General features: G+C 43.9%; 11 protein-coding genes and 1 pseudogene across 24 annotated transcripts in view; 9 read left to right on the top strand and 3 right to left on the bottom strand.

Moving 5' to 3' along the window:
* Nucleotides 1-43,943, top strand: part of herc2 (HECT and RLD domain containing E3 ubiquitin protein ligase 2) — a 57,578-nt gene extending 13,635 nt beyond the window's left edge. Inside the window, exons 11-91 of one of the 8 annotated variants that reach the window (XM_084012122.1) lie at nt 52-240; nt 323-474; nt 926-1,083; nt 1,174-1,287; nt 1,603-1,854; nt 2,022-2,215; nt 2,307-2,507; nt 2,908-3,136; nt 3,230-3,354; nt 3,784-3,962; nt 4,036-4,220; nt 4,658-4,813; nt 4,903-5,088; nt 5,182-5,358; nt 5,445-5,548; nt 5,658-5,808; nt 5,893-6,107; nt 6,292-6,424; nt 6,822-6,949; nt 7,041-7,236; nt 8,791-8,924; nt 9,647-9,820; nt 9,908-10,044; nt 10,434-10,585; nt 10,675-10,866; nt 11,205-11,392; nt 11,492-11,684; nt 12,151-12,333; nt 12,513-12,697; nt 12,792-12,939; nt 13,755-13,951; nt 14,234-14,464; nt 14,555-14,693; nt 15,184-15,330; nt 16,081-16,223; nt 16,515-16,782; nt 16,873-17,015; nt 17,737-17,835; nt 18,423-18,591; nt 18,673-18,798; nt 19,660-19,768; nt 19,856-19,995; nt 20,168-20,358; nt 20,452-20,557; nt 21,225-21,316; nt 21,400-21,575; nt 21,744-21,855; nt 22,292-22,373; nt 22,479-22,713; nt 23,272-23,449; nt 23,992-24,073; nt 24,195-24,366; nt 24,458-24,602; nt 24,931-25,156; nt 25,932-26,106; nt 26,643-26,829; nt 27,760-27,903; nt 28,445-28,636; nt 28,735-28,888; nt 29,493-29,600; nt 29,708-29,839; nt 29,927-30,085; nt 30,637-30,755; nt 31,439-31,564; nt 32,037-32,192; nt 32,270-32,584; nt 32,861-33,075; nt 33,999-34,176; nt 34,270-34,431; nt 34,689-34,780; nt 34,880-35,019; nt 35,382-35,569; nt 35,659-35,856; nt 35,938-36,021; nt 36,272-36,413; nt 36,673-36,867; nt 37,176-37,288; nt 39,147-39,337; nt 39,409-39,514; nt 39,600-39,812; nt 43,128-43,943. In XM_084012122.1, the coding sequence (XP_083868248.1) occupies nt 52-240; nt 323-474; nt 926-1,083; nt 1,174-1,287; nt 1,603-1,854; nt 2,022-2,215; nt 2,307-2,507; nt 2,908-3,136; nt 3,230-3,354; nt 3,784-3,962; nt 4,036-4,220; nt 4,658-4,813; nt 4,903-5,088; nt 5,182-5,358; nt 5,445-5,548; nt 5,658-5,808; nt 5,893-6,107; nt 6,292-6,424; nt 6,822-6,949; nt 7,041-7,236; nt 8,791-8,924; nt 9,647-9,820; nt 9,908-10,044; nt 10,434-10,585; nt 10,675-10,866; nt 11,205-11,392; nt 11,492-11,684; nt 12,151-12,333; nt 12,513-12,697; nt 12,792-12,939; nt 13,755-13,951; nt 14,234-14,464; nt 14,555-14,693; nt 15,184-15,330; nt 16,081-16,223; nt 16,515-16,782; nt 16,873-17,015; nt 17,737-17,835; nt 18,423-18,591; nt 18,673-18,798; nt 19,660-19,768; nt 19,856-19,995; nt 20,168-20,358; nt 20,452-20,557; nt 21,225-21,316; nt 21,400-21,575; nt 21,744-21,855; nt 22,292-22,373; nt 22,479-22,713; nt 23,272-23,449; nt 23,992-24,073; nt 24,195-24,366; nt 24,458-24,602; nt 24,931-25,156; nt 25,932-26,106; nt 26,643-26,829; nt 27,760-27,903; nt 28,445-28,636; nt 28,735-28,888; nt 29,493-29,600; nt 29,708-29,839; nt 29,927-30,085; nt 30,637-30,755; nt 31,439-31,564; nt 32,037-32,192; nt 32,270-32,584; nt 32,861-33,075; nt 33,999-34,176; nt 34,270-34,431; nt 34,689-34,780; nt 34,880-35,019; nt 35,382-35,569; nt 35,659-35,856; nt 35,938-36,021; nt 36,272-36,413; nt 36,673-36,867; nt 37,176-37,288; nt 39,147-39,337; nt 39,409-39,514; nt 39,600-39,812; nt 43,128-43,400 (13,275 nt within the window). In that variant the 3' untranslated portion in view covers nt 43,401-43,943. Of the gene's footprint in view, nt 1-51; nt 241-322; nt 475-925; nt 1,084-1,173; nt 1,288-1,602; nt 1,855-2,018; nt 2,216-2,306; nt 2,508-2,907; nt 3,137-3,229; nt 3,355-3,783; nt 3,963-4,035; nt 4,221-4,657; nt 4,814-4,902; nt 5,089-5,181; nt 5,359-5,444; nt 5,549-5,657; nt 5,809-5,892; nt 6,108-6,291; nt 6,425-6,821; nt 6,950-7,040; nt 7,237-8,790; nt 8,925-9,643; nt 9,821-9,907; nt 10,045-10,433; nt 10,586-10,674; nt 10,867-11,204; nt 11,393-11,491; nt 11,685-12,150; nt 12,334-12,512; nt 12,698-12,791; nt 12,940-13,754; nt 13,952-14,233; nt 14,465-14,554; nt 14,694-15,183; nt 15,331-16,080; nt 16,224-16,514; nt 16,783-16,872; nt 17,016-17,733; nt 17,836-18,422; nt 18,592-18,672; nt 18,799-19,659; nt 19,769-19,855; nt 19,996-20,167; nt 20,359-20,451; nt 20,558-21,224; nt 21,317-21,399; nt 21,576-21,743; nt 21,856-22,291; nt 22,374-22,478; nt 22,714-23,271; nt 23,450-23,991; nt 24,074-24,194; nt 24,367-24,457; nt 24,603-24,930; nt 25,157-25,931; nt 26,107-26,642; nt 26,830-27,759; nt 27,904-28,444; nt 28,637-28,734; nt 28,889-29,492; nt 29,601-29,707; nt 29,840-29,926; nt 30,086-30,636; nt 30,756-31,438; nt 31,565-32,036; nt 32,193-32,269; nt 32,585-32,860; nt 33,076-33,998; nt 34,177-34,269; nt 34,432-34,688; nt 34,781-34,879; nt 35,020-35,381; nt 35,570-35,658; nt 35,857-35,937; nt 36,022-36,271; nt 36,414-36,672; nt 36,868-37,175; nt 37,289-39,146; nt 39,338-39,408; nt 39,515-39,599; nt 39,813-43,127 lie in introns of all 8 variants that reach the window. The other 7 variants (XM_084012121.1, XM_084012119.1, XM_084012117.1 and 4 more) reach the window with 7 other exon arrangements.
* Nucleotides 43,944-50,699: 6,756 nt separating this feature from the next.
* oca2 (oculocutaneous albinism II) lies at nt 50,700-80,851 on the top strand (the record flags this gene model as incomplete). Its single annotated transcript, XM_084011955.1, has 23 exons — nt 50,700-50,938; nt 53,297-53,392; nt 53,979-54,170; nt 54,903-54,960; nt 55,687-55,759; nt 56,522-56,679; nt 56,763-56,845; nt 57,453-57,606; nt 58,249-58,320; nt 58,725-58,790; nt 58,870-58,926; nt 59,667-59,791; nt 59,982-60,120; nt 62,415-62,547; nt 63,988-64,135; nt 65,891-65,948; nt 66,037-66,145; nt 70,285-70,412; nt 70,545-70,604; nt 72,689-72,793; nt 72,990-73,083; nt 73,836-73,929; nt 80,041-80,851. The coding sequence occupies 23 exons, from the start codon at nt 50,700-50,702 to the stop codon at nt 80,126-80,128; spliced, it is 2,529 nt and encodes an 842-aa protein (XP_083868081.1). The 3' UTR covers nt 80,129-80,851.
* A 14,703-nt stretch (nt 80,852-95,554) lies between these two features.
* On the bottom strand, nt 95,555-118,348 carry gabrg3 (gamma-aminobutyric acid type A receptor subunit gamma3). Its single transcript, XM_084012156.1, has 8 exons — nt 118,240-118,348; nt 112,153-112,220; nt 108,581-108,801; nt 101,584-101,666; nt 99,892-100,029; nt 99,494-99,646; nt 96,331-96,530; nt 95,555-95,874 (listed from the first exon to the last, which is right to left on the bottom strand). The coding sequence occupies exons 1-8, from the start codon at nt 118,331-118,333 to the stop codon at nt 95,599-95,601; spliced, it is 1,233 nt and encodes a 410-aa protein (XP_083868282.1). The 5' UTR covers nt 118,334-118,348; the 3' UTR covers nt 95,555-95,598.
* A 7,714-nt stretch (nt 118,349-126,062) lies between these two features.
* gabra5 (gamma-aminobutyric acid type A receptor subunit alpha5) lies at nt 126,063-140,005 on the bottom strand. 2 transcript variants are annotated; one of them, XM_084012146.1, is made up of 11 exons: nt 139,916-140,005; nt 139,672-139,790; nt 138,876-138,960; nt 138,601-138,725; nt 137,081-137,148; nt 136,057-136,277; nt 133,421-133,503; nt 129,506-129,649; nt 127,574-127,726; nt 127,267-127,478; nt 126,064-126,661 (listed from the first exon to the last, which is right to left on the bottom strand). In XM_084012146.1, exons 3-11 carry the CDS (start codon nt 138,956-138,958, stop codon nt 126,371-126,373), a joined length of 1,380 nt encoding a protein of 459 aa, XP_083868272.1. In that variant the 5' UTR covers nt 138,959-138,960; nt 139,672-139,790; nt 139,916-140,005; the 3' UTR covers nt 126,064-126,370. The 2 variants fall into 2 exon arrangements, with proteins under 2 accessions (XP_083868271.1, XP_083868272.1); XM_084012145.1 differs by lacking the exons at nt 139,672-139,790; nt 139,916-140,005 and having other exon boundaries at nt 126,063-126,661; nt 138,876-139,006.
* gabrb3 (gamma-aminobutyric acid type A receptor subunit beta3) lies at nt 128,563-161,951 on the top strand. Its single transcript, XM_084012140.1, has 11 exons — nt 128,563-128,901; nt 144,170-144,217; nt 146,295-146,386; nt 146,480-146,547; nt 153,549-153,769; nt 154,513-154,595; nt 155,589-155,726; nt 156,514-156,666; nt 158,675-158,919; nt 159,342-159,422; nt 161,003-161,951. The coding sequence occupies exons 1-11, from the start codon at nt 128,792-128,794 to the stop codon at nt 161,363-161,365; spliced, it is 1,602 nt and encodes a 533-aa protein (XP_083868266.1). The 5' UTR covers nt 128,563-128,791; the 3' UTR covers nt 161,366-161,951.
* Nucleotides 161,952-168,389: 6,438 nt separating this feature from the next.
* On the top strand, nt 168,390-194,942 carry atp10a (ATPase phospholipid transporting 10A). 3 transcript variants are annotated; one of them, XR_014597322.1, is made up of 22 exons: nt 168,390-169,018; nt 172,617-172,821; nt 173,335-173,420; nt 175,544-175,650; nt 175,734-175,865; nt 176,141-176,271; nt 176,900-177,152; nt 177,918-178,135; nt 178,232-178,426; nt 179,330-179,897; nt 183,733-183,836; nt 184,294-184,420; nt 185,111-185,295; nt 185,972-186,323; nt 187,198-187,274; nt 187,991-188,116; nt 188,689-188,889; nt 189,097-189,177; nt 189,265-189,369; nt 189,812-189,999; nt 191,785-193,549; nt 193,642-194,942. XR_014597322.1 is itself a non-coding variant. In XM_084012126.1 (21 exons), the coding sequence occupies exons 1-21, from the start codon at nt 168,588-168,590 to the stop codon at nt 192,302-192,304; spliced, it is 4,392 nt and encodes a 1,463-aa protein (XP_083868252.1). In that variant the 5' UTR covers nt 168,390-168,587; the 3' UTR covers nt 192,305-194,942. The 3 variants fall into 3 exon arrangements, 1 of the variants encoding a protein (XP_083868252.1); XR_014597323.1 differs by having other exon boundaries at nt 191,785-193,563; XM_084012126.1 differs by having other exon boundaries at nt 191,785-194,942.
* Nucleotides 194,943-197,286: 2,344 nt separating this feature from the next.
* Nucleotides 197,287-208,056, top strand: ube3a (ubiquitin protein ligase E3A). 2 transcript variants are annotated; one of them, XM_084012130.1, is made up of 11 exons: nt 197,287-197,612; nt 199,505-199,550; nt 200,021-200,087; nt 200,638-201,827; nt 203,230-203,374; nt 203,478-203,683; nt 204,072-204,236; nt 205,501-205,656; nt 205,735-205,808; nt 205,887-206,030; nt 207,176-208,056. In XM_084012130.1, the coding sequence occupies exons 3-11, from the start codon at nt 200,045-200,047 to the stop codon at nt 207,294-207,296; spliced, it is 2,244 nt and encodes a 747-aa protein (XP_083868256.1). In that variant the 5' UTR covers nt 197,287-197,612; nt 199,505-199,550; nt 200,021-200,044; the 3' UTR covers nt 207,297-208,056. The 2 variants fall into 2 exon arrangements, with proteins under 2 accessions (XP_083868256.1, XP_083868255.1); XM_084012129.1 differs by having other exon boundaries at nt 199,825-200,087.
* Nucleotides 208,057-208,209: 153 nt separating this feature from the next.
* Nucleotides 208,210-217,130, bottom strand: cnga3a (cyclic nucleotide gated channel subunit alpha 3a). Of its 2 annotated transcripts, XM_084012133.1 has the most exons (9): nt 216,942-217,130; nt 215,475-215,572; nt 214,616-214,702; nt 213,770-213,934; nt 212,724-212,783; nt 212,085-212,243; nt 211,877-211,978; nt 211,698-211,804; nt 208,210-210,754 (listed from the first exon to the last, which is right to left on the bottom strand). In XM_084012133.1, exons 2-9 carry the CDS (start codon nt 215,555-215,557, stop codon nt 209,358-209,360), a joined length of 2,160 nt encoding a protein of 719 aa, XP_083868259.1. In that variant the 5' UTR covers nt 215,558-215,572; nt 216,942-217,130; the 3' UTR covers nt 208,210-209,357. The 2 variants fall into 2 exon arrangements, with proteins under 2 accessions (XP_083868259.1, XP_083868260.1); XM_084012134.1 differs by lacking the exons at nt 212,085-212,243; nt 212,724-212,783 and having other exon boundaries at nt 216,942-217,128.
* A 9,587-nt stretch (nt 217,131-226,717) lies between these two features.
* LOC311015080 (carnitine O-palmitoyltransferase 2, mitochondrial-like) lies at nt 226,718-231,798 on the top strand (the record flags this gene model as incomplete). Its single annotated transcript, XM_084012135.1, has 5 exons — nt 226,718-226,893; nt 229,215-229,295; nt 229,404-229,510; nt 229,610-230,911; nt 231,107-231,798. 5 exons carry the CDS (start codon nt 226,718-226,720, stop codon nt 231,433-231,435), a joined length of 1,995 nt encoding a protein of 664 aa, XP_083868261.1. The 3' UTR covers nt 231,436-231,798.
* Nucleotides 231,799-236,942: 5,144 nt separating this feature from the next.
* LOC311015082 (carnitine O-palmitoyltransferase 2, mitochondrial-like) lies at nt 236,943-254,111 on the top strand (the record flags this gene model as incomplete). The annotated part of the gene is made up of 5 exons (XM_084012136.1): nt 236,943-237,118; nt 245,988-246,068; nt 246,177-246,283; nt 246,383-247,684; nt 253,783-254,111. 5 exons carry the CDS (start codon nt 236,943-236,945, stop codon nt 254,109-254,111), a joined length of 1,995 nt encoding a protein of 664 aa, XP_083868262.1.
* Nucleotides 254,112-256,343: 2,232 nt separating this feature from the next.
* LOC311015083 (carnitine O-palmitoyltransferase 2, mitochondrial-like) lies at nt 256,344-267,070 on the top strand (the record flags this gene model as incomplete). Its single annotated transcript, XM_084012137.1, has 5 exons — nt 256,344-256,519; nt 264,477-264,557; nt 264,665-264,771; nt 264,871-266,172; nt 266,368-267,070. The coding sequence occupies 5 exons, from the start codon at nt 256,344-256,346 to the stop codon at nt 266,694-266,696; spliced, it is 1,995 nt and encodes a 664-aa protein (XP_083868263.1). The 3' UTR covers nt 266,697-267,070.
* A 4,825-nt stretch (nt 267,071-271,895) lies between these two features.
* Nucleotides 271,896-286,663, top strand: LOC311015081 (carnitine O-palmitoyltransferase 2, mitochondrial-like; annotated as a pseudogene). Its single transcript has 5 exons — nt 271,896-272,071; nt 280,937-281,017; nt 281,126-281,232; nt 281,332-282,628; nt 286,335-286,663. The product of its transcript is annotated as a carnitine O-palmitoyltransferase 2, mitochondrial-like (transcript).
* Nucleotides 286,664-287,238: the final 575 nt, after the last annotated feature.

The raw sequence follows: 287,238 nt of genomic DNA, 5'->3' as shown, positions 1-287,238 counted from the left end.
GTGTGTTGTTGCTACGACCATCATGTCACTGTCTCCGTCTCCTGCCTCCAGGGGACCCTACAGGAAGTGATTGCCTGGGGCCTGCTGGGCTGGAAGCTGTACGCCAACGTTAATGGGCCCATTTACTGCAAAGCCCTGTCGAGTCTCGGGGTCGCTCAGATCGTCTGCTCGGAGAAGGGCTTCCTTATCCTGTCCAGCACCGGTGCTGTGTACACCCAGAACTACAAGAGCACGACCCTGGTCAGTCCTGGAGCTGGTCTCTGTCTGTTAACATGGTCCGTCCTGGTGCAGGCAGCTGAGTCTCTGAATCGTGTCGTTGTAGGCTCCGATGCTGATCCACGGTCTGAGCTCCAGGAAGATCGTGAAGCTGGCGGCTCATCCTGATGGGCAGCACTACCTGGTCCTGTCGTCCAATGGAGAGGTGTTCTCGTGGGGCTGCGGGGACGGGGGCCGCCTGGGACACGGAGACACCACGTAAGCAAACGCAGGTCATTGGGTCAAAGTTCAGTACGTACCTTGATTTGGGGGGTCAAGTTTCAGTACGTACCTCGGTTTGGGGGGTCTAGGTTCAGTACCTACCTCGGTATGTGGGTCAGGGTTCAGTATATACCTCGGTTTCTGGGTCAGGGTTCAGTATATACCTCGGTTTGTGGGTCAAGGTTCAGTATTTACCTCGGTTTGGGGGTCAGGGTTCAGTATTTACCTCGGTTTGGGGCTCAGGGTTCAGTATTTACCTCGGTTTGGGGCTCAGGGTTCAGTATTTACCTCGGTTTGTGGGTCAAGGTTCAGTATTTACCTCGGTTTGGGGTTCAGGGTTCAGTATGTACCTCGGTTTGTGGGTCAGGGTTCAGGCGTAAATTATTACTCGTATATAAGAACATACCTGATTGCCGGTGTATCTCCTTCTACATCTGCTCGTCTGCAGGTATCTAGAAGAGCCGACGGTGATCGCAGCCTTCAACGGGAAGCAGACGGGGAAGCACGTGGTCCACGTTGCCTGTGGGAGCACGTACAGCGCCGCCCTCACTGCCGACGGCGAGCTCTATACATGGGGCCGAGGGAACTACGGCCGGCTGGGCCACGGTAAGCTCCGCCCCCATCAGCCTGCAGCGAGTGACCACACGTCTGTGTGTTTGTTAGTGATGAAGAGCCTTCTTGTGACTGTGCTTCCAGGCTCCAGTGAGGACCAGACCACGCCCATGCTGGTAACGGCGCTGAAGGGGCTCAAGGTGGTGGACGTAGCGTGTGGGAGCGGTGACGCCCAGACGCTCGCTGTGACGGAGAACGGTAAGAAGGACTTCATCCATTAGCATGCGTCAGTAATGTATTCACATCAGGGCAAAAGAGCTGATGATGTGAAAGAGTCTGTAACCACATTTTTATCTGTTGTAAAGTTGGTCATTTTAACATGGAAGTTGATGCAGATTGACTAGCTTTTGGAGCCTCCAGTGGTTGTTTGAGGAACTGCAGTTACCCCATGTTGGGATAATTTCTGATTGTGAGGTTACTGCCCGGCTGCTGCCCGGTCGCTGCTCAGTTGCTGCCCAGTTCCTGCCTGGTTGCTGCTGCCCAGTTGCTTACCGTCTCCGTGCGTCTCCACAGGTCAGGTCTGGTCCTGGGGGGACGGGGACTACGGTAAACTGGGCCGAGGGGGCAGCGACGGCTGCAAGACCCCCAAACTGGTGGAGAAGCTGCAGGACCTGGACATGGTGAAGGTGTGCTGCGGAAGCCAGTTCTCCGTGGCCCTCACCAAGGACGGCCAGGTTTACACGTGGGGGAAGGGAGACAACCAGCGGCTCGGCCATGGCACCGACGAGCACGTTCGATACCCCAAGTTACTAGACAGTCTGCAGGGTGAGTCGCCCAGTTAATCAGGTCCTTTCAACTGCGTATAGATGCTTTTAGATGCCAAATATAGAATATATTTTCCTACTATATTTAGTATGAATGGGTGTAGTCCTGTGTACCTGTAATAAGCGTTAATAGTTTTTCTAAGTGTGTGTGTGTTTGTGTCCCAGCAGGGAAGAAGGTGGTGGATGTTGCCGTGGGCTCGACTCACTGCCTCGCCCTCACCGAGGACGGCGAGGTGCACAGCTGGGGCAGCAACGACAAACTGCAGCACTTTGACACACTGTTCTCCAACAAGAAGCAGCCGAAGGCGCTGCCGGGCCTCAACGCCAAGCACATCGTGGGGATCTGCTGCGGCCCTGGACAGGTGATGCTCCTCCCCCGTCGGTGGGATTTATATTCCCTGTATACGCTCGACGGACCTGAAACCTACTGGGTGTGTGTTGTTGTGTCCTCAGAGCTTCGCCTGGTCCTCCTGCTCTCAGTGGTCGGTCGGGCAGCGGGTGCCCTTCGTGGTGGACGTCTGCCCCGTGACCTTTGAGCAGTTGGACCTGCTGCTGCGACAGGTCAGCGACGGGATGGACGGCAGCTCTGACTGGCCCCCCCCTCAGGAGAAGGAGTGCATGGTGGTCTCCACGCTCAACCTGCTCCGGCTCCAGGTAGACCACCTTCCTTTTACTCAACGTCAACACCATCTCTCGAGTCTCGTTGACGACACGCAGTTATTTATATCACACATTCATTTATATCACACATTTATTTATATCACACATTTATTTATATCACACATTTATTTATATCACACATTTATTCTGCAATTCAACAAGGCAATTCTAAGCATTTTACATACATCTTCAAAAAGACAAGTGTTCAAATGAAAGACATTATAATTGAAATTACAGGCAAAGCAGGAGATCCAGATGTTTTTTTTATTTATCTATTTTGCATATTGTAAGATAATAAAAACAAGCTAAATAGAGTAAGATGGGTACAAGAATAAAGACCGATTGTACTGCTGATCACGATGTTCATGTATACCTGGGAACCCCCTGTTCTCAGCTCCATGCAGCCATCAGTAATCAGGTGGACCCGGAGGAGCTGGGTCTGGGTCTCGGCAGCGTGCTGCTCAACAACCTCAAACAAACGGTGGTGGTGCTCGCCAGCAACGCCGGCGTGCTCAACACTGTCCAGGCGGCGGCCCAAGCCGTCCTGCAGAGCGGCTGGTCGGTGCTGCTGCCCACCGCCGAGGAGAGAGCGCGGGCGCTGTCCTCGCTGCTGCCCAACACCGGTGGGTGAAGAACACCACACTGACGCATCCATTAGCTCTGATCTTTTACAAACAACCTGACATTTTATTTATTTATCCATCCATCCATCCCAGCGTCTGGGAACGAGATGAGCGTGAGCCCTGGACGCCGCTTCATGATCGACCTGTTGGTCAGCAGCCTGATGGCCGACGGCGGCTTGGAGTCGGCCCTGAACGCAGCCATCTCCGCTGAGATCCAGGTCCGTGGGGGTATAATGCATCACACAACAAGCATTTTAAATGTAGTCACTTACTGAGAGTTGTAGTTTGTTTAAACCGATAGACAACCTCTGAACAATGAAGCTGAAGGTCCTTAAAGCTGCATTCTCTCTGTCGGCCACCAGGGGGCGACTCCTCTCTGATTGTATAGAAGTCTATGAGAAAATGAGCCTACTTCTCTCTCGATGTATTATCTCAGTAAACATTGTAAACGTGAGTTTATGGTCTCAATCTCTAGTTTCAAGTCTTCTTGAATCCAGCATGATGTTCATTTAGTACATTATGGTCTATTTAGAGTCCAACAGACCAGAAAGGAAACATTTCTGTTGCTGTGGCAACAGCACCCCGCCTCTTTGACTTTGAATCTGGATAGAGAAATCACTTTCATAACTTCTCTTTTTCCCTGACAGGACATTGAAGCCAAGAAGGAGGCTCAGAAAGAGAAGGAGATCGACGAGCAGGAGGCCAACGCCTCCACCATGCAGCGCTGCCGCGCCATGCTGGACAAAGACCTCATCAACACAGGAATCTATGAGTCGGCGGGGAAGCAGAGCCTCCCCTTGGTGCAGCTGGTGCAGCAGCTGTTGAGGTACACCACCGCCACAACCTAGACGCTGGTGACATGGTTTGTTGCTTGTGATTAACGCATGTGATCCGTGCAGGAACATCGCCTCCCAGACCATCGCCAGGCTGAAGGACGTTGCTCGCCGCATCTCCAACTACCTGGAGGCGGAGCATGTCAGCAAGGAGCGCTCGGCGTCTCTGGACCTGCTGCTGCGCTTCCAGAGGCTGCTGGTCAGCAAGCTGTACCTGGGCGTCAACGGCACCGAGAACCTCAACGGCTACAGTGAGTCCTCTAGACGGGGGGACTTAAAAATAAATAATAATAATTTAATGGTGGATATGTGTCATATTGCCCCTTTGCTTTTATCTTTATCAATTTTGACTTCTATTTTTTTTTTTTTTTTATCACCGTGAGTTCGAACCGAATTCTGTATCGATGAGTTTTTGAGTTTGAACTGTGGGATCATTTGTTTTTATTACTTTCACTCCGGCTAGACGTGAGTCTGGATTCCAGATACTCCACATAGTCTGGTCTGGTATATGGACTAATGTGAGCTACTATCGTAGACCTCTGGGGGACCACAGACAGTCTCTGGTTTCTCCACATGGTCTGGTCTGGTTTCTCCTTTTTTACTCTAAAAAATCGTTGTGCGGACAGGGACCCAGACTAGCTACTAGGTTTGAGGACCAGCTCTGGATCAGTGGTCTTTGTCGTTGCAGATCCGGAGCTCCTGGGTGTGGGCTCCCTGCTAAAGAAGTACATCGCCCTGCTGTGCACTCACATCGGAGACATCCTCCCCGTGGCCACCAGCATTGCCTCGACTGGTCGCCGCCACTTTGCCGAGGTGTCCCGCGTCATCGAAGGAGATCTGACCGGTAATCCCCCTGTGCCGGTCCTAAGTGTGAGCCTGTAGACCCCCTTTTTAGAAACACATGTGGACTCCTGGCTGTCTCTGCTTTGACAGGAGTGCTGCTGCCGGAGTTGGTGGTGTCCATCGTCCTCCTCCTCACCATCGATGCTGGTCTGATGCAGGAGACCGGGTCTATCCCCCTGCTGGCCGGACTCCTGGAGCACCTGGACCGCTTCAACCACCTGGCCCCGGGACACGAGAGGGACGACAACGAGGACCTGGCCTGGCCAGGCATTATGGGTAAACCAGCTGCAAGCTACTACGCTGTGATAAATGTTGTGACGCTGAAGATTGTGTGGGAAGTAACCAGCTCTCTCTCTCTGACCTCGTCAGGGTCCTTCTTCATGGGACTGAGCTCCAAGAACAACGAGGAGGTCTCGCTCATCCGGAAGGCCGACCTGGAGAACCACAACAAGGATGGAGGGTTCTGGACCGTCATCGAGGGGAAGGTCTACGACATCAAGGACTTCCAGGCTCAGTCCCAGTCTCTGACTGGGAACAGCATCCTGGGTGAGACATTTAACTTCTTTGACTCCTGATCCCAGATCATCTGGTTTTCGTCTGGTCTCCGGTGTGACGAAGCGTCTCTGTTACAGCCCAATTTGCAGGCGAAGACCCGGTGGTGGCTCTGGAGGCGGCGCTGCAGTTCGAGGACACCAGGGAGTCCATGCAGGCCTTCTGTGTGGGCCAGTATATGGAGGTACACACCGTCCAGTCGGGGACGGCTATCACCTGGAAAGCTTCCATTCCCATACGCTGTGTGAGTGAAAACCTCCTGAACTAACTGGTTGTTGATGTTTGTGTTGCAGCCCAACCAGGAGACGGTCACCACCCCGGACCTCAGCAGTCTTTCTTCGCCCCTCATCGACACGGAGAGGAACCTGGGTCTGCTGCTGGGCCTCCACGCCTCCTACCTGGCCAAGAGCTCCCCCCTCTCCCCCATGGAGCTGGAATGTGCCAGTGGGTTCACTGATCCAAGATCAGCTCGCTTCTCTGTGTCCGAGTCGGCCACAATCTAAACTCTCTAGCTCTCTCTTTATACAGAATGGCTCCAGTCGTCCATCTTCTCCGGGGGTCTTCAGACCAGCCAGATCCACTACAACTACAACGAGGAGAAGGACGAGGACCACTGCAGCTCTCTGGGGACCACCACACCGGACAAGGCCAAGCTCTACTCCCGGAGGATCACCCTCAGCGACCACGCACAGCCGTTCCTGCAGGCCATCGCTGACAACAACACTCAGGACCACACGGTGAAGGTACACGCAGTAACAGTGATTACTCTGATATTCATAAAGCACCTTCATTAATGATTATTATTATTATTATTGTGATTGTGACGTTGTTAACCCCCAGAGGGACTGAACAGAGGAATATTAGAGTCTATGTAACCGTGGTCAACGACTGGATGCCAAACAGATTCAGGGTCTGTCTCCATTGCAGGACTTCCTCTGCCAGATCGAGCGCTGCTGTAAGCAGTACCATCTCATCACGCCCATCACCTTCCCCCCCGAACACCCGGTGGAGGAGGTCGGCCGCCTGCTGCTCTGCTGCCTGCTCAAGCATCAGGACCTTGGTAAGCTGAGAGCTGGTCTCAGACCAGCTGTCTGAGGAGCTGTGAGCTCATCTTGGTGCAGTTTATTCTGTTTTTATCGCCCTGAGAGGGAAGTGAGGAAAAAAATAACATATGGTGATCCATTTTTACAAGTCTGTTTCTGAATTAACAGGTTAAAGAATATATTGTTTTGCCAAGATGATGATTATAGGTTCCTAAAAGTTGAGCTGAAAAAAAAATTGGACTAAAAGCATTCATGTTTTCTTCCAGGTCAGTTTTATTTCCTGGAACAAAGTATCCGATAGTTTTTTCCTCTCAGGGTTTCTGTAGAAACGTACTTTATCTCCTAACGCGTTTATGTCGCCTCGCCTGAAATGATTGGTGCTTCATGTTGAGTGTGAAACCTCTTCCTGTCTAGGCCACGTTGCTCTCTCATTGGTCAGCCAGTGTGCGTTGGGCGTGGACGGGGGTAAGCAGCGGTCCCTCCCTAAGTCCGTCATCGACGTGTGCAGGATGGTCTACCAGGCAAAGTGCTCCCTAATCAAGGTAGGTGTGAAATCTGGTGTTAAATCCTCCACACGGAGCTCAAACGGGAGATGAGCGAGACTTTCACCACCGCGTTTGCTTCCCGTTCCAGACCCACCAGGAACAAGGCCGCTCCTACAAGGAGGTGTGCGCCCCCGTCATCGAGCGCCTGCGCTTCCTGTTCAACGAGCTGCGTCCGGCGGTGAGCAACGACCTCTCCATCGTGTCCAAGCTGAAGCTGCTGAGCTCTCAGCCGCGCTGGAGGAGGATCACCCAGAAACTCATCAGGGACCGCCGGAAAAAGAGAGGTGGGTTCTTTAAAAACCAGACCGGACGGGGGACGAGAGCGGGTTAATCGTTTTATACGTTTATGAATCACAATCATTGTACAAATCCCTGATGATTCTGTTTTCAATAGGCCTTTATATTTAGAATCTGTCCATATTGTTTGAAGGAATTCTAAAATCACTATTCCTAGAAACGTCTACGAATTAAAAAATATGTGGAATAGAACCCACTGTCTCGTGATGGTGGCCCTAATTGCTCGATGGCCCCTCATCCTCAATGAAGGGAGCCGAAGGAGGAACGCTAAAAGACTCTGTAGAAGGGGCCTGCCTGAAAAAGGCGCTCTGCTTATTTACCTGCGTTGGCGGCACATCTAAGCCCAGGCGTGCCAGCGCCATCTTCATCACAGGTTTCATCGCTGGTGTTTAGCCAGGAACTGAGCCCGTCTGTTGGCTGTGCTCCTGGGTGTAAGAGCCATAAGAGACTGCATCTCCCTTCCACTCATCAACTATTGCCAGGCTCTTTAAGGCCCTGATCGAGAGCACATCCTCCCCAGCCGGGGACAGCACAGGGGACTGCTCTGATGAAGACCTTGAAGTGTCTGCTGCGTAATCGCCAGCTCCTGGGTTGTTGTAGATTAAGGAGCATCGCCTTAGTCAGAGCAAACTCTGATGCCAGGGAGTTTAAGCCTCCTCTTAGCGGGGACCTCCCGTGTGTCTGCCCTGCGTTTCCACACTTTTGGGGACCCTAAGTGGCTCTTTGCAGGGGGTGTTTGGGGGTTGGACCCCCTGTCTAGTTGGGCTAGCCTAGCAGCCCGTGGGGCTACGCTCGGGCAACTGCAGTTCATGCAAGCCTGTTCTGTCAACCCCTGCCTTAAGTGTTCCACACCTAGACAGCTTGGACACTTATCGTGGCCATCCTCCGGCTCCAGAGGGGTCCGGCAGTCCACACAAATCATAAACATGCCTCAACCAATAGCTTATCAGCTCAGGGAGGTTATCAAACAAATTAGGCGAAATAAATATGCGCAAATAAGGAGCGAACACACGCTCACTGCACTGCATAACCGCTAGCGCTAGCCTAGTTGCCGCCGTAGAGCGAGCCCACTCCTAACGGCGTTAATAAAGGAAAGTGTACTTACTGATAATGATAGAAAGTCACGTAGACAGTCGCAGTCTTATAAGAGGGCAAGAAAAATCGCAGCTCCAACCGTGGTTTGAAAAGACACCTGGTTTGTCCACGATAGTGTTTTCACTCCAACAAACCTGCTTCCGCACGAGAAGATTTCAAGAGGTCACTTCCGGGGTGAGTGTATCTTAAGTACCGGGGCGAGGGCATACGTCACCCCTGTCACGAGTGACTTTGTTGATATAAACACTCGACCTGCACGTGCATATGATGGACATCCAGGCGCTGAAAGCACTGCCTCTGGTGGTCAGTAGAAATGAAATACAACCAGGACATTCTTTCCTCTGTAGGAGTCGAGGAAGGATCCTTTTCTTTGAGAAACCGAGACCCTGTTTCTGAATTTAATTTTCTTTTTTTTCATTATTATATTTATATAATATATTTTTTAGTTCCGAAGAAGTCTGAGTCCGCGGACATCGAAGAGCCAAAGCTGGAGAACGAAGGGACCATTGAAGAAGAACTAAATGTCCACATCAGCCCAACGCCCGCCGACAGGAAGTCCCCCACCAGCAAGACCTCCAAGGTACTTCATATTAAATGGATCCGGTCTGAAGTGGATTCTTAAATCCTTCTGTTTCATGATCTTAAATCTGTCTTCTGCTCAATCATGAAAATATAAATAAACTCCAATCATCATGGTGTCTCAGACTGGTAATCATATCTGTTTCATCTTCTGTCGGTAAATCACAATAACTGACAGGGTTAGTACGAGTGCTAGAATCACTTGAATTTTAGTGTGTTGTTTTCAAGGTTTGAAAAGTGCTTGGAATTAGAATAACGTGCTTGAAATGTATGTTCTATGTGATGCCATATATGATATAACAGAGAAAAGAAGTTCTCCATATTTGAGGGACTGAAAACAGCATTTTCTGACATTCTTATCATGAAAAATGACTTTTGATGATGAACAGATGATCAAAATAGTTGGTGATTATATTTCTGTGGATCTGTTAGTGGAATTAGTTTTCCTTTCATTTGTGGTCCTTCTGTCCTCTCTGTCTCCAAACATCATGTTGGTTGTTTTTAGGACAATAACATCTCATTTAATGTGATGAACAAGTGCAATAATAAGTATACTGAATACTGAGGATTGTATTGTTTACAAATATATAGTTTGGAAAAAAATGCACCTTGAAATGCTTGAATTTGACTTTGGAAAAGATGGAGGAACTCTGAAATTAGTTTTGTGGAGAGAGACGAGGGAACAGGAAGTGTGAAAATATATATTTTCTCCCTCCTCAGCAGGACCGATGGCATCCGCTGCTCACCACGGTGGCCAACGTCCAGAAGTACCGCTGGCTGAAGCACAGCGTCCAGGGGGTCTTCTCCCAGTCCAGCCTTATGGCCACCATCGTTGAGTTCGCCCTGAAGGAGGAGCCGCTGGACGTGGAGAAGATGAGGAAGTGTCTCCTCAAACAGGTGACTGACTGATCGATCTCTGCCACGATGTGGACTACAAACGCAGGATGCATGAGATTAACTGTGTAAAACTGTGTTTCCTGGCAGCTGGAGAGAGCCGAGGTGAGGCTGGAGGGCATCGACACCATGCTGAAGTTGGCCTCCAAGAGCTTCCTGCTGCCGTCGGTGCAGTACGCCATGCTGTGTGGCTGGCAGAGGGTCGTCCCCGAGGGCACCAGCATCGGGTAGGTTTAAAGGAACAACACCTGGAGCAAACGGTGGGGTGATATCTAAACCTCTAAATATTAAATGCTAAACCTTTCTGAAACTAAACTAACACTATCAAACCCACTCTGGGAAATAATATTAACTGAAAAATAAAGTGAACATTCTGAACTATAACGTTAATCACCATGGTTACAAGCATCGTGTAACCATGGTGAGCTGATGAAGAAGAACAGCCACCTGATGGCCATTTGTGATCTTAACGACCAAATGTTTTAAAATGGTTGTTTTTTTTTGTTTTTTTTATGGCAAAAAAAAGTAGTGTCCATGTACTAAATAATAATAATAATGATAATATAGTTGATTTTGTGTGACTGCTGAGCTAAATGACCCCCCCCCCGGTTAACAGAGAGCCCCTATCCGACTGCCTGAAGGACGTGGACCTCATCCCCCCCTTCAACCGCATGCTCCTGGAGGTCACCTTCGGCAAGCTGTACTCGTGGGCCATCCACAATGTCCGCAGCATCCTGCTGGAGGCCGGCGGACGCTTCAAGGAGCTCGGTGAGGACGAATGAACCGCTGCTTGTGTGATGTCATCATGTATGAGCCGTCACTCACACACACACTAACTCACCTGTCCTTGTGAGCAGGTGTGCAGCCGGTACCCCTGCAGACCATCACCAACGAGAACCCGGCAGGACCAAGTCTGGGCACCATCCCCCAGGCCCGCTTCCTCCTGGCCATGATCCACATGCTGTCCCTGAAACACGGGTCCAACAGCCTCAGTCTCCTGTTGAACTCTGGCATCCTGGCCCTCACTCAGAGCATCCTCCGGCTCATAGGTGAGTGATGTGAAACACTCAGGCTCATAGGTGAGTGATGTGAAACACTCACGTTCATAGGTGAGTGATGTCAAACACTCACGTTCATAGGTGAGTGATGTCAAACACTCAGGCTCATAGGTGAGTGATGTCAAACACTCACGTTCATAGGTGAGTGATGTCAAACACTCAGGCTCATAGGTGAGTGATGTCAAACACTCACGTTCATAGGTGAGTGATGTAAAACACTCAGGCTCATAGGTGAGTGATGTCAAACACTCGCGTTCATAGGTGAGTGATGTGAAACACTCAGGCTAATAGGTGAATGATGTCAAATGTTGTTCCTGTCGTGGTTCCAGGTCCCAGCACAGACAGCAGCGAGGAGGACCTGAGTTTATGTGCCCATGGAGGCTCAGCCACGGTCCTGGAGGAGTCCAGAAAGGAGGCTGCCCCGACCCCCCTACCCGCCTCGGGCCCCGAGCTGGCGGCCATGATGAAGATCGGCACCCGGGTGATGAGGGGGGTCGACTGGAAATGGGGAGATCAGGTACCTGGATCCGTTTTGATGCTCTGGTACCAACTAAAGCAGCAGAGAGAAAGAAACCTGGTGTTCAGTGTTTGACCCCGTGCATGCATGTGTGTCCAGGATGGTCCAGCTCCAGGTCTGGGCCGGGTCATCGGGGAGCTGGGTGAGGACGGCTGGATCCGGGTCCAGTGGGACACCAGCAGCACCAACTCCTACCGGATGGGCAAAGAGGGCAAATACGACCTGAAGCTGGCGGAGCCGCCGCCGGCGACCCAGCCCCCGACCGAGGACTCGGACACGGAGGACGACACGGGTCAGTTCTCCACCAGGACTAGTCACCTACAGCTGGACCTGAAACCCACATGAGCAGTCAAGCTGAACTTAAAAAAAGATATTATAAATAATACAATTATTTCCTTAACCAGATAAATACATAAAAAATAATAAATACATTTATTTGAGTTTGATATTTTTCATCCAATATATCACGGCCAATATCACTTTTTATTTTTAATTGTGTTTTATAACTATAGATCTTCTTCTTCTTCTTCTTCTTCTTATTATTATTATTATTATTATTATTATGTGTTCTGTATGTAGACATTATAACTAACCCTCACAGAAAATGCATATTAATTGCTAAACCTTTCTGAAACTAAACTAAAACTAGCAAACCCACTCTGAGAAATACAATTAACTGAAAAACAAAGTGAACATTCTGAACTATTATAACGTTGATCACCATGGTTACAAGCATCGTCTACAATGTCCTTTTCCAGAAGGCGAGCTGATGGAGAAGAGCAGCCACCCAACGGCCATGATGCTGACCAGCACGGTCAACCTGCTGAAGACGCTGTCTCTGACCGCCGGAATCTACGCCGAAGTGCTGCAGACGGACGCCACGCGGACCCTCTGTGGGCTGCTGAGGATGCTGGTGGAGAGCGGCGCCAACGACAAGTCAGGTAGAAACCGCCATGTTTAAGATAAGATGAGTCTAAGATGACTTTTGCATTTAGCTGTAAAGTTGACTTTGAATCATGAAGCTAACTTTGTTAGCAGCTTAGGGTTAGGGTTCCATCCAGTCTATGTATAAAGTCGATCCGTTGGTATGGTGATGACCCCCCCCGACCCTCTCTTCCAGGCTGCCACTCCCACCGGCTGGTCTCCCGGGAACAGCACCGGAGCTGGTCCACGCTGGGCTTCATACGCAGCATCGCTCTCATGCCTCAGATGTGCAGCACGCTCAGCACCTCCGCCTGGATCAGCCTGCTGATCCGGATCGTAGAGGGACACCAGTCCTTCAACGCCGTCACGCTGCAGAGACAGGTGGGTGGGGGGCGACCACGATGATGTCCGTCCGTGGACTCGGGTGTTGAAGTATCGGTTTGGTGCTGAAACCATCGTCTGTGTGCGTTTGCAGATCCTGGCGCTGCGTCTCCTGCAGGCCGTGCTGCCGTCGTGGGACAAGATGGAGCGCTCTCAGGACATGAAGTTCCTGGTGGAGAAGTTGTTCGGCTTCCTGGGAAGCCTCCTCAGCACCTGCTCCTCAGACCTGCCCCTCCTCAGAGGTACCGGCAGGCATCAGGCTCTCTAGACTGTTACATATATTAATGATCTAAAATGTTAGTTTGTTTCCTTGCTGTTGATTCCAGGGAATGAAAAAGCATTTAAAACATTCTATGTAAGAGAACAACATTACTCCAATACTCCACTTTAGTTTTTCCTCCTTTAGACATCCAAAAATATATAAGTGTCTAACGTAAAGTAAATAAACGGATAACCCATCTACACATATACACGGATAATTATATACATCTGATACCTAGAAATAATAAGTAAATCATATTTAATGATAACTAAGTAAATAATGGCAGTAAATAAATGATAATGCTTAATTATGGATTCTACCATGTATATCTATAGGTGCACATACACATACCTAAATAATATTAATAGTAAAAATAAAAAATGGAATAATATTGATGATAAATTAATCAAAAAAAGAAATAATAATAATAAAAAATAAAATAGAATAAATAAAAAATATATAATAAAATAGAATAAAACATTGGAGAGGAGGGGAAAGAAAAATAATAATAGTAAAAATACAAAAGAGAATAATAATGATGATAACGTAGGAAAACAAATAATACTAATGATAATAAATAATATAGAATAAATACAAAATAATAATGATATGAATAATAATGATGATGATGATGAATTACCCCAAAAAGAAGAAATAAGAATAATAAAAAAATAAAATAGAATAAATTAAAAAAATAAATAAATAAATAAAACATTGGAGAGGAGGGGATGAGAATCATGTTTTGGGGTTTTTGTATTTGAATGTGTTTTTAAACTTGCTACTTCCTGTGCACAGAGGGTTCCCTGCGAAGGAGGAAGTCCCGCCCCCAGGCGTCTCTGACGGCCACTCACAGCAGCACGCTGGCGGAGGAGATCGTGTCCGTCCTGCGTACGCTTCATGCCCTCGGCCAGTGGAACGCCATGATCAACGACTACATCAACGCCCAGCTGAGCTCCATCGGCGATGTGATGGTCGGCTGCCAGTCTGAAGCCGTAAGAGTCCTTGTAGTAGTATTGTGTGTTAACGTGTAAAAGGTGAGGTTCTTCTGTATAGTCGGTGTTTTACTACAGTAGATGGCATAAAGGAGAACCAGCATGGGAGGAAAACAACGTACTGCTGTGGATGCCAAATTTAGAGTATTTTCATGAGAAGAATTAGCCATAAAACGATCCCTTTACCCATAAAACCTATCACTTTAACTCACGTCCTACTTTCATCCTCCTCCTCCTCGCTGATGGTCGGCATTGGTTGTAAATGTCCCCCCTGATGCGTAGTGCTTCCTGGAGGACTACTTTCCCGATTCTGATGGCCCTCGAGTCGGCAGCCTGATGGCCGTGATGGCGGTCATCGGGGGAATTGACGGGCGCCTCAGGCTCGGGGGCCAGGTTGTCCACGAGGAGTACGGAGAGGGAACGGTGACCCGCATCACGCCGAAGGGACGCATCACAGTCCAGTTCCACGAGATGAGGACCTGCAGGGTCTGCCTGCTCAGCCACCTCAAACCGGTACGAAGGGTCGCCATGTCTGTTCATGCAGCGTGTTGGTTCTACTTTTACAGACCTATAACAACCTGTTGTTGTTGTTGTTTACCTCAGCTGCCGGCCGTCATCTTCAGTGTGCAGAACCTGCCGTTCACCGAGCCCATGCTGGTGGTCTGGGCCCAGATGGTCAGCCTGGCAGGAAGCAAGCTGGAGAAACAACGCATGAAGAAGTCCCTCAGCCGAGGCCTCACAGGTACGGACCCGCCGGGGGCTACGAGGGCCAAGGGGGTCACGGGGGCCCACGAGGGCCATGTTGGAGGCGTTTTAGGAAACCATGGAGACGGGGAGGGGGGTAATATTAAAAAACAACAATTTTAATTAATAGGAACAAAAATTTAATTTCCATGTTCTGTCATCTGTTATTCCATAACTTTTTCTGAGGTTTTAGATTTTAGGCTGAGGTTTCGTTTCAGTGTCTGTATGAAGATTTGTTGGTAGAGTCTTGTATAAAACATATATTGTGACACTAAACATCATTAAAAATTATAAATCTGAATATTTAAACTAATGTCTGGCGTCCTGCCATTAATGAGCTATAAACTTCTCTTATTCTTCTCTACAAATAATGAGCACAACAGAAGGCTTTAGGCTGCAGAGGAGGTTTGGTGTTGGGGTTCAGTTTTGGTGATGGGGTTCAGGTTCAGGTCCAGGTCTGGATTAAATCTTCCCTGTGGTGTTCCCAGCTGACCAGGTGGACATCCACCTGCTGCGCTGCCAGCAGCTCCGTCTCTACATCCTGAAGGCCGGACGGGCTCTGCTGTCGCACCAGGACAAACTCAGACAGATCCTCTCCCAGGCGGCGGTGGTGGACCTGGGACCCAACCCCAGTGGTAAGACCCCTTACCAAGACTGTCTGTGAGCTGGTCTGGACTGTTTAGTCCACTTCAGCTCGGCCCTGTTTTTTGTCTGGAGGTTATAGAGTTGTATTTAACTGTATTTAAGTGTTTCAATAGATGACTGGTATCACACTTTGGTATGTTTTCAGTTAAATAAGGTAAAAACAACATCGTTTATTTTGAAAAATGATGAACAGTCAACAGTTTGTCATTGACCACAACTCTTACTTTAACACTAAAGACACTAAAATACTGGCATATGTAAATGTTTTAACATATCTATATCAATTCTAGCACATGTCCACAAGAGTACCTGAAGGTTTAACCCAAACCCACCACTAGGGGGCAGTGTAGCTGCAATAAAAGAGGCAATACAAATCAGACTATAAATCAGAAATTGTTTATACCATCTCCACAAAACTTACAGGAAATGTTTCATTGATGAATATGTGTAAAATGATTGTAACATTTCTGACTAGGGGGTGCTGCAAGCTCCAATCGTCTTTGTCCAAACTTCACGTAGCCTGCTGGATATTTTTAATGAAGCCATCGAAACTTGGCAGTGAAACGGTCTGAGGGCTGTATCTGTTGTCATGTCAAACTTTTATTCAGACAGAAATAAACCTGCTGAGGTTACTTTGCTCGCCGCTGCCACCGCCGCCCATCTGGTTTTTGACTGAAACGATGTGATCAAAGCCATAAATGGCGCTTACAGCCGTGTTGAAGTCTTGTGTTTGTGTGCAGAGGACCCGGTGGTGTCGTCCCCTGATGTGGGGGACCTGTCCCCTGAGGGGCCCCTCCCCCCACTGATCCTCTTGCAGCAGCTGCTCTCTGCTGCCACCCAGCCCTCCCCCATCAAAGCCATCTTTGACCGGCAGGAGATGGAGGTGAGTCTGATGTTTACTATAGTCTTGCTCTCACTGACACTTTTACTATAATAAAAGAAAAACAACCTAATAATTAACATGCTAATTAATCTAGATTTTTTATTTCTTCATTATTTTAATAACTTCTTCTAGCTCAACAATAAATAATTTACTTAAATAATATAAATATAGCTTATTTACTTTCTTTCTTTGACATTACTCATGTTGAAACCAGACGCTCTGAAAAGTGAAGCCAAAGCTGAAGTGCCTTAAACATGCATTCTCTCACTCTCTGGACCTGTCTGTCTGCAGGCTGCAGCTCTGGCGGTGTGCCAGTACCTGGCAGTGGAGTCAGCCCACCCGTCCTCGCCGCTGTTTGAGGAGAGCAGCTCCAGCGAGGCCACCACGCCCGTCACCGTGCAACACGTCCGCCCCCCCAAGCAGAAGAAGCAGAAGACTTCCCCAGTGCCTCCGTTACCCATAGTCCTCCAGCTCATGGAGATGGGCTTCCCACGCAAGAACATCGAGTTCGCCCTGAAGTCGCTGTCCGGGACGACGGGCAGTGCCTCCGGCGTCCCGGGTATGACCTCACACTACACACTTCTTGTCCAGCTGGTGTTGTGTTGGTGTCTCTGTGATGTTCTGCTGGGTAACTGAGCCTGTCCTCCAGGTGTGGAGGCTCTGGTGGGCTGGCTGCTGGACCACCCAGACATCCACGTCACCGAGCTGTCGGATGCCGACACCGTGTCGGACGAGTACTCTGATGAGGAGGTGCTGGAGGAGCTGGAGGAGGCCGAGCCCGCCTTCCCCACGGTATGTTGTATATTATATATATATATAAACACACACACACACACACACACACACACACACACACACACACACACACACACACACACACACACACACACACACACACACACACACACAGTGTTTCCCACACATTGACGAGACTATGGTGCATTATTTCATCAAGGCAAATGGAATTAAATAGCTCTAATGATAGGCCTAAACCGGAGGGCAGCAGCGCTTATTATATGGGGAAATCCTCACGGCTCGTTTGGCTCAACGTTCTGTTTTCCCCCGGCGCCATGGCAAGGCGTCCCCCACGCCGACCCCCCCTCAGCTGGCAAGTTTGACGGCTCAGCACTGTGTTTTAATCATTTTTGTTTTCATCTTTTCTTGAATGCTTAAACTCCTCAACCCCATTTAGTATGTCAACATTTGTATCAGTACCAGCAGTTTGTAAGTAATTGGTCAGTTATTGATATGTCATATTTTGGTTCTCTAAATTCACCAAATTTATCCATTAAAATGAAATCTTTTCAAAATTTTCTCCTAGACCCTCCTAGAGGATCGCGAGCCCCCCCTCCATAGTCTCCAAAAATCCTGTGGGAAACACTGATCTGATAAATATGTGAATATATATATATATATATATTTTTTTTTCACCCTTTACAATTCCCCTGGTGGCGTGATCAATAATGTCATTGTGTGTGTGTGGTGGTGTCGGGGTATGGTGTGGGGTCAGCAGCCTCCGGGAGCCGTGGTGACGGAGAGCCAGACGTTTAAGAAGAGGTCGGACTTCCAGAGCAACGACGACTATGCCGTTTACATCAGAGAGAACATCCAGGTGAGAGTTTCACTGAAGCGTCTCCAGAAAAAAGAAGAAAAAAAGTTTCTAGAAGGTGAAAAATAAAGTATCATGTAGGTTCAGGTGGAGTGACACACAGAGAGAGACCACTTACCTTCCTGTTGGTGGAACTCTCTACTAGGACGGATTTCCAGTCTGAGACTTCAGTTAGAACAACAGGAGACTTTATTTAATTACATTTTTAGATTCATTGAATGAAAAGTGCACTACAAATAAAATCTATTATTGGTATTATCTTTAAACTGATAAACACCACATGTGGAATTCATGGTTCAATTCAAACGGGATCAAATAACATTATTTGTCTCTTGACATATTTTCTTTAATATAAGGTCCCATTAGGATCCACCAGAAGGGGCGTGGCTTAGCCTCTGTACGCCACCTGCCTCCAGATCAGCCAATAGCAAAAATGTTGGTTTCAGTCGCTATGTATATTTACAACACAGAATCTACAATTCATATGGTAAAATGTGCAGATTTGGACGTGAATCCATAAATACCCAGATGTATGAGAGTGGATTGATTCCTCGTTGATGATCAGCTGACTGACTCCTCCTCCTCCTCAGGTGGGAATGATGGTGAAGTGCTGCAGGACGTATGAGGAAGTGTACGACGGCGACGTGGGGAAGGTGATCAAGCTGGACCGAGACGGCCTCCACGACCTGAACGTGCAGTGTGACTGGCAGCAGAAAGGAGGGACCTACTGGGTCCGCTACATCCACATCGAGCTGCTCGGTGAGACCACCATCACGCCATACCTCCTCCTTCTTCTCCTCCTCCTCCTTCTCGTCTCCTCACATTCTGCTTCTATTCCAGGATTCCCTCCACAGAGCTCTCCCTCCCACATCAAGATCGGGGACAAGGTGAGAGTGAAGCCCACGGTCACCACGCCCAAGTACAAGTGGGGCTCCGTCACCCACCGGAGCGTCGGCGTCGTCAAGGGTGAGCTGATGTTAACCAAGCCTTAATATCTATCATTAGATGGTAAAGCATCCACGTATAAAGACTCTGAATGTCAAACACGTTCTGAACCTCTAACCAGAAAGGATTCACAGACGCATGTTAGAAACAATATAAAGGCTTAGGTGGAGACCGGAACATATAAAGGTACGCCGGACTCTTTTAGAATGAAAAACAAGGTATTTTATTGTTGAGGGCCAAGAAAAAGACAAAACATGCTCAAAGTACAAATCAGAGTTGTACTTGTGTTCCTTGGATGTATCGGCAATTCCATTTCATTTATTTATTTTTTTTCCTACACTGGTGTACCTATTTATTGCTGCGGTACCGTCTGTATTCTGTTGGAACAACATTTGGAAAAATAAAGTTTAAAAAAAAAAAGTACAAATCATAGAAACGAAAAACGGTGTATTGGGGCCACTGTCGTATTGTAGAGATTTGGATCACCACAGGCCTTATTTCCTTTTTGGGGATTTTCTTGTTCTTGTTTTCCTGTTCTGTTATTTCTGTTATTTTTGTTTACAGTAAGTCTTACTGGGAATTTTGCTACTTTATAAATTTGCGATTTGCCACTTATTTCTCTGAATATTGCCCCCCTCTTGCCGCTCTATTTTTGTTTTTTCCCCTACAGTGGCCCAAATAAGCCGTCGTACTACAAAGCAAAATTGAGTAAAGAGATTAGCTCGTATCACGTGTTCCACGCCAGTGGACCAGAACATAAAGACAAACCTGATGAGGTTCTTCTTCTTCCAGCAAAACTCTCACTGTTGTCTCAGTTATCTCCCGTTTAATGTGAACTTCTGTGAGCTGTTTCCATGGTAACAGCTGACTGGTTTGTTGTAGCCTTCAGTGCTAACGGGAAGGACGTGATCGTGGACTTCCCCCAGCAGTCCCACTGGACCGGCCTGCTGTCTGAGATGGAGCTGGTTCCCAGTGTTCACCCAGGAGTCAGGTGAGGGACACCTTCATGGTCTCGGCCCGTCCAGGCAGCTTCCCATCCACATGTCCGTCACGTGTAAGTAACTGGTGATGTGTTCAGGTGCGACGGCTGTCAGATGTTCCCCATCAACGGCGCCCGGTTCAAGTGCCGTAACTGTGACGACTTTGACTTCTGTGAAAACTGCTTCAAGACCCGCAAACACAACACCAGGCACTCGTTTGGTCGAATCAACGAGCCGGGTGAGTCGCAGATTCACACCCTGACGCTCTGAACCCACATCGCCCAGACGTTGCGTCATAAAATACCGAGCCGTAGGAGCTGGCTAGGTGGAGTGTGTTTAATGTCCAGGTATGAAGTGTGTACATGTGTTTGTGAACCTGTGTGCCCCCCCCCCCCCCCCCCGACCTCCAGGCCAGTCTCCGGCGTTCTGTGGCCGCTCAGGGAAGCAGCTGAAGAAGCATCACAACAGCCAGCGCGGGATGCTGATTGACGACTGGTCCCGCGCCGTCAAGAGCCTGAACGTGTCGTCTTCGGTGAACCAGGCGGCGCGCCTCATCGACTGCAGTGATCAGTGTTGGCAGTCGTCCGGCTCGCAGGGGAAGGTGGGGGATCTGAACTTCACACTCTTAATTAGCTGCTTGGACGGTTCTGTTGTTGTAATCAGAGTCACATGACTGGGACTGTCTCCTCCACAGCACTGGATCCGTCTGGAGCTCTTCCCCGACGTCCTGGTTCACCGGCTGAAGATGGTGGTGGACCCGGCAGACAGCAGCTACATGCCGTCACTGGTTGTGGTGTCAGGCGAGTCCACCTGCTATCTTACCCAGCATGCATCACTCTGGCTGCACTCATGCATATGAATACACGTTTTCTTTTTAAAGTTGAACCTCAGCTCCTATAATACGTTTATTATAAACAGGGTTGGTACGGGTGCTGTAAATCCTTGAAAACACTTGAATTTTAGGGTGGTGTTTGCAAGGTTTTGAAAAATGCTTGGATTTAGAATAGTGCTTGAATGTGCTTGAAATATATGTTCTATGTGATGACATATACAGTATGACATAACACAGAGAAAAGATCTCCATATTTGAGGGACTGAAAACAGCATTTTCTGACATTTCTGTATGAAAAATTACTTTTGATGATGAACAGATGATCAAGCCAAAATAGAGAAACTCAGAGCTTTAAAGGACGTATAATTCCCATTAAAACCACAATGTTTCCTTGCACCATTTTCTCACGTTTGTCCTATGGAGCAATTACATGCGGTTCTCCTGGTGTCCACTAGGGGCATTGCTGCTCTGTTATGGAGCTCTGCCGTGTTTGAGGCAATACATCAAAATCAGTGTTGTTGGTAATCGCTGACATATTCTAGCTGTTTGCTCTTCAAATTGTTCCTATTGTATAAGTAGCTTGCTTACTTGACATGTATTATCATCATGAATGTGTGTTTTTCCTGAACATCCAGGTGGAAGCTCTTTGAACAACTTGATTGAGCTGAAGACGATCAACATCAATCCCACAGACACCAGCGTCCTCCTGCTGAGTGACTGCACCGAGGTCAGTTAGCTCCGTCGTTAGCATCACCTTCCCATCGTCATCCGTCTCCTTTTTAACACCAGTGATGTCTCTCCCCCCCTCAGTATCACAGATACATCGAGATCGCCATCAAGCAGTGCCGCAGCTCCGGAATCGACTGCAAGATCCACGGCCTCGGCATCGTCGGGCGCATCAGAGCCGAGGACGAAGACCTCGCCACCGTCCCGTTCCTGGCGTCCGACAACGAGGAGGAGGATGATGACAAAACGGCTACTGGGAGGTACGACGGGTTGTTAATTTAAATAAGAGGAACATTAATTTGAAGGTTTATGTTCTGTCTATTATTCCACGACTTTTCATGACTTTATAGGTTTTTGTAGTTTAGGAAACACTAGTCAAAAACTCAAGGCCGATAGGATCTGATTCATGTTCCTGTTTCCTCCTCTAGTCTTGCTCGGAAGAAGTCCTCAGGTCTGGAGTCTGCAGCCACCATCAGGACCAAAGTGTTTGTTTGGGGGCTGAATGACAAAGACCAGCTGGGAGGACTCAAGGGCTCCAAGGTGCTGCTCGTGTATATTTGACATTAGCCGGCAGCTGAACTGGCTTGTGTTTTACATGATGCCTCACATTCTCTCGAGAAAGGCAGTCGAGTTGAAATGTTTCTCTATAGCTGAAAATGTGGCGTAAAAAAACCCAAATACATCCCTTTTTTTTGTAAATGTAGTAAACCAAAATAATGACATTGAAATACTTTGCTTAAAGTGCAAGACCTCAAAACTGTGTCAGGCATGAGATTTGTTCAAGATCTCATTGAGTCCTCGCAAACTTTTCTTTTCTGAACATGAGACTCTCCACCAGTGTATCAGATCTACAGCAGACCAGTGCTCTGACGTGTTTGCTGAGCACCTTTGGGGTTCTTCATCCTGCATGCTAGACGATGTGGGCCAGATGCTCCGAAGCTGCTGCCTTTCTAATCACTCTTATTGGTCCTTCCAGATCAAGGTGCCCTCCTTCTCTGAAACCCTGTCTGCTCTCAATGTGGTCCAAGTGGCCGGTGGGTCCAAAAGCCTCTTTGCAGGTGGGTGATGAACGTCCTGGAGTTTGTTATATTATATATATCTAGATATAGATAAAGATATAGATATTTTGTATTCTGTGTGTAAGTGCTGTGTCTCCGTTGCAGTGACGGTGGAAGGGAAGATCTACGCCTGTGGAGAGGCCACCAACGGCCGGTTGGGCCTCGGCCTGTCCAGCGGGACCATCCCCATCCCCCGCCAGATCACCGCCCTCAGTAACTACGTGGTGAAGAAGGTCGCGGTGCATTCTGGGGGGCGCCACGCCATGGCGCTGACCGTGGACGGGAAGGTGTTCTCCTGGGGAGAAGGGGACGACGGCAAACTTGGACACTTCAGCAGAATGTACGTCATCTTTCACAGGACGGTCCTCAACTTAGCCTTCATGAAGGACCTTGACATTAGCTTATGCTAATAGCTAGGCTAATGCTAATTTATAGCATGCTAACTATTGTTACGATTATGTTTAGCTAAGTGCATAAAGGTATGTTGTAGATACAAAATACAGTTTAAATATTTGTGAATGTGAGTTAACATGCAAGGCTGGGATATGAGTATGCTACGTGTAGCATTAGCTGTTAGCATAAGGTAATTTGAAGGCTAAAGGCTACATATGCAGAGATGGGTATTACGATAGGTTTCAACCAGTCACTACGTATATTTATAATAATAATATGTAGAATTCAAACACTTTAATGGACCTGAAAGACCACTAAATACCCAGATACACTGGACTACAGGTCTAATTACTCTTTAAATAGTGACATAGATCAAGAATTCTGTTTTCATAATTTTGTGAGTTCCTAAATTAAAAACATTGTAAATTCTGTCTCACATCTCCATAATGCAGCGATATGTCTGACTACGTGATTAAGGAACCGTGTGTTTTTTTTCCCATACCAGGAACTGTGACAAGCCGAGGCTGATTGAGGCGCTGAAGACCAAGCGGATCCGCGACATCGCCTGTGGCAGCTCCCACAGCGCGGCCATCACCTCCAGCGGTGAGCTGTACAGCTGGGGGCTGGGGGAGTACGGACGCCTCGGACACGGAGACAACACCACGCAGCTGAGGCCCAAACTGGTTCGTCTGGTTGTTTGTTACAGACCGTTGGGATGTGGTTCTTCTCCATAGTCGGTGTTTTTTTACCTGCCGATGTAGATGTTTGGAGAGACAGACAGGAGAACCATCTGCGCTCTCTTTAAAGCCACCAGACTCCATTTCCAAAACCACTGATTTAACCTCTCGGAACACAGGAGCTGCTGGTCTACAGCTGCCTCCATCTGTTGGTTCGTTTGTGTTATTGTGTGACTTTGGAGTTTTAAAGGGTTCGTTTGGAGTCATTGTTTGGAGTCATTCATCAATGGTGTCTGGTGGCTTTGAAGTGAGCAGATTGAGATAACGGCTTTTTTCCTGTAGGTAAAGTAACCTCATAAAACCTGCTTAAAATCAGAACTATCCCTTTAAGGCCAAACACAACAACTTTTTGTTTGTGTTATTGTGTGAATCTGAACTGACCCTTTAAAACACCCTATATAATGTGTAGAGCAGCGTTAGTTTCTGATGAATCCCAGTATACTATGAATTGTGTACATTAACCACGCCTTGTTGCTGTGACCTTACAGGTGAAAGTGCTTCTGGGACATCGTGTCATCCAGGTGGCTTGTGGGAGCAGAGATGCGCAAACTCTGGCCCTCACTGATGAAGGTATTTCTGTTGATGCAGTATTTAAACTGAATGACGCTAATAAACACAAATGAAGATCCTGCAGGCACAAGATGAGTCTCCCTGTCTGGTGTGTCATGTGTGTGTTAATATTATTTCTCAGGCTTGGTGTTCTCCTGGGGGGATGGGGATTTTGGGAAGCTGGGTCGTGGCGGCAGCGAAGGCTGCAACATCCCCCAGAACATCGAGAGGCTCAACGGGCAGGGCGTCTGCCAGATCGAGTGTGGAGCTCAGTTCTCATTGGCTCTCACCAAGTCTGGAGTCGTGTGGACCTGGTAAGATGGACCGACGACTCGACGGCTGCCCCAGTCATCACGTCGTGTTCCGTTTTTTTTGCCCCCCGTGACGTTTTGTGTTTCCAAACAGGGGCAAAGGCGACTACTTCCGTCTGGGCCATGGCACCGACGTCCACGTGAGGAAGCCCCAGATGGTGGAGGGGCTGAGGGCCAAGAAGATCGTCCACGTCGCCGTCGGAGCCCTGCACTGCTTGGCTGTTACAGAAACAGGACAGGTGAGTACTGACCTCCTCCACCGGGGGTGCTATGAACCGGGACACTACGAACCCGATCGTTACTCTACTTCACCAGACACTTCCGAGCTCGGCGGCTTTACAGCCAATTACACCTCAGAACAACTTCACTTCCTACTCGATATTTACTCATTTGAAAGATGCAACATGTCAGATCGGTTTTAGTTTTAAACATTCAACAAACATATTCACCAGAATGTGACGAGGTCTCAGCGTTGACGTCGTGTCAGAGACCCGGTATCTGTGTCTCAGTCCAGACCACCGTGTGCTGATGGCAGCCTCTCTGACCCCGGGTGTGTTTCTCATTCAGGTGTTTGCCTGGGGCGACAACGATCACGGGCAGCAGGGGAACGGGACCACCACCGTGAACAGGAAGCCCACGCTGGTCCAGGGTCTGGAGGGGCAGAAGATCACCCGCGTGGCCTGTGGCTCCTCCCACAGCGTGGCCTGGACCACCGTGGACGTGACCACACCCTCCGTTCATGAGCCAGTCCTCTTCCAGACGGCCAGGGATTCCCTTGGAGCCTCCTATCTAGGTAACCCTCGTCTGTCTGTCTGTCTGTCTGTCTGTCTGTCTGTCTGTCTGTCTGTATGTTTAGCAGATTGTACACAAGGGGGCGCTGTTTAGTCGTTGTCAGACCGGAACCCAGATTTTTTTATACTGAAGTGATCAGGTTGTTTTAATTTTATTATTTGCATTTTATTTGAATATTTGATAGAATGTTGCCCCACTTTTATTAATAATCATGATTCTGAATCATTGTTGTTTGCTTCCATCTCAGGAATTAAGATGTGTATATATAATAATAACACAATGCACAAAAAACATTAATCTCGTAAAACAAGAAAAAATGTATTGAACCAGGTTATAGCAATTTTGCTAGTTTCTGCCTGTTTTCCCTGGGCAGGTAAGAACAGATGAAAGAACAAGAATATTAAAATTGTTGAGATATGACAGAATAGAAAATGATGTGTGTGTGTGTGTGTATATGTGTGTATGTATGTATGTATACATACAACTATATATATGTAATTAAGTAGATTGAATATTAAGACTTATATTAAATATTAAGAGAATATTAAAGTAAGTGACCAGAGGGTGAATCCCTGACTATGAACATACATGTGATTAATCATGTGATCACTTGAGATCCGTCTCTTTGTAGCTGTGTCATATTGTTATGCTCTGTAGCTTTTATGAAGTGTAGCAGGTTGATGAATGTTAGACCAGCTGTTCTCAGGTCAGCTGGTAGTGAAGGAAGGCAGCGTGTCTGTATGTGTGTGTGATTGTGTTGGCGTGTCACCCTGCAGGCGTCCAGTCGGACAGCGACTCGGCGGCGGCGGTGAACAACAAGCTGAGCGGGCAGAGCAGCATGAAGCCCAACCGACCCTCGCTGGCCAAGATCCTCCTGAGTCTCGACGGGAACCTGGCCAAGCAGCAGGCTCTGACCCACGTGCTGTCGGCCCTGCAGATCCTGTATGCAAGGTGAGTCCGTCTGCAGCGCTGGGGAGAGACTTTATTTATTTATTACATACATTAATGACATGCTTAATTATGCATTCTCCCATGTATATCTGTATACACATCAAAAGGTATAAGATAATGTAAAAAAAAAATATATATATATATATATATATATATATTTATTTATTTTTACATTATCTTATATATATATATATATATATATATATATATATATATATATATATATATATATATATATATATATATATATATATATATATATAATTAAAAAGGGAATAATAATGATAATAAATTACCCCCCAAAAATAAATAAATAAATAATAATGTGTCTATAAATAAAATAAAAAATTACAAACTACATTGGAGAGGAGGGGATGAGAATCATGTTTTGATCAAACATTAGAATAAGTGAAATACAGCAGGGGTGTGTGGGGAAAATAATACTTTTTTATAACTTGTACATTTGTGAGTTTAATCTCAGAGTATTTATATTTGACCTACAACGGCCCCCAAATAAAAAGCGTCCGTTTCCTCAGGGACGCCGTTGTCGGCGCTCTGATGCCGGCCAGCATGATCCTGCCAGCAGAGTGTCCTTCCAGCTCGCCCGTCCCCCCGTCAGACTCCTCATCCTCCTCCAGTGTGAGCGACGAGGAAGGTCCTCCCGTCCTGCCTGAGACCGAGGACCGGGTCAGCCCCAATCCCTGGCAAGACAAGAAGGGAGAGGTGAGGACGGGACACTGGTGGTGGACCTTTACACCTCATGTGGATTTTGTCAGAATCTATTATTACCCAGCGATTTCATTTTTAAATGTTCATTATAATAAGACAGACGTATATAATAAAACAACCACCAGGTTTTTAAACATTCAGGGTTTCTGTTGAGGTTTCTGAATGAAGCTCAGGTTGTTTAAACAGCTGTGAGCCTCCTTTTATGTGAAGCAGCCAACTGTTAGTGACCTCAGTGAGGATGTTGTTTTTAAAAAGAGAAGAACAAACTTTTTAATCCTGAAAAACCTACTAACGGCCCCGTTTGGCTTTTCTTTTTATTCTTCATCAAAGTGCTGCTTCAGATGCACTTTGTGCTGATTTACTGTAATACAGGAAGCATTAATTTTCCCCCCACGTTGAGCAGGTGTTGCAGATGCAACCATCAGCAAACTATATATGGGTCCAACATGGAAACGGCAGCAACTCTCATTCATCACTATTACACGTTTTCACAGCTTTCTCCGTTTTCATTCTGCCTCTTAAAGTTTGAATCTTTAGACAGTTGTGATGTTACATGATGAACTTCTACATGTTATTACCTTCAGGACAGGTTATGTCTTTAAAGCCACCAGACTCCATTCACAAAAAGGGTAATTTAACTTCTCAGAACACGGAGTTGCTGTTGTAGCGCTGCCTCCATCGGTTAGTTAGTTTGTGTTCTTGTGAGACTTTGTTGTTTTAAATGATTCGTTCAGATTCACCAAAGACAACTCTCCCTTTAAGATTTTATTCCTGGTTGATTTTGTTATTAAATGAGAGTGAATACATTCGTTATAGCAGTCAGTGTTGAAACGCTATTCTAAACCAAAGTGCAGGATTGAGCTCATTAAAACGTTTAATGCTGTCGTTTTGTGTGACCGTGTGTGTTTTTGTGTCCATGAACAGCCTCCGTCGTCAGAAGACGCCATCACGCCATCGTCGGCCATAACTCCCTCGGCCTCCGGCGCGTCCTCGCGTCCCTTCATCCCCGTCACCGACGACCCCGGAGCCGCGAGCATCATCGCCGAAACCATGACCAAGACTAAAGAGGTGAGTTGGTCCCACGGCGGTGGAACCAAGAACCATCTTCTTCTTCTTGTTGGGTTCATGACATCATCCAGAGGTGCTCGGTGGATTTCACCAAGCTGGATTCACTGGATGTAAGCAAGACCCACGTGGGCTGGTTCACCACAGCTGGAGGAACCCAGAATAAAGTGTTTATCTGTGATTTAACATCAATAACCAGATGAAAAGGATTCTGAAATAACTTCATAATGATGGTGATCAGTAAAAAAGTGTCAAGTCATGCTTTGTTAGGTCTGTCTTCAAGACCACAGGATAACTACTTTTAAAATGCTTGTTTTCTGAATGGAGTCTGGTTGATGGGTGCTAGGCTATGCTAACATTGTAGCTGCTCCATCAACACTCCAAATAAGGTCATCTAGACATAAATACGGCAGAGACCTTGTTGTTTAAACCACAGACAGTCTCTGGTTTCTCCACATAGTCTGGTCTGGTCTCTGGACTAATGTGAGCTACTATCGTAGACCTCTGGGGGACCACAGACAGTTTTATCCCGTCTTGTCTGCAGGACTCTGAGAGCCAGAGTAAAGTGGTCGGTCCGGAGCCTCAGTACCTGGACGAGTTCACCAGTCTGCTGGTCCCCGATGACACCCGTGTGATGGTTGACCTGCTGAAGCTGGCGGTGTCCTGTCGCTCCGGGGAGAAGGGCAAGGAGGTGCTGTCTGCCGTGCTGTCCGGGATGGGGACCGCTTATCCACAGGTGAGACCAGGTCTCCGGTTTCCCCCTGGTGCTTCTGTGCTCCGTGGGACATCGGCTGTGGTTTTGACGTGTCTTCCTGTCGTCTTCTGTTTACGCAGGTCGCCGACATGCTGCTGGAGTTGTGTGTCACCGAGTTGGAGGACGTTGCCACGGACTCTCAGAGCGGCCGTCTGTCCTCTCAGCCCGTCGTGGTGGAGAGCAGCCACCCGTACACGGACGACACCTCCACCAGCGGCACGGTCAAGATCCCAGGTGAGCTGCCGATATTTAGAGAGCAGGGTGGCCGATGGCCCATCTATAATGCCGATATCATGTTTTTGTTATGTTTTACGTTGCATCTCATCTGTGCACGTTGCAACCTTGAAATAATAATAATTAATTAATTAATCATTAATAATGTCAACAAATGAGACGCACACAATATATTTCCCAGCTGATTTTTTTGGTTTTGGGCATAGATGCACTTATTTAATTTTCTTATTTTATTTTTTCCTAAGGAGAAATTACACACACTTTTCCTGTTTTCTCTTTCCACTGTGTTACGGAGCACTGCAGGCCAATGGAATACGTGTATTCAACTCAGATGGTGTTGGCTTGTTGTTATGAATGTGGTGTGATTAATGTGATGGTTCAATCGCAGTTGTTTTTTTTATTATTATTTAAAAACTATTTAGGCTTACCTTCTGTCCCATAGCCATCCCATAATGTATTTATTTTCTTTCTCTGATCACTTTGTGATGACAGGAGCTGGAGCCTCTTTTGTTTACATGTTTTCACCTGGTTCGAGTGAACAGACCGTTTACAGGAAGTGACTGGATTTCATGACAGGAAGTGACCGGGTCTCTTCCCTCTGCAGGTGCCGAGGGTCTGAGGATCGAGTTCGACCGACAGTGTTCGACCGAGCGACGCCACGACCCGCTCACCGTCATGGACGGAGCCAATCGAATCGTCTCCGTCAGATCAGGTGATGAAGAGGAGCACGGTGAAAGCTAAACCGCTAGCTGACGGAATGCTGACGCTAACTGTGATGCTAACTGTGATGCTAACTGTGATGCTAACTGTGTGTTTCAGGCCGGGAGTGGTCCGACTGGTCCAGCGAGCTGAGGATCCCGGGAGATGAGCTGAAGTGGAAGTTCACCAGCGACGGCTCGGTGAACGGATGGGGCTGGCGTTTCACCGTGTATCCCATCATGCCGGCTGCCGGTGAGTTGCACTGAACCGCCTGTCGCCGAGTGTTGAAACTACACTGTGACACTGTGTTTCTGAGTAAGTCTCCGTGTCTCCCCTCAGGTCCCAAAGACTTACTGTCAGACCGCTGCATCCTGTCCTGCCCCTCCATGGACCTGGTCACATGTCTGCTGGACTTCAGGCTCAACTTCGCGTCCAACCGGAGCATAGTTCCTCGCCTCGCCGCCTCGCTAGCCGCTTGTGCCCAGCTCAGTGCTCTAGGTACGGCGTGGTTCTCCTCATCCACCAAGTCATGACTTGTCAGCGTTAAATCGGTCACAAATACGATTACTAGCAGCCAGAAACACCCTGGACATCAGGGTTGGTACGGGTGCTGGAAATCCTTGAAACCCTTGAATTCTAATGTGGTGTTTTCAAGGTTTTGAAAAGTGCTTGCATTTAGAATAAAGTGCTTGAAAGTGCTTGAAATGTATGTTCTATGTGATGACATATATGATGTAACAGAGAAAAGAAGATCTCCATATTTGAGGGACTGAAAATAGCATTTTCTGACATTTCTGCATGAAAAATGACTTGATGATGAACAGATGATCAAACTAGTTGGTGATTATATTTCTGTGGATCTGTTAGTGGAATTAGTTTTCCTTTCATTTGTGGTTCTTCTGTTGTATACAAATATGTAGTTTACCACAGCTGGAAGGAGCTGGAAAAGCATGAAAATTAACCTTGAATTGCTTGAAAAGTGCCTGAATTTGACTTTGGAGAAGATGTAAGAACCCTGCTTGATACTGCATTAATGTGGTTTTGTGCAGCGGCGGGACACCGGATGTGGGCCCTGCAGAGGCTCCGGAAGCTGCTGACCACCGAGTACGGTCAGTCCATCAACATCAACCGGCTGCTGGGCGACAGCGAGGGCGAGGCCCGCTCCATGGTGAGGTCACCACTACGTAATGAGAATGATTGATTACCTCGTTATATGTAACATCTGTTAGCACCATGGTTATTCTCATAGTGTTAGTAATGTTGAAGATATTTTGTCTAGATGTGTCAAAGATACGGAAGCCCTGAGCTGCAGAGTGAGAGGGGAAAAAGTTCTGGTGATTCTTTTTTTAAATCTGAACTAAATTGTTTTCTCTACTGTGTTTATGACTTAACAGGTGGAAAGAAAAAAGGTTTTGCAAAAATAATCTTTTTTTTTTCCTGTGTGAAAAGGAAGGAAGGGGGGGGGGGGGTAGTTTAGTTTCCATCCCAAGTGTTTCATTTCTTTAAATTTAGAATGAAAACTCGCCTAGAAGGAAAAACATGAATGCTTTTAGTCTTATTTATAACATGGAGTAGTGACGCGCTTTGGCCTCTTGTGGCCAAAATGTGTATTACATTAATTTTTTTTTTTTACAGATGAAAAAGGGAGAGACATTTAGAAATAATATCCTGGCAACACCTTTTTTTTCACAGGAGAAACATTTAATTTAGATCAGATAAAAAATATATATAGTTTTTTCTCAGGGCTTCCATACCATCTACTGCAGTGCTGCAATTATCCTTAAATAGAGCCCTTTTATAGTAAAGCGAGGCCTATATTTGTAATAATGACTGATGATCCGTTTCCCTCAGAGCTTCACAGGAAGTGCGCTGGCGGCGCTGGTGAAGGGGCTCCCGGAGGCCCTGCAGAGGCAATACGAGTACGAGGATCCCATCGTCAGGGGAGGAAAGCAGCTGCTCCACAGCCCCTTCTTCAAGGTGACTCGCCGTGTTCACACTGCATGAGGCTGATTTGAACAACTTGAGGGTCCTTAAAGCTACATTCTCTCTGCTGGCCACCAGGGGGCGACTCCTCTATGATTGTATAGAAGTCTATGAGAAAATGGTCCTACTTCTCTCTTGATGTATTATCTCAGTAGACATTGTAAACATGAGTTTATGGTCTCAATCTCCAGTTTCAAGTCTTCTTCAATCCAGCATGATGTTCATTTAGTAAAGTATGGTCCCTTTAGAGTCCAACAGACCAGAAAGCAGGGGATGCTTTAGGGGGCGGGGCTTACCGGGGATGCTTTAGGGGGCGGGGCTTACCTGCTGATTGGCAGGTCGCTACCACGCTACCAATACTAGGTAGCTACTAAGATGGCTTTAACACTGTAAAGTTGACCTTGAATCATGAAGCTAACTTTGTTAGCAGCAGTAGCAGTTCAGTTAATTTTAACATGGTGTTCAGGTCCTGGTGGCTTTGGCCTGCGATCTGGAGCTGGACACGTTACCCTGCTGCGCTGAGACCCACAAGTGGGCCTGGTTCCGCCGGTACTGCACCGCCTCCAGAGTGGCCGTGGCTCTAGACAAGAGGACCTCCCTGCCAAGACCGTTCCTGGACGAGGTGAGTGATCCGGCCTTTAGTTTCCCTCCTCACGCTTCGTGAACCTTCGTAACCCCGCCGGCTGTGTCCCTCTGAAGGTCACGAAGAAGATCCGCGAGCTCATGGCCGACCACGAGATCATCAACGGCCTCCATGAGAGCCACGAGCTGTTCAAGCGGGAACACGACGAGCAGCTGGTCCAGTGGATGAACAGGCGTCCAGACGACTGGACCCTCTCTGCCGGGGGCAGCGGGACCATCTACGGCTGGGGACACAACCACCGGGGCCAGCTGGGGGGCATCGAGGGGGCGAAGGTCAAAGTGCCCACGCCCACCGAGGCCCTCGCCACGCTGCGGCCGGTGCAGCTCATCGGCGGCGAGCAGACGCTGTTCGCCGTCACGGCAGATGGAAAGGTCAGTTTTTTCTGGTCATTATAAAGTACATTATAAAGCACAACATATACATCCTTTTGTTTTTCTTTTAAAAACAATACATACATAAATAATCAAATAAAAAATAAAATAATTAATTAATTAAAACAAAAAATAAAAAAGACAAGATACAAACTATGTGACTAGTAGACAATGTTTTAATAGTTTAATTCATAAAAAACAACAGCTGAAAATGATTAAATCATAAAAAAAATTGAGTCCCAGGAAACTGATATGTCTGTGTTTCTGGATTGCCAGCTGTACGCGACAGGATATGGAGCCGGCGGTCGGCTGGGCATCGGTGGTACGGAGTCCGTTTCCACGCCGACGCTGCTGGAGTCCATCCAGCACGTCTTCATCAGGAAAGTGGCGGTGAACTCCGGAGGGAAGCACTGCCTGGCGCTGTCGTCGGAGGGCGAGGTCTACTCGTGGGGGGAGGCCGAGGACGGGAAGCTGGGCCACGGCAACAGAAGGTCTGGACTCGGCTCCTTTTAGTTTCACATCGCACACTTTTTTATGCACATTTTGAAGCATCAGAAAAGCTGTACAGAAACGGCAACTCTTCATCGGTTGTGGATTTGAGTTTTCTTTTTGTTAAAACGGGGTTGATGCCCAGCATTTTAGTCATGTGACTGATCAGCTTTAAAAAAATGTCAAAAATTCACCCAAAAACCTCTCAAAAGTATTTTTTCTTAAAAATAGATCAAAAATATAAAAAATGTATTGAAAATTGTTCAATAATTCAGCAAAATCTTCTCAAAAACACGTTCCAAACATTAAAAAAATAATTAAATGTTTGTATTTTTCTTTTGTTTTTTCAAAATTAAATTAAATAGAATCTACAAAAATACATCAAATGTGCCAGAAATATCTGAAAAACATTGAAAATGTCACAAATGCAACAATCAACAATTTACTTGTATTAATTAATCGATCGTCTTATTTAAGAATGAAAACGTTCTTACCTGCAGGACTCGGACCCTCCAGGACTGAGTTTGGACATCTCTGCCTTACATAGTGGACTCAACATATCCCACAATTCATCTTGAAAAGTAGTGTATGACCAAAGGCCGAGCGTTTAGACCAGGGCTATTCACTTAGTTTTGAATGAGGGCCGGTTGATGGAAATGATCCAAAAAAAATAATTATGAGCATCACATTAAAAGCTACAGATACTGTAAAACACTACGACATATGAGTGCATATATTGTTTTATTTTATCAAGTAAAATATAAGTTATAGGTTTACTTACAGCTTAATAGTTCATAGAAATTCTGGTAGAAATATGTTAACTCCAAGTTCCACAACTTATCAAAAAACAATCCTTATTTTATTAACATAGGCTGCCTAGTGTTAACTAAGCCACTCTAGTAACCATGAGTCCTGTTGCCTGCAGCCCCTGCGACCGCCCGCGGGTCATCGAGTCCCTGAGGGGCGTGGAGGTGGTGGACATCGCTGCCGGGGGCGCCCATAGCGCCTGCATCACTGCCAGCGGCGAGCTCTTCACCTGGGGCAAAGGTCGCTACGGACGGCTGGGCCACGGAGACAGCGAGGACCAGCTCAAACCCAAGCTGGTCAGTGATCCCTCACCACACAACGCCACATACTCGTTACCCAGACGACCATGGCGGGGCGGGGCGGAGCTGACGTCTGTGTGGTTTCTACAGGTGGATGCACTGCAGGGTCACCGGGTCATCGATGTGGCGTGCGGCAGCGGAGACGCCCAGACTCTGTGTCTAACAGACGATGACATGGTCTGGTCCTGGGGGGACGGGGACTACGGCAAACTGGGCCGGGGAGGAAGTGACGGCTGCAAAATCCCCATGAAGGTAAACCCGTTTTACAGAAGCATGTTCCGTGTGTCTGCTTTCTCTAGTCATGTTCTACTTCCTGTTAGTAGTTCTACTTCCTGTTAGTAGCGACTGGCAGCATAGTCCTGAATAATAATAGTATAATAAAATTTAAATAATAATACAGTAATAATACTGCTACTACGACTACTAATATTAATAATAATAATAATAATACAACTACTACTAATAATAATAATACTACTTATAATAATGATGATGCTTCTTGTTTTCAGATCGACTCTCTGACGGGCCTCGGGGTCGTCAAAGTGGAGTGTGGCTCTCAGTTCTCCGTGGCGCTCACTAAGTCCGGTGCCGTGTACACGTGGTACGTTCCTCATCGCCTCTGTGGCGTCCGTGGTGGCGTCCGCGGTGTGTCATAGGTGAGACCACGCGGCCATGTTTAATGCCTTGGTGTCGTCCTCAGGGGGAAGGGAGACTACCACCGGCTGGGCCACGGCTCTGACGACCACGTCCGGCGCCCACGACAGGTTCAGGGGCTTCAGGGGAAGAAGGTCATCGCCATCGCCACGGGGTCGCTGCACTGCGTGTGCTGCACGGAGGATGGTAGGACCAACCCGTTTCCCATCATCCTCCCTGTTTACCTCACATGCTGCATCACATCACTTTATCGTTATCCATATATTATTAATATTCCTAAAGTACAGAATTCCCACTAAAATGCCTCCATGGCGTTTGCGTCGTAAATGGAGGAACAAAGTCTCCTCCGCTGCTTGTTTATCTGTTGTCTTTTATTCCTTTAGTTCTGATTGTTGCTGTTTTATGGTTTTCATTTTTAATATTTTTTCTCGTGAATCAAGTTCTATGAAAGTCCAAAAAATGCATTTGTTTTCAATATCTAGGAATTTGGAAAAATCTTTATTTGTACGATATATGTTGTGTCAAATTTTAACTGAGTTTTTGTTCAGGAGAAGTGTACACGTGGGGCGACAACGACGAGGGCCAGCTGGGCGACGGGACCACCAACGCCATCCAGAGGCCGCGGCTGGTCGCCGCGCTGCAGGGCAAGAAGATCAACCGGGTGGCCTGTGGTTCCGCTCACACCCTGGCCTGGTCCACCAGCAAGCCCACCAACGCCGGCAAGCTGCCTGCACAGGTACCTCCTCCTGTCAGAAACAACTCTCCACGCTCTCCAGTAGGGGGCAGCGTCCCTGACATTAACCCTGTCTGTGTGGTGCCTTCAAGGTCCCCATGGAGTACAACCACCTGCAGGAGATCCCCATCATGGCCCTGAGGAACCGGCTGCTGCTGCTGCATCACATCTCCGAGCTCTTCTGCCCCTGTATCCCCATGTTTGACCTGGAGGGCCGGCTGGGCCAGACCGGCCACGGACCCTCGGTGGGCTTCGACACGCTCCGAGGCATCCTCATCTCCCAGGGCAAGGTGGGCGTCGCCCGGAGGAATGTTTATAAACTATTAAATAACGTCTTACTCACTCGTCCATCTCCTCATGTGTGTGAACAGGAAGCAGCTTTCAGGAAGGTGGTTCAGGCCACGATGGTGAGGGACCGGCAGCACGGACCCGTGGTGGAGCTCAACAGGATCCAGGTACCGGAGGAACCACCGCCCCCTCACTGTTCTCTGTCTCCAAGTCTCTGACTCTCCCTCACTGTTCTCTGTCTTCACTGTGAGGTCACATGTGACGTCTTTCAAGGGGGGTTTTACTCTGCTGAGTCCATGTGATTCGTCTGCAGGGGGTCCAGGGTTTATGGTTCCCACCAAAACACAAAGCCAGTTTATAGAAATTAAGCCTTGTTCTGTCTCCTCCTCCTCCTCCTTCTTCTTCTTCACCCTGCAGGTGAAGCGTTCCCGAAGCAAAGGGGGTCTGGCGGGACCTGACGGGACCAAGTCTGTGTTTGGTCAGATGTGTGCCAAGATGAGCTCGTTCAGCCCAGACAGCCTGCTGCTGCCTCACCGGGTGTGGAAGGTCAAATTTGTGGGTCAGTGATCAATATATCTGATGGATCTGTTCTTTAGAAGTTTATCTGTCTGTATAAAGTAAATCACAGCTCGTTACATGAAACATCACGAGGAATGAAACAAACCATAAAGTGACAATTACATAAAGTTAACAGTCATTTAACACCAAGATAATAGAAAGTAAACAACAAAATAAAAGTCTTCAGCATATTTAAAGGCGAGTTAGTCCGTCCATGGCGGTCCAGCGTGTGAGTCCCCGTGCCGTGTGTTTGATCCCAGGCGAGTCCGTGGACGACTGCGGCGGCGGCTACAGTGAGTCCATCGCCGAGATGTGCGAGGAGCTGCAGAACGCTCTGACGCCGCTGCTCATCGTCACGCCCAACGGCCGCGACGAGTCGGGCGCCAACAGGGATTGCTTCCTGCTCAACCCGGCGGCCAAGTCGGCGCTCCACATGAGCATGTTCCGCTTCCTGGGTAAATAATCCTGGTCATCTCCCGGTTAATCCCACTCAGACACACAGTTTTGTTTTATTTATTTATTTTTATTCAAATTGGTATTGAAATCGAAATTGGAGTACAATATACATAATTTTATTTTTCTTTAAAAAATTAATTAATTAAAAAAAAATAATAATAAAAGCGCTTCTTGGCGTGTTGGCTGATGAAACAGCTGCTCTGACCTGCTGAGCTTCCAGATACGCAGCTCTGGTTTTCCCTTCAGTCAGGTGCTTCTTTCCCGTGTTGCTTTGTGGGTAATTCTCTCCGCCCTGCTGCATCTGCAGGAGTCCTGCTGGGCATCGCCATCCGGACCGGCAGCCCTCTCAGTCTGAACCTGGCAGAGCCGGTCTGGAAGCAGCTGGCCGGCATGAATCTGACCATCGCCGACCTCAGTGAGGTTCGTACTCTAAATGTGACTTTCAGCCTGTTTTAGACTTCTGTTTTGGATTTGTAGCATCACCGTTAATAGAAGTTAATCCTGATAAATCTGATCCATAACTAAGAAACTTTTACCCAGAGGTTTGAAACATTGATGATCATATCCTGCTGATACCATCAGTGTGGAAGAAGTAGTTGAGACGAGTCCTGACAGTCCACGTAGGGACCAGGTCTGGCTGGTGGGTTAGGGTCCAAAGACACACGAGACTCATGTTAATGAACCAAGGAGTCGTTTCATTTTCAGCCAAACTAGGATGTTTTTTAATAAATGTAACCCAGTAATTTTGTTGACTTTTTGTTTTGTTTTCATTCATTAATTTTAAGCCAAATTGTTAAAACACACGTTCAAATAGTTTAAAACGTCTAACGGAAATGTTGAGTGAAGTTCAAATTAAAACATAATTTATTAGGAGTCACTTGAAAGATCAAACCTCACCACAAACATCTATAACATATATTGATATTTATATAAATCTGAAACTAGCAGGAGGCTCACTATTACGTGAAGTTATTACTGTATGTTACTGCTCGTCTGCAGATTAACTTCCAGGAGGAATTCCTCCCTCCGTGTCAGACGTTACATAAGACCCCGTGAGGCGACTCCTTTACATTCCTGCTCAGATTAACGTTAATCCCGTCAGCTGCAGTCCGACTGTACCTGCACAGCTCCGTTCCTTCCAGGGAAACCAACCGGTCATGAGCCCACAGTCTGTGGAGAGCGTGAGTCCTTCCCGCCTCACGCTGTGATCATGAGCTCCTGCACCGTCACCGACAGCAGAAGAATAAAAAAAAGGGCCTTTTTTTCCTTCACAGAGCGGCTCTTGTTTCCCCGCTTCGCCCTGGAGACACAAGAAAGGTTAGATGGGTAGCGAGTCCAGCATAAGACCAGAGACGCAGTGTAGCTCACGGGAGCTGTGATGCAACACGAGTACACACACGCACTTCAACACACGCACACACACACGCACATACACACACACACACACACACACACACACACACACACACACACACAGGAGGAGGCATTCAGGTAAAAGGACTCTGTTCTCAATCATTCCCTCTAAAACATCTATTTAATCTCAACATCTGCTTCAAACCGCTGGATTTGGTCAAGTTTTGCATCGTGATAAAGTCGCTTTTTACACCTGTACTGTTAATTCCTCAGTAGCGCTTGAACGGATCACAATGTAACGTGAGGCTTTCACCTCTATTATTTAGCCTTGCGTTACTCGTGCGACTTTGATTACAGCATCATTTGGATTAGTCAGCATCACTCTCTGTCGACGCCCCCAGACAGCAGGCAGGACTTCACCTCCACGTAGACCTCCAGGCCAGGGCTCCTCCATCATGGGTGAAATCCCACTATTGCTGCTTTGTTACATGTTGAAGTCCCAGATCCACCAGGAAACCAAACGCTGTTTGTCTGGCTTCATGACATCATCATGACATCATCCAGAGGTGCTTGTGGATTTCACTGGATTCACTGGATCGAGCAAGACCAAAGTGGGCTGGTTCACCACAGCTGGAGGAATCCAGAATAAACTATTTATCTGTGATTTAATATCAATAACCAGATAAAAAGAAAATAACTCCATGATGATGGTGATCAGTAAAGAGTGTGAAGTCATGCTTTGTTAGGTCTGTCTGAAAGACTACAAGCTAACTACTTTTTAAAACGCTGGTTTTCGGTATGGAGTCTGGTTGGTTGGTGCTAGGCTATGCTAACATTGTAGCTGCTCCATAGAGCTAAATGAAAAAGGGAAGACTCAAAGTGGGATGATGTTTCATGTCATGCTGGTCTGCTCTGACCCCCCCAGGTGGATAAGGACTTCATCCCTGGTCTGATGTACATCCGGGATAACGAGGCGACGGCGGAGGAGTTCGAGGCGATGACGCTGCCATTCACGGTGCCCAACGCCAGCGGCCAGGACATCCAGCTCAGCTCCAAGTACTCGCACATCACCCTGGAGAACCGCGCCAGTTACGTCCGCCTCGCCATCAACTACAGGTGAGGAGAGCTGCCGAGGCGAAGGAAGCCTCCCCGTCCCCGACCCTGTCTGACTTCCTGTTTCCTTTCAGGCTCCACGAGTTCGACGAGCAGGTGTCGGCGGTGCGTGAGGGGATGGCCCGCGTGGTCCCGGTCCCCCTGCTGTCGCTGTTCACCGGGTACGAGCTGGAGACTATGGTGAGTGAGAGCGCCGCTACGCTCGTGACCGCCCTCCCCCCCGCCTCCGCTCTGACTGTGTGTGTGTTGTGTGTGTGGTCCTCAGGTGTGTGGGAGCCCAGACATCCCTCTGCACCTGCTGAAGTCGGTGGCCACCTACAAGGGGGTGGAGCCCACGTCGTCGCTCATCCAGTGGTTCTGGGAGGTGATGGAGTCCTTCTCCAACACAGAGCGCTCCCTCTTCCTGAGGTTCGTCTGGGGACGCACACGCCTGCCGCGCACAATCGCCGACTTCCGTGGGCGGGACTTCGTCGTCCAGGTGAGACGTGGGAATGTGCAGACAAATAAAGAAAATAATAACTCACTTTCCAACGTGGTCCCGAGAAGACAAATAAACACAAAGACTTTCAACGTTAAAAACAAAGCAAAAAATGAGGTGATGCACGGTGGTCACATGACAGGAGGTGTGATGTTGAGGTCAAACTATATAGCTGCTGGATACAAAGGAAAACTCCCATGATGCTCATCAGGCTCCATTGTGAACAACGAGGTGTTTCATGTGGAGTGAGCGCTGCACCAGACTCCATTTAAAAAAAAACAGCCTTTTTAACACTGGATTGAATGTCGGCTAACGTTCACCAAGCAGCTTTAAAAGTCACGTGTTGTCTTTTTAGATATTTTCTGTGTCGAGGATCTGACTGATGCTGATGTGGATTTAGAAACCAGACTCATGATAAATATCTGGAAAATCAACAGATAAATATGTAAATAAGCTGTAAATGTTAAACTTGAGAACAGTTTGATGGAGCGGTAGAATGAGTGTTTAGATAATAAAGTGTTTTACATTCAAGAGAAATGAGCTGCAGTCAGCTGATCTTCTAATCATGCTACGAGGTTTTCATTCACTGTAGTCTTACGGATCAGACTATAGTTTTCAAATAGCAGCCCTGAAGGATGGCGGATGAGGTCTGCTTCCAAGTCTCGGACTTCATCAGCTGATTTTTCCCTATCTCTTCCCAGAATGTAGCAGGGTGATCTGGACTGTGGCTGGGTGGGGTTTTATTGGTGGAAATGCTTTCAAGCATTTCCAACCTATGTTATCCTAATCTTTATTTTTCTTATTTTTCTTCTTCCGTACGTTTTTTGGTCGCCTCTAGCTTCTGCATACTTTCAGCTACAAAAACCATTCAGCTATCAAAATGTTCAGCTTTTTCAGCTCTTTCCGGGATATCTTCAACATTTTTTCAGCCTTTCATACTTTTTCATATATTCAGCCTTTTCCATATTTTTTTTTCAATGCATTCCTATGGAGATCAGCCTAAAAACCTCTTTAACATGCTCCTCTTTGAAAAGCATGGCAGTCTGCATACTTCCACCTACAGACGTCATTCAAATTTTAAAACATTCACAAAACCTTCAGCTATTCAGCTATTACTTTTCATTGTGATATCTATTACAGTTTTTAAATTATCAGTGTTTAAATATGATGCTGTTTTCAGACTTTTTTTGAGTTTTCAATGGGTGTGTATTGCGCGGAACCTTCTGGGCTAGAGTGCGTGACATCATCAGTTAGAGTGTGAGGGCTTCTCAGAGTTTTTTCCTTTCCAAACTCCTCCCGGCCACGATCTTCACTCTACAGACGTGATATTTTCCAATTTTGTAGACAAACTTGTCCCGTCTCTCACAATGTGCTCAAAATCTCTGTGAGTTTTACAGAATTTGAACTAGCAACCTCTAAGCGCGGCCAAGTCAGGTTTTCTCGTCATCCGCTCCAATGTTAATTTAGAAGCAGATTTTCAAAGAAACCTGATATGAACAGCATTTCTAACTCGCCCTAGCGTCCACATTTCTGACACTAGGAAAAAATAAAAGTCATCAGTGTCTTCAGCCGAGTCTTGTGGCGCTAACGGTCCGAAAATTTTGGCGATAGGAGTTTCGGTGTGAGCGTGGCATGCTTTTGTTCGGACCCATGCGCAGAGGGGGAATTGAGCGATAGAGAGAAGCAGAGAGACGCTCCAAAGCAGTCATACACACGCAGCAAGGGCCGTTGCCATGGTGACAGCACTGTGTGGCACTGATCTTCATAACTGACAGCAGGTGTGCTCTGATTGGAGGACAGGAATGTACTAAAACTACATTAGTAGTGGGATATGTAGTTTTTTTAGTCAAACCTCTTCAGCTCAGCCATACTTTCACCTAGAAACTCCATTTAAACTTTAAAATGGAGTACTCGGTAGTACTTGAGTGACAGCTGAGTTCAGTGACCTGTACCTAGTAGTTCTCAGTACTTGAGTCTCAGTAGTACTCGGTAGTACTCGGTAGTACTCGGTAGTGCTCGGCAGTACTTGAGTGACAGCTGAGTTCAGTGACATGTATTGGCTAACAGACACACACAGACACACACACACACAAACAGATAGAAAGACAGACAGACAGAGAGAGAGAGAAAGCGGGACAGACACAGAAAGAGATAGGGACAGACAGAGACAGAGGGACAGACACAGAGACAGAGGGACAGACAGAGAGACAGAGAGAGAGAGGGACAGACACAGAAAGAGATAGGGACAGACACAGAGACAGAGGGACAGACAGAGAGCGTGATGGACAGATAGATGACATATGACATCATGACATATGACATCGTCAGCGTGATGGACAGATAGAGAGAGGGGGGGACTGACAGACAGAGTGACAGACAGACAGAGAGTGAGTGAGACAGAGAGAGACACACAGAGAGAGAGAGACAGACAGAGAGTGAGACATTAGAGAGAAAGAGAGAGAGAGAGAGAGGGACAGACATTCAGCTTTTTCATACTTTTCACATATTCAGCTTTTTGAATATTCTCTTCAGCTATTCAGCTTTTTCATACTTTTCACATATTCAGCTTTTTGAATATTCTCTACAGCTATTCAGCTTTTTAAAACTTTTTGCATATTCAACTTTTTGAATATTCCCCTCAGCTATTCAGCTTTTTCAAACTTTTCAAATATTCAGCTTTTTTTAATATTCTCTTCAAATATTCAGCTTTTTCATACTTTTGCACATATTCAGCTTTTTTAATATTCTCCTCAACTATTCAGCTTTTTCATACTTTTGCACATATTCAGCTTTTTTTATATTCTCTTCAAATATTCAGCTTTTTTAATATTTTCTTCAAATATTCAGCTTTTTTAATATTTTCTTCAAATATTCTGCTTTTTTTTCAATGTTGCTTCAGCATTAAAGCATTTCCACGTATTTCCGCAGGAAATGCATTTTCTAGTCTTTAAATATCCTTTTGAGCCTCTTGACATCAATATCAGTGACCATGGAAGGTCAAAGTAAAGCCGAAGCTGAAAAGCCTTAACGCTTCATTTTCCCTGTTGGCCACCAGGGGGCGACTCCTCTCTGATTGTATAGAAGTCTATGAGAAAATGAGCCTTTTTCTGTACCGTGTGATTGACAGGTCGCTACTGAGACAACTCCTCTACAGTCCAAATATGGTCACTTCCTTCCTAGTCCAGAATCGTACTGGTGGCGTCGCCATTCTTATAGACAGTTTGTGTGTTGGGACGCATGTAGCCACGGTTGCTACGACGTATAAGTCCAGCTGATTCAGATCCCTAACAACGCCGTCTTGTCTGCCCCCCTCAGGTCCTGGACAAGTACAACCCCCCAGACCACTTCCTGCCAGAGTCCTACACCTGTTTCTTCCTGCTGAAGCTGCCCAGGTATTCGTGCAAACAGGTGCTGGAAGAGAAGCTGAAGTACGCCATCCATTTCTGCAAGTCCATCGACACGGACGACTACGCCCGCATCGCCCTGTCGGGGGAGCCGGCCGCCGACGACAGCAGCGAGGACTCCGACAACGAGGACGCCGACTCCTTCGCCTCGGACTCCACCCAGGACTACCTGACGGGACACTGAACCTCATCGTTCCGCGTCGATGTGTTCAGATGAATAAAAAACACAAAGACACAAACGTCTGTCGGGGGGAATGTGCAATGAGCTTTAAAAGCGCTATAAGCTAAAGAGGAGTGGACGCAGGTCTGCTCTGGTTCAGGTCTGCCCTGGTTCAGGTCCTTCACAGGAGGTCTGGGTGACCAGCTGCACACATGGTTGTTGTGTTACATGAGGATTGTGTATATTGTTAGTAAAGAACAACACTGGTAGATTCTCTCCCATGTTTGTAAATAGAAATTGATGTACGACAAAAAAAAAAGTATTAACTTTTTGTTTCTTAATAGAAAACCACATTTTTATCTGGAAGCAGTCAGTGTTCACGCCACTCACGTCAGTCAGGTGACCTCTGATGTTGTAGGATCCCCCCCCCCCCCCCCACATCTGTGCACTGTCTCCTTGAAGAATGTACATAATATGATCATGCCATGTATCCACAGGAGGTCCCATTCCTGCATATTAAATCTTAATACGTTTCTGTTAATAAACTCAAGAGAAAATACGACTGTCTGAATGTGTGATGTCATCGGTGGCGTCAGAGTTCCCACGGCGCTCCGACTTATGAACGGTCCAAGTTTGTGTTTATGAAGATTTCACATAACTTTACCTACATCGGTTCAGACCTAAACAAACAGAATGTCTGTCGTCATGGGAACGTGGGGGCTGTGACTCAGAATCGGTATCTAGTTAGTTATTTAGCTAGTTAGGTAGCTAGTTAGCCATGCAGCTACTTAGCTAGGTAATTAGCTAGGTATCTAGTTAGCTAGGTATCTTGTTAGCTAGTTAGTGAGTTAGCTAGTTATCTTGTCCTCATTTCCTGAAACCAGTGTAGCATGAAAGAATGACGGAATTAGCCCGCTAGCTAACTAGCCAGCTGTCTGCTAGTTAGCTAGCGTGCTAATTCCATCATTCTTTCATGCTACACTGGTTTCTGCCTGCCTGCGAGCTCCACAGCTTTAACTGGTGAACAAAGTAGTGAGTCGTGTTCCAGCAACAGTGTAGTTTCCTCTGCTGTTATCAGAGTGAGGATGTTAAATGTTCCTCATGTAGTCTGTCTCTACCTGTCTCTCTGTCTCTACCTGTCTGTCTGTCTGTCTGTCTGTCTGATAGTCGCTTTGGGTTCCTCAGGGAGTCCAGGACTTGATGAGAGTCGCTTTACTTTATTCAAAAGTGGATGCTACAACAGTTGCTATGGCAACATTACAGATTAAACGGTGCGTTCTACTACTTAACTATGAAGATTGGCCAATGTCCCCCCTCCCCCCCAAGGTCCTATAATAAAGTTGTGAAGGTTTGAAGACGGTGTGAGGGAGGGAGGAAGTGTGACCCAATCACAAGGTGTTAGATATTATATAGCTCAGCCAATCAAAACGGCCTGATGTATCTCCCTCTCTCTAAATACAAACAGCAGCGTTTCTGCTCATTTCACAGTGATTTATTTCATAAATCTAAAATCCTGGATCAAAGTTTAATGTTCATAAATGGTTAATACATTCTCCAAAACCAGGTCAGAGGTTCATTCGAGTCCTTTTTCTCCCGGTGGAGCTTTAGCCCCAAATTAAATCAGATTTTCTTTTGATTTCCTCGAAGAATCCCTTTTTAATATGTGGTACAAAGGTTGCAGCAGAAACGGCGGAGTGTTGGACTCGCCATAGAGGGATTAAAAGAAATCTCCCACAATGACCCCCCGTGCTGAGGGGCTGCACCTGCCTCACGTGCTGGGAAAAGAGAAGGTGATGTGATGAGGCGTCGCTTCACATCCTCCTGAAGTCTGGGGACGAAACTCCTCCCACAGTTCAAAGGCGGCGCTCCGTTATTATGAAAGCTTCGTTTGGCTTAAAAATCATTCACATTCTTTGCCGACTTAGTCCCCCCCCCCCCCCCCCCAATAAAAAAAAAGTCCATGATGCTGCTGAGAGTCAGATGATCTGGATACAGTCAACCTCCATCTGCTCTTACATTAAGTGAAACGTGATCATATGTAACAAACGCAGTAGAGCATTATGTAACAAACACAGTAGATCATATGATCATATATAACAAACACAGTAGAACATATGATCATATAACAAACACAGTAGAACATATGATCATACATAAACACAGTAGAACATATAATCATATGTAACAGAGTAGAACATATGATTATAAACACAGTTTATGTTACAAGTTTGTCTTCTTTAAGCCTACAGATTCATATCTGAGACGACAATACTCCTCACTTAATTCACATTGAATAGAAATGTGTCTTTGGTGCTGAAGTCAGTCCATCTACATTTTTAATTATAATTCTAACACTTTTATTAATTTGTTGTTTGAAAGAATATATATATATATATATATATATATATATATATATATATATATATATATATCATTAATGAAAATCATTAAAGGAATCTGTTACGTTAGAATGTTGGAACATCATTCACAGCCCCGGCAGAATTTCTGCTCTAAAAACAGATTTTCTTGCAGTGTAACTGGTAGAAAACTACAAATTGCTTGTTGTGAATCCTTTTTTTCTTTAGCCACCCCTGCTGTCGAGGTTATCATGTTCTCTATAAAAGAGCCTGTAGAGGATCGACGTATCCACCAAGACCAGGTCCTGGTTGTGACGCTGCTGGCTTGCTGTCGTCTCCTGTACATGTGACGGCTCTGCTCTCGTTACTATCAGCCCACAAGACCACAGTGCCGTCTCCCCCCTGGACATCCTCCCAGTCCCAGGCATCACTGAGTCCAGACCAGGTGACTCCGTCCCCTCAATGGGAAACATTGTCTGCCTTGGTCTTCTCAGAACCGGATCGCTGGAATTCATCCCACTATTATCACTAGACCGCAGACCTACTATGGTTCGGGAAGGAGTCACTGATTTAGTTCACTTCACTGGATTGATCATCTTCATAGAGAGGCGGTTTTAGTGGAGGGGGTTTCTAAAGACCTGGTCCTGTTAGTCTGGTTCACTGGTTTCTACTCATGGATGGCAGGATGCTGAAATCCTAATCTGCTCAGTTGTATTGGGTCAAAGGTAAATGTATTAAAATATGAAATCACAGATACCCTCCCAGAGTTTGTTATAGCCCTAAAAGCCCCACAAAAGAGCCCTAAAACGTTGCATTTGTTGATGAAAGCTAACGTTGGTTTTACTCCTTTTCCAACTTCGCTGACAGTCTTCAGTATAAATCATCTTCATTGATTCCTTGTTATGTAGGAACATTTTTGTTACGTTGACGTTGTCACACTTAAGTCTCAGGTTTTACTGTTTGGCCTTAAAGGGCTTGAACTTTAACGTAATGTATTGCATTTAACGATACAAACGTCTTCCCCTACCAGAGACCTTTTCTTTTTTGAACGCTGCAGTATTCACACGTTCCCTTTAACCTTTATTTAACCGGGTCTGGATTAACTGATCCCCCAAAAGACAAACACACACACACCCCTCCCCCCCTCGAACTCACATTCAGCATTTCAATGAATTAATTGTGGAACAAAAGAGATCCTCAGAAAACAAAAAGCTTCATACTTCCTGGAGAAGCATTCACAAACATGACAACAAACATCAGAGACGTGATGCGCATAAAGCATGAATGATTCCAAGAAAACACAGCCGGGGGGGGGGGGACTTTTCCTTGAAGCCCGTCTGTCTCTGACCTGTCTGACCTTTCTACACCTTAAATCTGTAGAGTTGTCGGATCTCATTAGAGCAACTCAAACCCCCAAAAATGCTGCTAATTCGTTAAAATAACAGGATTTTTTAGTAATTTCATTTTTTTAAATACATATATATACAAACCCAACAGAAACATTAAAAAACTAAACAAAAAAAACATAAATACATTGATTAAATATTGAAACAGTAATGTGACAAAAAACATAAACATTCACCCATAAATTCCTCTCTAAGAAAAAAAAATAACTGGTGTTCTGTTGTGTTTATTTATTAAGATTTATTACAAGGTGTTTAGTTGTTTTGCGTTAATGTGAGGTTTTTACCACATTAAGTGTGTATTTGTACTTTATTGTGTAATTGTACTCCTCTAGTAGCATTTGATGAAGTGTGTAATTGTATTGATGAAGCTCTTGTAACTGCTGCTGGACTCGTTGTCGGTGTTTGTTGGGGGAGGCGGCTAAGCAGCATGGGGGAGTTGGGTTGTGATTTTCTGCTGATTAGTGGAGAGCAAACTGTGCCACTCCTCCCACCTCCCTGAGCTCCTCCAGATCCAGACCCGGACCGGGACCCGGACCCAGACTGCACTGCTGCTTTGCCGGGGAGCAGCAGAGGAGAAGCAACACCTCCTCAAGTCTCACAGATCAGAGATCAGTCCCACATCAACACAATTACATCAGGAGTGTGATTTTACATTTAACATCACAAACTTCATCTTCATCATCTTCATCATCTTCATCATCTTCATCATCTTCTAAAACAACTTCATCCTTAAAGGTACGTCTGATGACTTAAGTTCCTCTCACCAAACTAAAAGTTTTTTTTTTAAATTTGCGGCACTTCCTTTGCGTGCAATTTAACTTTTTATTGCGTTCAACATCTGTTGTTTTTCTATTTGACTACATTTTTCTTAATTTTGTTAGTTTCTGTACGAGACACTGGTGTTACCAATTGTGATATATAAAAAAGACACTCTTAGCATTAATTTAATTTACAGTTGTATTTCTAACCACCTGACAAATGTCAGAAGTCTGATATTGAATCTCTTTTAGCTCCGTGTTTGGTCTCCACCGTCTGTCACCATGTTGCTAACTAACTAACTTACTAACTAAATCTGGCCTTTGATGCTGTAATGGACGATACAGGATTTTATCTGGATAACAAACTCACATTAAGTTGATCGTAGTGAATTTCTAGTATAGGGATAAATATCTCCAAAAGCTGCTAACGAAAAAAGATTAAAATTCAAATAATTTTTTTAAATTTTTCCTTACATTTTTCCTTTTTTAAAAATCATTATGATTTTTGTCTTATTTAAGATTATTAGTTTTTCTTATCTATGACACGAATTCAAATATTTGAATCTTTTTTTGTGTATTTTTATTTTTGTGTTTAATTTTAAGATGTTGCAGTTTGCTTCTTCTGTTGTAATTTACTGATTTTTGCTACATTAAAGTATCCATTAAGTTTGATCTTATCTGACTCCACTGCTCTACAGTTGTTTGTTCCACTATGATGGAGACGGATGTTTATATGATTATATTTGCAAACTGAAAGACAAGTGGACACGGTTTGATCACATAACATCCTCGACAGATCTCCGTGTCTGATCGTTGACGGCCGTGAAGCGGAGCGGAGAGAATGGGGATGAAGTGTGTTTGTTTGTGGCCACAGTCGGCCTGCAGGCGGCTGCTCGTACAGGAAGCACCTTTGTGCTCTCTGATGAGGCGTCGCAAGCGTCGGATCAGCTCCTGATGTGACACTTCTGTTGAACACCAGAAATCAGAGCTGTTAACCGTGTAAATGCATCACTACATATGATGGTGCAAAAGCTTCTGTGTATGAAGGATTAGAACCTCCTGCATTGTTCGTGGACCCTGCAGGTCTTGAGGAGGATCAGGTCTCATCCTGTACCACATGCCTCCTCCAGAGAGGAATTATCTCAGAGGGCTCAAGCGTTATGCGTCAGTTCCTGTTTCCTTTCATGTGATGATCGGGAGTCCTGATGACGAGGACCACATGTTGGCCCTTGTTGCTGACCTCACGCCGTTACAGGATTCATGTGTTTCCAGGTTCTGGTCTACGGGTCTGCAGCTCACACAGGAGCTCTTTGTGGCTCCGCCAGAACTGAACGATGCCGAACAGACCAAGGTCTTTGTTCCTCTTCTTCTGGCCCCCCGGGGGAAGAGAGAGGTTTTAAGTGATGGAAATGAATAACTGGAACCACGGTCTGTCTTAAAGCGATGCTTCGTAGTAAAATGCACCCTAGGTAATTTCCACCATGACATCCAGCCAAATACCCCCTCAGAAGCATTTTTAGCGATGGTCAACATTGGTCAAGATAGGGCTATCAGCCGAATGGCTTAGTACTAGCGCGATGGTACATCTTGTATATCTCTTGTATCTCGAATGTTGCCAAACTCCTGCAGTAGTACACATAGGGTCTGTACTCACAAAACGAGGCATTTGAAAGTTTGTAAGTACACCAGGAGTTTATTGAAAAGAACATTTGCCTGATAGCTTCTATCCTCTGCTGCTAGTGCTGCGTCGATGCTACTTCCGTGTTTACCAAGCTGTTTCAAGCTGAGTATGAAAAAATGTCGCTGAATTTTTATAAATGCTTGTATTATCAGGTCAACAAGTGATGAGAAGTGTTCAGTTTAGTGTCCTGAGATGACTTCTGTTGTGATATGACGCTATAAATAAATTGAATTGAATTATAGCTAGTTAGCTAGGTAGCTTGGTAGCTAAGTAGCTTGTCTTTCTCCAGTGAGGTAGAGTTCACCAGCCTGCTGCTCCGCTCATCTTCTAAAACCAGTGTAGCATTAAAGCATGGTGGAATCGACCAGCTAGCTAAGTAGTCAGCATCTCGCTAATAAGTTAGCTAGCTTGTTGTTACATTTGACTAATTTTGTCTGTGTCTCCGTGCTCTACGTCACTTGTGAATGTATTTACGATTATAATGTAAATTTTTGTAAAGTGTTTGTTATTGTGATAAAATCCTGTCCTATAGTTATACAGCATCACATGCCAGACTGAGTTAGCAATTAGCTAAGACAGATATTTCCCTCAGGAGTCGGCTGTGAGTGTGTGTGTGTCGGAGACCAAAGCTCGAGCTCAAAGGGACATTAAATGCTAAACATGACGATAGATGTTGCTAATTTTAGGGTTTTAATATTAAATTTGTACGACGGAATATTAGGGTAACTGTAGGAAAAAACAGAGCTGAGAAAGGGGGGCAATATTCAGAGAAAAAAGTGGCAAATTTACAACAAGTTGCTTGGTTCCAAAGCTACCGCCAGCATTTTAGCCAAACTGCCCTGCGCAATAAAAACCCATAAAATGACAATTTGGCCTCATATAAATAAAACCAACAATAACCAGAAACAGCCATCACCCTAAGGACCTTAACGAGGCGTTGTCACATGATGCGATTAGAAAAATAAATGTAGGCCTACGTACATTCAAGGGAAGTTAGCTGGCATAGATGCCGGTTGTTAGCATCGTATTAAACTGGCAAATTTGCAACTTTTTTTCTCTCACTGTTCTGAGATCATGTGCTGATCCCCCCCTGATCCCCTCCCCCCTCCACCAGCCTAACCATGTATCTGGAGAACAAGAACGAGATGGAGATGTCAGCGGCGGCGGCCCAAGGTCATCCGGGTCGCGGCAGCTTGCGGGCACAAGGCGCCGATGCCGGGAACTTCGGGGAGCTGCGTCTGCTACAGGGCTTCGCGGAGCGGAGGGACGCCCAGAAGCTGCAGCAGACCGCCGTCCTGCCGTCGAGCCAACGCAGCGTCATCCACAGTGACAGCTTTGTCCCGGTCCGACAGGAGGACGGGTACGTCTTATTGATGATTCGGGAGTGTTAGTGGAGGGAACCTGCGATGTGTTTGAGTTCCTCAGAGACTTCCAGGAACCGTCTGAACCGTCGTGAATATTATTGTTGTTGTCAACAAATCCCACGAAAAGACCGAAACCAGCAATGAACCAGCCTGTTGTTAAATACTCCTGTCAGTCATAAACGTATCATAAAAGAACACTTTAGTTCAAAAATCTTCAACAGGGGGTCCGGGACCCCTAGGGGGTCCGCAGAGTCACTGCAGGGGGTCCCCGAAAGTATTTGATCCCAAACTTTGTCCAAAAATACACCTTAACATGAATACAACCTATGTTAATCAAATATAACTCTTCCTGTTTGTTTAATATTATATTGAGAAATTGTGATGTAGAAATGCCAAAATAGAATTAAAATATTAATCTGTCAACAATTATTCTTTTAATGGCTCAGCATTGTTTACATAAATCATTACAAAGTATACATGGCATTATAGGCTGCTCTACACATTATTATTGACCCGGTTTAATAAGTAAAACAGTTTTATATGTAATAGGGGGTCCCTCCACCGGGTCTGTGTAAGCCTTGGGGGTCCTTGGCCTGAAAACGGATACGTTGGGGAGTTTTCATAACGGCAGCTTTGGTGGGATTAAGTCAAAATTACCCAGAATACAATGTTGGCTTTGTTCTGCTTATGATTATCGGTTATGGTTCTGGTCTACAGTAAAGATCTGATCCACATGCAGCACATTACACATGCTCACTGGGTAAATCTGCATGTGTGGACGTACATGGAGAACACTGGACCCCCCCCCCCCCCCCCCCCCCCCCCCCCCCCCACACACACACACACACACACACACAGTCTGTGTGTGTGTGTGTGTGTGTATTGCTCACTAATCTCAGGCCCGAGGCTGTGACGTTATCAGGATTAAACCAGGGAATTCTTCGCTCTGTGCACTAAGACAAAGGTGCATGTGATGAAGAGTAACCACACCTCATACATGTGCACGTGTACCTCATACATGTGCACCTCATACATGTGCATGTACAGCTGCACGGATTAACCGTCTTAAACACGTTTCTTTAGTGTTACGTCTGCAGGGACAATCAGGTGCAGAAGTCACCTGAGACCCAGAACCCTGAGCGGTCTCCAGACGGGTCCTGGGTGTTTGCCGTCTCCAGTAGAGTCTCAGATGAAGCTCTGCAGGTTTGAATATGATCACATTGGACATAATTAGCAGAGAGAAAACACAGCCGCGGTCTGGAGCTGTCAGCTCATCTGTCCGGCACTTTGAACCAAGCCACTGTAGTTCACGACCCCCGTCTCCAACAACATGGGGTTGCCAGGCAAAAAAACTGCTCGTTTCCAGGGAAACGATAAGCAGTTGCAGTTTTAAAACATGAGATTAATGAACAAACCGGAACAAGCTATGAAACATCCTGGTTTGGATTAACAGTAACATCCGTCTCCTGGGTGAAAGTCATCCAAACCTCTTCCCTACGTGGACTTCTAGGACTGTCTGGAACTTATTTGTGATGCATCAAGAAAAAAAAACACTTAATAATACTACAACAAACAAACAAAAACAAAAAGTGAGACAAAAAAGTTTTGATCCCATTTGAATTCTCTGTACTCCACATCTGATGTTTTTCAGTTTAACAGATAAAGTTTCAGTTTGTCGTTTAGTGTGAAACCGTTCTGTGAACTACAACTCTGGTCTCGCACAACGTACGTCACCAACACTGCCGTTAGCTTGTCCTGCTAGCTAGCTAACTAAGCTAGGTACGTCACCAACCATTATCCATAATTTCTCTCTTGATGTTGACTAACGTACATATTTCTCCCGTTATAAAGTCCTGTGGCACTTTTTGTCACTTTTAACCTGCTTTTAATGTTTGTTTTTAGCTGTGAAGGTGCAGACAGACAGATATAGAATGCAGACAGACAGGATGCAGACAGACAGATATAGAATATAGACAAACAGATACAGAAATAGTGGATCTGATGGTTGCCGCCATCACTGCTGCCTTGGTCATCACCACTGCCATCATCACCGCTGCCGCGTCCCTGAAGGTCCTGCTGGCGGCGTCTTCACACAGCTGGTCTCAACAAAATGCAAAAAAAGGGTGCAAAAGGCGCAGTAATGATCTCCTCAGGTGTCAAGTCGCCAGCTGCTCACCCACCTTGCTGCCACCCGTGGGTGACACGGTCTGCAAACCGCCTTAACCAGGGACTGACAGCTGTGTCGTGACAGCTGGGGGGGAAGTCGCTGCTCCCCCGGGGATCAAAGTTCACAAAAACTCCAATTTTAGAAAAGGACATTTAATTTTAAACTTGTTGCCTGTGATGTTCCTCAGACATAACTTCAGCGTGGTGAATATCCTTCGAAGGAAGACGAGCTCCGCCAACATCAGCGAGCGCTCGCCGCTGCTGAGGTTCTCTCAGGACGACAGGTGGGATCCCATTAACATATTTTTACACATTATAACAAATTATTGCAAATTATTACGCATTATTACATATTATTCATTATTACATAGTATTACACATTATTACATACTTTTACACATTATTACACAGTATTACATATTAATACACATTATTACATACTATTACACATTACATAGTATTACACATTATTACATACTTTTACACATTATTACACATTATTACACAGTATTACATATTAATACACATTATTACATACTATTACACATTACATAGTATTACACATTATTGCACATTATTAAATAGTATTACACATTATCACATATTATTACACATTATTACATGGTATTACACAATATTACACATTATTACATAGTATTACACGTTATTACACATTATTAATTAGTATTACACATGATTACATATTATTACACATTATTATACATTATTAAATAGTATTACACATTATTACACATTATTATACATTATTACATAGTATTACACATTATTACATAGTATTACATAATATTACATAATATTACACATTAATACATAGTATTAATGACCATGACCATGGTTGTTGTCTTCTAGTCTGACCTACATGACCTTGCACGACCCCGGCTTCGTCGGAGGGGAGGAGCCCTGGGGCGGCGGGCACCTGGACCTGGAGCGGAGGTGCCGGCTGGGCAGCGAGGTCACCAGTCTGTCACGGTGCAGCTCCTGGGAAAAGAACGAACCCCTGGAGACCCTGAACCTGGGCTCCAGACTCAGCAGCGGTGTGAGGTGAGACCGCAGGAACCGGATCAGTTTAACTGGAGACTCAGCAGGTCTTCAGATGGACTTCACTCCACCCTCCAAGCACACAGAACTATTATTCCATCCATCCATCCATTGTCTACCGCTTATCCTGTATTCAGGGTCGCGGGGGGGCTGGAGCCGATCCCAGCTGTCAGAACTATTATTATTAATTATTATTATTACTTACATCGCAAGTAAATCCTGAAATTGTTAGTTTCTACACTGTCGCCCATAAAATTGTAATATTTATTTTTCAGACACAGTCCTCTTGTTTATTCCTGTTTAAATGCATCAGTCATCACTTTTGACCAGGTGCAATGATTCATACATACATTCATGCATAACATTTGTTTGGTGCTATGAGAGACAAGACATTTGCAAATTATTCTGACTTTATGGGCGACCCTGTATATGCTAATGAGCTGTTATCTATTGGTTCATTTTGATGAATGTAAGATCAAATCTACAGGCGCAAAAAATAAATGTTTTATTTCCACTGGTCTGAGAGACGACGTGGTACGGAAGATAAATAGAGCAAAAACTGAGTTTGATTTGAATTTATTTTAAAATCCCGACGATGTAAAACTAAACAGTATTTGACAGAGACAAGAGACAAAAATAGAGATCCCAAAATAATTTTGAAAATTGAGAATCACAGTTTACTCTCCATACAGTTCTGTTAGATTCTACTGACTCTCTCCTCTTTCTTTCTTTCAGATGCTGCTTCAGCGTCTCCAGGGTCGCTATTATGTTCACAGTTGTCGTCCTCTGCAGTGTGAGTGCCCCCCCCCCCCCCCCCCCCAAAGACTTTTAAAACTAGAGGGGAAAAAAATCCTGCAAATAACACAGTTTTTCTACAATAAATCCAGAATGACATATTTAGACCATCAGGGTGAAAGTTAATGAACACTAATATATTTTCTTGTAATTTGAATCCCATGTTGATCAGAATAATCTCAGCGTCTCCGCCTCAGAGTGACAGTGGGTTACCATAGTTACGGTTCTGGATGCAGACTTGGTTTTCACAGCAGCTGTTTGTTTTGAATTACAAAATGTTTTTTGGTATCCATTATATTTTTTTCCCCATTTTAAATTAAGTTTATGTCAGAAATAGTGCACATAAACACGAATGAGCAAGAAGACAAAAATATGTAAATTCACGACGCCAGAAAAGAGTCGAGTAGCAGCATATTGTAAAACAACCTCATAACTAACTGAAGTTCCCCCAGATTCTGTGACCTCAGAAACTGCTGCTGTAAAGAGGAAGAGTAGAAGATTTACCCAGCAGACAATAAATAATCAGTTTTACAGCAAAAAAACATTCACGAATTCTGACGCTGAATAAAACTGTATCCAGAGAGTATATCTCTGTTCCTCCGCGGTCACAGGATGTAACGGGTCACAGTCTGAAGTTGGTGGAACACCGGCACTGAATGTTCTTTGCAGTGTATATATTTCCCATGATGCCCTCTGTGTGCTGACGGCAGTCTTGTGGTTGCAGCTGTTCTTCAGCATGTATCCGGACCGAGACAACCCCTGGAGGATGCTGGCCGTCTCCTCCGCCGACAGCTTCTGTATCCTTCCTGCTCACACTGACACCAGCCCAGCATCATCTACCATCAGCTTGATAAATAACAGCACAGAACATTTATTTGTGAAATTAACGTTAGCAAAGCCATGTTTGTTGGTTTACACATAAAAGAATGATTCCACGCAGCGAGGCATATAGGTGCAGACCAGGTATTGCTTTCAGGACTCAGGACCGGTTCAGGATCAGTATAACCCTGAAAAAACATATGCACAAGCCCAAATATGATGTTAAATAGACATAAAATGAAGTAAAATAGACGTATAATGATGAAAAATAGATGTCAAATAGGCATAAAATAATGAAAATTGACATAAAATGATGTTAAAATGAACTTAAAATGATGAAAATAGACTTAAAATGATGAAAATAGAAAATAGACTAAAATTTTGTAATATTAGGTAAAATAGACATATAATGATACAAATACATGTAAAATAATGTAAAATAGACGTAAAATGATTAAAAATAGACGTATAATTATGTAACATAGATGCAAAATTATGAAAATAGACGTAAAGTGAACACATAAGATAATGAAAACAACTTCAAACAACCCAAATGAATACTAGGAGACACAAACGACTACACGAGTAAATCGTCTACGAACAGAAGCATGTCTTGTTGCTATGGCGACATAGCAACAATAATTAAGTTTGAACTCTTCCGGAGCATTTAATCCCGTCCAACGTATCCCATCTGAGGAGCAGGAACAACCTCCCTGTGTTTGTCTTGACGGTTGCCGTAGCGATGAACCTCACAGATTTCCGGGACAACGCTCTGCTGAAGCTCCAGGTGGGGGGGCCGTTCGCCAGAGGCAAGGTGGACCTCACAGACCAGGACTACATCCTGATCCAGGTGGAGCAGACGGAGCAGGTGGGACAACGAAGGAGGAGGGGTCAGCAGGTGAGAGAGGGAGTGATGACATCATCATCATCTTCATCACTGTCTGTGTTAACCAGTGAACTCATTGATTGTCTGCTGACCAGGTTCTCTATAACTGGACCATCCCGCTCCATGGAGAACGCAGCGACCAGATCCTGCTGACCAAGACCTTCGAGATGGTCAGCAGGTAAGAACGCACACACACACATGCAAACACACACACACACACACACACACACACACACACATGCAAACACACACACACACACACACACATGCAAACACACACACACACATGCACACATATGCACACACATTTCCCAGCCTTGCATGTCAATTAAGATTCACAAATGTTCATGAGACTTTTGTCATTAATGTGTCACTCTCTAAGTATAGGTCTAGACCTTTATAGGCAATTAGCACAAATGCTAATCACTAGCATGCTGTCTATCATAACATCATAGCCGACTAACAACAATAACTATAACATTTGCCAGTATGCTATGTAATTTTAGCATTAATGCTTGTTTACTGGCTATTGTTATGCTGATAGCTATTAGCATTCATGCTGGAGATTAGCATAAGGTAATCTAAGGTAAACTAAAAAACAGCTTCACGTTAAAGTAACGTAGACCAGACCAGCAGCGTAGACCAAACCAGTAACGTAGACGTCTGTTACTGTAGCATCGAGTTAGCATGCCTAACTAAGTAAATCTGAACAATGGAACTCTTCAACCACAGTAACTATTAATATAATATAACTTGAACTTGACGGAGGTCTCCCCCCCCCACAGCGACCCCATCGTGATCAGCGTGCAGGCCTTCCTGCAGGACAGCGAGGTGGTTCCGCTCTCCATGACCCACCAGGCGCTCTACGTCAACGTGGAGACGCAGGTGGTCATCGCCGCCGCCATCCTGGCTGGCGTCTACGTGCTCATCATCTTCGAGGTGAGCCGCCGATACAGTAGAGGGAGCTCTGGTTCTACACAGTCCTACATTTGGGGGGCCCCGGACCCAACCCACCTACCTGGGGGGCCCCGGACCCAACCCACCTACTTGGGGGGCCCCGGACCCAACCCACCTACTTGGGGGGCTCCTGTCAGGGCCATATATGTACCATATTAATGACTGGGAGAGGGGGAGGAAGAGGAGGAGAGGAGCATGGCAGGAGGAAGAGGAGGAGGAAGAAGAGGTGGAGTAGGGGCAGGAGGAGGATGAGAGAGGAGGTGGGGAGGTGAAGGAGGATGAGAGAGGAGGAGGAGGAGGAGGGGGAGGAGGCCGGTCCTTGACAGCATCTTTGATCTCCTCTCCCAGCCCTGCCTGTGTTGTGCAGAAGGAGGTGACAGACCATCAGCTCCACCTTCCTGCTGCGTCTCCTCACTATAACGGCTTTATTTAAATGACAGGTTGCGTGACATCGGGTTGTTTAATGACGGTTTAAAAACACAGAAAGAGACAAGGTAACAACTATAAGAGTGTTTCAGAGAGGGAGACTGGATGCATCTATATCTACATATTGATGCATACATATATAGATCTATAAGTATATATGTGTGTGTGTATATCTGATTGGTTGTTCTGGTGTTGCAGGTGGTGCATCGTACTCTGGCCTCCATGTTGGGATCTCTGGCAGCGTTAGCAGCTCTGGCCGTCATCGGAGACGTACGTCTGTTTATTCTTCTTCTGTGTTCTCAGACTCATCTAAAGCTTCTCTTCCACAATTATTAATTCACAGACAAGTTTTAAACAGACAGACAGAAAGAAGCTGTTGGTTTTTTCTCACTTTTACAGCTTTTGTGATCTTCTGCAAAAACATATTCTCAAAAAGTTAAACAGCAAAACTTCTGTAAAAATCCTTTACATTGTTCCAATAGAACTATTAATATTAATTAGGGGTCCAGTTTGAGCGTCACTGGGACCCTTCAGGGGACCAGGGCCCCCGTTGGATTCATAAGATCCACACCTTTTTCTGCTTTTTCTTCACATAGATGATGATTGTTAGTCTCTCTCTCTCTCTCTCTCTCTCTCTCTCTCTCTCTCTCTCTCTCTCTCTCTCCCTCCCTAAGAGGCCCAGTCTGGTTACCGTCGTCGAGTGGATCGACTACGAGACGCTGGCTCTCCTCTTCGGCATGGTGAGACCCCTTACTTCATGTATGTGAACTACGATGGTGAGTTCAGCTGGTCTAAACGAGTCTGTCCTGCTGGTTCCAGATGGTGCTGGTGGCCATCTTCTCAGAGACCGGCTTCTTCGACTACTGTGCTGTGAAGGTGAGCCTTCACACAGCAACAACAACAACAACAACAACAACAACAACAACAACAACAACAACAACAACAACAACAACAACACAGCAGTCAGTGTGATGCATACATGTGTAAATGTGCAGGTTTATCTCTGGGACACTGGTCTCAGGTCATTTGAGCTGTTCCTGAGATCAGATCTGATACGTGAGTCGGTTCTACCTCCGCTCATCTGACATGAGCGAGATTCTAGAAAACCTCCGTCAGAAGTACAGCCGATACCGGACCGACGGGAACTGGGTCAGCAGGACACAGACCTGTAGAACAGAGACCAGGGGGATCGTGTCCTTCAGGGGGATCATGCAGCTCATGAATTTTAAGTATGAGCTGGACAAGGGCGGCCTCTTCAAATTAAAACACCTTCTCTGAGAGATGTGGTTCTATTACACAGGAGAGGTGCCCCCCCCCCCCTCAACGCGGCTTTATTAGCATTAAACATGGAGAGTAAGTCCATATAGGGCTATTTTTAGGATCTTGGTACACTTCACCTTCTGGTGCTCAGGGATGGATCACTGAACACAGAATGACCCGACAGAGACACGAAAAGACTACAAATAAAGATACAATGACAGAGAGACACACAAAGACTACAAATAAAGATACAATGAAACACAAAAAGATTACAAATAAAGATCATAATTGAAGCATTAAGAGGCTCGTTGATGACTCCCAGAACGGAGTGAATCCTGACGTTAGCGTCTCTGCAGGCCTACCAGCTCTCCAGAGGACGAGTCTGGCCGATGATCATCATCCTCTGCCTCATCGCCGCCATCCTCTCAGCCTTCCTGGACAATGTGACCACCATGATGCTCTTCACCCCGGTCACCATCAGGTACAGTAGAACCACTGGAGAAGACCTCTGAGGGACCACAGATAGTCTCTGGTTCTCCAGTATTAAGACATTTGTAGTCATCAAACTGTTTCTTAAATGAAACATTAGATCTTAGAGGAACCATTAACCTTTTTATATTCCTGTACGTGTATCTAGTTGGGCTAAAGGACTCTTCTGTGTCCGCCTGCAGGTTGTGTGAGGTACTTAACCTGGACCCCCGACACGTCCTGATTGCAGAAGTAATCTTCACCAACATTGGAGGGGCCGCCACAGCTGTGGGAGATCCACCCAACGTGATCATCGTGTCAAACCAGGACCTCCGCAAGGAAGTAGGCACCTTTTTTGTTCTGTAGGTGTTGTCCATGATGAGGGTTTAGTTCATCACACCAAAGGTTTCTAGTGAGTCGCTGTGTGAAAAGGTCAACTTCTCCTTGCCGTCCCTCCTCTGAGACGCTGCATCACCACCAGCTGACGGGACGTCTTCCCCGTGGCTTCGTTGGGCATCTGTTGACATTCTAGCCTTTGTGGGTGCAGCAGCATGTGGTCCCCCCCCCTCCACCCCCCCACCGGTTTACAGTAGCCCCCACCACACACAAAAACACACCAGGCTGTCCGGTTTGTCTTGGCTCCGTTTCCACGGTGACAGAAACGCTCATTCGGTCATGTCTGCCGTCCGATAAGCACAGCTTGTGTGTGCATGCATGTTTTGTTTGTTTGTTTGTTTGCGTGTGTGTGTGTGTGTGTGTGATCCTGCATCAAATGGAATCGCAATGAAGTGACCCTCGTCGCCAAATTGGAAACGGTCCAATCAAAAGAGGCGTTGAAATTGGCACTGAAATATGGACACGCCCGGGTCACAGTTTACAGCTGCAAGCGGAGACGCATGACAGCATAAAACACACAGATACACGTCTCTAGTGGTTTGTTTTCTTGGATAATTGGAAATATGTAACAGAGATTGATTGGAGTTAAATACAGGAGATTCAGATTTTAGTTCCAAACCAAAACGGTATCCGTCACTGCTATCTTTGACCCAATGCAAAACAGTGCAGAATAATGTGTTGTCCTGTATGAGTCAAGGACATTAAGTCTGTCAGAACTGATAAGAATCTTAAGATCTTTACTTGTAGGTATGTATTATATATGTGAAGGTATCTTTATTTAAACCTAGTTGATCTTTATGAGTCATCGCTGGTTTATCAGGGCTGGTTGTCCCTCCCCACTCTCTCCCCCTCTCCCTCCCTCTGCTGTGTGAAACACTAAATCCTGCAGAGGTCACTAAGAACCTCTCTGACTGTGGGCCGTTGTCTTCTTCCTGCTGTGTGATTAGAAGAAAGTGTTAGGGGGAATCACTCTCAGCATCTCCAGGCATCCAATCAGAGGCTTTTTGAAACGTTGTTGATGTCATACAAGGACACGTGTCCAAGGAAGTAAGACGTGCCTCATACCTGAGACTTAAATGATAAAAAAAAATGTTCGATAATTTTTTTGGCTAGAGCGCCGTTCAAGCCTTTTATTACTTTTTCAGACAGTGCACAAACAGGGAGAGAGAGGGAGATGACATGCGGGAATACGTCCCGGGCGGGAGTCACCCGGACCACTGCGTCGAGGACATTAAGCCTCTGTACATGGGGCGGCTGCCCTAAACACTGTGCCACCGGCGGCCGCCTGAGACATTCATGAGACCTGAGACATACCTGAGACCTGAGACATTCATGAGACCTGAGACATACCTGAGACCTGAGACATTCATGAGACCTGAGACAGACCTGAGACATACCTGAGACCTGAGACAGACCTGAGACCTGAGACATACCTGAGACCTGAGACATTCATGAGACCTGAGACATACCTGAGACCTGAGACCTGAGACATTCATGAGACCTGAGACATACCTGAGACCTGAGACAGACCTGAGACCTGAGACATACCTGAGACCCGAGACATTCATGAGACCTGAGACATACCTGAGACCTGAGACATTCATGAAACCCGAGACATTCATGAGACCTGAGACATACCTGAGACCTGAGACCTGAGACATTCATGAGACCTGAGACATTCATGAGACCTGAGACATACCTGAGACCTGAGACAGACCTGAGACCTGAGACATACCTGAGACCCGAGACATTCATGAGACCTGAGACATACCTAAGACCTGAGACATACCTGAGACCTGAGACCTGAGACATACCTGAGACCTGAGCCTGAGACCTGAGACATACCTGAGACCTGAGACCTGAGACATTCATGAGACCTGAGACATACCTGAGACCTGAGACCTTAGACATACCTGAGACCTGAGACATACCTGAGACTGGAGGAAAGAAATGCATTTTTCCACGTCATTTCCTCGAGCTGCTCTAAAACACGAAACCACTGGATGCACCTGAACGCCTCCTTCTCTCTACTATAACGATGTGAAAGATGATGTGAATCTTGGTGATGTCACACACAAATTAGCGCTCGCAGCCTTTTGTCTTCTGTCGAAACTTTTATTCTGGTCTTTGTGCTGCAGATAATCCCGGTGTGTGTCCTCAGCAGGACTGAGGTCTGGCCCACTAATGTGTGTGTGTATGAATCCTCCTGAGTGTTTGTCTCACACTCTTTTGTCTTGCAGGGAATTGATTTTGCCAGTTTCACCGGCTACATGTTCCTGGGGATCTGCCTGGTGCTGCTCACCTCCTTCCCCTTCCTGCGGCTGCTCTACTGGAACAAAAAGCTCTACAACAAAGAGTCCATAGAAATCGTCGGTGAGTTAAGAGGAAAGGCGGTCTTCATGTTGTCAAGGCGATGAAACGTAGATTGTAGGATTCCTCCGGATGGGGAACAATGTGGAATCAATTATGACAGGTGGTGGTTATCGGTGTGCAGCGTATTAACCTCCATGCTCTGCCAGGTCATGACCTCCAGTTAGACCCCATTAACAATGCCATCGGAGTGTCTCTGCCTTCTAGAGCCCGTCCACATTATCCCTATCATGTGACAGCGTCATGTGTTTTCTCTCTGCGATCACGGTCATTCTTTGAGTGATCTAACCTGGTTCACCACAGTTCTCTACATCGCATTAATGATCCGTTAATTATGAGAGCAGAAGAGGATCATTATATCTGTAGCCTACTGTCCGGACCAGAGGGAGAGTAAGACCCTTTAATAGGAATAGAACCCCTCAGGGTGAGACCTCCATGCTATAATCTCACTGCTGCTGCTGCTGGAGGGGAACTTTGCACCCCCCCCCCCCCAGGGATCTGGATAATAGGCAAGGTAATAAAACCAGGATATTTGTGGGAAATTGTTTTCCATTTCTCCCAGAAACTCATCAGTGTTTACCCACAATAATAGAGAGCCCCCCTACCTCAGAGAACCTCAGCAGGGGCTTGTTAAACAGAGACCTCCAAGCCCCCCAATCACCCCCAAGACCCCCAGTTACCACCAAGACCCCCAGTTACCACCCAGCCCCCTAATTACCACCCATCCCCTCAGTTACCACCAAGACCCCCAGTTACCACCAAAAACCAAGATGGTAACCACCAAAAACAGCCAATAAACCATTGTGTCCCAGAAACTCAGCCTCTCATCAGTGTTTACCGCCCACAGTGGAGGGCTCCCCTCCTTCAGAGAACCTCAGCAGGGCCTCATTAAACCAAGACCACCTAGCCCCCCAGCCGTCACCTTTTAAGGATTGCGGAAGGATTGAGGAACGCCGCAGTCGGCGGCTGTCGGCCGCTGTGTCACTCCCACTGAGCCCAGATTGGCAGATTGGAGGAAGCCGCTGCCACCACCGGCGATCGCCATGGTGACCGCTCGGTCCCTCAAAGTAAACAACACCCTGCAGAGCCTCCTCGCTGCCCGCCAACATGGCTGACCTGCTGGAGCCAGCGGCTAAACCAGCACCACCAGCTACGACGGGTAATTGTGCTTATCCGCTCACGGGGAATGTGTATTTCCTGTGGTGGTTAGATCCTATTATGGTCCCCTAGCAACCACCCTGAAACAGGAAGCCCCCTACTGGTGTCCACACAGCCCCCCCCCCCCCCCCCCCCCGGCTGTGCATTAGTCCATCTATGGGGGCTCAAACCATTGTCACATCCTCTCAGTAAGGAGCTCCTACCAGCCAGACCCCCTCCACCATGACACATGCTACACACTCTGTAATGACGGAGGTGTGGACTCTCTCTCTCCCGTTCCTCCAGAGCTGAAGCACGAAATCCGGGTCTGGAGGCAGACGGCTCAGCGCATCAACCCGGCCAGCCGCGAGGAGACGGCCATCAAGTGTCTCCTGATGCAGAAAGTCCTGAACCTGGAAAGTCTGCTGGGCAAACTGATGAAAACCTTCCAACGGTAACTATAAAAAAATCTATAATAAATAAATAATAATAATAATAATAATATCCATCCATCCATCCATGCATCCATCCATTCATCGTCTACCGTTATATCCTCCGTCAGTCTGCCCCAGGGCGGCTGTGGCTACTATTGTAGTTTACTACCACCGGTGTGACTGTGTGTGAATGGAACCTGGAACCCTGTCAGAGCGCTTTGAGTGTCTTGAAAAGTGCCATACAAATCCAATCCATTATTATTATTGTTATTATTATCCTGTATTCAGGGTCGCGGGGGGCTGGAGCCCATCCCAGCTGTCATTGGGCGAAGGCAGGGTACACCCTGGACAGGACGCCAGTCTATCACAGGGCCGACATGTAGAGACAAACAACCATTCACTCTCACATTCACACCTACGGGACATTTAGAGTCATCAATGAACCTATCCCCATCCTGCATGTCTTTGGACTGTGGAAGGAAGCCAGAGAACCTGGAGAAAACCCACGCTTACACGGGGAGAACATGCAAACTCCAATCCAATCCAATCCAATCCACTTTTATTTATGGAGCACATTTAAAAACAACAAAGTTGACCAAAGTGCTGTACAAGTCAAACAACAAATCACACAGAGATCAAAAGCACACAATAACACATACAGTATGTCACACAAAAAGACAAGTCTCTCAAGCTATGTCAAAAAGTCAAAGAAATTAAATGTGTTTTGAGGCGTGATTTAAACACCTGCAGAGTGGGGGCCTGCCTAACATGCAGAGGCAGCTCGTTCCAGAGCCTTGGGGCTGCCACTGCGAAAGCCCGGTCTCCCCTAAGTTTCAGTCTGGACTTAGGAACAGCCAGGAGAAGCTGATCAGAGGACCTGGGGGACCTTGAAGGAACATAAGGTTCCAGCAGGTCCGAGAGGTAGAACGGTGCCAAGCCATTCAGGCTCTTAAAAGCAAACAGCAGAATCATAAAATTAATCCTAAAACACACTGGAAGCCAGTGGAGGAAAGCCAGTACAGAGGAAATGTGCTCTCGCTTACGAGTACCCGTTAGCAGAGCAGCAGCGTTCTGGACTAACTGCAAGCGAGAGAGGGAGACCTGACTGACGCCAACATACAAGGCATTACAATAATCAAGACGAGATGTCATAAAAGCATGTATAACATTTTCAAAAACACTACCCACACAGAAGGAACCCGAATCCAACCAGGGAAGGCGACAGTGCTACCCACTACACCACCATGCAGCCCTGCTTAAGAAATAATAATTATTATTATACTACTACTACTACTACTAATAATAATAATAATAATCATAATAATAATAATAATAATAATAATAATAATAATAATAAATATTTGATTTGAGGGAAATGTAGTTTCAAACTCGTTTTTGTAAAATAGATAATTTGTCTTAAAATAAACACATTCTTTATGTATTCATTCACTCATTAATGCACATTTAGTTTAAAACACACTTCTTTCCCTTCTTAATTACTTATTTTTGGCTCAGAAACACTCGATGATGGAAAAGCACAACCATGTTCAAGAATAGTGTCCCCCCCTGATGGTGAATGATGTCTCCAGACCGGCATAACGATTATCGAGTGAATACGATATGAAACCAGAGGGAAACACCAAACTCTCATTATTTTTTATTAAGCAGCCAGTCCATGTTCCAGTTTCACTCTTGAGGATGATTATTATTCTATAATTAATGTTACACTTTTAGAAGAAGTTAACATGAAATTAAAATGTTTTTGTGTCCGGCAGACAAATCTCTCAAGAGGACAAGAACTGGGAGCAGAACATCCAGGAGCTGCAGAAGAAGGTGGGTGTCGGTGTTATCGCCGTGGCAACGCTGGTCAGCTGTTTGATAAAAGTGTTTTCTTCACATACTGTGTTGTTCTGCTCTGCAGCACCGGATCACCGACACGGTTCTGCTGGTGAAGTGTGTGTCCGTCCTCGCGCTCGTCATCTTCATGTTCTTCCTCAACTCCTTCATTCCCAGCATTCATCTGGACCTGGGTAACCCCCCCCTCTCTCACCCACGTTTTCTTTTGGCATATATTCAGGTGTATATATAGTCAATATAAACAAGTTGTTTGGTTCCGCTAACACCGGATGTGTGTAGGAAACTATGTAAGGACACTATGGAAGATATTGAAATATGTATATCAATGTCTATACAAATGTAATACCTGCTCTCATAAAAAGGGGCACCATTGGTCAGACAGAACTTTATAGAGTTCACTTTCAAGGATTGTGTCCAGAAGAAAAGTTACTCAAAACCTGGAATAATGTTTGATGAAGTCTTAACGTCTTCTTGCGATGAAGGTTTTTCCTCCTTTCATGCCCTGGAAAGAGGGGACATTATGAGGAGCCTAGTTGTTTCTTGTTTAAGTCCAATTGTCCTGACCGCTGGGTCAGCAGGAGTTTAACGTCCTCAAGAGATCTGCTTTATTTCACCCCCAGGCAGTTTGATGACCCTCTTGAGTTTCTTCCTGGGGGTTTAAGTGACTCCTGAGAAAAGGGGGAGAAGCACAACTCTAATCCATGAGTTTGATTATTTTGATTATTGGTTCATCAATAAAATTTGTCCTGATAGTTGAGGAATTAAAGGAACTGATATGTTCCTACAAGTGAAACCTACCGCTAGCATCTTAGCCCAACCGTCCCGATCAATAAACACCCATAAGATGACAATTTGGCCTCATATAAATAAAACCAGCAATAACTATCAACAGCCATCACCCTAAGGACCATAACAAGGCATTGTCACACGTTGTTATGTATTAATAGAAAAATAAATGTACGTACATTCATGGGAAGTTAGCTAACATAGATGCTGATTGTGAGCGTCGTAATAAAGATTGTGAAATCTTTTCTCTGGAATATTGCCCCCATATTGAATACGCTACATAGTTACGCTACATCGTTACGCTACATTGTTACGCTACATCGTTACGCTACATCGTTACGCTACATCGTTACGCTACATCATGCTACATCGTTACACTAGCCTACATCGTTACACTACATCGTTACACTACATCGTTACGCTACATCATTACCCTACATCGTTACGCTCGTTGTGCTACGTTGTTACACTCGTTATGCTACGTCGTTATGCTACGTCGTTATGCTACGTCGTTATGCCGCCGTCACAGACGGGTCTTTCAATAGATATAAACTAAATTCCTACTTTTGTTAAATTTCAGCTGTGAATCTTTCGCGAGACAGAATTAAACCTTGCAGCTTGTTATCGTACAGGTTGACTAGTGGACGAGATACTCATGTTGTTTACTTTGCTCCGTCAACCTTTTCCAAATCTGCAGCGGACGACATTGCTCATAATGGACAAGTCGATCAGAAGCTGCTCGGACTGAAAGCTCCTTTTAATGGAGCTCTTCAGCTTCGTTGGCGGCTGGTATTTACTCGCGGCTCCATTCGGGATGCAGCCTCGGCAAATATCAATGTAGTGTGTATGGAAATCAGGAGTGTCAAATTCTCTGTTATTTGTCCTCTGATGTGTGAAAGGGACATATTAATTTTTAGATCATGGTGTAAATCTTCATTTTGTTAGTTGAACCTCGGCTCCTATAATAAGCTGATAATAATAAACTATATAAATAAAAATACAGAAGGTCAGACCTTTTAAAGGACAGAAATGTTGAAACCCATTAAAGCCCCAATGTTTGATCACACAACCATTCCAGCATCAAGTTAAATACATCCTGGTATATCAGGCTTTTAATCCAGAGTCTGGGCTTCTAAATAATATATTTTTTAACTATTTTCCACCAAGTTAAGTCATTTTTCTCACGTTTGTCCTATGGAGTAAATACATGCTGTTCTCCTGGTGTCCACTAGGGGCACCGCTGCATTGCTTGATGCAATTCATCAAAATCAGTGTTGTAGATAATTACTGACATATCCCGACTATGATTTAGTGGTATTTTGGAAACTACCTTGCATTTAAATGGTTACAATTCTGAAAATAAATGGTTGACAACATTAAGCTGCAGTATTAAAATTAACACAACAAAACCTCCATAAAACATGCTATGAAATGTAAGTGGATTGATTGAGTTTAAAGGCAGAGTAGGTCATTTGAAAAAAAAGTATTTTTACTTTGAACGTATCGCTGAACTGATAAAGTCCCGCCCCCTTTTCGTTCAGACCTCTGTTTTAAAGTTTCATAATAAAAGATAATAATATTCTCTAATAATATTCTGAATAGTATCACCTACTCAACCTTTAAGTATTCATCACTTCTGCTCACAACTGTTCTTGCAACTTTCCCATCGTCCAGTTGTTCAGTCTCATTGGCCCACATTTACCCTCAAAATGTCCCTTTAAAGAACTAAACGATGCGTTAAAAACACGTTTGTAGACCAGGTTTTGCTGAACTCAGGAGAACCATGTAAACCTGCTGTTCAGTCTCTCATCTTCCCTCCATCCATCTCCTCTCCATGTCCTTCCCTTGATCTTCTTTCTTCACTAATTCCCAGCAGTTGTGAAATTATTTCCCCAAAGGCCTCACCGAGACAATTACTGCTGCTCACCTGTTCAATCACATCTTCCTCCAAGTGGATGAACAAACAAAAAAACTCTCTCTCGCTGTAAATACCAGCAGGCTGCTGCCAACTTCTCTCCTCGAGACCAGAATGTGTAAAAATGTCATCAAACTCTGGGAGGCCGAGCGAAGGTGTTAATCCTGGTTGTTTACGAGATTATAGTCGTGCGTTGGACACGCCAGATGTTCTGTCATTTTTCATTTTCACATGGACATTTTGCATTTTTCTCGAGCATAGACTTGCTTCATTTTCGATTTGATTTATTTTGTTGGCACATAAATCAAAGCAGCAGAAAAACAATAACAAATGAAAAAGAAGCAGCTGGTGAGATAAAAAACAAAACAAAAAAAACAACAACAAAAAAACCTCAGGACTTTTAGGAGAAATCTCACCTCGATGAACATAAGCAAATACAAAAAAAATATAGAATCAACTAAAGTAAACAAACAAGCAAAATCATGAAAAACAAAAAGCAACATAAATGGAGCAGCAGAGATGACAAAAAGTGGAAATGCAGACTTGGATGTAAAAACTGCTGTGCTTGCACCTTAAAGTTGTACTCCCTAAGATTTGAGATGCGTTGCTTCTAGTGGCCCCTTTGGTGGTAGATGTAACTGCAGGCGAGCCTCTAGGACCTCATCTCCCAGAGTTCCTTTGGAAACCGAACAGTGTCGACTGTATGACGTCAGTTGTGTGTATTAGAGCCTCTGTAGGGAAAAAAGGATATTCAGAGAAAAAAAGTCGCAAATTTGCCACTCTATAGTGGTCATATAGGAAGTTAACACGCTGCTTGACCGGATGTTTGCCATTGCTATAACAACAAGTGAAAGCTACCGCGAGCATCTGAGCCCAACCGCCCCGATGAGATGACAATTTGGCCTCATATACATAAAACCAAGAATAACCATCAACAGCCATCACCCCAAAGACCTCAACCAGGCATCGACACCCGTTGTGATGTATTAATTAGAAAAATAAATACATTCATGGGAAGTTAGCTAGCATGAATGCCTGTTGTTAGCATCATAAGAGAGTAGCAAATCTGCAACTTTTTTTCTCCGAATATTGCCCCCCTCTCGGCTCTGTTTGTAGAACTATTTTTTTTAACAGACATTGATTTGACAAAGTACAGTTTACGGATTCTGAAAGCAGAGGACTTTTCAAAACAGTAGAACATATGTTTGAAATTTGTTTATTTAGGATAAACCCCCTTGAGGTCCCAACATAAAACACAGTCACTCCATAATAACAGAGAAATGAGAGAAAATAATAATTAAAAATAACATATACATTATAAACATTCTGAGTTATGACCACTAGGGGGGCCAATGTCCAAAAATAGATTAGCACATTGAGTGGATCACCAAATACAATTAGTAATAAAAATAAGATGAGAAATAACAGAGACAAGATTTATTTATTAGTATAAATCTTCTATGAATAGATCATCTTCCATCGTGGTTTACGTTTACTTATAGAAACGGTGAACAGATGGAGCTGCATTTCCTTCAGAATTCTTTTAATTCATTTAAATGTGTCGTATGTGAGACCGATATGAGACTCTGTCTTCTGGTTCTGGTCTCTCAGGTTGGATCGCGATCCTTGGGGCTCTGTGGCTCCTGGTCCTGGCCGACATCCAGGACTTTGAGATCATCCTGCACCGGGTGGAGTGGGCCACGCTGCTGTTCTTCGCCGGCCTCTTTGTTCTCATGGAGGTATTTAACTCCAGAATCATCACGTCCCAGAAAACTAAACTAAACTCTCAATTATGTTCCATGAAGAACTTATTATATCCGGACCCAATGGGTGCTGGGGTTTTTTTCATTCAAATTGTTTTTTTCTTTCAGGCTCTGGCTCAGCTGCAGCTCATCGACTACATCGGAGAGCAGACGGCGCTGCTGATAAGAGTGAGTTCTGCCTTGATGATTGAGGCTCAGGTGATACCATATTACATATTGATCCTTCGGTTCTGAACTCAGTCCAGGTCTCTAGTCTACATGTGATCCCCATCAGCCGCTGCAGGTAATGTGCTTCATACAGCCGGAGAGAATTACTCGATGAGGACGTCGGCCGCTCTGAGTTGAAAAATCACACGTGACAGGCGGGGAGATATCCACGGTTCCTCAACCAGCTGCAGCAGAGCATGTAGAGAGGCCTTGCCCCTTCCTGCGTCCCCAATGACAACCTTTTTTCAGAACAAATATATCTACGTTAAGAGATCAATTATTATTTGATCCTGTTTGAATTGCTCCCTGAACTCCACTAATCTGATGTTTGTCAGGTTAACAGATAAAGTCTCAGTTTGTCGTCGAAATTGAGTTTAGTGTGAAACCGCTCGGTGAACTACAATTTTGGTCTCAAATACAAATACAACGTACGTCACCAACACGGCCGTTAGCTTGACTCGCTAGCTAGCTAGCTAGCTAACTTAGTTCTAGGCCCTTTGTTATTTACTTTGTACATAAATAATATTGGAATGAATATTCCAAATGCAGCCTTTCATTTTTATGCTGATGACACAGTCATATATTGCTTTGCACCCACGCCTGCAGAAGTGTTTGCATATCTGCAGAATGCATTCAATAGAGTGCAAGAACAACTCTGCCAACTGCAACTTGTTCTAAATGCAGATAAAAAAAACTTCTGTTTTTTACTAATTCTAAATCAGCAAGATCAAGTCAGTCTGTCATTGTCACCAGTTATGGTCAACACATTGAACTTGTCTCTACTTTTAAATATCTAGGGTTCTTGATTGATGACCACTTGTCTTTTAAGGCACATATTCAGTATACTGTAAAGAAGCTGAAGCTTTTACTTGGATTTTATTTTAGAAATAAGTCTTGCTTTTCCTTTAGGGTGAAACAGAAACTGGTGGAGTCAACCTTTCTTCCGATTATTGATTACGGTGATGTGTTATATATGAATGCCTCCGTTCAATGCCTCCTCATGCTGGATAGTGTGTATCATGGTGCTCTGAGGTTTATTACAAACTGTGGAGCTCTAACTCATCATTGTGTCTTATATAGGAATGTAAATTGGCCATCCTTATATGTGCGCCGTATCGGCCATTGGTATGTGCTGATTTACAAGGCTATTCTTAAGATGATTCCATCTTATTTATCATCCCTTTTAATTTTGAATAGTAGTACCTATAGTCTTCGCTCTCAGGACGTTTATCATTTTACTGTTCCTAAGGTCAGAAAAGAAATGGGGAAGAAAGCTTTTAGATTTTCTGCTCCGAGTACATGGAACAATTTGCAGTCAGAGCTCAAACTCCAAAGTCTGGTATCTCTCAATGTATTTAAGTCCTTGATAAATTCCATTACATCCAGGCTTCAGGAGTGTAAATGTTTTATTTGATTGCAAATGTTTGACCAATCTTGTAAATTCTCTTAACTAATTTTGAAAATTCAATTGCTAATTGTATTCTAATTGTTTGTTTCTTTTTTGTCTATGATTAATGTGATGATGTGTTTGTAACTTTATGTGCTGCCATTCTTGGCCAGGTCTCTCTTGCAAAAGAGATCTTGGATCTCAATGGGACAAACCTTGTTAAATAAAGGTTATAATAATAAAAAATAATAACTCAGTAGGCCTACATCCCCAACACAGCCATTGGGTCATCTTGCTAGCTAGCTAACGTAGCTAGGTACGTCACCAACTTGCTATTAGCTTGTCTAGCTAGCTAACTTAGCTAGGTACGTCACTTATAGCTATTAGCTTGTCTCGCTAGCTAACTTAGCTAGGTACATCACTAATAGCTATTAGCTCGTCTAGCTAGCTAACTTAGCTAGTTACATCACCAAAACAGCCGTTAGCTTGTCTTGCTAGCTAGCTATGTCACTAATGTAACGTGATCTTAACTGACGTGTTTTTATCCAGCGACTCTTTTTATTAGCAGGAAGAGAAAGGAGCAGACGTGTTAATAAAGAATAACGGGTGTGTTTGATTTAAATCGGGGCGCTGACAGCAGCTGTTCTTGCCCCCCCAGGCGGTCCCAGAAGACCAGCGTCTGGCTATAGCCATCATCTTGGTGATGTGGATCTCGGCTCTGGCTTCGTCTCTCATCGACAACATTCCCTTCACCGCCACCATGGTGAGACTTTCAATTTACACCATCACGCTTCACACAAGCTAACTGCTAATCGCTAACTGCTAATTGCTAACAGTAACGCTCTCCTCCTGGTGACGGGAACACGACACACACATACAAGCCTTCTTATACAGTACTTCCTGTGTTTCAGGATGGGTTTCTGTTTTCACTGATGTAGAATCCATCTCTGTCCCTGCAGATCCCCGTTCTCATCAACCTGAGTCAGGATGCAGAAGTGAACCTGCCAGTCAAACCGCTCATCTATGCCCTGGCCATGGGGGCCTGTCTGGGGGGTACGTGGTCCTGGTTTATACAGATATAGGGGGACGCTTTATGTTGGCTGGCCTTTTAGTGACAGCGGACCCTTGAAGACGACCTCGGTCCCCACAAGACTGCATCTGGAATCCATTTTCTCTTCATGTTTACAATGAGTCCATGTAGGGAGGAGGTCTGGGAGGTGGTCTGGGAGTAGGCCTGGGTGATTGTCTGGGAGGAGGTCTGGGTGGAGGTCAGGGTGGAGGTCAGGGTTGAGGTCTGGGAGGTGGTCTGGGTGGAGGTCTGGGACGAGGTCTGGGTGGTGGACTGGTCAGAAAACACAGGACTTTCACCCAGGAGACTGATGTTAGTGTCCAGTTAGAACCAACTAGTTTAGTTGTGTTTTTGTTTTAATGAAGCCTAATCAATAGTTTTTTTTGCCTCATTTGAATTGTTAGGATAATTTGGTTGTTTTGTTATTCTGTTTTTGTTTGTTTGTTTTGTCGTATTTTTATGTTGTTTTGTTGTTCAGATGATTCACACTTTAAATAAACGTAATGTAACTGAGAGAGCAGGTTAGTTTTATGGGAAAGTAATTTTATATGAGCTGTTATTTATTATTATTATTATTATTATTATTATTATTATTATTATTACAGCAGCACATTAATGTTGAACGCGTGTCCTTCATAACTTTGCTGAATGTTTTTATGCGAATGTCCTTCAGCAACCTTGAAGTGCAGGAGTGAAGTTTTAACACTTTAACCTCTCTGGATATTTCGGTCTGCAGGAAATGGCACGTTGATCGGAGCGTCGGCCAACGTGGTGTGTGCCGGGATCGCTGAACAGCACGGTTACGGCTTCTCCTTCATGGAGTTCTTCAGGTACGTCTGTCTCTCTGAGCACCGCCGACACACATGTCACATCCTGTTCAACTCTCAGAGGAGATCATCCAGTAAAACACATGGTGTAATTAGTGTAAATTGTCATGGTCCTGAACAGGGGTCCACTGAACTGGATCAGACCAGTTAGAGCTCCACTTCATCTCTCTCTGTGTTTTTACTGGATACAAACGGCTCTCGGCTGAAGCCTGTAATTGGCTGTCTGGGGTCAAAGGTCACAGCTGTTGAGAGTGACTGGTCCCGGTGTCAGGTGGATGGATTCGCGGCCCCCGAGCGAGGAGTCCTTTATGATGGACCAGAGGAAAAATGACCCCGATGGTTAGTTGGTTGGATGCTGATCTTCATCAGACCATGAACCCGAGGATCATGGTCCTCTATATGTGTTATGTGTCTATATGTGTACGGTCCATGTGGTGCAGATCCATGGGGTCTATGATCCACGACTCAGAGAGAAAAAAACACTTTACTACCTTGAAGACAAAATAGGGCCGGATTTAAAAATTACAGGATACAAAAATATTTTTTTCATTTATAAATGTATTTATTTATTACTTTTCAAGGATGTTCAGTAAAATCTGTGACACACTAATAATATTTGTTTCTCGGAACTGTGTTTACCTGAGAGGTTAAACCAGTGTTTTTGTGAATGGAGGCTGGTGGCTTTGAAGAGAGCAGAGATAACGGCTTCAGTTCCCCATCAGAAAGAACATATTCTAAATATAGTTTTTATTTACACTGATATTGATTTAGTGCAGCAGATTAATTGCAAATTTCAAGAGAATCGTTCACTTTGGTATAAAAGCATGATATTTGGCACAGATACTATCTAAGGGTCACTTTTTGGGAAAAAGTCGTTGGCCACCCAAAATTTTATTTTTTTTTTCAATATGGCCGCTATTTCTGTGTAAATGCTCATTATGTCGATAACATAACATAGCATAACATTTTGTGAAAATACTCTCTTAAGAATGTTTTTTTGGAGAACAGTGCTTGTCCCTGAAAAAAAATCGAGATGACAACCATATTTCAAGATGACCGCCATTTCTCTTAAATCCTTACATCAATTTATCAAATGGTGATGCTATCATCAAGACTGGTACAAATGTTCTTAAAGGAACATTCTCATGGAAAAAGGTGTGTGCCACTCAAAAATTCAAGATGGCGGCCATTTTCAAGATGGCCACCATTTCTGTCAGAGCTCAATGTAATGTGTTAAGGAAGGTTTTGTTTAATAGAGTGAACGTCATTACACAACCAGGGCACACTGGTGACTTCACTGCTGTGGAACTCAGCATGGGGTTCAGTGTCAGCTGATCTAGTTTTACTTAGACTGTAGTTCTTGACTAGTAGTAATAGTATAGTTAAGTTTAGTGTCCCAAATGCTGTCTAACAGCCCCTCATCAATTAGCTAGTAATTTTGGGGTTTTGTTGCTCACTTCGAAAAGAATTGGCTATTTCTGAACTTCGCACCTCTAATGTTGACTCAGCTAGCGTTCACATCATTAACCTTATTGATTTGCTTTCCTCATTAATGTCACTGCTGTTCGCTAACAGCTGATTGGATGTTTCCATTTGAGAACCAGAACAGATGAAGTTGACCTTTAAGACCTTCATTTGGGCACGCATGTAGTTGAGTGGTTAGAGCACATGCCATGTACCCATGTACGTATATACGCAGCCGACCCCAGTTAAAATCCTGGCCAGAGGTCTTTTGTTGCATGTCACATCCCCCTCTCTATCCCACTGCTAAATAAAAGGCGTCTATGCCAGAAAAAAAATCTTTAAAAAAGACTTCATTAGCAGGAAGTCTAACATGTAGGACGATGTATTTGGGCCACTGAAGAAAAAAAAAATACAAATAAAAACATAGCTGAGAGAGGGGGGCAATATTCAGAGAAAAAACCCCGCAAATTTGCAAGTTTATTACGATGCTAACATCCGGCATCTATGCTATCTTCCCATGAATGTTGGCATTTATTTTTCAAATGTCGTAAACATGCATTTTAATCAGGGAGATACAGTTGGAGGGAATATGTTCTGCAGCCTGATCTTTTTTTTTTGTTGTTGCACATTTTTGCCAGTCATGCTGCTCATCGGACGGTCAAACGTCATTGGACGGTCAAACGTCATTGGATGGTCAAACGTCATCGGACGTAGACGGGAGCGTTCCTCCGGTTTATCTGAAGAAAAGGCTCCGAGATTACATCGGCACTTTAAAGAGCTCCGTTCACGTAGGATTAAATCAACGTACGATGAAGATGAAGCCTCCTCCTACTCCCATCCGGCCTCAGCCGTCACACTGCGGCCGTGATGGCCGAGCAGATCAGCACAAAGAGAGCCGGCGGCGTAGAGGTGACCTAGGCCGTCTGATTATGATACAAGGTTAGAGATCTCATCCATCTTAGCGTGGACGTTCATCACACAGAGATCACAATCAACGTGGTCTCATGAAACTCATCCCTTAAAAGCTCCTTTGGTTCATCAGCGACCTTGAATCCTTGAAGAATACATTATTCCGCCTCCACGACGAATGGAGAATAAACAAAACAGACAAGTCCCGACGAGCTGAAGTCAGATGGGGTCTATGAACAGCAACACAGAAAACAACTTTTGGCGAGATTTAGGAAAAGAGGAAGGACGCAAAACAATGGTCTCCTGGGTGAAAGTCCTGTGTTTGTTTGACCCATCCATCGGCACCAACCTCTTCTCTACCTGGACTTTATCACTCCAGAGGTTCAGGTCGTATTCTTGTATTCTTGTATTTGGATTTAGATTTGTATACTCTATCGGTCTCAAGAGAGAGGGAAGTTGCTCATATCGGATTTTTCTTTATCGTGGTGACGATGAATTTAGTTGACATGTAGAACGGGACATCATTGGTGTAGAAATGCAAGTAGAATGTTTGTTAAGTTAGCGCTGATATTTGGTTTCTATTGTGACACAAACACTGGTCTCCTGTGTGAAAGTCCTGTGTTTGTTTGACCCATCCATCCACACCAACATCCTCTCTACCTCGACTTTATCAATCTTGAGGTTCGGGTCGTATTGTTGTATTCTCGTATACTCTATATTATACATACAGTATATTGTATGGAGGAGTTGGTCAGGTTGGAGTGAGTCGTGGTGATGATGGATTTAGTTGAAATGTAGAGCGGGACATCATCGGCGTAGAAATGCACAAATTTCTATTCCAATCAGCAAAGTCTTCAGTTTGTTTGACCCGTCCGTCCACCCTGACCCTTTCTACACAGACTTTGTCGTTTTTTTTTATCTTGACGTGGTATAATTCCTATGGCCACTAGAGGGCGATGTTGTCTCGTTGAGTTCGTATCAGTCATGAAAAGATGATGACATCAGATGGATGAAGTATTTCCTGCTAGAAGGTTTTTTGTCATGAATGGGACAGGAGTTGAAGGTCCGGTTCTCGGTGAAACCTTGATAAAATTATCTTTGTTTGGCCGGCTGACATGTTTCTACCTTTCCAAATTATTTTAGTTGGACATTTTTCTCTAAGTGTTTTTTCCTCAGTATTCACATCCTGTTTCAAACCTTTTGATGTGAAAATAAAATGATAATCACTCTGACCTTTGCAACTCAGTTCAATTGGCTACTGGACGGTAAACGATTTAAATGCACAACCACGTTGCACCAGAACCCTTATTAATGGGCCCAAGGGCTCGACAAGCCTCATTAATCCTCAGTTCAAGTACTAATTTGACATTTCCACACGCATATTAAGGTGGAAACTGCATAATTTTATACATCTGAATGAAGAAATAGTTGTAGCAATAAAGAGTAAAACGTTGACACACAATTATCAGAGTGGCACAAACACACTCACACACAAACCCAACATTTACTCTCTCACCTGAGAGAGAGAGAGAGAGAGAGAGAGAGAGAGAGCGCGCTATGTTTTATTTGTCCTGATTATGATGCAGTGTAACAAGGGTAACTAGTAATGCGATGGCGTATTAGAACCACTCTAGGAAAAAAACAAAAAAACAGCCAAGAGAGGAGGGCAATATTCTGCAAGTATAAACAGTCGCAGATTTGCTACTTTATTACAATGCTAACAACAGGCATTCATGCTAGCTAACTTCCCATGAATTTATTTATTTTTCGAATTAATACATCACAACGTGTGTCAGTGCCTGGTTGAGGTCTTTGGGGTGATGGCTGTTGATGGTTATTCTTGGTTTTATATATATGAGGCCAAAATGTCATCTCATCGGGGCTGTTGGGCTAAGATGCTAGCTGTAGCTTTCACTTGTTGTCATAGCAACAGCAAACATCCGGTGTATCAAATTTGCCACTTTAGAACACCAGATGTTTGCCGTTGCTATGACAACAAGTGAAAACTACTGAATCAATCATCATGTGATCTTATGTGAACGTACACATGTTCTCATTTAGTTTTGCGTTTATAGACTTATTTTCAAAATAAAGATTTGTCTGTTGGTAGAACTACATTTAGATGAAGTAGAATGTAAAGTTGACATTCAGCCAATTGAGCATCAGAAATAAATGATCAGTGATGAATCTCAGCAGGAAGATGAACAGCATTAATGAAGGATGGAGGAGATTCTCTGCACTGTCTCACAGTGACATCGTCAGCTCTGACTGATGATCAGTTCTCTCCATCATTCAGAAGGCTGCTATAGTTTTTTATAGTTTTTCCTGCGTGGACGGGCATAAACCTCTTCTCCTCCTCTGAGTCAGACCGGAGGCAAACAGATCACTGGCCTTGAGATCCGCCATGTGTCCATATAGGACATGGGAGACGTCCAAACGATAGACCATCTGCATGTCTGGAGTCATCTTAGGGCACATTTTTAATTGACAATGCTAATTGAGGCACAAAATGCTTCCATGCTTCCTGCTAATTCAATGGCAGCTAAACTACATTTCAGTCCTAAAAGAAGAATATGGCTGGCTGTCACATGGAGGGCTTTAGATTCTTTCCTCGAAAAACACTTTGTGATTGTTTGCGTGTCTCACAGCAGATAGCGAAGCATCAGCAAGCCGACTAAGTCATTTTGTTTTATTTCAATTTTATAGTCATTTGAAGCCAAAGACAGGAGGCAGTTGTACCGACTCCTCTCTGATTGTATAGAAGTCTATGAGAAAATGAATAATGAATAATACATCAAGAGAGAAGTTCCAATGAACTTCTCTCTTGATGTATAATCTCAGTAAACATTGTAAACATGAGTTTATGGTCTCAATCTCTAGTTTCAAGTGTTCTTCTATCCAGCATGATGTTCATTTAGTACATTATGGTCCATTTTGAGTCCAACAGACCAGAAAGCAGGGGATGCTTTAGGGGGCGGGGCTTACCTGCTGATTGACAGGCCACTACCACGCTACCAATGCTAGATAGCTACTAAGATGACTTTAACACTTAGCTGTAAATTTGACCTTGAATTATAGACACTCACTTTGTTAGCAGCTTCACACCAGAATCCAGATGGATCCAGATCCAGTAAGGGTGCGGCTTGGGGTGCCGCTTGTACTGTTTGCTAAACATCAAAGACGGCAACGGCCAAAATTTCAAAGTCAAGGCTTCACAACCGTATACCAAAAACCCGTGGGTGACGTCACCATAACGACGTCCACCTCTAATAGAGATTATGACTAAACATTATGTTTTTATTAAACCTAACAATAGTTTTGTAGTCTTTTTTGTTCTGTTTTGTTTGTTAACATGTTTCAACTGCAGCTTCTCGGTCAAGAAAAAAAAATGTTTCCCTGGAAACGTGATTGAGAGTGAAGTTCAGTTGTATGAGAATGTAATTGAGCAGAAGAGTTGCAAATGAAGAGCTGTGCCGTAGAGTTTGACCTGGTGGATCATCAAGGTGATTAGGGATGATCATCGGGGGACCACGAACCTCTGTGTGACTCTGGACCAGTTCATTGCGTCACCCTTTTGGGTCTTTATTCAGTATTTGCACTTGTTGTTGTTGGTTTTCCACTAATCCTTCAGATCCTCCCCGTTTGACTAGAGATGTTCAATACACCGAACATATTTGATGATCAATGTCGTTTTTCTGTTTTGGTTCAGAGTAAAAGCCGCTGTTGTCTCGTTCCCTGCAGGTTGGGGTTCCCCATGATGATAATGACGTGTATGATTGGCATGTGCTACCTGCTGGCGACCCACATCGGACTGGGATGGAATTTGTGAAATCCACGAAGAGACTGTAAACCTGATTATTCCAATAGTTCCTGTAATCTGATCAATCAGAACAGCAGGAACCAGAATTACAGGAGCTTTGAAACCAAAACCGACATCCAACAATATGATGCGTCAGTTCTTGACGGCTGGTTCATCAAGAACCCCGAACCTTTTGTCCTCGCAAGATGCTGATCCAAGGGAAGTCTGCCGGAGGTGACGGTCCCCCTCAATGCTGGACCTGGTGCTGCTGTGGGTCTAGCTGCTGGGAGCGGATCCAGCTTCGGCCTCTGGTGTCTTTTGGAAATCCATGTGGTCTGTTTACAAAAAAGCTGACTGATTTCCTAATTAATTGATCTATTTAGTTGATTTATTTGAGACATTTAGGTCGCTTTGATTTAGGCAAACGTTTCACACGTGGTTTACCACTTTGAAGGAACCAGAACACCCGGTGAAAGGGATTTTATAAAATTTCAATGTCTTTATGTGTTTGTCAGACGGACAATGTCCTGAACAAACAGCATCAATTAGATCAAACTAAACATTATATCCCATCTATTGTACTGTGTACACAATGATCTGATGTAAATTTAATGATTTAGTGTCGACCATATTAAATGTAGATTTGATCACGTAAATGCCGTAACATGAAACGGACGTCGACATCTCTTTACCTTTTGTAAGTTGAAACATCACCTGTATTTATTGTGCAGCCAACAGAGATCAATGTGAGCAATAAAGGTCATGATATTTCTGATTTTTATTTTGCTTGGTTTGTTTTTCTTTAAAAATATTTGGTAAAACTTTCTAACAGAGAGGTTTTTTTCAGAAGCAGGCAGCCCCCAATATTCGTATTGGCCTTATTTCCACTGTAGAGCATTAGTGAATGATCTATTGCACCACAGAATGCCACAGAGGTCATCAAACTTAACTCTTCCCCTTCTGGCACTGAGAAGAATGATATCCACATCATGTCCAATATTACATTTTTCATCATGCAATATTAGTATAGTAGGTTGAAAAAAGTGGTGTTCTTCTTTCATGTTTTAAGCGTCCTGCCGCTTCACAGCTTCCTCTGTTGTTTATCCTCAGCTCGACTCTTTGCTGCGTTTGTTGGCAGCGACTAGGACGCAATGTGAGTCTGCTGTTCCCTTTAATGTGTCCGGCTGCCAGCATCTAAACCCGACTACACAGATCGTCAAAAGTCATAGTATAGAAAGTCGGAAAAAAGCGCTGCAAATGGTCACGGGCCCAATCCCAATGTCCCCCCCACGGACTTACAGACTTTGTATTTATTTATTTATTTATTATTTTGTGCCGTTTTTTGCCTTTTATTGAGAGAGAGGGTGAGAGAGAGATGTGGATGACATTCCAGAAAGGGCCACCAGTCGGATTTCGAACCCGGACCGCTGTGAGGACTTGGTACGTGGGGCGCCAACTCTACCGTTGAGCTGTCCTCGCACCCGGACTCACGGACTTTGATGCATACCCGTTAAGTGCCTGAGGGCTTAGGGCTGTCCCACGGTCAAATTGTCAATTGTTCATTTCAATTCATGGGCAAAGCAAGGCAATTTTATTTGTATGGCACCTTTCAACAACAAGGCAATTCAAAGTGCTTTAAATAAAACATTAAAAGCATCGGGGGGAAAAAAACATTAAAACAAGCAAATAAAATAAAAACAATTTTAATAAAAACAAGAATATCAAAGGAATATAAATTACAGTGCAGTCTAAACGGTTTATAAATTGTATTGTTTATAGTACAGTAAGTCGAAAAAAGGCATAGTATAGTAGGTTAAAGCTGGGGTATGTAATGTTGGAAAGCTAGCAAGAGAGCTAGCAAGATTTGAAAATAGCACCTCCTCCTGCCTCCTCTAAGTTCCCCCCCCCCGTGAGTCCGTCCAAGCTGATTCTTCCGGCATCAGCGAGACGTGAAGGCTGTGCACTCGCGCTTAGGTGGGGAGGGCGGGTGCAGAACTAGACATGAAGGCATCTGATTGTTTTTTTACTCTGACCAATCCGCGCCCTTCGGTGCGAGGGGCGCAGATTGGTTGTTTGTTTTCTCAGTCCCATGGCGGCCACAGAGCTCTGTTAGCTCTGTTAGACGGGCCATTTCGCCCAGTATAACAAAAAGTGCTTCTGAACAGGATTACATACCCCATCTTTAAGTCAGCAGCTGATGTTTGATAAAGGCGAAAAAAGCTGTGAAAAAAGTCATAGCATAGTTTGTCAAAAAAAAACGATGGAAAAGCTTGTATAGTATGGCAGCAGCTGATGTTGACACCAAGACAGGACTTCAGTAATCATTCCATTGGAGCTCCAAAACTTCCTCCACAGAAGTCGTGAGGAAAAAACGGCATATTAGGGCCACTGTAGGAAAGTTTTAGTTTATAAAATTGCAAATTTGCGAGTTTAAAAAATCACAAATTTGCGAGTTTAGAGTTTAGAAAATGACACATTTTTATATATATATGGGAATAAACATCACTTGCTTTGATCAGCGAGGACCGACCTCATATAAGGTGTTAATTTTAATTAGCCTGAGAGGAAGAATTATTAAATAAAGCAGCATGGTATCATGTGAAATGGTATATTGTTGGCAAACTGTCTTCTTGTAGATACAAGTGAAGGTACACAAGCTGCTCTGCTAAACTTGAGCTAAACGCGTCACAGGAACAGAAACAGACCGTGATCACAGCTGATCAGAACTCCCTCGCCTCGCCGCCGCCCCGTCCACTAATAATAATACATTTGCATATCCATGTGAAAATGTAATAAACTTTGTATGGCCTATTGTTTATAGACATGTATGAGATGACTGCAGAGAGGGGGAGTAAGATGGTTCAGCTTGGACTTTAATTGGATTTCTTATCAACGCTTCGTGTTCCAGATGAAACGGGGGAGAGAGAGAGAGAGAGAGAGACAGAGAGAGAGAGAGAGAGAGAGGTCTGAAGGGTTTAACTTGGTTGTCTTTTGATTTCTGGAACAATCTGATGGAGGTGAGACGACAACAGCAACAACATCAACAACATTATCAACAACAACATCAACATCATCAACATTAACATCATCATTAACAAAAACATCAACATCATCAACAACAGCATCATCATCAACATTATCAACAACAACATCAATAACAACATCAACATAATCAACAAAAACATCAACATCATCAACAACAGCATCATCATCATCAACATTATCAACAACAACATCAATAACAACATCAACATAATCAACAACATCAACATCATCAACATTAACATCATCATTAACAAAAACATCAACATCATCAACAACAGCATCATCATCAACATTATCAACAACAACATCAATAACAACATCAACATAATCAACAAAAACATCAACATAATCAACATCATCAACATCATCAACATTAACATCATCATCAACAAAAACATCAACATCAATAACATCAATATCAACAACATGAACAACAACATAAATAGCATCATCAACATCAATAACATCAACAACATCAACATGAACAACACCATCAACATCAATAACATCATCAATATCAACAACATCAACATGAACAACACCATCAACATCAATAACATCATCAACAACAACAACAACATCGGTGAGATGAGCAAACTGCAATGTCATGTGTAATAATTAATATGCTGATGTGAAATAACTGGTCAACTTTTTATTCAAATGTGAAAGAAGATTTTAAAACAATAATTTCACAAATACATGAGCAGATGGATAACTTCTCATAATTCCTATGAATGTTCTTTAAAATCGATGTGGTCATGTTAGATGAACCTCTCTCCCTTTTATTTCTATGAATATGTGAGTTTCTAGAAATACCATCATGTTCTGTGATTTCTGAGAATCAGCAGCTCTCAGTCTGACCCTACATGTACTCTACTCTACGACATAATTTATGACAAACTACAAGACGATGAAAGTGAAGCTGTGAGGAGAGATAAAGTCCCTCCGTCTATTACATATCATATAAAACTTTGTTTAGTACTTTCTATAGTACTGTAATGCTGTTAATGTTGTTATTCCATTGAACAGATGTTGTTCATGTTGTTATTATTCTATTGAACAGATAGAGTCCATTGTTTGTGATGTTGTTATAGCATTTGACCTCTGCCGGAACTATGTGTTAGTGACAGATTTCCTGTGTGGTGGTCGGAACGTTCAGGCGGTAGTACATTGTTATTAGGAGATCGCTCGCCTGCTTCGGTGTGGACTAAAGTCTGTCTGCATCGGAGCTAGAGCGCTCCGGTGTATTTGTACCTACCTGTGTGTTCGGCAACTCTCCAGTAAAGTCCGTGAAGTGAGATAATCCTCTCCAGAGTCATTCTTCAGCCCGCACCTACACTTATATCCCCTGTTAGCGAAGCTAACAGTACCATGTATAATAGTACTTTATAATGATGTATGTATACAATGCTAAGCCGTTAAAATAATAATTATTGACAAATTCATATTTCAAGTCTATTTTGGCATTTCTACACAATTCTCACAATTTCTCAACAAAATATTAAACTAACAGGAAGATTCATATTTGCTTAATATAGGTTGCATTAATCTTAAGGTGTATTTTTGGACATATTTACATTTTTGGAAGAAAAAAAGTTATTTATAAGTTATTTCGGGGACCCCCTGCAGTAACTCTGCGGACCCGGACCCCTCCGTTGAAAATCTCTGGCCTTAACCAACTGTACGTAGTTATTTTAACCCAATGTGACGTTTTTCCTAAACCTAACCTTGGTTTCAAGTCGTCCTGACTGACAGAAGGTTTTAAAGTCGCGCTGAGTGACACAAGAAAATGGAAACTGTGTCCATGTCCGCATATCAATAGATGTTTAAAATGTTTAACATTGTTCATATTGTGACTGAAGTACTGAGATAATATTGTACTACGTTGCTCCATTCTTTGGTGACAACACATCAGGGTCTTTCGATTAGGGTGAACACGCTGGAGTCTGATTGGTTGAGAAACTCTGCCAAGATGGAGACTGAGTCGGATCAAGGGAAACAAACTATGCAATTTTTTTTGCAACAATGAACCAGAATCTGTGACACATGTATTCTATACTTGTTTACATTCTGCTACTTCTTGGACTAGAATGTCACTTTATGTATTTTGTAATATCAGAATTGAATGTAGAAATGTAATTTTGTATTTTGAACATTAAGGGCCCTAGTTTCGTAGACCGGCGCAGGGTGGCGCAGCCGGCGCAGTGCAAGTTTCGACCCGCGCAGCCTTGCGCACCGTCAGTTTGGCAGTTTGGTGGATCGCCTGCGCCAAGATGGGTGTGGCGGCGCAGCAGGGGGAGGCGTCACAGATTCAGCTTGGCGTAGCGGAAGTTTCGTGGCAAAAAGCCTCGCCGAGACTGCGCTGAAAGCTCGCCAGCTCCAACCTGGTCTACTTTCGGCGCAAGGCGTAAGGCGTAAATAAAGTCCATTCATTCAATGCGAATCACAGCTGGCGGATCGGAAGTTTGGTTGACGGCGCGCAGTGCGCACACGTCACCGAGACCTCACAGGCAGGTTTCCACAGTTCCAGGCACATTTACATGCAATAAATAATCACAACAAACACTATTTAATGCAACTAACTGAATCAACACGTGAATTTATATCTATATAGATTGTCCCGTCACATCTGACGTCAGATCAAAGGCGGATGGCACGCGTAACGGAAACTCAGCCTCTCGGACCAAAACATCTCCCTCTCTCTCTCCTGTTTTTTATAATATCGGCATTGTTATTATTATGATACGCGCGCACAGCGGCGGCGCTGCTTCTGTCATCGGGTTGTCAAGCGACGGAACTTGCACTGAACCTCCCCTAACGCATTAAAGGAGAGGAGAGGAGCTCATTTGATTGGTGAAGATCTGAATCGGCTGTGTTTATCCCAGTCCACGCCTCGTCTCCTCCTCGTCTCCCACTCACGCCTTCTTCTCCTCCCTCTTTCCCACTTGCGCCGGTGGGCGAGTCGGGAGGTGTGCCTGCGCGAGCCTGCGCCGGCCTGCGCGGTGCACGAAACTTGCAAAGTCCAGGCGGACACACCCCGTCGGCGCGGCGCAGGTGCGCTGAAAGCTGACTGCGCCTGGTCTACGAAACTAGGGCCCTATATGTGTTGTTAACTTGATGATTTTATTTGGTTCATTTTATTTGCATAGATGTAAAGTAACATAAACTATCTCCAACTTCATCATTTTCCACATTGAAACCCAGAATTATCTTAAAGCAACACTAAAGAGTTTTTAGTGCCTTAAAGGAGTCATCACCTGGTTTTATACGTATCCAGCCCCCCTTGGATCGCTTTGGATCAATTCGTAAAACTTATTAGAAAAAAAAAAAAATTTTAATCAAACATTGAGCTTGTTCTGACCCTTTTTCGTACCGCGATTTTATCACGCGAGATTACGCGCGAGGTTTTGACTGGTCCGGATGTGCATTGTATAATATGTAATGAGGCGCGCGTTGATTCGCCGCAGGAAGGACAGAGCCGGGGGGGCTTGCCTGCATGCAGACTCCAAAACATAATGGCGGCGCTTCGGCGATTTCAGGTAGCGGACGGGGCGGGGTTGGGTGGTGAAAGAGGGGTGGGCTTATGCAAGTAGCCGCCACGGTGACGTCACCGAAGGCGCAGAATCAAAATCTCGTGCTTTAGGAATGCACACCCTTGTGTGCTATTCCTGTTCGGAAAAAGAGCAGAAGCGAAAAAACGGCGCCACTTTCAAACTCCAGCCTTTCAGGCAAGTTTCAACTGAGGTCAAACACAGATATGCATGTTTTAACAAGAGAAATTGCGATTTCCAGGTGATGACTCCTTTAAAATAATGTTTCCAAAATAGTTTCAGTGGTTCATCTTCATCACCTCAAAACCGGGTGAACGGCACTTCCACATTCGCTCTGTGGCCCTCTATCGGCTGTAACCGCACTATGTAACTTTGCCTCGTCGGGTAGCGGTTTTGTAGTTCTAATGAGACTACAAATTTGACCTGATTTACGGCAAGCGTTACAAAAGCCGGTAGGTGGAGGCTCTGCGTGGAGATCAGTGGGAGAACACCCGGCAGGTGCGTGGAAGATACTTTGCAGCTAGGTATTTTTTAAATTGGCGTCATGGCAGAGCCTGCAAAGAAAAGGAGGAGTATAATGTCCGATAAGGGGAAGAAAAGAAAACGGGAGCATGACAAAGAACGAGCTCAAACGAGAGTGAATATCGGACCGGCTCACACTCGTTGGCGAGAGCTGAAGGAGGCTACAAAATGCAAGATGGATGGTGACTTGGCTTTGTTGCTGCTAGACTTGTAAATAATACTGGTAATAATTTTTTTCCAAGAGTGTGCATCTGTGTACAATACATTGTTGATTATTTTATTGGCTCATGTTAGCTAAGGCGTTAGCTATTGTGCTAATATATATGTAACTATCGCTATGGCTCATGTTAGCTAATCTTAGCTAAGGCGTTAGCTACTCTACCGTGTCACTGGACATCGTTCAAATCGTTCATCGTTTCCAGAGCCGGTTCTGCATACAAACAAATAACGTGCGTGCGACGATAGGCTGCGGTAGGCTAAATTATTTACGACGGCAGTAATGGACAATTGTCTATAAAGTGTAAAGTGTTGCTTTAAATCTCTCACATTTATGGACTCTAAAAAAGCATTAAAAATCTCCAACTCTTTAATTTATTTAAAGAAGATGAATATTTTTAATATTTTTGAATATATATATATAGTATGTTATGCTGGATTTTTTTAATCCACAGATTTATTTATTTCCTTTTTCTCAATATATTTGACAAAAGCCAATTTTATGTAGAGTACATGTCTGATTTGCTGTATATGTGAAATTGTGAAATACAGTTTGTCAAAAAAATGAAAGGAAACTCAATCCAAAATATAAGAAGGGTTTAATTAATGGAGCTCGTTAAATATAATACATATAAATAACCCTTTTTTGTGTTTAGTATTATTTCTTCCACACTTTATATTAATTCATCTGTTGTTTACGTATGCTTGTATTGTTATTAGTTGTTTTCTTCTTCTTCAGTTGTAATTCAACTCCAGGATGAATAAAGTGCTGTGTCATGGTTCCACATCACTGTTCCTCGTGTGATCCCTCGCTGCTTCACGAGTACAAAAGGCGCCGTGCAGTCAAGGCCTGCAGACAAAGCAGAGTCACTGCCTGCCGTCAGATCTTCCACTCTACCACCACTCCGTTATGTCAAAAAGAACTGTTACCATGGCAACTGACAATTGATAGTGCCGAGCAGGCCAGGTGAGTGGACGGTCGCCACGGCACCAATGAACGGAGGAGAGACGACTCTGTTGTTGTTTTGGTTAAATTCAATGCATCAACTCATTGAATTTAATAACTGTGATCTTCTCACCTCGGTTGTTCAGTACGGCATGACCCTTGACCCCTGCCAGCATGGGATACCCTGTGTCATCCAGATCTCTCGGGTCGTCTGGTTCTGGTCTGGGTCACGTCTGGTTCAAAACTGCAGCTGCAACTCACTTCTTTTAAATCAAGAAGACTTTTAGTAAATAATTTCCTACACAGCAACTTTAAGTCTTGTATATATCTTATTCTTTTTTTTTGGCTTTATTTTCTATTCTCTTAAATTACTGTTTGATTGTATGTTAATGTCCTTTTAGAATGTGTTGCCATAGAAACAAAACAGAAGTAGAACACACGTTTCTATGGAAGCGTATTACATTCGCTTGAGAGAAAAAAAAAAAAACCTGCTCCATTTTTCTGAATTAACCAGCTCTCTAACAATATTCTGTAAAAGCTGTTGTGAATGTAAAAAGACGAAAGACGTTGCAGCTTCAATTAAAACATCATCCGAGACATTTTGAAGTGGCGAATGTTCATTTATATTAAAAACAAACCTTTATTCCAAAATAACCATTAATATGTAAATAACATGGGATACATCAGAAACGGATGGAGAGAAATTTCATCAAAACAACCCGACTCACGGACACCAGTTGTTATTAGTACGACCTCAACACCGACCAATCAGACGTCACACATGAAAACACAAAAGGAAGAAGAAGAAGAGTACAGTAGAGTATTATAGAAGAAGATACTAAAAATAAGATGCATCATTGTTGAAATAATAAATCCACTGCAGCCTGTTTAACTATAAAGCTGCACTAATAATACTAAACGAGGGATGAAGGTTCATTGTTTCACAGTTGAAGTCGAAACACAACAACGTCCTGCAACGTGACTCAAACAATCAGAATAAATACAAACACGTCTTTGGCTTCTTCGTCACCACTACGCTTCAAAACAACGTTCCTACTTCAAATCACCAAAACGCCACCAAGACCAACATTTTGTACGTATATGAGACAGAATTTAAGAATGAGGGATTTACATAAACATTAGTGACTGACAGAAACATGTCAGTCCCTCCAACGGCCCACATAAGTCCTGCTGATCACATCATCATCACCTCCACAGGGGGCCCAGAGCCGGTTCTCCGGTCCAGTCTGGAGCCCCACACACACACACGTCATACATACTGGCCTGGGATCAGATCCCAGACTAAACGCCTCCTGTGTTTACCCCCCTCCCCCTTTGCTCTCTCGTTGTCTGGAGAGATAATACCCAACGATGTGGACCTTCCAGTTGGGCGAGCGTGAAGCCAAACCAACAGTAAATATGACCGCGAGGGAGGAATTCAGCTTCTGGACTCCAAATGGCACTGAGAAAATTCCGCTGTCATTTTAAAGGCACATTCAGTTGATTCTGTCCAATCAGACATGTTGCTACATTAAATAAAGAACACAGTCTCACAGTTCGTTAGAAGTTCAAATATATCGAGTCGTGTACACGGACACTAGTTTTCCTTTTTTGCGTGTCCCTCAACACGACTTTAAAACGTACGTATTTCAGTTGGGCCGAGATTACATTACAAAATGAACGTCATGGCTTAAAAAACTACATGCTGTTAAATTTAGACAAAAAAGCGTTAGCTTTAGACGACAAAACCAACGTTAGCTTTCGACATAAAATGTTAGCTTTAGACAAAAAAACAATGTAAGGTTTAGATAAAAAAAAAAAACGAATACCAACGTTAGCTTTAGACGACAAAACCAACCTTTATGACCTTTATGACTATTTTAGGAACTGCTGTGAGTCTGGGTTGAACCATCGGTGAATGTTCTACGTAAACCCTGTAAATCAAAAGTAACACCCACACACAACTGACCTTTAAACATGTGAGTCTTCAATGCAAGAAAACGACGAGCCAAGTGAAACGATACGGCAGCTGTTGCTACTTGGACCGATGACGTGGCGAGACGTGGATGAGTTTAGTCGATGGGTTTTTAACAGTCAGGGATGCAAGTTTGTATCAGCAGACCACAAACGCACCAACGGGTTCATCCCAGAGGTTCAGCTGGTGAAGGGGAACCAGTCTAGGATCTCGGTCCGCTTTGATCAGGTTTAACCAGAACGTAGTACCGTGGTGATGCCAGAGTTATTGTATAGTATAGCACCACCCACGGGACCTTATTGCATCGCCCTTCGTCCGTCAGCAGACAAACACTGTTAACACTGGTAACCGATGGCAACCATCACTCGTCAGATATATGATAGAAAACAATCGTCTTCACATTGTGGCCATCGAAACACCACATTAGTTGTTATAAAGTATGATCAACTGAATAAAAGACAGTTAGAAAAACCGGCGTCAAGTGTTGGTGAGATTCAGCATCTGGTTCAAATCTTGACCCCTGCAAACTATGCAAAAACTATGACCCCTGCAAACTAACATCATGTGAACTAGAGCATGACACAGGAGTGGATTTTCACTCCCGTCCCATCCCACTCCCAGAGAAAAAATCCCATCCCATCCCAATCCCGGGCCGGAGTAAAAAAAAAAATCCCATCCCGTCCCACTCCTGTAGAATGACTCCCGCTCCCATCCCGCTCCCACTCAAAATTACTCCCACTCCCATCCCACTCCCATCCAACTCCGTTTTTTTTTTGTTTTTTCATCACATTCAACTCGCATGAATCTATGCAATATTTGCGACTTCCCAATAAAGTCAGTTAATCTCACCGACGGATCATTGTGTCGTTTTGTGTCATTTAGTCTGTAGCTCTCGCTTCCCGGCTTCATCGCCTCTACTTCCCCCCGCGCATTTGCTAAAGCAAGTCAAAATAGTTTTGGCTCACTGAAAGATGACTACAAAAATGGACGTGTCTGTCCTTTTGGTTGTTTCACACGGCTGAAAATCATCATCTATTAATGGCGTTCCCGCTCCTGCCCGCTCCCGTTGATTTTTATTCCCATCCCGTCCCAATCACGGGATTAATAAAACTTTGACTCCCATCCCGCGGGAATCCCACAGGAATCACGTGACCTAATGCTCTAATGTGAACCCTGGAGACTGTGAAATACTAACTGCTTTATACCACACTTCTCTTACTCCTTAAAGGGATAGTTCAGCCCCAGAATGACCTTTTGACATCACTAAACCATCCAAAGATCCCTTCAACTCTTGAAGAAAAGTCAAGGTGCAGAATAATCCAAAAGTCATATTATAGCAAAATTCACAGTTTTGAATCCTTAAAGGAGTCATCACCAGGAAATCGCAATTTCTCTTGTTAAAACATGCATATCTGTGTTTGACCTCAGTTGAAACTTGCCTGAAAGGCTGGAGTTTGAAAGTGGCGCCGTTTTTTCGCTTCTGCTCTTTTTCCGAACAGGAATAGCACACAAGGGTGTGCATTCCTAAAGCACGAGATTTTGATTCTGCGCCTTCGGTGACGTCACCGTGGAGGCTACTTGCATAAGCCCACCCCTCTTTCACCACCCAACCCCGCCCCGTCCGCTACCTGAAATCGCCGAAGCGCCGCCATTATGTTTTGGAGTCTGCATGCAGGCAAGCCCCCCCGGCTCTGTCCTTCCTGCGGCGAATCAACGCGCGCCTCATTACATATTATACAATGCACATCCGGACCAGTCAAAACCTCGCGCGTAATCTCGCGTGATAAAATCGCGGTACGAAAAAGGGTCAGAACAAGCTCAATGTTTGATTAAAATTTTTTTTTTTTTTTCTAATAAGTTTTACGAATTGATCCAAAGCGATCCAAGGGGGGCTGGATACGTATAAAACCAGGTGATGACTCCTTTAATAAACAACCTATGTGATTTGTGTTGAAATTGAATAAGTAAGATGTAAATACATAATCAAGACAATTTGTTAAAAGTGTGAAGTCATGCTTTGTTAGGTCTGTCTGGAAGACGACAAGCTAACTACTTTTCCAGAGACCCCCAATTTCATATGACATCGATGATGAAGTCACGATTTAATCGTATTGCGATTTTAAACATTTTGCGATATGCATGTGTAACATATATTGCGTTTACTTTTTTATGTACATGGACAGACTATCTCTGACAAGTAATGGTTCAAAAACAATTAGCTGACCCTACCCATGACCACACCAGAATAAATAGCACCATCTGGTGGCCTGAAGAAGGAATTGTTAGCAAAAGGTTTAACTATATATGTATATGTATTTCCTCCACACCTTCTGTTTATGTTAAGTGTTTAGTGATGATACACGTGTCAGTAGTGAACATACGACGTGAGAGAAAAATTGCTTTCTTCAAGAATTCAAGGTAACACCAAGTGAGTCACTGAGCTACATAATGGTCATCTGGGGAGGAAATGTTTCTTTAAGGGTTTTCACCACCATACTATAGAGAGGCTTAGCTCCGCCCCCTTCCAGTGGACCATCAAGGGGCTTTATTTTGAATCAGCTAAGATAACATTAGGTTAAGGTGATGGAATGAAGCTTAGTTAGCTGGCAAGTTAGCCAGACGAGCTAAAGGCAGTGTTGGGGATTTAACTAGCCAAGTTACCTACCTAGCTAACAACACAATTCAATGGCTGTGTTAGTGACGTAACTAGCTAATTTAGCTAGGTAGCGAGCCAGGCTAGTGGCCGGGTTGGTGACTTGCCTAGCTAAGTTAGCTACCTTGCTAACTTGGCAAGCCTACGGCCGTGTTGGTGACATAGCTAGCTTCAGTTTTAGTAAAACTGTTATAGTTCAAACTGGCCTTAAAACAAATTACTGGGCACATGTGTGAGATATTTGGCACATATATAACAACTACAATAAGAAGAAGAAATCAGGTGAAAAAGAAAGGATATAAAAAGTTCCACTTAGATTTACTCCCGAGACAAAAGAAGTAGCTGTCATGGAGCGGAGGTCGCCCCCCTCACCGAGGTCATTATCAGAGGTAAATATATTTCACCTCAGGTCTGGGCGGCTACACTAAGGCAATTCACTGGTCGCTAATGCCAAATCCAAAACACAGGGAAATCTAATCATAGCACAAGCAGTCCATATTAAAACTATAATTCTATCTCCGAATGCATTACGACTTCTTCGGGGTGACATTTAAACGTCTGCTGCACGCAAACTACAGTCCAGACAAGTGGTATAATCAGATTTGAGCCTGCAGGCACGTAAAAGATGACAGCCGTTAGATTTCATCCGCTGAAAGGAAAAGAAAACTATTATTTTGCCCGTTCACGTTGTGTGGCGTGGAGTGAGTTAGGAGTGGTGGCAGGAAGTGGCTGCTGTGCGACATCAACACACGGGCAGAACCTGTGCAACACTTGGATTATACGCCTGGCTGCCTCCGTTCCCTCGCCGTCTCTCTCATCTTAGTAGATATGAGAAACCGCTTCGTCACGCCACCCGTCTCTATTATAATCAAGCCTTACAACCTCAAAAACCTCCACAACACAATCAAAAATACATTGTAATCAATACATCACTAATAATCACAATCCTTTTAAGGGGTTAGATGAAACATTTAGATGAGAACATTGATACCACTATAGGAACATAGAAAATAGAAACAGAGTAGAACGGACAGAGAATTGTTCTCAGAGGTCATGTGACTCGTACAAACGAAGCTGGTGGTTGTTGTTAGTTGTCATGGTGACGATAAGCAAGTGGGGGACGGAGTGTGATGAAGCACCTCACCAGGAAGAGAGAGGACGCCGCTCTGGAGACAGATGACTGGCTAGGTAGCTTGTAAGCTAGTTAGTTAGGTAGCTTGTTAGTTAGTTTGGTAGCTAGTTAGTAATGTATCTAGTTGCTAGTTAGTTAGGTAGCTAGGTATCTAGTTAGCTTGGTATCTAGTTAGATGGGGGGGTTTAGCTCAGGAGGTAGAGCGGGTTGGCTGGCAAGCGCAATATTGCCGGTTCGATCCCCGGCTCCTCCTAGCTGAGTGCCTGGTGTCCCTGAGCAAGACACCTCACCCTAATTGCTCCTGACGAGCTGGCTGTCGCCCTGCGTGGTTGACTCCGCCGTCAGTGTATGAATGTGTGTGTGAATGGGTGAATGTCAGTCATTCCTGTAAAGCGCTTTGGAGAAAAGCGCTATATAAATGAGGCCATTTACCATTTTTACCATTTAGATAGGTATCTAGGTATCCAGGTAGCTAGGTATCTAGTGAGGAAGGTATCTAGGTAGCTTGGTATCTAGGTATCCAGGTAGCTAGGTATCTAGTTAGATAGGTATCTAGTTAGAGTAAGATAGGTATCTAGTTAGCTTAGTATCAAGGTATATGGGTATCTAGGTAGCTTGGTATCTAGTTAGCTAGATAGGTTTGATAGGTAAATAGTTAGCTAGCTATTTAATTTTGTGAATTATTTTGCATGTTGTTGTTATAATAGGTGGAAGATATGACGGGTTGTGCATGTTTATAATGTTTAATTTGAAGAGGAAACTTGTCCCGACCAATGATGGGTACGTCCACTTCTTCCAAACAATCTGCAGCTCCATATTTAGCATTCAGACGTGAGAGTGGTATCAACGCTCTCGGGCAAAGAAAAGCCAATAAAACCTATTTCCAAAAAAATATCCCAATACACGCTTTAAAAAGGAGAGGCATTTAAAAAAACAAAAAACAAATGCGTCCTTGTGAGTATTGCTTCCTGTTGTAATCACGGCAGTTCATCCTGGTATGTGTGCCTGTCAGCAAACAAACAAAACATAAATAAATAAATAAAATAACCGGTGAAATCATCCCAGTGAAAAATGAAAATACACCAACGAAGCACACATTTAGGTTATTATCAGCTGCTGATGGCTGCTGATGGCGAGCTGCGACCAGGAGGGGAGCGTCACGCCTGACGGCTGGAGGAGTGGTGGTTTTATGTTCATGTCACAGAGAGCCAGACTGCCGTAAATCATAATTTCCTGATTATAGCAGCAGATAGACCCCTCCGGAGGAAGGCACTATGAAAGCTTCCACCGTCCATCCGTGTTCATCACCACACGTCCTCCTCCTCATCTGCCCGTCTACAGCATGCCGAAGGGAATCTGTCCCACGTGGTATCAACGTACCTGCCGACGCTACCGTTCCTTGGTCTCCAGGCAGCGTGGGAAACTGTTTACTTCCTGTCCAGTGGTGCTCCCGCGGCGTGCTAAAGGTAGAGGTAGCCCACCCAGTAGACGATGTTGAACAGCAGGAAGGAGGTGGGAAAGAAGATGCGGGAATACGCATCCAGGTCCAGCAGGTCTAGGTGGGCGTGGCCTCTCCGCCAGCCGCCACCTTTGCACTCCTCAAAGCAACAGAAGAAGCTCTGGCAGTCTTTGCCATCCAGACACTCGTAGACACAAGTGTCCTCGAAGTCCTGCCAGTAGAGGGCGTTCAGCGCCACAACTGTGTGCGGAGGCCTCACGTCAAGGATCGAGTAGTTCTGGGAACAAAAAGAGTCAGCTGATCACCTGGCTTAACCCAAATATGGAGTCAATGCTTCACATGGAAATATTAAAATACAAACTCCATGTAGTTGTAACTGAATGTCGAAAAACTAAAGACAAAAAACTAAAGCTAAAACTAAAGACAAAAAAATATGTATATATATATATGTATATATATATATATTTATATATATATATATATATATATATATATATATATATATATATATATATATATAATTTTTTGGGGGGATTATTAGCATTTTCACCAACAATATATATTTTTAATTTTTGGAGGTCATATAATCAGTGAATATCCTGTTCTATTGAAAATTTAACATACATACAAAAAAAGAAACTCGAGTTAATTTAAGGAATTTTGCTTGAATATTTAATATTATTACTAGTGAATATTTAATCTACAAATATAAATTAGAATAGATTGGACTCACCGATGGTTTTGGCTCTATGCAGCCGGGCCGGCAAGCGCTGTACGAGTAGTAGTTCAGCGTGGCGTACTCCATCAGAGCGGCGAAGACGAACAGGAAGCAGACGGTGACAAAGAGGTCCATGGCGGTGACGTAGGAGACTCTGGGCAGCGATGTCCTCGCCACACTGCTGAGGGTTGTCATCGTAAGTACCGTGGTGATACCTGCAGGCCACCAGGGGGGCAGGATGGAGGTTAGACCGGGATTTAAGGAGGAACCAAACCCCCCAAACAACGGTGCATGTCGGTGCTCACTTCCCTAACAACTCAGGAAGGAGACGAACAGCGTGATTTAAAGCAGAGACCAATTATTCTGCAACGTTGCTGGAAGGTTTTAAGTTAATAAAAGTTTTTTTTTTTTTTTGGACAATCCCTTTGTGCAAAGCTCTGACCTGCCTGATATTCTTGGATGTTCAAAACAAATCAGAGTGAAACCTCCACAGACAGAAACCTGCACTCAGTACGGGAGAACTATATTCAGATACAGCGGGTTTATCGTTATATGTTCTCCCTTTTCTATCAAAAGGTGCTTGAAAACAGTTGTGACACTTTAAAACTGTGTTTAATGTGTTTTTGGCCACTAGAAGGCAGAGCAAAAAACGTTTCCTCCTTTGTTTTGAAGCCTCCAGTTCAGCATTTTACTCATTGCCATCTTGTATTTTTGCAACCAGTAGAAGGAAGTGACTATATTTGAACTGTGGAGGAGCGACAGGTGGGTCTGATGAACACAAGCCGGCAGAGCAGAACCCTTACCATATCTGGATCCATGTGGATTTTGGTGTTGAAGCTGCTAACAAAGTTAGTTTCATAGTTCGAGGTCAACTTTACAGCTAAGTGTTAAAGTCATCTTAATAGCTAACTGCATTGGTAGCACTACTCATGGTAGCGACCTGTCAATCAGCGGGTAAGCCCCGCCCCCTAAAGCATCCGCTGCTTTCTGGTCTGTTGGACTCTAAATGGACCATAATGTACTAAATGAACATCATGCTGGATTGAAGAAGACTTGAAACTAGAGATTAAGACCATAAACTCATGTTTACTGAGATAATAAATCAAGAGAGAAGTAGGCTCATTTTCTCATAGACTTCTATACAATCAGAGAGGAGCTACCCCCTGGTGGCCAGCAGAGAGAATGCAACTTTAAGGTACTTCAGTGTTGGCTTCACTCTTCAAAACCGGATGTTTATCTTTACGTTCCCAGTGTCACTTAGCTGCTAATCTAACGTGTCATTTTGGAAACAAACATCATGAGATAGACCTCGAGTCCTCTGGCGTCTCTGGGTTGATTTCTTTATTCCAACTGTCTCTCCCATCTCCTCCTCCATGAGCATTATAGAGAAGGAAAAAAAACACATCCACAACCGTTTCACCGGGGTTCCCATGGTAACAAGCTGTCCCTGTCTATTTCAGGCGACCACCTCACTTTTTCCTTGAGCCTCTGCTCGCCACAGTGATTACACTCGCCGGTCTTTATGCCGATGCATAAAGTCGGAGAGTTTAGGATCAACAGCTGGTTTCAGGGTTCAGATTTCCTGACGTGGAGAGGAAAAACCATGACGTGTCAAACAAACGTTTCAACGTATGCAAGTTCTTCACTGAAGAAGCTCTTAAGTTCAGCCAAGCGCTCTAACGATCCGTTCTAATGGCTCAGACCGGAGTTTTCCTACACCTGAAGGCTTTGTCCTTCCTCCCACGCCGCTTCCTGTCCTCTGCAATCAGCCCACATGTCTGCTTGTTTGTTCTCCCCTTCTTTAAGCAACCGGTCCAGCAGAGGAGACGGATTCATAGTGCTCATTCATTCATTTGGGACAAAGAGGAGAACTTTCAGAACGAGTATAAAAAGATCAATTTTTCTTTTCTTTAGCATTTGTGATTCACGTATGCTAATTGAAGGGTAACGGACGCCACAAGTTAGTAAGTTAAAATCAGTCAACAATTCTGGCTATGTGGCAACTTAACGTAAAACCAAGCTGAGCAGTTCATGTGGTGCTTTTTACGATCTACACCTGCAGCATGAAAGTATGGTGGAGCTAGCAAGTTGCACTGGCATTTTATCACTTCTTTAGCGACCCTTCCTCAGCTTTCGGGAAGAATAGCCGTTAGCCTTCCAACCAGCCTTCGGCTCGCTTCTTAGTGTAATTACTAACTTCTAACCAAAGCTGTAGCATGAAAGCATGGTGGAGGTAGAAACTAGCTCCATAACTCACTTTTTCCAATTCTTTTTAATTGACCTGTGGCTAAGCCCTGCCACCATCTGCTACTCCAATGAGCTGTCAGCATTCCCATTGAAGTCACACTGTCACTGATGAAATATCTGATTTTTGTGGAAAAACACAAAGTGATTTAACGATGCAGGAAAACATTTGACACCATGTTTGAAGGAACTATCCAGGATGACAAAGTGATTCAGAAGCCGGAAAAAAAGGTTAAAAAGATCATTTTAAAAAAGCTCAACGTCATAAATCACAGTGTAAAGTGAGAAACTACATCTTGCGCTGGTTGTTGTTATTAAATGTCTCATTATGAAAAACACGTTTTTGTTTAAACAGAAACAGCAGCTGTATCGCTCTAACCAAATACACCAGACTCCATTGATAATTGATTAATTAGTTGTTTGATTGACCAATCAACTCAGGTTTGGTCAAAATGAACCCTTAATTCCCCAATGACGCTGACACTGAATTTATAATGTAGTCAGACCAAACCAGAGCTGGCGATTGTTGAAAAGAGTGTAAAGATGAACCAATTTGGTTTTGGTGAGTTTTATTCCTTTTCATCTGTGATGCTGTAAAATGACAGTTTTTCCAATGGAGTGTGGTGTATGTAGCGAGAGACGTTTCTGTTTCAACAAAAATGATTTTATTATTGCCTTTCTGAACGGTGTCTCTCTAGTGATTCTTAATTTTATCCATCAAATCATTAAAAAGTAAAAGCAGCATGTGAAAATATGTGGTACACCTCTGCATCTAGCTTAGCTCCTTTGCTAACGTTAGCATCACAGCTTTTAAGCTAGAAACATTTACCTCTAAACAACGAGCTGCAAATAAACAAATCCAGCCTGAAAATGAAGAAAAACATGGAAGTACTGAGAAAATGTTAACAAACCACCGGGAACCAGACCACCGTACCTAGAGCGGTTCGGGCTGGCGTGGCGTCCTTCTTGATCCAGAAGGAGACCCAGGAGAGGACCACAGTGAGGGTGCAGGGGATGTAGGTCTGGATGGTGAAGTAGCCCATCCTCCTGCTCAGGTCAAAGTACACCGTCATCAACACGTAGTCACCTGTGTTAGAATGACACACCGTGATGTCACCGCGGCAGGATGCAGCAAAACAAGCTAGCAACCATCAGTGGAGTGGTAACGTTAGGAGGGCAGAGAGACAGACAGCCAGACAGGTAGAGACAGACATACAGACAGACAGTTAGAGACAGACTACATGACAAAAATGTAACGTCCTCACTCTGATCACACCAGAGGAAATGATGAAATGATGTAAAAGATAAATAAAAAGGATGACAGTGTAGTACCTGCGGTGGTCTGGATGATGTCCGTGGTGTTTCTCAGACCCATAAAGTCAAACTGGTAGAGACGCCACGACTTCTGGTCTGCAGTTTCCACAGAGTTCTTCCTCCACTTGTAGATCATCTCGTCACGTGGGTATCCATCTGTTACACAGAGAGTGTGTGAGTGTGTTACTGTGTGTGTGTTACTGTGTGTGTGTGCCCGTCGGCGCTACACATCCCAATGATAGATGTCCTGTTGAGACAGACCTGAGGCCAGCCACGGAAACATCCGTCTGCAGCCGGCGGCCTGCTAATGAAGAGACGTCCAGAGACGGAGGCAGAAGGAAAGTTGATTAAAGGGAAGCGCTGCCTCAGTAACGTCCTGAATCCATCCTAATGTGTGTGAACGCGCGCGTGCGTGCGTGCGTGCGTGCGTGCGTGCGTGCGTGCGTGCGTGCGTGCGTGCGTGCGTGCGTGCGTGTCCTTAACCTGACACATGGCGAGCCGGGCACTGCTCTTACAGATCGATCACATGACCTTAACGACGGGTTAATAATTCCCCGTGTGTGCTTCGGTGTGACGGCGGATCTCAAACATGAGGAAGGCTAACGGCGTGATGATGTTGCCTGATAGTGGTTTGATGTAATAGCCATTCAATTAGCAGCGAGCGCAGACGTCTGATTGTTTTCACACCTGCCTGATGAATCTATTCCATTAACATTCGCCACGTTTTCTCATTTGCTATTAATGATGTCGTTTGAGACTCTAGTTCCCAACGTGAAGAAAGCATAAGCTTTAGACGTGTCGCCATGTGGAGCTTCTGCTGAGTCACAACTTTACCTGTTGCCATGGCAACCTACGAATGCAAGGAACTGATGGACATGCAAATTCATCATGATGGACAGGTTTGACTCGTGATACGGTAACAATGCTACAGTAATTAATAATTCACTAATTCATGATTAATTAATTAACTATTCACGAATAAACTATTCACCAATTTATTATTCATTCATTAACTATTCACCAATTAACTATACGCTATACAATTCGATTCAGTCATAAATTATACAATAAACAATGATTTATGAATTAACAAAACTAAGTAATTAATGGCTCAGTTTTTAATGATTCAGTTAACCATTTATGATAATTAATTATATAGCAATTCATGATTCAAAAATGATAATTACTGATACTGTAATGAATGATTAATGATAATTAATGATGCAGTTATTAATAATTAATGATAATTAATGACAGTCAATGATTTATGATCATTATTAATGATGGTTATTAATGATTAATGATGCAGTGATTAATGATAATGATAGTAATTCATGATTAAAGATAATTAATGATAGTTATTAATGATGAATGATGCAGTTTTTCATGATTAATGAAAATTAATGATAGTTATTAATGATAATTAATGATGGTTATTAATGATTAATGATGCAGTGATTAATGATAATGATAGTCATTCATGATTAATGATAATTAATGATAGTTATTAATGATGAATGATGCAGTTATTAGTGATTAATGATAATTAATTATAGTTATTAATGATAATTAATGATAGTTATTAATGGCTTTCTTCTCTTTCTGACAGTTATGTGTGTCTATGTGGTTATGTTGTATATGTCTTTCAGTCGCTGCCATGCATCGGGGCAGCAGCAGCTGGAGATGGTGGGTCACCGTGGAGATACTCACAGCTGGAGAAGATGAGCGGACATGAATGTTCGTCCATGGGGAAGTTGTGAAGCTGAAGCTGACATTCAGCATTGATGGTCAGTCTGGAGAGAGAACACAGAAACAGACCAGGTCTCACATGAAGGAACAGACCACGTTTATACACCCCACCGGTGTTCTGTTCCAACTGGAGACCATGTTTACTGGTGACTCTTAGCTGCTGAAAACACCAACAGAACATGTCGGAGTCTAATTTAAACCCATCCCTGTTTGACGCCGACCGTTTAGTGAAGTTACTACAAGCTGAACATCACCAGTTAACATGGTCACCGGTTCACCTGGATCAACTGATGATCCATTTACATTTAGGGCATTTAGCAGACGCTTTTGGACTTACAATAAGTACATTTGTCGAAAGAAAGTAACCACAACATATCATTGCCAATAGAGTAAGAGCAAAAAAGTAGAACAAGTGTTAGGTCCTCATCTGAGTAAAGTAGTAGCTGATCAGCAAGGATACCTGAAGTACAACAGTGCTATGATCAAAGTGCTATAGCTAAGAACATGCAAGTGCATTTTATTTTTGGGGGAGGGGGGTGGGGGTGCAGGTGAGTCATGCAATGCAGAGTGGTAGTTGCAGTTGCGGAATATGGCAAGTGACTCTTCTGTCCTGACATTGGTTGGGAGTTTGTTCCACCACGGAGGTGCCAGAACAGAGAAAGAGACAGAAACAGAGAAGAGTCGGGACTTTGCTGAGCGACCATGTTTGATTTTAGCGATGGCGGTACCAGGCGGTAGATGGGTGCCATTCCATACATGGCCTTGAAGGCCAGTACCATCGTCTTGAATTGGATGCGGGCTGCAACAGGGAGCCAGTGGAGGTCACGGAAGAGGGTGGTCACATGGGAGAATTTGGGTAGATTGAAGACGAGGCGTGCTGCAGCGTTCTGGATACGCTGCAATGGTTTAGTTGCCGCGGCCGGGAGTCCAGCCAGGAGAGAGTTGCAGTAGACAAGGATCGGGCCACAGCAGTGATGATGATGTTGGGGGCGCAGGATAGTTGATCATCAAGCTTACACCCAGGTTACTCGCAGTTTATGAAGGCAATACTGTGATGTCCTCGACAGGGACCGACAGGTCCATGTGAGGGTAGTCTCTCCCCGGGATGAAGAGGAGTTCAGTTTTATGCAGCATAAGCTTGAAGTGATGCGCAGTTGTCCAGGCATTCACAGCTGGGTATCATCTGCATAATAATGGTACGAGAATCCATTGTTACGTGTCATTGTATATTTTTTCCATCCCTTTTGCATGTGTCTGTCATGTGTCTGTGTTTAAGGTGCAGTTTCCTGAAGGCTGATTGAGGGCACCTGCATGAAGCTGTGGGTGTGGCCTATATAAGTGGATCCTTCCTCCGCCCCCTCTCTCTCTCCTCCCTGGCACAAGATCCCAGCCTTTGTTTGTGTGATCCCTCTTCTGTCTTGTAAATAAATGTTATTCTTTTGCATTACAGCTAGCATGGTGTCCCTCAATGTGTTGTGGCTTTGAGCCGGTCATAACACCATTGATGCGATTACAGAGCCTAGTGATCCAGTGTATAATGAGAACAGAAGCAGTCCTAGTGCTGAGCCTTGAGAGACACCCGTTTCCAGAGAACAGGGTTTGGACATAGAGCTATTCCATGTGACCTGTGCCACAGGACCTTGTGAAGACAAGGTCAAGTTGGTTCCCAGCGCGGTGGGTGGGTGGAGAGGGGGAAAGTGTGAGGTCAGAGATTGGATGGGTTACAGCCTCGACCTCAGGTCTCTGGTGAAATATTCTCCGGCCTAGAGACACACAACGCCGAGAGCCAAGAGACACACAACGTGTGACAACGCCTCATCAAGGTCCTTAGGGGTGGCGGCTGTTGATGCTTATTGTTTATAAGGGCCTGGAATATGTACTGAGTCGTTTTCAGTGGATTCGTCTGGAAGCATAATTTCTTGAAACAAGGAAACAAGGAAAAACGGAGAAAAAAAGTTTGTTTTGGTACGTGTGGACGGCCTCTTAAGTGCTTGGTTTACCTCAAGCAGGTTTAGCACCTCCCTCCAGTCAAGTCTATTGACTACAGCTGAGATGGCCAAAACTAGGTGATTGCCCACTCAGTAAAATGGTAAATGGTAAAAGGCTTCATTTATATAGCGCTTTTCTCCAAAGCGCTTTACAACAATGACTGACATTCACCCATTCACACACACCGACGGCGGAGTCAACCACGCAGGGCGACAGCCAGCTTGTCAGAAGCAATTAGGGTGAGGTGTCTTGCTCAGGGACACCAGGACCTCAGCTAGGAGGAGCCGGGGATCGAACCTGCAATCTTGCGGTTGCCAGCCAACCTGCTCTACCTCCTGAGCTAAACCCCCAGCAGTAGGAACAGCTTCACAAGAATGTACACAAGGTATCAGAGACAAGACTACATTTTACAACTAGCTCTACTCACAGAATGCCTAAACCCTACAATTACTTTCGGTCCGAGACTTCTATACAACCAGAGAGTCGCCGCCCTCTGTTGGCCAGCAGAGAGAATGGAGCTTAAAGGAGCTTAAAGGATGGAGGATTCAAGCTTCTAACTGTCTGTATGGTAAACGTGCTATAAAAAGGGTTAAAGGTTCGACTTCTTTCCATTTTGTAACCCTTTGAACCTGGAGAGAGGAATCAGTTTTAACGAGAAATTGTGAACTATTAATGTCGGATTTGAGGACCAGATTCACTTAGCGAGGCAGCTGTGAGACCCTGTTTCAGTTTTAGTTCTGGAGGTCAGAGGTCACGGAGATTCTGCCCTCTGCAGCTCGTTTCTCTTCAGATTGCTTCTTGGTTTCCCCTCAAGGCCGTTAGAAGTGAACAAAACACTTCAACCTGTAAAAAACATTTCATATGGAAACATCTTGCTTCTCAGAACCAGAAAAATAAAACCCTTTTACCCCTTTTCTTACTTTCTTTTTTCTTCTTTTTTTTTTTTTTTTTACATATAATTGCAAAACTGATGATGAGGTTTTAGATCAGCAGATTAATTTAGAGGCCATTAATAATAATAATACATTTTATTTATATTGAATTAATAAGTTATTACATATATTAAGTGCTTTTCATAGTACTCAAAGTCGCTTTACGGTTAAAATAGGTTGAAATAGAAACAAAGCAACAGAGAGAAATGCAGCATTAATTCGGTTTTGAGGTTACTAAGAAACGTTTTCATGTGTTTTGTTCGAAATGAACGACGAACGTCGATGTTGAGGTCCAATTAAATGTTATGGAATTTGTTTTCTCCTGATGAGTCGATTGACACGACCTGCTCACACTTTAGAAACAGCCGTTGTTGTTAGGGGTGGGCAGATAGATCCAAATATCGATAGTATCGATACCAAGGTGAGTATTGGTATTGGATCTATACTAGCGTGATGAGATCGATATTTTTGTTGTAGTTTCTCTTCTATAAGTTCGGCAAATCACTGGGATTTCTTCACAGAGTTTGTGTGAGCGCAGCGTCTCTCTCACTCCGCTCACTCAGGTCCACTAGGCCCCTCCCCTCCTCTCCCCTCCCCCGCTGCCTGTAAAAGGCAAAAATGTTATTGTTTCTAAACAAAAACATGTAGTTGTGAACATGAGAACAGGGCCCAAAAGGGCACCTTAAGGGATAATTCCTTCGAGTTCTTTGTGAGCAAACAGCCAGGTTCAGTAGTAGTTTGCCTTGCAGTTTTAGGCTTTCATTTTCATTTGCAGCCCCCTGTTCTGTGTGTTCATGTCCTGACATGACTGCATGGCTGTGAGATCATATTATTAGACAGAACATCCACGTGAGGGATTATTTGAAATGAACAATTAAAAGGTGGATGTCTGACTTTTATCAGCCGCCGCTGGAAACCAAGTAATTAGAGAGCGGACTAATTCATAAGACTCATAACAGAGTGAGGAGCAAGAGTTAGAAGAGGAAGAGGCAGAGGAAGAGGAGGAGGAAGAGTGGTCACTGCAAGTTTGAGACACTAATTCAATAACAACCAAGTGAACATGTATTTAGTCCAGGTTTGGTCCAGTATTTAGTCCTGGTTTGGTCTAGTATTTGATCCTGGTCCGGGTTTGGTCCAGTATTTGGTCCTGGTCTGGTCCAGAATTTGGTCCAGTATTTGGTCCTGGTTGGGTCCAGCATTTGGTCCTGGTTTGGTCCAACATTTAGTCCTGGTTCGGGCCAGTATTTAGTCCTGATTCGGTCCAGTATTTAGTCCTGGTTTGGTCCAGCATTTGGTCCTGGTTCAGTCCAGCATTTGGTCCTGGTTTAGTCCAGTATTAAGTCCTGGTTAGGTCCAATATTTATTCCTGGTTTGGTCCAGTATTTGGTCCTGGTTTGATCCAATATTTGGTCCTGGTTTGGTCCATTATTTGGTCCTGGTGTGGTTCATTATTTGGTCCTGGTTTGGTCCAGGTTTTGTCCAGTATTTGGTCCAGTATTTGGTCCATTATTTGGTCCTGGTGTGGTTCATTATTTGGTCCTGGTTTGGTCCAGGTTTGGTCCAGTATTTGGTCCTGGTTTGGTCCATTATTTGGTCCTGGTTTGGTCCAGTATTTGGTCCTGGTTTGGTCCAGTTTTTAGCCCAACATTATATTTTACTGCTGATGATTGGAGGAGGAGGGTGCTCCAGCCTCATTAAAACATGGAGGGGGGTATGATGCGAAGCATGTGGGAGCGCCGTGACATCACTAAATGTCATCTCCGTTTGCGGCGGCCGACGCATAATTAATACGACATTTCAGCAGATTTAATGATGGAAGTGGAGCTGTGTGAGAATCAGCACTGTGACTCGAGACGATGGAGATGAGTAAACATGAGGAACGTAGACATAACGCCACCGGTGTTGCATGGCATTATCCTCAGCGGAGGGAATTAATGGCGACGCCCACTTCCTGTTGGTCAGAAACACAACATCCTGCTGCGCTGCATGTAAACCACCAGGACACACAACCATCCGGAACCATCACAGGTCTGGAGATCAGGACAGAAACCAGGACAGACACCAGGATGGAGACCAGGACAGAGACCAGGACAGGATGGAGAACAGGACAAAGCCGAGGCCGGAAACGAGAAGATGCAGACCAGGACGGAGACCAGGACAGAGACAACGACGGAGACGAGAAGACTGAGACCAGAAGACGGAGACCAGGACGGAGACGAGAAGACAGAGACCAGGATGGAGACAAGGACTGAGACCAGGACGGGACGGAGACATGGACAGAGACCAGAACGGAGACCAGGATGGATACGAGAAGACGGAGACCAGGACAAAGACCAGGGCAGAGACGAAAAGCTGAAGACAAGAACGGAGACCAGGATGGCGACCAGGATGGAGACCATGACGGAGACGAGAAGATGGAGACCAGGACAGAGATGAGAAGACGGAAAGGACTGACGTGAACGGAGACAAGAACAGAGACTTGGACGGAGACCAGGATGGAGACCAGAACCGAGATGAGGACCGAGATGAGGACGGAGACCAGGATGGAGACCAGAATGGAATCGAGAAGATGGGAGACTAGGACGGAGACGAGAAGACAGAAATGACTGACGAGAACAGAGACCAGGGTGGAGACCAGGACGGAGACCAGCACAGAGATGAAAAAAATGTAGACCAGGAGGACTGAGGCCAGGACAGAGACCAGGAAACAGAGACCAGGACGGAGATGAGAGGATGGAGACAAGGAAGGAGACCAGCACGGAGACGAAAAGACAGAGACGATAGAGACGAGAAGACAGAGATAAAGATGGGAACCAGGATAGAGATGAGAAGATGGAGACAAGGGCCGATGTACCGATGGAGACGCTGGTTACTGACGAGCCGTCCAGACCTCTAATTACCCAGAGTGCTTCAGGGCTCGAGCTAATTGCGTTGCTGCTCTTTTTGGGCGAATGTTTGTATCACAAACTGTCATGTTCAGGGTCCGAGTCCACGTTCAGGTACCGAGGCCACGTTCAGGTCCCTAGGCCACGTTCACGTGGTCTCGGAGCAGATGGGGATTGATGGAAGTAATTACAAGTATCATATTGAAAGTGTTGATCCAGCTTTCAGAGAACAATACCATAAATACTATAAATCACTTTGTATGAAGGTAAATCCAGGTTCTATAATGGTGCTGCCGAGTCCCAGCAGACGTTATAATATTTACAGCATAATAAGTTCACAGGGAATTCAAGTATTTCAGTATTTTGTACAATCAATAATTTGATGGAAAGAAGAGCAATCAGCAACTATTTTAGTAATTGATGAAACGTTTAAGTGTTCTGGCTCTGGCTTCCGGAATGTGAAGCTTTGCTGCTTTTCTGTCATTTATGTGGATCTACCTGCAGACTAATATCACACTAATATCACACTGATAGCACTGTGAGGGTGATGATGCTTGCGCTAATAATAGCTCTGTTTGGATGCTCAGAATCAGGCTTTATTATTTTATACTAGGTATTTTATTCTAAATATTTTCTGATTCAGACAAATGTGTTAAGTTATTTAAAATATTCAGATTTTAGCAGCATTCCCTGGACATTCACTTAGTCCTGGTTTGGTCCAGTATTCGTCCTGGTTTGGTGTAGTATTCAGTCCTGCTTTGGTCTAGAATTTAGTCCTGGTTTTGTTCAGTATTTAGTCCTGGTTTGGTCTCTTATTGAGTCCTGGTTTGGTCCAGTATTTAGTCCTGGTTTGGTCTAGTATTTAGTCCTGGTTTTGTTCAGTATTTAGTCCGGGTTTGGTCTCTTATTTAGTCCTGGTTTGGTCCAATATTTAGTCCTGGTTGATCTAGTATTTAGTCCTGGTTTGGTCCAGTTTTTAGTCCTGGTTTGGTCTATTATTTAGTCCTGGTTTTGTTCAGTATTTAGTCCTGGTTTGGTCTCTTATTTAGTCCTGGTTTGGTCCAGTAATTAGTCCTGGTTTGGTCTAGTATTTAGTCCTCGTTAGACCTGAAGCAGTCTAACGAGGACCAAGGAAAGAGGTTTCTAGTTTACCTTAAGGTGTAGAGGATCTTCCCGTCATTCCAGATCCGCAGCAGCTGGTTGGGCGTCGTAATCCAGTGGGAGTCTGCGTTCTTGGAGTTTCTGAAGATGGTGTCGGGAAGCCAAATGAGTCCCACCATGTTGCTGTTGAGGGTCAGCCTCTTCATGGTGCCGTTGTACCGGAGCCGGCTGTCAGTCCAAGTCTGGGCGAAGATGATGTCGATCTGGTATTCCTGCAGGGAGATAAGGAAGCATCTTTTACTTATTTCTATGCAAACGTCTCTTCAGAAACAACACAGTAAAATGATAAATCAATAAACATTAATCATAATAATCTGCCCTGCAGCATTTTTCATTAGCTCCCTTGACCCCGTCTCTGCACCAGGAGCAGCTCACCAATTAGAAGGGAGGCTGTAATCATGGGAACCGCCGGGAGCTCATGAACATCCGTCTGTGTGGAGCTCCGGGGACTCGAACCACCGTTAGCCGGGACGTAATGAGCAGATCACTAATACAAGACGAAGCCACCACACGTGGACTCACAGGTCCTCCTTCACCACCCAGACGTCAGTCTGTAATCTGCTCCATTATTTCTCATTAGAAGGAGATCATGAAGTCGTATCGATCTCACCTCCCCTCCAGCTGCTTTCAGACGCTAGAGCACCTCAAAGGGGCTGCTGGTCCAGAGGTACAGGATTACATCCTCTGACTGGTCCTGACCTAAACCAGATCGAGAATCTCCAGAATGAACCGGAGCATCAATGTCCAGCCGACCAGGTTCTGACCTCAGTAGGCAAAGTAAACCTGCAGGTGGGGGGACGCCGTAGACCAGCTGACTTGAGGCTGTCACTGGACTCACAGTGAAATAACCAAACAATATACAGAGTGTGATGATGAGACGTCCACATACTTAACAAGAACAAACTCGGTCCACATGGAGATGGAAACACCAACCTGAATAGACCATTGAGTAAAAGTACAGTCTCAACAATCTGTGGATTCAAATAGTAGAAAACTATCGTATAAGAGTGGAGAAACGATTCACATGACTATGTTTAGTCAACTGTTCGCACCCAAGCTAACTAGCCTGCTAACGGTATTTGCTGGCTCTCTTGCTAGCTTTCCAACATTACATACCCCAGCTTTAACTCCTGCAGGAGTTCCACCTGTTTGAGTGGCTCTCTGAGCTACAGTCTAGCACAGTTTGCACATGTGGGCATAGCATGCTAACATGCTAACAAAAGATACACCAGTAAACATGCTGGTATCATTCATATTGTTAACAATAGTAAGCAACTAGTCAGTTAATTTACTGCTTATCCAAGACTTCAATGAGCTTCCCCTGCTGGCCACATGTTCCAAACTGCAGAACCAGGAAGTGAGAGCTTCCAATGGGCTTTACAGTAGAGGAACTCGGACTGTACCATGTTGAGTAGATCACTGTTTCTGATTAGTCAGTGTTGATTCAGGTCCAAATCTTGATATTTTATCTCCAAATATCTGAATTCTACTTATTGGGTTATAGACGTACATACATACTGCCCTCTACTGGTTGTAAAATTATATTTTAAATGGACAAACATCATACGTGTGATTCATGGTACAATAAGGTAAAAAAAAAATCAGAACTCAAAGAGGATTTTATTTTATTCCTATTTTTTTTTTTTTTTTTTTTGCTTGCTTCATTCTCCACTGAGCACCTTTGACATGAATGTAATGTTTTTTTTAATTTATTTTTAATATTTTAATTTTATTTGATTGTTTTACTGCCAACACAAACATCTCTGCGATCCACACACTGAACCACATATGTGATCCAGAATCCTGTCAGTGAAAGTGAAACATTGAATCTCATCATTCATCATCATCTGCTGTCAAAAGGATGTCGGCTCTTATAATAGAATATTTCCACTTTTTAAACCATCTCCACAAACGTGGATATGGCTCATTATTGAAACGCGGCTGAATGTCAGCTCAGATACGTTGGAGGATCGTGTTGGAGAATCACGTTGCCATGGGCGACCGGACGTTTACAACTAGCACAACACAAACGTGTGACCAACATCACAATGACATCATGGCGGGGGTGAAGCGGAGGCCCATACCTGACCTTCCCCTGGCTGGCCCGTACGCAAATAAAGCCTTATTAATTATCTTTGGAGAAGTTTCTGGAGGAACCTGGTCCTCGGTTTGTCTTTGCTCCATACAATAATAATAATAATAATAATCCTTCATCTTCACATTCCTTGTTTGCAGTAAAATATCATCCATCGCTTACGATTCCACTGCATGGATGGAATTCAATTTTTTTAATGTTTATTAGTGAAAACACTCTTCTCTTTGTGTCTCTGTGCCATCTGGGATCTGAACCAGGACCAGGACTAGGGCCAGGACCAGCTGACCCACATGTCATCTCATCTCCACAGCTGATTTCAGGAACATCAGAAACAACAGAAACGAGAGGAACCAACAGAACCAACCGGGAAATGAACTGGCAGGAATGTGATGCGTGTGTGATGGCCCACGAGAGTCTGGCACCGGGTCCTGGTCTGGCACCGGGTCCTTTTCTGGCAGCAAGTCTTGGATTCCACCAGGTTGCCTTGGACACTGCAGGAGGGTATAAATAGCTCCGCTGCCGGCTCCAACTCAACATACTGTTTATTGCTTATTAACACGCTGATGGTTTCACGGTGACATGGCCCGCTAAACACCGGTTACACAGAACCACCTCATCCGCTGGGAAAAAGGGGGCGGGCACTTTTCACAGAAAAGGCAGCAGGTGATTGGATGAACCATCTGTCAATCAAACATCCAGTCAGTGAAATGTGTTCCCAACGTAGAGGAATGAATAAGGCACTTCAAACCAGACGGATGAACAACAAACACAGTGACCCAGACCACAACCAGACCTGAACCAGAACACCTGAGGGGTCTGGGTGGTTCATATTCTAATAAACCATTCAGTGGTTTAAAATGACGTGTGTGAGGTGGTGGAGACCAAACACGGAGCTCAAAGAGAGAACTTCATATGCTGGTTCAAGATGCTGCTGATGTTTTTTATCTGAACAAAACCACTTTGTGTCCCATTTTATACTTGTACCTTTATTCTTTTATTCTTGTACCTTTATTATGTTATTCTTATACCTTTATTCTTTTATTCTTGTACCTTTATTATTATTTTTTTTCTTGTACCTTTCTTATTTCATTCATGTACCTTTATTCTTTTATTCTTGTACTTTTATTATTTTATTCCTGTACAGCTACTCGGTCTGCTCTTTATTTGCCCCCAAGGACAAATAAATTTTTTTTTAATTGAACTGAATTTAATGATTTCTTTTCAGCCAAAGAAAACCCATTTTTGCAGGTTTAGCATTCAGTAAATGGTTATCTATTTTGGATTTCTCGTGATTTGAGGAAGAGACCGTCAAATAAATAAAGTCTGAAGATATAAAACATTCAATTCATTCATTTCAAGGCTTCCATAGCTTTCACAGCGTCTCTGAGCAGATGTGGCTGACAGATACTGTAAGGAAGCTCATTACAGCTGATCTGAGAGCAGAACTTATTCCCGGAGATGAACTCACCATGTTGATGGAGGACACCGGTCCGATGCTGTTCACGAAGATTTCCACGTCTATCAGAGTCGGCTTCACTGTGGAGAGAGAACAAACATCATTATGCCGTTTAGTGTTCAGCCTCGTTCGTGGATCCATTAGGTTTTTTGATTCTGGATCCTTTGAAAGGTGAGTCCTGATCCCACGTTAGTTTAAAGCATGCTGTTAGACCTGACCAAGGATCAGAGGGATCCAGCAGGCCTCGGTGGTTCTCGGTCCCGCGTAGCCCCTGCTGGTTCTCACCCAGGCAAACTAATTAAGACCAGAATCAGTCCTGGGGAGCCGGATGAATATAATTAACTGATAACCAGCGGTGCTTCTAGCCCTGATTGGTCTGCTCTGGTGGTCTCTGCTTAATCCTGATATAACCCCGTATTTACCAGACCTGAAGGTGGGGAGATAAACCTCATCAGCAGCAGGAGCGGGAAACACCGGATTGACCCACAGTCCCAAACGGGATTACCGGGGGGAAACAATGGATCCCAGCGTGGAGGTCTGCTGCTGGATATGGTTCTGGTTCCACCACATACGGTCTACATGCATAGTTCAAAACCACCAACATCAACCTTTCATCTATGGCCATCAAAGCACGAAGGAAGTGAGCTCACATCTACACACCAAAGAGCTCCGGGTCCAGGTCCCGGTCCCGGTTCAGGTGCTGCAGCTGGCGATCTACAGAACCTTCCTGGAGAGTCCATGCTGAGGCAGCTCTTCAGAAGCCAAATATTCATAATCACACAGCAGCTGGTGGGCTAGCAGACCAGACCAGACCAGACCAGACCCACATCTAAAAATAAATCTGCTTTCAAGACCTGAATGACAAAAATCCTCCCAAAGCCTTTTTTACTCATTCCTACGTTTCATCAGCAGCTGTTCAACCGGACCCCTACAGGTGGGCTCACAAGAACCCCAACACAAGGAACTGGAGACCACCAACACCAGGAACTGGAGACCCCCAACACCAGGAACTAGAGACCCCCCAACACTAGGAACTGGAGACCACCAACAGCAGGAACTGGAGACCACCAACACATGGAAGTGGAGACCCCCTAACACCAGGAACTGGAGACCCCCCAACACCAGGAACTGGAGACTAAACTGTGTCCAAAAACGGCTACAACTACTAACATGCTAATGTAGTTAGTTTAGCTAGTTAGCTAGTTAACAGCTCTGCTGTTGTTCACCAGCCTGATGCTCAGTGAATTTTCTGAGTGTAGCGTTAAAGAATTAGCAAGCTAGCTAACTAGCCAGCTGTCTGCTAGTTAGCTAGTTAAAGAGGGATGCCCCTTCTCCTGGTTTATTTCTATGCGTGCTGCTATTCTGTGTGTAACGGCTAACATATCAGGAGAAGAAGATGTGCAGTTTTAATAACGGGAAGACGAGAGAATAACAGCCGAAGCCTCCCGGGGTACAACATCATCTAACAGGAGATAATTACATCATCGGTGACAAGCAGAGTTGAGTCGTAACCTCCTGTGAGACGTGTTTGTCATCCGGGGGAAGAGGATGAAGAAGAGGGTGAAGAAGAGGATGAAGGAGAGGATGAAGGAGATGACAACGGAGACGTTAGCTGTCTCACTGTCTGACAGACAGACAGGGATATCTACAGCTAACAACGACATGTGACCACGGCTGGATGTTGAATGTAAAATTAGAACGTTAGCCTGTCATCAATCCAAAGAGAGTTCAGGCAAGAAAAGAAGGAAGAAAAGTTTAAAAATAAAAGAAACATCATAAAACACAGAGTGTCGAGACGTTTCAATTCTGCCTTTCATCATCTTTCGTCTGTGTGAACAGTTTAACGAAAGGTTGGCGTTTCCTGCATATTGTCCATACAGGAAGATTATTATTTTATTTAAGTTTATAAAATAGCTAAATCACTCATAAAATAACCAAATTAGGGTTCAATGTGATGAACTGTGAGGGGAAAAACGTTAAAAACATTTTAGCTTTTAAAGCTGCTATGAGGATATTTTATATTATCTGTGTTGATGTTGGTGCCCCCAGTGGACACATGTGGTCGTGTTTCTGAGCACCAGTGTCCTTTTAGAAAAGCTACAGTTGTGAAATACCGTAGAAATTGTACAAATACACTAAATTTCAAAGCAAGCAAGATAGTTTTTTTTCAAGGACAAAACAAGTTAAGAGGCGACAGTTAATTTACTACAACGGCACCAGAATCAATAGGGTCATTTCATTATTAGATAACAAAAGTGGACCGGCAGGAGTTGAGATTATCTTTTTTTTTTTGGTTCGAGATAAAGTAAATTTCCTGCTTTCCCTTTTTCTCTTCCTCTTCTTTAAAAGCTTCTACAAGGGACTTTCATTCTGTGTTGATTTTGACAAAAGCAGTCGTGTGACTCCCTTCAGGAAACCTCTCATTTTACTGCAGCAGGGTCCGACAGTCTGCCCCTGCTCAGTCTTGGTTCTGGTGTGCCTCCCTTCCTTTCTAAGAAATATATATTTCTTAACAGTCTGAACCATATTGTGATGGAGTTTGTTGGTGTTTCCATCTATGACCTTCTACTATCAGTGTCCGGAATCATTACGAGGGGAAATGCCAGCAGCTCTGAAATATTCAAAAAGCAGAACAAATCACCTCCCTGCAGCAGCGTCTTTACTAAGGAGGGCTCTGTTAAATCTGAGAGCTGGTCTGGGATCAGTAGCATCTCTACCTCCATTAAGGTCCATTAAGTTCACCCAACACGAAGAGATTCTATTAGATTTCTACAATTAAATTAAAATGTGTCCTCCATAGAATAAAATAGGAGCAAAAATAAATTCACATCGATTCACTGTTCACACTGTTTACGTCATACAGAACTGTCCCGCCACAATGGTCGCCATGGAAACGATACATATAAAAACGGCCACCGCTCTGACCATCCTGCTGCATTGATTTGAACGGGAATATCTCCATCTTCATTCAGGGCTTTTATTGTGAAAGGTAAAATTGGAATATCTCCATCTTCATTCAGGGCTTTTATTGTGAAAGGTAAAATTGGAATATCTCCATCTTCATTCAGGGCTTTTATTGTGAAAGGTAAGAATGGAATATAATCCATCTTCATTCAGGGCTTTTATTGTGAAAGGTAAGAATGTTATGCACTGCCACCAAATTAGTAAAAAAATAATAATTTAGTGTCTGTTAGTGTTGTGCTGCTCATTTTCATGACGCAATGCATGATGGTACATATAGTCCTTGGTTAGTGTTGCATTGTGGGCCGGGTAAAAGGTCACATGACTTTAGGGCTGTGATTTACTTTGGTTGGTTGTCGGGGGAATTAAAAAGAAAGATAATTGCCAACATGTTTATCATCGATTCTCCTGAAAGTATCCAGTTAATCTAGTCGTCCGGGGAGGAAAACAGATCTGTGATCTGTGATGCATTGACGAAGTCGTCAGATACCCGGGGAGCGTGGAGGTCCCTAAAGTAGCATCATGGAAAAGGTCACTGTGATTTCACCATTCAATAATCACGACGCGTTCAATGGATTTCAGGAGGGAACGAGGCATGTGTCCATCGGTTGGTTTAGCCTGAAGGGGGCAGTAGAGGCTCCACATCGTCCTATTGGCCCGGGAAGACGATGACATCACTGTGATGTCACTCGTTTACTTCAACGTCTTGTTGGTTCTTCTTACAGGCTTCAAGTTAGATGAAGATCATGTTATATGAGTGAAAGCTGCTCTTTGTTGAGAAGCGACTTTGAACTCTGACCTATTAATGTTTTTTTACTTTTGTTTGAATGTTTCAACATGACGACGCTTTTGCAAAAATAACGTGGAGATTTATATTATATCATATTTTATTCTCCTGCTAAAGGGCGACTTACTCAGAAATCCCTTTGTTCTTCCGGAGCTGATTTTTCTTCGGCGATGGCGGCGGCAAACATAATGAAGAGTAAAGTTGAGAAGATGAACGAGCAGCGTCGCATCACAGGACGTGTTTATTTAACACTGATATTTTTTAGGTCACAGAAGCCTGAAACGACCTTCTTCATCCTGGAGGATCAATCAACGTGAACGCTTGCCGCCACTGCCACCTTACTACCCAGAAGTCTCTGCATGTCGCCGCTGCCTCACTACCCAGAAGTCTCTGCATGTCGGGGAATCTCTAACGGGTTAAAGATCCAGCGAATAAACACAAATGATCTTGAGGCCGAAGCTTTCAGTCATTATCATTATATCTGCTGTCAGTTTGATTATTTAACCAAAATTCCTCTCAACCGACAACATCACACAGGAAGCGTCTCTCTTATGAACTCAGACAGGAAACGACCGTTGCACCGATCCAGACTGGAAGCAGATAGATGACACGAGCATCTTCAACCGCTGAGTCTGATTAATATTCATGAGGATATGCAGATGAGTTAGGTCATGACCTTTACTGCTGTAGGTCAGTCAGCTGGTTTCCTCCTCGCTGCAAACAAACAGCCATGAACACAACGTTTTATCTGCCAGGAACTTAGTTCCATATAAACATATAATATACCGTAAATCCTCTAATACTGGCCTGTATTCTCTAACATTGGCCGGTCTCGCCGTCGGCAGAGGTAAATAACGGCCGGTCTCTAATGGAGGCCGGGGCAAGTGTCCACAGGCAGCGTTATTTCCATGCTTCCCATTCATTGTCAGCCGTGCAATGCCTTTGCGTTGCGGAGATTTTGGCTGAAGCTATATTAGAGAATTTACGGTATGTAAGAAGCCCTGCAATGCATTCGCCTGACTGTGAGTGTCGAGAGACAGTGCGCCGCGGCCTCCCGCAAGGTCTCAAAATCTTTTAAACTGACCGTTGTCGATCTTTAATAAATCTTAATATCTTTAATATATGACATAAAATGTTTTCAGAAACACATTTCGGTGAACTATTGTCGTAAAATAAGAGAAAGTTTCCAAACGAGCCGCCATGTTGGTCGGTTTGAAATCTGGGAGCAGACAGGACAGCTGTGAAAGCGATCGTCCAATCAGGTGCAGCCATGAAGTGTGCGTGTGATTGTATGAAGGAGAGCGCCTGTCAATCATCCTCCTAGTGGCAGCCTACCAAACGTGCAAAACTGGCACGTTGTTTACCGTAATATGGCAGCTGCGGAGCCGAAGAGGAGACTTTTTCAATAAATGAACCTAGTATTTTATAGGCTCAAATAGACACAAAATCTCGTTTTTATTCATTCTACTGGTAGTCTGTTTTGAAATAGGGGCCTGTCTCTAATTCTGGCCTCCTTCCAATAAAGGCCTAGGCTGCAGTGCGCTTGAGTAAATAAAGGCCCGGGCCTATATTAGAGGATTTACGGTATGTATATATATGTTTAGAAATATAAAAGGCTTTTTTCATTTAATCACGACTTAGCAAACAACTGCAACAATGCTAACACCGCTAACAAAAGCAACAATGCTAACACCGCCAGCAACAGTCCTAACACCGCTAACAACAGCAACAGTCCTAACACCGCTAAAAGTGCAAACAACTGCAACAATGTTCACAACAGCAACAGTGCTAATACCGCTACGTAGCCCCCCCTTATAATGAGGTAGTCCACTCGGGAGGACTGGTCTAAGAACTCTAACCACCGGTCGGTCACCGACCACGTAAAAACAAGCCTGAAGGGATGTTATCGGACGCCCTTATCGGACGCCCTTATCGGATGCATGGCTACGCGTATGACAAACAAACAAACGTGGAAAATATGAAAACGCAAATTATTATTTATAAATATATATAAAAAAAAAAAAAATGAATATAAACTATCTATTTAAACTACAGACAAACGTCATCTACATCTAAATGACAAGGCGTCGCAGGTGTTTTAATGACGTCATCATGACCTCGATACGTAGAGCCGCTCTGATGGCTGACCTTCATCTATTATAAGCAGAAATATACTATAACATACCATTATCATACTATACTATTAAATTACTATGTAAGTACACTACGATATATTTATAATATATAATGTAAGAGATTATAAGCTATTTATTATTAATTATTCATGGTGTTTTGTGATCGAAGTGAGTGATTAGCTGATCAATCAATTAAGCGGCCCGCGGATCGGTTACCTCCGATATCCGGTCGCAGCTTCTTGTCGTAGTCCTCCAGCAGCTTGTTGAGGATCGCCGTGGCGCCGGTTTCCTTGGACCTCGGAGCCAGCATCTGGTTGACGGTGACGTCCTCGTAGTCCTCCTCGTAGTCCTCGTCCCGGGCGGTGAGACAGCTGCGGAGGGAGACAGACAGGTGAGAGATTTCTCATCAACTTAGCGGGAAGTTTTTCTTTTTCTCTCTGTAGGGAACAAACGGGAAGTTCCGGTCTCACCGGGTCCGGAGGACCGACAGCAGCAGGACGTGGACCAGCAGGACGTGGACCAGGATCCTGGAGGACATGTTCGTGGCTCGTGGTCCTGCAGACTGTCTGACTAGGGGTCGCGGGTCTGCGTCCGCTCCTCAGGATCCGGACGCTGCTAGTCGCTGCAGGTGCTCCTCGGTCTGAATGAGTCCTCCTTTGAGTCTGAACCCCCCCAACTCGTCTCCGAGTCCTCGAGAGCGAGTCTGCGTCAGGGACGAGCCTGGAACCGGATCACGCAGGAAACCAGTCCGACCAGTCCGACCCGCAGGAAAACACTCCGCTGATCGGTGATCGATATGAAATATGATCTTTGTTACTGGACAGAAATACGATTTCAATCAAGCGATACGAACTTTAACTTTACTGTCAGCAATATTATATTATATATCGACCTATAGCTCTATAGATCATAGATCCAGAGATTATAGATACATAGATCTATAGATGATAGATCCATAAATGATAGATCCACAGAGCTAGATAGATCCATAGATGATATATCCATAGATCTATAGATGATAGATCCATAGATCTATAGATAGAGCCATAGATGATATATCATATATCTAAAGATGATAGATCCATAGATCTATGGATAGATCCATAGATCTATAGATAGAGCCATAGATGATATATCATATATCTAAAGATGATAGATCCATAGATGATAGATCCATAGATGATACATCTATGAATTCATAGATGATAGTTTTTTTATCTCTCATTCCAGCAGCAGCTTATCTTTTTACTGCACAACAGTAAACACAGTTAATAAAACTAAAATATATTCTTATATGTACACACACGTATCCATCAAACTAATAAGACTATTTACTATAAATAAAGGTAAACATTAAATACATTATTTTCAGCTTAAAAAGTAATAAGTCCTTGTTTACTCATGTAAATGTTATAATTCCTGAAATATGAAAACACCTTCAGTCTTAATTTGTTTCAACTAACTGACGTTTAAAAAGTCCATGTTTATTCTCACATATTAAAGTTATTCTCTGATGTTTGTCTGATTGAATTCTTAATGTTGATTTCTGTGGAACGTTTACTGGTTGTGTGTAAAAGTGAACGCCAGCAGCACTGATCCTATAATAAAGTCAACTATTATAATGTTTATTAATGTTTTTGTGTCCTCTTGCTTCAGCTGCAGCTCATGTTGCTTTATCAATAAAGTAAATTAAATTATAACATGTACAGCATACATTTCCCATAATGCATCTGCTTCTTCTTAATACCCTCCAAAATAAAACTATGACATCATCGGAGTTATTTTTTATCTCAATAACTTTATGGGTCCCATGAAAATAAAACCTCTAGAGATTTTAAGCTCCAGAGACAATGAAAAGAAATAACATTAATAATTCATATCATTAGTATAAGTTAGTTGTTTATTGTTTGTGTATAATAATGCTTTTATTTCAAATTCATCTCTGAAGCAACGAGAGTTAATGACTCTCCTCCTGTTTTCGTCCTCCGACACAATAAACACATCAAGTTTTCATGCTTCCAAAGACCAACGTGCTGTTTATCAGACGCTGTCGCCCTCTGCTGGTCACACAGAGGCATGATACGATGGAGCAACATCACACATGACTTTTATTTTTAAAGTCTCTTATTTATTCATAAAGTTTCATCTTCAGAATTTAACATTTTGTGTTTGAATGTTTTTAAAGCTTCATCTCCACTTTTGCTGATTTTTATCATCTTTGTTTACTTTATTGTCGATCTTGTCATGTTAATTTATTTTAAAAAGGAGAAACAAACAAATCAGATTTTCTGATCAGGTAAAAGTACATAAATACTTTGTTTCATGTAAAAGTAATGCATCCAAAACTAAAGTACAAAAGTATGTAAACATGTACTTATCACAAAAAAGTATGCAGTCTTTTTGATATAATAACCACAATTCAGTTGTTCATGATAATTAATCTGAATCTGAACAGAAAAAACATCTAAATATCTAAATAATTATTATATATAATGAGTAGATATTATATTTAATTTGTTTTATATATAATACATATTATATTTTATTTGAATCATTTTATTTTATATATGATGATTATCCATCAATCCATTGTCTACTGCTTACACTCACATTCACACCTAGGACATTTAGAGTGATCAATGAACCTATCCCCATCCTGCATGTCTTTGGACTGTGGGAGGAAGCTGGAGCACCGGGAGAGAACCCACGCTAACACAGGGAGAACATGTAAACTCCACACAATATATTAATATATTTAATTTTAATTATTTCATTATTTTATTTCATATATGATTATTATACATATTATTATATTTTATTTGAATTGTTTATTTATGTAACTCTTTTCACAGACATACGTTGATACGTATGTCTTTTTTTATTACGTATTAAGCAGACAAACACTGAGACCAAACAAGATGAACTGTGATGGTTAACCTGCTTAGGTGAGTTGAGTGGAGGACAAATGAGGGACATGTGAAACCAACCAGGGCACAAAGACCGGAAGTAATATAGGACGTGACACACAAGGATAGCAGTTTACAAAATAATACAGGAAACACACCTGAGGAGGCGGGTTTACAAAATAAAACAGGAAACACACCTGAGGAGATGGGTTTACAAAATAAAACAGGAAACAAACCTGAGGAGACGGGTTTACAAAAGAAAAGGAAACAAACGGGAGGAGAGTGATTTACAAAATAAAACAGGAAACAAACCTGAAGAGAGTGGTTTACAAAATAAAACAGGAAACAAACCTGAGGAGAGTGGTTAACAAAATAAAACAGGAAACAAACAGGAGGAGAGTGGTTTACAAAATAAATATATATGGGTTCAGCAACTAAAATTCTTAGAATTTGAAAATGTCACTTCCTCAGTATTTTAAACGACGTCAGCAGATCTGGACGTCACAGAGTCACATGAGGAGTTTAGTTCATGAGTCCACCAGGAAAAAAATATTGATGTTGTAAAAGTGGACTCGTCTGAACAAACATCATGACTACTTCATGGCAATGAGGTCTGTATGAAGGTTGTCTGTGAGCGGCATCTCTCAACCTCCACACTGTGATGGATATAATTTGGTGACCCTGGCGGCAGCAGCTTAGTGTGGAGGAGAGGACGCAGCCGGCCAGAGGGAAGAAGCAACTTAAATGCAGCTAAATCCTTGACAAACAGATGTGGGCCAGATGTTGCAGCCACAGAGACCCCCAAGATGGATTTACCAGTCCACCGGCCGTACGGACCCAGGCCGTGGTGATCAAAGGGGACCGTTGTTCCATCACAACAGATTATGGCGGCGTTTTATCACATTGATGGCATCAAATGTTCATTTATACTCTGTCATAATGAGTCTATTTATAAAAACACTCACTTCATATGTGTTCCCTTCTGTGTCTGTAAAAGGAGGGAAGGGCTAAAAAAAATACATATTTTAGATGTGTGTGTGTGTGTGTGTATATATATATATATAAATAAAATCTATTATTTTATGATTGTATCTTTAGGGTTTTCCCGCCAGTGTGATCGTCCTGATTGGTTGCACCTGTTCCTCATTAGCATCGGGAATAATGAATACAACATGTTTTATAGTACATGGTTGCAACGCAAATCCTTTTTTTATTTTAGCCTTGTTGATGGTAAAAAAAATGGTTTTACAAAACAATGAATACGCACTTCAGGCGTTTAAGTCGTTTTCCAAGCTAGTTATTTGACGACAACCACAACTGCATCGTTCATGTCGGATACCAATCGTAGCTGCTAGCTCTCTCAGTTGGAAAAAAATCTAACTTGGGCAAAATTACGGATAAACAAATAAATGTATTTATTTGTTGAAGACTGTTGGAAGTTGCTGAGAGAAAGTTGACCGACGCGGAGAGGAAACGGAGGTGATGCGACAATCAGGCGTTCTGACCAATGACAGCAGAGTGATGGAGTCAGTGATGCTTTATTGGGAATCAGGTTTGCATAAACAATCAATAAGGAAAAACATGGTGGTCAAAACGGACGTCAGACATCTGCAAGTCTTTTACAAAAGTAACGTAAAATTAAATTGTGGTCAGAGTGCCCTGTCCTTCCAAAGACGGAGGGGGGAGCTAAAGTGAATCAGAGTAGAGGCGAAGCCCTGCCCCTTCCTGTTGGAGACAAATCTTTTTTTGGATTTTGAATCATACCATGAATTCCAGCTAGCTACTTTCCGTCACTAATGTACGTTATCTTACCTGACACTTTTTATCGGCTGACTTTCTCGACGTGATCTTTTAAAATCATACGTGTAAATCCATGGCACAATTCAAATGGGATCAAAGGAATGATTTGCGCCACTGTACATATACTTCCCAAAATAAGGTCCTGTAGTGGTCCACAGGAAGGGGCGGGGCTTAGCTCCTCTATAGCCATATATAGAAAAAACTATTGCCAAAATGATCAATCTGGATGAAAAGACTAAAGTCAAATATCACCATAAAGAGAAGTCATTCATTATCAGAGCGTCATTTATTGCTTCAGATATTTGCATTTAAAGAACAGCTTGTACCTGAAAACTCACTTTGATGTAATAATAGAATACAACCGATGTGCTCCGTCAGCTTATTCATCAGAAGCATTAACGAGGAGATCACATTCAGGTTTCACTCTGAACTGCTTCATTACTGGGAGAACTGGGAAGACGTAAATACATCCCATTCAACATGATGGATTATTATTCGCATTCTTGCTGGGAGTTGGAGGAGAATATCGACGCTGCTCTCTCGTGTCTGTATGTTAAATATGAAGCTACAGCCGGGAGACGTTAGCGTAGCTTACCATTAAGACAACGTGAAACAGCTAGCCTTGCCATGTCCAAAGCTACCTGTTTTTAACGTCTCTGTGTTGGCGACGGTCGTGGTTGCGATAAATCAATGAATGCGATATCTCAGGAGGGAATTTCTTCAGATTTGGCACAAACATCCACAAACGCAATGCTAATTCTTTTTGTGACGCAATTTCATAGAAAGTCAATGCGAAGATGCACATTTACTGTTCAGACTTATTTAAGTTTCTATTAAGAAGTAAGTCTGTGAAATAAATGTCTAACATTCCTGTTTCTAATATCTAAGCTAAGCTAAGCTAACCAGCTGCTGGCGGTCGCTTCATATTTACTGTTAAGGCTCAAATCGGCAAAGTAGCAAACAGCTGTTTCCAGTCTTTATGCTAAGCTAAGCTAGCTCTTGTCTGGCAGATGCATCTATTTTCCCCATTTAAGTTTTGACAAAGAAAAATATTGCTTTAATGCAATGACCCACTTGCATCTTTATGCTAAGCTAACCAGCTGCTAGCAGTAGCTTTATATTTGCTGTAACGGGCGTGAGTGGCATCCGTCTGACGATCCAACTCTCAGACAGAAAGCGAGTTCCTTTACAAAGAGACTCATTTATGAAACTTTGTATTTATACTTGTTTTTGCCTAAAAAAAACAACAACCAAACTGATCATCGTGACTTCCCGTGTCTTTGATCCGTCAGACCACCTGATCCGGCTCAAGTCAGCCTCCAAAACAATAACAAAAGCTACTCAAGCATTCAAATATTTATCAAGAATATATGCGAGTTATCATCAAAGCTTATATTATAGAAACAACAACCTCATCTAAAAAATAAAAAATAAAAAAAAGTTATATTCTGTGAAAAAATTGCTAAAGCTCAAGCTAATCTGCTCATTTCTCAATATCCAGCCAATGAAGCACTAGCCTAGCGTAGCACTGTGCTGCTGTAGAAGCTTTACAAGGAAGCGAACGCCCGTCTAAAAGCAGTGTATTTACATGTTTATCACACTACGACCTACGAATATCGGGATCCTCAACGCAACCTCGATCCGGACTCGCCCCCCCCGTCGCAAAATCAGATTCATGAAAAACAGAGAGAAAAGTAGCAACAAACAAAAAAACAACAACCTCCAAACGTAAATCTGACTTCTTGTAGGAGATTTCAGTGCATTCACACATTCAGCTATCAGCATGGCTATTCATCTGCTTTTAACAAGGAAGCAAAGTCCCAAGTGCCTGAGCCCGGTTCGGTCCCTGGTCCTCTCCCCACCAACAAAACCCAACAAAACCATTTATACAAAGTCACAAAGATCAAAGCTGCTTCAGAGTGATGACACGGTAAAAATGTAGTTTTGCATAGCATTTGGCCTTTTTCTGTACCGTCATCTACTGTGGACTCCAGGACAAAATATAAATACCAAACACTTAAACTGGATCAGAATCTGTTGTCAGAAAGTAATACTTTGATTCTGAGATGAGATAAATGAAACAGTCTTGAAAGCAAAAGTGGTGTATCTTACATGTACAAAGTGAAGGCAACACCTTCCAGACATGCGGTGTCGAACATAAAAGGACACGCCCCCTTTACAGCTGGCATTAAAATGTGTGTCATATCCAGATGAGATAAAAGACATTTACACCCAGAATTACAACTCAAATTTCTGAAATAGTCTTGAGATTTAAATGTTCTGGTTTCGTGTTCTTTCATGATTCTCAGCGTGAAAACAACGGCAATGGAAAGTTTATCAGGATCTGGATTTTTCGTTTAAACCCGACATTGGTTTAGTAGTGTAATGTCGTCCCGAAGAAGAAATAAAACGTGGTACAGAAAACGAATATGTCCAACTGAACTACATCTGTTTGAAAGTCGTGCTTTCAGAAAATGTGTGTCCGTGTCCAAGAACCGTGTTCAGTATTTGTGCGTCTCGGGGGTCCACACTGAGACCCAATCAAGGTCCTATCAGCTCTAACTGCCCAACGTCAACTCCTCCTTTCGCTTGTAGCCGCTTTCCATCATTTGTTAGTCACATTGTGAATCGCCAAATTTAGCTTGTGTACTTTAATCGGACCAAATTGAGATCAGGCGTTCTTGACAAGCTCTCATGCTAGTAGCTTAGCTTGGGCTAATGACTGCATCCTCATTGGTTTGGAACAGTCGACTACACTGATTATGATCCTTCTTACAGGACAGGGACTAATTTGTGTCTATATGCAATTCCACATCCAAGGGGAGTTCCCCAAGGCTCCATCCCGGGGCCTCTTCTACATGCTGCCACTGGCTCAGATTATGGGAAAACAACAAAATGGGTTCCCATAATTATGTAGATGACACAAAGACGTACGTTCCCATATCACCGGGGGGGTCGTGGTCCGATACAAGGATCCAGTAAATGCATCGAACAGAGATAAAACTGAGGTAGTTGTTTTAGGAGCCGAGGGGGAGCAGCACTCAACGGTAATCAACACAAGACCACAAACCAGGCCAGAGATCTGGGTGCAGTCATGGACTCAGACCTGAACTTCCTCAACCCTACAGACCCACATTAAGACAAAGTCAGTCTGCTATCACTTTAACAATCAGGGATTAAAGAACGGCTCCTGAAGAATTTGGAAATTTGATTTTCCATCGGAAACAATGGATTTTTATACTTCAACAATTTTACATCAAAATTAGATTTTATAGGCGTTTAAAAATCAAACAGGATCAAAACCTGTCATATTCTTTTTCTTTATTTTCCATTCTTTTGGCTTTTAAATTACTGTTTTTGCTCGTTTCATTTTTTTAAAATCTTTTTATAATGTTTGCTGTTTTACATAAAGCGCTTGTTGCTGAAGTGTGCTGTAGAAATAAACCTGCCTGATGAACTTGTGTTCATTGTGGTCAATCCGTCCTCAATGCGTCATCGTTTAAACATGAACCCTTTCGGGGTCCAGAACCATCCGGTTACAATCTGATCACCCGAAAACACATTTGAGTGCGAGACGTAAAGGGGGTCTTCATGGTTTTGTTATTAAGTCCTGAAGTGGTCGTTGGGGAGGATGAACATCCTTAAACTGCTCCTTTGATCACTGGTTCTCTGTTGAGGTACGTGGCCCAGTAGACCAGATTGAAGGTCCCAAACAGCACTGGGAACACGATTCGGGACATCTTGTCGATCTTGCTCACACTGTTGTAAGTCTTTTTGGGGTCCGGGGCCTTGGTCTCAGAGGGTTTGAGTAGGACGGCGGTACTGTTGGAGATGGTGGAAATGGAGGCGTCCTTCATCAGGTTGGTGGTGTAATTCACACCGGCTGAACATGCGTTGTTGGACTTCTTGGACAACGCAAGAGGATCCTTCTTCTGTGGGGAGAAACAAATGTATTGAAGGAACGTTGAACTCACAATAATCGAAACCAGAGGTCTTCAACATTTTTCAGTCCAAAGACCCCCAAGGCCGATGACCCCCTATTACATATATATAACTGTGTTGCTTATTAAACCGGGTCAATAATAATGTGTAGAGCAGCCTATAGTGCCATGTATAACACTACTTTGTAATGATGTATGTATACAATGCTAAGCCATTAAAATAATTGTTGACAGATTCATATTTTAATTCTATTTTGGCATTCTACATTACAATTTCTCAACATAATATTAAACAAACAGGAAGATTTATATTTGTATATAGGCTGTATTCATGTTAAGGTGAATTTTCGGACAAAATTTGCATTTTTGGAAGAAAAATAGTTTGGGATCAAATCATTTGGGGATAATGGTTATTATGCTGGAATCGTCTGTCTAAAAGCGGCTCATGATGGATGGAGGAAACCTGGTTGGGGTCTACGTGGAGGGAAGCCCCGTCTCCTCTGATGTGATCGAACACAAAGTGAATATTTGCTTCGTATTGATGTGCACACGGAGTAAACTGTTGAAAAGCAGTGAGACCAGGTCTGGGTACTGACCCTGGGCTGCTGGGCCTCCATGGCCTTCTTCCCGTCCCAGGCCCAGCTCCTCTTGGTGAAGTAGTTCACCGTGGCGAACTCAATGAGGGCAGAGAATACAAAGGCGTAGCACACGGCGATGAACCAGTCCATGGCGGTGGCGTAGGCCACCTTAGGCAGCGAGTTCCGAGCGCTGATGCTGAGTGTCGTCATGGTGAGCACCGTGGTCACACCTGGAGGTGGAGGAGGAGACCGCGGTCACTCAACAGGTCTAGTCATAAAACATGTAAACAGGGTTGAACCGTGACTCTACCGGATCCAGACTCACCAAAGACGGTCCTCGCTGGGACCGACTCCCGGTTGAGCCAGAAGGAGACCTGCGACAGGATCACGGTCATGAAGCACGGCATGTAGGTCTGGATGACGAAGTAGCCGATCTTCCTCTTCAGGTAGAAGTGAGCCATCATCACTGTGTACTGACCTGAAGCACAGGGAGGAGATGATGTAATCATGAAGACAGGAAACAGTAACAGTGTATGATCAACAACAGCAACTTTATGTCCATCAGACATATTCAATCAACATTAGAGCATTTATAATCTTTTAAAAGTCACTAAAAATAGGTGACAGATTCTTTTCCCAGCCGATTATTTATATATATATTATATACTAATACATGCATATTAATATTTATACACACATACACACACACACAGTAGTACGCAGTATACACATATACATATGACATGCTACCTCATGGAAATATCTACTCTATGCTCTTTCAGTATCTTGAAGTATATAATTCTATATTTGTATAGATCTCTACTGAATCCAGTGTGTTTCACTTTGAAAAGAGTGGAAATTATTATTCAGAAAGCCTGAAGTTTGATTTCTTTCCTCTCTGAGACTCTAAATGGCCTTTTTTAATTTGAAGTTGCCGTCAATATGAATTGAGGTTTAGGTTGTGTTTATTATTTCCTTTAATAAACAGTGAGTTGTTGTGTCGTCGACTGTGATTAAAGTTTACGCACCGGACTCTACAATATGGAAGCATGAAGTAAATGTTTGAAAAACAGTTTCCTGTCCTGTACAACAGCTGAAGATTGCATTTGAAGGATTTCTGCCGCTGAGCCAGCGAGTCTGATAAACGAGAGGAAATCCACAGATGACGGCTGCTTTCTCCTGGCAAAATCCCATCTTTCTGTCCCGCTAATCCCTCGTCACAATCTGCATCCTGTGTATCTCCCTCGCTGCCTCTCTTTCTGTGTGTGCGGCAGCCAGTCCAGCCGCTGCTGATTGGGAGCCGCCACGCCGAAGTAGACCTGGATCAGACCTGGATCAGAGGTGATTACAAGCAGGTGCACAGATGACTGCAGCGGAGGGGGGCTGAGAGAGGCACGCAGGGACCGGCATCATGTCATTTAAAGACCAGGGCTCCAGTGTGGCCGTCGCTCTCCGAGGACCAGCAGCTGGCTGCGGGGACGCAAGCCGTCGGACAGACCCCTCTCTGATCTGACCCCCCGGGGTCTGGAAGCTGGAACCTCCGATGGGCCTGACGATGCAGCGCTGGTGGATTCTACTGTTTGGTCTGTGGAGCCTCGCCGGAGGGGAACTTCCCTTCATAGCGGAGAACAACGCAGCCATGCTGGTCAACTGGTGAGTCCGCATCACAAGCCGCCTGACGGAGCACCTGAATGTCTATGATCTATATTTTCATCCCCCTAAGGGATTAACCTGCGAGGTCAAAGGTCGCCGCTGCCCACTGTGAACCACTCCGCTGACCTATTCTGGGCTCGTTAAAGAGGGTTTGCACCTCAGATTAGTGATGCTAATTAAGGCCATGTGTGTCGACGGTGGCGGCAGCGTGGACGTGCAGCGACCTGCGCGTTAATCTCCATGCTGCCGCCACACTGAGGTGCTGTGGCCGTCGTCCAGCAGATACATAAAGTCAACAGAAGCCATCATACTTCTTTACATAACGGAGTTAAGCAGATGAACATGTCTCCACCGCCGCCGCCGACCAATCCCTGAGCCATGACGTCACGCGGTAAAAGCACAACCGCCGGGCCGGCGTGTGGATTAACCCTGCAGACCCGGCGCCTACGACGACCACGGATGAGTGATTTTCTCCCAGCGGCCTCAGAGACAGCTGGCGGTGTGTGGGAGGCGTTCCTCAAATCCTCCTCATTCATTGTGTCAAACACATCATGTTTCTCTCGCGTAGATGCACACAGATGCATTGTGGGTAGGGCGCCGGTACCTCGGCTGGTGTAGATGTCCTCCGTGCCGGCCGTCTGACCGATCAGATGGTACTGGTTGAGCCGCGAACCTTCCTCTGCCACCACCACTGACTTGGCTGCTCCTAGAGTCCACGTGTAGACCACCTCCGAGACCGGATACGCATCTGGCAGAACCACAACACACACACAGTTATTTTGATATAAATATTCAATATTCACCAGCTACAGAATCTCAATGTGACGACGGTCGACTTGGACTTTTACACTACATTACACTATTTTTTTTTTTTACATTTTAGAGTAGATAGATAGATAGATAGATAGATAGATAGATAGATAGATAGATAGATAGATAGATAGATAGATAGATAGATAGTTTAACATGTTTATCGCTGGCAGGAAATGTTCCTTTCTGACCTGCAGATTTTAAACTCATGTCGTTCATACAGGCTCAAATTGCACATGAATCTGTCTCTCTCTCTGCCTGTCTTCCTGCAGCAGCATCCAATCTGACAGCGTTGCATTAATCCATCAACCGTGGTGTTAGACAGCAATCTAGACCGACCCCTATCAACCGCTCGGGGGATTATGATCTCAAAGACACTCTGCATCGTCTCAAACTCTCCTCTTTTGGTGCTTTTGTCCACATTTGACATGAATCAGGCAAATATGTGAATTGTGTGTCATTTGCATGGTCGGGCAAGTTTAAATATTTAAACTTGTGCAAGAATTTTGCATGACTCTACAATGGCGTATTAGGGCCACTGTAGAGAAAAGAAATCGGAGCAGAGAGAGGGGGGCAATATTCAGAGGAAAAAAAGCAGATTTGCTACTTTATTATGATGCTAACAACCGGCATTTATCCTAGCTAACTTCCCATGGATGTACGTACATTTATTTTGACGCCTCGTTAAGGTCCTTAGGGTGATGGCTGTTGATGGTTATTGTTGGTTTAATTGATATGAGGCCATGTTGTCATCTTATGGGTGTTTAATGTTTGGGCGTGGTTGGGCTAAGATGCTACCGGTAGCTTTCCTTTGTTGTCATAGCAACGGCAAACATCCAGTCTTAGCGGAACCAAGCAACTTGTTTGTATCAGCTATGACAAGTGAAAGCTGCCGGTTGTTAGCATCGTAATAAACTTTTTTTCTCCGATTATTGCCCGCCTCAGCGCCGTTTCTCCCCCCCCCCCCCTACAGTGGCCCTAATACGCCATTCTACAACTCCTGGCCTGGATTGATGAATCCTAAACGGATTTGTGAGATTTAGACGGAAACATCAGTCGCACTCTCATATCTGTCTGTGGAGACGTTAGCTTAGTTTAGCATACACACTGGAATCAGGGAGTACTGAGGTCGTGGAGAGCTGCAGGGAGGGGCGTGTTTTTTTTCCCCAATGGTTAACGGGAAGTTAGCATCGCACTGGTTCCCCCCACAAACAGCCAGATCGGATTTTACAATTGAATTTTCGATCACATTACCTCACAAAGCTAACGAGTGTTCTAGTGTCTCGTTTACGAACCGTAAAAAGGTTCTAAATTAGGTTTATATATCGAAGAACAAAACGTTAAATCAACATTATTTTAACTGTCAAACAAATTGACTTGGCGGACCAGGAAGTGTAAAAAATGCTGACTCATGTCTGGGTTTTGAAAGGACAGGTGAGACGGATGCATGTTTTCCTCCACAGACGCTGGGTCGTACCATGTTGGGAGTCGGGAACTCAGATTTACTGACTTCCAACTCACAGTTTAATCTGCTTGTCTACATTTTGGCAGCGACTCTAAAAACCGACGTGTGGTTTACTAATGTTGTGATTGGATGTTTGATAAACGAATCATGAAAAGTGTTTTATTATCATTTCCACTAGGACGAGTCGGCCTTTCTGTGGCCGTTCTCACCTAAATCACATTTGCTCGTTTCACAGTAAAACGCTAATGTTGTTGTTTTGTTCCTGTAGTTTAAATAATAATAATAATTCATCTTAAAAACTAAATGGAGCGGCAGCAGCCGGCCTCACGCTCCTGGAAATGTAAACTGAGTGTCTCATTTCCCCGTTGACTCAAAAAATCGTGCTGCTTATTTGTTATTATAGATCACAACCCAGTGCTTATTGAAAGCTGCTGAAATTATAGATAAACTATGGTTTATGATTTAGTACATTTAGTAGCTACTTTGTCTCTTTTTACTTGCCTGTAAACTAGTTTGTACGAAACAAAGGAACACACATGTTGAACCATCCATCTGCAGTGGAGGATCAGAAGCTACTGATCTACTGTATTTGTATGTAAAATGCCAAACGCATGCTTCACGATACTCACGTGATGTTTGACCCAGAATCAAGTATTTATCTGTGATTTAATATCAATAACCAGATGAAAAAGATGCTGAAATAACTCCATAATGATGGTGATCAGTAAAAAGTGTGAAGTCATGCTTTGTTAGGTCTGTCTGCAAGACCACAAGCTAACTACTTTTAAAATGCTGGTTTTCTGAATGGAGTCTGGTTGATGGGTGCTAGGCTATGCTAACATTAATAAGGTCATTTAGACATAAATACGGCGGAGACCTTGTTGTTTGGACCACAGACAGTCTCTGGTTTCTCAACATAGTCTAGTCTGGTCTCTGGACTCATGTGAGCTACCATCGTAGACCCTGTTTAGGTGTAGAACGTCAGCATGTAAGCTGCAGGTCTCGGGCTGATTTCAACATGTTGACCCGGAGAAACAAACATGGCTGAGAACATAAAACCCCCTGAAAGGTCTCATTAATGTGTCACATTAAGAACACAGATACGCTCCTGTGCGAAGCTGAGTCCATGAGAGGTGATTAACAGAGGAGGTCCAGTATCTCTGAGAGCTCAGGGTGAGTGCTGTCCACCAGGTCAGAGGATTAGTGAGGGTTAATGGAGACAACTGGATATCTGCACCACACCCATTCTACATGCTGCACTTCTACGCGCTGCACTTCTGATATTTACATGAATGTTTTAATGTATCTATATACAATCACATGTATAGTTTTAGAACGTAAAGCCTTCGAGGGTTTTTGGTGATTGTTTTAATCTAATTTTAACGAAAGAAAATGTGCAGTTTGATGATGGTCTTGATTTATCCTCAAAGTTATGCTTCCATCAGATTTTTATTTTACAAATACATCATCTTTTTCTCTTGAGCCAGGTGTAAAAAAATGTTGTAATATTCCAATTTTTCTTTGATCAGAGTGAGGATATTAAATATTCCTCATGTAGTCCGTCTTCACCTGTCTGTCTTCACCTGTCTGTCTCTACCCTAACATTACCACTCCACTGATGGGAAACTCAGGGAGTCCAGGACTTGATGGGAGTCACTTTATGTTATACAGAAGTGGTCCGCTACAACGGTTGCTATTGGCAGTGATACACATAAAAACATCCACTACTCGGACCGTCCTGCTACATGGATTTTAATGGGAACGTCCCTTCTACTCGGTTTTAGTTCTACGATGTGAAATGCTCCAGGGTTCAGTCTGTAATCTCAGTTCGACTAAAATGTTTTTACACCTGGTCTGGTTCATTCATGCAGGTTTTGGTAAGTTAACAGACATCAGATTGACGCGCTGAGTCACTTCCTGTCAGCCGGGCAGTCAACGACAGTGAGCATGCACGCGGCACACGGCGACCCTAGGAGCGTGGAGGCCTGAGATTACTCTCCATACGTCAGAGCAGGGAAGACCTCAAACACTAATCTTAAGCCTGCTGACAGGAGATCCCCAGATATCCTGTAGCTGCCGCTACGTAACTAGCTTGGCATGCTGAGCATGTCGGGGTGTGGGATCGGCTTTTTTAAAAGTTACCTTGTGTGTGTGGGAGACGCCTTTATCTCACTAGTCATATATTAAGAGGACTGGATTGTCTGGATTATCCATCACTGACTAAACAAAGACAAGTTTACTCACAGCTTCCAAATTTCAGGGGACAAGCATGGGCATCCATGGGGAAGTCCTCCAACTGCATGGGACACTCGGCAGATATCGTCAGTCTGGAAGCGGACCAAAGTTAGATAATAATAAAACAAGAGTTTACAAAGTGTTTTATAGGCAAAGCAAAGCAAAGGATTATATAACAAGAGAAATAATAATAATAATAACTTTATTTATAAATCACATTTAAAAACAGAATTTACCAGGGTTCCTCCGCCTTTTCCAAAGTCAAATTCAAGCACTTTCCAAGCAATTCAACGTGCATTTCCATGCTTTTCCAGCACCTTCCAGCTGTGGTAAACTACACTTTTATCAATACAATCCTCAGTATTCAGTCTACTTATTATTGCACTTGTTCATCACATTAAATGAGATGTTAGTGTCCTATAAACAACCAACATGATGTTTGGAGACAGATTTTTACAGAAGGACCACAAATGAAAGGAAAACTAATTCCACTAACAGATCCACAGAAATATAATCACCAACTATTTTGATCATCTGTTCATCATCAAAAGTCATTTTTCATGCAGAAATGTCAGAAAATGCTGTTTTCAGTCCCTCAAATATGGAGATCTTCTTTTCTCTGTATTATATCATATATGTCATCACATAGAACATACATTTCAATCACTTTCAAACACTTCCAATCCAAGCACTTTTCAAACCTTGAAAACACCACACTAATATTAAAATGTTTTCGAAGATTTTCAGCACCCGTACCAACCCTGGTTTACAAGCAAAGCAAAGAAATGATAGAGCTATGAGTCAATAAAAGAACAAAAAGGAGACAAAACTAAGGTGAAATTTAAACAGTAAAATAGATGATAAAAACTAATCATGGCAATGAATAAAAAAAAAAAATAAAATGCAATAATAACAAAAGCAAATAGAATAAAAAAAGCAGTAGTAATAAAAGTAGTAAAAAGACAGGCTTGTAAAAATAGGTGATTTAAAAAGAGATTAGTGATTGTTGGGAAGCGTTCGATTATTTATATCACAAACAAACGCCCTAGAATCAGCTGAGAGCAGAGAAGAGGAAAAATGCAGCTGTCATTAAATTAAGTGGTGGAGGATGGTTTGGTGGCGTGATGCTGCCCCCTGTGGAACCGCAGCAGAGCACCGTTAAAGTTCTACTGGGAACAAAACACCTGGGTTGCAGTCAAATAGTCAAAAAATGAGGGCTGTGGTCGAATAGTCTTTTTTGCTTAGGAAGGTTCCTAACTGAAGAAGTGACCCAGAAGTCAAGAAGTGGCTGCCATGAAAGAATTGTGGGTCGGTGTAATCTCCTTTCCTTTCGTATAGGAAGGTCCGTTGCATCCTATGCTAAAGGAGCTCTGAAAGGAAGCATTGGAGCTCCTTTCCTTTGCATTTAGAGAATTTGAACAGCTCTTATCACGGCGGCCACTTCTTTACTTCCGGGTCACTTCTTCAGTTAGGAACCTTCCTAAGCAAAGCAGACTATTCCACCGCAGACCTGATCTCCACACAGCTTTATCTAACGCTGCCCTCTGCTGGCCACACTGCTGCAAAGACTTTTAGAAGTCATCCCATAATACTGTACTATAATACAGGAGCGGCTTTCTGCTATATTTCCAAAGGGAAATAATACACCGTCTCCTCCACCGTGAACAGCTATAATTTAACATTACAATGTTTAACTGTTGGTGAAATAACCAGCAGTCAGACAAATATACTTTATATTTTAATAACTACAAAATTATATGAATCCATCTCTGCATATGGGTTTAATTAGTGAAATCACACACACACACACATGGGCTCCTGCTGAATAATCAATCACTGTGACAATGAGGAGGGTGCAGACTAGCCAAGCTTTTATATTAATAGGGAACGTTTGTGGTCTATGGGCTGCTGTCGTTGTGAGGCGTGTGCTGCCCGGATCGACATGTTTGTTTCCACGGTACAGCAGCCGCAGTGCTGTGAACCACCGACACAGCAGAGCGATGCATTAAAATGTTTCTTTAATAACCTCGTTCCCAGAACACAAATGCATTGCAGGGTTGAAGCCCTTCCTTAATGGCTCGTACTGACGGCTAATGTGCTGCCGATCTGAAGTAAAGTCAAATGGATCAATAGTTGATAAATATGTTGACATGGACCCACGTTCATACTTCCTCCAACTTCCTGTGTGGGTATCTGATGGGGAGGTTAACGGTGTCGACGGTGACACCAGCGTAGACGTAGATGAGATGTTTCTGTCTGGGACATAAGAGCTCTCTCTCTGCAGCACTGCTTCAGTGTGTTGCAGCCATTAATCAGCTCTAATGATGAATGGATCAGAGTGCGCTGACCAGCTCTTAAAGGGACAGCGTGCCGGATCATAGCCTCCATGAAGAGGACCGGCTCCATATGTGGACATGAAAATGATTCTCAGTTTCAGTTGATTAAGCTAATGAACACAGAACAAACTGTTTGGTTTCAGTTTGAATCTGGGTTAGCATTTGTGCTATGGATACTAGGTTAGCCTTTGTGCTGATGTGATTGGATTAGCATTTGTGCTAATGTTACTAGGTTAGTATATAGACTGTTTTAGATGTTGGTCTGATAGTTAAAGAACCCGTTGTGTTACGGGGATGGCTGTTTCTCACCTCATAGTGTAGAGCAGAGTCCCGTCGTCTTTCAGCCGCAGCAGCTTGTTTGGCGTTGTCATGTTATGTGCGATGGATTTCTTCCCGTTGAGGAAGAAGGTGTCGGGAGTCCAGATGTTACTGGCCAGCAGATTATTCAGGGGAAGCTCCTCCATCGGCCCTTTAAAGCAAAGTCTCTCATCTTTCCAGCTCTGACGGAAGAACACATCGATGGTGTATTCCTACAAGAAAAGTAACGTTAAAAATAAAACACACATTCATTGATGAGTTCAATTATGACGGTGCACTCAGGCTATTGTAGGCAGGGGGAGGGGGTAATATATGTAGGGTTCCTACACTTTTTCCAAAGTCAAATTCAAGCACTTTTCAAGCATTTCAAGGTGCATTTCCATGCTTTTCCAATACCTTCCAGCTGTGATTAACTACATATTTGTATACAATACAATCCTCAGCATTCAGTCTACTTATTATTGCACTTGTTCATCACATTAAATGAGATGTTATTGTCCGATGAACAACAACATGTTTTGAGACAGCTTTTTATATCAAATATGTCATGACATAGAACATGCATGTCAAGCACTTTATTCTAAATCTAAGCACTTTTCAAACCTTGGAAACACCACACTGAAATTCAAGAGTTTAAGGATTTCAAGGATGTACAAAAAAATTATATTGACTATAAAATCACACATTTGCAAGAAAAAATGGGAAAAAATAACAGATTGTTACCAGCTCCGTCATCTTTTTTTATGTTATTTATTTTTTAAGCCTACAATGGCCGACCTGACCTAATAAGCCGTTTTTATCACAGAGAAAACACATTGTGAATATATTCAGTAGATTCTATATATAAACACGGTGTGGCTGCACACTCCACATATTACACACTACTACTTCTTTGTTTGTGGTGAAGGTGTCAGTGAGGTGAAAACAGACATGATATATATAGTATATATATATATATATATATAGTATATATATATATTAACAAAATGATTTGGTAGTTGAGAATGCAACTTACCATTTCAGTGTCAGAGACCGGACCAAAGCTTGTGACGAAGATGTTGGTTTTGATCTCTGTCACCTTCTCTGTAAGAACAGACAGAATATTAATTAGAATTGGGTCTTTACAATACAATACATCCGTAACCCAAACGTTAAATTGTTTAACTGTGAGACGTAGTTTTGTAGCCTAAATCTAGCGTTAAATAGTTTAACCTTACAATGTAGTTTTTTAGTTTAAACCTTAAATTGTTTAATCGAACAATGAAACTTTGTTGCCTAATTCTGATGTTATAAACAACAGAGGCTTTACAGCATTAAAATGTTAAATTGTTTAACCTTAAGACGGATAGTAGAAGCACAGAGCAGGAAAACAGAAACCTTTTCCCTCCTCATTGTTTCGACCAGACTCTGCGTCTTTTCCTTGCTCCTTTCAGACAAGAACTTCTCCGTTTCCCACTTCGTCCCTCTCTATATGAACACATTTTTATTTCTTCTGTAACTAAAGTACAGAGCACAGAGAGATAATAAAAGATATTATTATATTTACATTTATAGAGTGTCAGTCCTCACCTACCTATGTGTGACAGTTTAATTAGCCAAATGACAGAGGTGTTGATGTTTTCATAGAGAGGCCAACCCCCCACCCCCTTCTGGTGGACCACCCTGGGACTGTATTTTGGGAAAAACCATGTGGAGATGTCAACAGGGGGGACCATTAATGTTTTGATCCCCTTTGAACTGTGGCATGAATATGATGTTTGCCCATTTAAAACATAATTGGAATAAAGCACTGCAATACGTTTTTACTGCAATTATTTTGTGATTTGAAAAAAACTACAGGAATTTTTCACCATTTTAAAATTAAACCAATCTATTTTATTAACTTTGAAGCTCGCTGGTTGTACAGATATGAACCAAGGCTCCGTGTTTCTAGACAGGTCAGGTGGGTTCAGGCTCCTCCCACTCTGGAGCCCCGTTTCTCCCACAGGGTGAAGCGAGTACTCAAAACTGTGGTGGGCCGACCTGGACTACACTAGAGAATAAGACTATGAAGGTATGTACGTATGTATAAGTCTATAGATTGTGGTGGTCGTCATGGTAACGTCACCCGTTGGTTTGTGGACTACTGTTTTGAAGCCACGAGTTCAGCAAGGAAGACCATATTTGGACTTTGGAGGAGCGACGGGTGGATCTGATGAACACAAGCGGCGGCACCCCGAGCAGCAACCTTACTGGATCTGGATCCATGTGGATTCTGGTTTGAAGCTGCTAACAAAGTTAGCTTCATGATTCAAGGTTTAACTTTACAGCTAAGTATTAAAGTCATCCTAGTAGCTAACTAGCATTGGTAGCGGCTCAGCGGTAGCTAATTGTGTAGAAGTCTATGAGCGAGCTATGCTACCAACTTGAGGCGTCAAAACCGTAGTGCTCTAATCAAACGGTGACGTCACCATGACGACGTCCACTTCTTATACACAGTCTGAGTCAGCCCCCTGATGGCCAGTAGAGAGACTGCAGATTATCCGGCGGTCCTACCTCCCAGTCCGGGCCGGAGTCTGTTGTCATAACCATCCAGGAGTCCATCCAGGATGCGTGTGAAGATGGTGATGTTGTCATTTAACTCTGCCTCTTTGGGAGTTCCAGTTGCATCCTGGGAGAGGCTGGACATGAAGAAACAATTCACAACGATGATAACAATCTAACCAAACTTTCAAAAACATTTCAAATCATTAGGGCGAATAGTGCAGAAGCAACGTTGTACAATCTACTCAGGGCGGAATGATTCAGAGTCGCAGGAGTCAGTTCCTCACCTCGGACGGCAGGTGATGCTCACAAGTAAGACAAAGACCCACAGACGTCTCATTGTAAAGCTTTGGCACATTCCATCGCCCATCCCTGCAACAACACAGTGAAACCACAGCATCACAGCAGCGTTGGCAGAAAACACATTATTCACTGTCTCACCCCCCCGCAAACATTAAAAATCATGCATAAATCTCAATAACCGGCAGCTCGTAACACTTCCATCCTCCCCGCCTGCGTGTGATCGTAAAGTCGTTATCAGGTGCACTAATGTGTTCACTACATCGTAGAGACGATGCAGTGACGAGCATCACAGCACCCAACGAGGCGATCTGCACCCGAATGTCTTTATAGTTTTACGATCTGGTTCTTCTCAAGGACAACATCTGTGCAGATGAAAAAAAAAGCTGATAATGCAAAGTGTGTTCTGTCTTTGTTGTTGCCCTCCGTGATAATTAACTATAAGTTCTGGTGCTGCATCCTTCAGCACTATAATATATATATGTGTGTGTGTGTGTACACACACACACACACAGCAGCTGCTATCCCGCATCCTGCATCTCAGCACCGCAGCTGGACTCCACATGCAGCAGCAGCCGCGGTGCTGATGCTGCCGCTCGTTCACGACTCACTCCTGCATCTGATCTGCTCCTGTAAGTCTACAGTATCCCGGTGCACCATCACTACACCCCCCAACCACCACCTCCTCCACCACCCCACCCCCGGTGCCTGCTACATCTGGTCCAGCTTGCTGGCCTTCACACAGCAGCAGCAGCAGCAGCAGCAGCAGCAGCAGCAGCTCACCACAGAAGACGATGCGCAGTCCAACTTCTCCCGGCTCCGCAGACGGCTCACACGCAGATCGCTGCTCCAGTTCAGTATCTCACATCAATCCTGGAGACTTCACCTCCATCAGCCTCATGCTGGAGAGAGAGAGAGAGAGAGAGAGAGAGAGAGAGAGAGAGAGAGAGAGAGAGAACAAAAAAAGGAATAAAAATCCCCCAGAGCGAGTAAGACATGCTTCTCCGCAACACTTGTGCTGACTGACCATCCTTCAGTTTGGGGTTGCCACGCAGCTCTGCAGGAGGAGACTCGCTGCTGGATCCGGAGGCGGACTACAATGCTAATAGACGCTCCGGTGCGAATTAAATAGGGGGAGCATGCAAGAACGACAGCAGGATGGAGGTACAGTACGACCGAGAGGAGGGAGGGACAGAGGGGAGAGAAAGAGAGAGAGGGAGAGAAAGAGAGAGAGGGAGAGAGAGAGCGAGAGGGAGAGAGAGAGCGAGAGAGGATCAAGTACAATAAGGGATCGTTTCCACAACCAGAATTACTTTATCAGCAAATCACACCGCGACACGTGACGTGGCCGCAAACTTGGGTCGGGCATGTTAATATATTAACTGTTTAAAAAATGGCATAAACTCAAATAAAACCCAACACGTACAGTGAGGTAACGTCAGGTGCGTAACACCGTTCACTGCTAAAGTGAAGTGCGTCATGAATTACAGGTATGACGTTTGTCAGTTTACAATATTTTTTTGTTAAATATAAGGTTTGTCGTCTTATCGTTTAGATTAGTGTGAAACCGCTCAGTGAACTACGTCGCTTGCATCGCTTAATGTATGTCGCCTAACTTTGCTAGGTAAGTCGCACAACAAAGTAGTTAGCTTGGCTAGCTAGGTAGCTATCTTGGTTACGTTAAAACGTCAACGCAAGACATCGTAGCTTCAGAGAGAGACGTCACTTACCACAATGTTTAGGCGTGTAGTCTTTATAATGACGTAGTTTATCATACTTCAAACAGTCAATCGACAAAAAATGAGACCTTCAACTTGACGAGTAGGTCAGCTAGCGCATCCCTAGCGTTAGCGCGTCTATGCTACACTAGCTGCTGACATATGCTGAACGTATCGAAGCTAAATCCCGCTTTCCGGTCCAACCCACGGGACTTTATTTAATCCCTTTGAGTTGTACCTCGAATTACACAGTCGGTGTTATCAATTTGAACTGCATTTTTTTCAAGTCAATAAAGTTTCAGTTTGTCTTTGTATCATTTAGTTTAATATGAAACCGCATATGTCACAAAAACAAATTTAGCTCATCTTGCTAGCTAGCTAACTAATTTAGCTACGTTCCATAGTTAAAGTTGTACTCTGTAATATTTTAGATCCGTTGCTTCTAGCGGCCTCTTTGGCGGTAGATGGAACTACATGCGAGCCTCTGGGACCTCGGCTGCGGTTGAATAGTCTATTTTGCTTAGGAAGGTTCCTAACTGAAGAAGTGACACGGAAGTAAACCAGTGGCTGCCATGATAAGAGCCGTAAACGCAAAGGAAAGGAGCTCAAATGCTCCTTTTAGAGCTCCTTTAGCATAGCATGCAACGGACCTTCCTATACAAAAGGAAAGGAGATTACGCCTACCCACAATTCTTTGCGGGGGCAACATTTAAAGTGCCGCACACCTCGGCCGTACCTGAAAACAAACAGGTGTTCAATGTGCATGTTCAATGTGCATTTGCATATTGAACAATTACTTTCATGCAGACATAGTAATTGGAGTTGCTAAATGCGTGTGGACAGTAATAATAATTTAATGATATTTTTATTTATTTCAATCATGTTACAAATCTGACAAAAATTAAACGAAAACCACAAACGAAATGTAAATACAGCCAACGGTCAAACGGGAAGGAGGAGCTTCTGGAACTGAAGCCGGTCAGCGAACGAGCCATTTATATATCCAACATCATGGGGAGAAGTGGACGCTTTTTGTAGTTCATTATTGTAGTTTCTCCACTGCTGACGCACGTCAATCGCCGGTGCCGATCATCAGCTGTCAATCGTCAGCGGGTGCAATATAATAGGCTTATTCAAGATGGTCTTGGCTTGACTTGACTTGACTTATCACGCTGACGAGAGCTGCAGGTGTCTGAGGGGGCGGGCTATAAAAGAGACTGTAGCCAAGCGCTGTCAAGTCGGACAACAAAGTCAATGTGACTATGGTGCTCAAGCGATAGAACACGGCAGCAAACCAAAGAGGATATGGACATTTCACCACAAGGTGGCCACCGAGTGCGGACCTGAACACACGTCATTGAACTTTTAACCTATAGAGAACCATTCCGCTGTAGCAGAGGTGTGGACAAGCCGGTTGCAGCCACTGTAGAGCGCGGTGCCAAGCGCTGCAAGAAGCGGCTCTTAAAAACTTGCTCCCGCGATGTTTTGGGTCACGTGATATGGTCGCGACCCTGTGACGTCTTTGTAGTCTGCTGCTAAGTCGGACACAAATTCTAGCCATCATGCATCGCTTTCAACCCACAATACATCACGTTAGGTAGCGCGCTGCAGGATTCTACATCAAGTCGAATCCCTGAAAGCTTAGTGAAAGTCCGGTCGGATTCTCCAAGCACTGCGGCTGTCTTTTCCTAAATCTTTTTGAGTTCTCCTATCGCCTTTCCTTAACCCTGTGACGTTTTCTCCAAAGGTCAAGGAATAGGAGTTAGGAATAGGAGTTAAGACCTCATTTTTTGACTATTCGACTGCAACCCTCATCTCCCTCACCCAACAGTGTCAACTGTCTCTCATCTGGGTGATGCCTTCAAATACTTCACACTGAAAGGAGGTCCGTTGTTTTCCCTCACACGCAGTTACTTTGCTTCTTGATTGCTTGCCCTTCTCTTCCATTAGTTTGTTTCTTTTTCTTGGGACTGAAAGTTGGATGGTCTTCTTTCTCTGGCTGTTGATCCTCCACACTGAGTCAGCACAGCAGTAATGAAATGTACCTGTTAAAACACTTTAGGCTAGAGGGAGCCTGATTCAGCAGTTGGATGTACAGATTTCCGATTACAATGAAACGTAGCATAGGCTTCGTGAGTAGCTCCACCTGGACAGACCAACCGCTGCTCACTGACGTAAAAAGCGTCACTCATTTTGAATTTTGCACGGGAATGTCGCCACAGGCACGAAGATCCTCTTAATGCAAGCAGCACGTACGTCGTACAAATACTTTCATTGGTGGGTCACATGATCAATCAACATTGTTTTAACTCACTATTTGATAGATAGTTAATTAAAAGACAATTAAATAGATGACAATGTTATGGACTGCCACTTTAAAAGATAATTGTACACGTAATAAAATCTCTTTTTGTCGTATAACTGGTGGAGAGTTTAACTGCATTACATCAATGCGATTAACTGAAGCTTCTCAAACAACCGTTAAAACATGTCCGAAACCTGAAATAAGATTTCCACCTAAGAAAATGAATGATTTGTATGCAACCCATGTAATCACATGCCAGTATGCGCAGGGCTGTCTCTAAGGAAGTCAGATGACGTGGTATAAAAAATGGACACACTGTAGCAGGTCTGGGTGGATGGATGGGTCAAACAAACAAAGGACTTTCACCCAGGAGGCTGCTGTTCTTGTCTAAAAAGTCAAGATTGACTTATTTTATCTTCATAAAGTGGCGTGAGTTAAGTTTGGAAGTTATGTAACAAATACTAATACTTTATTTTGAGTGTCGACAGCTGCAATGTTAGAGTTAGCTTGTGGTCCTGGAGACAGACCTAACAAAGCATGACGTCACACTTTTTACTGATCACCATCATTATGGAGTTATTTCAGCATCCTTTTCATCTGGTTATTGATATTAAATCACAGATAAATACCTTTATTTTGGGTTCCTCCAGCTTTGGTGAACCAGCCCACGTGGGTATTGCTAGATCCAGTGAATGCAGCTTAGTAAATCCTGCGAGCACTTCTGGATAATGTCATGATGATGTCATGAACCCAGGCAGGACGCGTTTGGTTTCCTGGTGGATCTGGAACTTCAACATACAAAACAACAATAGTGCTGATTTCAGCCATGATGGTGGAAAACTTGTTGGGGTCTACGTGGAGGAAACCTGGTTGGGGTCTACGTGGAGGGTCTCTCTGGGAGACCAAGTAACACAAGGCCAAACTTTGCTGGTGGTGTTAGAATCAATGATGAGTTTCCTTTTTGTCAAACTACTTTAAACACTTTTCATTTTGTCCACTCTTGAGGGTGCAGCCTATTGTAGGCCTGACTTATGTGGGACAAAAAACAGAATTTTTATTTATTTATTTATTTTTGGGTTAATGGTCCAGATTGCTGAAGGAGACAATCTGTCACAGTCATCTGCCAGCAGAACAAATAGACCTGTACACTAAACCTCACCAGGATTCAGGTCAAATGAGTCGCTTATAAAGGTGGATTCCTTTTTTAAAAATCTTTAATAAGAATGGAGAGTAATTCCACCTTTTGTGTTTTTTGCAGGAACACCGTTGACGGGAACAAGAAGTTGTACGCCATCTACGACACAAGGTAAGACGTTTCCCTGTATGTTGTTGGGAAGAGTCCAGTTCAAGCACACTCACTCTCTGCAGTGGTATTGAACTTCTTCCACTACGGCAAATCCTGTGGCAAACAGAGAGAAGAGCTCAGAGAGAAATAGACATTCACATAAAATCAACTGACGCTTACGTTTTTCAGTGAGTCTTTCTTTCGGCTGCAGCCAAAAAACAAAATCGTCCTGATGATGAGTCATCAGGAGTAGAAATGGAAAAATTAAAAAATAAAAGAATGAACTATATAATAAATAATGTATCCGCCTCAAAACTCCTTTAACTTATCTACCACTGCTAGATTTTTTAAAATCTGAATCATCTGAATAATAGTCAGATGACTTCTCTATATCTCTTCTAGACCAAAGGGAATGTGTATTATTTCTACATCTGGACTTAAATGAGTCATTTTCAGGTTCATAGAGGCGAGGTCCCTTCTGGTGGACCACCACGGGGTCTTACTTCAGAAAAATAAATAAACATAAATAAATAAATAATAATATATATATCAATTAGAGTTGTTCCGATTCCGATACCAGTATCGGAAATGCCTCCAATACTGTCGAACATGCTGGCATCGGTATCAGCGAGTACTGGAGTCCAGGCAGCGATCCGATACCACATAATTTATTAGAAATGGGAATTTATTTACTGGTTAGCTCCTTTGCTTTGACACAGTTCTTCTTCGCCGCTCTTAAAACAGCTGCGCTGTGCTGCCGTTGGCAGCTGCTGTTTTAGAGGGGCGAAGAAGAATTGATCACCTGACACCTATTAAAAGGAGCTAATGTTAGCGCATCATGTTGGCGGTTTGGCCGTACTTCACAGTGGATGTTCCCACCAGTAAGATGACGGCATGCAACATATGAAAACACTCAATTTCGAGGGATGGCACCAGTGTTGCAAATTTCAACACCAGCAACTTCATCAAACATTTTTAAACACACTGGTATCGGTACTCGGTATCGGCCGATACCCACAGCACGAGTATCAGAATTGGTATCGGGAGGGAAAAATGGTATCGGAACATCTCTTATATCAATAATACAGTAAATGGTAAGAGAGCAATAATATTTTCCATCCATCCATCCATTTTCTACCTCTTATCCTGTATTCAGGGTCGCGGGGGGCTGGAGCCGATCCCAGCTGTCATTGGGCGAAGGCAGGGTACACCCTGGACAGGTCGCCAGTCTATCACCGACATGTAGAGACTGACAACCATTCACGCTCACATTCACACCTACGGGCAATTTAGAGTCATCAATGAACCTATCCCCATCCTGCATGTCTTTGGACTGTGGGAGGAAGCCGGAGAACCCGGAGAGAAGCAATAATATTTTGATAAATGTTTAAATTGCAGCATGAATTACACATGTTTGTCAATTTAAAAAGATACTTTTCAAGATAAATGCTTTGATAGTCTAGTGTAAATAGTAACTTCACCCCCAAACCATAATGTATTAATAATAAAATTGTTTCGGGTCCAGACCTTTTTTAGTGCTAAGTACCTGAATTCTACATGTTGTTATAATGTAAATATACATAGTGGACTAAGTGAATTGATGTTGCTATTGGCTGATCTCGAATCAGGTGACTTGTATAAAGGCAGGTAACCATAGGCTCGTTCGAGATGAGCCACGCCTTCGCAGAATCGATAGCCGGCGATCGCCGCACAATTGTACAGACACAACATGCCGGTTAGTTTTGTGTCCGACTGTGCCTCGCTAACTTCAGAGTGAACAGCTTCACAGCGTCTCCGTGACCGTGTGTTATTAAGTTATTATTTGAGCACACAGGTTTTGTGTCCTTGTGCGTGTGGAGCGCGTGCATGGATATGTCAAGGCTCTCGTGCGATGAGCGGGAACTGCCGCCCGCCCCGGACGCGGCCCGTATCGGCCTCTTGAAGCCGGAGGCGCGACGTGGCAGAGCTCGGTTTAGGTGGTTTAAGTGATGTGCTGCGGCCAGAGGTGAGTGTGTCGTGGTGGACCGGCCTCTGGTCGTCCCCGTCCGTCCCCGTCCTCCTCACCATCCTCACCATCCTGGTCTCTTCTGTCTTTCAGCGTCAACAAACCGGGCAACATGTCGTTCGTCAAAGAGACTGTGGACAAACTGCTGAAAGGGTACGACATCCGGCTCCGGCCAGACTTCGGAGGTACGACCGTACAACATTGTCCCTCGTTTGTTTGTTTACCTGCCTTGAGCGTTGTATCTACTCTGCTGTGTGTGTGTGTGTGTGTCTCTGAAGGGGCCCCAGTGGCTGTCGGGATGAGCATCGACGTGGCGAGTATCGACATGGTGTCAGAAGTCAACATGGTGAGTAACTATAGTAACTGGCCATCATGCATTCACCCAGCTCTAGTGTCTGTTTATAAGGCTGTAATATATAATTACTGTATATTATATAATTATCATATCTCCCCAATTAACTCATATTTATTATTATGTTAATCTACAGTAAGCGTCTAGCCACCGCAATAGACATGATCGCAGACCAGAAATTCTCAGGACCTGCCAGTTTCCTCCAGGAATCCATATTGTTCATATAAATACATAGATAACTTGTATTTATATATATATATATATATATATATAGCGAGGGGCAACGGGCGAGCAACGACGTATGTGAACGGGGCTATACGCGTACCAGCTGTCAAACTCGCGCGGCTGAGGGGGGGTAGGCGCGGGGATGCCTTGCCATGGCGACGGGGGCAAACAGTGTGTATGTGTGTGTGTGTGTGTGTGTATTTCTTAGTTTTTTTCTGGGGGGTCAACAGTGTCAGACTTTGGAAACACCTGAAACACCAACCTGGTCTTACTGCCACGCCATCAAATAATCATCTTCACCGAAGCTCGTTTGGTTTGCATGTGACGCAGCCAGCTGCTTAAACGATTCTTGATGCATCACGATGCATCTCTATTTTGGATTTAAATATGAGAATTTTTCCTTCAAATCTTTAAAACAAATTTCTACTTGATACAGTTGATGTGCTATGTTACTTATATACAATGCGGAAAGATTGCCCCCCAAAAAAACATTTATAATCGATTATAGACTTTGTTCAAAAAAGCATTGATTATTTCTCCCCCTCTAAGTAGTATAAAAGTAAGATGGTCCACACAGGGAGGGAGGGGAGTTGGACTTTAGGAAACAATGTCAAACAATGAGATAATAAAAATGCTACGTGGACTCAGTAGCGTTGTTGTCTAAAAAAAATGTATTTTGCAAAGACACTATGATGTAGTGATCGTACATCGGCACGCCGTCACTGAGGATGTGATACATTGGTGTGAGAGCGTGTCGTTTGAGTCAGTAAACACAGACATGCTGGTTTTCTTTCTGTCTCATTAGCATCAGTTTACTAACTTTCAGCACTCAACGCTCCAAACCTACTATTCTCTACATTAGAGACCACGCCTGCTTTTAACATGAGAGCCACTTCCTGTTGCCGCCACGGTGTGTGAAATCTGAAACACGTTAATGGTTCATGTAGATGAGACAAGCTTTCAAGGTTTGAAAACTGCTTGGATTTAGAATAAAGTGTTTGATTTGTATGTTCAATGTGATGTCATATATGATATAACACTTTTGCATGAAAAATGACTTTTGATGAAAATATGATCAAAATAGTTGGTGATTATATTTCTGTGGATCTGTTAGTGGAATATGTTTTCCTTTCATTTGTGGTCCTTCTGTAAAAAGCTGTCTCCAAACATCATGTTGGTTGTTTATAGGACAATAACATCTCATTTAATGTGATGAACAAGTGCAATAATAAGTAGACTGAATACTGAGGATTGTATTGGATACAAATAGTTTACCACAGCTGGAAGGTACTGGAAAAGCATGGAAATGCACCTTGAAGAGTGCTTGAATTTGACTTTGAAAAGGTGGAGGAACCTTTAGTGTAGATGATGATGTGATTCTTTAAACTTTAAATTGACAGCTAACAGGTATTTTGTGGGCGGGGCCACACAGCTGGGGCGGGTTCTAATGAGCCAAGATAACCCATATAAGGCGCAGGAAAATTTGCCACGTCATTTAGTGGACATTCTGCACACCGTTCGTTTATTCAGAGCATTTCTTTCAAATGGAGAAAGAGAAACAGGGAGATGGGGGTCTTTTCTGATACTGTGGGGACCTATTGACAACCCAGGGACCAATTTTAGGTTTGAAATCCATGGAAAAGTCCATTTTTCATAATAGGGCCCCTTTTAACTTTATTGGAGATTTGCACAATACATTTTAACACATTATTTTTGCACATTTGTATGGATATGTTTATTTATTGAATGTTTGTCGCCATGTTTATTGTCCTTTGTCGGGTCTTGGTTTGCTGGTGGGTGCTGTGTGGGCCACGCAGCTCAATCTAGAGCAGAGGGACATAGGATTAAATGGGCATATTAAAAGTGTTAATTGCTTAAACAAGGAGATAAGCTAATAAGGTGTTGTGTTGCTCAATAAGTGTATGCATTGAATGAGTCAAGGGTATTGTGTACTCACCAGTCTTTGTCTTTAGGGTGTGCAGGCGAAAGGCTTCCCCAGGAAACGGACACCGCTTTTATAGTTCCAGGGGCAACCGAGTGTAAATTGGTGTGGGGGTGGTGGATGTGTGTATTGTATTTTAGTAAACGGAATATGAAGTGGATATGTGCATTTACTTTGTTAGTGGGGGTACATGAGTGTGTATATATTGAGTATGTGGTGGAAATACAGGAATAAAAAGGGTGGGTTAAACATGTTGGTGGGCAGTGGATCCCAGTGGATGGACTTTTCTAGGGTCATTAGCTGTGACACCCTATAAATAGGTGCCATTTTGACAACCTGGGTACTGATGTGTCTAGGTGGGATGCTTTAATGGGTAAATAAAGAACCCCCTCTGTGGCCCACCTTTAACCTGCTTGTGGTTCATTCTTTTCTGTACAATCTAGCCGTAATTGTGGTCATCCTTACAGTGTGTGTGTGTGTGTGTGTTATATTGACTATTTATCTCTGTAGAAGAGCTACTTCCTGCAACATTTCTATCCTTCGCTCTAAATAGGATTCATAGCTGTTCTCTCAGCAGAAGAAGAATCGGCGAGCGTGAAGCTGTTGGCGGTGAGCTCCCAAACAGCCGAGTCATACAAGGTGTCGGCCTGTCGGCTGCGTGGGCGAGCAGCAGAGCTCGTTGTCTAGGAAATGAGATTATTAATATATTTTTCTTGTAATTTTAGCTCTGAGATGAAGACGGATTTGCATCTGTTGATTTTTATATTCAGACGTTCGTGGTGAAGTAGCAGGGTTTGTATTTATCGGGGATCAGGAAGTAGACCCTCCTAGCGCCTTTATGAGCTGGTCTGAGTCGGGAGGACGGATCCATCACACCCTTAACGCGCTCTGGCTGTTTGCCGGTAGGAAGTGTTGCCCTGAAAAACGGGTCCTACTGATGTTATATTGAAGGCTTTAGTGAATATAACAAGTCAGTCAGCCGGAGGCTCCGAGACTCTGAGACTCAGCTCATAACAGGACGCTGAATGGGCTTTTATCGAGGCGGATAACTACGGCAGAAGCATTTTACTAAACTTTGTGCTCTTTTTTGAGCTGTTGACATGTGACCCCCCCTGTAGAACATTAGATGATGTCGTTATGTGGGCGGATGTTGTTACAACAGTAGACGTGTGAATGCAGCGGGGACACCAGCAGACGTCCTGGCGTTGCGTTGACGTAGGCGACGTCTGACTGGCGAGCAGCGACTGTGTCGGACCAGGAGACCGTGAACAGACTCGTCCTCCCACTGGGCCTCATCCACTGAACAAACCTCCCGTCACTGCTGGTCCACGGCAAATAGCAACGGTTAGATCTGTGAAACGGGAAACTATCAGGTCCATAATATGAATTTAATAACACGACACATCAGGAATGACATGTACAAGATAATGAAGGGAAAATAAAATAAATTACAGATTCAATCAATGACAAATAAATGAAATCAATTATATATAAATATTTTTGTCTAAGATGGTTAGTGTTTCCAGGCGTTCCTCCAGGAAGCAGTGTGTTAGAAGTTCTTCTAGGTGAAGTGCATCATGGGATGCTGTTTGGAAGCTTCATCAGATCCGCTTGGTGCCGGGACGTCATCCGATATGATCATTAATGACTTTCAGTGGAACCATAGGTATAACATTATTGTGTTAGTTCTTCACAAACTCTTTTGGAAGCCATCGAGTTCATGTTTTATTTCATGTAGTCGTCACACCGGTGGTGTTTGTCTATCTTTTCTCTAAATCATGTGACCTGAACTTAACAACCGTTACATTGTTGGTGCTGGTTAACAGTGAAACGAGGATTCAACACAGATTATTACTAATGCAGGAGACCGATAACCGATATTTGTCTGCAGTATAAAAAAAATTCAAAATAGTGTCCAAATTCAGAAAAACACAAACCTTTGTGTTAATTCCTTAAATAATCTGTTTAATTCACAGAAGCTTTCAACATGAACATGCAGGAAGCTGACTCAGCAGCTATATTATTGTGATGATGATTGAACTTAAGTAACAAGTTTGAAAATGTATTTATTTAAAAATGGGAAAAAAAATCGGCTTTAAAAATGACCGATTACCATAAAAATGCTGAATATAATCAGTCGACCCTGAGGTGGAAGAATACATCATTTATGAGGAAAGTAGATGCCACCTGAGAGGAGGCGAGACTTAGAACCAGAGAGGAGGCGGGACTTAGAACCAGAGAGGAGGCGGGGCTTAGAACCAGAGAGGAGGCGGGACTTAGAACCAGAGAGAAGGCGGGGTTAGAACCAGAGAGGAGGCGGGGCTTAGAACCAGAGAGGAGGCGGGGCTTAGAACCAGAGAGGAGGCGGAGCTTAGAACCAGAGAGGTGCAGGTTTTCCTCCATCACGGCTGAAATCACCACTATTGCTGCTTTATACATGTTGAAGTCCCAGATCCACCAGGAAACCAGACCCTGTCCAACAATATTTAACTCGAAAAGCAAATTATTAAAAAACAATAAATAAATAAGTGAGACTGGTTTCTTCTGTATGGACATCCATGAACAGTTGTAATAATTGCAATAATGTGTAAACGATGTGGAATATTTGATTCTCCGTCCGTTTAATTAAATAAGAATTTAAATGTATCTGAGTGTCTGAAGCTTCTAGTTTCTGTTTCCATCCTCCTTCCCGTTGTCTCATATGAAGCCAGCGCTCCCTCCACAGTTGGAGCGCTGTCTCATATGAAGCCAGCGCTCCCTCCACAGTTGGAGCAGACGTTCTAGACGTTTCTGAGACGCTGAGGTGGGATGTGAAGATGCAAGCGGACCAGAATAGTTGTGGTGGAGACTACAAGGAGCTAGAAGAGCTGTTGTGTAAAGCTGAATCACCCGGCCTACACTCCAGCTGCATGTGGGAGGGGGGGGGGGGGCAACATACTGTGTTACTGCAGAAGCTCCTAATAGAAAATACTCTCAAATATCATCAGCAAGAGATTATAGTTTGAGCTGCTAACCATTTATTATTATCATTATTTTATTGTTTGGGGGGTCTGATATCCATAACTGGCTGTCATTGAAAATAAATAACATTAATTTATGGAGCAGATCTACTTCCTGTTTCACTGGACTCATGTCTGACTTTACTACTTGTATAACAACCAGTGTTTTCAAGGTTAGAATAAAGTGTCTAGAGTGCTTGAAATGTATGTTGACATATATGATATGATGTAACACAAAGAAAAGATCTCCATATTCGAGGCACTGAAAAACAGCATTTCCTGACATTTCTGAATGAAAAATTACTTTTGAAGATGAACAGATGATCAAAATAGTGGGTGATTATATTTCTGTGGATCTGTTAGTGGAATTAGTTTTCCTTTCATTTGTGGTCATTTTGTGAAAACCTGTCTCCAAACATCATGCTGGTTGTTTATAGGACAATAACATCTCATTTAATGTGATGAACAAGTGCAATAATAAGTAGACTGAATACTGAGGATTGTATTGATTACACATATGTAGTTTACCACAGCTGGAAGGTGCTGGGAAAGCATGGAAATTCACCTTGAAATCCTTGAAAAGTGCTTGAATTTGGAAAAGGTTGAACCCTGCAAAGAGACTTTTACTTTTATATACTAATGTTAAGTGGAGCGGACTCATCGTTTCCAGGCTGTCTGTCATGTTTCCCAGTGAGACGGAGGTCGATTGGTTGATGGATGGATGTCAAGCTCACATTTTATAAAGTCATTACTTTAGTTTTAATGCATTTGAGGGGAATTATTGATTATTATTTTATTATTAATATGATGACAGATTCAGTTTGTCTTGTAAAAAAACCTTCATAGAGATATGAGTGAGTGATATGAGTACATTTCAGAGCTTGTACTTTTTTGAAAGAAGTAGAATCAATACTTCTACCAGAGTCTTGTTGAACACAAGTATGTGTAATTTTGACTCCTCTGCTTATTATTATTGATTGGTACTTGCTGGTGTTCTATAAAATACTCAATTTTGACATATAAATGCAAAGAAATAGATGATTTGTGTTGGTATTTGTTTCAGCATATATTTTTGAATAGGTGAACAATATGATCTAAAATGGTTAAAAAGGCATTTTTCATTTTCACTTTCAATATCATTGTTCTTAGTGTTTTGTGTGTGAATGTTCAGTATCTTTGTGCTATTAAATAAAAACTCTAAAAGGAGATTAAACGGATGAAAGGATGACAGTTTCAGGAACGTTTTAACAGGATAAATATGTCCTCTGAATGTCCATACACGTTGAATTATTAATAGGAATCAATATTATATTAAATTAATGAGTCGGTCAAAGCACATAATGTCATTCAGCCCTGCAGCTGCCACTTTGCACCAACGGCAGTTGGAACTAATGAGAGAATCAGCAGAAATCATGCCATTCTTTTATTTTGTCCAAAATGAGGAATCGCTCGCAGTAACTCATAGTAATAATTAGTTCTGTGTAGAGGAAATGAATCCTGCTGTTGATGTTTAATATCCAAAGACTGTTTGCTTTTTTTGTTTTTTTCAATCTCACCAGAGGATTGAGATGTTGGCGTTTCTCTGCGCTGCCACGGTGTTGTTTATTTCCTGAGACTCCTTATTTATTAAAGAGAACATTAGTCAGCAGAACAAGGCGAGCTGGTGGAGAGCTGCATTAACGCTTTGTGTTTGATGGAGAACCAGCTGATCAATTATTCACATGGCAACATATGTAATATGTAATAAAATCTGTCCGTCCATCTATATGTGTGTGTGTGTATTATTTATAATACAATAATATGTTGCTCTGTCTGACCCCCCCCCTCAGGACTACACGTTGACCATGTACTTCCAGCAGTACTGGAGAGATAAGAGGCTGGCCTATGCAGGGATCCCTCTCAATCTGACCCTGGACAACAGAGTCGCAGACCAGCTCTGGGTCCCGGACACGTACTTCCTCAACGACAAGAAGTCCTTCGTCCACGGCGTCACCGTCAAGAACCGCATGATTCGCCTTCACCCGGACGGCACCGTCCTCTACGGCCTCAGGTGAGAACCTCCTCCACCTTTACTCCCAGTTGGTCCACTAGAGTCTGTGTCTAGGGTCTCCGTCTCAACATCCACACAAAAGAGGATCTCACTCAGATGTCCCTCCAGGCTCCCGTACAGTCAAGATGGTGGCAAAGATAACAAAGACACGGATTAACTTAAGTGGATCATAATGATCCAGCAAGACCCACATGGGCTTGTGAATAAAGTATTTATCTGTGATTTGACTTTGAAATAAGGCAGAGACACATTGACTAGTTTGTATGAAACAAAGGATCACACGTGTTGAACCATCCGTCTGTATAGTGGAGGATCAGAAGCTACTGATCTACTGTATTTGTATGCAACATGCCAAAAGAATGCGTCACTGAACTCACGTGATTTTTGACCCAGAATAAAGTATTTATCAGTGATTTAATATCAATAACCAGATGAAAAGGATGCTGAAATAACTCCACAATGATGGTGATCAGTAATAGTGTGAAGTCATGCTTTGTTAGGTCTGTCTGAAAGATCACACGCTAACTACGTTTAAAACGCTTGTTTTCTGAGTCTGGTTGCTAGGCAATGCTAACATTGTAGCTGCTCCATCAACACTCCAAATAAGGTCATCAAGACCTAAATACGGCAGAGACCTTGTTGTTTGGACCACAGACAGTCTCTGGTTTCTCCACATAGTCCAGTCTGGTCTCTGGACTCATGTGAGCTACTATCGTATCATACTATCGTTTGTCCCGGTTCAGGATCACGACGACGGCGGCCTGCATGATGGACTTGAGGAGATACCCACTGGACGAGCAGAACTGCACTCTGGAGATCGAGAGTTGTAAGTAAAGAAAATATATTTACACCCCTTTAAAGTATGCAGTAGTAATGCCATTCACATAAAAGGAAACTCCTCCCACTCTTAACGGCGCCGAGACAGAAACCGACTGGTTTCCATTCATCAAGCTGTCGTTTCTCAGTGAGATGTTTATTTCAGCCTCTATGGAGAATGTTAAAGTCCAAAACTATTTGTATAAATGCACAAATCCTTATGTAATTAAATGCTTAAATAAATATACAAACAAACTATTGTGTAATGTAATGCTTAATTGTCACCAGAAATAAATGATTAAATGAGAAGTTATGCAACAATTTAATAAAATATTATTTGTGTGCTTATTCATTCACACACAAATAGATCGATGAATAATGTGTGAATAATTGAATAAGTAAATACATGAAAAATATAAATGAATAAATAACAAATACAAATATATTTAGCATTTATATATTTACATGTTGGCCCTGTGATGGACTGGCGTCCTGTCCAGGGTGTACCCTGCCTTCACCCAATGACAGCTGGGATCGGCTCCATTTACACTTTGGATAAATAATACTAATATTTAATATATATATAGAGAGGTAAAAAATGTGTGAATAAATAATTACTCTACACGTTAATAAATATGTGAATTATATAAGTAAAACAATTGTTTTAACATTTATATATTTAATGTATTTTTATATAGTTTGTGATTGATTTATTTATGGTGACATATAGTGTTAATTTCCTTGGATCTGGCCCTTTAAAGCCTCCATATTAGGGACAGTAAAGACTGCTGCCGTTGAACGGTGGACCATTATGGATCACGGTGACATGTCGCCATGGAGATTTACATCCCATAACATTATCACTCACAAGCAGCCGCACCGTAAATCACCTGCAGCCGTCACGACCCTCAGAATTCACTTCAGCCAATAACGACTCCTGATTGATCCGAGGCCCCTCCCCCTCCTCCTGGTGATCACGCCGTGCCTCACTTCCTGTTTGCAGACGGCTACACGACGGATGACATCGAGTTCCACTGGAAGGGAGGAGACACCGCCGTCACCGGGGTGACGCGCATCGAGCTCCCTCAGTTCTCCATCGTGGACTACAAGCTGGTCTCCAGGAACGTTGTCTTCTCCACAGGTAAGGTCCCAGTGATGCTGGTCCCAGTGCAGCGGTCTTAAAGGGACGGTTCACACCAAAATCACAAACACATTTATTCCTCTCACATGAAGAGCCGTTTACCAGTTTCAGTGTGAGTCGTCCTGGTTGGGGTCTATATGGGGTGAAGCCCCGCCCCCTCTTCGAGTTTGTTGTGAAACGCCATAAGACAGTTTTTTAACAGATTCAATTTAAATGTGATATTAATCCATTAAGTCTCATGGTTGCTACGGCGTTCTCGTCAACGTGCAGACTGACTATTCTGTTCATGTCACACGAGCTGGCCCTTTAAGAGAGTTGGGGTCGATGACTAGTGGGACTAGAACTCAGAAGCAGACGCAGGAAAAGAGCTGCTGGAGTGGAGGTTTAATGAAATAAATTGACTTACTGGGGGAAAAGACAGGCGAGTCCAGAAACAAGGACTATATCCAGTAGGGCCTGTTAGGAAACAAGACCCAGGTGAGCAGACATGAGGCCCGGCTGATGAGACTAATCACACAGCAGAAGAGGGGAGGGGAAACTAAAACTACAGGAAGTTAGACTCAGACAAGACAAAAACTACAAAATAAAGCAGGAAAACAAGAACACAAGATGTACGGGGGTTCAGTGGTGTCAAACATCTCGTCTGTCGTATTTTCACACTTTTTCCCTTCAACACAGTTGTTTTGCTCTGCATTGTGGTGTAACTTTCACAAGGTGATTTTTGTTTCCATGGTGATGAAACTACCAGACGTCCCCGTGTTCATCCTCCGTCCTCTTCCTCCGGCAGGTGCCTACCCTCGACTGTCTCTGAGCTTCAAGCTGAAGAGAAACATCGGATACTTCATCCTGCAGACCTACATGCCCTCCATCCTCATCACCATCCTGTCCTGGGTCTCCTTCTGGATCAACTACGATGCCTCGGCTGCCAGGGTTGCTTTAGGTAGGAAGTTTGGAAGCTAACGTTGGTTTTGTTGTCTCAAGCTAATGTGGCTTTTCTTGTCTAAAGCTAACGTTGGTTTTGTCGTCTACAGCTAACGTTGCTTTTCTTGTCTTAAGATAATGTTGCTTTTCTTGTCTAAAGCTAAAGTTGCTTTTCTTGTCTAAAGCTTAAGTTGTTTTTCTCGTCTAAAGCTAACGTTGCTTTTCTCGTCTAAAGCTTACGTTGGTTTTGTGGTCTAAAGCTAACATTGCTTTTCTTGTCTAAAGCTAACGTTGCTTTTCTTGTCTAAAGCTACATTGGTTTTGTCGTCTAAAGCTAACGTTGCTTTTCTTGTCTTAAGCTAACGTTGCTTTTCTTGTCTAAAGCTAAAGTTGGTTTTCTCGTCTCAAGCTTACGTTGCTTTTCTCGTCTAAAGCTAACGTTGCTTTTCTCGTCTAAAGCTAACGTTGGTTTTGTCATCCATCCATTGTCTCCCTCTTATTCTGTATTCAGGGTTGCGGGGGGGCTGGGGCCTGGCTTTCTCGTCTAAAGGTTAATTTCGTAGTGTAATGTCGTCCCGACTGAGAGAAAAATATGTTTTAGCTAGGGCTGTCAAAAGATAGATTTTTTTAATCGCGATTAATCGCATTTTGTCCAAAGTTAACTCGCGATTAATCGCAAATTAATCTCATTTTTTTGGCACATTTTAATGTATTTTTTTCATATTCTTAATACTTTTAACAACATAAGGGCAAATATACTTGATTTATGAAAATGTTTATTTAACACTTCAAATATCCCCTTACCAAAACATGGGATCAAAACAGGGTTATAAGAATATATCACAAACAATTAAAGTGAACATGTCACAGGAGATAGTGTAACAGGAGATAAGTGCAGTTAGGATATAATTATAGCTAATACTTGAACATGAAAACAACATGAACATGCCGTGTGTTTGGCTTGCAAGTGATATCTCAGACTGGACGTACTTCTATGGTAGCTCATTTCATACCCACAGTACGTGCAGATGACTTTGATCTTATCGACTGAACCATCCGGCAGTCTTTTGAAGGTGAATTTGCCGTTCACAAGTCCTTTCTCCATTTCTTCGCTTCCTCCTTTGTCCCGTAGTGGCACCAATCCTGCTTCTTCTTCTTCTGCCTCCCTCTGGATCAAGACTACAGGTGCCACCGACGGCCATAAATCATACAATGCGCGTTCTTTTTTTTTTTAAATACCGAGCGTTAATCGCACGTTAAAAAAATTAACGGCGTTAAGAGGATGTTGCATTAACGCGTTATTAACGCGTTAACTTTGACAGCCCTAGTTTTAGCGCATGCTACAGAATAAAGACTGGTTTGCGTAATGCATCCCTGCACCTTTAACCGGTCTGATGTGATCTACAGAAAACCTGTTTTGGGGGTTTTTGTTGAGTAACTATGAGAGCTTGATGGCGTAAACCCACAGAGCTCTTAACGCCTCCATACGCTGCATGTTCACCGCTACGTTTAGATTAATTATGTAAGTCATGTGAGACAGGAAAGAAGTCAGCCTCCAGGTTGGTGTGACACATTTACTGGTGATGGGGGGTTAACTGAGTTCACTCGTCCTATCTACACCTAGATCCGAACCATTTCAAGTCTTTTTAACGGTTTAATGTGCGTTTATAATTAGATTTGATGAAACTGTTTGTACCTGCACCTGATGAAGAGGATTACACCTTCACTTTTAGCCCCTGTAATGTTTCACAAATGAATTGTTAAAACAAGCTTTACCTCTTAAAGGAAAACTTCACATACAAAATGAAGAAAACTTATGTTTTCTCTCTTAGTATCATACGTCTCCTCCATTTCACCACAACATCGTATCTCCTTGGAAATCATGTTAGGTCTGATTGGATAAAATGATAAAGTGACAACAACATTTGGACAGACTTAACGTGGATTTAAATGGATACAAACCCAGTGATCCTAGTTGTTGATTTGCAACGTGGTGATTCATGTTTCTCTTACTTGTGTCCCTGCAGGGATCACCACCGTCCTCACCATGACGACCATCAACACCCACCTGAGGGAGACCCTTCCCAAGATCCCCTACGTCAAAGCCATAGACATGTACCTGATGGGCTGCTTCGTGTTCGTCTTCCTGGCGCTGCTGGAGTACGCCTTTGTCAACTACATCTTCTTTGGCCGGGGCCCTCAGATGCAGAAGAAGCTGGCGGAGAAGGCCCAAAGGGTCAACGACGAGCGGGAGAAACAGGACGGACCCAAGGTGAGGATGGAGTTACACTCAGCGGTTAACGTGGATACGCTGGGACCGTTGTTAACATGTTTGATGAAGGCACGTCTTTATTGTAGTGCTCGGCTGTATGCGCTTGATTTGACCAAAGCTCAGTTTAAACCTGACCTGAGCTCAGTTTAAACCTGACCAAAGCTCAGTTTAAACCTGACCAAAGCTCCGTTTAAACCTGACCAAAACTCAGTTTAAATCTGACCTGAGCTCAGTTTAAACCTGACCAAAGCTCAGTTTAAACCTGACCACAGCTCAGTTTAAACCTGACTAAACCTCATCTTAAAACTAACCAAAGCTCAGCGTAATCTTGACCAAAGCTCTTCTTAAGCCTGACCCAAGCTCAGTTTAAACCTGACCGGAGCTCAGTCAAAGGGGGTTTTGTTTGTCTTTCTCTCGGCTAGTCTGTTCTGGAAGGAGGCAATTGCAAGTCTCTATCTGTTCAACTGTCCAATCAGGTTGAAGGGCGTCGCCACTCACAGAGGGTGAGTCACCTGTTGTGTCACATATGTCAATCATCAATCAGCCAATCCCATCACTAACACCATCTCATGTAAGTACACAGAGAGGCTAAGTCCCGCCCCATCCTGTGTCTCCAATAAATATGCACATTAGTCAGCAGAGGAACAAATAATATTTTAATCCCTTCTCTGAATCCACATGTGATGTTTGTCAGTTCAACAGATAATGTTTCAGGTCCAGAGTGCCGTTAGCTCGTACTGCTAGCCAGCTAGCTAACGTAGCTAGGTACTACATCACATGTGGAAACATAATTAGGCCTCACTGGGAACACTGGAAGGTGATTTACCGTCTCTGTTTCTTTCGTGCTATCGTCTTCATGTGTTTGTGGTTCTGATGTCCTAAACACTTCATGCAAACAATCCGCTCTGTTATGAACATAAACACAACACGAGTTACACCTTAATATAGATCCAGATTAAAACCAGACTGCAGGTCCCGGATCGATATGTATGTTACCACAAGATCTTACCTGATCAGCCGTGTCACATGATTTATATATCTCACACATCAGGATGCATCTGCAGGCAGGAAATATTAATCTCCACTTCAAGGTCACAAGCTTCGTACGACAGCGACATTAAATATTACACTTCACCATTCATCTGGTCTCTGGGGGCAATGGATGATCTGTTATCTACTTTAAGTGAACAAGCATATTGTCCGCTTGTAGAATGGTTGTATTTGTAATAAATGCTACAGAAATTTAACCTCCCAGTTAAGAATTAATCCACCTTTGAAAGAAAATGGCCCATAAAGGAGAAAATACTTCATAATCTGAAAAGTCAAAAATAAAGATGTAAGAGAGAAACTAAAGCGGAGTTGCAGCTGCAGTGATTCAACACTGGAAAGTAAAAATAAAGCCTCTAGAAGGAGAAAAGCGTGTCGGCATGGGACGCACATTAAGTCGTTAAATTGGACTCATTAAGCTAAATCACTAGTTAGCTTATTCCACCATTCTTCCATGCTACAATTTAGTTAAATAATCCAGGATAGTTTAAAGACCTTATTCATATGTTTGTAAATTAAATGGGACAGCGTCGGTTTACGGATTCTGATTCACGTTCTCAGTTTAACGAGCTCCTCTTTGTGTTTTTTGTGTAATGTTCTGGTCAAACGGGATCTAACAGTTCATACGTTCTCATTTCGGCTGTGAGCTCGGGCAGGTTTTTCTATCACCCACGAAGTCTGATGTGGATCTGAAAAGGCTCATATTTCATAAAAAAGGACCGGAGCAGGAAGATAAATATTCAGCGCCTTGCCTCCTCTTGTGTCTTGTACCCGTGTTGTTGCGTTGCTGTGGACACCAGATGATTTATGAACGTTTCTGTGTGCCATCCGGTCTGACCTTGAGCTGATTTGTGAGGATTGATTTAACTATGGGACAGGAGCTCTGCTTCTGAAGGCCGCTGTGTTTCTGTAATCCGTCAGCCTGCTAGAAGGCGGCGGCGGTGGCGGCCCCCAGGGCACCCCACCACACATGTCATCAGTCACTGAAGCCCCAGCCGGTTTTTTAACGCTGCCTCATCCTGTCTGTTGGTTCTAGGTCGACTCCCAGGGGAACATTTTGCTGACGATCTTGGAGATCCACAACGAGGTGGGAGGGAATGACGTCCCGACCGCCCTGAGCGACACCCACAACTCCTCATCCATGGGCTTGGACCACTCGGGGGTCCAGCTCAGGAAACCCAGTGGGCCCCGCAACTCGGCCCCCCTAGACCCGGGCCACTCCAGCCTGGACAGGAACACACCCCTGAAGAAAAGTCGTCTCCGGAGACGGTCCTCACAGCTGAAGATCAAAATCCCGGATCTGACGGACGTGAATACCATCGACCGATGGTCACGGATGATCTTCCCCTTCAGTTTCTCCCTCTTCAACCTCATCTACTGGCTTTACTACGTCAACTAACTTTGATGGACCTTATCTACTGGCTTTACTACGTCAACTAACTTTGATGGACCTTATCTACTGGCTTTACTATGTCAACCAACATTGATAAACCTTATCTACTGGCTTTACTATGTCAACCAACATTGATAAACCTTATCTACTGGCTTTACTATGTCAACTAACGCTGATTATCTAACAACAACGTTTAGAACTTTTTTTTTTTATCATAGCGAGTCCAGACGGCGAGTCCAGTGTGTTTTACCAGACTCTGATGCACTGTGATGGAATCACGGAGCGGGACTTTGTGTTCATTAGCCTAGCCATGTTGCTAACCAGCTCCATGAAGAGGTGATCTTCTAATCCTGTAGTCCAAAGATCTGAACTACAATAAGTTTTGAGAAATCAGCTGTGTAGATTTTTGCCACCAGAGAACCAGAGAGGTCGGTCTCTGGTTCTCTGGTCTTATTAGGTAGCACCTGTCTGGTTCATAGCACCCGGTTAGCATCACAGCAAAGCTAATGTTAGTGCTCCTTAGCGGCCTGGAAAAGGCAGGACCCCGAGCCGGTCCTGCAGGCCCAGAATGCAGGTACTGACACCGGAAGTTTCCCCCCGTCAGAGAAACCAGATTCATACAAAACGTATCATACAAAAGTAGCTGCTACGTTGCTGCTACGTTTATGTGAAGCAACGCACGTAAAGATGGCCGCCACCCTGGCCGTTGATTTGAACGTTAATGTTTGTTCTACTCTTGTTCTTTTTCTATGGTTCAAACTTTTGGGAAACACATCAACTTCCTTTCTGGAAACAAGGCGGACGAGAAAGTTAACACCACTGTTACTGCTAAATATGAAGCTACAGCCAGTTAGCTTAGGTTAGCTTAGCGTGAAGACTGGAAGCAGGTAAACAGCTACAGAACGGATGTTAACTCCTCTTCCTTTAATTTGCCGTGGAGTCGATGCCAGCAACTGTTCACTGCTGAGACTTCACTCCTTTAATCAACAGGAAGTTGATTAGTTTGTGGTGGCCGGCTGATGGGATCAAAAATGTTTACTCAACTCTCATTCAAAGGAATATGTTAACAATAATGTGCTTATTTGATGAAAAAATCTTTTAAATTGAGAAATAAGTGTTTTCTGAAATGAGGTCACTTCCTGCATATGGAGCGGGACTTAGCCTCTATCCGCGGTTAGCTACAGTATAACGGTGTAGATGAATTCTGATGAGGTTAAACAGCACATACTAGCAGTTTCCCTCTGTTTCCAGTCTTTATGCTAAGCTAACTGGCTGTAGCTTCATATTTAGCGTCTCTAACGCTCAATAGGAAAGTAAATTATTATTATTTTTTTTTGTTTCTTTAACATTTACAATTGCACGCTTTTGATGTCATGTGATGGCCCCAAAAAACGTTTTTTTTATAGTTAAACTGTTTCACGTCGTTGTCGTGGTGCTTTCAGGATCACCACATTTTACTGATTTTTGTGAAACACATATTCAACACATCGTCTTCCTCCCAGACTGCTTGTTGCCTTGGCGATGAGTCACGTTTAATTTCCATACTGTAGCTGCACATGAATCACATGCCTTGTTGTCATCAGCAGTGTTTTCTGTCTCAACACAACAAACACCGTTTCCTCTTTGTTGTAAATATAAATCACAATATGACAGCTCGCGATTATCTCTGTTGTTTCCTTGGAGAATTAAGTAGATGATGATGTTGATGATGTGGGGGGGGGGGGGCGGGGGTTGTCATCTCCAAAACAACAGAGCAACACACCATCTGCACCGTGGTTGAGTGGCGGCGGCAGCGTGGGCGAGACGCCACCTGTCAGCAGAGACACCAGGCTGCAGGATCCATCCCATAATACCCAACCAGGAGAGTTCACTGCATGTTCCTCCACTCTACTCACACACACACACACACACACATGTACTGAAGAGTTGTTACGGCAACACTTTACAGCCCCACTGACACATGTCGTCACCATGACAACTAACAAAAAATCACAAGTTTCTTTCACAGCTCACCAGGAAGAGAGGCGACGGATGTCTGGCTGCTCAGTGCTAACATGCTAGCATGCTAATTTTGGTCGCAATAGATTTGAATCCACTCTTTTTAAAATCATGTTGGCGCTTACTGCTAAATATGAAGCTTTTTGCCACCAGAGAACCCCCCCCCCCCCCCCCCCATACTACGTATACAGTCTTAAATAAATTGCACTACGATGACATCACAGATTAACGTGAACAGTTTTCAGATTAAAAGTTGGTGCAGCGCCGTTGACTCCCATGACATCGTTGAGCGACTCGGATCGATATTTAATTCCAGATTAGCGGCAGCGTGTGCTGGGCAGCCATCCAATCCAGTGGACCGATGGAGTGTTATTCACGTGTCATTAAAGAGGATTCCTGCCCCGTGGCATTCTGGGACGCTGACGGCGACGCCCTGGTCCTGGTCTCCAGACACTGGTTTGACTGGGACGCTTCTGACAGGAAGCAGGGAAATCCATCCATCCATCGTCTACCACTTATCCTGTATTCAGAGTTGCAGGGGTGCGGGAGCCGATCCCAGCTGTCATTGGGCGAAGGGTACACCTTGGAGAGGTAACCAGTTTATCACAGGGCCAACATGTAGAGACAGACAGGTAACCAGTCTATCACAGGGCCGACATGTAGAGACAGACAGGTAACCAGTTTATCACAGGGCTGACATGTAGAGACAGACAGGTAACCAGTTTATCACAGGGCTGACATGTAGAGACAGACAGGTAACCAGTCTATCACAGGGCTGACATGTAGAGACAGACAGGTAACCAGTTTATCACAGGGCTGACATGTAGAGACAGACAGGTAACCAGTCTATCACAGGGCTGACATGTAGAGACAGACAGGTAACCAGTCTATCACAGGGCTGACATGTAGAGACAGACAGGTAACCTGTCTTATCACAGGGCTGACATGTAGAGACAGACAGGTAACCAGTCTATCACAGGGCCGACATGTAGAGACAGACAGGTAACCAGTTTATCACAGGGCCGACATGTAGAGACAGACAGGTAACCAGTCTATCACAGGGCTGACATGTAGAGACAGGCAGGTAACCTGTCTATCACAGGGCCGACATGTAGAGACAGACAGGTAACCAGTCTATCACAGGGCTGACATGTAGAGACAGACAGGTAACCAGTCTATCACAGGGCCGACATGTAGAGACAGACAGGTAACCAGTCTATCACAGGGCTGACATGTAGAGACAGACAGGTAACCAGTCTATCACAGGGCCGACATGTAGAGACAGACAGGTAACCAGTTTATCACAGGGCCGACATGTAGAGACAGACAGGTAACCAGTTTATCACAGGGCTGACATGTAGAGACAGACAGGTAACCAGTTTATCACAGGGCTGACATGTAGAGACAGACAGGTAACCAGTCTATCACAGGGCTGACATGTAGAGACAGACAGGTAACCAGTTTATCACAGGGCTGACATGTAGAGACAGACAGGTAACCAGTCTATCACAGGGCTGACATGTAGAGACAGACAGGTAACCAGTTTATCACAGGGCTGACATGTAGAGACAGACAGGTAACCAGTCTATCACAGGGCTGACATGTAGAGACAGACAGGTAACCAGTTTATCACAGGGCTGACATGTAGAGACAGACAGGTAACCAGTCTATCACAGGACTGACATGTAGAGACAGACAGGTAACCTGTCTTATCACAGGGCTGACATGTAGAGACAGACAGGTAACCAGTCTATCACAGGGCCGACATGTAGAGACAGACAGGTAACCAGTTTATCACAGGGCCGACATGTAGAGACAGACAGGTAACCAGTCTATCACAGGGCTGACATGTAGAGACAGGCAGGTAACCTGTCTATCACAGGGCCGACATGTAGAGACAGACAGGTAACCAGTCTATCACAGGGCCGACATGTAGAGACAGACAGGTAACCAGTCTATCACAGGGCTGACATGTAGAGACAGACAGGTAACCAGTCTATCACAGGGCCGACATGTAGAGACAGACAGGTAACCAGTCTATCACAGGGCTGACATGTAGAGACAGACAGGTAACCAGTCTATCACAGGGCCGACATGTAGAGACAGACAGGTAAGTTAACCAGTTTATCACAGGGCCGACATGTAGAGACAGACAGGTAACCTGTCTATCACAGGGCCGACATGTAGAGACAGACAGGTAACCTGTCTATCACAGGGCCGACATGTAGAGACAGACAGGTAACCTGTCTATCACAGGGCTGACATGTAGAGACAGACAGGTAACCAGTCTATCACAGGGCTGACATGTAGAGACAGGCAGGTAACCAGTCTATCACAGGGCTGACATGTAGAGACAGACAGGTAACCTGTCTATCACAGGGCCGACATGTAGAGACAGACAGGTAACCTGTCTATCACAGGGCTGACATGTAGAGACAGACAGGTAACCTGTATATCACAGGGCTGACATGTAGAGACAGACAACGATTCACACTCACATACGGGACATTTAGAGTAATCAATGAACCTATCCCCATCCTGCATGTCTTTGGACTGTGGGAGGAAGCCGGAGAACCCAGAGAGAACCCACGCTTACACGGGAGAACATGCAAACTCCACACAGAAGGAACCCGACCCAGGAATCGAACCCTGGACCCTCTCGCTGTGAGGCGACAGTGCTACCCAGAAAGAAATTGTTATCTAATTTGATGTTTTTTGTGATTTGTAGACTTTTATCTATGGACTCAGCACCCTTACTGGATCTGGATCCATGTGGATTCTGGTGTGAAGCTGCTAACTAAGTGAGCGTAAATAACATCTTGGTAGCTAACTAGCATTGGTAGTGTGGTAGCGACCTGTCAAATCAGCAGTTGAGCCCCGCCCCCTAAAGCATCCCCTGCTTTCTGGTCTGTTGGACTCTAAATGGACCATAATGTACTAAATGAACACTATGCTGGATTGAAGAAGACTTGAAACTAGAGATCGAGACCATAAAATCGTGTTTACAATGTTTACTGAGATAATACACCAAGAGAGAAGTAGACCATTTTCTCATAGACTTCTTCTATACAATCAGAGTGGCTTCACTTTTTCTGAACTGGAACAAAACTCCTCGGAAGTGTTTTTTCTACTTTTCATTTTAACAAACTGTGTTGCATCACTCCTCTCTCTCTCTCCCTCTCTCTCTCTCTCTCTCTCTCTCCCTCTCTCTCCCTCTCTCTGTCTCTCTGTCTCTCTCTCTCTCTCCGAGGGATGGATACTAATTTGAAACTCATCTGCATCAGAACGGAGATGTGTCTCTTTCATTAAGTAGCCACTTGATGAACCTCCGGAGAAATTAGTTTCCTCGTTAAACAGCAATCACACTGTTTCACCGCCGACCTCCCGACACGCAATGTGTCTAAGACTTTATTAAAGCTAACGTTGTTGCCATTGATCTGTGTTGGTGATGATTCCAACATTAGCCCCTTTTAGACAGCCTTTTCGTTGCTGGAGTATTCCGGCGTTATTCCGCCCCGTCGTCAGTCTAAACGCTCGACGAGGTGGAAAGGCGTAACGGCAACGGAGGTATTCACAGAGACGCATCAGATGCGAGAAGTGGTAACAATATATAGTGGTAATATATTATAGATATATATGTTAGAATTGGCTTTTACTTTGTTCATTTTAGATTTGTACTTTTTCACTGAACTCATATAAATCACTGGTTGTGCTTATTAGTGTGACATGTTAACCTGATAAGCAGGAACCTGTTGAATCTTCAAGGCCCTCTTTGGCCTGTTAGTAAGGTTTGCTAGAATAGCTACACGCCTGAAGAACAACACACATATATACATGTTTTATATTACATTTCTGTGAGTTCACGTCAGAGATAACTGACCAGTGAGACTGGGTTGCGTGCAAGTTAAACCTCTGTACAGGGCAGTCCCAGCCCAAGAGGATAAAATGTGACCAGCACCCGGAAACGGGGCTCGCCCTGACTGAGATCCTGCGGGAGCTCTGCCATTCCCAGCCCAGCGCTGCCATACTTTACCTGTGACCTGAATAAATACTATGATCCGTTTTACGGATCTTCATCACTCTGACCCTGCTGCCGTAAAATGAGAGGTTTCCTAAAGGAAGTCTGGTTCAGGAACACTGCTGCTTTTTGTCCACAGGGTGCGCCACAATCCACATGAATGAAAGTCCGGTGGCTTTAAAGAGTCCAACCAGGACACAAGGACTTGGCCAAGATTATTTATTTATTTAATTTGTGCACACTTATTTAATTTATTTAAGTGTAATTAAATAAAAACAAGTACATTCAAAATAATAATGTGTGTGTGTATATATATATATATATATATATATATATATATATTACATTTCAGAGTCTGTACTTTTACACATTTATTTATTTATTTACACTTTTACAAAGAAGTACAATCAGTTCAGACTGATAATACTTGATTCTGAATAACTCATTATTAATTTATATATAAATTAATAATGAGTTATTCAGAATCAAGTATTATGTGTGTGTGTGTGTGTGTGTGTGTCTGTGTGTGTGTCTGTGTGTGTGTGTGTGTGTGAATATTGCACCTTTTTTTTCTTTAAAGAGTTGTAACAATTAAGAGGTTGTGTGCAGTGGGTCCTCGTCCTCCAAAGACCACTTCGGGTCAGCTGTTGTTGTGAAAAGTAAACTTTCTCCGCGTTCGGCTGCTTCCTGTGAGCTCGCGCTCGTGTAAACTCCAATAATACCGCGTGGCACTCTGCGAGACACACAAAAAAAACTCCCAGGTCGGATCGGGGATCGAGGAGGGGCCTGCGGTTCGGGTTTCCAGAGAGGAGCGACCCCCTCTGAGCCGCCCACGAGCGTCCTGTCCGCGCTCAGCCGGCGCGCATGCTCTGATCTACACGGCCAGCAGCAGCGCGAGCCGCTTGGAGGAGGCTTATCCGGATGGTTTACAGATCATCGCGGAGACGCGGGACGTCACAGTTATGTCTCGCGACCGTCTCAGCATCCTTCCAGCAGGAAAAAAAGGAAAAAAAGAGAAAGAAGCCAAACAAGCCGAAGTTTGCACAGAGAGAGAGAGAGAGAGAGAGAGAGAGAGACTGCCGACATGGATGAGCGGCGGCTGCTCGCGTGAACAAACCGCGAAAAAGTTCGTCCTCGCGCCGGGAGGATGACCACATAACCAGCTAGCTGCTCCGCGTCGTGTTGTATGAGCGAGCTGGGACCCGGGGCGCCATGGCGCGGGACTCCTCGGACCCCGCCGGGGCGGACAAAGCGTCCAGAGTCCGTCGGCAGAGGAGGAAGAAGAAGCCGAAGGAGAACAAGACCAGGACCGTCCACGCCAACATCCTGTACGACCACGCCAAGGGGGAGGAAAACCCGAATCGGCACTACGCCAGCAACAAGATCAAGACCACCAAGTACACCGTACTGTCCTTCCTGCCCAAGAACCTCTTCGAGCAGTTCCACCGGTTCGCCAACGTCTACTTCGTCTTTATCGCGTTGCTCAACTTCGTCCCGGTGGTCAATGCGTTCCAGCCCGAGCTGGCTCTGGCCCCGGTGGTCTTCATCCTGTCCGTCACTGCCATCAAGGACCTGTGGGAGGACTACCGGAGGCACAGGTCGGACCAGGAGATCAATCACATGGACTGTCTGGTCTACAGCAGGTAAGGGCCCCCGGACCCCAGGTTGAGTCTCGGGTTCACAGCAGGGACCCCCAGCACCAGTCCCCTCACATAATCAATACACCCGTATCATATGTGATCAGACCTGCAGCGGTGCATCAACTAATCAACAGTCGAAACAAAGTTAAAGTTGTCAGCTTCTTAGGTGTGAATGTTTCTGGTTTATTCAATAAGAAACTGAATACAAGGACAAATCAAGAATGAAAACAATCGTTAGTGGCAGCTAATGTGACATTAGATATTAAGAGTAGCACAGATTATTTCCCTCACTATGATAGGTCACTATTCGATTTTATCACGATGCTAAAGTCACGATACTTAAGTCACGATGCTAAAGTCACGATTCTTAAGTCACGATGCTAAAGTCAGGATGCTAAAGTCACGATACTTAAGTCACGATGCTAAAGTCACGATACTTAAGTCATGATGCTAAAGTCAGGATGCTAAAGTCACGATACTTAAGTCACGATGCTAAAGTCACGATACTTAAGTCACGATGCTAAAGTCACACTTAAGTCACGATATTAAACACGATATTAAAGTCACGATATTAAACACAATACTAAAGTCACGATGCTAAAGTCATGATGCTAAAGTCACGGTAATAAAGTCACAATACTAAACATGGTACTAAGTCACGATGCTAAAGTCACGATGCTAAAGTACTGTCTCCGATGGTACAGATGTTGCCTTCGCTGGTACAGATGTTGCCTTTGCCGGTAGTCGTGAGCTGGTCTGTGAGCCCTGCCGGCGCTGCTGGGCCGGGTCTCTGTGAGCTCTCTGTAGACCGGCTCATGAAAAGCACCACTGTTGTCTCTGTTCTAATTCACCATCATCAAAAGGCCTCAGTGTTCCCCGGCTGCACAGTTCTAGAATGAAACCAAGTTGTTGGACATAATTGAATTTTTATCCGCTGTGACGACGATATTGTGCAAAACATCCACATTCTCAAATCCTAAACCTGCACGCCGGCGTTCAATCCTCCCAAGCCGCCTCCTACTTTGTGTCTCTGCAGAGGGAAATCAGACACGGGATACTACATTTTTATCAACAAAAATGCTAATATTTAGGCAGTGTGAAGGATGGAAGTCTGATTCATCGGATCACAGAGATGCTGACAGTCTCTAATAAGTCGAGTTTACAGGAATGTAAATAGTTTGCTCTTTATCGGCTTCACAGGGAGTTAATGACGTCTGCTGATGCTCCCACAGACTAGCAGTATTCCAGGTCTAGGATTAGCAAGACTCCCGGTCTAGGACTACCAGGACTCCAGGTCACTGTTAAAGGGACAGTCAGTGTATGGAGCCGCAGTTAATTTTTAACACTTTCTGATGAGGCACTAAAGCAGTTATCTCTGCTCTCTTCATAGCCACCAGACTCTATTCATAAAATCAGTGATTTAAACTCCCAGAACACAGAGATATCTGCTGCCTCTATCTGTCAGTGAGTTTGTGTTGTTGTGTGACTTGTTGTGATTTTAAGGGTTCGTTCGGATTCATCAGTCAGCAGCAGCTTCTTTGTTTGAGAGCTTAAATCAGTGTTTTTATGAATGGAGTCTGGTGACTTTGGAGAGAGCAGAGATAACGGCTTCATTGACGTCTCCCACCGGTTTGTGGACCGCCGCTTTGAGTCCTCGAGATTGACCGTCGCCATCTTGGTCTTTGGCCGCCACCAGCTTTTTTCTTTTTTTTTTCAACCAGAAGTGACCCCTGGGGGAGGAGCTATTGAACAACTGAAACACAAACGTGACAAATGTTATGAAATTAAAACACACAGGGACCCCCCCCCCCCCTCCGCAGACCAGTGACCTGTCACGAGCCAAGGGCTAAAGTGTCTGAAACGCGTCCAGAGCGGTATGCTGCTTTGTCGCCGACCACAGACCTAAACATCAGGTCGTCTGTCTGAGCAGATAGAACCCATCGTTGACGTCTACATCCACATTTCAGCACAAAGTCCAGCAGAAATAATGATTTCCATTAGACGGATGGACCTCGTATCTCTGCTCCGGCTTTGTTTGTTCCAAAGAAGACATGTGGAAACCAAAGTGAGTTTCTAACAGTAAACGTTGTCGGCAGCAGTGACCTTTAGGAACAGAGAGGAGCAGTATGGGAGCTCCGGGGCTTTCCACCACTCACAGGGTTCAGAGATAAACATCTCGGTATGTTCTGGTTCCACTGGATCTGTGCGTTTAATAAGGTGTGAAGTCAAAGATAACAAAACCACATGCTCACTTCATCCTCCATATAGTCTTAGTCGGACCATCAGAGCAGCCGACGCCTTTCTTATTTGTTTGATGTTCTGTTTGTTCCTCCTGAGCAGCTCGTCTTCCACTGTAAATGTTTTCTCAACTCATCGATCATCTGGTCACATGACAGCTCATAAAATCATCATCATCACGATCACAGTCTCCTGGAGTCCAATGTGATTCTTTCAGCCCCAAACCCAAATATATTAAATATCAATATATCGAATATTTATGTTATTTCCTCTCCGATATGATGAAGAGTGAAAAATGACTAAAACAATGAATCCTCAAAACGGTTTAACTTAGATGTTCTGCTGTTTGTACGTCTGCACCACTGGGACACTTAAAGCAGACCCAGACCCCGAATAACAAAACCTAGACCCCCAAAAACAAAACCCAGACACCCCCCCCAAAAAAAACTCCCCACTAAAAACCTGTCTTATTAGCTTCAGTTTTAAAGCTTCCACTCTATTAACCGTCGTGTGTTTTCCGCTGATACAAAGCAGCAATAAGAGGAAGCGTTAAGTTCTCCGTCCTGAGCAGAAAGAGTCTGGAGCGTTCTGGATGAATATAAAACACATGGAGGAATGTTTTTATATACTCGGATGTGAGTCATTAATGTCGGGGGTTGTTATGAATAAATAACATTAGGAGTGTTTTTTCCTTTCACTCACTTGACGGATGTTCGGTGGCTGGATGGATGAATTATTTAACAGGTTTGCTACCTGGAATATCTCGTTGTTCAGAAATGAAGACAAAGCGTTTCTTCACATAAATACACAGGGTTGGTACGGGTGCTGGAAATCCTTGAAAACACTTGCATTTTAGTGTGGTGTTTTCAAGGTTTGAAAAGTGCTTGGATTTAGAATAAAGTGCTTGAAATGTGTGTTCTATGTGATGACATATGATATTACTCAGAGAAAAGAAGATCTCCATATTTGAGGGACTGAAATATTTTTTTTACATTTCTGCATGAAAAATGACTTTTGATGATGAACATGATCATGATCTGTTAGTGGAGTTAGTTTTCTTTTCATTTGTGGTCCTTCTTTAAAAAGCTATCTCAAAACATCATGTTGGTTGTTTATAGGACAATAACATCTCATTTAATGTGATGAACAAGTGCAATAATAAGTAGACTGAATACTGAGGATTGTATTGGATGAACATATGTAGTTTACCACTGCTGGAAGGTACTGGAAAAGCATGGAAATGCATCTTGAAATGTTTGGAAAGTGCTTGAATTTGACTTTGGAGAAGGTGCAGGAACCCTGTGTATTCTACGTATATTTGAATGTTTATAGTGTTGATTGACCCTGTCGGTTGGCCATGCAGAGTGGAGAGGCGCTACGTGGAGCGGTTCTGGAAGGAGATCCGTGTCGGGGACTTCATCAGGCTGCGGTGCAACGAGATCCTCCCCGCTGACGTGCTGCTGCTGAGCTCCAGCGACCCGGACCGCCTCTGCCACATCGAGACCGCGACGCTGGACGGCGAGACCAACCTCAAGCAGAGGCAGGTGGTCCGCAGCTTCCTCGACCTGGTGAGGCTGCCATTTGAAATTTGCACACGTTTAAATCACTCACTCACTGCCTCACTCACTCACTCACTCACTCACTCACTCACTCACTCACTCACTCACTCACTCACTCACTCACTCACTCACTCACTCAGAAACTCACTCACTCACTTTGCATCATTTGCACAAGTTTTTAATTTTTCACTGCGTGTGAGAGTTTTGCGTGACGCTGGGTCACCAAGGCCAATCAGCGTTGGGAGTGGCTGCCAAATTGTCAAAAGGGTTGCCAAACCTGGCAACTGTTGGCTGTGGAGCCCTGCATCACGTCATGAGCCCAAAACGTGGAATATTAGCATCCAGCAGGTTCATCATGTTACTGTGGTTACGAGACACTCGCATCAGTTTAGAAAAGTAAATAAATGTTTCTCTAACGGTGTGAGTATGGCGGTTTTTGGTTGTGACATGAACATGCACTTCTGTAAGCAGAAGAAGAAGAAGCTGCTGTCTGAATGAAACATGCTGCTCGTCTCTCTGCAGGACTGTGACTTCGACCCGTTAAAGTACAACAGCATCATTGAATGTGAGAAACCCAACAACGACCTGAACAGATTCAGAGGATACATGTGAGTACTCTGTTGTTGATGACGATGAAGGCTGCCCAACATGTCGTGCTGGTGACTCTTTAAAAACAACTGGTTGGACCGCAACATTGGGTCCTTTATTTAGTCCTGGTTTGCTCAAATATTTAATCCTGGTCCTGTCAAATATTTAGTCCTGGTTTGCTCCCATATTTAGTCCTGGTCCTGTCTAATATTTAGTCCTGGTTTGCTCCCCTATTTAGTCCTGGTCCTGTCTAATATTTAGTCCTGGTTTGCTCCCCTATTTAGTCCTGGTCCTGTCTAATATATAGTCCTGGTCCTGTCTAATATTTAGTCCTGGTTTGCTCCCATATTTAGTCCTGGTCCTGTCAAATATTTAGTCCTGGTTTGCTCCCCTATTTAGTCCTGGTCCTGTCTAGTATTTAGTCCTGGTCCTGTCTAATATTTAGTCCTGGTTTGCTCCCATATTTAGTCCTGGTCCTGTCTAATATTTAGTCCTGGTTTGCTCCCATATTTAGTCCTGGTCCTGTCTAATATTTAGTCCTGGTTTTCTCCCCTATTTAGTCCTGGTCCTGTCTAATATTTGGTCCTGGTTTGCTCCCCTATTTAGTCCTGGTCCTGTCTAATATATAGTCCTGGTCCTGTCTAATATTTAGTCCTGGTTTGCTCCCATATTTAGTCCTGGTCCTGTCTAATATTTAGTCCTGGTTTGCTCCCATATTTAGTCCTGGTCCTGTCAAATATTTAGTCCTGGTTTGCTCCCCTATTTAGTCCTGGTCCTGTCTAATATTTAGTCCTGGTTTGCTCCCCTATTTAGTCCTGGTCCTGTCTAATATTTAGTCCTGGTTTGCTCCCCTATTTAGTCCTGGTCCTGTCTAATATATAGTCCTGGTTTGCTCCCCTATTTAGTCCTGGTCCTGTCTAATATATAGTCCTGGTCCTGTCTAATATTTAGTCCTGGTTTGCTCCCATATTTAGTCCTGGTCCTGTCTAATATTTAGTCCTGGTTTGCTCCCCTATTTAGTCCTGGTCCTGTCTAATATTTAGTCCTGGTTTGCTCCCATATTTAGTCCTGGTCCTGTCTAATGTTAAGTCCAGGTTTAAATTTCATTGGTCGGGACACATTAAACCCGTTCCACCTCCGTGTCACTGTAAATGTCTGCAGTGACATTCCGAGTAATGTTTAGCTTTAAAACAGAAATAACGTGACTCGGTGCTTCGTGGAGACCGTTTCCAAACAGTTTCCAACCTATAATTATGACTCAAACAGTTTCTCCAAGTCAGGAATGTGATTTGTGTTGCTGGGATGCAGTTGCAGGGTTTTGATGGTTCACGTTGAAGCTGCTGTAGTTGCTGCACGCACCTCTGTGGGAGCAGGACGGCGTGCAGCCGTCTCCCAGCTGATTTCCTGTCTTACACCTCACTTCCTGCTCTGTGTCAGCTGGAATGCTAGAGGGAGTGATTTCTGCACAGATGGTGAAGGAGGAGGAATCTGATAGTCTTTTGCTGCCAGAAATATGTTGCTGTTGTATTTATGTCTAGATTTCGATGGAGCAGCTACAGAGTTAGCGTAGCCTAGCACCCATCGACCAGACTCCATTCAGAAAACCAGCATTTTAAAAGTAGTTAGCTTGTGATCTTGCAGACAGACCTCTAACAAAGCATGACTTCTGGCCACCCAAAATATTTGGTGCAGCAAAAGGAGAGATTAGTCAGACAGACACAGAGACTCACTCAGTCACTCACTCACTCAGTCACTCACTCACTCACTCACTCACTCACTCACTCACTCACTCACTCACTCACTCACTCACTCACTCACTCACTCACTTTCACATGAAAGGGAATGAGGTCACTTCCCAAACTGTGGAACAATCCACGGTGATGTCTGGTAGCTGGATGCAGCAGGACACCTGTGTGGGTCCACATCCAGGCTCTCCTCCCTGGCTGTGGAGGAGCTAACGGCCGTGTTGGTGACGTAAATTGTGTGAGACCAGAGTTCACTGAGCCGTTTCACACTAAACGAAATGATCCACGTGACCTTATTTCACTATAAATAATCATTTGATCCTGTTTGCACATCTGAGGTTTGTCAATTCGAAATGTATTTATATATAAATATATGTGTATGTATGTTTGATTGAAAGAATCCATCGCAGCAATAGAAGAGATGCACTTTACAAGGAGAACCTGCTGCTAAGAGGATGCACCATCCGCAACACGGAGGAGGCGGTGGGCATCGTCATATATGCAGGTCAGCCCCCCCCCCCCCCCATCTATCCATGCTATTGGCTTTCACCCTCCAATGTTTGACCTCTGACCTCTGTGTCACCGTAGGTCACGAGACCAAAGCCATGCTGAACAACAACGGGCCGCGCTACAAGCGCAGCAAGCTGGAGCGGCAGATGAACGTGCATGTGTTCTGGTGCGTCGTCATCCTGCTGGTCATGTGTCTGTTCACGGCCGTCGGTGCGTAACTCCTCCTCCTGCAAAGCTCCGGGGCCCAGTTTTTTCAAAGAGTTTAATCCGGATTTGGAAATCCCATTTTTTTCTGCTATCTCAGGATCAGGTAATCCGGTAAAACCAAGATTGGATTACGTGATCTAATCCGATTTTAGAATCCATTCTTTTTTTTTTCAAGTTTTAATCCCAAATCCAATCGGATTACTTTTGAAAAACTGGCCCCAGGTGTCAAACATCACACCATCAGAGACCTGGTGATGACCTTGTGCTGCCCCCTCCAGGTCACGGCCTCTGGATGTTCCAGTATGGAGACAAGAGGCCCGTGTTCGACGTCCTGAGTCCAGAGGGGACGGATTTGTCGGCCGTCATGTCGGCCGTTTATCTCTTCCTCACCATGATCATCGTCTTCCAGGTACGAGATGAACACGTGAGACCAGTAGAGACCAGGTTGTGTCTTTGTATGGGGGGGGGGGTTTGGGTTGATACCATTTATTACACAGATTTGGTGCTAAATGTAACTCGTTTTGTTTGTTTCTACTCAAGACTTGATACTCTAAATACAAACATTAACACACCAAGACCCTGAGGAACACCATAAAAGAAGTCAGGCTGCAGTTTGATTCTATTGACTTTTTGCCGTGTTGACTTGTAAATGTCACCGTGTCACCCGGCTCGTTGCTCTGACAACATCTGAGGTCATGGGAGGTTGCAGGTCCACCAGCAGAGCCAGACCGCCCTCCTGAATCCTGTGACTCACGTTGGTCCGGAAACAACTTTTCCAGTCGTTGCCTGGAAGTGTCTCTCCACGGATTTCACACAATGTGTGACACAAGTGTTTTCTACACAATGAGACCCGAACCCCAGAGGGCTGTATATCAATGGAGAAGCCCTTCAGATCCTGGTTAACCTGTTGCCACTGAGACCAATAAACCTGATCAACAAACGTGCATTTATCAGAAGTTGCCACATTTATTCATCATACATTATATATCATATGATCCTGTAGAAGTCCTGCTGACCCGGTTCCCTGCCCCCCCCAGGTGCTGATCCCCATCTCCCTCTTTGTGTCGATCGAGATCGTCAAGATCTGCCAAGTGTACCTGATCCACCAGGACCTGGACCTGTACGACGAGGAGACGGACTCCCAGCTGCAGTGCCGGGCCCTGAACATCACCGAGGACCTGGGCCAGATGCAGTACATCTTCTCTGACAAGACCGGCACGCTGACGGAGAACAAGATGGTGTTCCGCCGCTGCACCGTGGCCGGCGTGGAGTACTCCCATGATGCAAATGGTGAGAGAGAGAGTAGATGGGGGATGGTTGGCGACTAGAGCTGCCTTTATAAGTCACCTGACTCCAGATCAGCTAATAGCAACAACTGTCAGGTTTCACACTCTGTATGAAAATGTCCGATCTGCTCCTGAATCCACCAGCAACACTATGAATGGCAGGGTTGGTACGGGGGCTGGAAATCCTTGAAAATAATTAAATTTTAGTGTGGTGTTTTCAAGGTTTGAAAAGTGCTTGGATTTAGAATACTGCTTGAAAGTGCTTGAAATGTATGTTCTATGTGATGACATATATGATATTACACAGAGAAAAGAAGATCTCCATATTTGAGGCACTGAAAAACAGCATTTTCTGACATTTTTAGCATGAAAAATGACTTGTTGATGAACAGATGATCAAAATAGTTTGGCGATTATATTTCTGTGGATCTGTTAGTGGAATTATTTTTCCTTTCATTTGTGGTCCTTCTGTAAAAAGCTGTCTCCAAACATCATGTTGGTTGTTTATAGGACAATAACATCTCATTTAATGGGATGAACAAATGCAAAAATAAGTAGACTGAATACTGAGGATTGTATTGGATACAAATATGTAGTTTACCACAGCTGGAGGGTGCTGAAAAATCACAAAGATGCACCTTGAAATGCTTGAAAAGTGCTTGAATTTGACTTTGGAAAATGTGGAGGAACCCTGGAATGACCATTCAGCTGAAGTGATTTTGGTGGTTCTCGGGGTTCTGGCTCCTCGTTAATGACGTGTGTCGTCCAGCCAGGAGACTGGCGATGTACCAGGAGATGGACTCTGAGGAGGAAGAGTGCCCGTCTCGCGGCGGGACGCTGCCGCGGCGGGACAGCGTGACCAGCCACCAGAGCGCCCGCGTGGTGCTGCGCTCCCAGAGCACCAAGTCCCACCGCAGGACCGGCAGCCGGGCCGAGGCCAAGCGGGCCAGCATCCTGTCCAAGCACACAGCCTTCAGCAGCCCCATGGTGAGTACGTCCCCCCTCCTCGCCCTCCTCGCCCTCCTCGCCCTCCTCGCCCTCCTCGCCGTCCCCTGATAACCCTTTTCTCTGTCTGTCCTGCAGGAGAAGGACATCACCCCGGACCCCCAGCTGCTGGACAAGGTCAACGAGTGCAGCAGTCAGATGGACTTCATGCGGTTCCACGGCCAGCCCATGTCCCAGCTGCCCTCCGAGCTCGCCGATGTCATTGACTTCTTCATCGCCCTCACCGTCTGCAACACGGTGGTGGTGTCTTCACCCAACCAGCCCCGACACAAGGTACGCCTCCTCCACTCAGACCCTAATAGTCACACGGCTACATCAGGTGGTCTGGAGAGACCCGGGTTGAAGTGGTCCGACCGTGAGCTTTCCAGCAGACCTCACTGCTTAATTAAGCTCTCAAAGTTCATCAAATGTCATTTTAAAATGCACAAAATGTCGCAACTTATATTGCAGAAATATATATATATATTGCAGAAATGTGCTCTTACATAGTTTCTCACCTCATTCTGAGGGTTTCTACAGATCCACAATAATAACTCCAGAAGTAGAAATCCTCAGCCGACGCTCCGACAGGACGTCATTCTCACGTCTTCTTGTTCCTCTTTCTTTAACACGGGAACAGTTTCAATCTTTTGACAAACAGGATTAAGTTCTCACTCTGCACGTAGCTTTCACAGTGGACCTTTGAAGTCCTGGTCCCGGTCCCAGTCGGGTATCCGTGTTTTGTTGAGTGTGAGTGTGAGCCTGGGTGTGATCGTCCTGTTCGGAGGTGATCTGCTCTCATGATTCATGTGTTTGTTCTTTGTTCACATTTTATTGTGATGCCCGAGTGATTTATATGTTTGTATATTTATGTGTTAAAATGTGAGAAGCACTAACGGAGTGTTTCCATCACTAGAACTAGAGGAAACCTCCCAGTGACCTCATCATTAACTAATGAAGCTGATCTTTTTGGTGACGTTGTCTAGAACTGAATCAAGTTGCCTTTATTAGAATTACACAATAATAACAAAAATCACAACTATTTATTTAATAATGATGTTAAAAAGCTGCTGATGAATCAGATACTTAAATCCACGACTGAACAGCAGCTTCATGATCCGTGTGACCTCCAGTAACAGTGAAGGTCAAACATGGAGCTCCTTAATAACTGTCGGGTGTGATGACCTCGTCTTCCAGGTCCGGATGCGGTTTGAGCTGAAGTCCCCCGTGAAGACCATCGAGGACTTCATTAAGCGCTTCACGCCGAGCCGCCTGACTTCAGGCTCCAACAGCAGCAGCTCCTCCAGCCTCGTCACCAGCCGCTCCTCCACCCGCGGGTGCTCCAGCCTGCTGTCCTCGCCGTCCGCCGAGAGCACGCTCACCAAGCTGCACGAGGAGGGGCCTCCGCTGCCGGGCCCCGGCGGGCCCCCCTTCAGCCCCGCCCCGCCCTGCTACGACGGGAAGGGACCCTGCACCCTGGAGGAGGGCGAGCTGCGTTACGAGGCCGAGTCCCCCGACGAGGCGGCGCTGGTCTACGCCGCCAGGGCCTACAAGTGCTCCCTGGTGGGGCGCCTCCCGGACCAGGTGGCCGTGGAGCTGCCCCACCTGGGCAAGCTGAGCTTCGAGCTGCTGCACACGCTGGGCTTCGACTCCACCAGGAAACGCATGTCTGTGGTGGTCCGGCACCCTCTGACGGACCAGATCACGGTCTACACCAAAGGAGCTGACTCCGTCATCATGGATCTGATTAAACCCCCCGACACAGGTAGGAAACTGGCTAGGCTCGATACGCGATGATGTGGTCCCCGGTGGTCTGGTGGTCTCTCCACCGCCATGGGACTAATGTTTCGAGGGAAACGTATTTTGTTGTGGATTACCTTTTCTTTTGACGGATCATAATTAGTTTCATAGAGTCCTAGAGGTCCACGTAGGGAGGAGGTCTGGGTGGTGGACCACAGGATGGGAAACTGATGTTTTGCGTTTCAAGAGTGTAGTTGTATAGAATGCAGTTGTATCGGCGCCGGCTGGTGGACCTGGTCTGATGTGGTCTGGAGCCTCGTGTCTGCAGACGGTTAAATCTTCACACGACACACATAGATTGTCATGATATCGAGAATATTTTCATTTAATCCAACATGATGGATTGTTTTCACTCATGCTGCTTCTGGTTTTGTGGAAAATCCTGATCCCCCCCCCCACCTCCTTCATCGTTTCCACTGTAAACATATATGTTATGTAAAAACAAGTATATTTTTAGAGTCAAAGCTCTTTATTGGTCCCTTAAAAAAAGGCCATTTCCTACCTGTTCCTCTGTGATCCGGTCCATGGTCTTGCAGGTGTTTAGGGTCCTAATGGTGGAGCTGGACCGACTTGTTAGTATTCCAGGCACACAAAGAGCTACAGGGGCACTTTAACTGAGCAGCAACACCACACTGCAAATGATTGTTTTCATTATTCAGAGACTCTGAGTTCATTCACACGAGAGAGAGAACGAGGAAACACAGCAAATCCTCATCGGAGGACCTGGATCCAGCAAATCCTCATCGGAGGACCTGGAACCAGCTAATGTTTGTTTTTAAAAAAAAAAATTCGTTATTTTAAACAATTTATTAAAATGATCAGTGAATAGAGAGTTACAGGAAACCCAGACATGAGTCAGCATTTTTGCACTTCCTGTTCCCTCCAAGTGAATGTGTTTCTGTTTAGATGCTGAATGTCTGTTTACCACAAGCTGAAGAGATTCAAACTTTATTTATATGATATGAAGTATGATGTACTTCAGTAAAGACTAAAAAATGTAAACGTCATCACTCGTCCCCCTAGTCGTGGTGACGGGAAGTCATGTGACCCCGATGTTGATCCTTTATAGTGTAAAGTTAGCTTACTTCTGACAGTTGTATTCACGCTTCAACAATCATGAAGGTGGTGTAGTATTTAGTAGGAGTTTAACGATACATGTATTTCGTATTAAACCGCAACGGTACGGGGGTCACGGTTCGGTGCGTGGATTTACACGGAGAATTCCGTGTCGGCGTGATCTCCTTTCCTTTCGTATAGGAAGTTTATACGAAAACTTGTTTACTTCCGCGTCACTTATTCAGTTAGGAACCTTCCTAAGCAAAATAGACTGTTCGACCGCAGCCCGGGTCTCGTCTCCCATCTGGTTCTGGTTTCCCAGCTGACCTGGTCTTTGTGATTTATGGTGAAGTTTTCCATGGAGAGGAACACGCTGGTCTTTGTGATTGTTCTTCATCTTTAAAGCTCTCAGTAGAGTCTTGTGTGAGCTGGCATGGTGTGGACCCCCCCCCCCAGCTCAGCTCCTTCTCCAGGGTGTGTCTTCACACAGACTACTCACTACTTTGTTTTTCCATTGGGTGGAACCAGCCAATAAGAGTGCAGCCTAAGTTGGGCCTCCCCATGACTCAGTCCTCCATAATGGTTCCATTCAGGAGACACGTTCAGTGTCGGTCCAGGACCAGAGACCCTCATGACGTGTCTACGGTCTCTGCAGGGTCCTCGTTAGTAGCAAAAACATGAAGCAGGATTCCTGTTTTAACGTTGTTAAATAATGGATTATTAATTGTTATTAATAATCAGGTGTCTAGAAAGATGACCTGCAGTGAGTGTTGCTGACGTAGCGTAGCTGCTGACGTAGCTGCTGTAAACAGGCTACTGTCTGCTAGCCTGTTAGCCGTGTTGACTTGGAGGTGATGACATACCAGAGCTGTGGATCCTGCAGGTCTGAAGCTGCTCTGATGGTTTCCCTTCAGGGCCGAGACGCTTTTATATCACGTCAACGGAGAGAGGAGATTCTGAGGAAACATCATAACCCCTCCTGTTCATTATGTACATTAATGATTTGGGGAAAAATGTGTTAGATGCTAACATGCATTTTTATGCCGATGACACAATTATTTACTGTCTTGGATCAACTCCTGCTAAAGCTCTTATATCTTTGCAGAAAGCATTTGATGTGGTCCAGCACACACACTAAAACTAAAACTAGTCCTCAACACAGACAAGACTAAGTTAATGTTGTTTTCCAACACTAAGATAGTACCTCAAACTGTCCCCACAGTGTCCACTCTTGAGGGAAATGTCATAGAGGTGGTTCATACATACAAATACCTCGGTGTCTTGCTTGATGACTCCCTCACCTTCAAGCCCCATATTGACAATCGTGTGAAGAAACTCAAACTTAAATTGGGTTTTTTCTACCGAAATAAATGTTGTTTCTCTTTTGAGGTGAAATAGCGGCTTGTCACTTCAACCTTTGTATCCATTTTAGATTATGGAGACCTGATATATATGAATGCCTCAGCTCGATATTTAAGTAAGATTGACGCTGTTTATCATGCTTCTCTGAGGTTTATAACTAACTGTAGAGCCCTTACTCATCACTGTGAGTTGTATTCTCGAGTGGGATGGCCTTCTTTGTCCACCAGGAGGCTGGGTCACTGGTGCACTTTTATCTACAAGGCCATCCTTGGGCTACTGCCACCCTACATCTGTAATTTAATCACATGGAGAAGTGTTGATTCTTATGGGTTGCGTTCAAACGATCAGTTGTTGTTGTCTGTTCCATTTGCCCGCACTGAACTGGGAAAAAAGGCTTTCGTCTATTCTGCTCCTTCTACCTGGAACATGCTGCAAAAAGATTGGAAATTAACTGAACTGATATCTTTGAATGCTTTTAAATCCAGGCTGAGAGCACTCGAGACGACCTCCTTTACTTGTAACAGTTTTTTATAATTGTATTTTTTTTAATTGTCTGTATATTGTAACTTTGTAACTTTTGCTGCCTCTTGGCCAGGACTCCCTTGAAAAAGAGGTTTTTAATCTCAATGGGACTTTCCTGGTAAAATAAAGGTTAAATAAAAAAAATAAAAAAATAACTCTGGTTCCAGGAAACATTGTGTTATGAAACTGGTTTCCTCAGAAACCCGTTGAGTTCAACGGAACAAGACCAGACAACAAGATGAGTCGTGAGAGAATTGATTCCTGACCGAGAGAGAGTTGCTGCTGCGTTGTCGGAGAGAGAGAGAGTTGCTGCATTGTCAGAGAGAGTTGCTGCTGCTAGAGAGAGTTGCTGCGTTGACAGAGTTTCTGCTGCGTTATCAGAGAGAGAGTTGCTGCTGCGTTGTCAAAAAGAGAGAGTTGCTGCTGCGTTGTCAGAGAGAGAGAGAGTTGCTGCATTGTCAGAGAGAGTTGCTGCTGCTAGAGAGAGTTGCTGCGTTGTTATCAGAGAGAGAGTTGCTGCTGCGTTGTCAAAAAGAGAGAATTGCTGCTGTGTCGTCAGAGAGACAGAGTTGCTGCTGCATTGTCAGAGAGAGTTGCTGCTGCGTTGTCAGAGAAAGAGAGAGAGAGTTGCTGCTGCGTTGTCAGAGAAAGAGAGAGAGAGTTGCTGCTGCGTTGACAAAGAGAGTTGCTGTTAAGTTGTCAGAGATATCACACAGATATATATACATACATACATACACACATACATACACACACATATGTATGTGTATATATATATATATATATATATATATATATATATACTGTATATATAGATGGATCTCTCTCTCAACCTCCTCCTCTGCTGTTCCTCTCTAAAGGAAGCTCCAAAGGGAGACGCCAGAAGAGGGTCATCAACCGGACCCAGAACTACCTGAACCTCTACGCTGCAGACGGCCTCCGTACACTCTGCATTGCCAAGAAGGTAACGGGTCTCAACCAATCACCTCGCTGCTACAGAGAGACTGTGCTGGATGAAGCAAAGCTAAATAAATCCTGCTGTGGACTTAAAGCAATCAATACCAGTTACAGTGTAGTATTTTCATTGCTTCAACCTCCTGATGCTTAGAGCTGCATTTTCTCTGCTGGCCACCAGGGGACGATTCCTCTCTGATTGTATAGAAGTCTATGAGATAATGAGCCTACTTCTCTCTTGATGTATTATCTCAGTAAACATTGTAAACATGAGTTTATGGTCTCAATCTCTAGTTTCAAGTCTTCTTCAATCGGACTGGACCATGTGACTCAGCTGCAATCTGTTGCCTCCCTTCCCAAGCTGCTAATTTATGGCTCGCTATGCCGTCATGTGAGATCAAAAACCTTCTCAAGGTCCCCCCCCCCCCATGGTTTAATGTGTGTGTGTGTGTGTGTGTGTGTGTCAGATCCTCAGCCAGGAGCAGTACGCCTGCTGGCTGCAGCGCCACCTGGAGGCTGAGACGGCCATCCAGGGACGAGAGGATCTGCTGTTTGAGTCAGCGCTGCGACTGGAGACAAACCTCCAGCTTCTGGGTAATCTTTGATCTTTGATTGATTTCACCTGTTCAGCCAATCAGTAAAGGTGTTGTGTGAGTCAGTCAGGGTTCATGCAGGTGCTGGAAATCCTGGAAAACTCTTTAATTTTAGTGTGGTGTTTTCAAGGTTTGAAAAAAACTGCTTGGATGTAGGATAAAGTGCTTGAAAGTGCTTGAAATGTATGTGATGACAGATGATATAACACAGAGAAAAGAAGATCTCCATATTTGAGGAACTGAATTCAGCATTTTCTGATTGCTTGAATTTGACTTTGGAAAAGGTGGAGGAACCCTGGTCGGTGTTTTACAGCATATGGAGTTTGATGAAGCAAAGCTAAATAAATCCTGCTGTGGACTTAAAGCAATCAATACCAGTTACAGTGGACATACATTCAGAGTATTTTCATTGCTTCAACCTCCTGATGCTTAGAGCTGCATTTTCTCTGCTGGCCACCAGGGGACGATTCCTCTCTGATTGTATAGAAGTCTATGAGATAATGAGCCTACTTCTCTCTTGATGTATTATCTCAGTAAACATTGTAAACATGAGTTTATGGTCTCAATCTCTAGTTTCAAGTCTTCTTCAATCCAGCATGATGTTCATTTAGTACATTATGGTCCATTTAGAGTCAAATAGTCTCAGGCTGATGTTTGCGGGTGTGTCGCCGTCTCCACCCCCCCCCAACAGGAGCGACGGGCATCGAGGACCGGCTGCAGGACGGCGTGCCGGAAACCATTGAGTCCCTGCGGAGCGCCGGCCTGCAGATATGGGTGCTGACAGGGGACAAACAGGAGACGGCCATCAACATCGCCTACGCCTGCAAGCTGCTGGATCCCGAGGAGGAGATCCTGACCCTGAACGCTGACTCTCAGGTGAGAAGCAACCGCATTAACCGCGTTAGCATGACACATGTATTATATTATATAATATTGAATCTGTTGTTAACTTGATGATTTTATATGGTACATTTTATTCGCACAGATGTAAGGTAATAAAAACTATCCCCATCTTCTTCACTTTCCAAATAGAATTCCAGAATTATCATAAAACCTCTCAAATGTATGTACTCGGACTCTTATGAATATATATATATATATATATATATATATATATATATATATATACACACACACAGTATATATATGGTATGTTATACTGGAATTATATATTTTTTTCAATGTATTGTCAAAAGCCAATTTTATGTTGCGTACATGCTGCTGTAAAGCCTCACAGTCACCTACAATCCTGTCAGTCATCTACGCTGTTGAATGTTCATATTCTATCAGCAGCTTTAGGCTAAGCTTAGCTTAGCATAAAGACTGTAAACGGGGGGAAACAGCTAGCCTTCCTCTCATATTTCCTGCAGAGACATGCCAGTGGAATCCTTCTCCTCTACCTTTCCCGTGTGTATCTGTTGCTCTAACACAATATTGTCCTTCTCACAGAAGCATCTGGTTTCCAGATGCCTCTGCAGGTCAGGTGGTTTAGTATTTATCAGGCTCAGGCCCCGATGCTGACCCGCCCGCTCTGTGCCTGTCTCTGAACCAGGAGGCGTGTGCCTTGCTGCTGGAGGAGAGTTTACACTACATCCAGGCCAAATTCCTCTGCAGCTCCGCAGACCATGGCGCCAAGGCCTTCCCAGCTTCCCAGCCCTGCCAGATCTACCCCTCCTCCTCCCCGCCGCCGCCCTCCCACGCCGCTCCCTTCCTGGTGCACCGGCTGGGCCTGGTGATTGACGGGCGGACTTTGGCCTACGCCCTGGACAAGAGTCTGGAGGATAAGTTCCTGGCGGTGGCCAGGAGCTGCCGTTCGGTGCTCTGCTGCCGCTCCACGCCGCTGCAGAAGAGCATGGTGGTCAAACTGGTGCGGAACAAGCTGAAGGTCATGACCCTCGCCATAGGTGAGTTCACATGAGTCCAGAGACCAGACTATGTGGAGAAACCAGAGACTGTCTGTGGTCCAAACAAGGTCTCTGCCGTATTTATGTATAGATGACCTTTATTTGGAGTGCTCACGGAGCAGCTACAATGTTAGCATAGCCTAGCACCCATCAACCAGACTCCGTTCAGAAAACAAGCATTTTAAAAGTAGTTATCTTGTGGTCTTGCAGACAGACCTAACAAAGCATGACTTCACACTTTTTACTGATCACCATCATCATGGAGTTATTTCAGCATCCTTTTCATCTGGTTATTGATATGAAATCACAGATAAATACTTTATTCTGGGTTCCTCCAGATGTGGTGAACCGAGCACCTCTGGATCAGATCCCCCCTCCACCTTTGCTGTTAACAGGGTCTGACAGAGTCACAGTGAAACTGGTGGAGGTTGTTTGGAGTCGACTTTAGAAAGAAGTGCACACTCATCACACACACACACACATCGCTGTTGTTTTGGGGCACCTTAGTAATTATCCCGTTGGCTTAATGACGCCGTAATAATGGAGCTGACACGACGGTGTCAGTGTGACTTACAGTCTTTTCCCTGTTTTCCATTTATTTGCTCCTGCTGCACTCGGGAGGATCCTGGTTCTGCCAGCCAAGCGTTTTTTCTGTCATTGCTGCATTCGCAGGCGGAAAACACACCGTCTGGTTCAACCTCCCTGTGGGGACACCGGAGGATGACGGCGCTCTGATGTCATCAATACTCTAATGTAATTGATGATCTCAGAGCTGCTGATGCACTCAGTCTCCATCTGCTGCTTTGTAATGTAGCAGCTTCTCACTCACCTGTGACATTTACTCACTTCCTGTGTCTCTTTATGTGAAACGCAGGCGATGGAGCCAACGATGTCAGCATGATCCAGGTAGCAGATGTGGGCGTCGGCATCTCGGGACAGGAGGGCATGCAGGTAAGGAGGCGGTGGCCATGTTGTAAAAAATATTGTGATGTGATGCTTTGGGATGGAATTAAGAGACGAAGGGAAGACGTGGTGGTCCACAGGAAGGGGCGGGGCTTAGCCTCTATGGAATAAGGGACTCTGGGTTTTTATCACTATTAAATGTTTTACATAAACTGGTTCTTGCTGAGTCAGGTCTCCATCCTCGGTAGTGTCTCTCGGGTCACGGTTCTAAACGCAGGAAGTGATTTCCCTGCAGCATCCCGTTCCACACAGCAGTGATGGACATTCCCTATTAAGTTCCAGCGGAGGTCTCGGAGAAGCCGCTGTGCTGCAGGACGCCGACACATCTGTTAGTCTCCGCTTCCTGTCCTCGCACGGATTGCCGCATTCAGACCTGCTCTTAACGCGGCGGCAGTCACTTCCTCAGGACGCCGCGGCGTGCGTAGCATGCTGAGACAAGCTCTGCATTATGATGAACAAGCCTTTCTTCCTCTCCCCACGCGGCCGTTAGCGGCTCGTTACCGGAGCGCAGCAGAAACTAAATTGCTGCACAACGAGGCGTCTGCTGTTCTGCTTCTTGTTGACAGTCGTAACACATTGGCGCTGCCGTTTAAACGGAAGTTCTAAACCCGGATAGACCGCGCAGGGGGGGGATGATGATGATGATGATGATGATGATGATGCTGGGAGGTAAAGTCCGGGTGTCGTGTCCCGGTGTGTTGCAGGCGGTGATGGCGAGTGACTTCGCCCTGCCCCGGTTCCGGTACCTCCAGAAGCTGCTGCTGGTCCACGGACACTGGTGCTACTCCAGACTGGCCAACATGATCCTCTACTTCTTCTACAAGAATGCCGTAAGACGTGAATGAGAGCAGATATGTGGTTTAGATCAGTCGGCTACGGAAGCCCCGACAGGACAAACGGTTCCCTTCTCTCCGTCTTTCTTTCATGACGTGAACAACGTAGACATTGCAATATATTCTTGTTATGTAATAGATAACGCGTTGTGAAAAATCCAGTTAGTTACATTTAATGTGTGTGGGGTTATTGAAAGCTAAATAAAATGAAACTTTCTTCACTAGTGCAAAATCCTTTAACAATCATCCATACAATAAGTAGAAAAAGTTTAGTTGTTCTCATTTCCTTTAATGAAGCCGCACCACTACCTCAGTGCCAAAACAAAATGACCTGCCAAATAAAAAAAGAAAGTAACTGATATAAATAAATGTTCCCATGATATCTGGAGGGACTTGAAGATGATCTGGTCAGATTTTGGAGTTTAAAATTCACATGAATATCTGAGAGATTAAAGTTGAGAGAGAGAGAGATTTGTGAAAATTAAACTCCATGATTCTGGTCCCAAACAGCAGAAGTAGGGTTTCTGTGTGTTTCCTCGCCATGTGAATGTGAATCTATGTTCCCACAGATGTTTGTAGCGCTCATCTTCTGGTATCAGTTCTACTGCGGCTTCTCCGGCTCGGCCATGATTGACCAGTGGTATCTTATCTTCTTCAACCTGATGTTCTCCGCCTTCCCACAACTCATCACCGGCACTCTGGACAAAGACGTGTCAGCAGAGACTCTGCAGCAACTACCTCAGCTCTACGCCAACGGCCAGAACTCTGAGGTCCGCCGTCGTTCTGGGTTTTATTTAGGTTTTAATTGGGTTTTAATTTGGGTTTTTTCTGGGTTATATATAGGTTTTTATCTGGGATTGATTTGGTTTTTATTTAGGGTTTTATGTGTGTTTTATCTGGATTTACGGAAGCTCATGTCCATAAATGGTGAATAATAGTTTGGTATGTGCAGAGATGTTAATGTTCTAATGTTGCAGGAGTATAAGCCATATATGTTCTGGATGAACATGATCGATGCCTTCTACCAAAGTCTGGTCTGCTTCTTCATCCCTTACTTTGTAAGTTACTGTTTCATCAGCTCGCCTTCACTTCAGGTTGTTGTTGCTTTTACTAACTCATCACTTCTTCCACCTCCCCCCCCCCAGGCCTATGTTGACTCCGATGTGGATCTGTTTACATGGGGAACTCCCATCACCACGCTGGCTTTACTCACCATTCTGGTGCACCTGGGCATAGAGACCAAAACCTGGGTAAGAGACCTGATCCAGACTGGTTGGTTTGCAGTGGACTCGCGGGTCAGAACGTGGTCTTGCTCTGTGAGATCTCATTCTGCAGCATTAGAGTCTAAAGATCATCATCTTCTGCGTCATGCTAATGCTGTAAATTCACTAACTTCCCTCCCGGTGCTGAGGAGTGTTCATGCTCAGGAACATGATGGATGATGGGTAAACAATTAAATTATGAGATGACGGCAGGTGTTTTGTTTTATATTTAATTATGTGAGGAAGGACAATGTGATTCAGCTCCTCACATTCTTTGAGGACGTCCCTATTCAGGTCAATGTAATTATATACGTTTGTGACTGACCTGAGATCCAAAGAAGCTCTTGTTCGTGCCTTCTGTTCCTCCCTGCCCGGTCTCTCGTTCTAGTCTTACAGAGGTTTTAACCCGAGTGTGGCTGTTTCCCTGTAGACCTGGATGAACTGGCTGTCCATCGCCTTCAGCACAGCCTTGTTCTTCACCGTGTCGCTGTCCTACAACGCTTCCTGTCCCACCTGCTACACCCCTTCCAACCCCTACTGGACCATGCAGAGGCTGCTGCAGGACCCCGTCTTCTACCTGCTCTGTGTCATCACGCCTGTAGGGGCGCTGCTGCCCAGGTACACCACGCTGCTTCCTCCACTCATGATGATGATAATAACATTTATTTATAGAGCAAAGTTACAGTTACATGCTTTACATGGTTCAAACATCATTCACCAAACTAGATTTACTGGATCCAGCAAGACTCACATGGGCTGGTTCACCACAGCTGGAGGAACCCAGAATAAACTATTTATCTGTGATTTAATATAAATAATCAGATGAAAAGGATGCTGAAATAACTCGGTATGGATGGAATGGCTCTGGTGTGAGTGCGCCCTGAGAGTGAGGTTAGGCTTTTAGGGAGGGTGAAAGCGCACCGCTGTAAAGGAAAGGTGTGCGTTAGATTTATAACACATGACAAAACGAGAGCATCATTGCGAAATGGTAATGTAATGGTAAATGGACCTGCATTTATATAGCGCTTTTCTAGCTAACTAGCTACTCAAGGCACTACATTCTTTAAACACACTGGTTTAGGTATCGGTACTCGGTATCGGTCGATACCCACAGCACGAGTATCGGAATCGGTATCGGGAGGGGAAAATGGTATCGGAACATCTCTAATTGGAGGACGACTCACTCTACCTCTGAGCCACAGCCGCCCCATAAATTAATGCAGTAAAATAACCGCTTTATTTAGATTATCTTTCATAATCGTTGGAAGCGTAATTGAGATTCAAATTTGATTAATCGAGCAGCCCAAAAACTCCATAATGATGGTGATCAGTAAAAAGGGTGAAGTCATGCTTTGTTAGGTCTGTCTGCAAAACCACAAGCTAACTACTTTTAAAACGCTGGTTTTCTGAATGTAGTCTTGTTGATGGGTGCTAGGCTATGCTAACATTGTTGCTGTTCCACCAACACTCCAAATAAGGTTGTCTGGACATAAATACGGCAGAGATCTTGTTGTGTGGACCACAGACAGTCTTTGGTTTCTCCACATAGTCTGGTCTGGTCTCTGGTCTAATGTGAGCTACTATTTTAGACCTCTGGGGGACCACAGACAGTCTTTGGTTTCTCCACATAGTCTGGTCTGGTCTCTGGTCTAATGTGAGCTACTATTTTAGACCTCTGGGGGACCACAGACAGTCTTTGGTTTCTCCACATAGTCTGGTCTGGTCTCTGGTCTAATGTGAGCTACTATTTTAGACCTCTGGGGGACCACAGACAGTCTTTGGTTTCTCCACATAGTCTGGTCTGGTCTCTGGTCTAATGTGAGCTACTATTTTAGACCTCTGGGGGACCACAGACAGTCTTTGGTTTCTCCACATAGTCTGGTCTGGTCTCTGGTCTAATGTGAGCTACTATTTTAGACCTCTGGGGGGACCCACAGACAGTCTCTGGTTTCTCCACATAGTCTGGTCTGGTCTGGTCTCAGGACATACATCTAGCAGCGACCTTGTTGTTTGTAGTTCATGGTCTCAATCTCAAGTCAAGTCCTTCAAGGCTGAACTCGAGGATCCAAAACCATAGTCCACAAACTGATGACGACGTCCACTTCTTGTATACAGTGGCTGCGCTAGCCGGCTGAGTCCTGGTCCGAGGCTGCGTCCCGGCTCATGGAGCTCGAGGCTGACCCTTGAAGGTCTTTAAAGGTGGCCGATATTGTTTTTCTAAAATATCACAACCAGGTTCTGGTTCTGAGAAACGGGGGCCGGACATTGGGCAGTTAGGAGAATAATTTCTGATTTATTTTCCTTTCAGAGGAGAAGTTTTGATCTGCCAGATGAGATAAAAGATGATTTAAATGTGATCTGGTTCGATCTGGTCCAGATGTCTTATGCCTGCTCTCGTTCCAGATACTTCTACCGGGCGTGTCAGGGAACGCTCTTCCCCTCCCCCGTCCAGGTGGGCCGACAGTTGGACAAACTCCCTGCCGAAACCCGCAGGAACATCCTGAGTCTCAGCAGGGTCAATGTGGGCTCGCCGCTCCGCCCCAAATCCCCCTTCCTGTCCCTCAGCAGTAGAGGTAGCACTAAAGAGGACCGGAGGGGTGTTTCCGGGATACCACGGACAAAGTGTGGGCCGCCCTCGGATTTCTACGCTCCTACGGGGGAGGACAAGCTTCCTTACGCCAAAGAGGCTCCTGGGCTCCCCGGGGACCACCCTTCCTCCAAAGACTCCAAGAGGCGTGACGAGACTTTCGAGGTGTCACATCTGAGTGAGTCCAGCTGGATCACGTCCACGCCGCTGGTCTCCCGGGCGGACGGCGTCCAGCTGGACCTGCCCGCCGCCGGAGACCAGTGTGTCACATACAGGCGGAGCTCGGAGGACAGACCCAGGTCTGACCAGCAGGGGGCGCTGCACACCGCCTTGTGATGCCTGACAGGCTCGAGGTCAAACAAAAATTTGCACGATCTTTTATATATATATATATATATATATATATATATATATATATATATATATATTGTATTTTTCAAGGAGATTATTTTCTACAACAGGTACTTATTATTTTGGATTTTGATATTTTTCTTTTAATCCTGGAAATGTTTTGTTTCATAGATGCATCTCAGACATTGGTCAGTTTTAAACCCACGGAAACAGAAACGGAGTAGAACGGGCGTTCATCGGTTCTCAGAGGTCATGTCACCGGTACATGAGAACATAGTGGTTGTTGTTGGTTGTCATGGTGATGACACACAGTCAGTGGGGCTGGAGAGTGATGTCACAGCTCACCAGGAAGCAAAAGGATGCAGCTCTGGGGACGGATCGCTGGAAAGTTAGCTAGATACCGAAGATAATTAGCTAGGTGGCTAGGTAGCTAATTAACTAGGTAGGTAGCGAGATAGCTAGGTATCTTGTCCTTCTCCAGCTCTGCTGCTCGGCTCAATTCCTGTTACCAGTGTAGTGTTAAAGAATGACAGAATTAGCAATCTAGCTAACTAGCGAGTTGTCTGCTAGTTAGCTAGCTAGCCTGCTAGCTCCACAGCTTTAACTGGTGAACAATGTAGTGAGTCGTGTTCCAGCATCAGTGTAGTTTCCTCTGCTGTGATCAGCGTGAGGAGGTTAAATGTTCCTCATGTAGTCTGTCTCTACCTGTCTGTCTGTTTGTCTCTACCTGTCTGTCTGTCTCTACCCATCTGTCTGTCTTTACCCGTCTCTCTGTCTGTCTCTACATGTCTGTCTCTACCTGTCTGCCTGTCTCTACCTGTCTTGTCTCTCTCTGCTTCCTCACTACACTGATGGATGAAGAACGTCCCTTCTACTCGGTTGCGTTTCTACGGCCGAGACATTCCACAACAGTTTGTTCTGTTTCCTCTCAGCTTTGTCCTGTAAATGTGTTGAGACCAGGATCACGTGAGACCAGGATCACATAGAGAGAAGCTTCATGTGTTTTATTTTCTTGCAGAATCAAAGAGTTTTATCTTTATAAATCGCTTGGAGCAGGTCTGTCTTCTCTACATTTCACTGACTCACCATGAGATGATCACATTTATATGATCATGTTTATGTGATCATGCTAATATGATCATGATTATGTGATCATGTGAAATTCACAAGGAAACTCTAATTCTATACAACAATTTACCAGCGTGTGTGTGTGTGTGTGTGTGTGTGTGTGTGTGTGTGTGTGTGTGTGTGTGTGTGTGTGTGTGTGTGTGTGTGTGCGTGTGCGTGTGCGTGTGTGTGTGTGTGTGCCAGATTCTAAGGAGAATATTTATGGACCAAATTCTGCATCATAAAGAGCCAAATAAGCTTAAAAAACTTCAAAGAAATATTAAAGGAAATTGAAAAATGTAAATTGAGGATGAAAACGGTTCTGGATGAAAATTAGAAAAATGCAGAAACCGAACTCTTAAGTTGGAAAGATGAAAATTGCAACAAAAGCAGAATAATATCCTCCATAAGTTTCACATCAGAAGACTAGTTTGAAGATGTGGGAACGTTAATTACATGACTACATCGATAGCACTCTGAAGCTAGCAGCTAGCTCTGACCAAAGCTAATTAGCATTTTATTAATTGTGTATTTAAAGGGCCGGTGTACAGCTTTTTGAAATGTAATATAACATTCATGATCACTGTAGTGGGGAGGGGTGTTCAATCAGTTGCAGTCTTCATTCCCACCACTAGATGTCAGCAAAAACTACACACTGTCCCTTTAATCCATACAAACACTTGAGTCCTGTTGTCACGACAACCAGCCGAGAAATAGTCCGACACGTAACATCGTTAAAACCAGGAAATGTCAAATTTTTACTTTGAATAAACAGAGATGTAACACGTTAATTAGCATTATTTGGCGAGCTTCAGAGGTGATGCTACACAGATTATTTTGATTTGATTAGCCTACGTTTCACAGGCGTGGTTTTACTTGAAGGTCCGTTTCTGACGGTTTGATTTCACCTTTCCTCTTCGTTGTTGTTGACGTAGTCGTTTGCTGGTGCTCAGCTGTAAACCAAAGGAAACGTCTCTCCCGGATGTAAAAAAGGCTTTAAAGATTTTAAATTTGCACTCTAAAAGCATTTTTTGTCTACGTTTTCTTCCTTCCACACGTTCGATGCCGTCGTAAAAGTGTGCAGAGATCCTCCACTGTGTTTAAGTTTGCAGCACCTTTTAAGATTTTAATGATTGTAATATCTCGTGTCATTGCAGTACTTTTTTTTTTATAACATTTTATCATTTACCAAAAAAATCCTTTTATATTCTATATTTTCTAAGCGCCTTAACACTGGATGAGAAACGACCAATCAGAGTTTGCTGAGGCTTCAAGTGAAGCTCAACATTCCCAGCGGCCTTGAACACACCTGAGATTGATTTGTTGTTGTTGTTTTTTTTCTCTGCTGTTAAATCAAAACAAGGTGTCAATCTGGGTTTCTGCTTAAGATTCAACATATCACAACTATATTTTATACATTTTCTACTGGTGAACAAAGTTAAAGCTGATAATAAAGTTTATCTGTTGGTCTGTTCAGGAAAATGTACTCTTGCTTTAATAAAACCTCTCAGTTCTTCATTGGTTTCAGACTGATTTAATGTTTCTGTGTTAAAGAAAGTATTTTAATAGTAAAAAAAAATCACTATGCTTTAAATTATAAGTGCTAATGCTAACCGCTAGCATTCACATATTGCAGCCTTGCAGCAGATAACGAGTCACTAAATGTGATTCAGCAGGTTTGATTAAGTTCATCTCAGATGGTTCTGGTCTTCAGTAAAGACCGGTGTCCCTGCAGCCTTGTTCCTGCTCTAGTCCACCTTGTTTAATGCTACTTGAAAGTTTGTTTGTGTGTAAATACTGCCACCTAGTGGTGTCCTGTAGGCCACAATGGCACAGGACTACAGTTCCCACTGAAGACGCAGACGAAAACCAGTTCTCAACCGTTAAACAAGATTGCTTATCTTAAGACAGAAGTTTGCGTATCATTTTATTTGAGTTTTGCCTCCTTCGTTTTGATTTGATTTTGTTGTTGTAAAGGCCTGTTTTCTATATTGAATGTGTATTAGTAGAAACAATGTTTATTTTGGTTGAGCCAAGCCATTCAACATCAATCCAGCCTGACAAGCAAGTGATTCAACACAAACGTGAGTAAACTGAAGCACTCAAAGATAATGTGTTGGAAAGCGTCTAAAGTGGCTTTTTAGAAATGCGGAGGAAGCCACAACTATGAACTCTAAAACGGGCCTGTAAGAGTTTATCTCGTGTTTTAGAATTTTTCTGATCCACCTCGTGGAACCGGGAGGTCCTTTTTATTCTGTTTTATCACACATTTGTTGTCTTTCATTGAAAACACTGAGCTGCGGTCGCTGTGTGAACGTTCTACAGATTAATCCAGCTGCCACACCTCTGTCCAGCGGGGGGGGGGGGGGGGGGTGAGACCTTCAGTGGGGTGAGACCTTGCAGGGCGTTAGTTGCAGCGTTGCATGCTTGTCCTGGATGTCTCCTCTGAGGAGACCTGCTGACGCTGCAGCTCGCCCGCCTGAACATAGATAACGATGAGTCGCCTCTCTCTCTCTCCCTGTTGACACATGATCATGATCACACTCACACCTACGGGACATTCAGAGTCGTCACTCCACCTGCATGTCTTTGGACTGTGGAAGGAAACTGGAGAACCCAAACAGAACCCTGGGAGAACCTGGAGAGAACCCAAACAGAACCCACAGCGAACCCAAAGAGCTATAAGAGATAATCAACAATTTATTTAATGTGACTAATAATTAATTCTTCCACCAATTCTTGTTTCTTGCTTAAATGTTATTTTTTTTCTTCTGTAGGGTTATTTTAGTTTCTCTTATATCAAAAGTTATTTATGAAGTTATTTATTCATATTATTATTTATATTATTTTATCATCACTCCAAAGGTGGAGCTCATTTAAAATGTAGAATGTATTTTTGAAATATAAATCATAATTTATACATTTGATTGTATTAAAAAGTTAATTAGTATACTGTATAATGTATAATTGCTCTGTTGTTGGTTGTGCAAATCAACATAAGTGCTTATATTCAGTTCCAGCTACAGAAGAACAGAAGAGACAATGGTTGCGTTTAATTTTTAATGACAATGTGCCGGCTACGGTTCGTGATAGCTTGTATGTGTGTGCTAACCACTAGACTGCTTCAGTCACGAGGGTCAATACAATGCTGACTTTGCCTCGATACTGACCCCTATAAAAGGATCTGTCCCCAATATGGGACCCAGCAACTTCACCTGAGCCACATAGGCGAGCCATAGCGATACATCCACCGTAAACATTGGCGCATGCTAGCGCTAGCGTAAGTGGCATCGTCTCCATGGCTCTACAAGTAGCGATGACAGACGGAGCTCATTAGCATTTAAAGATGCAGGCACAGAAACAGCCTGTTCTCAGGAGAACTCAGCAGAGCTCATTTAAGCAACTTTTAGACAGCTGAAATTCAGGACCATGGATGGGTTTGGAGCAATGCATATCGAATACAGTGTTGTTGGACCTCTGACAGCTGTGTGAAATTGATGAAAATCAGTAGAATAGGGGACCTTTAATTATTATTATTATTATTATTATTATTATTATTATTATTATTATTATTATTATTATTATTATCACTATTATCACTATTATTAGTATCCTTATCATCATTAATATAATCATTATTATTATCATCATTATTAAAATGATAATTAGTATCATTATAATAATAATTATCATTGTCATTATTAATATTATTATCATTGTTATTATTATTATTATTATTGCGGTACTGTCGTAAGTAGGGAGGATAACTGTGAGTAAAGTATATTATTGTAATATTATATTGTTTATTCCGGTGTGTTTCTGAGGTGGGGGCGTGATATTTGACAGCCCCGCGGTGCATGCCGGGATACATGGCGCTCTTGTTTACAGGATGGTAGAAGAGGATACTCCGCTCTGATTTACACATTAATCTATTAAACCCGGGACCTCCCTCCCAACGTCGCCCCCCCGTGAGCTGGTCCAGATCCCCGTAGAACCAGAAACCAGAACCCCTGAAAGCTGCTTGAACCGGAGCGAGACGGACTCTAGAGGACTCTGGAGGACTGGATGCGGCTCCGACTGGAGAGGACGTTATTTTTGCACTGTCACTGACAGACAGACAGACCGACCAGACAGACAGACAGACAGACAGGAGACAGACAGGACAACACCGGTCTTCCAATCACAGGTTTGTACGCGATGCTAGACAAACGTGGTTTCACGTCCACTTCCTCCCGGCGCGTTGCTTCACTTGTTAACCAGCTAGTTAGCTAGCTAGTTAGCAGCGGTAAAGAAGTTAGCCAGAAACAGAAGTGTGAGACGGGCAGTGTGTGAGTCAGGCAGCTGTCAGGTGTGTGTTAACGGCACGTTGGTGTTGAAATGTGGATTTGAACTGATGTTATTTAACAGGTGTGTTATTAAAAACGGACCTTTATGTATTAGCTTATCGGCGTTTCGAAAAGTACGGTGTCCGGGATGTCTCATACGGAGAAAAACAAAGCGAACCTACTATGTGTAAAGGACCCTACCGGTCTTGTTCTGACCCCCTGTAAAGGACCGTACCAGTCTAGTTCTGACCCCCCTTAACCTGTTGAATGGCACCCGGGGCGCTTTGCACTAGGTTCGCATTCATTCTGTTTAGTCGTCTAAATAAACTCCTCAAAAAAAGTTTGGAAACGTTATTTCGGTCGATTATTCATCCACTTTAATAATACCAATTGGTATTTTATTTTATATCGTTGGAAAGCCTGATTAGTCACCTTTACAACGAGGTACAACTTGTAAGGATCATGCATTCATGGAATGAGCAACACAGCTAACCGTGTGGGTAGTGACCCAAAAAAAATGTGCCATCCCCTGCAATATTCTTCTGTTGGTATTCACTCTCATTTTGAGCTTCAAGTGCTGGTAGGTGTATGCCAGTCACAGGTGTGTGTTATTTGGTGTCAGCTCTGGTACCATTTCCAAACTTAGGACCTAGGTCCGTGAGAGTGGTGAAGTCAAAGATCGACCACAAAGTGGAAGACAACACCCCAAGAAGACCGGTTCCTCACCCTTGCTTCACTGAGGAACCGTAGGCTTTCTCCCAGAGATTTACAGGCTAAGGGCAACCGGACTTCTTGGGGTGTTGTCTTCTTTGGACGGCTACTTCGTGGTCTCTCTTTAACTTCACCACTCTCACGGACCTTGGTCCTAAGTTTGGAAATGGTACCAGGGCTGACACCAAATGATGCTGCCACTCTGCGTACCGGAACACCAGCTTCCACTTGCCCTATTGCACGGGCCTTATCCTGAAGGGACAGATGTGGCATGTTTATGCTTGGAGCACACAAACTCAACAAAGTTACAGGACCCATGCACACAAGTGCTGTCAATTAGGTGCCAATTAGGTCACACCTGTGACTGGCATACACCTGCCAGCACTTGAAGCTCAAATTGAGAGTGAATACCAACAGAAATATATACATACATACATACATACATACATATACATTAACAATTTCTTTGGAACCCTTGCAACTGCAATATATATATATATAGATATAGATATAGTATTTACAGTATTTACAGTATGATAACTATCTCAAAATGGTGTCAAAACATCCACTCTCTCTTGTAATAATTATAATATTCTTTAAACACAGTTATTATTATTAGCTGCCGGCTGATTGAACTGATTACTTACCTTCAGCTCAGCATTCGTTTTTCACTGCACCCTAAATTGCAACATAATTTCCTGAAATAACTACGGGATCAGATGTTGTGGTCCGATGTGTGTGAAATCTGATATCTGGCTGTTTGTCGTAAATAAAAACCCAGTTGCGTGACGCTGAGTCACATGATCCGGATGCTTCCGGACAGCTGTTCCATGAAAACGCGCATTCATGCCGCCGCTGTGTTTGCGTTTGTTACACAGTCGGGTGAAGTGATGACATGCAGGATTATATTAGTAATGTTTCTAACTAATATCACAGTCAACATGTTTTATCTAATTAACAATATAATAACAATAATAACTAATTAATTAATGTTCATTTAGTCATCTGTAGTCAAGTTGAACTTGTTTCCTGTGTGTTTCAGACATCCTGTCCTGGGTCTGCAGCAGTGAACCTGAATCCAGCCGAATGTGAGTCGGTCTGTGTGACCTGCACCTTTAAACTGGCAGCTCCACTAATAAACCAGCACTCAGTCAAACTAATATTTCTGTGTTGCATCCTTTGATCTTAGTGCCATCACGTCTTTAAGAATGGGAACAAGTAGAAACGTGCCTGTTGAAGATGTTTTATTTGTATTATTGTTATTATTTGCATTGCTGGAATTTGTTGATGTTTTTTTCTGTCTAACCACCGATGACTTTGAATCATCCGTCTGACTTCCTGTTTGAATATCTCGCGCTGCAGGAACAGAGCGACTGCAAAGCATCTAATCGAGCGCTACTTTCGCCAGTTAACTGACGGCTGTGGAAATGGCGACTGCACGAATGAGTTTTGCGCATCGTGTTGTGACTTTCAACCTTTGGACAACAATTCAGCCGCTGCCAAAGCACTCGAGCTGTTTAAGATTAACGCCAAACTCTGTCACCCTCACGCCTCCAAGAACGACGCTCGCCTGGACCTCAAGATGAGCGAAGCGGACGCAGGTCCCACCAAGGACCAGTTCTCAGGTACCCTCAGGCACGCCGTGTTCACACCCAACCAGAGACTGTCTGTATCAACCAGACTCCATTCAGAAAACCAGCGTTTTAAAAGTAGTTAGCATGTGTTCTTGAAGACAGACCTAACAAAGCATGACTTCATACTTTTTACTGATCTTTATCATTATAGAGTTATTTCAGCATCATTTTCAGCTGGTTATTGATATTAAATCACAGATTAATACTTATTCTGAGTTCCTCCAGCTTTGTGTTTCATGACTTTAGACTCGTGTCTGGACCATCCTGAGTATTTCTGAATTCTTTTACCTGACATTCTGTTGGAAACAAAACAATCAAATAACAAGTTGAGCTGATAAGAAAATAAAGATAGTATGATGAAATTGAAATCCTAAAATATTTGTTTTATTGGGCATCATCTTTGTGTTTATGTTTGATGTTTCTGATGAGTCGGCTGTAAACGGGTCTACAGGGTCTCTGCTGGCGGTCTGGACACAAGCTCAAGGACACTGCCTTTGAATGAGTGTGTTGATGAACTTCTCCTCTGACGGTTTTTGTCCAGATGTTCATTACCTCACAGAGAGCAGCGTCTGTGCCATCCTTAGTTCCTGCGAGGAGAAGGGAGACTACTCCGCTCTGATCCGGGTCGTTGGTAGAATCTTCTCCAAGGCCGAGTCCTTGATGAAGAGTTTCAGGAAGGAGGACCCCAACGCCATTGAAGACCTGGACTCTTATGAACCGGCAGATCTGGAGCAGGACAAGACAGGTGCTTCCTCCTCCTCCTCCGCCACGCTGCCAGACGAGGGCGTCAGCGAAGTGTACGACCCCTGTGAGGTGACGGTGGACATCGGCGCCGTGAGGCGGGTCTATGACAGACTGCTGAGCCTGGATCAGGTCGAGGCGGCTCTCGTGAACGCGCTTGTTTACCTCACTCCGAACATGGAGCTGGACCTGGAGTACCTGGACGTGTACGAGACGAACCCCGACTACCTGAACATCTTCATCGTGGTGCTGGAGAACAGGAACCTGCACAGCCCAGAGTACTTGGAAGTGGCTCTGCCGCAGTTCTGCAAGGCAATGAGCAAGCTGCCGGTGACGGCGCTCGCCAGGCTGGCCAAGCTCTGGTCCCGGTATGGCCTCCCTCACATCCGCCGCATGATGGAGACCTTCCAGCAGCTCATCACCTTCACGGTGGTCAGCAACGAGTATGACGGCGAGAGTCTGGTGAACGACGATGACACAGTGGTGGCGGCGACGCAGTGCCTGAAGGTGGCCTTCTACGCCAGCATCCTAGGCGGCGACGTGGACGTAGAGCACAATGAGGCGGACGAGGAGGACGAGGAGTCGGACGAGCTCACGCTGCACGAGCTGCTGGGGGAGGAGCGGCTCTACAAGAAGGGCCCACGGGTCGACCCCCTGGAGAAGGAGCTGGCCGTCAGACCCCTAGACAGCATCAGACCCCTGATCCCCTACGAGGACTTTGTTAACGAGTCCCTAAACGAGGTGGTGGAGATGGACAAGGACTTTACCTTCTTCAAGGTCAACGCCGAAACAAAGTTTTCCTTCCAGAGCTGCCCCTTCATCCTCAGTGTCATCACCAAGAACCAGGGGCTGTACTACGACAACAGGATCAGGATGTACAGCGAGCGGCGCCTCACCGCCCTCTACAGCATGGTCCAGGGCCAGCAGCCAAACCCCTACCTGAAGCTCAAGGTCCGCCGGGACCACATCATCGACGACGCCCTCGTCAGAGTGAGTCACAGACGCCAAAACCACAAACACATTTAACTACGGGATCGCTTGTGTCACTTTGTCTCACTCACGCTACAATGTTGAGCATAGCGTAGCACCCATCAACCAGACTCCATTCAGAAAACAAGCAATTTAAAGTACCGTAAAATCCTCTAATACTGGCCTGTATTCTATTACCGGCTGGTCTCTAACATTGGCGGGTCTCGCTGTCGGCGGAGGTAAATAACGGCCGGTCTCTAATGGAGTCCGGGGCAAGTGTCCACAGGCAGCGTTATTTCCACGCTTCCCATTCATTGTCAGCCTGCAATGACTTCGCGTCGCGGAGATTTTGGCTGAAGCTATATTAGAGGATTTACGGTATGTAAGAAGCCCTGCAATGCATGCAGAGACGGTGCGCCGCCGCCTCCCGCAAGCTCTCGAAAATCTTTTAAACTGACCGTGGTCGATTTAAAATAAAGACGGATTCAGCAACTGCATAGCTTATTCCTCGCATAAAATGTTTTTAGAAACACATTTCGGTGAACTATTGTCGTAAAATAAGAGAGAGTTTCCAAACGAGCCTCCATGTTTGTCTGTTTGAAATCCGGAAGCAGACAGGACAGCTGGGAAAGCGATCTTCCAATCAGGTGCAGCCATGAAGTGTGCACGTGATTGTATGAAGGAGAGGGCCTGTCAAACATCCTCCTAGTGGCAGCCCACCAAGCTTGCAATACTGGCAAGCGGTAAAAGCTGCGGAGCACTTAGTATTTTATAGGTTCAAATAGACACAACATCTTGTTTTTATTCATTCTACTGGTAGTCCGTTTTGCGCAAATAGAAATAGGGGCCTGTCTCTAATTCTGGCCTCCTTCCAATAAAGGCCAAGGCCGCGATGCGCTTGAGTAAATAAAGGCCTGAGCCTTTATTAGAGGATTTACGGTAGTTAGCTTGTGGTCTTGCAGACGGACCTAACAAAACATGACTTCACACTTTTTACTGATCACCATCATTATGGAGTTATTTCAGCACCCTTTTCATCTGGTTATTGATATTAAATCACAGATAAATACTTTATTCTGGGTTCCTCCAGCTGTGGTGAACCAGCCCACATGGGTCTTGCTGGATCCAGTGAATCCAGCTTTGTGAAATCCAACGAGCACCTCTGGATGATGTCATAATGTCATAGACCCAGACAGGACGGCGTTTGGTTTCCTGTGGATCTGGGACTTCAACATGTAACAAAGCAGGGGAAGCCCCGCCTCCTCTCTGGGGCTAAGCCCCGCCTGCTCTTTAGGGGCGTCTACAGAGAGTGATGCTAACTAACACAAATTATCTTGTGGTCAAACTTGTGAGGTGAACTTTGCTGTTGCATGTGCTGAGAAACCTGCTGCTTGTGACTGAACTGAGGTCTGCTGTATTGCAGCTGGAGATGATCTCCATGGAGAACCCGTCCGACCTGAAGAAGCAGCTGTTTGTTGAGTTTGAAGGGGAACAAGGCGTCGACGAAGGCGGCGTCTCAAAGGAGTTCTTTCAGTTGGTCCTGGAGGAAATTTTCAACCCCGACATCGGTGAGACACCAAGTCACCATTTCACCGTTTTTTTCACCGTTTGCTTACGTTGTTTTATGGTGACTAAAAGAAGGTTGAAACATATTCGCTCTGTCCCGAACAGGAATGTTCAGCTACGACGACGACACCAAACTGTTCTGGTTCAACTCGTCGTCGCTGGAGAACGAGGCTCAGTACACCCTGGTTGGACTCGTCCTCGGGCTCGCCATCTACAACAACTGCATCCTGGACGTGCACTTCCCCATGGTGGTCTACAGGAAACTGATGGGCAAGAAGGGGACCTACCCGGACCTGTCGGACTCACATCCAGTACAGTAACTCTCTCTAAAGTCTGTGGTTCTAGAATGTTACTGGTAGGGTGATTTACATTTTTTTTATTAAAAGCTGCGACGCCTGGTTGGTGTGAATGCAGTCCAGGCCACAAGACCGTTAGTTTAGCTTAGCATGTCATCAAGCTTGGGTCACATGACGCCACCAGGAAAATACATCCAGCTCCAACTTGTCGTGTTTACTCAGGTTTTTAGAGATGGAACATGTGAGTGCTGGAGGTGCTTGTGGGTGTGTGTTGTTGGTGTTGGCCTGGGCCTGTATGCTAAGCTCAGCTAACGGTCATTCAACTGTCAATCTTCTTAACTAAAGTATGTGATCTCAAATCAATTTACCTGAACAGACGGTGTTTGTTGTTTTTTTCTTGCAGGCTCTCTACCAGAGTCTGAAGAAGTTACTTGAATATGGCGGCAACGTGGAGGAGGACATGATGCTCAGCTTTCAGATCTCACACAAGGACCTTTTTGGAAGCCCAATCCTGTATGACTTAAAGGAGAAGGGAGACCAGATCCCTGTTACTAAGGAGAACAGACAGGTGAGATGTCTTGTGTTTATTTGTTTCACTCGCTCTAGACGCCACAGAGAGGAGGCGGGGCTTCCCTCCACATAGACCCCAACAGTTCTCCCTCCATCATGGCTGAAATCACCACTATTGCTGCTTTGTACATGTTGAAGTCCCAGATCCACCAGGAAACCAGACCCCGTCCTGTCTGGGTTCATGACAATAATCATCAATAACCACATGAAAAGGATGCGGAAATAACTCCATAATTATGGCAATCAGTAAAAAAGTGTGAAGTCATGCTTTGATAGGTCTGTCTGCAAGACCACAAGATAACTACTTTTAAAATGCTTGTTTTCTGAATGGAGTCTGGTTGATGGGTGCTAGGCTATGCTAACGTTGTAGCTGCTCCATCAACACTCCAACAGACGGTCTCTGGTTTCTCCACTTACATTTTATGAGAAGCACAGCGTCGCACATTTCTCATATTCAAGATTGAAAAACAAAAGGTTTGCGTCAACTTTCTCAATATAATTAAACTATTACACGTTTGCTCACTAAATTTTATTTTAATGTCTTTTTTTCGATTTCTTTTTCAATGTAATCAATAAGTTGTACATCTGTCTTGTTCTCTTTTGATTTAAATGTAGATTTCACAAGTGCAGCAACAGGAAGTTGATGTTAGGGCTGCTCGATCATGGCAAAAATCAAAATCATGATTATTTTCGTCAATATTGACATCACAATTATTTACCACAAATTACTCATTGATGTTTGGAAACATGCATTTATTTACTTTAAAAAACGGTCTTTTTTGACAGTGGATTTCCTTTCAATTTAAATATAATACCTGAATAACTGAAAAAATGTAAAAAAAGAAAAATAATAATAATAATAAGATAAATAGATAGTGTATATAATATAAAATATATACATTGAAATAAATAATACAAAAATAATTAAGAACAATAAATGAGATACAAATAAATAAAATCAACTATGTTGTAGTTCACTTCCACCTACTGAAAAGCTGCTTTAAGGAAAAGGGGTGCGCTGGATTTATAACACATGACAAAACAAGAGCATCTTTGCGAAACGGAATGCGGCCATTAGTTTTATTTCGATTATCTTGTTTTCAGAATTGTTGGAAGCCAAAATCATAATTGAGATTAGTATGAATGTTACAGAATTCAACAGTGACGCATGTAAATGTCGTATTTGTACGTTTTCCTGCGCACTAAAAGAGAGCAAGTGAAAAGCAACTACGTTGAACATTTGTAACGTTTGCAACTGACAGGAGTTTGTGGACACGTATGCGGAGTACATCCTGAACACGAGCGTGGAGAGACAGTTCAAAGCCTTCAAGAAAGGTTTTCTGATGGTCACCAATGAGTCGCCGCTGAAGTACCTGTTCAGACCTGAGGAAGTGGAGATGCTGATCTGTGGAAGCAGGGTGAGGAAACACCGCTCCAGTTACATTTCTGCTGCTTTATTGTACTTTTATGACTTACAGAGGAATATGATTATACAGAAACTTGACTTTGAAGCGCTTGAAAAGACGACAGAATATGATGGAGGTTACAGCAAAGACAGTCAAATCATCAGGTGAGTCGCATTTAGTCGAGTCTCAACAACTGACTCTGATTTTACCGTCTAACGTCACCTTTTACTTCCTGCTTAAAGAGATTTCTGGGAGACGATTCACTCATTTGGAGAGGAGCAGAAGAGGCTGTTTCTCCAGTTCACCACCGGCACAGACAGAGCGCCGGTCGGCGGCCTCGCCAAGCTGAAAATGATCATCGCCAAGAACGGCTCCGACACAGACAGGTATAGGACAGCTCGCTGGTTTGTAGTGTCGCCTACGTCTCTTTAGTGTTGCCTACGTCTCTTTAGTGTCGCCTACGTCTCTTTAGTGTCGCCTACGTCTCTTTAGTGTCGCCTACGTCTCTTTAGTGTTGCCTACGTCTCTTTAGTTTTGCCTACGTCTCTTTAGTGTTGCCTACGTCTCTTTAGTGTCGCCTACGTCTCTTTAGTGTTGCCTACGTCTCTTTAGTGTCGCCTACGTCTCTTTAGTGTCGCCTACGTCTCTTTAGTTTTGCCTACGTCTCTTTAGTGTCGCCTACGTCTCTTTAGTTTTGCCTACGTCTCTTTAGTTTTGCCTACGTCTCTTTAGTGTTGCCTACGTCTCTTTAGTGTTGCCTACGTCTCTTTAGTTTTGCCTATGTCTCTTTAGTGTCGCCTACGTCTCTTTAGTTTTGCCTACGTCTCTTTAGTTTTGCCTACGTCTCTTTAGTGTTGCCTACGTCTCTTTAGTGTCGCCTACGTCTCTTCAGTGTTGCCTACGTCTCTTTAGTGTCGCCTACGTCTCTTTAGTGTTGCCTACGTCTCTTTAGTGTTGCCTACGTCTCTTTAGTGTTGCCTACGTCTCTTTAGTGTCGCCTACGTCTCTTCAGTGTTGCCTACGTCTCTTTAGTTTTGCCTACGTCTCTTTAGTTTTGCCTACGTCTCTTTAGTGTTGCCTACGTCTCTTTAGTGTTGCCTACGTCTCTTTAGTTTTGCCTACGTCTCTTTAGTTTTGCCTACGTCTCTTTAGTGTTGCCTACGTCTCTTTAGTGTTGCCTACGTCTCTTTAGTGTTGCCTACGTCTCTTTAGTGTCGCCTACGTCTCTTCAGTGTCGCCTACATCTTGTCAGTGTCGCCTACGTCTTGTCAGTGTCGCCTACGTCGGTAGGAGCTCGGTGGTCGTGGGGGAGGAGTGTGAGAGTTGTAAACTTTCAAAATCTGACAGAGTGCCCTCGATCCGCCGGACTTGCCAACTGGGACTTTAAGTGTCACCTATGTGACCTACATCTCGCCAGCGTCGCCTATGTTTCGCCAGTGTTGCCTACATCTCGCCAGTTTCGCCTTGGTCAATGATGTGCATTGTGTCTGGCGTGAACGCATCTTAATACTCGTTTCCTGGCCCCTTTCAGATTACCGACCTCTCACACCTGCTTCAACGCTCTGCTGCTCCCAGAATATTCCTCCAAGGAGAAACTGAGAGAGCGACTCCTGAAGGCCATCACGTACGCCAAAGGCTTCGGGATGCTGTGACAGACCCACAAAGACCATCATTAGACTGCATTTTAACAAAACATAGGGAGTATATCAAAAAGGGGAAGCGACATAAATGAAGTGGTGCAATAACTCTGTGCCTAACCGACATCTAGCAGTCACACTCCACTCTGAGGCCTGACTTCCTCTCTTCTACACTACTTTAGGTTTCCCAAAGAGTTTATTTAACACGCCACTTAAACATTTTTTTTTTTTCTCTTGTGTTTTGTTTTAAACGTGAAAAATATTTGTGAAACTGTGAAAGTGCACTTACACATAGGATTTTTTCAGTGAATGCCAGCACATGCAGTGTATTTATTGACTTGTTTTCCAGTTCTTCATGCTGTAGCAGTATTCAGTCCTCTGACAGATTGATGATGGTGCTCCTTACACCGAGGTCAAGCCTTTTATATCACTGCTAACCCCACAAGCTCATATTGGAACTATTTCCTGTCAGCGTGAGAGCAAACTCACCTCCAGGTTACTTTGAAGTATCTCTGTGATCACATATAAATGGCTGCTGTGTGTTGTGAAACAGTGAAGCTGGCCAGACGACGTGGTCCTTCACATTTCTTCTCCCCCGATTTGTTTGCCAAGTGTTTCGATTGCACATTTCTAAGTGCAGTTGCCAAATTGTGCAATGCCTTTAAAAGGAAAAAGTCCCATGACATGTTTTATTTGGCCAAATATCTCAGGTACATAAAGAACGTGCAGATAATGTGAAACTCTTATGTAAAGCAACTGATATGCAAAGTAAATAAAGGTTAACAAAATCTAGAAACTTCCACTGCCATTCATTGTATGCATTGATGGAAAAACTTAAAAGCAGCTGTAATCAATATAATATTTGTTTGTTAAAGGTACAGTGTGTAGCATTTAGAGTTACAAAGAAAAGGTTGAAGGGGGTCAAACCACAAGATGTTCGTCACTCATACGCACACAGAGATGAGCCATACACGTAGAGAATATGTTATACGAACATTTTAGTGTTTATTTACATATAACATCGCTATTTACAACTGAACTTGTATATAACAACCAAAGGAACTGCATTTGAGTTTATTTTGTACGTTGACATACAGGATAAAACGGGTTTTGCCGTTAGTTCGTATGAATCCTCAGTCTGTTGTCTGTTGAAGCTACATCTATAAGGAACTAGGTCCACAGCCCCGAGAAGCGGCGAGGCCTGGGTGAGGGGTCCTGTAAAGACCTTCACCCCGGGCGGCCACTGATCCGACTCTGATCACACTGAGACGCATCACGACAGGCACAGCTGCTTCAGAAATGCCTCTTGGCAAAGTGATCAGCCTGTGTGACGAGGGTTTGTGATCAATCAGGTGATAAGCTCTTGGTGTTGCTCTGCTGTCAGTAGAGGAGGAAGAAGAAGAGGAGGAGGGGGGAAGCACGTGAAAAGATAAAGAATATATATAGTTCGTCGTGGTTAAAAATCACTAAAATCAACCTTTCGTCTGCTCCGTCCGTTCTCACCACAACACAGGAAGGAAGTGGTCAAGTAGTGAAGCCCCGCCTCTTGCACAATTTTATTGGCTGACAAGCGGAGCCCGGCGCTGAAAAGTCAGGAATATTTGAACTTTTAGCCGCTAGGAAACACGACGCAAGAAAAGACTCGGGCGCATCGTACCAGAGGAAACCAGTGGGTTTTTGGGGCGGTGCGCTTCTAGACCCTTAGAGCCCGTCAGGGTTCAGGGTCACAAAGGAACCGTGGGACCTTTCCCACCCTCACCAGATGGGAAAGGTCCCAGGAATCCTTCCACAGGAAGCAGCCATTCCTCACCGCTGAGTTGAACCTGACAGAAATGTGAATACTAATTTATATTATTCTCAGGCTGTAAAATGCCTTTTTTCTGATCGACAAACGGTTTCATGACGACTTAAAGCACACAGACAGAAACATTTGCTGCACACACTGTACACAATTTGACACATTATGATGATCATGATGAAGAAGAGATGTATAAATAGATATAAACACGCTGCTTTAAAAAGTGTCTCTCTACTATTCTAAATGAAAAATCCCTTGGTTTTCGGTAAAGTGTCCTCTTACTGGACCTTCTTGTCCTTGTCAGCCACCACCTCCGACAGGTCCTGCGGTTGGATGGATTTCACTTTGGCCTCCATGTCGGTGACCCGCTGCTTCATCCTCATCTGACCGGAGGTGAACTCCGCCATTAGCTGGGCAAACTTGGCCTGCATGAGGTCCAAGTTGCCCTGCAGCTTCACGACCTTCTCCTCCAGATCTTTGGGGTCGGCGCCGGCGTTGGCAATCGCCTCGTCTATCAGGTTGTCTTTCATCAGGATGGCCTTCCCCTTCTCCTCCAGAGCTTTCTTGGCCACCGGGTACTCTGTGAGAGCCTCCATCAAGTCGTCTTTGGACAGAGCGAAGAGGTCCGAGTAACCAACACTTCGGATGTTGGCGGTTCTCCTGTTTCCTGCCTTACTGCCCTTGATACCCAAGATACTGACTTCCCCGAAGTATGCGCCGTCACTGAGCACGACGAACTGAGTGACCCCGTCGTCTGCAACCACAGCCAGTTTCCCCTCCTTGATGATGTACATCTCCCGGCCGATATCTCCCTTCTTACAGATGTAATCACCAGGACTGAATACCTGCGGTTGCAGCTTCAGCACCAGTTCAATCAGCAGACCGGCTTCGCAATCCTGGAAAATACGCACTTTTTTCAATGTGTCCAGATGGACGTTGATGGCGATCTCGGCCTTGAGCTTGTCTGGGAGATTCTTCAAAACCTCCTTCTCGTCACAGGTCTTCTTCTCGGTCCACAGGTAGTCGAACCACTTGATGACCCTGGCCTCCAGGTCTTTGGTGACCTTTCGGAACTGCATGTACTGTTTTATGGAGTCAATTTTCGCCTGGAACTCCGCACGAGAGGCGTTCATGTTGGAGATCATGGCGCCAACGTTACCGACGATACTAGCAAAGATCAGCACGCCGGTGAGGAAGTCAGCGATGACAAAGACAAACTCAACATCCCTGACTGGTGGAGGGGTCTCGCCGATGGTGGTGAGGGTCAGCGTGGACCAGTACAGGGAGTAGATGTACATTCTGGCCAGGCGGCCGTGCTCCGGGTGGCTTATGTTGGGATACACCCACGTGTCGGATCCAAAACCGATGGTTTTCGAAATGGCAAAGAACAAACAGGCGTTCCAGTGGATAATAACCAGGATGTAAAGCACAAGATTGCTGATACGGAACATGTTTGGGAAGCTGGTTCTGGTTTCGGTCCGCTCGAAGAACTCAGAGAGCCTTGAGATTTTGCAAAGACGGTTGAATCTGAACTCGGGATTGTTGTATCCGAACTTCAGGAACAGCAGATCGGTGGGGATCATTGAGATCATGTCGTACTTGAAATGAGTCGTAGTTCTGTATTTTTCTCTCAGTTTTTTGGCATCTTTTACCAGCAGACCTTGTTCCAGGTAACCTGAGGATGAACACACAATCAGGAGCCAGAACATCATAGAAAGTAGTAGAACAGACAGTGATCAGTGTTCTCAGGGGTCATGTGACTGGTACGAAAGAAAATGGAGATTGTAGTTCGTTAGCTATGTATCTTGGTAGATAGGTAGCTAGGTATCTTGTTAGCGACTTAACTAGTTAGGTACGTATCTTGTTAGCGAATTAGCTAGTTAGCTACGTATCTTGTCCTTCTCCAGGGAGTTGGAGGGACCGTTTGACTCAGCTCTGCTACTCAACTTAATTTCCTGTAACCAGTGTAGCAGGAAAGCATTTCAGAATAAACATGCTCTTTATTAATGTGTTAATAGTGTGGGTGTAGTTTTTAGTTTTAGTTGTTACGACTTACCGTAAGTTGGTTTATTTTATGCGTTAAATTAGCCCGCTACAATGGTAGGCTATCGGCCTGCTCTCACAGAAACGCGTGAAATGACTACGACTTAACTTAACATTAAATGGTGGCACATTTAATGGCAGTGTGTTCAAATGATGCATTGGTGCCACGGAAACAATTCAGTAGTAGTATAGTATTAGTTTAAATATTGAGAAAGAGGTTAACAAACACAGTATTCTCAACCATGAAACCAGTGTCCGTGTCCCAAAGTGCTGTTGAGTTAAGTTTGTGATGTATTTACATATTTTCCTTTAGATTACACTTATCTTAAACCCAACCAGGATGTTTAATCGGAACCTAACTAGGTGGTATATTTGCCGAAGCCTTAACAAAGTGTCAAATCATCGTTGCCTCGTTAATTCCTCACCAAAAAAAAGAAAACGGCTTTCGAGTACAAGACTTAGATTAAATTGCCCAGATTTTATGGCAATCTTCAGCCTGAAGACTCAACGGGACCAATAAGCCACATCCTGTTTCTACGGCGTACATATTTAAATCCTGTGTTGAAGAACCCAACCTGTTCTGGACCTGACGAACGTGTCGGTGTAGTAGATGAAGTCCGTGGTGTAGTCCAGGAACAACCAGAGTTTGGTGTACCTTTCCTGGAGGTCATTAAAACAGGATCTGGAAGACAACAAGGACTCATTAAACCCTGAACCACCCTCGTAGTGAAGGTCTCGTCAAACGGGCCGATACCTTGTCACGATCATCATCAGGTTGTAGAAGACCGGGCCCGCAATGATGGTCAGCCATCTGTAGTACTGGTCTGCGGCTGGATCCATGATCCAGATCTCCTTCCTGAAAAATCAGCTCAAAGTTACTTTACTTTGGTTTTGTACGGACAGGAAGTATCGAACAGACGTGTTTCCTGTTTTGTCCACTAACTGTCTAATGTTGTACTCACGGTGGCTCCTCTTTCTTTTTATCATCCTTTTTATCGTCTTTCTTCTCGTCTTTCTTCTCGTCTTTCTTCTCTTCTTTCTTCTCCTCCTTCTTGTCCTCCTTCTTGTCCTCCTCCTTTTTCTCCTCTTTTTTAATCTCCTCCTTTTTCTCCTCTTTTTTGCTACGGATCACACATTTTTATTTTATGGTGGGGAAAAAGGACGGAGGTGGTGGTCTATGAGGGTCTACCAGACTACAGCAAAAGGGGATCTAGAGGAGGTTCCCCCCCCCCCCCCAGTTTTTGGATTCAAGACTTTCTTGGAAGATCAGGTGCAGGTTGTATGTTTGTCCAGCAGATGCCGTCATAATAACGCAGGTAAGTAAGTAAGTAGGTGAGTTTCCATGTCTTCAGGTTATCGGCTAAACATCTGGAGACACCATCGGGGTTGGAAGGCTGAGCCGGTATGACCCGCATCGCAACTTACAACAAAAAGGTTTGATGTGTCTAAAGCAGGAGATGACATCACACAGGAGAACGGGGGAATCAAACAATGCGCTGAATACACCACGTAAGCTACGCGATACAAACATCCAGCACGGTCTGTCACTAAGGATCTACTTTTCTATTAATCTAGTTCCAGACAGATACGAACAAACTTACTCATCTGTGTTGTTGCAGTTATTCATGTTGTAAGTCGCCAGCGGCCACTTGCTAGCAAGACTTTGGAAAGAAAGCAAATAAAATAAAAAAATAAAAAATGTTTTGCACATCAAGCCAGAGAGAGTCAACGTTTAATCTCTGGGGGGCATTCGCTCAGGAGGTAGAGCGGGTTGGCTGGTAAACGCAAGATTGCTGGTTCGATCCCTGGCTCCTCCTTGCTGAGTGTCTGGCGTCCCTGAGCAAGACGCCTCACCCTAATTGCTCCTGACCAGCTGGCTGTTGCCCTGCGTGGTTGACTCCGCCGTCGGTGTGTGAATGTGTGTATGAATGGGTGAATGTCAGTCAACACTGTAAAGCGCTTTGGATAAAAGCGCTATATACTGTAAATGAGGACCATTTACCATATCTTATCGTTTTTGCAAATGGTAGAAATGAAAAACATCTTCTCAAGTCAACTCTTGTATAATTGTAAAATCACACATCTGCCCCAGTTGACTTGACCACTTTCCTCGTTGTGATCTTGTGGTGATTATTATAATAAGATAATTATATTATTATAATTATAATTAGTTAGTTTTTAGCTAGTGGTAAGTTAGTTGTTAGCTAGTGGTTAGTTAATTGTTAGCTAGTTGTTAACTAGTGGTTAGTTAGTTGTTAGCTAAGTTTTAGCTAGTTGTTAGCCAGTGGTTAGTTATTTGTTAGTTTGTGGTCAGTTAGTTCTTAGCTTGTTGTTAGCTAGGGGTTAGCTAGTTGTTAGCTAATGATTAGTTTGTTGTTAGCTAGTTGTTAGCTAGTGGTTAGTATAAAATCGCAAAAATATTCTGTCTGATTGGTTAAGTCCACCATGGGATCTTATTTTTGAATAAATATGATTTGTAGTCTAATTGTCTTTTACTGGTTCCATTCTTTATTCATTAATCGTAAATCATTTCCCAGTCTGGGATTAATAAAATCAGTCTATTCTATTCTATTCGGCCCAGTTTGACTCGCTGCTCCACGACGCCTGGAAGTGGACCTTTAAAGGTTCCTGACCTGCCAGTACTCACTTCCTCCTGCGGGTAGCATCGCTGGGGCCTCCGGACTGGCCGTTGTCGGAAAGCTCCTTGAGCTCGGGGCCTCTGAAGCGTTCCAGGAAGGAGTCGTGGCGCTCCGTTGCAGGGTTTACCCTGTGGGATGCCCAGTTCCACAGCATGAAGAAGAAGTAAGACATCCTGGAAGGTTAGCAGCAGGAAGACGGGACAAAAGTGACATCTGTCTACACAAGGTAGTCACCAGAATATATAATAGTATATAATACCAGTGGTGGAGGAAGTATTCACATCCTGTCCTCGACTTCAAGTACTACGACTTTGCCAAAATACTCAAGTAAAAGTAGGCTACTTTGCTCAGACTTTACAGGAAACAGATTGTAACATTAATAGCGATGTATAAACAACCAAATAATAAGTTGCTGTTTTATGTTTCTGCAAACCTTCTGAACCAAAATTAACTTTAATATAAATATTACAGTGTGTTAACCTCTCTAAAACAATTACATTTAGGTTTGGGGTTCCCTCTCACCAGTGTAACATTAAAGCATGGTGGACTTGGCAGCTGACTAGTTAGAGAACTTGCTGATTGCACCAAGCCCAGTGGTCATGCGCTAAAATGTGGCGCAATTAGCAACTGCAAACTCCTCCATGGAGGCTTTGTGTTTGAGAAGCTCAGCATATATTTATTTATTAATGTTATTTATGCTTGTACGTTACATCAGCCCAGTCTCACGGCGACTCCTGAGATAATTTATCGTGACAGTTTTCCTGAAATGTAGTAAGTTAGTAGCATCAAAAACTTTGCACCAGCGTTAAATACAATACCAATACAATACAAAATAAATGAGGACAGAAGTTTACCTTGCCATCGCTCCGGCACCTGTAAAGTCTCTGTGGGACTCTGAAGGCACAGCTCTCTCAGAGATGTCCTCACAAAGAGATTGAGTCCTGCAAGACGGGAAACGCAAAGGGGACAGGCTGAAGACCAGGAAAACCTCCAAAAGACTAACCTCAGTCATCTCAAACCACAGAAAAAGAACAGGAGTAAAACGGACGCCTAACTGTTCTCAGAGGTTATGTGACCTGTACAAAGAAAATGGTGGTTGTTGTTAGTTGCCATAGAGATGACACACGTCAGTGGGGCCGTAAGTGATGTCACAGCTCACCAGGAAGAGAGAGAGGACACAGTTCTGGATATGGATCGCTGGATAGGTAGCTAGGTAGCAATGTAGCTAGTTAGCAATGTAGCTAGTTAGCTTGTATTTCTCTGGAGCGGAGGGAAGGGTAGACCCAGCACCGCTGCTCACTAGTTAGCTAGCTCACATGCTAATTCCACCATGCTTTGATGCTACACTAGTTATGGGGGGGGGTCATGTTCTACCATGAGGGTAGTTTCCTCCGGTCTGATTAAGTAGTTGAGTTTTACTCATTTAATCTGATCCCAGTCCAGCGTCCCAGAACTAGAACCGTGTCCTCCTTTTCCTGATTCAGAGGATCCTAATGAGGGTTTAACGTGACCTCATGTAGTCCGGCTCTCTCTTTCTGCTTCCCAACGTTACGACTCCACTGATTGGTCACTGCTGGAAAATGTTGTAATGGCAACGGCACACATTCCCATCCACGTCCTGCTAAGTGGACTTGAGTGGGAACTGTCCCCTCTACTCTGTTGTATTTCTACGGTGAGAAGACTTCAATGTAACAGTTTCTCGTGACATCACACCTGCTGACGCCATTCTCCAGGACGGCGAGCTCGTCACCAGGCCGGTCACCAGATCCCCGCTGTCTGCCGGAGGAGGTTGCCATGACGTCTCTGCCGGCGTGAAGAGGAAGAAACACTATACATCACATGTGATTTTGCTGTTTGTCTGAGAGTAGCAGCTAAAAATAGGACCTTGTTATGTCCTTAACACTAAACAGGATCAGGTCTTCTGAAATAGCAGGGCTTACGGGCCGCCGGTGGCCTTCATGTGCACATGCCGCTGGTTAAGTCTATTAGTGGGGGCGCCACTTGAAGAGGTGGACGGTGACCCTCTTCGGTCTGGAGGAACCCGCTCCTGTGATCCCGTAGGTTCCAGGAATGCCGCTCCAGAAGAGGTCCCGATGCGACACCGAGAGGTCGTCCCTGATCGATAACTCGCTGATCCCTCCGGGGATGCTGGGGGTTGTAACACCTGCAGATTAGTGCTAATGCCAGGGAGTTAGTCGGCCCCCGCTAAACCAGATCACCACCGGGCCTGGTGCTGGATCCCCCCTAAACCAGATCACCACCGGGCCTGGTGCTGGATCCCCCCTAAACCAAATCACCACCGGGCCTGGTGCTGGATCCCCCCTAAACCAAATCACCACCGGGCCTGGTGCTGGCTACCATTAACCAGATCACCACCAGGCCTGGTGCTGGACTCCTGCTAAACCAGATCACCACCAGGCCTGGTGCTGGATCCCCACTAAACCAGATCACCCCCGGGCCTGCTGCTGAAACCCCATTAAACCAGATCACCACCGGGTCTGGTGCTTGACCCCCACTCAACCAGATTACCACCAGTCCTGGTGCTGGAATTCGCGAAACCCGATCATCACCAGGCCTAGTGCTGAACCTCTACTAAACCAGATCACCACTGAGCCTGGTACCCACCTAAACCAGATCACCACCGGCCCTGGTGCTAGACCCCCCCTAAACCAGATCACCAGCCTGGTGCTGATCTGGTCTCTATGTTTTCTTGTTGTTTGAATGCAACTTGACTAACACACCACACACACACACACACACACACACACACACACACACACACACACACACACACACACATTCTCTCTCTATTTCCTGCACTTTTTTATTTGTTTATTTTTGTTCAGTCAATCCAGGAAACGTTTAAACTATATTTATGTAGTCATTATTAATGACACAATGCTTTGATTCAGTGACGTCACGTGTTTGATTGTACGTGTAAACATACATAAAGACTCATCATCTTTATTTAATGCAGCTTTAATGTTAATTCACGTGTTTTTTCCCAATATCTGATCAAAGTGCGCATTTAAACCGGAGCTCTTTGATGTTTTGATCAATGAGCAGATATTTCATATTATAATATCTCGTTTCCTCGTATCGATCTGTTCTGTGTATTATTGAGACATCCCGTCGATCCTATTAAATATAGTTGATTATGTATTATTATAATAAACTCACCGTCTTGAAGCCTCTTCACACCGACGTTTGTATTCCGAGAGAAGAAATAGTCCCCTTCTGGTCGCCGCGCTTTAATTCCATTAATTTTAATTCCATCTTCCAAACTACGCTTATTAATTAATATTATAATAATATTATCGACCCTTCTTCAGAACGCAGCGTCACCGAAACATCGGAGAGCTTCTCCGTAGCCGACTGAGCCGTGGCTCCGCGGGACCGGGACCGGGGGGAGGTCCCGTATCAGAGGGGGGAGGAGACACTTCCATCGCTGCTCCTGTCTCACACTCCCTCTACCTGTCTCACACACTCTCCTGTCTAACACTCCCTCTACCTGTCTCACTCTCCTGTCTCACACTCCCTCTACCTGTCTATACTACCTGTCCATCATACACGTGAACTGACTGGAATGATCAGAAAAGTGCTTCATTTACATTTATCGACATAACATTTCAGAAAACTTGTCATTTTAAGAGTAACAGTCAGTAATCAGCTGGGGAAGTTTCATGCTGATATCTTTATTTTGATACCTTATTAATTACCATCCACATGTTTAAAGGCTGTTTTCTCATAAATCTGCACTTGAGCAGACTTCACACTGCTTTCATTATCCCGAAGGTTTGTTCCTGTCACTCAGACGATGATGATGATGATGATGAGCAGTAGAGTGTGTGACCCTGGTCTGGATGATGAGGATGATGATGATGAGCAGTAGAGTGTGTGACTCTGGTCTGGATGATGATGATGATGATGATGAGCAGTAGAGTGTGTGACTCTGGTCTGGATGATGATGATGATGATGATGATGAGCAGTAGAGAGTGTGACTCTGGTCTGAACGATGATGATGATGATGATGAGCAGTAGAGTGTGTGACTCTGGTCTGATTGATGATGATGATGATGATGATGATGATGAGCAGTAGAGTGTGTGACTCTGGTCTGAATGATGATGATGATGATGATGATGATGATGAAGATTAGCATTAGAGTGTGTGACTCTGGTCTGAATGATGATGATGATGATGATGATGATGATGATGATGATGATGAAGATGAGCATTAGAGTGTGTGACTGGTCTGAATGATGATGATGATGATGATGATGATGATGATGATGATGAAGATGAGCATTAGAGTGTGTGACTCTGGTCTGAATGATGATGATGATGATGAAGATGACCATTAGAGTGTGTGACTCTGGTCTGAATGATGATGATGATGATGATGATGATGATGATGATGAGCATTAGAGTGTGTGACACTCGGCAGAAGGCATACGGTGAAAACAGAATCCTTTGGCAGCAAACAGAGCTGCAGCTCTAATCCCGGCTTAGACCTGATCACCTAGTCCGGCCTCCAACAGGCCCGCATGGACGTGGTCTCCTAAAGACACCTCACTTTTCTACAATATTAGAATACAATAATATCTACTGCTCTCAGTCATCCGTCACAGTATTGATCACATGATCTCTGATCACTACCAATCATCTTTAGAATTGTGTGTGTGTGTCTGTGTGTGTGTGTATGTGTGTGTGTGTGTGTGTGTGTGTGCTGCAGGAATTAGCCCTGTAATAGACTTGGTGTCCTCACTGAGTGGGTTTAGAGCGCTCCGTTAATAGAATGGGTTCTACTAGAACAGAACAGGTTATAAACACCAACAGACATAAATAACTCTTCCTTCAGCTTCTCCCCACATCGTGTGTATATATATATATATATATATATATATATATATATATATATATATATATACACATACATACATAAGTATCAAAATATATATAGATACTTTGACTGAACTCACGGATGATTTGAGCTTTGACATACGTAAACGTGTGTTGCTGTGTTCCTGAAGCTTGTCGTCCTCTGTGCGACGTCTAAATGAAACGAGGACGAGGTCAAGCAATCACTCTCCTTCTCCAGACCTCATTAGGGTTTAGTCCTCCAGGTGCAGAGATCTGCTGAAAGCCTCTTTACATCTCTGCCAGGAGGCACGTGGTAATTACTGCACCCTAAAGCCCAGCTTTCCCAGAATGCACACAGTGGAACGGCCAGTGTGCTCCTCCCGGTGACTGTGTGGCCCCTCCACTGACGATGACCCTCGAGCCCTCAACAAGGAGTCTGATTCAGACTGATGTGATGAGTCTGGGATCGGGTCTGAGCTCCAGCTGTTGGCCGAGGATCCTCTTTAGCCCTGAACCGAGAGGAAGAAGAGAAAAGTCCCTGTATAGTGTATTTGTTAGGTAGATAGTTAACTAGGTATCTCTCTGGACATATAACAAATAATAGTTGTGCAACTCTACATGCCTGCTTAAGCCTACAATACTGGTGGGAATATGTCATAGCACATTAAAGTCCGGGTAAAGTAAGAATAAATATGTGTTGAGTTTGGCATACCACAGAACAGTTTGTTGTCATTCACCCTGCCAACTTTGAGAGTTTAAAATAATTGCCAAATATATGAAATTAGGTCTCAAAGTCAAAAACAAGCACTTCTGTCTTCTCTCAAACGCTGGGGGTGTGTCAGTTAGAGGCGCTGGAACCCTGCCCACTAGCAGGGGGGACTACAGGGGGTAAACAACATTTACTGCTTGCCAGTATTGCACACTTGGTGGGCTGCCACGAGGAGGATGTTTGACGGGCGCTCTCCTTCATACAATCACTTGCACACTTCATGGCTGCACCTGATTGGACGATCGCTTTCACAGCTGTCCTGTCTGCTCCCGGATTTCAAACCGACCAACATGGCGGCTCATTTGGAAACTTTCTCTTATTTTACTACAATAGTTCACCGAAACGTGTTTCTGAAAACATTTTATGCCAGAAATAAGCTATGCAGTTGCTGAATCTGTCTTTATTTTAGATCGACAACGCTCAGTTTAAAAGATTTTCGAGAGCTTGGAAGAGGCGGCGGCGCACCGTCTCTCCACACTCGCCATCAGGCGAATGCATTGCAGGGCTTCTTACATACCGTAAATCCTCTAATATAGCGTCAGCCAAAATCTCTGCGACACAAAGGCATTGCGCGGCTGACAATCAATGGGAAGCGTGAAAATAACGCTGCCTGTAGACACTTGCCCCGGCCTCCATTAGAGACCGGCCGTTATTTACCTCCGCCTACAGCGAGACCGGTCAATGTTAGAGACCGGCCGGTAATAGAATACAGGCCAGTATTGTTTTGTTCATCATTTTTTAATGAACCAGACGTTTGTCTTTCACGAGCTAACCCGCTCGTCACGTTCTTCGGTGCCCCTCATCCCGAGTGCCCAACGTGGGGCAGTCCCTCGGCCCCCCTCTACTGGTTACACATAGCAATGACACCTTACTATCAGCACATCCTCCCTTCTTTGAAGTAATGAACTGTGAGCATAAGAAACATATGCATGAACACATTCATATGATGCCAAGACGATAAATCACAATTATTGCAATCACAATTACAACATTTTCAGCTCTGCATTAACTTCTTGCTAACTTTTTTTTTTTTTTTTTAACAGTAGAACTTCAGCATCTATCATACTGATTTACAGGTCAATTCTAACCGGTCTTTTGATCTGACGGTCAGATCGCCTCAGTACAGGTAACTCTGTGGCAACATTGCTTGTGTCCACCTGTACGTGTCCATCTGATGTCAGCTCAGGCACTGTGTCAGCCTGTGACACAGCATCTTCTCCATCTGCATCATCAGTTAGCGTCTTTTGAACAGTCTCTTTGGTTTTTAGAAGGTGACGCCGGTTCCTTCTGAACACATGTCCATCCTCAGTTCTCACTGCATAGGACCGAGGCCCTATTTCTTGAAGAACCGTCGCTTTCTTGTTCCATGCATCCTGGTTTTGGATCCTCACCACATCATCCTGTCCAAGTGGTCTCAGAGATCTTGTTGACTTGTCAAAACGCTGTTTTTGTTTCCATTTTAAGTTCTCCATTTTCAACTGAATCTCTGTTTTCTGTTGGTTCTCCGTGTAGCGGGGCAGAGTAGTGCGCAGCTTGCGATTCATCAAAAGTTCCGCTGGGGAGAGACCACAGTCAAGGGGAGAAGACCTGTAGCTCAGTAGAGCCAAGTATGGATCCGACTTGCTGTCTGTGGCCTTTTTCAGAAGCTGCTTAATGATATGCACTCCCTTCTCCGCTTTGCCATTTGCCTGCGCATGCTGGGGACTGGAAGTGACATGATGGAAACCATATTGTCTTGCAAACTGCCGCCACTCATTGCAGTTATAACACGGACCATTGTCACTAACTACAGTCTCTGGTATTCCATGCCTGGCAAACATGGACTTGACATGTGTAATAACACTGTTAGCAGTTGCATTTGCGAGCAGAGCAATTTCTGGAAAGTTGGAATAATAATCAATTACCAACACATAATCTCTTCCATTGCAATGAAACAAATCTGTTCCTACTTTCTTCCATGGTTCAGTGGGAAGATCAGGAATCAACATGGGTTCCTTGGCCTGTTTACTCTGGTGCCTTTTGCATGTCTCACATTTTCCAATCATATTTTCAATGTCTTTATTTATTCCAGGCCAGTATACAGAGTCTCTGGATCTCCTTTTACATTTTTCAATGCCCAAGTGTCCCTCATGCAGTTTCTCTAGTATTTCCATTCTCAGGCTGTGTGGAATGACAATCCGTTTGTCTCTCAATAACAGTCCATTCGCCACACTTAGCTCAGATCTGATGTGATAATATTTTGGACATGAACCTCTGGGCCAGCCGGTTTGGAGGTGTTCTATCACAGTCTGTAGCTCCTTGTCTGTAGCAATCTGCTCACTTATTTGCTTTATCTTGGCATCTGACACTGGCAGAGACTCAACTACCATGTTCACATGGTTCTCTACTTCTTTCTCAGTGGAGCTCACAGGACTCAACACTGGAGCACGTGATAGTGCATCGGCTAACACGAGATGCTTGCCAGGTGTGTATATCAACTCGAAATCATACCTTTGCATCTTCATGATGAGGCGCTGAATCCTCGGCAACATCTCATTCAGGCTTTTCTTGATGATTGACACAAGAGGACGATGATCCGTTTCAACTGTGAAGATGGGAAGTCCATAAACATAACAATGAAAGATTTAGAGTCCATAAGTCAGTCCAAGACACTCTTTTTCAATTTGTGCATATTTGCTTTCCGTCTTTGTCATGGATCTGGAGGCATATGCTACGGGCTTCCAGCTTTCTCCTTCTGCTTGCAGCAAAACAGCACCAAGCCCATCTTTTGAAGCATCCGTGGAAATTTTCAGTTTCTTGGTTCATAATAAGCGAGGACAGGAACAGTTGTCAGTGTGGTCTTTAAAGCCTTCCACTCTCTCTCATTTCTCTCTGTCCACTCAAACTCTGTTGAATCACGAAGGAGCTGTCTCAACACTGATGTTCTGACCGACAAGTTTGGAATAAACTTTCCAATGAAGTTTATCATGCCCATGACCCTAAGCACACCTTTCTTGTCAGTTGGTCATGGCATGTCTAGAATGGCTTTTATCTTCTTTTCATCAGGCTCAATGCTCAATATCTGCACAGATAGTTTGTCGCCCAAAAATGTGATTTCCTGCACACCAAACTGGCACTTGGCACGGTTTAGCTTCAGCCCATTCTCACGGACTCTCTGGAGCACTTTGATCAGTCTCTCATTATGTTCTTGAAGGGTGGACCCCCAGACGACCACATCATCGACATAACAACGAACCCCTTTTAGGCCCTCCAACATGGTGTCCATGGCACGGTGAAAAATCTCAGATGCTGAGATTATGCCAAATGGCATTCTGAGAAACCTGTACCATCCATAAGGTGTGTTAAACGTGCAGTATCTTGAGCTTTCTTCATCCAACTTGATCTGCCAGAATCCCTGCGCTGCATCAAGTTTTGAGAAGTATTTGGCTCCTGCCATTTCACTTGCAATCTCCTCACGCTTTGGTATCTGGTAGTGCTCACGTTTTATGTTCTTGTTCAAATCTCCAGGATCCATGCATATCCTCAGCTCTTTGTTTTTGTTCTTTTTATCCACGCACACCATCGAGTTTACCCACTCTGTAGGTTCCTCCACTTTAGTGATGACGTGCAGCTGGGACATCCTGTCCAGTTCCTTTTTGAGCCGCTCTCGAAGTGGAGCTGGAACTCTTCGTGGTGCGTGAATCACTGGGTTTGCACCTTCTTTTAGTTGAATTCTATATGTGTATGGCAGACATCCCATTCCTTTGAAGACATCATCAAAATGGTGAACTAGAGAGTCCACTGTGCCTGAGCATGCACTTATTGCTTCTGAGCAATTAATGTTATAGACTCTCCTCACCAGGTTCAATGTCTTTGATGCAGTCCCGCCCAGCAGTGACTCAAGGCCCTCAGGTACAACTGAAAACAGTACATTGTATGTTTTATTTTTCACTTTTACTTTGAGTCTGCACTGTCCCATGCTTTCAATGTCTTTCCCATTGTAGTCCTTTAGTGTCACTTTCCTCTTCATTATTTTGGGCTTTTCTTCCATAGCTCTGATTTCTGTCAAGCTGATTAGATTTGCCTGTGCACCTGTATCAATTCTTAGTGGTACTACTGCTCCGTTTACTTGGAGTGACACCAACCAAGTGTCTCCTTTATCTGAGCACTTTTCATTTTTCTCAGTGTCCTCCTGTTGCTTTGGTGCACCATCACATGACACCATCCCGACAAAGAAAGTCTCATTCAGGTCAGTTTCTTCCACTATTCTCACTGATTTTGGTTTACCTTTGGAAAGACACTGTTTTGCAAAATGATTTTTTCCATTGCATTTTGCACACTTCTTGCCATATGCAGGACACTGCTGGGGTTCGTGCCGTCCACCACAGCGTTTGCAGGAGTAGCTCGCGTCGTCTTTGCAATTCTTTTGTGGCGAGCCTCTTTTCATTTTGTGTTTAACCACAGCCACTTTTGCATTGTCATTTCCAGCAGTGATACCTGTTTCACTGAATGTCTTTGCATGCTGTAATGCTAACTCACTTGCATGGCACTGTCTCTCTGCCACCTCTAGTGTCAGCTGTGGATCCCGCAGCAGCCGTTCCCTCGTCCGTTTATCATGGATCCCATACACAATTTGATCACGGATCATGGAATCTTTCAGCTGCCCGAAATCACACGACTGCGCCTTCAGTTTTAAATCCGTCACAAAGCAATCAAAAGTCTCTTCCGGCTGCTGCATCCGGGAACGGAACACGTACCTCTCATATACTGTGTTTTTTCTCGGCGAGCAATGTGCCTCGAACTTTTCAACAACTTTGTCGTATTTACCGCTGTCGTCACGCTCGTCGAACTCAAAGGTGTTGAAGACTTCGATGGCTTGGGGACCCGCTACCGTGAGCAGCAACGCAATCTTCCTGGCGTCGGGCTTCGAGTCGAGTCCAATTGCCGCCACGTACAGCTCGAATTGCTGCTTGAAGCTTCGCCAATTGCTGTCGACATTCCCCACTAGTTTCAGTCCCTCCGGTGGCCTCAGCGTCTCCATCTCGAGTCGACCTTCATTAGCTGCCTTTCACTCCTGGTACCATGTTTTGTTCATCATTTTTTAATGAACCAGACGTTTGTCTTTCACGAGCTAACCCGCTCGTCACTTTATTGTTCTTCGGTGCCCCTCATCCCGAGTGCCCAACGTGGGGCAGTCCCTCGGCCCCCCTCTACTGGTTACACATAGCAATGACACCTTACTATCAGCACAAGTATTAGAGGATTTACGGTATGTGAAACTATCCGAGCAGAAAACCACTGAAGCTACTGCGCGAAAGTATTGTGGCGAGCTCGGCTCGTGTGAAGAAGCAACAGAGATAATCTCACTTTCTTGAACAGCTTTATTAGCAACCTGTGCTACCACCAACAGTGTATACACGTTAGAACATGGCCTCGAAAACATAACACCCGCCCCCAACTCTATCCGCCTCCGGCCGCAAGGCATAATGGGAAATGTCCCTCTCGAGTGTACTGGCTCTATGGCGCTACAGTATTTATACAGCAGGGACGGCTTAAGGCTCGGTTATGCTTCCGCGTAGTGATCACGCAATGGCCACGCAATGGCCACGCAGTTGCTTGGAGACCGTGATGGTTCTGCGTTGGGTTTACGTGTCGAAATGCAATTCAATGCAACACCGGTAGAGGGCGCTATGTTTTTTGTAAAGACTGACCGAACGACCGAGACGCCTCGTTATAGCCTATTTGTTTACTTTCCGGCTTTAAACATCCACAATTTTTCAGTGTTTTATTTCTTTGTTCAAAAGCGACAAGGTGCAAACAATAAAAGTATTAAAAGTTTAAATGGCGGTGTTTATGAGTGGAAACTGGAAAAGCGGTCTCCAGCGAATGTAGTTAGCGGACCAATCACAGCCAATGCCGCTGCGTTGGTGCTGCGTCGCCTCGACGCGCGTCTAGGATTTTTGGGAGGTGCATGTCAGGCCCTTGCGGTGGACATAAGTGGGGTCCGCAAGGACATAATGGGTCCATAAGCCCCCTTGCGTTGCGTCAACGCGGAAGCATAACTTGGGCTTTATGCTAACTACAACTGCGTTATGTAACGCCAAAGTGATTTCAGACCCGCCCATTAAATCCAAGATGCAGAAACGTTTCAGAAGCCTAGCTCCACAATTACATAGTATATGGTTGAATGGCTTTTTACATGTGTTAAGGAGACATGTTATGACCCATTTAGCGTGATTAGAAGAAAATGACTGATTTTGGTTTACCCGGACTTTAAGCACATTTTCTTGTGTTCCTGCAATATTATAAATACATCTTCGGTAACCCAAAAAAATGCACCCCCCAGAAGAAAAATTCATCGGCTGCCACACTGGGTCACGGACCCCTGGTGAAAATGTAAAAAAAAAAACTTAAAGCCATGTGATGCTGACAATATATGAGGAATGGCTGGTCCATTTTAAGTGAGGCGTCAACTAAAATCAGATTTTTTTCCCTTTGCACAATGATCGACAATTTTGCAAATCCTAAAGTGTGAGATCATAAATGTGCTTATTAAAAAGGCATACATTCTATTTGAGATTCACATTGAAAAGCCTATTTGATACTACCTGAACCTAAAGTGTATTATAATTATTTTTTTTGTGTGAAAAGGGAAATGTAATGTGGAATTACAGGTGTTTTTGCTTGCATTTTGAATGACGGTGAACCTTGGAGTTAAATCGGATTCAATGAGGCAACTTTTATACTTGGATGACGTACTGGGAAATGGTTCACGTGTCATAAAAAAAAAAAAATGTTTTCATTATTTAATGGTGGTTATGCTTACACTGATGTTAGACCCTTCAGTTTGTTCTGTTTAAGATGAAATATTTACCTCAAGTCAATATTTGAGACTTAATCTGCATCCTCGATGACTGTTTGCCCAGAGGCCTTCTTCATTTCCCAGTTTGGACATCCTGGAATCCTTTCATGAGGGTGGAGGAGGTGAGGAAGAGTCATGAGGAGAGAGGAGTCAAGGCAAAATGTATTCAACTTTTAATGGATGTTCATTCAATACTACATCAGAGACTCTACTCCTTCACCGTATTCTCCCACGTTAAAGCCAGCAACACAGTGTAGTGTTGGCTTTTCAGCATCCAGCATTCCCACCACAATTTATTAAAAAAACCCTGTATTGTGAGCTTGACCGGCCCCCTTGTGGGAGGAGAGGGGGCGGGGGGCATAAATGCTGTCTGACTTGTTACCTGGAGCGACAGGTGTCTCATCAGGTTTTTGGTGTGTGTCAGCTGATGTGCTTTACGTTGAAAACAACACAGTAGGTATTGGGATCGCCAGCCAACGCCATCATGGTCAGTCTGCTTCAAACGCAGTGCGTTGCCTCTCTGAGGAACTCCAGAATGACTTTAAGAGCCGCTGCTCTGGGCTTCAGTAAGAGAAACTACAGCAGCGACAGGACGCCTTCAACAGAGTATCTGCACCGAAGTCTTGTACCAACGATGCATTACCAGAAGAGTCTACCCAAGTAAGGAGCCACAAACACATTTTCACATTACAGTTGACTGACACATGTGAACAAGTAAATGAGTAATTTACCATCTGTAATAAGTTTAATACATGCTCATGGGCAGTGTGCGAACTATACCGCGGGTTTCAGGGGGGGCTCACTTATATTGGCGGGGGGGGCTTGCGAGGACTTACTCAAAACACATCCATTATTACAAGCCTGTATGCACATATCACATCCAGCCTCCACACGCATCAAAACCAAAACATGTCAATCTGGTTACAAGGAACCAATCCTGCAAAATAACCTCTGAAATGCTAGAATGCGCATCAACAAACCAATCAATGACACCACTCACGCGTGACCATCATAATTAAGATTCAATCCTCAGTTACATCATATACAACACAGTGCTTACAATTAATAATACAATTTATACAGACTAGCCCTCACCTTAAAACAGAAGCGACCACACAGGCCTGGGATCTACGGTGGCCCAGAGGTGTCAGGCCAAATACAAAAGTCACAACACAAATACAAAAGCCACAACCTCAAACACATCTCATACTACATTTTTTTTTTTTTTCTTTAACATTATTGACATCTCGTCCTCATCTTCTCTCACGTAACTGAATCAATTTCGGTTCTAGCTCCCGTTTAATGGACATTACTTATCAAAATATAAAGCATGATTAGTATTACACTTAATTAAATATTTCAAAATATTTTTTCAGTCAAACTACCATTGTCAAATGTTTTCTACAGTTTATTATATATGCGCGCCATTATCCAAAACTTTTCAGAAGTCCGACGAGCCGCAATGCATTTTGGGAAGTTGAGTTTATCCGTGTTTTAGGTCACTTCCGTTGTGGCTTTTGTATTTGTGTTGTGACTTTTGTATTTGTGTTGTGGCTTTTGTATTTGTGTTGTGGCTTTTGTATTTGTGTTGTGGCTTTTGTATTTGTGTTGTGGCTTTTGTATTTGTTTTGTGGCTTTTGTATTTGGCCTGACACCTCTGGGCCACCGTAGTGATCAGCTTCCTTTGCTTTGCGCCCCCACGCTTCAATGGTGAGGACAAGAATTGCATGCAGGCCAGTATCTTTATTAAAGTGAAATAGTGATCAATCACCCTCATGCGCAAATCATACATTAAAAATAGCCTCATTTTACACATGGTCCATGATTATGACAAAACAAAAAACAAAAAACAAAACAAAAAGGAATGTGAATATGCCAATATTTAAGAGACCCCCCCCTGGCTCCCCCGTAGTTCGCACCCTGCTCATGGGACTTCTATTGTTCTGTAGACGTAAAGTGTGTATTCGGGTTATTCGGGATTGGAAAGGGACGTTTGTTCAACATCTTCTCATCAACTCCATGAATGTTTCTTAGATGATCCAATAGGAATCGAGACACGTATGAAACTGTCTTATTTGTTGGACATATGTCCACTTTAAGCCTCAAGCTAATGCTGAGACATGAGGGCTCTGACATACACAGGTCCAAGTAAAGGACTACAGAGAGGTGGTGCACAGAGAAAATACAGGGGTAGCCAGGACCACCTTAGGTTTATTAGCGGAAGTGAGTCGGGACGAGACGTGAGCAGGAGCAGGAGAGTGAGCGAGGATTGGACCGGAACATTTAGCCAATAGTAGCCATGCGGACCGTATGACTACTATTGGCTAAATTCTTGATCAAGTGAAAAATCGTAGCCTGTGGATTTATCGATTAAAAACAAGTTTCAACTAAAAAAATGAACCAGGTCAGTTAAAAATGTCCCGGCTAAACGATGGTAAAAGTCCATTAAGTACTTAAAACCTTCAACGTCCTCGGTCCGTATAGACTGGGATGGCGGCTCATCCGTTACAGTCTCCTTTCTGGTGGTGGCATTTCCACTCTCATTCACCAGCTCTGCCTCCGTTGTCGTCCAAGACCCCCTACAAATGGGCCACCGTCCTGAGTCCCACACATGATCTGTCTCTGTTCCAGCACACTCGTCACCTACCAGCACCTTTGTCATAGTATCAGTTAAGTTGCTTTAAATGCTTCCCCCGGTCTGCTCCCTCCCCTCGAGCCACATCATATGCCCCTTGCTTCGGTCTCCGAGCCCAATTGGTGGGAAACCTTGCCTGTCATGGCGGAAAAGCCTGGAACAGGTGCAGATTATCAGGCGGCTATTAGAGACAGTGACTGGGAGTACATGCACAAGGCGGTTAATATAAAAAAAAATGCAGTATAAAACCAAACAATTCCTCCAAATGCATGCAGTAAAAACACAGCAATCCATCAATAGTGTCAAATATAAAAACAAATCATCACTTCTGCCCTGTGACATTAAGGCTACCCATACCAAAGCTGGCGGATACTCTCAGGAGGTGTTTAGCTGCCCAGAAGCCTCTGTTGGATGATGACCAGTTCAGGTACGTTTTGTTGAAAGACAATCACTTTTTGACGATTTCGTATTTTAAACTTGCTTATCTATTCTCACTTAAATCTTATTTGGAACAATCTTGATTGTGTATCCTTAGAACAACAGAGAAACTTGCACTGGATTTCCAGAACGGTGTGGGGAAGCAGCTGCAGGAGGAACTGGTAGCTCAGGACAAAAACAATAAGCACACAAGCTACAGCTCAGGTGAATCTGCCATTCTGATGATAACTACCCTGGATTTGAAAGCATCTCCTATTTATACAATCACTAATGAATGATGTTGATTAACTTCTTTTCTTTCAGGACCATGGTTTGACAAGTTCCTTTGTACTCGTGTCCCTTTGGTGTTGAACCAGAACCCAGCTATGGTGTTAAAGCCCGACCCTAAAACAGAGTACAATGACCAGCTTGTGCGGGCAACTAATGTGGTGTGTTCAGCAGTCCGCTTCATGAAAACACTACGAGCTGGATTTCTGGAGCCAGATGTTTTCCACCTCAACCCAGCAAAGAGTGACACAGATGGTTTCAAAAGGTTAATCCGCTGGGTCCCGTCCTCTCTGTCTTGGTATGGAGCTTACATGGTGAATGCTTCCCCCCTGGACATGTCTCAGTACTTTCGCCTCTTCAACTCAACTCGGATCCCTAAGATTGGGAGAGATGAGCTCTTCACAGAGGAGACAGCAAAACATCTCCTCGTAATGAGGAAAGGCAACATGTATGTGTTTGACGTTGTAGACAGAGATGGGAATATAGTGAAGCCTGCAGAGATTCAGTCCCATTTGAAGTACATTTTGTCCGACCCAAAGCCAGCAGCTGCCTTTCCTCTCGGGGTCCTGACCAGCGAGGACAGGGATGTGTGGGCCGGGCTGAGAGACAAACTGATAGTGGCTGGAAACGCAGAGGTTTTACGGATTGTTGACAGCGCCATCTTGTGTCTCTGTCTGGATGATGAAAGCATGAGGGATGAAAACCACCTCTACCACAACATGCTGCATGGCGACGGCTGCAACCGGTGGTTCGACAAGTCCTTCAATCTCATTCTGACCAAAGACGGACAGGCAGCCATCAATTTTGAACACTCCTGGGGCGACGGGAGAACTATCCTTAGATTTCTGAATGAGATCTTCAAAGATATGACGGAGCGGCCGCAGGTCCACCCAGGCTCGGCTGCTGCTGCTGTGGATTCAGCGTCTGCTGTGCACAGACTGCAGTTCAACCTGGACAGCGAGCTGGAGAGTGGCATCAACAAAGCCAAGGACAACTTTGACTCAGCTGTATCAAATCTCAGCATTGATAACATGAGGTTTGAGAAAGGCAAGGCACAGTTAAAGAAGAACAAGTTGAGTCCAGATGCTATAGTCCAGCTGGCTTTTCAAATGGCTTTCCTGAGGCAGTATGGACAGACGGTACCCTCACATGAGGCCTGTAGCACTGCAGCGTTCAGACATGGCCGCACAGACAGCATCCGGCCAGCCACCATACACACACAACGATGTTCACACGCCTTTGTTCGCCAGCCAGGCAAACACAGCGTGGAACAACTACAGGCCATGCTGACCGAGTGCTCTGAGTGTCATGGGCAGCTGATCAAGGAAGCTGCTATGGGTGTGTATATGACATGTCTACTTGCTTTTGAAGGATTACAATTATGATATTTGTGAAGTATTTAAAGTGTTGTCCTGTAGACACATATCTGAAAACATGCCCTGAAGGATTTTCATTACACTTTCACTGTAAGATATTCCTCCCGTTCCACCCTTTGGTCTTGCTGAACTCACCATTGCTTTTGTTTCTCACTAGGTCAAGGTTTTGAGTGTCACCTGTTTGCCCTGCAACACCTGGCCACTTCAAAGAACCAGGCTCTGCACAGCTTTTACACAGATCCAGCGTACGCTGCCACTGACGACAGCATCATCGCCACCAGCACCACCACTAGTCCAGCAATGGTTTCCTGGGCCTTTGGCCCGGCGCAACCTGATGGTTTTGGTATTTGCTACGGTGTCCATGAAGACTGGATCGACTGCACTGTGTCAAGCTACCCGACTCGAAATGTCCATGAATTCCTGCAGTGTGTCCACAAGTCCTTACAGGATATTTTCACTGTTGTGGAAGGGAAGGCACTCAGCTAAGAAACAAGTGTTTGTCAACAAAATGTTTGCTTTAAGGAGCAGTGGTGAGTGCTATCATCATTCTCAGGTCTCAAATTGTTTATTTACTTCTGGTAATCATGAAGACAGTCATATTAATATGAATATTAAAACCACCAAAACAGTTAAAACAATGAGATTTATAGTGCTTAAATGTATTTTGTCATGCCGCGATGAGGTTTTTTCTTGTCTTGGTTTTTGTCTTGTGAACTTCCGGTTTTATTTTTAAAATCAAACTCTCATTTCAGGTCACTTGCCGTTCGACATGTTTCCCCGGTCTGATGTCATCCCTTATTCCTGATTGTTTCCACCTGTTCCCCTCTCCCTCATGTGTTTAATAGTCTGTGCCAGTGCGCCTTATTAAAATGTTGAAAAAAAAAGATATTACTGTAATGGGAATTTTGGATGTTTGTACTTTATAATCAGAATATTCAACAAGCCCTCCAACTCATACGACCAAATAGGTCGTGTGTCACGTCCTCAAATACGACCTCTGGGAGCGTATTGCGGAGATTCTTCCGCAACGATAGTAGTGGTTAAGGTTAGGGTTAGGTCGACGTGTGGGGGGGGGTCTCTGCCGATGATTGACGGGGGGCGATCGTCTGAGACACCGGAGTGTCGATATTTACTTGACCGCTAGAGGGCGCGCTATTTTGAAACGTAACATATGGTCGTAATTCGGTGCTTGACACACGACCTATGTGGTCGTTTTCTCGAGGAGGACAGTCTGAGAATATTTGTCAGGCTGACGCCATCCGCATCTCCTCATCTGACTGTTATGCTATGACGAAAATGAATGTCTGTTTGTAGATGATATGAACATGAGTGCCACATTGACATAAGATAATTTCAGGACTATGACGCCTGTGTTCTGTAAATCTTGACCTTGCCTGTACATCTTGTCTTTGTAAGATAGGACATGATCCGTCCTTTGGTTCCTCCTCCTTAAAAGGGAGACTGTTGTTGGACTCAGGGTCGTTCCTGCTGAGTCTGAACCTTTGTATCAGAAGGCAGGGGTGAACCTCCCCTGCAGATTAGAATACTTAGTGGAATAAACCTCGGAGAGAAAGCAGATCCTGGTTGTTGATCTTTATTGGGCAGATTCATTTTTCCACAACATTTCCAAAATCAAAAGTGAAAAAAGGAACAGTTATCCCACATTATTCACTGTAAAAATCAAATCAAAAATCAATGATTGATTGTTGTTCCCAGAAGTCACCTGTCCAGGGTGTACCCTACAAAGTTGTCATTCATCTGACAGCATCAGTGTAATTTCCTCCAGTGTGATCAGAGTGAGGATGTTAAATGTTACACATTTAGTCTGAGTCCCAGTCAAGCATCAGTTCTACATCTGATTGAGAGGATCCACCTGGTGTGTGTGTGTGTGTGTGTGTGTGTGTGTGTGTGTGTGTGTGTGTGTGTGTGTGTGTGTGTGTGTGTGTGTGTGTGTGTGTGTGTGTGTGTGTAGGCTTGTTGGGTCTCTTTGTAGTCATAATGTGTAGAAGTAAATGGGAAGATAGATTGCATGTAAACAAACTGCAAAACAAAATGTTGATATGAAAAATTAGCTCCCACAACCTATTTTCTATCAGTATGTTGTTATATATTTACTTATATATTTATCAGTATATATTATATATTTACTTATATCGTATCAGTTTATATTATTTACTTATTTTGTATCAGTATATATATTTTTCAATATTTTCAGTATCAATATATATTTTGTATTTAAATATGTTTTAACAATAAATATTATATTTTTACTTGTATTTTATCAGTATCTATTATATATTAATTATATATTATATATTTACTTATTTTGTATTAGTATACATTATATATTGACTCATATTATTTTTCATCTACCAGTATCTATATTCTCCTCCCTACTTGTCTCACAGTTTTCTAACAAAGGGCCCTTGTTTTGTAGACCAGTTGTAGTCGGGGCACAGCCCACCTGCGCCACGCCGACGGGGTGTGTCCGCCTGGACTTTGCAAGTTTCGTGAATGGTGCAGTCGGGCGCAGGCACGCCTCCCATCACTCCTACCCCCGCAAGTGGGAAAGAGGGAGGAGAAAAGGCGTGAGTGGGAGACGAGGAGGAGACAAGGCGTGGAGTGGGATTAATACAGCCGATTCAGATCTTCACCAATCAAATAAGCTCCTCTCCTCAACTTTAATGCGCCAGGCGAGGTTCAGTGCAAGTTTTCGTCACTTGACAACCAATGACAGTAGGCACATTTTAGGCATGTGTGTCTATCACAAAACAGGGTCAGGGCGCACAGCAGTAGACATAATGGTGGCGAGAACCCGGTGCCTGCACGAGCCGGCCGGGCCATTCATCATCATCATCACCGTCATCATCATCTGCGCTCCACAGCTGCACCGGATTCCCCGTCCAACACCAGAATGGCGGGACACCGGGACCTCACGGGCCGCTCAGACCAGCTGCAGCCCCAACTCCGGTTCCAGCTCGTGGCAAAGTTGCGCGTTTCGCCACTGATAACAGGCTGCCGAGGAGCGAGACCAGGCACGTGGTGCTGTATTTTTTTTTTTAAAGATTTTTTCAGGCATAGACACATTTTATTAGCAGTGGATGGATATGAAAAACAGGAGAGAGAGAGGGAGATGTTTTGGTCCTCGAGGTCCAAAGTCCACTATCTTTATATTTTATTTTTAACACTTTACTATTCAAAAAATCTTTACTCTTACTTCATTATTTCTTATACTTTTTCTGTATTTTTTTTGTTTTTTTTTGTGCTGATTCCTCTTTGCTGCTGTAATACTGTAAATGTCCCCAGGGAATTATAAAGGATTATCTTATCAAATCTTATTTAATGTTATTTTATTTTAAGCTTGTGTTTAGTGCCGAATAAAATGGACTGTCTTTCCCAGATGTAAAGACAGTTTGTTGTCAATCAACCAATCCCTTACCAGAGACAATTCTCTAAAGAGTTTCCTGTATAACTCTAGTATCTTTACCGGATACTAATAAGGTAGAGTCATCTGCATAAAGCTTGTGTATGCTATGTATCTAGTTATCGTGAACATTAGTTAGCCAACTAGCTAGCTATACTAATAAGGTAGAGTCATCTGCATAAAGCTTGTGTATGCTATGTATCTAGTTATCGTGAACATTAGTTAGCCAACTAGCTAGCTATACTAATAAGGTAGAGTCATCTGCATAAAGCTTGTGTATGCTATGTATCTAGTTATCTTGAACATTAGTTAGCCAACTAGCTAGCTATACTAATAAGGTAGAGTCATCTGCATAAAGCTTGTGTATGCTATGTATCTAGTTATCTTGAACATTAGTTAGCCAACTAGCTAGCTAGGTAGCTAACCCCTGTTGAAGATCTCTGCTTGTTTAAAAAGACTTAAAGCCATGTGATGCTGTCATGTGATCATAAGATCACATAAGATGCACTCTGCTGGCCAAAGGACCACATGACAATATATGAGGAATGGATGGTCCATTTTAAGTGAGGCATCAACTAAAATCTGATTTTTTTTCCTTTACACAATGATCGACAATTTTGCAAATCCTAAAGTATGAGCTCATAAATGTGCTTTTTAAATGGCATACATTCTATTTGAGATTCACATTGAAAAGCCTATTTGATACTACCTGAACCTAAAGTGTATTATAATTATTTTCTTTGTGTGAAAAGGGAAATGTAATGTGAAATTACAGGTGTTTTTGCTTGCATTTTGAATGATGGTGAACCTTGGCGTTAAATCGGATTCAATGAGGCAACTTTTATACTTGGATGACGTACAGGGACAAAAACATTTGTTTTTATAATTTAATTTAATGGTGGTTATGCTTATGTAACCTGAATGTGTGTCCTTCTCTCATAAAAGAGATATGCTTACAGTTCAGAATGATTTCAGATCTACACAGATTCAAGCTCTATGATCTACTAGATTCGATAAGGAGATTGGCGGTAGCAAACTCTGTAGGAGAGTACATATAACTCCAACCCACACAACACACTGGACCACAGATTTATGAGCAAGATAATTACTGTTATATCAGTATTCTGCTCAGTTCCATTTACCCCTTTTCTCATGTACATTATCTCTCCCCAAAAGTAGGAATATTTGTCATATAAATAACTCAAATATACCACAAAATAACTTCAATACTCAAATTGGATACAAGAAAAAAACAAAATGTGTCAATACCCTCAAAAATTAGGGAATGTAAATTTTGCTGTAGAAAAATAATAAATGTGGTTCTCCCTTGGATTAGTTGTTGGTCTTACTGGGTTGAACCCTTTTTACTTCAATTGTCCCTTTGTTGCCAACCTTCATTTTCCTTTTGATCTCAGTTTAGTTATTATTTTCTCTTGGGTGCAAGAACAACAAACAACCTGAGTCTCGGGTGAAAAAAAGTTCTCAAAGAAAATGAATAAGGTTGTTCTCAGATGGGTTTCCTTTGGTTTGGGTTCCTACTACCCTCCCAGGACAGCAAACATCCACCGATTGACGTCACAACGTGTAGAAGGCCACAACAGTGGTGAAATCCTAGACCACGACGGAATTGTCCCTAAAGAACACACAAGTATGCAGGACCATAAGACTATCATAATATTTATTGGTTTAAAATAAAAATCAAGTTTGCATCCTCACTACTTAGTCATACGCACAAATGAAATAGTTCACTTTTTAACACATGAGGTGAACATATGAAATGCATTGGATGGACGTCCCTGCACATATCTAGCTTTAATTACATGGAATAAAACTTTGGCCGCTTAAACATGAAACATAACAGTGCATCCTAACGCACTGAATGTAACACATTAAATATAACATTCTCTGCATCAATCACAGTCGGAGCGACAGACAGCTTTGTGAGCATGTTCATAACTTCCCAATCATGTGCAAACCAGAGAAAAATGTGCTTAGTGGCAGCATGAAGGTTTTTCCTTTCCGTCCCTCACATGATGCACAGGTAGATAAGCCCCGAATTTGAATTAACCGACGGAGATTAAATATTTACCTCAAGTCAATATTTGAGACTTCAATTGGATCCTCGATGACTCCTCGATTGCCCAGAGGCCTTCTTCACTTCCCAGTTTGGACACCCTGGAATCCTTTCATGAGGGTGGAGGAGGTGAGGAAGAGTCATGAGGAGAGAGGAGTCAAAGCAAAAGGTAATCAACTTTTAATGGATGTTCATTCAATACTACATCAGAGACTTTACTTCTTCACCGTATTCTTCCACGTTAAAGCCAGCAACACAGTGTAGTGTCGGCTTTTCAGCATCCAGCATTCACACCACAATTTATTAAAAAAAACCTGTATTGTGAGCTTAATCGGCCCCCTTGTGGGAGGAGAGGGGGCGGGGCATAAATGCTCTCTGTCTCTGACTTGTTACCTGGAGTGACAGGTGTCTCATCAGGTTTTTGGTCTGTGTCAGCTGATGTGCTTTACGTTGAAAACAACACAATAGGTATTGGGATCGCCAGCCAACGCCATCATGGTCAGTCTGCTTCAAACGCAGTGCGTTGCCTCTCTGAGGAACTCCAGAATGACTTTAAGAGCCGCTGCTCTGGGCTTCAGTAAGAGAAACTACAGCAGCGACAGGACGCCTTCAACAGAGTATCTGCACCGAAGTCTTGTACCAACGATGCATTACCAGAAGAGTCTACCCAAGTAAGGAGCCACAAACACATTTTCACATTACAGTTGACTGACACATGTGAACGAGTAAATGAGTAATTTACCATCTGTAATAAGTTTAATACATGCTCATGGGACATCTGGGGGGTTTAGCTCAGGAGGTAGAGCATTTGGCTGGCAACCGCAAGATTGCTGGTTTGATCCCCGGCTCCTCCTAGCTGAGTGCCTGGTGTTCCTGACCAATTGCTCTTGTCGAGCTGGCTGTTGCCCTGCCATCGGTGTGTGGATGTGTGTGTGGATAGGTGAATGTCAGTCATTCCTGTAAAGCGAAAAGTGCTATATAAATTAGGCCATTTACATCTATTGTTCTGTAGACGTAAAGTGTGAATTCGGGTTATTCTGCGTTAGAAAGGGACTTTTGTTCAACATCTTCTCATCAACCACATAAATGTTTCTTAGATGAACCAATAGGAATCGAGACACGTATGAAACTGTCTCATTTCAGCTTCTCCGTTTAACTACGTCTTTCAAAAGTAATTACACAGATGGCCTATTATAACATTTTTAGTATTGCACTTCAGTGTTGTGCATGAAGGAGTTGCGTTCATTGAACACGTTAATTTTTCTGTGAACTTTGAACTGAAAGCAACGCATTTGTAAATAAAGAAGTTGAACGTGAATTAGTTCAGATTGTGTGAAATGAACAGTGAACGTCAATGTTGCGGTCCAATTAAACGTTATGGAATTTGTTTTCTCCTGATGAGTCGTGGGAAACCTGCACTTTAGAAACAGCATGTCGTTGCTAGGGGTGGGATCGATCCAAATATTGATAGTATCTCTTCAGCAAATCACTGGGATTTTTTCACAGAGTTTGTGAGTGCAGCCCCACCCGTCCTCTCCACCTCTCTCACGCCACTTACTCAGGTTCACTAGGCCCAACCCCTCCTCTCCACCTCTCTCACTCTGCTCACTCAGGTTCACTAGGCCCCACCCCTCCTCTCCACCTCTCTCACTCTGCTCACTCAGGTTCACTAGGCCCCTCCCCTCCTCCTCTCTCACTCCGCTCACTCAGGTTCACTAGGCCCCACCCCTCCCCTCCTCCTCTCTCACTCCGCTCACTCAGGTTCACTAGGCCCCACTCCTCCCCTCCTCCTCTCTCACTCTGCTCACTCAGGTTCACTAGGCCCCTCCCCTCCTCCTCTCTCACTCTGCTCACTCAGGTTCACTAGGCCCCTCCCCTCCTCCTCTCTCACTCTGCTCACTCATGTTCACAAGGCCCCTCCCCTCCTCCTCTCTCACTCCGCTCACTCAGGTTCACTAGGCCCCTCCCCTCCTCCTCTCTCACTCCGCTCACTCAGGTTCAATAGGCCCCACCCCTCCCCTCCTCCTCTCTCACTCTGCTCACTCAGGTTCACTAGGCCCCTCCCCTCCTCCTCTCTCACTCTGCTCACTCAGGTTCACTAGGCTCCTCCCCTCCTCCTCTCTCACTCTGCTCACTCAGGTTCACTAGGCCCCTCCCCTCCTCCTCTCTCACTCTACTCACTCAGGTTCACTAGGCCCCACCCCTCCTCTCCACCTCTCTCACTCTGGTCACTCAGGTTCACTAGGCCCCTCCCCTCCTCTCCTCTCCCCTACCCCACTGCCTGTAAAAGGCAGACATGTGAACATGTTGTTGTTTCTAAACAAAAACATGTATTTGTGAACATGGGAACAGGGCCCAAAAGGGCACCTGGCTCAAGGGATACCAGTTCTTTGTGAGCAAACAGCCAGGTTCAGTAGTAGTTTGCCCTGCAGTTGAACAGTTTTAGGCTAGAAGGTAGGCATAGTGATTGAAGTCATAGTTTGAAAAACTGGACTAGTTCAGAATTGAAATGGTGAACTATGAACGTGAACAGTTCACTTTGAACATGTGTCAACTGAACTTTGAACTAGCTCATTAAAAGTGTGAACTTGTACAACACTGTTGCACTTACTCTCAGAGTGCAAAGAAGCATTGGAGTGCAGTAAAATAATACTAAAACATCAGACGTGTCAGAATTCACATCTGATCATCAAAGAAAGATTTATGTAGTCGTTAAAAGATGTTGACCAAACATCCTTTTCCAACCCTAGTGGGGCAAACGTTGGCTAACCAGATGAACATGTATGACACGCAGGCAACAGCTGAACATTACACCAGAAAAGGCCTAACTAAGGCTAAGGCTTGACTTCCCAAAATGTCCCGGATGTCTTTAAGGTGGGAGTAACGTTAATTGATGTCAACTAACTATTTATTGATTAGCATGTGATTAGCGAGTCAACACTCTGCTTCAACAACGGTACCTGCAGCTGCCATCAACGACAGCTTAATAATTAGGTTAAATAAATAAATAAGTGAATCCATATTTGAATCAATCAATGAGTTTACAAGTTAATACACATACATAGTAATACATACACAAGTTAATACATACAATTAAATAGTAAGATATAAGAACAATTTAATGTCAAGCAGCCTTTGTTTTGTTTTTTTTGAAGTTACAAGTCTTAGGGGCTTGAAGTGGGTCATAACTCATGTCGGAACCAAAGTTCTGAAGTGACAGACGGGGGCGGGTTTTCTGAACGGACTGTTATTGTTTTTGGACCACGCTTGCGGTACGGAGACAGTGTGAGAGCACTATTGCAAGAAAGTTGTATTCCGCAAGTGTATTTTGTGCAGTACATTGAAGCAAGGATTTACGTTTAAGGAAGAACTGAAGACCTGTTTTTTACTTCTCTCAAGTAAAGCGGCCAACGAGGTACAGTCGCTATCTTGCTACTAAATGTTGATAGACGTTAAAGCTAACGTGATGTCATGTGGCATTAAGGACACTGTAAACACTGGTCGGGTGGCTAGAAGCCGTAGCTTTCACATGTTGCCATAGCAACGGCAAACATCCGGTCAAGCTCCGTCTCTTCTTCTGCGTTTTTGTAGCAGAAACAGCGCCGCATAAAGGCTTGGGATATGTACTACAGCGCGCTGAGTCGTTTTCAGTGGATTCGTCTGGATGCAGATTTTCTTGAAACGACGCCAAGGAAAAACGGAGAAAAAAAAAGTTAGCTTCGTGTTGACGGCACATAAATGTTAACCACGAAGTTACTGCAATGGTACTCAGTCAATGCTTTAATGAATATATGTCTTTGGAAAGCAATGTGAACCTTTTTTGGGCATTTTAATTTAATTTAGGTATATAACCAGCAGGGGACACACCTAAACAAACAGAGATTAGGCACTCATCAGACATAAAGTATCTGGGTAGCCTACACAGGTGTTATTTACCCATTTAAATGGATTGTATAGCCATCTCAAGACCTTCAGGATTAGAATGAGTGCTTCATAGGTCATATAATAATTTAATTGGGCTTTCTTGACAGCAGATGTTCAGACTTTGTCAAAGTCCTTTTTTTTATTCAAGCCATTTACCTGAGAAGTAAGTGTTTGGTCAATTATTTGAAGGCAAAAGGCTATTTCCCCCTGGTACAAATTTCAATAAATGCTATTTGTAGCCAGGTGTCGGTAGCCAACAATGCTATTTTCACCCATTTTTTTGCCTAGCCCTAACCAAGTAGTTTTGTTGCCTAAAACTAACCATGTGGTTTTGTTGCCTAAATCTAACCAAACTGCGAAAATAATAAGTAGATACAATTATAACCTTTGTCCTAGACTGGATTTAGACCAACAGACTCCTGGGTGTTGTGGAAGAAAAACTCTTCAGGTCCAATTCTGTGGCTGGTTCAAATGAGGTTTAATCACTGACAGTGGAGAAAAGAAATTCACAGTGTATCCATGAAGATCCAGTCTCCCGAATGGCCTGGCCAAGCTGGATTTATACAGAACATTCGGGAGAACAAAAGGGAAGGCGTCATGAGTGGATTTGCATTGAATCAACACATGTCTCTCTGCAGAGGAAGAGACATCTGTGGATGTCTACAAGGTGTGACTGTTCTCGGGACAGCTAGACGATGTCACTACAGGGGTCACTCATCGGGCCTTGATCAATGTATGTGAGACAAATGTTACGGAGACAGTTCAGGAAGAGGGAAAGATCAAAGAGTCTTTTCATCAAGACGGCAAGGGTTAAAACACAATAAAAACAGCTCAGCAGGACATTTGATGTTCCGAGAGAAAGCAATATTAGTATGAGATACAAATAAGAATTGTAAGGTAACACATTTTCTTCTACAGTGTAAACCCAATGCTTAACCCACTCACCTACACATAACTACTAGAAAACCAGACTTTGTCACTCCTTGAGCACGTGGCTGAGGGGTCAGGTGTAAATAGCCAGATTGCGGGGCAAAGGCTATTTTCACCCGGACGTAAATAGACACTCCATTATTTAAAATACATTATAACATTTAAGTTAACACAAGATACACATTTATGTCTGCCGGAAATAGTCATGCAGAAAATAAAGGACATGAATGTTTTCAACTGTGCATTACAGATGCTCCACGATAATCACACCAACAAGTAACCTGGATTGTTACTGAGTAGCCTTATTCACTTAATATAAATCAGAATTAATTTTGCTTTTCTGACCGTTTTTATGCTGGCAATGTGACAGACTTAAAATGGCTTACTGACAGTATGAAAATGCTGGCACTGATGTGATTCCACTGCAAACAGCTCAAGACTCCCTGACAGGAAACAAATTACAGTCAGTTAAATATTGTAAATGAATGCATATTATGAATGAATGACTCGGGAGGACGCTCATCTGTCTTGACCATTTGGGGGAGAGAGAAAGAGACACAAAGACAGACAGACCCAGGGGCAAGCAACCACAAAACTAACATTAACTATAATAATGTCTATAGTAATGTGAATATGACTAATACATTATGGCAGATAATATACCAGAGTAATATGAACAGTAGAAACAATAGCAGTTAAGGTGAACAATAATAATGATGGGGGTGAATATGATCAAAAGATGCAAGTACTACACATATCAGCTGCAAGAAATATGACTGATAGTGTTTTTATGGTTGCGGAAGTTGTAAAATCCCGTAGCCCTGTATGGCGTATGGGAATGCTGTCATGTTACTCTCACACATGGCATTTACAGAGTCGCAACCTAACAACACCCATAGCCCTGCAAAAAAAGTTATGTTTATGAAGGGTATCATGATGTATTTTTGTTGATTAGACTTTGGTTATGTATTCTGGTGGTGTTTTTTGGATTATATTATAAAGTTGATGAGTAATTGGGTTTTTTGAACTTTTTACTATATACTTATGGTACGAAATAAACACACCTTTCTCATGATGGTCTATTTCTGTATTTATTAAGCATTGTGCAGCTTCAGCAGTATTCACTATGTGCTTTCTTGTTATAAAAGGGTAAATGTGTATTATTTTCTCATGGTCAAAATAGAAGAAAATATAAAAACAATATAAAATTATGTTAACAGGGCTTCCCACCCCAAGCATCTAAATAAAATCTGGACATTCTTATCAATCTGTATTTTACCATTTCATCAGGAATAAGATTATAGTATGGAATAGGGATGTCCCGATCCAGCTTTTTGCACTTCCGATCCAATACCGATATTGTAGCTTTTAGTATCGGCCGGCCGATCCAAGCATGTATTAAAGATTAAAGATATTTACTTATTTTGTTGTCAGACTCATGTTGAAAAGGGTTTTACTCTTAAGAACAACTAGCCAACTTAATTAGGTTAGTTTGAATAATCCACAATGGTTGGTAATGAGAAGCTGACCTGTTTATTCTTAACAGGGTTAAATAAACACAAAATAGTCAATTAACCACACAAACGGAATTGGCATCAGTGCTCTGCTCTTGAACAACAAGAGTGTAAACCAAGGCTTAAAAAGCCATCAGTGCAAATATTGTAAACTGTATAAAAAAAGCAAAACACACAGAAAACCTGAGTAGAAAATAAATAGTCAATTAACCACACACAAACTGAATTGGCATCAGTGCTCTGTTCAAGAGTGTAAACCAAGGCTTAAAAAAGCCATCACTGTAAAATAATCCCACACAGCTGACATTTTTATCGATAACTTTAAATTCTTAGTGGGACATGCACAGACAAGTCCGTCTTGTTGTTGTTAAGTGGATGCTGGACAGGCGAGGTGTGCGCTAGGTGTGCTGGAAAACGCGGACCGGAGTTTGGGGGAAAACTTAAAAAAACTGGAATGGATTACCTACATCGGTGCGCTGGAAAACACGGACCGGAGTTTAAAAAACAAATTGGATCGGGAGTCCGGATCGGGATTTTCCCGTGCAGGCCGATATCGATATGCATTTTTTCCTAATATCGGCGGCCGATCCGATCCTAATATCGGATCGGGACATCCCTAGTATGGAATGCTCCCTGCTGGTCATATATTAAATTAAAATGCTCAGATGAAAGTTCCATGTTTTCCAAATACAGATATTCATTAAAGCATTGACTGAGTACCATTACACTAACTTTTTCCCTACAAAGCTGTTAATGTTTTTCAGGATATACAATTTTATCCTGATAAAAATAATTTATAATTTGATAACTAATAATTAGTAATAATTAATGAAGTTATAAAACTGCAATGCAAATGTCTTATTTTTACAAGTTACAAAATAAAGGAAGAAAACGGCAAAGAAATAAGAGGTTCCTTATCATGTTAAATTGTGGGTGGACACCGCCACAGGCATACAGAAATGGTTTAACCCTCCTGCTCAGTAGCCAATGGGAACTCTCACCCGTTCAAACTGGACAAGTGGCCAAAGGGCTCACAATCACATGAAATTAGCGCGTCGTTAACACGTTAACAGCACGTAGACAACACGTAGACAACACGTTAACAGCGCTTGAAAAATTGCGTTGTCTACGTGTTGTCAACGTGTTGGCTACGTGTTGTCTACGTGTTGTTGACGTGTTAGAATTCCCGTGTATTTGAACTGGATGGCATTCCATAGTTGTTGCTAGAAGGAAAGTAGGGTGTGAACAATGGCCTAAGGAGCAACCGGAGAAGAAGAGGGAGATTCCGTAACCGAGTGGCCGCGGAGTATTGAGCGACGAAGAAGACTTGTCGGGGACCGGGGGGCGTGGCAGCTCAACAGGTCACATGTCGTGTGGCAGATTGGACAGCGTGGAGGATATTGTCTGTAAGCATGCTGCTACCTAGCCAGCTCGGATGAACCCCGTCAGCTCTAAAAAGGGAGGAACGATTCCTGAACAGCGGCGTTGAAGAAGTGGATGTTTTTTATGATTGAATCCCCAATTATTAATGTGGTTGGGGAGAAAAGGGGGCAGGGGAGTGACGGTTTCTGGCACACCTGGCAGCCAGCGGCATCGGTGGTTGGAGAATGATTCCCCGCCGGGTCCGGGGGAGGAAACCGGCCGGAGCATGGGAGCACAGCCTCTTCCAGAATCTTGAGGAGATCCGGTTCGAATTAGTGACAGTGACTGGGAGTACATCTACAAGGCGGTTAATATAACCAACTTGTGGAAACAGTAAATCAGGAAATGGCCAAACTTCAAGTGTGGTTTAATATAAATAAATTATCACTAAATCTTGGAAAAACTAAATACATGCTATATGGGAAAAGAGGCTGCAACAACAGTCCCAACATTCAAGTAAACAGAGTTAATATTGAGAGGGTCCGTGAGAATAAGGTACTGGGAGTGATTATCGATGACATGTTAAGTTGGAAGCCACACATAACACAATTAAAAAGGAAGTTGGCCAGGAGTGTGTCCATACTTTGGAAAGTACAAAAAATACTAAATCAAAAAGCACTTCATCTGTTATACTGCCCACTAGTCTCTCCTCTAGCACCTGCAATACTGTGCAGAGGTGTGGGGACACACATATAAAGGCTCCACACAGCCCTTGTTAATTCTCCAAAAAAGAGCCTTGAGAATCTTACACTACGCCAACTACAGGGCACACACCAATCACTTATTTATCGAATCCAGAATACTCAAACTATATGACTTAATAAACTATCGCACAGTACAAATGATGTACAAGGCTGCTAGCAAAAGCCTCCCTCACAACCTGCAAATACTCTTCATAGAAAGAGAGGAGAGACACAATCTTAGAGGGAACATGATTTTCAGGCAAAGGAAGGTACGAACTACGTTAAAATCCTTTTCCTTATCGGTCACAGGTGTTAGACAATGGAATGTGTTAGAAGAAGAAGTCAAAAAATCAGCAACACTAAGTGGCTTTAAGAAAAAATATGTAAATTCAACCGTTGACCGGTACAGATTATTGCATGAGAGTTGATAAAGGTCTGAGGCACGAATCAGCAGACATGGTGTTGTGACGGGATGGGCATAACAAATGACGGATGAATAAAATAAAAATGGCATAAACAGGGCTCCCACATCATCCCAACAAATAATAACTACACTGGACTTTTTTGTTCTCTGTCGATTGGACCCCCTTCAGACTTTGTTACATGCTATAAGATGAGACTGTTGTTCACTCATGACGAACAAATATGGACACGTGTGCAGACACACAGGTAATCTGTATGCACTGGACTTCAGCTCTCTGTACCACCTACTGCTGTAACATGTTATGTCATATGTCACAAGTAAAAGAAAATGTTATGTCAAATGAAAAATGCAAAAGATAAGATAATATTATGATGACGATTTTATCCTGTGGGTAATGGGGGCGGGACTAGATAAGCCTTGGCTTCTCCTGCTTTCCCTTTTGGCCATGTGTATTGTGTTATTTGAACAAAGATGTGTGATGATGATGATTTAACTGACATGCCCGAAATAAATAAATAAATATAAAGGCATGCAGTATAAAACCATTCAACAATTCATACAAATCCATGCAGTAAAAACACAGCAATCCATCAATAGTGTCAAATATAAAAACAAATCATCACTTCTGCCCTGTGACATTAAGGCTACCCATACCGAAGCTGGCGGATACTCTCAGGAGGTATTTAGCTGCCCAGAAGCCTCTGTTGGATGATGACCAGTTCAGGTACGTTTTGTTGAAAGACAATCACTTTTTGACGATTTCGTATTTTAAACTTGCTTATCTATTCTCACTTAAATCTTATTTGGAACGATCTTGGTTGTGTATCCTTAGAACAACAGAGAAACTTGCACTGGATTTCCAGAACGGTGTGGGGAAGCAGCTGCAGGAGGAACTGGTAGCTCAGGACAAAAACAATAAGCACACAAGCTACAGCTCAGGTGAATCTGCCATTCTGATGATAACTACCCTGGATTTGAAAGCATCTCATATTTATACAATCACTAATGAATGTGGTTGAATAACTTCTTTTCTTTCAGGACTATGGTTTGACATGTTCCTTTGTCCTCGTGTCCCTTTGGTGTTAAACTTCAACCCTGCTGTGACATTAAAGCCTGACCCTAAAACAGAGTACAATGACCAGCTTGTGCGGGCAACTAATGTGGTGTGTTCAGCAGTCCGCTTCATGAAAACACTACGAGCTGGATTTCTGGAGCCAGATGTTTTCCACCTCAACCCAGCAAAGAGTGACACAGATGGTTTCAAAAGGTTAATCCGCTGGGTCCCGTCCTCTCTGTCTTGGTATGGAGCTTACATGGTGAATGCTTCCCCCCTGGACATGTCTCAGTACTTTCGCCTCTTCAACTCAACTCGGATCCCTAAGATTGGGAGAGATGAGCTCTTCACAGAGGAGACAGCAAAACATCTCCTCGTAATGAGGAAAGGCAACATGTATGTGTTTGACGTTGTAGACAGAGATGGGAATATAGTGAAGCCTGCAGAGATTCAGTCCCATTTGAAGTACATTTTGTCCGACCCAAAGCCAGCAGCTGCCTTTCCTCTCGGGGTCCTGACGAGTGAGGACAGAGATGTGTGGGCCGGGCTGAGAGACAAACTGATAGCGGCTGGAAACGCAGAGGTTTTACGGATTGTTGACAGCGCCATCTTGTGTCTCTGTCTGGATGATGAAAGCATGAGGGATGAAAACCACCTCCACCACAACATGCTGCATGGCGATGGCTGCAACCGGTGGTTCGACAAGTCCTTCAATCTCATTCTGACCAAAGACGGACATGCAGCCATCAATATCGAGCACTCCTGGGGCGACGGGAGAACTATGCTTCGATTTCAGAATGAGATCTTCAAAGATATGACGGAGCGGCCGCAGGTTGACCCGGGCTCGGCTGCTGCTGCTGTGGATTCAGCGTCTGCTGTGCACAGACTGCAGTTCAACCTGGACAGCGAGCTGGAGAGTGGCATTAAAAAAGCCAAGGACAACTTTGACTCAGCTGTATCAAAACTCAGCATTGATAACATGAGGTTTGAAAAAGGCAAGGCACAGTTAAAGAAGAGCAAGTTGAATCCAGATGCTATAGTCCAGCTGGCTTTTCAAATGGCTTTCCTGAGGCAGTATGGACAGACGGTACCCTCACATGAGGCCTGTAGCACTGCAGCGTTCAGACATGGCCGCATAGACAGCATCCGGCCAGCCACCATACACACACAACGATGTTCACACGCTTTTGTTCGCCAGCCAGGCAAACACAGCATGGAACAACTACAGGCCATGCTGACCGAGTGCTCTGAGTGTCATCGGCAGCTGATCAAGGAAGCTGCTATGGGTGTGTATATGACATGTCTACTTGCTTTTGAAGGATTACAATTATGATATTTGTGAAGTATTCAAAGAGTTGTCCTGTAGACACATATCTGAAAACATGCCCTGAAGGATTTTCATTACACTTTCACTGTAAGATATTCCTCCCATTTGTAATGTTATAAGGTGCTTAGGAAATAACGTGTCCAGTTAATATCTTCCAATGCGTTCTACTCAGATAACGACTGTGTTGCTGGTGTAACCTGCATAAAGAATCAGGGCCCGGTTTCCCGAAGCCTTCTTAAAGCCTTCTTAACGCTACGTCATTCGAAACCCCTGCTTAGAGTTCCAGTGCTTCCCCTAGAATTATTTTCAGGCCCGGTGGTACCCACCGAAAAAACCCTCAACAGACAAGACACGTGGGATGGTGTATTGGTGCAGTTGGATTAAGTCAGGTGGCACACCAAGCAGTCTGCAATTCTGCAATTATTAAATTTGCATTCACCATTTTTGTTCAACCAGAGTGTATTCAAGATCACAAGGAGAGAGTGACTTATTAAGGTGCCGATTGATGGAAATGATCCAAAATTAGGGGCCGGAAAAATATGGCTTGAAAATGATGAGCATTACATTAATAGCTACAGATACTGTAAAACACTACAACGACATATGAGTGCATATATTGTCTTATTTTATCAAGTAAAATATAAGTTATAGGTTTACTCAACAGCTTAATAGTTCATAGAAATTCAGGTGGAAATAGGTTAACTCAGAGTTCCACAGCTTATCAAAAAACAAAGCTCATTTTATTAGGCTGCCTAAGTAGCGCGATCAGTAGCGTGCCTCGGCACGATTGCCCCCCACAGGGGATCCCATCGCCGCTTTACATTCACTGCTCCAGCCCAAACGGGCCTTGGCCCGATTGCCGGTTGTACATACGTCATGATGTCCTAATACTACACACGCATGGCTTGATGTTGTTTTGAAGGAGCGCCATCTCTGCATATATTTATACTAAACACTCGACCTGCATCAGTGCATGTGAGCACGCGGATCTGTGCGAGCAGGCAGCGCGAGCGCAGCGGATTTTGGACGGAGACACAGCGGCATTTTTATTATAAAGTACCGGTCCAGTTCCGCTCACACCACGAGTCTGAAGAGTGCAACAGCTTATCAAAATACAGTGTCAACTTGCCGAGTTTTCAAATTAGAAAGCGACATTGTGGACATTGCAGACCCGGTAGCGCAGACAGATCCAGGGTTCGTCCCGATAAGATGTGAGCGGGGAAGGACTTCTATGAGAATTCATGCTTGATATTCATGCTTCGTGCTCTGGTTGTTTTTTTGTTTTTTTTGTTAGTCTGATCAACTGTCAGAGAAATAGAGAGAGACGATTGAGATGGCGAGCCCAGCCCAGCGATCCTGAGAGGGAGAGAGAGTTGGAGATACGGTGTGGCCAGCCGCAGAACTAGGGACGTGCACAGGGGGTGTGATAGAGTGCAGTTATATGACTTCGCCAGTAGAGGGACTCTATATTAAGTTAATGCTCCTTTTGCCCTCTCTGGGGTGTTATCACCGGTAGCCAGCCGGGCATGTTATGGCCGCTTCACATGTTACTGAAGACTATTAATACAAGGTGAACAAACCAGGAGTTGGTCTCGGTTACCTGACTGCAAGATACCAAGATACTACAGGGGGGTTGCTCAGGTTGCCCGGGCAACTGCCCATTCGCCCTCCTCGACTGATGTTGCCGAGGGGGGGGGGGGGGGGGGGGTGGAATCGTTCAATGGATACAGAATTTCATGTAGGCCTAGTAGGCGGGTGCATATATGAAAAAAAACCCACCTAATCCCAAAATAATTCTAACAAAAGGTTTTTCAACTGTTTTTTGTAGTATTAGGTGTCCTTAATAACATACTAAAAGTTTACCAAATTTTGACAACTATAAAGGTGTCATTTTCAAGATGGCATCCAGGATGTGTAGGAAACCCTTAAAATAACCTAGCTCCTTCAATATTTGACCTTATCAAGTAATCTTGGTATTTTACCCCATGTTTTCTGGGTCTATGAATCCATTGGACTTATCTAAATTGCAGTGACATGATCACATACTTATATTACTGTAAATTACTGTAAGGTTTTATCTTTGTTTGGGGTGAACCAGAGATCGATTTAGCCGGTCATGTAAAGGCGAGGACACATCAGACCAAAGATTGGGCATCGGAGAGTCTGGATAGGTTGGTGACATGAGTAACATGAGTAGAAATAATGCATAATAAGAGTAATAACTAGTAATGCTAACTAAACTAATGCTAGTGGATTATGTGCAATGTAATTACAGCTAGCTGCTAGTGAGCTAACAACAAATAGATTAGGCTACAGACTAATCTGAGGGGATCCAAACTCACACACAGTTTTGATCAACATGTGATCAATGTATTGCACTTCCTTATCAGCTCAATTCATGTGCTGCCATTGCACAGTCATATGCAGACTTTACTGTATGCAATTATGGTAAAGCAACAGTTGTTTTTGATGGTTATAGTGAAGATCCTTCCATCAAAGACAACACACATCAGAGATGTGGTGCAAACACTCATCCCATCTGTAAGAGCCATTTTCCTGTTTTCCATTTATGTTGTAATGTCTGTGTTGACCACTGAGTGGTGCTGCCGTATTGTGGGTACAGGTATAAAGGGTACGTCATTTGGGTTACCTCTGTTGTTTGACCCCGGAAGGCAGGCGCGGCGCTACTATTGGGCCTGGTGGGCCTGGGCCCACCCATTTTAGGCCTGGGCCCGCCCATTTTGACTCATGCCTACTGATTAGTGAGTGATTTTCTTTCTAGCTGTTCATCCAATAAGCAGCCTGAGGAAAGCTTTGAGTGAAGGCTTCTCAGCCAATCTTCTACCCCGTGTTGACTACTAAGCCCGCCCACAGGCTGCATCGTCACCAGCAAGTGATCCAATAAAATGAATGACTTTGGCGCGCAAGCTTTGAGATGAGAAATGAAGGTGCGTGTCCACAGGGGCGATTTTAAACGCGTGTGGACGCGCCGCTTCCCAGTATCGCACGCTTGGCGGGCTGCCACTAGAGGATGATTGACAGGCGCTGTCCTTTAAACAACAGATTTTTGCGAGCGTTCGCGAGCGTTCCCGAGGAGGCGAGTCGAGCCCGGCGCCTCTGATTAGCATAAAGTAGATTCGACCTCAACTTTAGGCAAATGAGGAGCGGCCAACTCGCGCGCCGTCTCTCGACATTCGCCGCAACGCTACCAGAATGCATTGCACGGCTTTTCACATAGACAATGAATGGGACGCGGGGAAACACCGCTGCCTGTGGACACGCACCTTCAGACAGAACAGACCCCGTTTTTTTTTTTTTTTTTTGGCTTATTTTAATTGGCCCATCCACTTTTCTTGTGGCCCACCCACAATCAAAATCCTGGCGCCGCTAGTGCCGGAAGGGCATACGGTTTTTGAGCGCTAGAAATACCAAATACCACCAGTTGTTGTTATGTCACTGAGGATCTATATAAATGTATTCCGTATTCCCATGCAATTGGTGTCATGGTGAGAAAATAAACGGGTTGTAAACCGGAGACGATCGCATGGATCAATCATTGCTTCACGTAGCTGCATAATACTGGAAACATCAACACAGCGCGTCAACCAGGTCACCCGGGAGTCAAACCACACGGAGCACATCCAATGGATGTGGCTCCTATACCATCATTAGATTCAATGCAGAGACTTAGTTTGTGGGAAGAAAGGATGATTTCCTTTCCAGATCTTCCAACAAACAAGGTCTTATCAATCTTATGACCGTGGAGCTGAAGAAAAAGGGCTGCACAGATGTGGACATTGTCAAAGCTGCAGTCAAGGCCTCAGAACATCAGCCAACAACCTTGATAGGAGAGGATACAGACCTACTCATTCTTCTCTTCTACTATGCTGGGATGAACAACAGAGGCCTCTATTTTTGCTCAGACAAGTCCAAAGCTAATAAAGTGTACAATAGTGAGATGAAACAAGTCTTGGGTAGTGACTTGTGTTCCCAGTTGCTGTTTATACACGCCTTCACAGGATGTGATACAACGTACCGCATTTTTAGTGTTAGCAAACAGACAGCATTCCAGAAACTTGTGAATGGGGACTCAACCATCCAGTCCTGTGCAAATGTGTTTCTGCTCCAACATCAAGCAAGGGATTTCATAGAGGACCATGGGACCAAGGCCATGGCAGTTTTGTTTCACTTGCTCCGCTCTCGTCTGGACGAAGCCGACTCATCACGTCCCCCGCTGACGCCGGGGCCCACGAACTACCGCCGTTACGGAATGCCGTCATCGTCTTACGCAACGATACCAGTAAGAGGCTATCAGTCTGGGCAGAGACACAAGTGATAGTGTAGGATATGCTTGTAATTCTTGCTAACGTGTTTTAAGTTCTGATCGCGGACCGCCGAGTCCGTTTGTTCATGTGCTGCTGTATTTGAATACTGATCGTGTACCTACGCAGCTGGGTTGATTTTTGTAACAGTGTTTGCGACTAACCTCCGCCATATTCGCGAGCTCAGAAAGCCTCTACTATCAGTTAAAAGACCGGTCTCGCGGAATAAACGCCAGTTTATTCACTCGAGCCCGTGTGATAGCGGCACGGCTTCTGAGCCTCAGAATATCGCTAGCGCATTCTCTCTCTCTTTGTTTGTGTCCCGCTAACACACACACACACACACATACACGCCGCACACACGTGTCCTAAGCCAGCTGTTCCCGGCGGACGCTAGGGACATAGCTACATCTGGTGGCTACATACGGCTATCTCTCTCTCTCTCTCTCTCTCTCTCTCTCTCTCTCTCTCTCTCTCTCTCTCTCTCTCTCTCTCTCTCGCTACTCCATCGGACATCAGTGGCTCCGCCCCTGAACACTGCGAGGAATAGCTCCACCTCTCTCTCTCTCTCGCTACCCCATCGGACATCAGTGGCTCCGCCCCTGAACGCTGCGAGGAATAGCTCCATCTGGTGGCCGCCCATAGCCATCTCTCCCTCTCTCTCTCTCGCTCTCTCTCTCTCGACACGCACGCAGCACACACACGCACATGCACACGCACACACATACGCACACACACACACTCCACGTGTGTCTCCCCCTTTGTTTAGCTTTGTGTGTTAGGTAGTTAGGTAATAAGGCTTTGTTAATTGCAGTGTTATTGATTGTGATCATTATTACTGATTTTAATAAATCTTATTATATTATAACTAGCGGTCTCTTGTGCTTGTTGTGTATATGTCACTGGATAACAGCAGGTTGTGAAGGCTAGTGCTTGAATTTCACGCCTTTTTAATTGTTCGATTGGTTTTGTACTCCTATGCCAATGATCACGATGATTGGCATGTGAGTATAAAACCTTCATATTGAGACTGAATACAGGTTTAGGTTATCTTTTCCCTGACCCCAGGGTGGTGCCCCGTTCATTCATGATTATATCATGATAATATATTAAATATAATTATTAATACCGATAATCATATTGATATTAATAATTAACTGTTGATAACCAAATCTGCTCCTGCTACAACCCCAACATGGGCCTGTTTTACCCAGTCCAGTGAGCTGCTCCTATTAAAGGTTCCCCGAGGTCACTCCAGCCTGGGAATGACTGCCTTTTCATATAGTGCCCCTACCTCATGGAATGCTCTGCAGAGCAATTTAAAAATGACTGGTCTTCCCACTTTTGGTATATTTAAATCTATGATTTCAGATTTTTACACATCTCACTGTAACTGTTTTAGCTGAACTCTTTACTCATTTAGTATTTCTCTCTATTGTATTGTAGTATTTTATATTTATTTTTAATCTGTTTTATTATGTCTTCCTTGTAATGTATTTATTGTGTGCTCATCGCCACTGTAAATGAGGGAAACCTCAGTGTCTCTAGAACTCAAATAAAGGTCATTGATTGATTGATTGATATCCCCTTAACCTAAAATTCAGGACCAAAGGTGCTACACTGTGTATGTGCAGAAGATTTCCTTTTGTAAATGGGGGATTTCGGAAATTGGTCTCACAACACACAGACACCCTTTGGTCTTGCTGAACTCACCATTGCTTCTGTTTCTCACTAGGTCAAGGTTTTGTGTTGCAGCTGTTTGCCCTGCAACACCTGGCCACTTCAAAGAACCAGGCTCTGCACAGCTTTTACACAGATCCAGCGTACGCTGCCATAACCGACAACATCATCGCCACCAGCACCCTCACTAGTCCATCACTCAGTTCTGCTTGCTTTGGCCCGGGGGTGCCTGATGGTTTTGGTATTGCTTACGGTGTCCATGAAGACCAGATTGTCTGCACTGGTTCAAGCTACCCGACTCGAAATGTCCATGAATTCCTGCAGTGTGTCCACAAGTCCTTACAGGATATTTTCACTGTTGTGGAAGGAAAGGCACTCAGCTAAGAAACAAGTGTTTGTCATCAAAATGTTTGATTTAAGGAGCAGTGGTGAGTGCAATCATCATTCTCTACTCTCAAATTGTTTATTCACTTCTGGTAATCATGAAGATAGTCATATTAACATGAATATTAAAACCACCAAAACAGTTAAAACAATGAGATTTATAGTGCTTAAATGTATTTTTGTTTGTTATTAGATGATTGAGACTTGAAATGTGTTCTTTGAAGGGTTTATCTTGTTTATTAAAATTCATGTGCTTTTTTTGAAAAACAAAGTTTATATAGCCAGCCATTGACTGAAGCCATGACATTTAACATACAATACTGGAAAGAATGTTATTAGTATATAATATGTTATTTAAATGTGAATAGTATTCCCATTAAACTGATTAAATCCAAGACATTTGTCTCTCAAGTCAGCAGTGTACTGTAGCCTGATGTGAGATGCTTTATGTTTATTAAATACAGTGACGTAAAAACAATGCTCGTTTTATTTTATCTAGCAGCAGTTTTTTCAATACAGATTACAATATGGAGTCAGCTGTCTTCTTCAAAGGCTCACGTCAATCCAAACGCTTCAACGCGTCAACATTCAGATTCATGTTCCTTGGCTAACAGACAAGTGAACCAGCCTGAAACCCTTAGCGGGTCCTGCAGGCCAGAAAACAATCCCATGAGCCTCCACTGCTGCCACGTGACAGCTTCATTATTTAGATAAATCATAGACTCATAACGTCTTTTGACATTAATGTAACTCTTGTCACACCCAAATGTTTTAGAACCAACCTTTATTTATACATTATAATACATTATTATTTATATTGCACAGCTGTCAAAAACACAACAGAAATATAACTCAAACTTCCAAATATCAAACACATGATGTATTGTGTCTCTTTGGAATAAAAAGGTATTTAAATCACCTGCTCTTCTCACTGGATTATTAAAGAAAATATTATATATGTACTTCTATCTATCTCACTTGTATTATTATGTATTATTTAAGTATAATAGAAAATAATAATTGGTTGGCCTTACACAGTACTTACATATAGTTATATATTAATAAATAAATACAAAAATAAATATTAATGTATACGTATAATCAAATTGATTAATTCCTCTACCAGCTCTATTAGACCAGCTACCAGACAGAACCAGTAGCAGCCTGTTCTACCAGCTCTATTAAACCAGCAATGAAAATATGGTGCCAAGTCACCAGAAACACCGGTTATAAACGGGACTGTAGGCAAATACATATAAAAAATTCTGCCTTTTCATTTTCTCCCGAAATCGAAAATGGTATTGAGTATTTGCCTGGCTATCAGTATCGACTTTCAAATTCTAGTATCATGACAACCCTAGTAGGGGTTTTAAACAAAAAAGAATCAAGAACTTCCTCAGGAACACAGTGTCAGACTGTTAATGCTCTTTGGACATATAACAAATAACAGGTGTACAACTCCACATGCCTGCTTAAGCCTACAATACTGGTAGGAATATGTCATAGCACATGCACATTTTCTTGTGTTCTTGCATTATTATGAATACATTTTTGGTTACCCAAAAAAAATGCGCTCCCCAGAAGAAAAATTCACCAGCCACAACTGGGTCGCGGACCCCTGTTAAAGTTCTCTGCCCTAGTTTAAAAATACTTTTATACTTGGATGACGTACTGGGAAATGTGTCACGCGTCATTAAAAAAAAAATGCGTACACTGATGTTAGACCCTTCAGTTTGTACTGTTTAAGATTAAATATTTAACTCAAGTCAATATTTGAGACTTAATCTGCATCCTCGATGACTGTTTGCCCAGAGGCCTTCTTCACTTCCCAGTTTGGACATCCTGGAATCCTTTCATGAGGGTGGAGGAGGTGAGGAAGAGTCATGAGGAGAGAGGAGTCAATGCAAAAGGTATTCAACTTTTAATGGATGTTCATTCAATACTACATCAGATACTCCGCTCCTTCACCGTATTCTTCCACGTTAAAGCCAGCAACACAGTGAAGTGTTGGCTTTTCAGCATCCAGCATTCACACCACAATTTATTAAAAAAAACCTGTATTGTGAGCTTGACTGGCCCCCTTGTGGGAGGAGAGGGGGCGGGGGGCATAAATGCTGTCTGACTTGTTACCTGGAGCGACAGGTGTCTCATCAGGTTTTTGGTGTGTGTCAGCTGATGTGCTTTACGTTGAAAACAACACAGTAGGTATTGGGATCGCCAGCCAACGCCATCATGGTCAGTCTGCTTCAAACGCAGTGCGTTGCCTCTCTGAGGAACTCCAGAATGACTTTAAGAGCCGCTGCTCTGGGCTTCAGTAAGAGAAACTACAGCAGCGACAGGACGCCTTCAACAGAGTATCTGCACCGAAGTCTTGTACCAACGATGCATTACCAGAAGAGTCTACCCAAGTAAGGAGCCACAAACACATTTTCACATTACAGTTGACTGACACATGTGAACGAGTAAATGAGTAATTTACCATCTGTAATAAGTTTAATACATGCTCATCTATTGTTCTGTAGACGTAAAGTGTGAATTCAGGTTATTTGGGGTTAGAAAGGGACGTTTTTTCAACATCTTCTCATCAACTACAAGAATGTTTCTTAGATGATCCAATAGGAATCGAGACACGTATGAAACTGTCGTATTTCAGCTTCTCAGTTTAACTACGTCTTTCAAAAGTAATCACAGAGATGTCTGAATTCATATTAGATCATCCAAGAAAGATTCATGTAGTCATTGAAAGATGTTGACCCAACGTCCCTTTCCAACCCCGAATAACCCTGAAAGGTGTGGTGGAGCTCAGGTATGGAGTATTAACAGTAATGACGTGCACTTTAACAAACGCGTCATTGTGTTACAGCTTATACAACAAGTACTTCTATAATATTATTATTATGTTTGAAAATATTAAAAGCTAAAAGTACAGAAATGGATTCCATGACTAATTCAGAGGATCTATTTACCCTTGCATGTGTGACCTAGTGAATGGTGTGGTTGGTGCAGATCCTGACTCGAGGGGAACTCAACACTCCCTGGGGATTTTCACTCCGACATATGTCCACTTTAAACCCTCAAGCTTATACTGAGACATGAGGGCTCTGACACACAGGTCCAAGTAAAGGATTACAGAGAGGTGGTATTTCAAATTGGACATTGACAGTTTGTTTGATTGGGGGGGGGGTAGTTCGGCCTCAGGGTAATTGCATAGAGAAAATACAGTTTGAGAGGAGAAGTCAGATGAATAAATTATAATAATGTCCAAATATACTAGCAGCGACAGAATGTTCCACCTCTGAGACCGCAACACAGGCCGTCACAGAGCTGCAAGAGAGGTGGAACGAGGCCAGCCGGCATATTTGGGAACGGAGCAAGGCGACTAGCTGGAAAAGACGGTGAAGTTGTGTAGACGTGCTAAGCAGGGCTGGGCTGGGACCAAAAATCGGCCCGGGCATTTTCAGCCAAGACCGGCCCACCAGGTATTGATGGAAAGACAATGAAGCCTATGATTGAAAACAAACTTTTTTGTGACAATGCTTGTACACTGTCAGGCATCGCCCCTTGGCTGTAATTGGTCCAGCCCAGAATCAATCATGACTAAGGGGCTGATCTACCAGTTTTGTGTACCAATAGCAGTGTTTCCCACAGGATTCTATCGTGTGGGCCTTGCGATCTTGTAGGGGGGTCCGGGGGCATGTCCCCCCGGGAGAACATTTTTAATAGATTTCATTTTAATGCATCAATTTTGGTGAATTTTGAGAACCAAAATATGACATCAATTACTGACCAATTTCTTACAAATTGCTGGTTCTGATCCAAATGTTGACATTGAGGAGTTTAAGCATTCAAGAAAAGATGAAAACAAAAATGACTAAAACACAGTGCTGAGCCTTCCAGGGTTCCCCAATTAGTTTTCACTGAGGGCCAAATTATCTGGTTTTTTTCATTGGCTCACTAAACATTGTTTTATGTGTAAATGTTATTATTGTTGCTGCTATTATTTGAAGTATTATTATTGTAATGATTAGTACTACTAGTAGTTGGTTCTAGTAGCAGATAGTAGTCATAGCCTGTGTTGAGGGACAGATAAAAAATGTACACTTGAAAGAAAACAAGTCTAATATCAGCGATTTATTTATTTGAATGCCGTTGAGAATATTTTTATCAACAACAAAAAACAACAGCTCTACAGCAAAATGGTGCACAAGAGGAAAACAATATTGTATAACAGTGGAGTTAATGGTTTTTGTTTGCAGCGTCTTGCTTTTGTCTTATATTTTGCAGACGGTCCCTGCGCACTCGCCCGGCTGCGCATATAGATCAATGTTCTCCGTTCAGCTTGGAAGACGGCTTATTTATGTAAAAAATCTGGGTTTTGGTCCTTGTAGCTCGTAGTCTACAATATGACGGTGGGAAAGAGGCATCATTTGTGTTTGAAAACGTTTCACTTCAGATTTATTGATCCCGAATCTGTGAATATATTTCCAGCTTTACAGAACTCTTTATTTCACCTTATGGCAGGTTATTGCATAGTGTCACTCGGTCCGCACGGGCCGGACACTTTGCTCTTGCGGGCCGGATTTGGCCCGCGGGCCGCTAATTGGGGATGGCTGCTTTATACTATTAGTTTATAATGACTATTATTATTATTAATATAAGTAGGTGACTTCCTCAGCCTTCCTTAATGTTTTGGTTTTGACATACACGCACGCACTGTCAAACTCGCGCAGCTAAGGGGGGTCAGCGCGGGGGACGTTGATGAACCAAACCAGCTGCGAGGATTTCACCTTATAATAAGCGCTGGCAAATGCCCGATATGCCCGATGGCAGACAGTCTAATTGCAAAATTTAAAATGAATTAAATTTAATTCATTTTCTTCTTTCTTCTTTCTTCTTCTTCCTTGGTGGTGAATAGACAGCAGACAATGTTGTTTGAGGTTCATTATCGCCACCGCATGGACATATTTTTCGTGCACCACTGCAATGCATTGTGGGTGATACACAGCTCTGAAGTGACCATCGTTGTTGACTCGATCACTCAGCCCTCAAGGGTCGATCTCACGGAGTTCACTTCAGCTGTTCAGAGAAATGGAACAGCCCTTATGATGGCGGCGGGGATTCCCCCGAGGGCAAGGGCTTAGGGCAAGTGAGCGAGGGCGACTCAAACTGTTTTTGAAACGCAGCCTGTGTGTTCCCTTTGTTTCATAGCACGCTTATCTATTGCTGTCACCTCACAACCGCTCTCTGAGAATCCAGTGAGTTCTTGGGTGCAGTCGAATAGTCTTTTTTGCTTAGGAAGGTTCCTAACTGAAGAAGTGACCCGGAAGTAAACAAGTGGCCGCCATGATAAGAGCCGTTCGAATTCTCTAAATGCAAAGGAAAGGAGCTCCAATGCTTCCTTTCAGAGCTCCTTTAGCATAGGATGCAACAGACCTTCCTATACAAAAGGAAAGGAGATTACGCCGACCCACAATTCTTTGCGAGAGCAACATTTAAAGTGCCGCACACCTCGGCCGTTCATGAAAACAAACAATATGCCTATTTGCATATTTAACAATTACTTTCAAGCAGACATATAGTAATTGGAATAGTGATGATAAATGTGTGTGGACAGTGATAATTGAATGGTATTTTTTTTATTTTTTTTTCAATCATGTTACAAACTTGACAAAAACGAAACTAAAACCACAAATGAAACGTAAATAAAGCAACCGGTCAATCAGGTAGGAGGAGCTGCTGGACTGAAGCCGGTCAGTGAACCAGCTGTTTATAAAACCAACATGTGGAGAAGTGGACGATGCGCTTTTTGTAGTCCATTATTGTAGTTTATCCAGCGCAGACGCACGTCAATCGCCGGTGCCGATCATCAGCTGTCAATCATCAGCGGCCGCGTTTTAATGACGTAGCTTAGTGAAAGTCCGGTCGGATTCTCTCAGCACCGCTGCCGTCTTTTCCTAAATCCTTTTGAGTTCTCCTATCGCCTTTCCTTAACCCCGTGACGTTTTCCCCAGAGGTCAAGGAATAGGAGTTAGGAATAGGAGTTAGGACCTTATTTTTTGACTATTCGACTGCACCCCTTGGGTTTTTTTTTGTTGGATCCCACCATTTTGTAAGTCCTGTTTTCTGTTGGTTATCTCGCTCCTTTTGTTGAATACTGTTTTTGCCTTTCCTTTTATTCAATCTCCATTTGGGTCCATGCCTCTTTACTCTGCAAGTGTAAGACAAGTGTAAAGCCCTGATTATGCTTCCGCGTAGTGATCACGCAATGGCCACGCAGTTGCTTGGAGACCGTGATGGTTCTGCGTTGGGTTTACGTGTCGAAATGCAATTCAATGCCACACCGGTAAAGGGCGCTATGTTTTTTGTAAAGACTGACCGAGACTCTTGACGTATATCGTCGTTAGCCTCGTTATAGCCTATTTGATTACTTTCCGGCTTTAAACATCCACTATTTTTCAGAACTTGGTGTTTTATTTCTTTGTGCAAAAGCGACAAGGTGCAAACAATAAAACGAGGTGAAAACAATCTCAAGACCATTGGCTGCTGTTAACTGAAAAAACTACAATGCCGTGACGCGAGTTTCACGCGAGAGTATGAAAAAGTTTCGCTGAGTTTTTATAAATAGGCTTGTTTCGAATCAAGCATGCGCATGCATTTGCCTCGCAAAACAAGGCATTCTGGGAAAAAAACGTCACAAATGCTGGTGATAACTTCCCTTTGCGACATGTCACATGACTTTAAAAACTTGCGGTATCTCCAGGGTACCTCCCTTCGCATGCTTTTCTCTGCAGATGGTCTGAAATAAGTGCGGACATAAGACACTCCCCTCAACGTTGCCCTAGTTGGTTAGAATTATCACGTGATATTTCCCACGTGAGAAAATTCCTCAGCCTCCGTCAACAACGGGACTTCAAATGCCTCGGCTCGAGTTCGTCAGCGACGAAGAAAGCCAGCGCCACTGGGCAGGCCATATTCTTTGTGCAAAGTCCGTGAAGTTTCCCCTGGCGCGATAGTTTTTGTTATGTATACAATTATTAATAAAGTTTAAATTAAAAAAAAAAAAAAAAAAAGTCTGTGAAGTGCACCTGTGTCCGACTTGACGTAGTGGGAACTTGCCGTGTTTATGACGAGTTCCGGTGGATCCTCTCAAGTCTCGTTCATGCATCGGCGCAAATGCATGCGATCCGAAATGCGCCCAATGCTTGTATTATCAGGTCAACACATTTTTATAAATGCTTTTATTAGGCTTGTTTCGAATCAAGCATGCGCATGCATTTGCCTCGCAAAACAAGGCATTCTGGGAAATAAAAACGTCACAAATGCTGGTGAAAACTTCCCTTTGCGACATGTCACATGACTTTAAAAACTCGCGGTATCTCCAGGGTACCTCCCTTCGCATGCTTTTCTCTGCAGATGGTCTGAAATAAGTGCGGACATAAGACACTCCCCTCAACGTTGCCCTAGTTGGTTAAAATTATCACGTGGTATTTCCCACGTGAGAAAATTCCTCAGCCTCCGTCAACAACGGGACTTCAAATGCCTCGGCTCGAGTTCATCAGCGACGAAGAAAGCCAGCGCCACTGGGCAGGCCATATTCTTTGTGCAAAGTCCGTGAAGTTTCCCCTGGCGCGATAGTTTTTGTTATGTATACAATTATTAATAAAGTTTAAATTAAAAAAAAAAAAAAAAAAGGTCCGTGAAGTGCACCTGTGTCCGACTTGACGTGGTGAGAACTTGGCGTGTTTATGACGAGTTCCGGCGGATCCTCTCAAGTCTCGTGCATGCATCGGCGCAAATGCATGCGATCCGAAACGCGCCCATTAGGCTTGTTCGGGATGGTCTTGGCTTGGCTTGACTTGACTTATCACGCCGACGAGAGCTGCAGGTGTCTGAGGGGGCGGGCTCTAAAAGAGACGGCAGCCAAACGCCGTCAAGTCGGACAACAAAGTCAACGTGACTATAGTGCTCAAGCGATAGAACACAGCAGCAAACCAAAGAGGATATGTTTTATATATATATATATATATATTACACACACACACACACACACATACATATATACATAAATAAATACATACACACACACACACACACGCAAGGCAACATGTGGAAGGCATTATTTTTTCCCAGTATATTTGTATTATCATTCTATGTTTGTATTAACCAGACCTCACATATAGACCTACTCACAACACAATGCACGGAACTTAAGATCAAGCCATGAGATCAATGCGACCAAAATAAAAAGTATCATTTCACCACAAGGTGGCCGCCGAGTGCGGACCTGAACACACGTCATTGAACTTTTAACCAATGAGAACCATTCCACTGTAGCGGAGGTGTGGACAAGCCAGTTGCAGCCACCGTGGACCGCGCTGCCAAGCGCCTCTTAAAAACTTGTTCCCGCGATGTTTTGGGTCACGTGATATTGTCGCGACCCTGTGACGTCTTTGCAGTCGGCTGCTAAGTCGGACACAATTCTAGCCATCATGCATCGCTTTCAACCCACAATACATCACGTTAGGTAGCGCGCTGCAGGCGGCGACATCAAGTCGAATTCGCCTATTAGGCTTGTTTGCAATCAAGCATGCGCATGCATTTGCCTCGCAAAACAAGGCATTCTGGGAAAAAAACGTCACAAATGCTGGTGATAACTTCCCTTTGCGACATGTCACATGACTTTAAAAACTTGCGGTATCTCCAGGGTACCTCCCTTCGCATGCTTTTCTCTGCAGATGGTCTGAAATAGGCTGCACGGTGGTGTAGTGGGTAGCACTCTCGCCTCACAGCAAGAGGGTCCTGGGTTCGATTCCCGGGTCGGCCCGGGTTCCTTCTGTGTGGAGTTTGCATGTTCTCCCCGTGTAAGTGTGGGTTCTCTCCGGGTTCTCCGGCTTCCTCCCACAGTCCAAAGACATGCAAGATGGGGATAGGTTCATTGGTGAAAATGCTCTAAATTGCCCGTAGGTGTGAATGTGAGCGTGAATGGTTGTCTGTCTCTACGTGTCAGCCCTGCGATAGACTGGCGTCCTGTCCAGGGTGTACCCTGCCTTCGCCCAAGGACAGCTGGGATTGGCTCCAGCCCCCCCGTGACCCTAAATACAGGATAAGCGGTAGAAAATGGATGGATGGATGGATGGTCTGAAATAAGTGCGGACATAAGACACTCCCCTCAACGTTGCCCTAGTTGGTTAGAATTATCACGTGGTATTTCCCACGTGAGAAAATTCCTCAGCCTCCGTCAACAACGGGACTTCAAATGCCTCGGCTCGAGTTCGTCAGCGACGAAGAAAGCCAGCGCCACTGGGCAGGCCATATTCTTTGTGCAAAGTCCGTGAAGTTTCCCCTGGCTCGACAGTTTTTGTTATGTATGGAATTATTAATAAAGTTTAAATAATAAAAAAAAAAAAAAAAGGTCCGTGAAGTGCACCTGTGTCCGACTTGACGTGGTGGGAACTTGGCGTGTTTATGACGAGTTCTGGCGGATCCTCTCAAGTCTCGTGCATGCATCGGCGCAAATGCATGCGATCCCAAACGCGCCCAGTATCTTTTTCTAACTTTTTCATACTCTCGCGTGAAACTCGCGTCACGGCATCGGCTGGGTAAACACGGAAGTGGCATCTACGCAGGGGTAGCATAGCAGCCGAGGATAGAAGCTATCAGGCAAGTGTTCTTTTAAATAAACTCCTGGTGTACTAACAAACTTTCAAATGCCTCGTTTTGTGAGTACAGACCCTATGTGTACTACTGCAGAAGTTTGGTAACATTACATGCATTATTAGTGGGGTAATTTACGAGATATACCCCCAGTACCATAGCGCTAGTACTAAGCCATTGAGCTGATAGCGGCTATCTTGACCAATGCTGACCATCGCTAAAAATGCTTCCGAGGGGGTATTTGGCTGGAAGTCATGGTGGAAATTAACTCGGGTGCATTTCACTCCAAACCATCACTTTAACACCTGCAAGTTGTTCACAGAAGAGCATGTTACCTCGGGTTACATCACTGGGGAAACCAAAAGAGCTGAAGAATTCATGATTTGTACAATTATACTTTGTTTAACTGTCCCCTCAATACACTCTGTTAAAATCTGTATAGATTTCAATGATTAAACAATGGAGGTAAAACTGTGGATTTATTGATAAAAAAACAAGTTTCAGCTAAAATATGAACCAGATCCGTTAAAATTGTCCCGGCTAAACGATGGTAAAAGTCCATTAACTACTTAAAACCTTCAACGTCCATGGTCCGTATAGACCGGGATGGCGGCTCATCTCCTTTCTGGCGTTTCCGCTCTCAAAACACGGCAATCCATCAATAGTGTCAAATATAAAAACAAATCATTACTTCTGCCCTGTGACATAAAGGCTACCCATACCAAAGCTGGCGGATACTCTCAGGAGGTATTTAGCTGCCCAGAAGCCTCTGTTGGATGATGACCAGTTCAGGTACGTTTTGTTGAAAGACAATCACTTTTTGACGATTTCATATTTGAACTTGCTTATCTATTCTCACTTAAATCTTATTTGGAACGATCTTGGTTGTGTATCCTTAGAACAACAGAGAAACTTGCACTAGATTTCCAGAACGGTGTGGGGAAGCAGCTGCAGGAGGAACTGGTAGCTCAGGACAAAAACAATAAGCACACAAGCTACAGCTCAGGTGAATCTGCCATTCTGATGATAACTACCCTGAATTTGAAAGCATCTCATATTTATACAATCACTAATGAATGTGGTTGAATAACTTCTTTTCTTTCAGGACCATGGTTTGACAAGTTCCTTTGTACTCGTGTCCCTTTGGTGTTAAACATAAACCCTGCTGTGACATTAAAGCCCGACCCTAAAACAGAGTACAATGACCAGCTTGTGCGGGCAACTAATGTGGTGTGTTCAGCAGTCCGCTTCATGAAAACACTACGAGCTGGATTTCTGGAGCCAGATGTTTTCCACCTCAACCCAGCAAAGAGTGACACAGATGGTTTCAAAAGGTTAATCCGCTGGGTCCCGTCCTCTCTGTCTTGGTATGGAGCTTACATGGTGAATGCTTCCCCCCTGGACATGTCTCAGTACTTTCGCCTCTTCAACTCAACTCGGATCCCTAAGATTGGGAGAGATGAGCTCTTCACAGAGGAGACAGCAAAACATCTCCTCGTAATGAGGAAAGGCAACATGTATGTGTTTGACGTTGTAGACAGAGATGGGAATATAGTGAAGCCTGCAGAGATTCAGTCCCATTTGAAGTACATTTTGTCCGACCCAAAGCCAGCAGCTGCCTTTCCTCTCGGGGTCCTGACGAGTGAGGACAGAGATGTGTGGGCCGGGCTGAGAGACAAACTGATAGCGGCTGGAAACGCAGAGGTTTTACGGATTGTTGACAGCGCCATCTTGTGTCTCTGTCTGGATGATGAAAGCATGAGGGATGAAAACCACCTCTACCACAACATGCTGCATGGCGACGGCTGCAACCGGTGGTTCGACAAGTCCTTCAATCTCATTCTGACCAAAGACGGACAGGCAGCCATCAATTTTGAACACTCCTGGGGCGACGGGAGAACTATCCTTAGATTTCAGAATGAGATCTTCAAAGATATGACGGAGCGGCCGCAGGTCCACCCAGGCTCGGCTGCTGCTGCTGTGGATTCAGCGTCTGCTGTGCACAGACTGCAGTTCAACCTGGACAGCGAGCTGGAGAGTGGCATCAAAAAAGCCAAGGACAACTTTGACTCAGCTGTATCAAAACTCAGCATTTACAACATGAGGTTTGAAAAAGGCAAGGCACAGTTAAAGAAGAACAAGTTGAGTCCAGATGCTATAGTCCAGCTGGCTTTTCAAATGGCTTTCCTGAGGCAGTATGGACAGACGGTACCCTCACATGAGGCCTGTAGCACTGCAGCGTTCAGACATGGCCGCACAGACAGCATCCGGCCAGCCACCATACACACACAACGATGTTCACACGCCTTTGTTCGCCAGCCAGGCAAACGCAGCGTGGAACAACTACAGGCCATGCTGACCGAGTGCTCTGAGTGTCATCGGCAGCTGATCAAGGAAGCTGCTATGGGTGTGTATATGACATGTCTACTTGCTTTTGAAGGATTACAATTATGATATTTGTGAAGTATTTAAAGTGTTGTCCTGTAGACACATATCTGAAAACATGCCCTGAAGGATTTTCATTACACTTTCACTGTAAGATATTCCTCCCGTTCCACCCTTTGGTCTTGCTGAACTCACCATTGCTTTTGTTTCTCACTAGGTCAAGGTTTTGAGTGTCACCTGTTTGCCCTGCAACACCTGGCCACTTCAAAGAACCAGGCTCTGCACAGCTTTTACACAGATCCAGCGTACGCTGCTACTGACGACATCATCATCGCCACCAGCACCATCACTAGTCCAGCAATGGTTTCCTGGGCCTTTGGCCCGGCGCAACCTGATGGTTTTGGTATTGCTTACGGTGTCCATGAAGACTGGATCGACTGCACTGTGTCAAGCTACCCGACTCGAAATGTCCATGAATTCCTGCAGTGTGTCCACAAGTCCTTACAGGATATTTTCACTGTTGTGGAAGGGAAGGCACTCAGCTAAGAAACAAGTGTTTGTCAACAAAATGTTTGCTTTAAGGAGCAGTGGTGAGTGCTATCATCATTCTCAGGTCTCAAATTGTTTATTTACTTCTGGTAATCATGAAGACAGTCATATTAATATGAATATTAAAACCACCAAAACAGTTAAAACAATGAGATTTATAGTGCTTAAATGTATTTTGTCATGCCGCGATGAGGTTTTTTCTTGTCTTGGTTTTTGTCTTGTGAACTTCCGGTTTTATTTTTAAAATCAAACTCTCATTTCAGGTCACTTGCCGTTCGACATGTTTCCCCGGTCTGATGTCATCCCTTATTCCTGATTGTTTCCACCTGTTCCCCTCTCCCTCATGTGTTTAATAGTCTGTGCCAGTGCGCCTTATTAAAATGTTGAAAAAAAAAAGATATTACTGTAATGGGAATTTTGGATGTTTGTACTTTATAATCAGAATATTTGTCAGGCTGACGCCATCCGCATCTCCTCATCTGACTGTTATGCTATGACGAAAATGAATGTCTGTTTGTAGATGATATGAACATGAGTGCCACATTGACATAAGATAATTTCAGGACTATGACGCCTGTGTTCTGTAAATCTTGACCTTGCCTGTACATCTTGTCTTTGTAAGATAGGACATGATCCGTCCTTTGGTTCCTCCTCCTTAAAAGGGAGACTGTTGTTGGACTCAGGGTCGTTCCTGCTGAGTCTGAACCTTTGTATCAGAAGGCAGGGGTGAACCTCCTCTGCAGATTAGAATACTTAGTGGAATAAACCTCGGAGAGAAAGCAGATCCTGGTTGTTGATCTTTATTGGGCAGATTCATTTTTCCACAACATTTCCAAAATCAAAAGTGAAAAAAGGAACAGTTATCCCACATTATTCACTGTAAAAATCAAATCAAAAATCAATGATTGATTGTTGTTCCCAGAAGTCACCTGTCCAGGGTGTACCCTACAAAGTTGTCATTCATCTGACAGCATCAGTGTAATTTCCTCCAGTGTGATCAGAGTGAGGATGTTAAATGTTACACATTTAGTCTGAGTCCCAGTCAAGCATCAGTTCTACATCTGATTGAGAGGATCCACCTGGTGTGTGTGTGTGTGTGTGTGTGTGTGTGTGTGTGTGTGTGTGTGTGTGTGTGTGTGTGTGTGTGTGTGTGTGTGTGTGTCTTTGTAGGCTTGTTGGGTCTCTTTGTAGTCATAATGTGTAGAAGTAAATGGGAAGATAGAGTGCATGTAAACAAACTGCAAAACAAAATGTTGATATGAAAAATTAGCTCCCACAACCTATTTTCTATCAGTATGTTGTTATATATTTACTTATATATTTATCAGTATATATTATATATTTACTTATATCGTATCAGTTTATATTATTTACTTATTTTGTATCAGTATATATTATATATTTTTCAATATTTTCAGTATCAATATATATTTTGTATTTAAATATGTTTTAACAATAAATATTATATTTTTACTTGTATTTTATCAGTATCTATTATATATTTATTATATATTATATATTTACTTATTTTGTATTAGTATACATTATATATTGACTCATATTATTTTTCATCTACCAGTATCTATATTCTCCTCCCTACTTGTCTCACAGTTTTCTAACAAAGGGCCCTTGTTTTGTAGACCAGTTGTAGTCGGGGCACAGCCCACCTGCGCCACGCCGACGGGGTGTGTCCGCCTGGACTTTGCAAGTTTCGTGAATGGTGCAGTCGGGCGCAGGCACGCCTCCCGTCACTCCTACCCCCGCAAGTGGGAAAGAGGGAGGAGAAAAGGCGTGAGGAGGAGACGAGGAGGAGACAAGGCGTGGAGTGGGATTAATACAGCCGATTCAGATCTTCACCAATCAAATAAGCTCCTCTCCTCAACTTTAATGCGCCAGGCGAGGTTCAGTGCAAGTTTTCGTCACTTGACAACCAATGACAGTAGGCACATTTTAGGCATGTGTGTCTATCACAAAACAGGGTCAGGGCGCACAGCAGTAGACATAATGGTGGCGAGAACCCGGTGCCTGCACGAGCCGGCCGGGCCATTCATCATCATCATCACCGTCATCATCATCTGCGCTCCACAGCTGCACCGGATTCCCCGTCCAACACCAGAATGGCGGGACACTGGGACCTCACGGGCCGCTCAGACCAGCTGCAGCCCCAACTCCGGTTCCAGCTCGTGGCAAAGTTGCGCGTTTCGCCACTGATAACAGGCTGCCGAGGAGCGAGACCAGGCACGTGGTGCTGTATTTTTTTTTTTAAAGATTTTTTCAGGCATAGACACATTTTATTAGCAGTGGATGGATATGAAAAACAGGAGAGAGAGAGGGAGATGTTTTGGTCCTCGAGGTCCAAAGTCCACTATCTTTATATTTTATTTTTAACACTTTACTATTCAAAAAATCTTTACTCTTACTTCATTATTTCTTATACTTTTTCTGTATTTTTTTTGTTTTTTTTTGTGCTGATTCCTCTTTGCTGCTGTAATACTGTAAATGTCCCCAGGGAATTATAAAGGATTATCTTATCAAATCTTATTTAATGTTATTTTATTTTAAGCTTGTGTTTAGTGCCGAATAAAATGGACTGTCTTTCCCAGATGTAAAGACAGTTTGTTGTCAATCAACCAATCCCTTACCAGAGACAATTCTCTAAAGAGTTTCCTGTATAACTCTAGTATCTTTACCGGATACTAATAAGGTAGAGTCATCTGCATAAAGCTTGTGTATGCTATGTATCTAGTTATCGTGAACATTAGTTAGCCAACTAGCTAGCTATACTAATAAGGTAGAGTCATCTGCATAAAGCTTGTGTATGCTATGTATCTAGTTATCGTGAACATTAGTTAGCCAACTAGCTAGCTATACTAATAAGGTAGAGTCATCTGCATAAAGCTTGTGTATGCTATGTATCTAGTTATCTTGAACATTAGTTAGCCAACTAGCTAGCTATACTAATAAGGTAGAGTCATCTGCATAAAGCTTGTGTATGCTATGTATCTAGTTATCTTGAACATTAGTTAGCCAACTAGCTAGCTAGGTAGCTAACCCCTGTTGAAGATCTCTGCTTGTTTAAAAAGACTTAAAGCCATGTGATGCTGTCATGTGATCATAAGATCACATAAGATGCACTCTGCTGGCCAAAGGACCACATGACAATATATGAGGAATGGATGGTCCATTTTAAGTGAGGCATCAACTAAAATCTGATTTTTTTTCCTTTACACAATGATCGACAATTTTGCAAATCCTAAAGTATGAGCTCATAAATGTGCTTTTTAAATGGCATACATTCTATTTGAGATTCACATTGAAAAGCCTATTTGATACTACCTGAACCTAAAGTGTATTATAATTATTTTCTTTGTGTGAAAAGGGAAATGTAATGTGAAATTACAGGTGTTTTTGCTTGCATTTTGAATGATGGTGAACCTTGGCGTTAAATCGGATTCAATGAGGCAACTTTTATACTTGGATGACGTACAGGGACAAAAACATTTGTTTTTATAATTTAATTTAATGGTGGTTATGCTTATGTAACCTGAATGTGTGTCCTTCTCTCATAAAAGAGATATGCTTACAGTTCAGAATGATTTCAGATCTACACAGATTCAAGCTCTATGATCTACTAGATTCGATAAGGAGATTGGCGGTAGCAAACTCTGTAGGAGAGTACATATAACTCCAACCCACACAACACACTGGACCACAGATTTATGAGCAAGATAATTACTGTTATATCAGTATTCTGCTCAGTTCCATTTACCCCTTTTCTCATGTACATTATCTCTCCCCAAAAGTAGGAATATTTGTCATATAAATAACTCAAATATACCACAAAATAACTTCAATACTCAAATTGGATACAAGAAAAAAACAAAATGTGTCAATACCCTCAAAAATTAGGGAATGTAAATTTTGCTGTAGAAAAATAATAAATGTGGTTCTCCCTTGGATTAGTTGTTGGTCTTACTGGGTTGAACCCTTTTTACTTCAATTGTCCCTTTGTTGCCAACCTTCATTTTCCTTTTGATCTCAGTTTAGTTATTATTTTCTCTTGGGTGCAAGAACAACAAACAACCTGAGTCTCGGGTGAAAAAAAGTTCTCAAAGAAAATGAATAAGGTTGTTCTCAGATGGGTTTCCTTTGGTTTGGGTTCCTACTACCCTCCCAGGACAGCAAACATCCACCGATTGACGTCACAACGTGTAGAAGGCCACAACAGTGGTGAAATCCTAGACCACGACGGAATTGTCCCTAAAGAACACACAAGTATGCAGGACCATAAGACTATCATAATATTTATTGGTTTAAAATAAAAATCAAGTTTGCATCCTCACTACTTAGACATACGCACAAATGAAATAGTTCACTTTTTAACACATGAGGTGAACATATGAAATGCATTGGATGGACGTCCCTGCACATATCTAGCTTTAATTACATGGAATAAAACTTGTGCCGCTTAAACATGAAACATAACAGTGCATCCTAACGCACTGAATGTAACACATTAAATATAACATTCTCTGCATCAATCACAGTCGGAGCGACAGACAGCTTTGTGAGCATGTTCATAACTTCCCAATCATGTGCAAACCAGAGAAAAATGTGCTTAGTGGCAGCATGAAGGTTTTTCCTTTCCGTCCCTCACATGATGCACAGGTAGATAAGCCCCGAATTTTAATTAACCGACGGAGATTAAATATTTACCTCAAGTCAATATTTGAGACTTCAATTGGATCCTCGATGACTCCTCGATTGCCCAGAGGCCTTCTTCACTTCCCAGTTTGGACACCCTGGAATCCTTTCATGAGGGTGGAGGAGGTGAGGAAGAGTCATGAGGAGAGAGGAGTCAAAGCAAAAGGTAATCAACTTTTAATGGATGTTCATTCAATACTACATCAGAGACTTTACTTCTTCACCGTATTCTTCCACGTTAAAGCCAGCAACACAGTGTAGTGTCGGCTTTTCAGCATCCAGCATTCACACCACAATTTATTAAAAAAAACCTGTATTGTGAGCTTAATCGGCCCCCTTGTGGGAGGAGAGGGGGCGGGGCATAAATGCTCTCTGTCTCTGACTTGTTACCTGGAGTGACAGGTGTCTCATCAGGTTTTTGGTCTGTGTCAGCTGATGTGCTTTACGTTGAAAACAACACAGTAGGTATTGGGATCGCCAGCCAACGCCATCATGGTCAGTCTGCTTCAAACGCAGTGCGTTGCCTCTCTGAGGAACTCCAGAATGACTTTAAGAGCCGCTGCTCTGGGCTTCAGTAAGAGAAACTACAGCAGCGACAGGACGCCTTCAACAGAGTATCTGCACCGAAGTCTTGTACCAACGATGCATTACCAGAAGAGTCTACCCAAGTAAGGAGCCACAAACACATTTTCACATTACAGTTGACTGACACATGTGAACGAGTAAATGAGTAATTTACCATCTGTAATAAGTTTAATACATGCTCATGGGACATCTGGGGGGTTTAGCTCAGGAGGTAGAGCATTTGGCTGGCAACCGCAAGATTGCTGGTTTGATCCCCGGCTCCTCCTAGCTGAGTGCCTGGTGTTCCTGACCAATTGCTCTTGTCGAGCTGGCTGTTGCCCTGCCATCGGTGTGTGGATGTGTGTGTGGATAGGTGAATGTCAGTCATTCCTGTAAAGCGAAAAGTGCTATATAAATTAGGCCATTTACATCTATTGTTCTGTAGACGTAAAGTGTGAATTCGGGTTATTCTGCGTTAGAAAGGGACTTTTGTTCAACATCTTCTCATCAACCACATAAATGTTTCTTAGATGAACCAATAGGAATCGAGACACGTATGAAACTGTCTCATTTCAGCTTCTCCGTTTAACTACGTCTTTCAAAAGTAATTACACAGATGGCCTATTATAACATTTTTAGTATTGCACTTCAGTGTTGTGCATGAAGGAGTTGCGTTCATTGAACACGTTAATTTTTCTGTGAACTTTGAACTGAAAGCAACGCATTTGTAAATAAAGAAGTTGAACGTGAATTAGTTCAGATTGTGTGAAATGAACAGTGAACGTCAATGTTGCGGTCCAATTAAACGTTATGGAATTTGTTTTCTCCTGATGAGTCGTGGGAAACCTGCACTTTAGAAACAGCATGTCGTTGCTAGGGGTGGGATCGATCCAAATATTGATAGTATCTCTTCAGCAAATCACTGGGATTTTTTCACAGAGTTTGTGAGTGCAGCCCCACCCGTCCTCTCCACCTCTCTCACGCCACTTACTCAGGTTCACTAGGCCCAACCCCTCCTCTCCACCTCTCTCACTCTGCTCACTCAGGTTCACTAGGCCCCACCCCTCCTCTCCACCTCTCTCACTCTGCTCACTCAGGTTCACTAGGCCCCTCCCCTCCTCCTCTCTCACTCCGCTCACTCAGGTTCACTAGGCCCCACCCCTCCCCTCCTCCTCTCTCACTCCGCTCACTCAGGTTCACTAGGCCCCACTCCTCCCCTCCTCCTCTCTCACTCTGCTCACTCAGGTTCACTAGGCCCCTCCCCTCCTCCTCTCTCACTCTGCTCACTCAGGTTCACTAGGCCCCTCCCCTCCTCCTCTCTCACTCTGCTCACTCATGTTCACAAGGCCCCTCCCCTCCTCCTCTCTCACTCCGCTCACTCAGGTTCACTAGGCCCCTCCCCTCCTCCTCTCTCACTCCGCTCACTCAGGTTCAATAGGCCCCACCCCTCCCCTCCTCCTCTCTCACTCTGCTCACTCAGGTTCACTAGGCCCCTCCCCTCCTCCTCTCTCACTCTGCTCACTCAGGTTCACTAGGCTCCTCCCCTCCTCCTCTCTCACTCTGCTCACTCAGGTTCACTAGGCCCCTCCCCTCCTCCTCTCTCACTCTACTCACTCAGGTTCACTAGGCCCCACCCCTCCTCTCCACCTCTCTCACTCTGGTCACTCAGGTTCACTAGGCCCCTCCCCTCCTCTCCTCTCCCCTACCCCACTGCCTGCAAAAGGCAGACATGTGAACATGTTGTTGTTTCTAAACAAAAACATGTATTTGTGAACATGGGAACAGGGCCCAAAAGGGCACCTGGCTCAAGGGATACCAGTTCTTTGTGAGCAAACAGCCAGGTTCAGTAGTAGTTTGCCCTGCAGTTGAACAGTTTTAGGCTAGAAGGTAGGCATAGTGATTGAAGTCATAGTTTGAAAAACTGGACTAGTTCAGAATTGAAATGGTGAACTATGAACGTGAACAGTTCACTTTGAACATGTGTCAACTGAACTTTGAACTAGCTCATTAAAAGTGTGAACTTGTACAACACTGTTGCACTTACTCTCAGAGTGCAAAGAAGCATTGGAGTGCAGTAAAATAATACTAAAACATCAGACGTGTCAGAATTCACATCTGATCATCAAAGAAAGATTTATGTAGTCGTTAAAAGATGTTGACCAAACATCCTTTTCCAACCCTAGTGGGGCAAACGTTGGCTAACCAGATGAACATGTATGACACGCAGGCAACAGCTGAACATTACACCAGAAAAGGCCTAACTAAGGCTAAGGCTTGACTTCCCAAAATGTCCCGGATGTCTTTAAGGTGGGAGTAACGTTAATTGATGTCAACTAACTATTTATTGATTAGCATGTGATTAGCGAGTCAACACTCTGCTTCAACAACGGTACCTGCAGCTGCCATCAACGACAGCTTAATAATTAGGTTAAATAAATAAATAAGTGAATCCATATTTGAATCAATCAATGAGTTTACAAGTTAATACACATACATAGTAATACATACACAAGTTAATACATACAATTAAATAGTAAGATATAAGAACAATTTAATGTCAAGCAGCCTTTGTTTTGTTTTTTTTTAAGTTACAAGTCTTAGGGGCTTGAAGTGGGTCATAACTCATGTCGGAACCAAAGTTCTGAAGTGACAGACGGGGGCGGGTTTTCTGAACGGACTGTTATTGTTTTTGGACCACGCTTGCGGTACGGAGACAGTGTGAGAGCGCTATTGCAAGAAAGTTGTATTCCGCAAGTGTATTTTGTGCAGTACATTGAAGCAAGGATTTACGTTTAAGGAAGAACTGAAGACCTGTTTTTTACTTCTCTCAAGTAAAGCGGCCAACGAGGTACAGTCGCTATCTTGCTACTAAATGTTGATAGACGTTAAAGCTAACGTGATGTCATGTGGCATTAAGGACACTGTAAACACTGGTCGGGTGGCTAGAAGCTGTAGCTTTCACATGTTGCCATAGCAACGGCAAACATCCGGTCAAGCTCCGTCTCTTCTTCTGCGTTTTTGTAGCAGAAACAGCGCCGCATAAAGGCTTGGGATATGTACTACAGCGCGCTGAGTCGTTTTCAGTGGATTCGTCTGGATGCAGATTTTCTTGAAACGACGCCAAGGAAAAACGGAGAAAAAAAAAGTTTGCTTCGTGTTGACGGCACATAAATGTTAACCACGAAGTTACTGCAATGGTACTCAGTCAATGCTTTAATGAATATATGTCTTTGGAAAGCAATGTGAACCTTTTTTGGGCATTTTAATTTAATTTAGGTATATAACCAGCAGGGGACACACCTAAACAAACAGAGATTAGGCACTCATCAGACATAAAGTATCTGGGTAGCCTACACAGGTGTTATTTACCCATTTAAATGGATTGTATAGCCATCTCAAGACCTTCAGGATTAGAATGAGTGCTTCATAGGTCATATAATAATTTAATTGGGCTTTCTTGACAGCAGATGTTCAGACTTTGTCAAAGTCCTTTTTTTTATTCAAGCCATTTACCTGAGAAGTAAGTGTTTGGTCAATTATTTGAAGGCAAAAGGCTATTTCCCCCTGGTACAAATTTCAATAAATGCTATTTGTAGCCAGGTGTCGGTAGCCAACAATGCTATTTTCACCCATTTTTTTGCCTAGCCCTAACCAAGTAGTTTTGTTGCCTAAAACTAACCATGTGGTTTTGTTGCCTAAATCTAACCAAACTGCGAAAATAATAAGTAGATAAAATTATAACCTTTGTCCTAGACTGGATTTAGACCAACAGACTCCTGGGTGTTGTGGAAGAAAAACTCTTCAGGTCCAATTCTGTGGCTGGTTCAAATGAGGTTTAATCACTGACAGTGGAGAAAAGAAATTCACAGTGTATCCATGAAGATCCAGTCTCCCGAATGGCCTGGCCAAGCTGGATTTATACAGAACATTCGGGAGAACAAAAGGGAAGGCGTCATGAGTGGATTTGCATTGAATCAACACATGTCTCTCTGCAGAGGAAGAGACATCTGTGGATGTCTACAAGGTGTGACTGTTCTCGGGACAGCTAGACGATGTCACTACAGGGGTCACTCATCGGGCCTTGATCAATGTATGTGAGACAAATGTTACGGAGACAGTTCAGGAAGAGGGAAAGATCAAAGAGTCTTTTCATCAAGACGGCAAGGGTTAAAACACAATAAAAACAGCTCAGCAGGACATTTGATGTTCCGAGAGAAAGCAATATTAGTATGAGATACAAATAAGAATTGTAAGGTAACACATTTTCTTCTACAGTGTAAACCCAATGCTTAACCCACTCACCTACACATAACTACTAGAAAACCAGACTTTGTCACTCCTTGAGCACGTGGCTGAGGGGTCAGGTGTAAATAGCCAGATTGCGGGGCAAAGGCTATTTTCACCCGGACGTAAATAGACACTCCATTATTTAAAATACATTATAACATTTAAGTTAACACAAGATACACATTTATGTCTGCCGGAAATAGTCATGCAGAAAATAAAGGACATGAATGTTTTCAACTGTGCATTACAGATGCTCCACGATAATCACACCAACAAGTAACCTGGATTGTTACTGAGTAGCCTTATTCACTTAATATAAATCAGAATTAATTTTGCTTTTCTGACCGTTTTTATGCTGGCAATGTGACAGACTTAAAATGGCTTACTGACAGTATGAAAATGCTGGCACTGATGTGATTCCACTGCAAACAGCTCAAGACTCCCTGACAGGAAACAAATTACAGTCAGTTAAATATTGTAAATGAATGCATATTATGAATGAATGACTCGGGAGGACGCTCATCTGTCTTGACCATTTGGGGGAGAGAGAAAGAGACACAAAGACAGACAGACCCAGGGGCAAGCAACCACAAAACTAACATTAACTATAATAATGTCTATAGTAATGTGAATATGACTAATACATTATGGCAGATAATATACCAGAGTAATATGAACAGTAGAAACAATAGCAGTTAAGGTGAACAATAATAATGATGGGGGTGAATATGATCAAAAGATGCAAGTACTACACATATCAGCTGCAAGAAATATGACTGATAGTGTTTTTATGGTTGCGGAAGTTGTAAAATCCCGTAGCCCTGTATGGCGTATGGGAATGCTGTCATGTTACTCTCACACATGGCATTTACAGAGTCGCAACCTAACAACACCCATAGCCCTGCAAAAAAAGTTATGTTTATGAAGGGTATCATGATGTATTTTTGTTGATTAGACTTTGGTTATGTATTCTGGTGGTGTTTTTTGGATTATATTATAAAGTTGATGAGTAATTGGGTTTTTTGAACTTTTTACTATATACTTATGGTACGAAATAAACACACCTTTCTCATGATGGTCTATTTCTGTATTTATTAAGCATTGTGCAGCTTCAGCAGTATTCACTATGTGCTTTCTTGTTATAAAAGGGTAAATGTGTATTATTTTCTCATGGTCAAAATAGAAGAAAATATAAAAACAATATAAAATTATGTTAACAGGGCTTCCCACCCCAAGCATCTAAATAAAATCTGGACATTCTTATCAATCTGTATTTTACCATTTCATCAGGAATAAGATTATAGTATGGAATAGGGATGTCCCGATCCAGCTTTTTGCACTTCCGATCCAATACCGATATTGTAGCTTTTAGTATCGGCCGGCCGATCCAAGCATGTATTAAAGATTAAAGATATTTACTTATTTTGTTGTCAGACTCATGTTGAAAAGGGTTTTACTCTTAAGAACAACTAGCCAACTTAATTAGGTTAGTTTGAATAATCCACAATGGTTGGTAATGAGAAGCTGACCTGTTTATTCTTAACAGGGTTAAATAAACACAAAATAGTCAATTAACCACACAAACGGAATTGGCATCAGTGCTCTGCTCTTGAACAACAAGAGTGTAAACCAAGGCTTAAAAAGCCATCAGTGCAAATATTGTAAACTGTATAAAAAAAGCAAAACACACAGAAAACCTGAGTAGAAAATAAATAGTCAATTAACCACACACAAACTGAATTGGCATCAGTGCTCTGTTCAAGAGTGTAAACCAAGGCTTAAAAAAGCCATCACTGTAAAATAATCCCACACAGCTGACATTTTTATCGATAACTTTAAATTCTTAGTGGGACATGCACAGACAAGTCCGTCTTGTTGTTGTTAAGTGGATGCTGGACAGGCGAGGTGTGCGCTAGGTGTGCTGGAAAACGCGGACCGGAGTTTGGGGGAAAACTTAAAAAAACTGGAATGGATTACCTACATCGGTGCGCTGGAAAACACGGACCGGAGTTTAAAAAACAAATTGGATCGGGAGTCCGGATCGGGATTTTCCCGTGCAGGCCGATATCGATATGCATTTTTTCCTAATATCGGCGGCCGATCCGATCCTAATATCGGATCGGGACATCCCTAGTATGGAATGCTCCCTGCTGGTCATATATTAAATTAAAATGCTCAGATGAAAGTTCCATGTTTTCCAAATACAGATATTCATTAAAGCATTGACTGAGTACCATTACACTAACTTTTTCCCTACAAAGCTGTTAATGTTTTTCAGGATATACAATTTTATCCTGATAAAAATAATTTATAATTTGATAACTAATAATTAGTAATAATTAATGAAGTTATAAAACTGCAATGCAAATGTCTTATTTTTACAAGTAACAAAATAAAGGAAGAAAACGGCAAAGAAATAAGAGGTTCCTTATCATGTTAAATTGTGGGTGGACACCGCCACAGGCATACAGAAATGGTTTAACCCTCCTGCTCAGTAGCCAATGGGAACTCTCACCCGTTCAAACTGGACAAGTGGCCAAAGGGCTCACAATCACATGAAATTAGCGCGTCGTTAACACGTTAACAGCACGTAGACAACACGTAGACAACACGTTAACAGCGCTTGAAAAATGGCGTTGTCTACGTGTTGTCAACGTGTTGGCTACGTGTTGTCTACGTGTTGTTGACGTGTTAGAATTCCCGTGTATTTGAACTGGATGGCATTCCATAGTTGTTGCTAGAAGGAAAGTAGGGTGTGAACAATGGCCTAAGGAGCAACCGGAGAAGAAGAGGGAGATTCCGTAACCGAGTGACCGCGGAGTATTGAGCGACGAAGAAGACTTGTCGGGGACCGGGGGGCGTGGCAGCTCAACAGGTCACATGTCGTGTGGCAGATTGGACAGCGTGGAGGATATTGTCTGTAAGCATGCTGCTACCTAGCCAGCTCGGATGAACCCCGTCAGCTCTAAAAAGGGAGGAACGATTCCTGAACAGCGGCGTTGAAGAAGTGGATGTTTTTTATGATTGAATCCCCAATTATTAATGTGGTTGGGGAGAAAAGGGGGCAGGGGAGTGACGGTTTCTGGCACACCTGGCAGCCAGCGGCATCGGTGGTTGGAGAATGATTCCCCGCCGGGTCCGGGGGAGGAAACCGGCCGGAGCAGCGGAGCACAGCCTCTTCCAGAATCTTGAGGAGATCCGGTTCGAATTAGTGACAGTGACTGGGAGTACATCTACAAGGCGGTTAATATAACCAACTTGTGGAAACAGTAAATCAGGAAATGGCCAAACTTCAAGTGTGGTTTAATATAAATAAATTATCACTAAATCTTGGAAAAACTAAATACATGCTATATGGGAAAAGAGGCTGCAACAACAGTCCCAACATTCAAGTAAACAGAGTTAATATTGAGAGGGTCCGTGAGAATAAGGTACTGGGAGTGATTATCGATGACATGTTAAGTTGGAAGCCACACATAACACAATTAAAAAGGAAGTTGGCCAGGAGTGTGTCCATACTTTGGAAAGTACAAAAAATACTAAATCAAAAAGCACTTCATCTGTTATACTGCCCACTAGTCTCTCCTCTAGCACCTGCAATACTGTGCAGAGGTGTGGGGACACACATATAAAGGCTCCACACAGCCCTTGTTAATTCTCCAAAAAAGAGCCTTGAGAATCTTACACTACGCCAACTACAGGGCACACACCAATCACTTATTTATCGAATCCAGAATACTCAAACTATATGACTTAATAAACTATCGCACAGTACAAATGATGTACAAGGCTGCTAGCAAAAGCCTCCCTCACAACCTGCAAATACTCTTCATAGAAAGAGAGGAGAGACACAATCTTAGAGGGAACATGATTTTCAGGCAAAGGAAGGTACGAACTACGTTAAAATCCTTTTCCTTATCGGTCACAGGTGTTAGACAATGGAATGTGTTAGAAGAAGAAGTCAAAAAATCAGCAACACTAAGTGGCTTTAAGAAAAAATATGTAAATTCAACCGTTGACCGGTACAGATTATTGCATGAGAGTTGATAAAGGTCTGAGGCACGAATCAGCAGACATGGTGTTGTGACGGGATGGGCATAACAAATGACGGATGAATAAAATAAAAATGGCATAAACAGGGCTCCCACACCATCCCAACAAATAATAACTACACTGGACTTTTTTGTTCTCTGTCGATTGGACCCCCTTCAGACTTTGTTACATGCTATAAGATGAGACTGTTGTTCACTCATGACGAACAAATATGGACACGTGTGCAGACACACAGGTAATCTGTATGCACTGGACTTCAGCTCTCTGTACCACCTACTGCGGTAACATGTTATGTCATATGTCACAAGTAAAAGAAAATGTTATGTCAAATGAAAAATGCAAAAGATAAGATAATATTATGATGACGATTTTATCCTGTGGGTAATGGGGGCGGGACTAGATAAGCCTTGGCTTCTCCTGCTTTCCCTTTTGGCCATGTGTATTGTGTTATTTGAACAAAGATGTGTGATGATGATGATTTAACTGACATGCCCGAAATAAATAAATATAAAGGCATGCAGTATAAAACCATTCAACAATTCATACAAATCCATGCAGTAAAAACACAGCAATCCATCAATAGTGTCAAATATAAAAACAAATCATCACTTCTGCCCTGTGACATTAAGGCTACCCATACCGAAGCTGGCGGATACTCTCAGGAGGTATTTAGCTGCCCAGAAGCCTCTGTTGGATGATGACCAGTTCAGGTACGTTTTGTTGAAAGACAATCACTTTTTGACGATTTCGTATTTTAAACTTGCTTATCTATTCTCACTTAAATCTTATTTGGAACGATCTTGATTGTGTATCCTTAGAACAACAGAGAAACTTGCACTGGATTTCCAGAACGGTGTGGGGAAGCAGCTGCAGGAGGAACTGGTAGCTCAGGACAAAAACAATAAGCACACAAGCTACAGCTCAGGTGAATCTGCCATTCTGATGATAACTACCCTGGATTTGAAAGCATCTCATATTTATACAATCACTAATGAATGTGGTTGAATAACTTCTTTTCTTTCAGGACCATGGTTTGACATGTTCCTTTGTCCTCGTGTCCCTTTGGTGTTAAACTTCAACCCTGCTGTGACATTAAAGCCTGACCCTAAAACAGAGTACAATGACCAGCTTGTGCGGGCAACTAATGTGGTGTGTTCAGCAGTCCGCTTCATGAAAACACTACGAGCTGGATTTCTGGAGCCAGATGTTTTCCACCTCAACCCAGCAAAGAGTGACACAGATGGTTTCAAAAGGTTAATCCGCTGGGTCCCGTCCTCTCTGTCTTGGTATGGAGCTTACATGGTGAATGCTTCCCCCCTGGACATGTCTCAGTACTTTCGCCTCTTCAACTCGGATCCCTAAGATTGGGAGAGATGAGCTCTTCACAGAGGAGACAGCAAAACATCTCCTCGTAATGAGGAAAGGCAACATGTATGTGTTTGACGTTGTAGACAGAGATGGGAATATAGTGAAGCCTGCAGAGATTCAGTCCCATTTGAAGTACATTTTGTCCGACCCAAAGCCAGCAGCTGCCTTTCCTCTCGGGGTCCTGACGAGTGAGGACAGAGATGTGTGGGCCGGGCTGAGAGACAAACTGATAGCGGCTGGAAACGCGGAGGTTTTACGGATTGTTGACAGCGCCATCTTGTGTCTCTGTCTGGATGATGAAAGCATGAGGGATGAAAACCACCTCCACCACAACATGCTGCATGGCGATGGCTGCAACCGGTGGTTCGACAAGTCCTTCAATCTCATTCTGACCAAAGACGGACATGCAGCCATCAATATCGAGCACTCCTGGGGCGACGGGAGAACTATGCTTCGATTTCAGAATGAGATCTTCAAAGATATGACGGAGCGGCCGCAGGTTGACCCGGGCTCGGCTGCTGCTGCTGTGGATTCAGCGTCTGCTGTGCACAGACTGCAGTTCAACCTGGACAGCGAGCTGGAGAGTGGCATCAAAAAAGCCAAGGACAACTTTGACTCAGCTGTATCAAAACTCAGCATTGATAACATGAGGTTTGAAAAAGGCAAGGCACAGTTAAAGAAGAGCAAGTTGAATCCAGATGCTATAGTCCAGCTGGCTTTTCAAATGGCTTTCCTGAGGCAGTATGGACAGACGGTACCCTCACATGAGGCCTGTAGCACTGCAGCGTTCAGACATGGCCGCATAGACAGCATCCGGCCAGCCACCATACACACACAACGATGTTCACACGCTTTTGTTCGCCAGCCAGGCAAACACAGCATGGAACAACTACAGGCCATGCTGACCGAGTGCTCTGAGTGTCATCGGCAGCTGATCAAGGAAGCTGCTATGGGTGTGTATATGACATGTCTACTTGCTTTTGAAGGATTACAATTATGATATTTGTGAAGTATTCAAAGAGTTGTCCTGTAGACACATATCTGAAAACATGCCCTGAAGGATTTTCATTACACTTTCACTGTAAGATATTCCTCCCATTTGTAATGTTATAAGGTGCTTAGGAAATAACGTGTCCAGTTAATATCTTCCAATGCGTTCTACTCAGATAACGACTGTGTTGCTGGTGTAACCTGCATAAAGAATCAGGGCCCGGTTTCCCGAAGCCTTCTTAAAGCCTTCTTAACGCTACGTCATTCGAAACCCCTGCTTAGAGTTCCAGTGCTTCCCCTAGAATTATTTTCAGGCCCGGTGGTACCCACCGAAAAAACCCTCAACAGACAAGACACGTGGGATGGTGTATTGGTGCAGTTGGATTAAGTCAGGTGGCACACCAAGCAGTCTGCAATTCTGCAATTATTAAATTTGCATTCACCATTTTTGTTCAACCAGAGTGTATTCAAGATCACAAGGAGAGAGTGACTTATTAAGGTGCCGATTGATGGAAATGATCCAAAATTAGGGGCCGGAAAAATATGGCTTGAAAATGATGACCACTACATTAATAGCTACAGATACTGTAAAACACTACAACGACATATGAGTGCATATATTGTCTTATTTTATCAAGTAAAATATAAGTTATAGGTTTACTCAACAGCTTAATAGTTCATAGAAATTCAGGTGGAAATAGGTTAACTCAGAGTTCCACAGCTTATCAAAAAACAAAGCTCATTTTATTAGGCTGCCTAAGTAGCGCGATCAGTAGCGTGCCTCGGCACGATTGCCCCCCACAGGGGATCCCATCGCCGCTTTACATTCACTGCTCCAGCCCAAACGGGCCTTGGCCCGATTGCCGGTTGTACATACGTCATGATGTCCTAATACTACACACGCATGGCTTGATGTTGTTTTGAAGGAGCGCCATCTCTGCATATATTTATACTAAACACTCGACCTGCATCAGTGCATGTGAGCACGCGGATCTGTGCGAGCAGGCAGCGCGAGCGCAGCGGATTTTGGACGGAGACACAGCGGCATTTTTATTATAAAGTACCGGTCCAGTTCCGCTCACACCACGAGTCTGAAGAGTGCAACAGCTTATCAAAATACAGTGTCAACTTGCCGAGTTTTCAAATTAGAAAGCGACATTGTGGACATTGCAGACCCGGTAGCGCAGACAGATCCAGGGTTCGTCCCGATAAGATGTGAGCGGGGAAGGACTTCTATGAGAATTCATGCTTGATATTCATGCTTCGTGCTCTGGTTGTTTTTTTGTTTTTTTTGTTAGTCTGATCAACTGTCAGAGAAATAGAGAGAGACGATTGAGATGGCGAGCCCAGCCCAGCGATCCTGAGAGGGAGAGAGAGTTGGAGATACGGTGTGGCCAGCCGCAGAACTAGGGACGTGCACAGGGGGTGTGATAGAGTGCAGTTATATGACTTCGCCAGTAGAGGGACTCTATATTAAGTTAATGCTCCTTTTGCCCTCTCTGGGGTGTTATCACCGGTAGCCAGCCGGGCATGTTATGGCCGCTTCACATGTTACTGAAGACTATTAATACAAGGTGAACAAACCAGGAGTTGGTCTCGGTTACCTGACTGCAAGATACCAAGATACTACAGGGGGGTTGCTCAGGTTGCCCGGGCAACTGCCCATTCGCCCTCCTCGACTGATGTTGCCGAGGGGGGGGGGGGGGGGGGGGGGGGGGTGGAATCGTTCAATGGATACAGAATTTCATGTAGGCCTAGTAGGCGGGTGCATATATGAAAAAAAACCCACCTAATCCCAAAATAATTCTAACAAAAGGTTTTTCAACTGTTTTTTGTAGTATTAGGTGTCCTTAATAACATACTAAAAGTTTACCAAATTTTGACAACTATAAAGGTGTCATTTTCAAGATGGCATCCAGGATGTGTAGGAAACCCTTAAAATAACCTAGCTCCTTCAATATTTGACCTTATCAAGTAATCTTGGTATTTTACCCCATGTTTTCTGGGTCTATGAATCCATTGGACTTATCTAAATTGCAGTGACATGATCACATACTTATATTACTGTAAATTACTGTAAGGTTTTATCTTTGTTTGGGGTGAACCAGAGATCGATTTAGCCGGTCATGTAAAGGCGAGGACACATCAGACCAAAGATTGGGCATCGGAGAGTCTGGATAGGTTGGTGACATGAGTAACATGAGTAGAAATAATGCATAATAAGAGTAATAACTAGTAATGCTAACTAAACTAATGCTAGTGGATTATGTGCAATGTAATTACAGCTAGCTGCTAGTGAGCTAACAACAAATAGATTAGGCTACAGACTAATCTGAGGGGATCCAAACTAGGGACATAACTAGGGACATAGCTACATCTGGTGGCTACATACGGCTATCTCTCTCTCTCTCTCTCTCTCTCTCTCTCTCTCTCGCTACTCCATCGGACATCAGTGGCTCCGCCCCTGAACACTGCGAGGAATAGCTCCACCTCTCTCTCTCTCTCGCTACCCCATCGGACATCAGTGGCTCCGCCCCTGAACGCTGCGAGGAATAGCTCCATCTGGTGGCCGCCCATAGCCATCTCTCCCTCTCTCTCTCTCGCTCTCTCTCTCTCGACACGCACGCAGCACACACACGCACATGCACACGCACACACATACGCACACACACACACTCCACGTGTGTCTCCCCCTTTGTTTAGCTTTGTGTGTTAGGTAGTTAGGTAATAAGGCTTTGTTAATTGCAGTGTTATTGATTGTGATCATTATTACTGATTTTAATAAATCTTATTATATTATAACTAGCGGTCTCTTGTGCTTGTTGTGTATATGTCACTGGATAACAGCAGGTTGTGAAGGCTAGTGCTTGAATTTCACGCCTTTTTAATTGTTCGATTGGTTTTGTACTCCTATGCCAATGATCACGATGATTGGCATGTGAGTATAAAACCTTCATATTGAGACTGAATACAGGTTTAGGTTATCTTTTCCCTGACCCCAGGGTGGTGCCCCGTTCATTCATGATTATATCATGATAATATATTAAATATAATTATTAATACCGATAATCATATTGATATTAATAATTAACTGTTGATAACCAAATCTGCTCCTGCTACAACCCCAACATGGGCCTGTTTTACCCAGTCCAGTGAGCTGCTCCTATTAAAGGTTCCCCGAGGTCACTCCAGCCTGGGAATGACTGCCTTTTCATATAGTGCCCCTACCTCATGGAATGCTCTGCAGAGCAATTTAAAAATGACTGGTCTTCCCACTTTTGGTATATTTAAATCTATGATTTCAGATTTTTACACATCTCACTGTAACTGTTTTAGCTGAACTCTTTACTCATTTAGTATTTCTCTCTATTGTATTGTAGTATTTTATATTTATTTTTAATCTGTTTTATTATGTCTTCCTTGTAATGTATTTATTGTGTGCTCATCGCCACTGTAAATGAGGGAAACCTCAGTGTCTCTAGAACTCAAATAAAGGTCATTGATTGATTGATTGATATCCCCTTAACCTAAAATTCAGGACCAAAGGTGCTACACTGTGTATGTGCAGAAGATTTCCTTTTGTAAATGGGGGATTTCGGAAATTGGTCTCACAACACACAGACACCCTTTGGTCTTGCTGAACTCACCATTGCTTCTGTTTCTCACTAGGTCAAGGTTTTGTGTTGCAGCTGTTTGCCCTGCAACACCTGGCCACTTCAAAGAACCAGGCTCTGCACAGCTTTTACACAGATCCAGCGTACGCTGCCATAACCGACAACATCATCGCCACCAGCACCCTCACTAGTCCATCACTCAGTTCTGCTTGCTTTGGCCCGGGGGTGCCTGATGGTTTTGGTATTGCTTACGGTGTCCATGAAGACCAGATTGTCTGCACTGGTTCAAGCTACCCGACTCGAAATGTCCATGAATTCCTGCAGTGTGTCCACAAGTCCTTACAGGATATTTTCACTGTTGTGGAAGGAAAGGCACTCAGCTAAGAAACAAGTGTTTGTCATCAAAATGTTTGATTTAAGGAGCAGTGGTGAGTGCAATCATCATTCTCTACTCTCAAATTGTTTATTCACTTCTGGTAATCATGAAGATAGTCATATTAACATGAATATTAAAACCACCAAAACAGTTAAAACAATGAGATTTATAGTGCTTAAATGTATTTTTGTTTGTTATTAGATGATTGAGACTTGAAATGTGTTCTTTGAAGGGTTTATCTTGTTTATTAAAATTCATGTGCTTTTTTTGAAAAACAAAGTTTATATAGCCAGCCATTGACTGAAGCCATGACATTTAACATACAATACTGGAAAGAATGTTATTAGTATATAATATGTTATTTAAATGTGAATAGTATTCCCATTAAACTGATTAAATCCAAGACATTTGTCTCTCAAGTCAGCAGTGTACTGTAGCCTGATGTGAGATGCTTTATGTTTATTAAATACAGTGACGTAAAAACAATGCTCGTTTTATTTTATCTAGCAGCAGTTTTTTCAATACAGATTACAATATGGAGTCAGCTGTCTTCTTCAAAGGCTCACGTCAATCCAAACGCTTC

This window comes from Eutrigla gurnardus (genome assembly GCF_963514095.1).
Source record: "Eutrigla gurnardus genome assembly, chromosome: 6".
NCBI lineage: Eukaryota > Metazoa > Chordata > Actinopteri > Perciformes > Triglidae > Eutrigla > Eutrigla gurnardus.
The sequence above is the reverse complement of the archived record's forward strand: the minus strand, read 5'-3'. Positions and strand labels throughout refer to the sequence as shown.

What these genes read in the sequence shown, in the direction of transcription:
- gabrg3 (XM_084012156.1), bottom strand. Translation starts at nt 118,333, where the DNA reads ATGCTGGCTCCGAGGTCCAAGGAAACCGGCGCCACGGCGATCCTCAAC. An exon ending in CATCATCCAGACCACCGCAG is followed by an intron (nt 99,647 to 99,891) that starts GTACTACACTGT and finishes ATTCTAACACAG; the next exon opens with GTGACTACGTGTTGATGACG. An exon ending in GCCAGCCCGAACCGCTCTAG is followed by an intron (nt 96,531 to 99,493) that starts GTACGGTGGTCT and finishes GGTGGCCTGCAG; the next exon opens with GTATCACCACGGTACTTACG.
- gabrb3 (XM_084012140.1), top strand. Translation starts at nt 128,792, where the DNA reads ATGGGCCTGACGATGCAGCGCTGGTGGATTCTACTGTTTGGTCTGTGG. An exon ending in TGGTGTCAGAAGTCAACATG is followed by an intron (nt 146,548 to 153,548) that starts GTGAGTAACTAT and finishes CCCCCCCCTCAG; the next exon opens with GACTACACGTTGACCATGTA. An exon ending in AGAAACAGGACGGACCCAAG is followed by an intron (nt 158,920 to 159,341) that starts GTGAGGATGGAG and finishes TCTCTCGGCTAG; the next exon opens with TCTGTTCTGGAAGGAGGCAA.
- gabra5 (XM_084012145.1), bottom strand. Translation starts at nt 138,988, where the DNA reads ATGCTGTGGTTTCACTGTGTTGTTGCAGGGATGGGCGATGGAATGTGC. An exon ending in ACTCCGGCCCGGACTGGGAG is followed by an intron (nt 137,149 to 138,600) that starts GTAGGACCGCCG and finishes CTGTTCTTACAG; the next exon opens with AGAAGGTGACAGAGATCAAA. An exon ending in TGGAGGCCCAGCAGCCCAGG is followed by an intron (nt 126,662 to 127,266) that starts GTCAGTACCCAG and finishes TTCTCCCCACAG; the next exon opens with AAGAAGGATCCTCTTGCGTT.
- atp10a (XM_084012126.1), top strand. Translation starts at nt 168,588, where the DNA reads ATGGCGCGGGACTCCTCGGACCCCGCCGGGGCGGACAAAGCGTCCAGA. An exon ending in GTGTCTGTTCACGGCCGTCG is followed by an intron (nt 175,866 to 176,140) that starts GTGCGTAACTCC and finishes TGCCCCCTCCAG; the next exon opens with GTCACGGCCTCTGGATGTTC. An exon ending in GACAAACCTCCAGCTTCTGG is followed by an intron (nt 184,421 to 185,110) that starts GTAATCTTTGAT and finishes CCCCCCCAACAG; the next exon opens with GAGCGACGGGCATCGAGGAC.
- ube3a (XM_084012129.1), top strand. An exon ending in TGCTGATCTGTGGAAGCAGG is followed by an intron (nt 205,657 to 205,734) that starts GTGAGGAAACAC and finishes ATGATTATACAG; the next exon opens with AAACTTGACTTTGAAGCGCT. An exon ending in AACGGCTCCGACACAGACAG is followed by an intron (nt 206,031 to 207,175) that starts GTATAGGACAGC and finishes GGCCCCTTTCAG; the next exon opens with ATTACCGACCTCTCACACCT.
- cnga3a (XM_084012133.1), bottom strand. Translation starts at nt 215,557, where the DNA reads ATGGCAACCTCCTCCGGCAGACAGCGGGGATCTGGTGACCGGCCTGGT. An exon ending in GATGCTACCCGCAGGAGGAA is followed by an intron (nt 212,784 to 213,769) that starts GTGAGTACTGGC and finishes TTCTTTCCAAAG; the next exon opens with TCTTGCTAGCAAGTGGCCGC. An exon ending in GTTCGTCAGGTCCAGAACAG is followed by an intron (nt 210,755 to 211,697) that starts GTTGGGTTCTTC and finishes GTTCATCCTCAG; the next exon opens with GTTACCTGGAACAAGGTCTG.